The sequence below is a fragment of the Zootoca vivipara genome, chromosome 1 (assembly GCF_963506605.1).
Source record: "Zootoca vivipara chromosome 1, rZooViv1.1, whole genome shotgun sequence".
Classification (NCBI taxonomy): Eukaryota; Metazoa; Chordata; class Lepidosauria; order Squamata; family Lacertidae; genus Zootoca; species Zootoca vivipara.
The window spans coordinates 120,017,114-120,261,375 of NC_083276.1; the positions used below are offsets into that span (position 1 = coordinate 120,017,114).

Sequence of the window (244,262 nt, forward strand, 5' to 3'; positions counted from 1 at the left end):
TAATTTTTACAAATGCTTTCTTTCGGAAATTCCACAGTAATAAAACAAATAGTTACAATAATACAAAAATAAACATCGCTATTACATTTCATTTATAATTGACCCGCCTAACGACAAATAATAACAATTACAACAAATAAAGGCTTGACAAATCTTGCTTTGCATGTCATGCATCTATCTCATATATTGGTTTCACCTTTTAAGTTGCATTGCTGAAATAAATGCACTTTCCGACGATATTCTAATTTCCCAAGTTTCAACTGTATCTCTGGCACCTACATTGTGAGGTTCCCGACACATTTACACTGGCCCCTATTCTCCTCACTGTAGTTTGCTTTGATGTTGTATTTTTGAATTGCTGAAGCCTGGCGAAGGGCAGGCAAGAAATGGAATTTATAATAAAATGTTGAGTTATTTTGGGGAACCCTGTAACAACAGAAAGCATCCTATTTGCAGAAATAGGTATGCTGTACTCTCTCACACACACAATATCTGATTTTGGAATGTCTTCTATTATGTGGTTTGGAACCACTCTGTAGCAGAATTGTAGAATTGTGGAGTCTCTTGACGAAGGGTGGCATATAATTTTTTTAAAAAATAAACAAATCAGAAGAGATTCTGACTCTCCATGTACATTCAAAAGCAGACTTCCTGAAGGCAGGGACGGCTCTACGTAGAGTCCCGGTGGCGCGGGGCGCCAGGGCACCGGACCGGTAGGCAGGGCGCTGCGCGACAAAGCCGCGCGGAAGCCATGCTGCGCCCTGCGAGGGTGGGGGCGCTGGAGCGATCTCCGCCCCTCAGCACCAGGGTGCGCGACCTGCTCGAGACTGCCCTGCCTGAAGGCCCTTTGCCAAATTTATATCATAAAAATCCTGTTATTTATCCACATACAAATTACATGGTAGGTTTGGGGTGCAGGTGGCGCTAAACCACTGAGCCTCTTGGGCTTGCCAATCAGAAGGTCAGTGGTTCGAATCCCTGCGACGGGATGAGCTCCTGTTGCTCTGTCCCAATTTCTGCCAACCTCGCAGTTCGAAACCATGCGAGTGCAAGTAGATGCATAGGTACCGCTGCAGCTGGAAGGTAAACAATGTTTTTGTGTGCTCTGGCTTCCATCACAGTCTTCCGTTGTGCCAGAAGCAGTTTAGTCATGCTAGCCACATGACCCAGAAAGCTGTCTGCGGACAAACACCGGCTCCCTCGGTGTTTGAAGCGAGATGAGCGTCGCAACGCCATATTCACCTTTGACTGGACTTAACCGCCCAGGGGTCCTTTACCTGAGAGATGGTGACTGGACCAAGGTCACCTGTTTTTTTTCATGGCTCAGTAGAAACCGCAACTAGAACCCTGGTCTCCCAGGTTTAATCCAGACCACTACTGGGTCTCACACTGGCTTTGGGACATTCTGTGGGAAGTAACTCATGCATGAAATTAAAAAAATAAATAGGTAAAGGTAAAGGGACCCCTGACCAGGGTTGCGGCGCTCATCTTGCATTATAGGCCGAGGGAGCTTCCAGGTCATGTGGGCAGCATGACTAAGCCGCTCCTGGCGATCCAGAGCAGCGCACGGAAACGCCATTTACCTTCCTGCGGTAGCGGTACCTACCGGTATTTATCTACTTGCACTTTGACGTGCTTTCGAACTGCTAGGTTGGCAGGAGCTGGGACCGAGCAACGGGAGCTCACCCCATCGCAGGGATTCGAACCGCCGACCTTCTGATTGGCAAGCCCTAGGCTCTGTGGTTTAACCCACAGCGCCACCTGCGTCCCTATAAATAAATAAATAAATAAATAAATAAATAAATAAACTGTGCAAATAGCTGCACCCCTGTGGGGGGAGGGTTCCCCATCCCCTCTTTATCCTATTTTATGAATCAGCCTACAGAGGAGAGGAGAAGCCCTGTTAAATTAATTGATGTATGCTAGTCTGCTTCAAATTTAGCACAACAGTGTCTTCTGTTTCGTCAAGCAGATGACTATTGAGACAGGGGGAGGAGGGCAGACAGAGAGAAACATTAGATCCTTTTGTGCTGCAGTGAATCAGTGTGTGGGGGGGAAGTATACATTCCCCCATGTACTCCTCCTACATGCTGTGTCAAGCATGCAAGGTATGGCACACCTAAGAATAGGAGCATTCTGGCCCACTAGCTGGCGGAAATGGGGGGGGGAATGGGAGGCGGGTATGGTTATAAGTTGGCAGGGGAGACCTCACTAAACTCAAGAAATTAATGAATGTCAGAATCTAGCTAATATTGGAGCGAGCTCGGAAGGGAAAATGCAAGCTACTGAACTGTGCCAAACAAGGAATGCTTGGGCCGGCTTACATAAATCAGCCTGCCTAGCCATTATTAAACAATGGCCAGGTATTTTACACATTCTATAAGGTTCTCAGGTCTGTGCAAAGCAGCATATCCTCCAGCGTTTCTCCGCTAAAAATAAGGATGTCAATAATAATAATGCTGGGAAGCGGGTGGCGCTGTAGTCTCAACCACTGAGCCTCTTGGGCTTGCCGATCAGAAGGTCAGCGGTTCGAATCCCCATGACAGAGTGAGCTCCTGTTGCTCTGTCCCAGCTCCTGCCAACCCAGCAGTTTGAAAGCACACCAGTGCAAGTAGAGAAATAGGTACCGCTGCAGCGGGAAGGTAAACGGCATTTCCGTGCGCTCTGGTTTCCATCATGGTGTCCTGTTGCGCCAGAAGTGGTTTTGTCATGCTGGCCACATGACCCGGAAAGCTGTCTGTGGAAAAACGCCAGCTCCCTCGGCCTGAAAGCGAGATGAGCGCCGCAACCCCATAGTCACCTTTGACTGGACTTAAGCGTCCAGGAGTCCTTTACCTTTTTAATAAATAATAATAATAATAATAATAATAATAATAATAATAATAATAATATCACGCCCATCTGAATGTGTTGGCCCAGTCACTCTGGCCAGCTTCCAACATATATAAAAACACATTAAAACATTAAAAATAAAAAATCTTCCCTATACAGGGCTGCCTTTGGATGTCTTCTGAAGGTTGTATAGTTACTTGGCTCGTGGGTTGCATAACTCCATACCCTCCAACATTTCTCCGATGAAAAGCAGGACGTCCTAAGAAAAAGCAGGACATTCCAGGATCAAATCAGAAACCGGGATGGCTTTTGTAAATCTAGGACTCCCCGTGGAAAATAGGGACACTTGGAGGGTCTGAAATCGGGGTTGCCCAGGTGACGGAGAGGGGTCTTTTACAGGAGGCTTGGGTTCTTGGCAAGAGGTGTGCTGGGAAGAAAAGGGAAAACAAAGGCCACTAGCTGCTGGGCAAGCCAGGCAAGCCAGGAGCATCTTGGGTAGCAATGAAAAAGCATTATTGGGGTATAACATTCTGCACCCCCTCCACTGCACAATTCCAGGTGTAAATATGTATTAATAAACCATATTTTTAAAGGCACTTCCCTCCACTGTGCCTTGATGTTCCCACAACTCTAGGTAAGTGCCCAGAACCCCAGGAAACTTGTGAGGTCACTCAGCGGGGATTGGGGTGGCATGTAACAATATTCTTCTGAATCATATAGCTAGCCATCTGTGCCCACTCATTATTAACTTCTGTATTGCAACAACCTGAGCTCTTTTCATCTGGCTGATATAACATAGTGGCTTGGAGCAAAAAGTCACTGGGTCAAGTTGAGATTTGCCCAACTTCTGCGATCCTGTTTCCAAAGAGAGTCAACTCCTCTCCATTCAGCTCCTCGCAGACATTCAAACATTTGCGTCTTTCCTCTTTCAGTCACACATAAGTGGTGCTAATTGAATTGTGTTTGCTGTCTTAAATATCTTAAAATTCCTTCAGTAGCACCTTAAAGACCAACTAAGTTTTTATTTTGGTATGAGCTTTCGTGTGCATGCACACTTCTTCAGAGCTTTCTGAAGCAGTTCTGAAAGCTCATACCAAAATAAAAACTTAGTTGGTCTTTAAGGTGCTACTGAAGGAATTTTTTTTTATTTTACTTCGATCCAGACCAACACGGCTACCTACCTGTAACCTTAAATATCTTAAATTTATTTCTTAAGTCTATTGTGTCTTTAAATTATATGTGATTTAAACTTCTTACTTCTGGAATTCCAGAATGGCTTAATTCTCTTTGCTATGTAGAAAATTAGAGATAATTGCTTTGGCAGGGGGAGAAGGGGGCAGAACCCTGAATTCTAATAAATCCTTGCATTAATTCCCCCCTCCCCATTTTCTTCTTGTCCTCGGAAGAAGACGAGTCACCATTTTAGAAGTAAACAGATTACTTTCTGAACCCAAAATATAGAAAATTTATTAACTATTCACATGCCACCTTCGGAAGGCAGGAAAATCTTGTGAGGTTTTTTTAAGGCAAGAAAGAAAAAGGAGGATTCTTGTCATAATTCGAAAGTACCTCTCAGCAAATTAGTATTAAGCTATTTGAGAGGAGCTGAATTAGGAGGTGCATCCTATTTGCACATTTTGAAATCCTGCAGTGACTCATTTATCTGCCATTAAAAGTTTACACTTCATACATTTCGAGTTCAGCTGCTTCAAAAAGTGCTGTGTTACCCACCCACGGGATCCTGGGAAGGCAGTGCTTGTTCTTGTATTACTATTTGTGTCCACTGACTGATAGGGTCACTCAGGAACAAGCACGTAGGACGATGCCAAGCGGTGTTCATGTAGGTGGAATCTCATTGCTCCACACAGTCATTTCGGATGGGCATTTGCGAGGCACACAAATAGCTGCTGAACACAGGGAGGGTCTGTGAATAAAGTTGGGGTGCGTGTTTAAAGGAGAGCACAGAACTATTCCCTCCCAAGGTTCTGGGGAAAAGCTTTGGAAGAGCGATCTGAATTTTTCAGCATGTTACTCCTTGAAGGAGAACTACCTGAAAATGATTTACAGATGTTATTTAACTCCAAGTAGACTTGCTAAGATGCATAAGACTGAATCAGAGAAGTGCTGGAGATGCAATGAGGTTGAGGGTACGTGGTAAACTTGTAAGATGGTAAAAGAGTATTGGGAAACAATTTACAATGAATTGAAAAAAAATGTTTAAAAGTACTTCCCCCAAAAAAGCAGAGTCCTTTTTATTGGGGATAATTTAGACGGACATTGTCAGGTGTCAAAAAAAGGCTATTTATGTATGCCACTACAGTACTGTGGCCTGTGTTTTGTTAGCCCCAAAATGGAAAATGATTGAGGTCTCAACTAAAGAAGAATGGCAACTTAAACTGATGGAATATGTGCAGCTTGCAGATCTAACATATAGAATAAGAAAACAAGAAGAATATAAATTTAAAGAAGATTGGGAAATGTTTACTGAATATATGGGGGGGAATTGTGTATACTTGAAAACGTGGGCAGCATTAAGATAAATTCAACAGTGTAAATAAGTTTCGATGGATGTAATAAGGGAATACTGAATGGTTTAGTTTATGTAAAATATCCAGGGATTTATGTTAATCAAAATGAACCATGGAAAGAGAAGAAGGGAAGTCATTGATATTTTAAGGCTGTTTAAATGAATATGCTAAAATGTAAAATGAAAATTTTTAATAACAATTATATAAAAAAAGAACTCTTCCCTCCCATAGAGAATGGATTTGTATGTTGCGAAGGGTTAGCTACTCAATACGGATCTCAAATTATTGAATGCAGCAAGACAACAACTGCTTACCCTCCAAGTGTCCCAGGTTAAGCAGGACATCACAGATTGACAGAAGTCGCCCTGGCTTCTATCCCAATCTTGGATGTCCCATTTTGGCTCCTGTGGTGCGCTAGGCTATGCCGGACCCCGTGGCATCTCCTGACCCTAGACAGGCTGGTGTGACCTCATGCCAGGCCGCGGTGATCTGCGCATTGTCCCCAATGCTCCCCCGAGGCTGCGGAGGGGGACAGCAGACCAGGAGGGAGGAAGAGGAGGGAGGGGGTGAGCGGGCAGGCGAGGAAGGGGTCAGCAGGGTGGAGGGATGCCCCAAATTTCCCTCCCCAAATTCTTGGGGGGCGCGTATGCAGCTGACACAAATGGGACTAGAACTGCTAGATTTCCAAAGCAGCTTGAATCATATTTTGACTGGGACATGCAGTAAAGTTAATGCCTACTGGGATATGATATATAATGAATTAAAAAAGATGTTTAAATATACTTTTATTTAAAAAAAAACACGGAGGCTTTTCTATTGACTATTGTGGGAGACGAAATTCCCAAAGTAGACTTAAATATGTTTATATACGCTACCACAGCTGCGAGGACACTTTTCGGCCAGAAATGGAAGCAGCAGGAACTTCCAACTTTGGAAGAATGGCTGACAAAAATGATTGAATATGCAGAACTGGCAAAGGGAAAATCCAAAAGCAGTGTGACAAACTGTTTGAAAAGGAGTGGAGTAAATTTATACAATACATGAAAGAACATTGTGAACATTTGAGAACATTTGAAGGTTTGATTTAAAATATTTAGTAAGGGTAATTTTTTTTTGGCTGTCCAACGAGGCCTTACAAATAGCGGAGGAGAGGAGGCAAGCAAAATGCAAAGGAGATAGGGAAAGATACAGGAAACTGAATGCAGATTTCCAAAAAATAGCAAGGAGAGACAAGAGGGTCTTCTTAAATGAGCAATGCAAAGAAATAGAGGAAAACAATAGAATGGGGAAAACCAGAGATCTGTTCAAGAAAATTGGAGATATGAAAGGAACATTTCGTACAAAGATTACCATAATCAAGGACAAAAGTGGTAAGGACCTAACAGAAGCAGAAGACATCAAGAAGAGGTGGCAAGAATACACAGAGGAATTATACCAGAAAGATATGGAGGTCTCGTACACCTCAGGTAGTGTGGTTGCTGACCTTACCTTAAGCCAGACATCTTGGAGAGTGAAGTCAAATGGGCCTTAGAAAGCATTGCTAATAACAAGGCCAGTGGAAGTGATGATATTCCAGCTGAACTATTTAAAATTTTAAAAGATGATGCTGTTAAGGTGCTACACCCAATATGCCAGCAAGTTTGGAAAACTCAGCAATGGCCAGAGGATTGGAGAAGATCAGTCTACATCCCAATTCCAAAGAAGGGCAGTGCCAAAGAATGCTCCAACTACCGCACAATTGCACTCATTTCACACGCTAGCAAGGTTATGCTTAAAATTCTACAAGGCAGGCTTAGGCAGTATGTGGACCTAGAACTCCCAGAAGTGCAAGCTGGATTTCGAAGGGGCAGAGGAACCAGAGACCAAATAGCAAACATGCGCTGGATTATGGAGAAAGCTAGAGAGTTCCAGAAAAACGTCTACTTCTGCTTCATTGACTATGCAAAAGCCTTTGACTGTGTCGACCACAGCAAACTATGGCAAGTTCTTAAAGAAATGGGAGTGCCTGATCACCTCATCTGTCTCCTGAGAAATCTCTATGTGGGACAAGAAGCTACAGTTAGAACTGGATATGGAACAACTGATTGGTTCAAAATTGGGAAAGGAGTACGACAAGGTTGTATATTGTCTCCCTGCTTATTTAACTTATATGCAGAATTCATCATGCGAAAGGCTGGACTAGATGAATCCCAAGCCGGAATTAAGATTGCCGGAAGAAATATCAACAACCTCAGATATGCAGATGACACAACCTTGATGGCAGAAAGTGAGGAGGAATTAAAGAACCTTTTAATGAGGGTGAAAGAGGAGAGCGCAAAATATGGTCTGAAGCTCAACATAAAAAAAAACCAAGATCATGGCCACTGGTCCCATCACCTCCTGGCAAATAGAAGGGGAGGAAATGGAGGCAGTGAGAGATTTTACTTTCTTGGGCTCCTTGATCACTGCAGATGGTGACAGCAGTCACGAAATTAAAAGACGCCTGCTTCTTGGGAGAAAAGCAATGACAAACCTAGACAGCATCTTAAAAAGCAGAGACATCACCCTGCCTACAAAGGTCCGTATAGTTAAAGCTATGGTTTTCCCAGTAGTGATGTAAGGAAGTGAGAGCTGGACCATAAAGAAGGCTGATCACCGAAGAATTGATGCTTTTGAATTATGGTGCTGGAGGAGACTCTTGAGAGTCCCATGGACTGCAAGAAGATCAATCCTATCCATTCTTAAGGAAATCAGCCCTGAGTGCTCACTAGAAGGACAGATCGTGAAGCTGAGGCTCCAATACTTTGGCCACCTCATGAGAAGAGAAGAATCCTTGGAAAAGACCTTGATGTTGGGAAAGATGGAGGGCACTAGGAGAAGGGGATGACAGAGGACAAGATGGTTGGACAGTGTTCTCGAGGCTACGAACATGAGTTTGACCAAACTGCGGGAGGCAGTGGAAGACAGGAGTGCCTGTCGTGCTATGGTCCATGGGGTCACGAAGAGTCGGACACGACTAAACGACTAAACAACAACAACAACAAGGGTAATTTTTGAAATGGATTTAGAAATACTAAAGTAATTTTTAAAAAGTATACTAAGAAGGTAAATAGGGTGATATAGAAATGCCAAGAGGATTGTGATTGCTTAAGAAAGCCAAGGAGTGGGGGGGGAGGAAGTCGATGATCGGTATGAGCAAAGTTGTATGTGATGATACGATTTCATGTGAATGTGACAAAGGACAAATATGAAAAATTAATTTAAAATTATATATATGAATCATATTTTGACCGAGCACGGCTCAATGCTTCTGATAGGATGGTCTCTTTGGATTCTGCTATCCCGCTCGCAGAACTACAATTTCCAGAGTGGTTTACCGGGGAAACCTTCTTGCCTATAAACTCTGACAACTGTTGCTCTTTGAGAGAAATAGAGAAGTCTCAGCATCCATAACAAACAACAGATCCCACACACAGAGCGCCAAGCTGAGGGGGCGCAAAATTGAGACGATCTGTAATTGAGAACATCCATTTTGGGGCACCAAATTTTGGCCTCACACAGGGCACGGTCCGTATTATGAAAGATTACCAACGTCTGCCCATGCCACAACTGCCTATATTATGTCTCTCTGTGGTGTGTACACACCTGAATTTATCACCTGAAGATGCAGTATGTTTTACTTCGTATTCATTTCTTTGCCATATACATCAGCCCACGCACATATTAGAATCAAATCTTTCTTTCTCTTTTTTTTATATCTTGCTTCTTGCTTTATTAGGCAGCGGCTGTGAGCCCCGACATGCTGCATGTTTTGACAGATACTGACAGGCCTCTGATGCTATCAGGAATTGCCTGAGAACCCAGAAGTGCAGAATCTCCCCCACTGTGTTGTAGGATGATCCTAAAACAGTTGTAATTTTTTTCTCTCCTTAAAAAAAAAAAAAGAATACAAATGTGTCTGGTACTGTAGAACATCTTTTTCTACCTTGTTGGTGAGGGAGATAATGAGCCTTGCTTGAATCATAAAATATGAAAGTCTTCCGTTGACACAGAATCGGGTCTCTCAACTTTTTCGTAAGTTGAGAGATGCGGAGAAGAGCAAATGCAAATCTACCGATACTTTGGGAGTTCCTTGGCCCCTCCCACTGCAGCCCTCCTCCAATAGGGTTCCTTAGGCTTTAATAGTTGAGCGACAAATAGAAATCCAGACAGGGGAGGCTTTCCCTGCCCACAGATGGAAAATGTTTGCCTGCTGGATTTTTTGCAAATATTTCCAAATAATATCACCTTTGTATACACCATGTTAAAGTACCCACTGCCCTGATCCACAGGCATGGGCGTACCCAGGATCAAAGCTGGGGGGGCACACCAGCCATGCCCCCCAGTCACCCGATTGGCTAGCTGGCAATGATGTGGCCAGGATCCCCCCAGGAGGCATGGTCAACATCCACGCCACCCAGAGGAAAGGGGGCCGTTTGCAAGGCAGAACACAGCAGGCAGCGTCCCTGCCTGTCCTCTCCAGCTGCCCTGCTTCTAGGGGGGGCAGCTGCCCCCTCCTGCCCCATGCTGGGTATGCCCATGTCCACAGGCCCAAAGGAAGGCATTTGCAAGTGGTTTGGTGCAGGGGTATCAAACAAGGATGTCAAAAACACCAGAACGTCCAGTTTATTAAAGAAAAGTGTAAACTTGCAACCCAGCCTGCAGAGCCCTGCCGCCTTCATGGGCTCTGCACATACTTGCCTGTGAGGTGTTAATATAAGTTAAGCGTTACTTATACAAAACACAAGCTACTTAGTCGGCATCAATAGCCCCTTTAACTCAACCGGCTTAGAGGCCCTTCGTAACTCTTATCCATCTCTTAGATAAGGAAGTTAACTGAGAGGCAGACAGCATGAGAAGCCTCTCCTCTTCCACGTAACTGAACCAAAGCTTAAAGCAGATAAGCATATGTGAGATCATTCTAGGGTTATCATATTTTGAAGAGCAAAGAAGAGGGCGCTATGAGGACTCTTGTTTTAAATACCCCTACTATATGCAGGCTGTAGAAGTTGTGATATATTGCTGAAGGGGGCAGGGGAAGAGAAGAGGAAAGCAAGTCTTCAGCCACCAGTTATGTCTATGTGTCATCCAGAAAGGATAGCCAGAGACATTTCGGCAAATTTGAAAAATCCATCCGGATGGAAATTTTACCCCTAAAAAAAGAGGACACATGGCAACCCTACAAGTTGCAGCAAATAAAAACTAGTCCTGGGGTTATTGACTACCAAAATGGCATTTACAGACCTTCTGCAACATTTTCTACCCCACCTCAAGGAATCCTGGGAACTGTGGTTTGTTAAGAGTGCTGGGAATGGTTGCTCTGTAAGGCTAAACTACATTTCCCAAGGTTCTCTGGGCACGGGATGGTTGAAATGGTGTATGTGCAGCCTAGCAAGTCTGAAAATGCATCGTTCCCTCTTGTTTGTTTGTTTGATTTTAATTTACTGTGTGCGCCTGTGTTGTTTTATTGGACCCTGACGTTGCTTGCAATGAAAGGTGGGGCATGCATTTATATATATATATATATAAAGTTAAGTGCCTCAGTCCCAGTCTGTCCTTTTCAAAGGGTCCGCTTCTTGCTATGAACCTTCCCACTCTTGTCCTAGCTCTATCCCGAGTCCCGTTGCTAAGCATGCAGGGGCTAGGATCAGAATTCACATACAGTCCAGAAGTCAGGGAATCCAGATGTTCACAGAGCTAAGGGTCCAGTCCACAGATCAGGGAATCCAGATGATCACAGAGCCAAGGGTCCAGGTGATGAGCAGAGAGCAGAAAGGTAGAGTCCGGAACCACAGGCATTGTTTCCAGCACCTGATGGCTGCTGAGAGCTCTGCTTAAGAAGGCTGAAGCCCGAAGGTTCTCATCAGTGCCTTCTCCTGGCCTTGAAGGCTGATCAGCTGCAGGTGGAGTCACTCCGCCTTCTCCCCCTTCAGGCTGCTGTTCAGCAGGTGAAGCTGACTCCTGGCCCATGACAACTCTTCACCATAGCTGCCAACTTTTCCCTTTTCTCGTGAGGAAGCCTATTCAGCATAAGGGAAAATCCCTTTTAAAAAGGGATAACTTGGCAGCTATGCTCTTCACTCTCTGCCTGCTCATTGAAAATCCAAAATGGGTACTCTTAGTTTATATACTGTTTAATTAAACTTTCTGTTTTACAAGTTAGAGCATTCATTTAAACAACCTTAAAATATTGATGACTTCCCTTCTTCTCTTTCCATGGTTCATTTTGCACACTGTACATCCCTGCATATTTTACATGAATGAAACCATTCAGAATTCCATTGTTACATCCATCAAAACTTTATTTACACTGTTGAATTTATCTAAACACTACCATCGTTTTTAAATGTGCACAATTTTCACCCATATATTGAGTAAACATTTTCCAATCATCTTTAAACATATGTTCTTCTTGTTCTCTTATTCTATAGATTAGGTCTGCAAGCTGCTCATCTTCCATCGGTTTAAGTTGCTATTCTTCTTTCGTTGGGACCTTGCTCGTTTTCCATTTTTGCGCTAACAAAACATGGGCTGCAGTTGTGGCATACATAAATAGCCTTTTTTGACACCTGGGAATTTCCGTCTAAATTATCCCCAACAAAAAGGACTCTGGTGTGGGATTGTTGTTTTTTGGAAAGGTACTTTTAAACATTTTTTTCAATTCATTATATATCACTTCCCAATACTCTTTTACCCTTTTACAAGTCCACCACATATGATAAAATGTACCCTCAACCTCATTACATCCTTAGCACTTATCTGATTTGGACTTATACCTTTTAGCAAGCCTTTAACTCGGAGTTAAATAGCATTTGTAAATCATTTTCAAGTAGTTGTCCTTCAAGAAATAACATGCTCTAAACTTCAGATCGCTCTTCCAACGTTTTCCCCAGGGATTAAAATCTATATTACGTCCTATATCTATTGCCCAATGTGTCATAGATGCTTTGACAAGCTCGATAAAATGGGTACTCTTAGTTTACCCCTTGTGTGCTCTATGAATGGCAGTTCTGAGCAATTTGGTACTGTGTGCCATTCTGCTGCTCTTAGCCATTCTCCTTCTCAGCATGCGTGCTACTTCATGTTTAAACCTCCCAATTCCATATAACGGATGGCTCCAGCTCAACAGATGGTTAGGATCACCTGTGTGAAGTGTCAAGGCTAGAGAAAAGCTGCAAATTCAAGCACAAAGCCTTTTAAATTGGCACCAAATATTAAATCAACAAAAGATTGCAACAGGTGGCCGAATCTTCCCGCTCCCCTACCATCAGTGCACACTTTGTTTTTGTACTCCGACGTGTAAATAGATTTTTGTTTTCTTCTTACACAATCAACAAGAAACCTTAAGGTAACCTTGAATTTTAGCACCACATACAGTGCTAGCAAACACTGCATAAACGAATTCAACTGGCAAGGTATTTTCCCAAAGCAGGTGGAGAAGCAGACCTCAGCCCTGTGAAATGTGTTTGGAGCTGCCATAGATTACAGTGGGGCAGCCACGTGGGAGCATTTACTGTAGTGTTTGAGGCCCGGGACATTTGCAGGGAAACCAAAATGCTTGTTTACAAAGCTATTGTGCTTGTGAAACGTGGACCACTTATAAACGCCATCTCCAACTCCATCAACAGTGTCCGAAAAAAAATTACACATCACTTGGGAAGACAGGCAAACTAATGCCAGTGTACTGAAAGAAGCAAAGATCACCAGTGTCAAAGCAATGATTCTTCAACATCAACTTTGTAGGACTGGTCATGTTGTTCTATTTCTATTTCTATTAAGTTCTATTCTGAACTTAAAAATGGAAAGCGTAATGCTGGTGGTCAACAAAAGAGGTTTAAAGACTCTCAAGGCAAATGTGTACTATAAACACCGACAATTGGGAAACACTGACCTGTGGCTTTGAAGACACTTGAGCTCAGGACGAAAGGGAGAAATGTGCTAAGAGGAAGGCACACTTGGCGGACGTAATAAGAGGTTTGACTATCTCCTGCTTTTACTCAAGCCATTGAGCAGACAGCTCAGATTGAGAGAGAGAAAGGCACAACAGCAATCAATTATAAATGAAACTTGGAAGATTTGGCAAGTCTCCAAGGAACGGAAGTATTTATCTTTAGCGGTAACGCAGTCAATTACTTCTATGGCCCAATTAAACATATCTTACACGTGAGCTGGCCTTTGGCAATTTTTTATAGAACATAGCTGCCCTAGGCTTTGAATTTAGATTTTGGTTTCCTGCACCAGTTTCATATTTATTTCTCAGAAACAAGTTGGGTAATGAATAAATCATCTCCCTCTGAGCAATTATTTCCCCCCTCTCCCAAAGGGCTGCCAGGATAAGACTCTGTAATCACAACTTCCCTTGCAATCCTTTGCTATCTGCGGCCACACCCAACCCCAACACTGCCAAGGGCAATTGGTTTCCTAATGTGGTTTACAACTCAGCTTGGTGGTTTATTTTAACTGTTGGCTGTTTGTAGAGAGCCACTACAAACTGAAAGGAGCAATGAGATAGATCTGCCTGGATCATAGACTCATAGGGTTGGAAGGGATCCCCAGGGTCATCTAGTCCAACCCCCTGCAATGCAGGAATCTCAGTTAAAGCATCCAGGACAGACGGCTATCCAACCTCTGCTTAGAAACCTCGAAGGAAGAAGAGTCCATCACTTCTCGTAGGAGTCTGTTCCACTGCTGAACAGCTCCTATTGTCGGAATCTCCTTTCTTGTAACGTGAAGCCATTGCCCCGAGTCCTACCATCCAGAGCAGGAGAAAACAAGCTTGCTCCCTCTTCCATGTGACAGCCCTTAAGATATTTGAAGATGGCTATCATCTCTCCTCTCAGTCTCCTCTTTTCCAGGCCAAACATACCCAGCTCCTTCAAGCGTTCCTCATAAGGCTGTTTCCAGACCCTTGATCGTCTTGCTGACCTGTGTTGTCTGCTGTGTGACACCTTGCACACTATAGGACTAAGGTAAAGGGACCCCTGACCATTAGGTCCAGTCGTGACTGACTTTGGGGTTGTGTGCTCATCTCGCATTATTGGCCGAGGGAGCCGGCGTATAGCTTCCAGGTCATGTGGCCAGCATGACAAAGCCGCTTCTGGCAAACCAGAGCAGCGCACGGAAACACCGTTTACCTTCCTGCTGTAGCGGTTCCTATTTATCTACTTGCATTTTGACGTGCTTTCGAACTGCTAGGTTGGCAGGAGCTGGGACCAAGCAACGGGAGCTCACCCCATCACAGGGATTCGAACCGCCGACCTTCTGATCAGCAAGCCCTAGGCTCAGTGGTTTAACCACAGCGCCATCTGGGTCCCACTATAGGACTAATTAGACACTATAGGACTAATTAGACACTATAGGACTAATTAGAGTGATAAATGCAAAGGGTAACATTTTTATATGTTTCAGCTACTCTTGCCGATTGCAACAAGCATTCCAAGAAATTGCTTTGCCAGTCTAAAGGATGATACTCGTAAGAGAGCGGTCCTAAACCTCTGCTGCTGATGGCTAGAGGGGATCAGGATGACACACTGATGCCTCCGTTGGACCAAAAAAAACCAGCTGTGCTCAGACAGGTGGAAAGCTATCGCTGGCTATTCTCCCGCTGGTGGCAGCATCAGAAAACCGAACAATGACGGTTTGGGTGGCAGGGTGCCAGAGGCTTTGAATCTGCTGGATCCAATGCCTGACCTCTCCCCCCAAGGGGCTCAGTCCTCAAGCCCCTCATCTATGCCAGCCTAGACCTGGCAAAGTAGGAGTGGAAGTAAAAAAACTCCCCCCTGCTTGTTTGCTGCATGAGCCATCTCCATTTGAACCTGACTCATAAATACTTACGCAGGCAGCTCCGGGGGGCAATTATGAAACAGCGGTCCTTTGGAACGTGATACTAGGATGCCTAAAGTGTTGACTGCTCCAAAAGATAATAACTTCTTCCATGCCTTCCCCCAACATAGCTCGGTGCAAATGAACCTTGCACTGAACTGTTTTGTTTGTTTGTTTTTGTTTTACAGTTGTAAGGTCACAGGTAGGATTTTGTTAAGAGAGAAAGGTTCATTTATTTCAGTTTCTCTTCATGTGCACACACCACATGGTGCTGAAGGGTGCGGTCAAGGAAAAGAAGCACAAATTTGAGAATATCTGAAGCCAGTAAGTGCCATCATGTTTCCCCCAGGGCTGCATCCGAGTTTCCTCTGCACTGCCTCCAACTACAAGCCTGAACATATTGGGATGCTCCAAATTGCCTCTCCTCCCATGATTACAAGACTTCCTGTACAAACTGGAAACACTAAGAATTGTATGTAAACATACAATTTTCACCAAAGCCCCCAGCTCTATCATCCTGTCCAAATCCATACAGTTCCATACAATCGTTGTTGTTGTTGTTGTTGTGAAATTGTTGTTGTTGTTTAGTCATTTAGTCGTGTCCGACTCTTCGTGACCCCATGGATCAGAGCAAGCCAGGCACTCCTGTCTTCCACTGCCTCCCACAGTTTGGTCAAACTCATGTTGGTAGCTGTTATGAAATAAGACGCCCCTATTTTCATCAGAGAAATGTTGGAGGGTATATTGCAACCCCCAGCATCTCCAGGTAGGTCTGGGCCAGATCTCATTGTCTGAAACCTTGCAGAGTTGCAACCACTCAGCATCAAGGCCAATACAGAGCTGGATGGACTGATGGTTTGACTTGATATAAGGCAGATTCCTAAATATTGCTGTTGTGGGGAAAGCACAGGCAATCATTTTAGCAGCAAAGTATGCTGCCTAGAGAGATTGGCAGAACTAATTTCTTGCAGGACTGTCCAGAGAGGAGTAGCAAGGGACAGATATTATACCTGTGAGGTGGGGGGAAATGTTGGAGTGTATCGTTTCATTTATCCATCCCAGCGCAATGTCTCGATTCCCACATATCCCTGCAGCCCTGGGCTTCCCTCCTTGGCTGTGAAGCAAGCGATGGCAAGAGATCTCAGCCGAGAAACTGTTGCGCAAGGGCTTGAACAGGCTCTGGATTCTGAGGCGCATTTATGAGGCATCTCCTCTCGCTGCAAACCTCTGCTCCCACTTGCCTGTTGGCACGCTTTGCAAGGCCTCCCACGCACCCACCCACCCATGCTCACAGCCATAAGGCCACCCACCCACACGTATGCCACGCTAGTTCCATCTCATGTGGGAAGCTGCTCTGGTGGTGGGAAGCGGTTAATCTCAAAGCGCACAGAGAGAGAGAGAGAGAGAGAGAGAGAGAGAGAGAGAGAGAGAGAGAGAGAGAGAGAGGCCTGTAGCATGATGCAACTCGCATCTCCCATGCTGTCGGTTTAAAGAAAACAAAGCGAAACTGCTGAACCTCTTGCTATATCAGATGGAATGGATGCTTGTGGGCAGCAGGAGAAGAAGCAACAGCAGTTTCAAGCGCCACTATTCAGGACAGTCTGCAGAGCGAAATGAAACAGGAGAGCAGGCAGCACTGTTGACTTTTAAGAAGGCTGAAGCCAGAAGATTCTCATCAGTGCCTTTTCCTCTTGTCCTTGAAGGCTGATAAGCTGCAGGTGAACTCAGTCTCCGCCTTCTCTCCCTTCAGGCTGCTGTTCAGCAGGCGAAGCTGACTCTTGGCCCATGACAACTCTTCACTCTCCTCCTGCTCAATGAAAATCCAAAACGGGTACTCTTAGTTTACCCATTGTGTGTTCTGTGAATGGCATCATCATCATCATCATCATCATCATCATCATCATCATCATATTTATTTATGCCCTGCCCATCCGGCTGGCTTTCCACAGCCACTCTGGGCGGCTCCCAACAGATTAAAACCAGAATAGATCATCAAATATTGAAAACTTCCCTAAACAGGGCTGCCTTCAGATTTCTTCTAAAAGTCAGGAGTTGTTTATATCCTTGTCGTCTGACGGGAGGGCTTTTCGCAGGGCGGACGCCACCACTGAGAAGGCTCTTTGCCTGGTAGTCCATGTGTGGCCCATTCCCCATTTTATTCTGCTGGAGCTGCCCATAAGATTAGTGGCATGTTAAAGCACACCAGTTAAAAACTAAAACTCATGTCTACTTAAGTCCGCTACAAACTCCCCACTGCCCTATATATCCAAGAAGAATAATGTGACATGCTCATTTGCTTTCAACACTTCTACGCTGCAAGGCTTTATTGTTTTAATCGGCAGCGGTAGGCTGGCTAATTATACCACGTACAATTTATGTACATGCTAGAAATGCAAGCTCCATTGACTACAAGGAGGTTTTAAAATAATAAACCATCCCACTCCACCCTGACAGAACCTTTCCTGTGACGCACCATGCAGTATGTACCCTGCCTGAGCAGAAACAGCTTGTGTTTTCCTTGGCAAGCATGTCTGCAACAATGCTTCCTCTTTATTTTTTTTATATAAAAAAAATCTGAAGTGAAGAGCGTCATTTTAAACAATCAAAAATTAATAAAACGAACATGTAGACAGGGCTGGACCAAAGGGCAGCAGGGCTCTGCACTGTATCGCAGAATGTACGACACAAACACGCAGGCTTTTAAGCCAACAATTTCTCCTCCAGGGATTTATTTGCACAGAGCATGTCTCCGCATGAATGTGAGTAACAGGCTTGCTTCCATTCCTTTCCATCTGACTTAGTTACTCTGGAGTCTTCTCCAGGAGAGTATTCCACTCTCTGTACACTCGCCAAGCCAACAGTATCCCAGATTTTCCTTTCCCTGTGAACATGCCGGCTTCTTCTTCTGTACCTTATATAAAAAGATGGATTTCAGATTTGCAGGGAGTTTGACTTAAACCCTGGACAAGGAGAATGCTAGATATAGTATACACACTGGGGGTCTTCTCAAGGAGGTAATGATTTTGGACCCTATCCAACAGCTTTCTGGCCCAGCCACACAAGTGTGTGTGTTTTGTGTAGGTGTGTGGACATGTGTCACATTCCACACACCCCACAAATCAAGCAGCATTAACAAGACATTTAAAAATCTAACATGTGCCTCCAGACAAAATAATGAAAAACCACGTCCATCGCAAAACAGCAGCCACAAGGAATCATTTCAGAGAGCACATAAGCATCTCGCAAACAACTGCCACGTACATTACTCAGATCTGCTCTGTCTGTGGTGGGAGAGTGCTGAGAAGTGAGGGGGGTGAATCAAGCCTTAGTCATGTCGAGATTAGACTACTGCAATGCGCTCGGTGTGGGGTTTACCTTTGAAAAGCGCCCACAAGTTGCAGCTGGTAGAAAATGTGGCAGCTGGGGTGTTGACAGATGCGTATGGAAACACTTCTGCAACTACTTCACCGGCTCCCAATTGGGTTTCCAATTTAAAGTGTTGGGCTTGACATTTTAAGCCCTAAATAGTCTGAGCCCATGTTAACCTGCGTATTGTATGGGGTTTGGGGTGTTAGCCTCTAGTCTAGGCTGAGACCTTTCTAATCCCTGGATCCAGCAAGTGTTAGAATTTAATCAAGGCTTCTGATTCTTGGAATAGCTAGGCAAGCGTCCTGGTGAGGGGTTAGCTGGGTGATGAGCCATTAAGGGGAACCAAGGAAGCGGCTCTGTGCGAGATGGCAAATGGGTGGGGGCCCCTTTCCCAACTCAGCTTGTGGGTAAAGACAAAGCCAGCGTTTTGGAGCTGAAAGTTGCAGTGATGTGAGCTGGAATCAAAGAAGCAAGCAGGAGAGAGGGCCATGCTAGATCTATATTTGAATCAAAGGCTGTGGCTATGGGAGAAAGAAGACCTTTTTGGGGTGTCAATGCTGTGAACCCCTCCACCGTGCCTGGAACCCCTGGAATCTTGCACCGCTTGGAAATTAGGCTGGTGTGCAACGGTATACATGGATATCTTCTTCCATGGCCCTACTTCTTGTGCGTCGCTGTCTGAATTATACTAGGCGGTGATACAAAACAGGACCTTCTCGGTGGTGGCACCTAGGGACATTTATATGGCTTCTTCTTTGATGGCTTTGGGTGCTTTTGGGTTGCTTGGAACAGCACCTTCTCTTACTTCTGGTGCTATGACCAGTGTGGCAGAGATTTTAAGAATCCGGTATTATTATTATTATTATTCATCAAATTTGCATACTGCCCTATACCTGCAGGTCTCAGGGTGGGTCACAAGATAAAATCACAATATCCAAACACAAAATACATAATCAAAACAAAAACAACCCAATAACATCCCCCCCCCACAGTTTAAAAGGGTATTGGATGTCAATCAGCCAAAGGCCTGGTTAAAGAGGAATGTTTTTGCCTGTTGCCTAAAGGTGTATAATAATGAAGGCACCAGGCAAACTGCCCTGGGGAGAGCATTCCACAGACGGGGAGCTACTGCAGAGAAGGCCCCGTTCTCGTGTTGCCCCCCTCTGGACCTCTCGTGGAGGAGGCACATGAAAAAGGCCCTCAGAAAATGATCTCAGGGTCCGGGTAGGTTCATATGGAAAGAGGCGGTCCTTGAAGTATGTTTTCATGTTCATTATAATATGTCTTATTAGTCACCTTGGAAAGTTTTAGTCAGAAGGCTGGTTACCAATCTTTAAATTAATTAATAAAAACCCCACTCCCACCCACCCCAACCAGCTTTAATCTCAAATGGCATTGCTAGGTGACATTGCTCTCTGGTTTGTTTAAGAGTTGCTGGGAATAAGAACATGCTTTGAATGTGCTTTCCGTGTATACATAGTGTATATGGAGCCTGAATCACCTTGGACCACGTAGGTTCTGCAGAGTCCATGACTCTCATTTGCACCAATCACCTGCTGTGCAGAAGGGGAAGTAGTAAGAATGAGTTTAGGGCAGGCATAGGCAAACTCCGGCCCTCCAGATGTTTTTGAGACTACAATTCCCATCATTCCTGACCACTGGTCCTGTGAGCTAGGGATGATGGGAATTGTAGTCCCAAACATCTGGAGGGCCGGAGTTTGCCTATACCTGGTTTAGGGTGAACATGTGCCTTTGTGGCGATTGCATGCACTGAAATAAGTGCATCTGATCTTATGGGGCAAGTGGCTGGGAATCGCTTTGTGAAAGTAGTGGTCGTTAGCCTAGCAGTTAATGTGGCCCTGTTTAATTTCTTTAATCATGAGTGCCACATCTAATACATGAATCCAGGAGGAGATGCCGAGCCTATTTAGAGACCAGCGGGACATTTGCCATCTCTTTTTGTTGGAGCAAAAGGAGGCCCTGCGCTCAAGTGTCTAATTTCGGTTGTTGTTTTTTAATTGATTCTCCTAACACTTATTATTTTGAGAATGAGTCAGTGGCATAGCTGCCAAGTTTTCCCTTTTCTCGCGAGGAAGCCTATTCAGCATAATGGAAAATCCCTTTAAAAAAGGGATAACTTGGCAGCTATGTTCAGTGGCAGTGTGGAAATCTCCAGCTGGTACCTCTTATTTCACATTCATAAATGAGGTCATAAACCAAGTAGGCCTACATCGACACTGTGTATTGCTAGGCACTTAGCAAACCTATGCCCAGAAGTAAGTCCTGTTTAGTTGAATGGGACTTATTCCTTGGGGAAAATCTGTACGAGGTTGGCAGAGGTGTGTTTTGGAGGTGCATTTAAGAAAGTAGGTTGGACTCATCCTGGCAGTCCTGACAAATGGAAGCAAGCTAGCTAAGAGAGCCACTGATGAATTGTCAAAAAATAAATAAAAATAAATGCGCCACAGAGGGCAGAGATCTGCACAATATTTGCAAACGATAATGCAGGAGAACATCTGCACATTTATCTGTAATTAAAACAGAAAAGCAATGCATTTCACCATAGTGGAGAAGCCTGACCTCATGGCGCAGATAACTTTAAATCCATAACTACTTGACTTGTACTCAAAGCCTTGAGTCTTCTTTCTTCTTTGGCGATCCCTCGTAGCCGAGTAAGATTGTCTCCCAGGAACACAGTTTTAACAGTGAGTCCGTAAGTGACTGTGGAGGCCAATTCTGGATCCACACATCCTTCCACAGTAAGGACATAGGTTTCTGGGCAGGAGTTGATCACGGTGAGGGTTTGCCAAGCGTTCCTTCCTCTTAGCACGTTTAGCACGAGAACCAGTGTGGTGTAGTGGTTAGGAGCGGTAGACTCGTAATCTGGGGAACCGGGTTTGTGTCTCCACTCCTCCACATGCATTTGCTGGGTGACCTTGGGCTAGTCACACTTCTTTGAAGTCTCTCAGCCCCACTCACCTCACAGAGTGTTTGTTGTGGGGGAGGAAGGGAAAGGAGAATGTTGGCTGCTTTGAGACTCCTTCGGGTAGTGATAAAGCAGGATATCAAATCCAAACTACTACTCTTCTCCTTCTTCTCCTCCTCCCTTTCGTCCTGAGTTCTATGACAAACTTTGTTGGTCTCTAAGGTGCTACTGGAAGGATTTTTTATTTTTATTTTGACTGCGTCAGACCAACACGGCTACCTACCTGTAATTATCCAAGAGGCTGAGTTCTACAAAAGAGGACGGTAATAAACTTTCCCTTGTCTTTATACTTTCCTGGGCAACCAGCTGGGAGCTGCTGACAGCATCCTGACACAATGGGACTCAGTCCCACAGTAGTTGGTTAGGACCACAAATTCGTATGGCTTTAAGAGAGAATTGGACAAATTTACGGAGTATAAGGCTGTTCTTGGTCAGCCACTGTGAGAACATGATGCTGGACAAGTTGAGCCATGGACCCGATCCAGCGAGTTCTTATTATGTTCTTATGTTCTTAAATACTAGTAATTATTGAGATCTCTGTATGTGTGTATATAGAGAGTTCACCTATATTTCAGATTTTCTTGCTTCGTGGCAGTTCTCACCCCGATATTTTCTTCACAATCTTCCAGAGTGAAAACGGCACTTCTTAAAGGCTATGCTTTGGATGGGGGTGGAGTGAGAATTTCAGAATATTAGCTGCTTGCGTTTTCTAAGGCGGCTGCACAACCACCCATGATCTAAGCCAAATGCACGCAATTGCCTCGTACATGTAGGTTCTCGTCTCCTGGGTTTAGATCAGAGACCGGCTAGATGACTCACAGAAACACACGGAAAGAGATGAAAAGGAAACAGCATACGTTCGAAGAAAGTGTTTGTGTTTGGAAGGGAGTGGGGGATTTCTCTTCTTTCCTCTGTTTTCCCTTTTCTTTTTGACAACCGTTCGTCACATGAGTCAGAGAGGAGGTTTGCGTGGGAAGATCTAGGTGGGCGGATGCATCTGTGGGTGTCAGGGTGAGACAGACGTAGATAGATGGCTGCAATTAAGTAGTTAGTGAAATAGCTATGATAGTCAAATGATTTTCAGATGGAGTTTCATATGGAGAGCTTGTTTTTTTTTGTTTTTTTTCTGTTTTTTTAAAAAGCTCATTTAAAAAGAAATCTCCAGGCATTTATGTGAGATGCTCTTCTGAGGTGCGGCGAGCACGAGAAGAGTTCCATTTGCTTGAAAATGCAGCTCAAAACAAGCTGGTCTCCATTTGTTTTTATGGGGGGAAAGGCCGTCGTTGAAGAGCGAGCCGTGTGATCCGTGTGGGACTTCAGAAGAAATGCAAGAACTCGGGGGGGGGGGGGAGGAAATGAGATATGTGGGTGTGTTGACATGGTTCCTACCCCTGTTTAATTGCTTTCTTTGTTTGTTCCACTCAATCAAATCAAAACATCAGCCCCCCATTGATTTCAGAAGGAAAGTTAAGCGCTCTCCCATCCCGAAATCCATGGGGCAAAAATCATTTCGCTCCGAGGTGGAGAACCTGTGGCCCTTCAGATGTTTCCAGGCTACAGCTCCCCCAATCATTGGCTATGCTAGGTGGGGGTGATGGCTTGCAGGAATCCAAGCACATCCGGAGGGCCTCAGGTTAGCCGAAATCTGTTTCAGTTGGATCGCGGCGTTATTCATCCATTCGTTTATATCCTGCCTCCTCGCTAAGCTCGAGGGAACTCATAAGAACAAAAATGAAGATAAATGGAATACAGAAAACAAGGCGGCAATCCTTGAAAAGTGCAGCAATAAAAGCAGCAGAGAAATAGGAAAACAACCAGGTGTTTAAGTGCGTTTGGCTTTTAAGAGTCAAACTACACCTGTCTGGAGAGAGAGTCACTGTTTGCAGCAAGTGACTCTCAGGAGGAGAGAGCTGGTACCGGAAGTGACTGTAGAATAATTTTCTATCAAAGAAAATCCTATTACCATATCGTTAATATCTGGTTCTAAACTGCAAAAGAAAACAGTAGAAAGCCTTAGTCCACAATAATCAAAGTCATGGGAACAGATTTCATTTCTACCAGGGGGCCCAATGCCAAGATTTTCACTGCAGAGCCCCAGGCGAAATTTGCATGGATCAGGGGTCAGCAAACTTTTTCAGCAGGGGGCCGGTCTACTTTCCCTCAGACCTTGTGGGGGGCCGGACTACCGGTAGATTTTGAAAAGGAAAAAAAAGAACGAATTCCCGTGCCCCACAAATAACCCAGAGATGCATTTTAAATAAAACCACACATTCCACTCATGTAAAAACACGCTGATTCCCAGACCGTCCGCAGGCGATTGGGCTGGATCCGGCCCCCGGGCCTTAGTTTGCCTACCCACGGACTTGATGGTTCGTATCTGTTCCCTTCTCATCATTGAAGCCCATCACTCAATGCTTACGGTGGGGAACAACATGTTATTACCCACTTGCCTGTACAAACCTACCCTGGAAGTAACACCTGAGATTACTCACTGCAAAAAGATGTACTATGGTACTATGCCAGTTCCTGGGCCCTGCCCCAATGACGCAGAAATGTTCTTATTGTAGGTTTAAGATTTTCTGGGGCACCACTAAGAATGTAAAAATTGTTAAAATGCTGGAAGGGTGTGTTTTTTTCAGGCTACTTGGGGGATTTTGGGGGAAATTGCATCATTATAATATAATATAGTCCTATCTTTTAGGTTCATGTGCAAACGGAACAGAAAATAAAACCTTTTTATCATTATTGCACACATGTTCGCAACAGACGACCCTATTGGTAGAGAAACAATAGAGGGGTTCTTACGCTTAACGGTTTGTTGTTGTTTTTAAAATAATAATCAAGAGAACTTGAATATGGTCTTGTATAGCTTCTTTTTTAAAAAAGTGGAAAAACTGTGAACGTGACATAAAACAATACATTACAACCCGTAAACAAATGGAAACTTGTTTTTTCATCTTTTTAAAATTAATTTTATAGTAAACACAAATCAAAACGTAATATAACAAAATGAACCCTAACAAATAAACACTGCACAAAAACAATGCTTAAATTTCTTAATTTTCCATCTCTTTTCTTAACATTGTAGGGTGACTTCCTCAGGACCCACCCCCCTTTCTGAGCTTCACTGTAAATCATCTTTAGCAATTTCAATCATAATTTTTACCACATTACATATCTTATCCTTACATCGTTTCTTACTTTATCTATTATCATTTCTATATTATCTATTTCAATCATTTCTATAAATTATTCTTACCACTGCTTCTACTCCTACCGCCTATAACAGCTTCCAAATATTATGTATAATATCAAATATTGCAACATTTTTTCTAATTTCAAACAAAATTACCTTATACTTCACTCCCTACAGCCTAAATCCACTTCCAAAAAAGTGGATTTGTTCTTTCTCTTTTTAAAGCACACACAGGAATGAATTTCTTCAAAATAGCTTGCAGGTTGTTCATGGGAACAATGGGGATTGTGACGTCACAGCTACCAGCCAATCAGCAGCGGGCAACCAAGACAACTCCCACAGCACACTGGCAAAATCAGTTTTCCGGGAATCTTATCCTGGATGAGGATTAGGAACAAGAATGCGGTCAGTGTGCTTTCACATCACAGGGCCTGCTCTTTTTATGTACACCAAGGAAAGAAAATACGTGTAAGGACACCCTCTATTGGGCAGGATCAGACCTACAGAAGTACATAGGTTTTGTGATTTTGAGTACTTAGTATTTGACAAGCAGGACCTGCAACAAAATAATGGGAGTGTGTCATCACCCAACAACATGGGTGCTCATTCTGGGTGTAAGCTAGCCAACTATATCCTCCTCAGGGGGAGAGATGTGATTCAGTGTGCATTTAAAGCTGAATCGATCAGATTTGTGCTTTCCAAAACAATATGAGAACTAAAACGCAGCCATGCTTCGAAATTTGCACTTATCTGAATTTTCCGGTGCAGAATTATCCAGCCAGTGTTCACAAAAATGCATGTATTAGGAGAAAGTGTGACTAAAAACCAAATATTTTTTTTGAAAATGACATACAAAAATGCAATATATTAGGGGAAATGGCTTGCAGAAATGTCATTAGTCCAAACTATATATATATAAATGTGCTTATAGAAGAAATTCACCCTAAAACGCTGAAGAATTTTATAAGGATTTTTTTTTAAAGCAAATTGCTGCAGAAATGTAGAGAACTGAATTTGAGGTTGGAGAAAAAAATGAGAGAACCAAAATTGACAGATTTCCCCATCCCTACCCCTAAGGAGGGGAGCTGAAGGAGCTGAAGCAAGGCATTCCAATTCTTTTCTGTTCCTCTAACACAACATACATTTTCTTTTCCAATTCACATTCAACATCCCATGGCTACTGAGCATACAACAACAACAACAACAACAACACAACAACAACAACAACAACCCCACCCATCTGGCTGGGTTTCCTCTTTTTTGTACTATTTTGAGATGTTCAACTACTTCTTGTACTTCTGCAAGCTAAGCTTCCTCTGAGCACATGAACATATCCATCTTGTTTTTCACTGGCCTCATGTTGGCTGCAGTGCTGTTAACACTCACCAACTGAGTTGACTATTAGCTGCAGCGATGCTCACTCTCCCTATTAACACGAAAAAGCACAGCGTGTATAATAAACAGGTTAAAGCTGTAGGAGGTAAGAAATGCTTACGATCTGGTTGTCATAAATAGCCGTGTTCGTTTTGGAACTGACTGCCCCATAGAAATTTATTTAAAATATCTTCTTAGGGGGAACAATGCTCTCCACTCACAAATATCAGATTCTAACCAGAACAGTGGAAATGGGCATATGTAAAAGAGAATATGAGGAGCAGAGTATGGGTAGTTTTCAACCCAGTTTTGCTCACAGCATGGGTGTACCCACCCAGCGAGGGGCAGGGGGGCAGCTGCCCCCTAGAAGCCCCCCAAAATGAAATGGTTATAACGTGATGAAACGAAACAAAATTAGGTAGGGTGATGGCGAATAATCAGTTGTTTACCACACTAGAGCCACCTAGCGACTGGTAGAGGAATCTATATCAGCCAGCCATTGGGATTCAAGGGAGGGAGAGGTCTCTAGCAGGCTCTAGCAGAGAGAAGAGGGAATCTTCTAGAGGGGTCTAGTGAGTTCCGCGTCACTAAACTGAGCCGCCTGCCGCTAAACTGAGCCGCCCGCTATTAGTTTACCTTCTTATTTACATTTAGAAGACATCGAGGCTGCCTAAATGGATATAAGAAACTGGTTCCAAAAAGGTAAGTTAAGTAATTTCTGTAGAAAATTAAATTTCAAAGGGTAAAGACCTGGCTCAGAAGTGCAATGGGAGAGGACAGACTGAATGGGTTGTGTTTGATGAGTGTCCATCGGAAATTCTTCAAGGAAAATCAGGACTGGATTGAAACGAAAGTTTTGAACAAGTTTTCTTCAAACCCAAGAAAAATGATATTAGTATAAGACATGTAACTAGAATAACAATTAATTTTTTTAAAGCAAAAATTGTAATAACTAGCGTAATACAGCACTGCTATAATTATATATAATTTTCTTAAAATTTTGGTTTCATTCACCTTTTCCGTGCTGAAATGTCACAACCTGAACGACCATGGCTTGCTCCCCACCCCTAGTTTTGATCCTGGGTACGCTCCTGGCTCAGAGTAAACCCACTGAAATTCACGGTCCTAATTTAGTCATGTGCATTCACGAGATAATTGCATTAGGAAATGCAACTAAATTAGGCACACATGAAAAGGACTTCTGAGTTTAGGAAGCTGTTTTATCCTGAATCAGATCACTGTTCCGTTTACCACTTCACTGTCTATACTGATGGGCAGGTAAAGGGAGCGGGTGGCGCTGTGGTCTAAACCACTGAGCTTCTTAGGCTTCTTTTTTTTTAAAAAAATGGACATGCCCAGTTTACCAGGAACCTCTCCACTTCCGTTTCCTGTGCGGATTCCAACCTGGCAAGGCTCTCAATGGATGCAAACTCAAAAGTTTCGTTTATGCCTTTGGATTGCCAGGCAGTTGGATACCTGCTTCTGCATCACCTCTCAGACCTGCAATTTGGTAGCTTCAATTTGAGTGACAGCCGGCTTCACTTTAATTACAATGATCGCTCAGTCTGGAACAAAGCTATTTAAAATGCGGCAGAAGCTGAGCGTTTTCCAGCCCCCGTTCTCGTTCCAAGTTGTGATGTATCCTGTGAATAAGCAGGACCAGGGCCAAATTGATGCCTGCTCACCTAGGGTGTGGGATATATATATATATATATATATATATATATATATATACTCTCTTTTCACAAAAGCTTTAATTTCCTGATGTCAGCTTTGGTGTTGTTTTTTGTCAGAGGCGCTCAGAACCCAGGCCTCCCACTGTGACACTGTTGTTCCTCTCCCTCAAAAAGCCTCTGCAAATGTGTTTTTATTCTCATTCAAGTCACAAAGCTATAGATAATAAAAGCAAATATCCCTCACCAGGTGCCCTTCAGAAGCTTTGGACTCCAAGTCCCATCAGCCCCAGTCAGGTATGGCCTGTGGGATGATGGGAGTCGTAGTCTGGGAACCTGATGCCCTCCAGATGTTTGAGACTACAACTGGTCCACAGACAGGCCTGGCCCAAGGCGTTTTGAAACCTGAGGGGAAATAATAAAATGGCACCGGGCCTCCACCAGAGAAGAACACACACGCCGATATTTTTCTGATTAAAAAAGGGACACCCTGTTCCATACCCTCCAACATTTCTCCGATGAAAATAGAGGCGTCCGCCCCCCAAAACATTTCTCCAATAAGTGCTTTTTTCTGGGGGGGATGCAGGGGTAGGCATACCCCTAAACATTTTGTGAATCCAACGGGAGAAGCAACTAATATTTTTTAAAAAATAGTTTCTTCTCTAGCATGGTGAATTGTCAGTTCCGTTGCTATCCCCGATGGCGGCTACATTTCCTGTCACGGTGTTTCCTGAGTCTCAGATGGAAGTGAGCGTTTAATGTGTGAAGCAGGAATTGGAATCTAGCACGGTGATTGGTCAGTTTCGTTGTTACCACCTCCGATGGCGGCTTCATTTCCTTTCCTGGTGTTTCCTGAGTCTCAGATGAAAGCTAGCATTAATTAATTAATTATTTCATTTCTATACCACTTGATATTTTAAAGAAAAAATCTCAAAGTGGTTTACAACATAATAAAAACATCAGTAAAACAATCTTGAATCAAACATTTCTGAAGGAAACAAAAAAAAATAGTTGCTTCTCTAGCATGGTAAATCATCAGTTCTGTTACTACCCCCGATGGCAGCTTCATTTCCTGTCACGGTGTTTCCTGAGTATCAGACGGAAGCGAGCATTTAATGTGTGAAGCACGAATTGGAATCTAGCACAGTGATTGGTCAGTTTCATTGTTACCACCTCCCATGGCAGCTTCATTTCCTTTCCTGGTGTTTCCTGAGTCTCAGATGGAAGTGAGTGTTTAATGTGCGAAGCAGTGTGGAATGTGGAGGTAACTTATTTATTTATTATTATTTATTTCATTTCTATACCACTTTATATTTTTAAGAAAAATCTCAAAGGGGTTTACAGTACAACATTTTAAAAGCATCAATAAAACAATCTTGAATCAAACATTTCTGAAGAAAACCAAATATAGAGTATACAGTCAAAACAACATAATAAACAGAAAACTAAAATATTATTTTAAAGGTTTCAAAATAAAACATTATAAAGGAGGTCAGCTACAGAATACATACTTAACACAAAGTTAGCAACAACAAAAACATTTTTTTTAAAAAAAATTGCTAAGTGAAGTCAAAATATAAAATGCACATTTAAAACAGCATAATTAACAAGAGAATAAAATATTATCATAAGCATGACACGGCTGTTTGGCAGGCACAAAAAAATGGGGCAAAAGAATCCAATAATTAGGATTTGTTGTCAGGAATAGCAATGTCCCTCTGGTTTCAACAGGAGCCTCTTTTGTAACATGTTCTTTATACAGTACTTTGGTCCATTTACTGTATTTATTTTCCCCGATTTGAACTATAAAATGGTGATTTTCTTTCTTTTTTTTTATTGCAAAACGTTTCAGTGTATACATATATGTTTTCAGTAAAAATACAACCTTGATACAAATTACAACGATTGCGAAAAACCGAAGAACAGAAAAAGTAAAGAAAAAGAGAAAGGAAGAAAGAAAAAGGGGGGGGGGGAAAATGAAGATACTCACAATCAAAATACAAAATATATCCAAAACGTTTTTGATCCATCAATTAAAGTTAAATAAAGAATAGTCGTTACTCCCAACCCTCACTTTCCCTCCCCCTCCCCGCCCATCCACCATTCCCTCCCTCACCTAATTCATCCATGTTTCCCTGTCGTACCTGTTATTCCATAGTCTTTGCCATTTGAATGTCATTCACTTTAATAAAATAATCTTTTAGTCGAATCGTTTTGTTGTTATTTATCATTGAAGTTTATGTTCTCTTCTTTCTCAATATCATTGTTAAGTAAGGAGTGGGATAGGAAGGTGGGCCTAATAACTACCTCTTATGTTTAATTTTATTTTATTCCTCGAACTTCCTGCCTTTCCCCAATGCATTTATTCGTCTTAACTTTGAACATATATAACACAGTACATAAAATGGTGATTTTCTTGAGTCAAAATGATAGTACCCTAAACATTTTTTTAAGAAAAAAAGAGCACTGTTTCCGATGAAGAAAGGAACACCTGTTTGTGAACTTCCCACAGGTATCTGTGAGGCGTGGAAGACGGGCCTTTGAGCTTACCTGACAGGTCTCTTTCTTATGTGCAAGTGATTCAGCAAAGACAGGAACTAGAAAATAGGAACTGCCCTTGATAATGAGGGATGGTTAGAACAAATGGGAAAATAACATCGTCAACAATCTGGGTGATAGTTTCGATTTTTAAAAATCTGCTTTTGTGTCTCTGTATCAGGTCAAGTACCTATCTCCAAAGGAGTCAAGAGCTCCCAAATAACACCCAGTCTCTCCTCTCTTCTTTTGCTCTGACACATCATTCTAATTTGCTCCTCCGTGGTGATACTCAGTCATAACCACCCACAACCACTTGTGCGTACCCAGTTCTACTCACACAGCTCTCGCCCCTGCCTGGTCACACTGAATCATCCTTCCTGAATACCCGTCCATGCAGCTGTTTGCCGCTTCACAACTGCTAACTTTCCTACCGATGCCCCATGGATTTGGAACGATGAAAATGCCCACTCTTCTCCTCGTCTCTGCAAACGGCTAAAACCAAGTTGCCGCTGTTAAAAAAACCAAGCCTTTCCCCTTTACCTTGAACAACACTCTGACAGAAATTCGGAAGGTCTCGTTTTCTTCCTGCCCATGGATTCCACTTTCTTTTCTTTCTTTCTTTTTTATTAAAGGTTTCTTGAATTACAAAGGTGTGTTCAGTGCCTCTCATATTTTAACATGTATCATTTTTGCAAATCAGTTTCATTTATTGAGACACTAAGAAGAAAGAGGGAAAACAAGATAGATAGGGGGTGGGAGGGTGGATGGGGGGTGGGAATAGGTGATGATGTTTCTGTTTTGCTTAATATATGAATGGATTCTACTTTCTTGGTGAAATTTTGCTCCTTTATCTCACTGTGGAACTAGAGGGGGTCCCCGGACAATTGCTCAGGGATGCATTGTTTTCTAAGAGAGCTATATCAATGTCAGTAAAAGTCTATGAGACTGGGCCAGCAATAGTGCATCTCCATCAATCCTGTCACAGAGGGGATTATTATTATTATTATTATTATTATTATTATTATTATTATTATTATTATCATTATTAGTGAATCTATACATTTCGAGTCCTTCTGGTTTTTCATGTTTTCTGCATTGGTTTCGTTTTTAACTTAAAAAAAGAAAGACTTCCCCAAAATTGTCAACACTTCAGTGCCGATTTCTCCTGACATGAATATTTCTGTATGCAATTTTGCCTCACACACACATCTTGGCAAGCAACATCTCCCTAGCAGAATGCAATTTTTAAAGAATGCACACATGTTCAGTACACTTTCCCTAAATGTATGCATTTTATGAACACATTTCTTTTTTTTATTAGAGAGTTGCGTCGCAAAAGTCGCAAGTGTGGCTTGGAAAGGATAGCTATGCTTTGATTCCGGAAGCATGAATTGGCTGGGTTCACATTTAAATGTGACCTGAACAGAATTTCACCCCACCCCTAGCTGAAGAACAAAACTGACCTTTATTTGAGTTCCCCTTTGGAGGCCTATTCTCTTCGCCCAGTGTTTCCAAATGCTGAGAATCTTCATATATATATAAATGTCGGTTTCCTCAACTTTTTTACACAACACTGCCATTGTCCTTTTAACTGCTATTGGCTCAACTACTCTGATGTCACAGATATATTTGGGCTGACTAGCTGAACAGTAAAGGAAACCTGAGAGTCTTTAGAATTAAAATTCTACGCCCAAGGAGCAGCTTTTGTTAAACCATGGCAAGCACTGACTTTCGAACAAATCTTTGCTGGTGCAGATCTATTTCAATATGGGTAGTGCTGCTGCATACTTACTGTATTTTCCCATGTATAACACGCCCCCGTGTATAAGACAACCCCTATTTTTTGGGGACACCAAATTAAGGAAATAGGAGGAGATTGCCAGAGTTGTTGAGCTTTCTTCGCTCACATACATGACCGCTGCTGCCAATTGCACACCTCATCAAAGCCACCAATCGTCTGCCCGCTCGCCACCAGCAGCTACCAATCGCACGCCCAATTGCCGTAGCAGCAGCCAATTGTCAGCAGGCCACGACGCAGCCACCAATCACCTGCCCAATCACCACCGACAATCTCCTGCTTGCAGCTGCCACTGATCACCCATCCCACCTCTGCACTATCCATGTATAAGACGACCCCAATTTTTTTGAATAAAAATAATAATAAAAAGACATCATCTTAGACACACAAAAAATATGGTAGTTTTAAGATGAACCAATTGTTTTAATACCACAAAACTGCTTTTAGCGCTCTCAGTTTAGCCCAACGATGGGGTATATGTTGTTGGACTACAGCTCCCACCATCCCTGACCATAGGGTCATATTATGTGGGCTGCTGGGAGTGGATGTCAGGGGCTGGCTGGCTGAGGAGGGGTGGTGGAAGCTGCTTGACCAAGAGCCCCCCAGGGAAAGCACAGAGGGAGAGGAATTGGATCCTGGATCCTGGCGGTGGGAAACCGGTCACAACCCAAAGGAGGGGACGAGCTGGGAACTACTGGAGGCAGGGAGCTTGAAGGATGATGAAGGAAACAGGCAAGTGACCCAGCACAGGGCAGGGACAGAAATCAGATTTGGGAGCTCGACTGCAGAGCCACTCTGATAGCTTCTCCGCTGACAGCCTCCAAGGCAGCCCCGTCCCAGAACAAGAGATCTATTGCACGTCACCGATCAGCGAGCCAGGCAGACACAGAGAGGGTCCCTTGGGACTTGCCGTAGACAGAGAGACAAGCCTGACACAGAGGGCTAGGGAGGGAAGAAGGGGGCAGTCTGGGCAACTGCTTCATCCAGACAGGAGCAACACTTAGAAGTCTCAGTGTGTTCTCCGTTCTGCTTCCTTCATAAAGAAACTAGCTGGAATTAAGCCAAGTGGCTTCACTGTCTTTCTCTGGTCTGTGAACAACCTGCTCTCCTTGTCAGCTCCCTGACAGCTGGGGTGCAACAACAGCTCCCCACCCCCCTCAGTGATACTCAAGGAGCCATTTCGAAACTTGAATGCAGGCAAAGACCCACATAGGTGCAAATTAGCAAGGAGCAAGGCTTTTCTCTGAGAAACACCACCACCACCACGGTTCAATGATCCAATGGCCAACGTGGACTGGTAGAGTCATTCCAGTACCCAAGGTCTGCTGGGTTTGCTGTGCAATGCTGTGAATGCAAAACGACGATCTACAAATGCCTGTAGCAATAAGATGCATTTTAATATCCAGCTTAATTTTAAGTTTATCAGTTGGGGAAGAGGAGAAAGGGGCTCCCCGTTTAACAAATTTCCTTTGGTTTTATATAATGCATGTCTTCTATCAGTAGGTCTAGTTGTTGTTTTTTTGCAAGTGGTGCTTTTGTAAGGTTTTTAAAAAATAAATTCAGAAAGAGATTCTCTTATCACTCCGTGATTCATACTCCTTAAAGGCCTCCAAGCCACTCCTTTACCTGCAAGGCCCCTTCTAGGCAGATAGCCAGATCAGTTCCTCTGCTCCCCACAGTATAGCCAAAAATAGTACCGACAAGCAGCTGCACAGATTTTTTTCTCAAAAGCAGCATGCCAATGACGAACCATCTCGGCTACACAATCAGGAGCTGTTGTTTAATCAGAGCCATATTTATTAAAGTAAACATGTAAATAATCAGAAGCCTTTCATTCAATCATAAGGATTCGTGGCATTCATTAAACTGTGCACCCATCAGCTTGGAAATGGTATAGGCTGGGGTTCACGTCTCACAAGGAAAGCGACCTTTCAGAAAATAAAATTTAGTGAAGTGTTCAATCTGTGTTCTTCTCCTCCGAGTAGCAATCAGGACTAGTTGCTTGGTTTGGAGATCTAGCGGCCTTGCCAAATAAGAACAACTCGGTTCCTGATCCCTAACCCTCCTAACCCCCAGCCTGCCCAGGCCCCCGGCCAAGCCCACTCCAAAGGTTTACAAAGTTCATTTATTGCAAAAAGTTTTCCAGTGTTAATTTTATGCATTTTCAAAAAATCACCATGGTATTTAACAATAATACAGTGGTGCCTCGTGTGACGATCCTCCCTCCTCTATTACTAACAGTGTGCTGAAGGAATTCAGTTATTGTTCAAACAACCCACTATTCCTTCTTTCTCCCAAATAAACTCCCTGTTTTTATATGGGTTTGCTAGTAGATAGAGTACAGTTCCAGCTTTCCAAATAACGTGGCTCTGTATCCTTAAAAACTCCAGGCAAATGTAACAGGAACAATCTTGTGCCCTCAGTAAGGTTTCCCTCTCAACTCAGGTTCACCTCAGCAGCTGTTGCCTCAGCACTTTAGCCACTGCAAGGCACTCTTTCCCCTCCACTTGCCTCCTCTGTGCGTGACTTTGAGATGCAAACTATCCACCTGCTACCCAGGCTTAGTTTTATCTCCCCTCTTCAGTCACCACCCTTTTGAGTTTAGATACGTTGCTGGAATAAGGAGGAACATCCAATTTGACACAACATAGATGAAAGCTTTATTTAACTGGAGAACATGTATATTTCTTTATGGTTTCATTTGTTTAAACTCTTAGTTCATCATCTTCTTTTCATATAACACAGACTTGTTAATACAGCTCCTGCATCCCTCTCTAACACTCTACTCCCCAACTGCCAACTCCCAACTGCCAACTGCCATTTAGAATCCCCTCAAGCTCCGCCTCCCAAGGAACACCTGCCAAAACTGGGAGTGATAGATTAACCCATGATGAACTGTAGTCATCATCAGGCACTATTCCGTCACACCTCGCAAGACAAAAGTAATTCGTTCTGCGAGTTGCTTCGTCTTGTGATAATTTCGTCTTGCGAAGCGCGGTTTGCTATGGCAAAACAAGCAAACAAGCAAACAAAAAACCGCCAAAAAACATTGTCTTGCGAAGCGCGGCCATAGAAAACTTCGTCTTGCGAGTCACCAAAAACATCGCAAAACGCTTTCGTCTTGTGAGTTTTTCATTGCGCGAGGCATTCGTCTTGCGAGGTACCACTGTATCTTATGTCCTTTAGAGGTGAAATTGTGAATTGCAGAATTTTAAATACCCGTCACCATCCTCGGCTTCACTCAATTTTGTTTATAACGCTCTTCCATTTTCTTCTAGTTGTGAGGGTGGGGGGTGGGGAGGGCCTTCACAAGTGGAGTAGCCTAGGGCCTCTCTTCCTCTAAATCTGGCCCTGGGGCAGAGCAGGCAGAGCGCAGAGCCGAGTGCGGTGCAGCATCCGTGGTTGGCTCTCCCCGAATGTCAGAGGGGAGGAGCCAACAGCCATTGAAGCCACACAGCACTGGGCTCCATGCTTGGCCTCCTCCCGACGATGTGTTATACTGCAATGTGTTGTTATACGTGGGGCTGCCTCTGAAGACGGCTCAGAAACTTCAGCTGGTGCAGAATTCAGCGGCCAGGTTGCTCACCAGAGCCAGACGGTTTGAGCATATTAAAACTGATCCTGGTCCGACTGCACCACATAGTTTCCGAGCCCAATGCAAAATGCTGGGTTTGACCTATAAAATGGCTCAGGACCGCAATACCCCAAGGACGGCCTCTTTTCATATGAACCTACCTGGACCCTGAGATCATCTTCTGAGGCCCTCCTTCATGTGCCTCCTCCTTGAGAGGTCCAGAGGGTGGAAACTTGAGAACGGGGCCTTCTCTGCAGTGGCTCTCCATCTCTGGAATGCTCTCCCCAAGGAAGTTTGCCTGGCGCCTTCATTATACACCTTTAGGCGCCAGGCAAAAACATTCCTCTTTAACCAGGCCTTTGGTTGATCTGTTTGACATCCTATGCCCTTTTTAAATGTGTTTTTTGGGGGGGGGTTAATTGGGCTGTTGTTTTTGTTTTTATTATGCATTTTGTGGTTTTATGTCTTGATTTTATTCTGTGAACCGCCCTGAGACCTCCGGGTATAGGGCAGTATATAAAATTAATTAATTAATTAACTAATTATGTGCATTAGCCACACATTGCCCGTGTGATGTTGCGCGTGTGTAACGTTGGGCCCCCTCAATATCAGGTACAAGACGGTGCCACTGCCTGCCACAAATTTTTACTCACTCAATCTTTTCTGGACTCAGCAAAGGAGTCGGGCGACTGACTTAGTCACTCCCAAGGGAGTGGGGTCCTGTGTCATCACTCCAGGATACGAAGAAGAAGAAGAAGAAGAAGAAGAAGAAGAAGAAGAAGAAGAAGAAGAAGAAGAAGAAGAAGAAGAAGAAGAAGAAGAGGAGTAGTAGTAGTAGTTTGGATTTGATATCCCGCTTTATCACTACCCGAAGGAGTCTCAAAGCGGCTAACATTCTCCTTTCCCTTCCTCCCCCACAACAAACACTCTGTGAGGTGAGTGGGGCTGAGAGACTTCAAAGAAGTGTGACTAGTCCAAGGTCACCCAGCAGCTCATGTGGAGGAGCGGAGACGCGAACCCAGATTACAAGTCTACCGCTCTTAACCACTACACCACACTGGCTCCCTGTGTGAGTAGTATTGTAGTAGAAATTGAAGAAATCCTACTTACATTTTGAACCCGCTGGAAGTTTCTCCTGAAAAGACCGCTTTGCAGTATCTAAACGACCCATCTACCTAAAATGCCCACTTAACCTTCACCCCAACCCCTAATCCCACCTCTACCCCTAATCCTAAATCTCTGTCTAAAACAACCATACACAAAATGTACACACAAAGTATATAAAAAGAAAAGTGTACACAAAATAAATGAATGTTTGCACTGAAAAAAAATTGAAAAATAAAAGAATGACTGAAATAAATACAGAAGCAAAAACTGAAGAATAAAATAAATACAGAAGCAAAAACTGAAGAATAAAATAAATACAGAAGCAAAAAGAGAGAGAATAAAATTAATATACAAATAAAAAAGAATAGAAGTAAAAAGTAGACAAAAATAGAACTCTCTAATCTCCCCTCCTCTCCATCACCTCCTCACTCCCTCCAGCTAACCCACACTGGATATCTGTGGTCGGTGGTTTTTAAGCCAGCAGCAAGAGATGTCACAAAGGAAGGTGGGATTCTGTTACCTTGGCAACCCACCTACCTTGACACTGGGGCAGTATTGCTCCTCCTGAGTCGTGATGATTCTTCAGGACTTTGAGGCATCTGCTCAGAGGGGAATCTCCTCCTTCCTTTCCTGTCAAGAGGTTTCTTCCTGCGCCTGCCTGTCGCCTCATCAGGTCCATTCTTTCGCTGCTTTGTTTTCCCAGCTAAATCTTCATTGCTGCTGGATTGATTCTTGCACTAGGGGGATGCCATTTATTTTGAAATTATAATTAGATATCTAGTCCTCTTAGGGTCTGCAGGTAAGCAGTCTTTCAGCTTTGTTTCAGAAACTCTCTGAAATTTGTAAGCTAAGTATAGCTGGGTTTTGCAAATCGTGAAAAGGCAAATGTCCTCGTAGATTCCTTGAGACTTTAATTAGACATGACCTTAGCCAGCTAGAAAAGGATGCTACTCAGTCTAAACTAGAATATTATTTGGGTGGCTTTAGGGAGGTTCGGGAGTTTGCATTTTGGCATTCTTTGTGTATTTAAAGAATTTCAGGAACAGGGCCGGCCCTACGGTCAGGCTGGGAAGAGAGGGAAGCAAGTCAAATTTTGAAATGTTAAATTGATTGTAAAACTAATGAAATGTATAAATTTGAAAGTATTAATAAATAAAACTAGAAAAAGGCTGATTCAGTCTACTAACTTCCTTCTAAATATGTCCCATTTATTGAGGGGTAGGCATTTCCCAGCCTAGAGCTCACGATTTTCATAACATATTGCTGGTAATAGAGTGGGGATAGTTTATTATACGGCCCACCTTGACCTCCAACATTTTTAATGAGTGCGCCACAATAAAAGAAAATTTGAGATCTTCATAATTTCGAATGAGTTGTTCATACTGAAACCCCACTTTTTTTTTATAAAGTCTAATTGCTGAATATTTTTACCTCATAAACAGTATATGAAATTCGCTTCTGTCAAGTCAAACCATTCCCTTTGAATGATTTCCTTGTCAGGTATTCATTAAAGAGGGGTTCTCATCAAACTGATAGTCACTAATGTAATGAAAACATCCACGGTGGGTTGCAGATCATTACATTTCTTGATTGCTATAGTACATCGATGCTAGCAGCACAAAACCATCCTCTTATAAAGCAGGTGTAGCAAGATCACGCCACATTGTGCTTAAGCAGTTTTAAAAAAGGTGAAGGTAAAGGACTACTGGACAGTTAAGTCCACTCAAAGGCGACTATGGCATTGCTGCGCCCATCCCGCTTTCAGGCTGAGGGAGCTGGCGTTTGTCCACAGACAGCTTTCCGGGTCACGTGGCCAGCAGGACTAAACCGCTTCTGGCGCAACAGAACACTGTGACGGAAACCAGAACGCACAGCGGTACCTGTTTATCTACTTGCACTGGAGCGCTTTTGAACTGCTAGGCTGGCAGGAGCTGGGACAGAGCAATGGGAGCTCACTCCGTCACTGGGATTTGAACCGCCGACCTTACGATCGGCAAGCCCAAGAGGATCAGTGGTTTAGACCACAGCACCACCCTCTTTGCTGGTGCCATCAAAAACGGTTCCAAGAACCCGGGCCAGGAAGGAGATTAATTAAGAATTCTTCAAACTGTTTTATGCTTAAAGTAATGAGACAAATTCCAGTTGGAGTTTGCAAACACAATTGTACACTTTGACCATGAAACTATAGCTGATGAAGAATAAACAAAACAGGGCCTTGTCCTGGATTTGAAAATCATTTCAACTGGAATTTGTCTCATTACTTTAAGCATAAAACAGTTTGAAGAATTCTTAATTAATCTCCTTCCTGGCTCGAGTTCTTGGAACCTTTTCATTTGATTTCCGGACTATGCCGAACTGGCAAAATTAACTGGGAAGCTCAGGAATCCAGAAAACAAGGACTTTAGAAAAAAATGGGAAAAGTTTGTAATATATATACAAGAACATTGCAAGCAGGTTAAAACATTGGCAGGATTTTAAATACATTTGTAACAGAACATATGGATCATTTAGAAATGTAAAAAAATTGGAGAAGCAGAAGTGATATGCAGTTAAAAATAGGTTCGATAGGACCCATGGAAGGGATGAAGAGAAATCAGGAGATTCAGAGTAATCTCAAAATGACCTTAATAGATTAGACAACTGGGCCAAAGCAAACAAGATGAATTTTAACAAGGAGAAATGTAAAGAACTAAACTTGGGCAAAAAAAAAATGAAAGGCACAAATACAGGATGGGAGACACCTGGCTTGAGAACATGTGAAAAGGATCTAGGAGTCTTGGTAGACCACAAACTTGACATGAGTCAGCAGTGTGATGCAGCAGCTAAAAAAGCCAATGCAATTCTGGGCTGCATCAATAGGAGTATAGCATCTAGATCAAGGGAAGTAATAGTACCACTGTATTCTGCTCTGGTCAGACCTCACCTGGAGTACTGTGTCCAGTTGTGGGCACCATAGTTCAAGAAGGATACTGACGAGCTGGAACGTGTCCAGAAGAGGGCAACCAAAATGGTCAAAGGCCTGGAAACGATGCCTTATGAGGAACAGCTTAGGGAGCTGGGTATGTTTAACCTGGAGAAGAGAAGGTTAAGGGGTGATATGATAGCCATGTTCAAATATATAAAAGGATGTCATATAGAGGAGGGAGAAAGGTTGTTTTCTGCTGCTCCAGAGAAGCGGACACGGAGCAATGGATTCAAACTACAAGAAAGAAGATTCCACCTAAACATTAGGAAGAACTTCCTGACAGTAAGAGCTGTTCGGCAGTGGAATTTGCTGCCAAGGAGTGTGGTGGAGTCTCCTTCTTTGGAGGTCTTTAAGCGGAGGCTTGACAGGCATATGTCAGGAATGCTTTGATGGTGTTTCCTGCTTGGCAGGGGGTTGGACTGGATGGCCCTTGTGGTCTCTTCCAACTCTATGATTCTATGATTCAATATTTGGATTGGGAATTGGTTTTGTTTTATATAGATATTTTTGTAAACCAAATAAAAGGTTATTATAAAAGAAAGAAAGAAAAGAAATCAGCCTGCAGCTCTCCCAGTAGCCCTCGTGCCACCCGGCAGCCCTCCATAATGCCCGGTGCAAACCCCACCCACCTACCCCGCCCCTGCCTTCCTACACTACTGCCCCCTTCCCTCAACTCCTGCAGCCTAGCTGGTACCAAACGTCTTGCCCTGTTTTCCTTCGGACCACATCAGTGAGGCTGAGAGGGAGGCCTTGTTATCTGGGCAGACCAGACCGCACTTCCTGGGCTTGTGCCCCGGAGAGCTCACTTTGGTGCTGTTTGACTTCACCACCGCTACTCTGACCAGCAGTAGGTTTCAGGCAGAAATGGTTCTTTCTTTACCATTGCGAACATAAACTGCCTCGAATATCTGGCTTGAAAGGGTGCTGTGGGTGTATTCTGGCTTCAAGTCCTATGCCAGAAAACCGAAGGTGTGTCGTGTATGTGTTACGAACAACACGGGGACAGGGAAGGGACAGGGAAGAATGAACTCAGACACTGCATTCCCTTCTCATCTTCAAGAAGTCGCTTAAGCAGTGCTAGCTGAATTAATCTCTGTTGATTTTCTGTGGTGCTCTGCTGCCATGCAGTGGAGGAATAATGAAACTCTTGTCTCCATAAAATAAAAAAATTCTTTCAGTAGCACCTTAAAGCCCAACTAAGTTTTTATTTTGGTACTGTATGAGCTTTCGTGTGCATGCACACTTCTTCAGATACCTTGGTGAGGTTGATGGACTTCCATTTCGTGCGGCTCAATGTGGTGCCTTCCATAGTTCTAGTTACAGGTAGGTAGCCGTGTTGGTCTGAGTCGAAGCAAAATAAAAAAAATCCTTCAGTAGCACCTTAAAGACCAACTAAGTTTTTATTTTGGTATGAGCTTTCGTGTGCATGCACACTTCTTCAGATAAGCTCATACCAAAATAAATGGTATGCACATGCATGCACACGAAAGCTCATACCAAAATAAAAACTTAGTTGGTCTTTAAGGTGCTACTGAAGGAATTTTTTATCTTCTCTCTCTCTCTCTCTCTCTCTCTCTCTCTCTCTCTCTCTCTCTCTCTCTGTGTGTGTGTGTGTGTGTGTTTTCCCCCCCACACATGAAACTCCATTGCATTGTTTCTGATCCACAAATCGCATTAGGGAGCTATGGGTGTGGGGAAATGTTTAAAGAAAATACAGAAAACATCACCCTCTCTCTGTCACAGATGAAACATCCCCTCAAAATACATAAAGGGGTGGTTCTTTTCCTGCCCTTAAGCATGTCTTTAGAGGCTACTTCCAGGACCTAAACCATGTGTTAAGGATTGTCACATGTGCCCCTGTGTGCTTCTTAGTAACTGGAAAACACAGGAGCCCAACTAATTGGCGTTCCCATATTCCTACCCCCAGCCTGGTAACTAAAACTCAACTTTAAAGTAAGTAATTTGGCATGTGCCTTTGGTCTCTGTACTCGTTTGCCAGGGGAAGCTTTTTTCCATTCCAAGATGGAACCCATGCCCTTGGCATGCCAAAGCATGCTTAGTACTTTAATACTTACATAGGTCTAACGGCCAATGGTCTGGGTACTGGCAAGACCATCTTTTTAATGTGTGTGGGATAACCAGCTTCATATAATGCTTAAGGCTAATTAATGCATGAAGGGGTTAAAACCATAGAGTAAGCTGTCCTGCCAGGCTTGGCTATGTCTACTTCCCCTCCTCTTTGAAGGAACTAGGTAATCAAGGTTTTGTTCTCCCCCAGTCTGAGAAACTCATTGTGTGAAGAGGTTTGAAATGGTTGCTCCAGCTGAACCGCATGGCTCTCACTGATCTCTACCAATAATTTAGGAACTTTCACTGCTTTGTAGCGAAGCTAAATTTTACTGCCTGTGCAATAATTCTGAGGCACGTGAATCAGACCTTTGAAGGGATTGTAAGTACCGGTAACCTATTTTTTAAACTTGCCAATTGCGCCGTCTTTTCCTATGCTGGGGGAAGAGGGAAACTCTGGAAAGAAATCTTTTAAGGGGGCATTTTGGAACTCACCTGGAGGGGCACACTTTAAAGGTTTCACAGCCTATATTTCCATGCTATACTTTGCTGCATATTTTCTGATTTTAAATCTCTGCTGGGGATCTCTCACCAAAGAGTACTTGCCCCAAACTTGGATCTTGGCACCAAAGAATTATTTCTCTCCCACACAAACTTTATTTTGCACAAACAACATGCACTCGCTCCATTTTACCTGTGTGGCTTTGTTATGCTTTCCAAAACTGTCATTGTTGTCTTACTCTGTATTTATTGTTTGATGTGTAAGCCACCTTGAAAATATTTTTTTCTTAATGAATGGGAGCATTTCAGGGCACTTACTGTGCTGACTTTTAAATGGTGGCTGAAAACTTTTTTATTCTGTCAGGCCCATGCAGGCAATTAAGGGTTTATTTCCCCACAAAGGGGCTTTGCTATTAATTTATTTTGCATTTAACGTGTTCTTAACTTTTTATGGTTTCATTCTTTGGTTTTATGTTTTTATATAGTTGTAAACCACTGTGATATAGTTTTATGATATAGCGGTATATAAATATTTTTATGACTAAATAATATCATTTCTTAGAATGCATCATGGGGTGGGAGTTGGCACTTAATCTGAGTTGCGGCTCATGAAAGCTCAGTGCCAGAACTTCAGGCTCCATCCACGAAAAATCTGGTATTGGGGGGAAAATACATGGTAACCTTTAACATGTGCATGCAATATTTTGTGTGTGTGTGTGTGTGTGTGTGTGTGTGTGTGTGTGTGTGTTCTTCCTGGTCCTATGTAGGTCACTAAAGTTGATCTCAGGTCCAAGGCGGGGGTGGGGGGATATTTACTATTTTCTCTAAAATTGAATTTTAATCCCAGTTGATCTATTTACTACTGTATAATATGAAAACATGTTCTTAGAGAACACTAGGCAGATTAACTAAAGATCAAAGCAGGACATGGATGGAAAATCTTTGTGCGCTGCTTCACAATCGCTCTTCTCCCTAAAGTAGATGTTGTGTGCCAAACCAATGCTGTGTTATTTTAAAAAATAGAAGTACTACTGAGTATGGTGTGAATTTGAGCTGAGCAATTGCAGGGTGGGAGTGTGCCTAAGCTATTACTAGTTATGTACTGTCTAACCCCATGAGGAAAAGATGCTGAGAGATAGCTTCTGAGCTAAACAAAAACAGTCAGAGGGGAACAGGTTAACCACCCCTCTCCTGTGAGTTTCTGATCAAGTTCATAGTCCCCAAGGGTTGCATTGGGAAATACTGGCCTGTGAGTGCTCCAGTTGGAGAACAGCCTTTACCAAAGGTGTCATGGGCTTTGAAGACACTCGAACACAGGACGCAAGGGAGAAACGTACTAAGAGGAAGGCACGCTTGGCAAATCCACACCGTGATCAACTCCTGCCCGGAAACCAATGCTCCCACTGTGGAAGGATGTGTGGATCCAGAATTGGCCTCCACAGTCACTTAATGGACTCATTGTTAAAACCGTGTTTATGGAAGACAATCTTTCTCGGCTACGAGTGATCGCCAAAGAGAGAAGAAGAGAGAGACTTCATTTTATTTTGTTAAAGCATTCCTGTCAGGAAACTGCCTAATGCAAATTTTGCAGGGGGAGGGAGGGGGAGAGGGGGGAAACTGGTCAGAAAACTATGTGACGAGAAAGTGTGGTTGTATGAACCTGACCAATTCTATCTTTTCTAAGGGCAGAAATCCCCATTAGATAGGGTTGCCAATGAAAGAAATAGCGTGCAGGGGAAATTTTGGGAAATCAGCAAAATGTCCAGGTTTTGAAACTTTGCACAAAAAAAGCTCAACGACTTTCCAAAAAAAAAAAAAAGAGAGGAAAAATAAGGCTCAACAACTTTTTGTGTCTGGATTTTTACTGCTTGAAATATGGCAACCCTACCATTAGTGAATAGCCTGCTGTGTTGCATGAGTAAGGAAACACAGTTTTGAAGGCATTATAAACATGCAACAGCAGATGGCGCCAGAGAATAAAAGAAAATTCTACACAATTCCCCATAGTGTACTGTACTTTTCTTTTGTTATAACGATTTAATTTCTGACTTTTTATAGCACTTTCCCCCCTGTGTGTAGATCCACCCATACTATTCATTATTTATATCCTACCTTTCCTCTCAAGGTGATGTAAATGGTTCTCCTCCACTCAATTTCATCCTCACAACAACCCTGTGAGGTAGGGTTAGGCTGAAAGGCCCAAGATTACCCAGGGAGCTTCATGGCTGAGTGAGGGCCCAATCCACCACTTAAAGCACCACACCCCCTTTAGTTTTCTTTGTGGATCAGTGTAGTTGAAACCTAAACAGTTCCTCTTTTCTTCTGTTGTTTAAAGTGATCATTTTTCTCACTCAGTTTTTAGGACTGTATCCTGTGAGTGCTTCGGCATAATAATAATAATTATGCAGGAAAGAAGAAGAATGTTTTCAGATTGTGAAACATGGAGATAATCCATATTTTAATGGGGTTTTTTTTAATGCATCAGCTTGGCTGAAGTTTTGTGTGTAATGCCTCCTTTAGGTGCAGCATTATAGTTTCTGCAATATTGTCACAACCGTATATTGATGGATTTTTAGAATGTGGTAAGGGCTCTGGTCCCATTACACCCTCTAAGTGGCCTTGTATTTCTGTTTCGCTTCTGATTTTAGACTGTGTAACCAGGGCCAGATTTAGATTTGATGAGGCCCTATGTTCAGCTGTCCTTTGTCAACAACAAATTGTCGCTGTTCTTTGTGTTGAATATATGCTAAATGGTAATTTATGGACCTAATAGGTATCTAAAGCCATTTTATTTGTTTTTTATCTCATATTTAGGAAATGCACATCCAGTTTTTTTTCCTTTAATTTTTTTTGGGGGCCCCCAAGAGAGTGGGGCCCTAAGCTAGAGCTTGTTTAGCTTATACGTAAATCCGGCACTGTGTGTGTGGAGAACGGCAAGCCAACAGTGTACTGCTAAATATGGCAAATGCTGAAGCACGCAGTTCTTCAATGAGATGCTTTCTTTCCGAGGGCAAATATATGAAGCAAATGCATCAGAATGTGTGTATCTCTCGATCTGTTTATATATATCTCTATCCCTTTGACAGCCCATGTGTTCTTGCAAATCCTTCTGTCGGGCTTTCATCCCATGACCTCTGCAAACATGTCCATATCCGAAGTGACATGACGAGTCCTTCCAATTTTTTTTTTTTGCAAAAGAGCAAAAGCTGTGTGATGCTTTGAGGGTTGCAAAATGTTGTTGTTGCTTTTAAGGCACATAAGGAAGAAACAAGGCTACCCTTAGTAATATCATTTACAATCCTATACTCACACTTATCTGGTAAGTTACAGGTAGGTAGCCGTGTTGGTCTGAGTCGAAGCAAAATAAAAAAATTCTTTCAGTAGCACCTTAAAGACCAACTAAGTTTTTATTTTGGTATGAGCTTACGTGTGCACGCACACTTCTTCAGATCTGAAGAAGTTGTTGCTTTTAAGGCACATAAGGAAGAAACAAGGCTACCCTTAGTAATATCATTTACAATCCTATACTCACACTTATCTGGTAAGTTACAGGTAGGTAGCCGTGTTGGTCTGAGTCGAAGCAAAATAAAAAAATTCTTTCAGTAGCACCTTAAAGACCAACTAAGTTTTTATTTTGGTATGAGCTTACGTGTGCACGCACACTTCTTCAGATCTGAAGAAGTGTGCATGCACACGTAAGCTCATTGCAAAATAAAAACTTAGTTGGTCTTTAAGGTGCTACTGAAAGAATTTTTTTATTATCTGGTAAGCCGCATCAAACTCAGTGGGTCCTTTGCTACTTCTGAGTAGACCTATATAGGATTGCGTGTTAGGATCAGGGATATGACATATCAATACACTGTTGAAATAGGTTGGGTTGCAAGGAATTGTTCCCAAAGTTATGCGGGGCACATTCTGTAAAAGCTGCTCCTGAACAGGATAACTGTGCCCCTGAAGGACCAGGTACGCAGCCTGGGACTCATTTTGGACTCACAGCTGTCCATGGAGGCGCAGGTCAATTCTGTGTCCAGGGCAGCTGTTTATCAGCTCCATCTGGTATGCAGGCTGAGACCCCACCTGCCCACAGACTGTCTCACCAGAGTTTTCTCTAGTTATCTCCTGCTTGGACTACTGCAATGCGCTCTACGTGGGGGCTACCTTTGAAGCTGATCCGGAAACTGCAACTAATCCAGAATGCGGGAGCTAGACTGGTGACTGGGAGTGGCCGCTGAGACCATACAACACTGGGTCCTGAAAGACCTGTACATTAGCTCCCAGTACGTTTCAGAGCACAATTCAAAGTGTTGGTGTTGACCTTTAAAGCCCTAAACGGCCTCAGCTCAATATACCTGAAGGAGCGTCTCCACCCCCATCGTTCAGCCCGGACACTGAGGTCCAGCTCCGAGGGCCTTCTGGCGGTTCCCTCACTGTGAGAAGTGAGGTTACAGGGAACCAGGCAGAGGGCCTTCTTGGTAGTGGCGCCTGCCCTGTGGAACGCCCTCCCATCAGATGTCAAGGAGATAAAGAATTTCACAGCTTTTAGAAGACATCTGACGGCAACCTTGTATCAGGAGGGTTTTGATGTTTGATGTTTCAATATGTTTCAATATATGCTGTAAGCTGCCCATAGTGGCTGGGGAAACCCAGCCAGATGTGTGGGATTTACTACTACTACTACTACTACTAGCTCTTTAAGGGGTAGGGGGTATATATGACCCTGAGATTTAGTGTCTCATGCTCTACCAACTGAGCCATGTGGAGAGTTATATAAATGGACAAATATGTGCATGGACTAAGGCTGTGCCAAACATGGTCTCATTTTCATTTGGGGATTCAGAAATTGCACTTTCAGGTGTAAAAGGGTAAAAGAGTATTGGGAAATAATTTATAATGAATCGAAAAGAGTGTTTAAAAGCACTTTTCCAGAAAAAGAAAGAAAACCCAGAGTCCTTTTTGTTGGGGATATTTCAGACGCATATTCCCAGGTGTCAAAAAAAGGTTATTTATGTATGCCAAAACTGCGGCCCATGTTTCGTTAGTCCAAAAAATCGAAAACAATGTCCCACTAAAGAAGAATGGCAGCTCACACTGATGGAATATGCACAGCTTGCGAACCTAACATACAGAATATGAGAACAAGGAGAACATACATTTAAAGAAGATTGGAAAATGTTTATTGAATATATGGGTGAAAATTGTATACACTTGAAAACGTTGGTAGCATTAAGATAAATTCAACCGTGTAAACAAGTTTTGATGGAACTAATAATGGAATACTGAATGGTTTAGTTTATATAAAATATGCAGGGATTTACGTTACACAAAATGAACCATGAAAAGAGAAGATGCGAAGTTTCTGATATTTTAAGGTTGTTTAAATGAATATTCTAAACTGTATAACAGAAAATTGAATAAAAATCACACACAGACACACACTTTCAGGGCAGGGCAAGAAGTACCTTTCCCCAATGAGACTTTGCTAAAATCATGTTAATTTTATCCTGTTACCTGCCATGGTATCAGCAGCTGCTTCCGGACCGTTTTATCCTCATTTCTGCATCTTCTTCTTCCTCGATTGGTCAAGTCCTCAGTCCCAGAGAACCAGGGATCACAAAGCATTACATTGGATGTTAAGTACCCTATCAGGCTGGGCTGCATACTGATATCATCCAGGGCAGACACAAGCAACCTCTGCCAGAGGGACAGGAAACCTGTGTGGTCCGTCAGGTGTTGCTGAACTCTGACTCCCATCATCTCTAACCAGTATGGCCCACGCTCAAGGACGATAGGTGTTGTAGTCCAACAATATTCAGAGGACCCCGTCCCTCCCCCTTTAGTTCAGTATTGATTATATTTTTATTCTGCTGCTCACATTGCTTTGTGAGGCCATGGTCCTTAAAAGGCAGCCTCCAAATCAGTTAAATTAAATAGAAAACGAAGGGTAAGAAAGTACCGTTTCTGTATGTGATGACAGCGGCAAGAATGTTATTTGCCCAGGGATGGAAAGAAGAAAGAGCCCCATCGAAAAATGAATGGATAATGAAGATGATGGACTCTGCGGAGATGGCAAGGCTGACCGGGAAGATCAGGCCCCCAAGAGGATAATAAATTAAACAAAGAATGGATTGACTTTATAGAATATATGAAAGAGCACTGTAAACATTTTAAAAAAACGTTAGCAGGATTGATTTGGCACTTGTAATTTAAAACGACAAAGGATAAAATTGAAGCGTAATAATTTAGATAAATGTAATTAGATAAGATAAATTTTGGAAGCCAAGGAAGGGGGGGGAGGTCCGGGGCTTCAGGGAACCCCATAAATGTACTAATATGGATTATGGTTTAATGTAAACTCTCTCTCTCTCTCTCTCTCTCTCTCTCTCTCTCTCTCTGTGTGTGTGTGTGTGTGTGTGTGTGTGTGTGTGTGTGTGTAAAAAATTGTTGTTTTTAAACTTTGAAAATAATTTTTTTTAAAAAAATGTAGCTTAATAAATCATTTTAAATGTCAAACATCTTCTGTAAATAAAGTGTTATTATATACTAGCCAGCCAAAATTGAGCATTTCGAGTTTGATTTCTGCTTTTGCACAACGATGAATCATAGAATCATAGAGTTGGAAGAGACCACAAGGGCCATCCAGTCCAACCCCCTGCCAAGCAGGAAACACCATCAAAGCATTCCTGACAGATGGCTGTCAAGCCTCCACTTAAAGACCTCCAAATAAGGAGACTCCAACACACCCCTTGGCAGCAAGTTCCACTGTCGAACAGCTCTTACTGTCAGGACGTTCTTCCTAACAGTGACTTTTTAGGAATCCAAAGCAAGTCCTCCACGCACACACACACCCCTCATTCTCTCTCATCCTGCTTCTCTCTTCCTTGGTGTGGAAGGCTTTGTTGAACAAGCTCTTACAGCAGACTGGATTTTGCAGGATGTTTCCGCATTTGTAGCTGACTCATACACTGTTTTTTGATTCTCAACAAAACCAGACAGTGTTCTACAGGCCCGCGGAGGAAAGACATGGAGAGGGAGAGCATTTACTGGCTCCTGGCAAAATAATAACAATAGCAATCATTTGGACATCCGTTCCCTGGCCTCAAATGACTGGAGTCTGCTTTGCAAAGTTTGTGGTTTTTTAACAGTGTGAAATGTGTTCCCCTGCAGTACATTTGTGGGAGCGAAGTTTATTATCTCTTCAAAACACTCCATTGAGAGATGATACACAAAAGAAGTGCAAGGTCAGAACTGGTCAAAGCCAATTGGAACTGGTCCAAGCCGGTTGGAACTGGTTCAGACCGGTCTGAACTTGTCCAAGCCAGTTTGAACCTGTCCAAGCCAGTTGGAACTGGTTCAAGCTGGTTTAAACCAGTCCAAGCCGGTTGTAACTCGTTCAGAACGATTGTAACTCGTTCAGTCCGGTTGGAACCAGTCCAAGCTGGTTTGAACCTTTCCAAGCCGGTTGGAACATCTAGGCCAGTTTAAACTGATTCAGGCCAGTTGAAACCAGTCCAAGCCTGTTTGAACCAGTCCCAGTCGGTTGGAACAGGTCCATGCCAGTTGGAACTGGTCCAGTCCAGTCAGAACCGGTCCATGCCGGTTGGAACCGGTGCAAGCCAGATGGAGCAGGTCTAGGCCGGCTGGAACTGGTTCAGGCCTGTTGGAACTGGCCCAAGCCAATTGGAACTGGTTCAGATTGGTAGGATCTGGTCCAAGCTGCTTGGAACCGGTCTAAGCCGGTTGGAACAGGTCTAGGCAGGTTGGAACAGGTCCAGACTGGTTGGAACCACTCCAAGCTGGTTGGAACCAGTCTAGGCCAGTTGCAACCGGTCCAAGCTTGTTGGAACAGGTTCAGGCTGGATGGTACCAGTCCAAGCTGGTTTGAACCGGTCCAAGCCAGTTTGAACTGGTTCAGACCGGTTGGAACCGGCCGAAGCCTGTTTGAACCGGTCCAAGCCGGTTGGAACAGGTCTAGGCTGGTTGGAACTGGTCCAGAACGGTTGGAACCGGTCCAGAACAGTTGGAACTGGTCCAAGCCAGTTGGAACCAGTCCAGACATGTTGGAACTGGTCCAAACTGGTTTGAACTGGTCCAGGCTGATTGGATCAGGTCTAATTATTATATATATACAAAGTATCAAATGTGGTGACAATAATAATAGCACAACACAACTGTGAGGGTAGCTCAAAGGAGAATATGAAAAATGTTCAAAGCTGCTTATCAAAGCTGAACTAGATGGAATGCTCTTCAATGGGTCTTGAGTTGGAAACACAAAGCCGTGTACGTGGATCAATCACAGGGAGGCGAATCAAAGGCGCCACCCTGATGGGAATAACACAGGTGGGCGAAAGAAGACCTGTTTTCCGGATATACTACAGGTTTCGCTACATGCTTCATCAGTCCAAAGAGCCAATCATACAAAACAGTTTACTCAGGATAAAGGAGATATTCACAGGCACAGTTGTGGCGGCACGGGGTTGCCGTTCTGTGTTTGGACTCACACCACTTGTTGAAAGGTTCATTAATCCAGTCTATATAAGGTTTACTGTGCATGTGTTTAGATACAGTTGTTCTTTTATCCATTCCATGTTCACAGTATTTCTAGGTCTTGACTTGCACATGGGAGCTGGGGCAGAGCAACGGGAGCTCACCCCGTCGCGGGGATTCGAACCACCAACCTTCCGACCTTCCACGAGGCTCCGTGGTTTAGACCACTGCGCCACCCGCATCCCTATACTCTGCTATACAGCTGCAAATATAACATTTTAAGTGCATTATACAAATGTGGCACTAGATGGCGCTAGTGAGCGTATGGCAAATTCAACATAATTTTCAAAACTTTTTTTTAAAAAAGCATTTTCACAGCATTTTCTATATATGTGTCTAGATTCCACCTATGACACATTTCAGCCTTTTATTGTCACAGCTAATGGCAGTGGACCCCATATTATAGTTTTCTGTTAGGGTAAGAACAATATGGACCGTTGTGTGAGAGAGTTAGCAAGGCTCTCTCTCCCTGTGTGTCTCTGTGCATGCACTTGTAATAATAATAATAATAATAATAATAATAATAATAATAATAATAATAATAATTTATTTGTACCCCGCCCGTCTGGCTGGGTTTCCCCAGGCACTCTGGGCGGCTTCCAACAAAAATGTAAAATACATTAAAATGTCACACATTAAAAACTTTCCTAAACAGGGCTGCCTTCAGATGTCTTCTAAAAGTCAGAGAGTTGTTTATTTCCTTGACATCCGATGGGAGGGTGTTCCACAGGGTGGGTGCCACTACCGAGAAGGCCCTCTGCCTGGCTCCCTGTAGCTTTGCTTCTCACAGTGAGCTAGTTTCTTTCTCTGTCACACAAACGCCGGTTAGGTCACAGGTAGTCAGAGTATTAATTTTGTTCTCCTCACATGACCTTTATGGTTCAGCTGTCAACAGCTGCTGGCTGCCCTCTTGCCGTGACTTCCTCTCTCTGCTACATATCTCTTGCAAAGCATATATATGTTGGGCTTTGACCCACATTGCTCTCATAAAGCTATCACTATGCCATTGATCAAGCAGGCATGTTTTGGCATGTGACTGCATCAATTGTTTCCAAGTGTGAACTCGGATATACAGTAAAAGGGCACTGGGGGAGACCGTCTATTGTCCAGGACTGGGCTGACCAGATTTATGCAGAGAGCTTGCAAGGCACAGTCATGGGATGATATGTGAGCTACATGACCTATGGAGCTGTCGCTTGGAGCCAATCTCCAGGCATCGCGATGCATGACTTTCCTGTATCTTAACACCGTGTTCCATTTATGGGTTACACCTGATGTAGCCAATATATCACATAAGGTCGTTCAGTTCATCAGCAGCAGTCAAGCTTTTACTACACTTCAGTGACCTGGGAGAAAAGAAAACTGCGGGTCCCCCCCCCCCCCCGCAAGTTATAAATAAACAATTAAAATGAAAGTAAAACCAAACCTTTCAGCAGCTGTGGTTCAAACTATGGAGTAGGTGCTCGTGTGTGTGTGTGTGTGTGTGTGTGTGTGTGTGTGTGTGTGGATATTGTTATAGATTTGGGGGGACCAGATCTATACCAAACTGCTATCAGAGACCAAACAGCAAGACCAAATGCGGTCATAAAGAGTCCGGTTTCCAACCACCCTTTTGAGTGGTGCCCCTCCCCACCCTATATGTGGGGATCTGGTGACGTCTGTTTCAGTGTATCTGAAGAAGTGTGCATGCACACGAAAGCTCATACCAATGACAAACTTAGTTGATCTCTAAGGTGCTACTGGAAGCGGGGGGGGGGGGGGATTATTACCGTAGGTTTTTAAAAAATGTCCCTCCCCTGAGTAGTCATTTAAACCGGTTGCCAAATGACTTCCATTTTGCAGAAGAAAGAAACATGAAAGGTTTATGGTTTTTTTTAAATATATATATATATATATATAAAGTAAGAAAGTTATGCTAATAAATTGTGTGCAAAGATCAACAGGAATATGCCAAATATATCAAAAACTAATTGATGATGATGATTATGTTATTCTTTAAACCCTGCCAATCTGGCTGGGTTTCCCCAGCTACTCCAGTAAAATATAGAAACCTAATAAAATGGCAATTAAAAACTTCCCAATACAGGGCTGCCTTCTAAACATTGTGTAGGAAAATGAACATGTTCCTCAACATGTTAATGGTAAGCAGCTCGTGAACTCTGCCCAAATTAGATTTTATAATCGCTAAGTCATGTTCACCCACAATATACCGTTTGGCACTGGTCTCCACGTCTCCTTTAGATTTAGATTTGTGACATTTTCTTTCGACCGAGCCTTCTAGGAAGTTTGTTTTAACGTTCTTATATCTTGCTTTTTGGAAAATTTATGAGCCGTTGCTCTTCAGTTGGAGATAAGGCCCGAAGGTTAAATAGCTGCTGATCATAACTGGAATAAGCAGGCTGGTTTCATAAATGAAGTCTGCACACAAAGGTTATCCCTCGTAACTGCTTGATGGGGTGGAAGGCGAAGAACATTTGGTGATGCAGGTACAGAGAAACAGTTTCATCTTGTTAAATTCAAGTTCCAGGGAGCTCAAACAGATACTGTTAATATTTGCCCACTTCCTTGTAGTATAAAATTCAAGGTGAGAATTTGCTACTTAAAATTCAGTGAGCTTGTAATTCACTCTGAGCTGTTTTACACAGGCCCCATAATAGTGATCTATCTTTACACGAGGCTGCAATCCAAAACCCACTTACTATAAAATCTCATTGAACTCAGTAGGGCTTACTTCAGAGTAAATATGCATAGGTTTGTACTATGGGAGGATAGGGCTATGAATGGCTACAAGTCGTGATGGGCTATCTTGTTGCTGCTGAAATTAATATACAGTGGTGCCTCGGAAGTCGAATGGAATCAGTTCCGGAAGCCTGTTTGACTTCCAAAATGTTTGGAAACCAAGTCATGACTTCTGATTGGCTGCAGAAAGCTCCTGCAGCCAATCGGAAGCCGCGGAGGACGTTTGGGTTCCAAAGAACGTTTGCAAACCAGAACACACACTTCTGGGTTTGCTGTGTTTGGGAGCCAAAATGTCCGACTCACGAGGCGTTCGGGATCCAAGGTACAACTGTATTGCTCTCCACCTGCAGCTCTCAGGATGGTTCCACTTACGCAGACCCTCCAAGTGCCCCTATTTTCCAGGGACAGTCCCAGATTTACAGAAGCCGTCCCAGTTTCTGATTTGATCCCAGAACGTCCTGCTTTTCCTTAGTTTCCTCTGTTTGTTATATGTCTACATACATTATGTTTTCACAGCATATGATCCTCCAGGTTGTTATTCTAAGTTCATCATGAGTTAGGACCAGAGTGTAGAACCATCTATCCTTGAAACTTCCTGGAAGAAATAAGAAGCAAGGGAAGTGAGACAAAGGAAGGAATGTCAACAGCCTGACAAAGTCTGCTTGCCATGAGGACCAGTGATAGAAATGTGACATTTGAGACCAAATGGCCTGGGCACATTTGAGGCACTCCAAGGTGATTGCTTTTTTTAATTCAAATACACAAGAAAAGTTATCAAACCTTTACCCATAGGGAGCAGTGAGGATTTCCACAGGCCCCCATTGTCTGTTCATTTCTGTAGATAGGGTAAACATAAAGGACCCCTGGACGGTTAAGTCGAGTCAAATTTGATTATGGGGTGTGTCGCTCATCTCCACTTTCAGACCAAGGGGGTGGCCATAGCTGCCAAGTACCCCGTTTTCCCCAGGAAACCCTCGTATTTTCTTACCGTTTCCCGCAGGTGTCCCAAATGGCAAAATACCCCATATTCCCCCAGATTACAGAGCTTCTGCTGACGGCCATGTTCTTCTGGTGCCGCACCGGCACCGGAAGTCGCTTCTACGCACTTCTAGACATGCGTAGAAGCGACTTCCGATGCCGCTGTGCCCATTTCCAAAATGTCTGCAGCGCCAGAAGTCGCTTCTACGCATGTCTGGAAGTGCATAGAAGCGACTTCCGGTGCCGCGGCGCTGCTGATCCTGGATTTTTCAATCCGGAACTTGGCACCTACGGAATTGGCATTTGTCCTCAGACAGCTTTCTGGGTCATGTGGCCAGCATGACTAAACCGCTTCTGGCACAACAGGACATGGTGACAGAAACCAGAGTGCACTGAAACACCGTTTACCTTCCCACAGCAGCGGTACCTATTTATCTACTTACACTTTGACGTGCTTTCGAACTGCTAGGTTGGCAGGAGCTGGGACAGAACAATGGGAGCTCACCCCGTCGCAGGGATTCAAACCGCCGACCATATGATCAGCAAGCTCAAGCTTGCTGATTTCTGTAGAAAGCAAAGTTATTATGGGCTGGGGAGGGTCTGTTACAGGATGGGCAGTTACTTTTACAGCAGGAGAACTATTTCCATCAGTGAAAGCCCTCTGCCCGTTATATGTCTACACTAAGGTTACCAGACGTCCCCATTTCCCGGGGACAGTCCCCGGATTTACAAATCCATTGAAGTTGAAAAGTGTCCCAGATTCATTGAAAAAAATCTGGTAACCTTCGTCTACACACATTTATAGCATATGCTCTCTCACAGCATAGATCATGTGTAGTACCTTTGTAATAAAATAATTATGTGGCACTGTCAATTATTAACTGTGACAGGCCTGGCTATTTCTCCTTCCTATAACTCGGTCAATGTCGTAAACATTCAGTCATCACCAGAATTTTCATGGTTAGGAACGGTTTGGAAGATTAGAATCTTGTTCAAACACAGGTGAATGACCTTATACTGCAAGGGAACATTGTGTGATGTTGCTGGTAAGCATGCTGTCAAAAACTAGAAACATGAGATAAAATTCCCCCTATCCAGAAGAAACAAAATCCTTGATTAGACATGAGGTTCATGTAGGGGGAAAAATAGCTTTCCGAACAAAAATGGATACCAGAAGAAAAGCCAAGTTACAGAAACTGTGTGCCTTGCACCCCTCCCGGGCAACCCCCGCCCGCCCATGACTCCTGAGCCTCCCCCGAACTTTCAAAAGAAGGGCAAGGGGGCAGGAGATCTGTACCACCAGACGTCCCTGGTTCCCCTTCGGCAGTGGTGGTTGCAGCGAGCAGTAAGCAGCTCCTGAAGCCAGCCAGAGCCAACTGCGCTCCCAGGCTGGCCCTGGGCTGCTGAGGCTGCCACTGTAACATTTCCTGGGGACAGGTTTGCAAATCTGGGGACATTCCAGGGACGGAATTTGTCCGGGGACAGATTTGCAAATCTGGGGACTGTCCCCGGGAACCGGGGATGTCTGGTAACCCTAGACAAGGGGGCCACCCCTCAAATATTGCCATTCAAATGGTGTGCATGTGCCACATCTTGTGATCAATTATGCAGGGAGGGCTTGCCTGGGCTCCCTAATATTTTAATCAAGTTGCGTATCCCCCAACATTCTATTCAGTAATAATAATAATAATAATAATAATAATAATAATAATTTTATTATTTATATCCCACCCATCTGTCTGGGTTGCCCCAGCTACTCTGGGCAGCTTCCAACATATATAAAAACAAAATAAAACTTTAAATATTGAAAAAACTCCCCTATACATGGCTGCCTTCAGATGTCTTCTAAAGGCTGTATATTTATTTATCTCCTTGGCTCGGGGGTCGCATAACTCCATCCCCTCCAATCTTTTTCCAATGAAGATAGGGACGTCCTAAGGAAAAGCGGGACGTTCCAAGATCAAAACAGAAACCTGGACAGCTTCTGTAAATCCAGGATTGTCCCTGGAAAACAGGGACACTTGGCGGGTCTGAGGTTAAAGCAGAAGCTTTACCACATTGCTGTTACTTTTCTTTTATTCTCTAGACCAGGCATCCCCAAACTGCGGCCCTCCAGATGTTTTGGCCTACAACTCCCATGATCCCTAGCTAACAGGACCAGTGGTCGGGGATGGTGGGAATTGTAGTCCAAAACATCTGGAGGGTCGAAGTTTGGGGATGCCTGCTCTAGACAAACAACCATAGTTTCCTCAAGGGCAATAAACATTGGTTAGTTGCAGCTACCACCACCAGCAGGTGGAAATGGTCAGGTAGTATAATCTCATCCCTAAATCATTATCCACTTCCTTTGAAGAAGGCAAATGCTGATTGCTCAATCAATGGTTGTTAGCTGGACCATTGCCATGGCTGTGGAAGCACTGATAAGAGACAGCAGGCAAAATAGGCAGAAATTAATGGAAGTGAATGTATTTAGCAACCAGACAGGAAAGGTGCAGAAGACTGAACATGCTGGGAGTGCCAGGAAAAATTAAAATCAGTACATCATCCAGGGGATAGATAGATAGATAAACTTTATTTCGGCCATAGGCCCATAATACACAGCAAACAAGGATAAAACAGTATAAAACCGTCATACATAAAAACAATCAGACAAAATCAGCCCCTCATACAAGGAACTTATGTACAACATATTTAAACATTTCAAGTAATTTTGTGGGGCTTTTAGCTATGGTTAAAATGTTAGTACATTGCAGGCCTTCGTTTTTCATTAATCAGATCTGAAGGTTACTCGAATGATGTAACTTGATATCAGTAATCGTAAAGTAAATTATGCTGCTTTTTGTAAGAAAGAACTGAAATCAAATATCTTGCTACAAGTAGTGTTCTGGTCGAATCATCATCTTGCAGCAGGTATGTTAATTGGGACTCCAGCGGCTTGTCCATTATTTCCAGAATTAGAGGGTACAAGATTCTAGCCCGAGCGGGCATATGCAGGGGGCAACAGAACAGTATGTGGTAGAGGGATTCTATTGTTCTGTTGTCACACGTGCATAAAACTGAAATTTGGCCTTTGGAAAACCTGTGCCCCAGGACATTGGATGGGAAGACATTAAATCCTGCTTTGATGAAGGCAAATCTGTGGGCTGTGACAGAGAGAAAAGACAGATAAGATGGAATCTGAGGCGTGGGCTGTATGCCTTGATTCAGCGGGGAACATGTTCCACCACCCGTTATAATATTTTGATGGAAATCATAGTTATCTATATCTAAAATCAGTACATCATCCAGGAGTGTCCATTTAAAGTAGATGATAACATAGATGGCAGTAGGCTTGTTCACACATTATACATTTAACACAGGCACAAGCTGTCTCTACACATGAGCAAATGTTTGTGTGAAAGGGTCAATTGATGCAATCAGTCTTTATTGTGGTCAAAGACCAGACAACAGAAATAGCATCAAGAACATGTACTACACCCTTGTGGGTGCGGGTGGTGCTGTGGTATAAACCACTGAGTCTCTTGGGCAGGGGTTCCCAAACTACGGCCCGGGGGCCGGATGCGGCCCAATTGGCCTGCCAATCCGGCCCGCGACAACCCCCGCCGCCCGCCGCCCGCTCTTCCGGCACGCAGCGCGGCAGCGCTCTTCCGGGTCAGGAAAAAAGCGCCGAAAATCCTTTGTGCGCATGTGTATGGGCCTCTCCCGACCCGGAAGAGGTCATTTCTGGTGCACTTCCGGGTCGGGGGAGGCCCATATGCATGCGCACAACGGATTTTCGGCGCTTTTTCCACCCTGGAAGCGCGCCGCCGTGCCAGTAAGCGCCCGTGCGCATGCGCCCGTGTGCGCACTCCCCCGCCCGCCGGCCCGCACAGGCGCGCGCTCCCCCGTCCTCCGGCCCGCCACGTGATCGGCGCGGTGGGAACCGGCCCAAACGCCGGTAAGTCTGGGGACCCCTGCTCTTGGGCATGCCAAACAGAAGGTCAATGGTTTGAATCCTCATGACGGGTAGTGCTCTAGTTGCTCTGTCCCAGCTCCTGCCAACCTAGCAGTTCAAAAGCACGCCACTGCAAGTAGATAAATAGGTACTGCTGTGGTGGGAAGGTAAATGGCATTTCCGTGCGCTCTGGTTTCCGTCATGGTTTTTCGTTGTGCCAGAAGTGGTTTAGTCATGCTGGCCACATGACCCGGAAAGTTGTCTGTGGACGAATGCCAGCTCCCTCGGCCTGAAAGCGAGATGAGCGCCGCAACCCCGTAGTTGCCTGTGACTGGACTTAACCGTACAGAGGTCCTTTACCTTTTTACAACCTTGTATGAAATTGTGTGCATAGTTGTTGAGCTTTTTTGGGGTGGGTGGGCAGAGTTGTTGACCTTTGGTCATTTTTCGCCAGTTTTTGAAGTTTTGAGCTACTTTGAAGGGAATTTGACAAAATCTACACTTCTGACATGGGGACCTTCTCCTGAACCTTCTCGAGAACAGGAGGAGGACAGTATAGATTTAGAACAGTGGTTTGCAGAAGGACATGGTTTAGAGGCTGCAGAGGGCAGAAGCTGGGAAATATTGGAAGAGGAGCAGCAAGGAGAAGAAGAAGCACCAGGGGAGAGACAGGTGACAGACTCGGTCTCTTTGGAGAGCATTCTTACACACACACACCCCAGGAACAGGTGTGCATTGCGGGTAGTAGAACAGAGAGCTCAGAGGCAGAAAGTTCAGATTAGCCGACGTAGGAGTGATGTAGAATAGGGGAGACGAAAGGAGGGTGGGACTTTACTTGGAGCAATGCCATTATTTAGGGAAGATGGCATTCCTTCATTGCTCTCTGTGAATTATTGAATAAATTGCATGGTAAGAGCTTTTATCGTTTATCTGCTTCCTGATTGCCACCATGGGAAGGATCTGATTTCCCGAAGCCTGCAAGCGAGCAAGAGGCATTATAAGTGTTCAGGGACATATTCCTACCAGTTGAAAACTCCCGAGGGATGAAGCTAGTGGCCTGGGAAGAGTTCTGAGGGCCAGTCACAGATGTCCATCTCCTGAGCCTGAGGGTGCCTATACAGTGGAACCTCGGTTTATGAACACCTCGGTTTATGAATTTTCGGTTTATGAACGCTGCGGACCCATCTGGAACGGATTAATTCATTTTCCATTACTTTCAATGGGAAAGTTTGCTTCAGTTTATGAACGCTTCAGTTTATGAACAGACTTCCGGAACCAATTACACCCATGCTTCAGTTTATGAACGCTTCAGTTTAAGTACTCCGCGGACTCGTCTGGAACGGATTAATCCACTTTCCATTACTTTCAATGGGAAAGTTCGCTTCAGTTTATGAACGGTTACTCCGCGGACCATCTGGAACGGATTAATTCACTTTCCATTGCTTTCAATGGGAAAGTTCGCTTCAGTTTATGAACGCTTCAGTTTATGAACAGACTTCCGGAACCAATTGTGTTCATAAACCGAGGTACCACTGTACTTGATCTAGATCACCATAGGTTCCCCATGCTGTATTTCATGCCTGCTCACCAACGCACACTTCTCTAATTAATTTTTGCATAGAATCATAAGCAAGGTTGCGTGTATGCTAACTGAGTTACACATCTTATATCTTGAGCCCGTGACTTCTCACACAGCATCCAAGCATGGGCGTACTCAGGATCAAAACTAGGGGGGGCAGGCAAGCCACGCCCCCACCCCCAGCCACCCGATTGGCTGGCTGGCGATGACGTGGCCGGGATCCTCCCAAGAGGTGTGGTCAATGTCCACGCCCCCCGGAGGGAAAGGGGCGGTCACGTGGTTCTCCGCAACTCCTCCCCGCCAGCCTCTGCTCTTTTTTTACCCTGGAAAAAACCCAGTGCGCGCCGATGGTAGGCTGGTGTGTGTGCGCTCTCTCTTTCCCTCATGCCCTCTTCCTCTTCCTCCTCCCGCTCGCTTCTGCAGTGTTACAAGCCTTGCCACAGACGCAGCTTTCCAGCCTTTTCCAGGCAGCCGGGGGCAACTCCCACCGCTGCCTTCCGCTGGGGTCTGTCTGCTGGGGGTCTGTCTGCCTTCCGCTGGGGTCTTACGCTGTGCCTGCTGCGGCAAGATCGTGTACCCGACCAAGAAGGACAAAAGCGTGCGCCGCGAGCTGTCTCTTTTTCCCCCTTCCTTTTTAGCTTCTGGGGGGGCAACTGCCCCCCTGCCCCCTGGGTACGCCCATGCACCCAAGAACTGCTCTTTACTCCTCCCAGAGCTACAGTGCCCAGCACCCTTAACAAACTACAGTTCCTAGGGTTTTTTGAGGAAAGACGTGCAACTTAAATGTTCATGTCGATGTGGCAGCTGGAGCAAAACCAGGGCAAGAGAGTTGGAAGGAGGGGACGGCGACACATCATTTGCAAGCCTTTGCCCACATAGCCAGCTCGTTCTTTAGACCAATGTTAGCTAACCAAGTGCAATCTCCTTGTGTATATACAAACATAAATTGGCCTAGGAGTGCTGTATATCAGCGTAGGTCAAGTTGATAAGATAAATGTATCAATGTCAAACAAGAACTTGTCCAAACGATTGGACACGTGTGCAGATCTGTTGATCCAAGAGTTACACCACCATCAACATTTTTCAAAGAGAACTAGCTGGATAGGATGTTGCTTGGATTATGGGGTGGGGTTTCCCCCTCCCATATCTCTTGCTGACGGAAGTAAAAAAATTTTTTTAAAAAAGTTTTGCAATGCTGATAACAATAGCAAAAGCACACTTAAGGTGCTTCCAAGAACTGTGGATTCTGCCTAAGTACCGTAAAGGTACTAATTTCATGTCATGCTGGTTCCTTGTGTCCATTATGACTGCAGATCAGAGAAAGGGGTGACAGGAAGTTTCAGCTGAGACAGTCACTCCATACCCCATAATTCTCCTTGCATAGCTCATCTGATACCACAGGCTCATATTGAACTCCCAAGCATGTTGCCTCCACTAAATCGGGAGAACCTTGCGGTGAAGAGCCCACCAGATTGCTAGCCTGCCGGCCAAAGATAGCTGATTGCCTGCCTTTTGGGCCTGAGCTGGGGTGTGTGTGTGTGTGGAACAGATCCACCAGTTTTGGTTTCTCTCACCTTCTCAGTTTTCCAATCCTGAATTCAGTTCTTCACATCTCCACATACATTTCCACGTAAGTGGTGTGAAAATTCATCACCGCTTTAGCGCAATTTTATCAATTTATGCAATTTTGCCTAATACACACATTTATTTCTTTTTTGCAAAAGCAATTTTGCCCGATACAATGCATGTTGGCATGCTATTTTCACTAATATGTGCATTTACCCTAGGATATGCACTTTCGTACAAATTACCCGGGCAGAGAAGTGCTTTGCAAAATTCAGAGAAGTGCAGGTTTTAAAAGGATGGTTGTGTTTTGCTTTGCAGATTGTTTTGGAAATTTGAATGGTTTCTCTTCTACCCCTGTCCTGAGCAGTAAAGCCTCATATTTCACAGACATTTGAAAGCTTGTACTGTATGTTGCTTTTTGAAAAGAAGTGCATTCCTTCTAGGTGGTGATGATACTCTGCAACATTTTGTTGCAGTCTGACATTTTGTTGCAGTCTGAGGAACGGCTTAGGGAGCTGGGTATGTTTAGCCTGGAGAAGAGAAGGCTAAGGGGTGATATGATAGCCATTTTCAAATATATAAAAGGATGTCACATAGAGGAGGGAGAAAGGTTGTTTTCTGCTGCTCCAGAGAAGCGGACACAGAGCAATGGATTCAAACTACAAGAAAGAAGATTCCACCTAAACATTAGGAAGAACTTCCTGACAGTAAGAGCTGTTCAGCAATGGAATTTGCTGCCAAGGAGTGTGGTGGAGTCTCCTTCTTTGGAGGTCTTTAAGCAGAAGCTTGACAGCCATGTGTCAGGAATGCTTTGATGGTGTTTCCTGCTTGGCAGGGGGCTGGACTGGATGGCCCTTGTGGTCTCTTCCAACTCTATGATTCTATGATTCTATGACTTGTATATATTGACAGAATCAGAGGTGGTTGAATGCCAATCTATGTGAAGCAATATGGAACCGTTGACTGGGGCACTCCTTAGGTATGCAGAACTATGCGAGTTTGCCAATGAAAATAAAGATTAAAGAATGCAAAACGAAACAAATCAAGGAGGCACTGTAGAATGTAAAACTCTGTCCACAGGCTTACAATTTAAATAAACATGGCACACGAGGAAAAGGAAAGAGTAAAGATGTAAGGAGAGACAATGGAGGAAGTGAGACTCAATTAACATATCTCTGCTAATTAGGGGAAAGTGCGTGAAAAGCGATATCTGGGAGGGACTGAGTCATGCAAATATCTGGAGGCAACAGATTCCACAGATATGACTGTGCCAAAGAAATTGGACAGAGGCGTGAGACCGCAGATGTATCATTAGCCTACCTTGTGATATGCGTACCAGAGGAACACAGAGCTCTGGAAGAAGAGTAAAGTGGAATTTAGAGGAGAAAAACAGGAGGAACAGAGTGTAAGCATTTTGAAAAATGGGAGAAGTTTAATGAACCCAATTAGATAAAAACCACAAAGAGTAAAAAAAGAAAGAAGAGGTGATGCCTAGTCCTATCTATCGGAATAAAAGGTAAAGGGACCGCTGACTGTTAAGTCCAGTCACTGACGACTCTGGGGTTGCGGCACTCATCTCGCTTTACTGGCCAAGGGAGCCGACGTTTGTCCACAGACAGCTTGCGGGTCATGTGGCCAGCATTACTAAGCCGCTTCTGGCGCACAGAAACGCCATTTACCTTCCCGCCAGAGCGGTACCTATTTATCTACTTGCACTGACATGCTTTCGAACTGCTAGGTTGGCAGGAGCTGGGACCGAGCAACGGGAGCTCACCCCATCACGGGGAATTCGAACCACTGACCTTCTGATTGGCAAGCCCTAGGCTCTGTGGTTTAGACCACAGCGCCACCCGTGTCCCTATCTATCAGAATAGAAGTAGGTAAAAAAAGGTAAAGGATCCCTGGACGGTTAAGTCCAGTCAAAGGCAACTATGGGGTGCAGCGCTCATCTCGCCTTCAGGCCAAGGGAGCCGGCGTTTGTCCACAGACAGCTTTCCGAGTCATGTGGACAGCAGGACTAAACCACTTTTGCGCAACGGAACACTGTGACAGAAACCAGAGCGCATGGAAACACCGTTTACCTTCCCGCCACAGCAGTACCTATTTATCTATTTGCACTGGCATGCTTTCAAACTGCTAGGTGGGCAGGAGCTGGGACAGAGCAACGGGAGTTCACTCTTTCTTGGGGTTTTGAACCGCCAACCTTCTGATCGGCAAGCCCAAGAGGCTCAGTGGTTTAACCCACAGCGCCACCTGGGTCCCTAGAGTTGGGGGGAGATTCCTACATTAAATCCTGGAGAACCACTGAACTCGATGTACCAATGGTGTGACTTCCTATGGCTCAAAATGGCAATGAAAAGAAATACTTTCTAAGTATTGTACACGTACAACTGTTCTAAGCATTTAGCGAAGAAAGGCAATGGAGATGAGAAGACTCAACAGAAGGGTTTTTTCCCCCAACGTAGGAGTGATCACAGGTGACATCAAAGAAAGATTTAAAAGATGAAAGGGGGTCTAAAGAACAGGCATGAGGTTTGGACTATGCCGTGTAGGATAGAAATCGGGTAAATTTTTAACGTATCGTACCATGGATTCATAACACTTTTGTAATTTTTGCAGTTTTACATTGCTTTGTGTGCCTCTATAGAGTCTTTTTTTCATAATGGATGGATGGGTGGAAGGCAGTTTGTTTCTACATTCTTAAAACGAATAAATGAAAGCAGGAGACAAAATAAAATCAAGATGATGAAAAAGAAGCTAGGTTTCATAAAAATTAAAGAAAAAACAAACTTGGGAATAGTAGCAACATTGGAATTAGCATTGTTATATCTGCATATAGGACCAAATCAATATGCTACCGATACAAATAAGTGGGATATCTCCTAAAAGCAGACAGAACACTAAAAGCACTGTTGGTACACTAAGGTGTGGGAAACAGCCCTGGCAAAAAAACTAATATAATGCTAGCACCTGGCAAGGGGCGAGATTGAAAAAAGACTCCTTTGCTGCAAACTGGTGTTTTATACCTTTCACAAATCAAGAAGAACATGCCGTTCTGTACCTTCAGTCCTTTGGACCAAATGGCTTGTCTAACGAGGACATAAATTTCTTTTTCTTCCCTGCACCCGATTGTAAAAGAAAGAAGCATACTTAATTCCCGATTTCCATATGTGCTTTCGTTTCTGTGTTTTGCTTTTGCTTATGGTTGTTATACTTATGTGAAAAAACTTCAGTAAATACGTTTTCAACAACAAAAACAGCAACAAAAGAGGGAAATGATAAAGAGTCCAGGAACAAGCGGCATTTTCATGAGGCCTGGACGCAAATGTGAATTTTGAAGGTCTTCGTTTCAGGTACCGTAAGCTGTAATTTAACCAGTTGCAGCCTAACTCATTGTCTTGTTTTTCTCAGAGCAGCTAGATGCTGAAGAACCAAACTTTGATGTGGAAGAACTCATGGAGGTTCCTTGCTTTATCTTTTGCTGCGAAGTTGCACAACTTGCAGATACAAAATGAAAAGAAAGCCAAAATGATTACCATGTGCTAGGGTTATATTGGACCATCTTTGTGTGTTAGTATGATCTTCCCAGAACCATCTGACTGATCATTGTTGTGGAAAGAGTGCTGAAATGATGTTCTCTGGTCCATCCCAGCAGCTGCCTGGGGCAAAGACAGAGGGAGTTGGGAGGATGTGTGAAGGCAACTGGACCCACCTATTGCCCATTACAGTGGGGAGACCCCATAACATGATGGGGCAGGAGTTTTTCAGGCCCACGGAAAACTGCAGCTATCTCTGGTAGAGAACCTTCATCTGTCTAGCGCCTGTGAAATCATTTTGCAATGGAAAATGTACAAATAATGTTATATAATATCTAATTTGCTCGTTTTTATCATATGATCTCTTAATCTCTCCCTTCATCTATCATTTTGCAATCTGGCTATCAGATCGCTGTTCTCCAACTGTTTGCCTTTTACATGTTTTCTAGGTTAAGATTACCATAGTTACTGTTGATACTTCTGTTCCTTCTCCTCCAGGGAATCTGTTGAATAGGAACTATTCCCATTTGAGTTGGAATGACAAATAATTGTAATTGGTGCCAGGATAAAATACATATTATTTTCAGTATGGAGAGCTGAAAACAACCTTTTGTGTTGGTATTATGTGCCCAGTGGGTATTCTGCCTTTATTCACATTCGTACGGTATGTGCTGAATTCAGTTAGAGTCAAGTTTCCAGAGAGGAATATGATTTGCTTCTAGAAATCAGGATTTATGTGTCTGAATCTTTAGCTTTTCTGTTCAGAAAGCTATTTTTCTACAATAAATGTGATGCAACCGGCCAAACTGCTTAAAATAGCATCGTAAAAAAAATTCCATGTCACTTTCAAGATAATCCTTAGTTTCTGCTCCTTATATAATATCGGTCCTGCAGATCTGATGAGCTGATTTATAGTTCCCCTCAAACATTTGTTGGTGGATTTGCCTGAACTGGGGGAAAAACCTCTGCTGCCTTCCTCCCAGAGAACGTTTTCTACAAAGGAATTAGCAAAGTTTCCTTTGCACTATAGAGATGAAAATGTAACTATCGACAAATGATAATTTGCGAGGAGTCATAGAGTAGGATGGATTTACTGTTCATAAACTATAGGGCACAGAATAGTGGTATAGATATAAAGATACGTGAGCCCTATAAAGTTGTGGAGATTCCCAAAGAAATTAGATACTTGAAAACTGGAATACGTATAGCCTAAGTCAAGACATCTTAATTACTAGAAGGATGTTAAAATGTCACATTTTTACATTTCCACTACAAAACCAGGCTATCAGTTATACCCCCAAATTGTTAAACTACTTCCATACTAACCAGAGAACTATGAAATATGAGATATACTAACTAGTGAGAGGGATGACATATGGTATATATACCGGTAGTCAGGAGCAGGATTTTGTATATTTAAAGGATATGGACCTCAGAGATCTATAAATGACTGGATCATCTATAAATTGCCACAGCCCTTTTTTTTAACCCCTCATATTTTCAGTAGCTTGGGTGTTGAAGAGATTTTGATCAAAATGTATTAATTGCTAATTGCTTAAGGATTGTGTTATACAGTAAATTACTGCTGTGTGTCTACAGTATATATATATATATATATATATCCCTATGAATGTAAATGTGGATTCCTCTTTCCCCCCAGAAGGTGGCAGCACATTTGGTATGTCATGAAAAGTAACTTGTATCCATGGTAACTACAGCGTGACATTACTTACAGCTGTTCCCTCCATTCCTAACACATTTTAAATGAGTCAGGAATAGAAAGTGCTACATATGTAATACTTGCTCTGATCAACACCTTCAGGAACACTGTTTCTGATACAGTACTAAGCCTTGCTAAAAGGTGCTAAATGGTCATTTTATTGCCACGAGGCTGACTGTTTCGCTTTCGCTAACGAAAAATAGAAAGGTACTTCTCCATTTCATTGACACAGAACTTGTCTATTTTAGCGAAACCCCACGGAAAATTTGGAAAGGTTCTAAAATGTTGCTGCCGATGCATCAAAGTGCATTTTAAATGCATGTGCATTGAAATGCATTTTAAATGCATATGTATTAAAATGCACATTTAAATGCATTTGTGTTTAAATACATTTAAATGCATATGCCTTTTTAGATGCAACCCCCCCCCCCCGCCGGCTTTTGTATCCCTCTCTATCGGCGTCGATCCAAACTCCCTTTCTTAACTCAAAACTTCCGTTTTCAAATAAGATATTAATAAGAAAACGTCCTCGGGGTTCAGAGATCTGCTGCCTTTTTTCCTTTCTGCTCGTGTCAGTTACTCGACCAAAGCGCCTGGGGTTTGTGGAAACTTCCAGAAAGAGAAACTGTAACCAGTATATTAAAAAAAAGGCGGGGGGGGGGGGGGAGAATGCCAAAAATGTCTGAGCTCGAGGGATGAAGAGGGAAAACCGAGCATGATGACGTTAAGCTTGCAATAAGACATCTGGGCTAAAATGCCCATGAATCTAATCACAGGCGAATCCTACGTGCCCTTTCGAGCGTCTGCCTCCTGCCCACACAAGCTTTTCTGCCCACTAGTCCTGCTGGCCGATCTCCTCCCCCCCCCGCCCCCCAGCTTCCTCCTAAGGCCTCTGGGCAAGCTATTGATCCTTCTCTTTTCTCTGATTTTCTCTCTGATACAGTCTTGGGGCGATGTCTACCGTGTTTCTGGGATGCAAATGAAATACAATCCAATCCGAGTATGCACCGACCGAAAAAGGGTTGTTTATTATTATTATTATTATTATTATTATTATTATTATTATTATTATTATTATTATTATGCATTACTTCAAAACCAGCATATTATCCAGGACTAACGTATTGTTGGGGTGCAAGCTCTGGAAAGCTGCCACCACCCCAAATCCTTTTTGCAAAGGGGCTGGCTAGTCAGCGTGGTGGCGTCCCGATTGTGGCAACCCGCAACCTTTAATAGAATTGTAGAGTTGGAAGGGGCACCCCAAGGGTCATCCAGTCCAACCCCCTGCAATATTTGGAGGGAGCCACTTCGGCTGTTCCTGCTTTTTAAAATCTCCACCTCAGTTATTGTGCATTCGTAACAAACCAAGAAACGGCTCAGCCCCAGGAATATAGTCAATTTGTGGAGGGAGGAGCGATCGTCCCAGACTTTAGGAATCACTCAGCTATGAAGAAAAAAAAACACCCTAGCGGTTTGGGGGCGGGGAGATTGCAGCCCGCCTCAGCAGGGACTAGTGACCTAGCTGTCAGATTCTCTTCTCGTGTTTTCTCGGTTTGACTCCCTGTTGCCCCATTCCCTCATGAAAGGCTATTTTTCTCCCATCATTTGCTGCTGGTGGTGACTGGTGAGGAGAGCCAGGAATCCTAAATCGAATATTTCCCTTCCCCTCAGGCCCACCCAAGGGCGTTTATTGAAACAAAAAACCAACAGCGTTAGAAGTGTTAATTGTGCTTGTACACTTGTGGGGGGGGGGAGAGAGCATGGGAAACACCCCGAAATCTCTGAGGGCTGGAAGAGTCGGCTGAAGCAGCCTCGGAGTTGGTTCGACACCGGCTTTCTCCCCCTCACAGCCCGCCGGTCCCTCCTTCCCCCCTCCCTCTCTTCCCCGCTCTGCAGGCCCAGCTCCAAGTGCGCCACATCTTCCTAGCCTCCCCTTGAAGTAGCGAGGAGGCGTCGGGCCTTGGGCCGCTTTCAGAGGATTGACGTGCGGGCTGAGCCAATGGCCTCCGACAGCGTCGGGCGGTGACGGCGGCCGCCGCCCAATCGGGCGCGCGCGCCCTGAGGCGGGCCCCGCCGGGGCGTGTGAGAGAAGCAGGGACGTCAGGTCGGCTGCACTTTCCTTCCCGCTCGGCAGCTGAAGGGAGAGAGAGAGAGAGAGGATGATGCGGCTCCGGAGCCCCGCGCTGCTGAGGGACCTGCTGAGGCTCAGCCAGAGCGGAGCGGCGGCGGCCGTTGGCGGGCCTGGCTGCTGCCGCCACCCGTTGCTGAGGCGGCTCCATCCCGCCGCCGCCGGTTGCCGCCTGCCTAGCGGCGCCGCCCGCTCCTTATGCACCCGCTCGGAGGGGATTCTGGACGAGCCGGGAAAGGGCCCTCCGCCGTCCCAGCAGCAGCAGCAGGACGAGGCGGCGCCCTCGGCGGCGGTGGAGAAGCCCGGCGCCAACAACAACCACAGCGCCGAAGCCGGTGGCATGGGCGACAAGTGAGTGCGGGTGGCGGAGAGGGGATGCCAGGCCACCCGGGGAGGAGGAGGATGCCAAGCGGCTGCAGGGGAGGTGCCTCGGTTTCCTCCCTGCCTTTGACACGTGACAGGGCGCCCGCCGCCTTGCACATCAGGATGGGGCAGTCCCGTGTTCCCCTCCCCACCCATTTAGGATCTTCAAATATATATAGTGTGTGTGTGTGTGTGTGTGTGTGTGTGTGTGTGTGTGTGTGTGTATATATATATATATATATATATATATATATATATATATATATATATATATATATATATATATATATATATATATAATGTTTTTATTTATATATTTCGGCCACGCGGGGAGGAGGGTGCTGCTCGGCTTCCTCCCTGCCTTTGACACGTGACAGGGCGCCCGCCGCCTTGCACATCAGGATGGGGCAGTCCCGTGTTTCTCTACCCACACACTTAGGATCGTTATCCCCCCCAAAAAAGTTCTCATTTATGTATTTCCGGGAGGAGGGTTGGGGAAGAAGTTACAACAGCATTTTCCAATTTGCAATTATTTAACTTTGGACTCTCCAGCCCAACCCCCCCTAAAAATCCCTCCATGGTTTCCCTAATTTTCTAAATACAGTAGTGCTGCACGTTATTATAGTTTATGCCTTATCTTCATTGTGTTTTCAAATACTGTATAACCACTTAAGGTTCTTCAAACCTTCCAAAATTGGTACAGGTTTTTCTAGGAGTAGGAAACCCAAGCTGAAGCTTGTGTCCTTTTGCTTTGTGTGTATGGATAAGTTTAGTTTCCCCTGCCAGGGGTCCATATTCCTCTTGACTTTTAGTTTCCCCATGGGAATTGGGAGCCACTCTCATGCTTCATGGGTTTTGGGGCGTGCACTGCCCTGACCCAAGGGCTTGATTTCAGAAAACTTCCAAGTAATGTGGTTGGAAGATGCCTCTAAGCACGTGCTGGCTACTCCTCCTCATTGCTGAATAAAATTTTGGTGAGCGCTCCACTGATCTAAGGACTTCAAAGAAGTGGGGCCCCAAGCCAGGCATACAGGTGGCTTCCTGTTAAGCTTGAGGTCTGGCACCTTTGATTTTAAACATTAGACACTGCTGCTGAGACACTTGCATTGCAGGGGGTGGGGCTAGATGAACCCTCTGGGTCCCTTCCAAGTCTGATTCTATGAATCCACATGAGAAATGCTGTTCATTTGTGGTATATTGATGCTGGCTAGTTGTGGCGTTAAAGCCCGTTAGCTACAGCCGCAAGGTGACTGACAGCACAACTCTGTGCGTGGTGTTTACTTGGAAGTAAGCACCATTACATTTGGTGTAGCTTACTGTCTAAGAAGTGTGTTCAGGTTTGTAGCTATAGAAGCATGACCTACCATCTTCCCCTTTGAGAAAGGGTTGTAGCTCGGTGATGGATCGCATGCTTTGCATGCAAAATGTCTCAGTTTCAATTTCTGTCATTTCTAGATAGAGTTGTGAAGGTTTCTTGCCAGAAACCCTGGAGGACCACAGTGGTGATGGTACTGAGCTAGATGAGCCAGTGGCCTGGCTTTGGTGTAAGGCAGCTTCCTTTGTCACATGTTTACAAAATAATGGGAACTGCTGTTCTGCTGGGTATGTTGGATGAAGGAATGTGTGTATGAAAGTGATCACTTATATGTAGCATTGGCATTGTATTATTCAGATTTGATCAGGCAGTGATTAGCGGTATTATACTGCTCCCTCCCCAATGCAAAGCTTTATCACTGCACAGAATGCAAGAGTGGATGAATTCAGATAAATTTGTCCCTGAAATGCTACACTGGCTGCTGTGTCATCCTTTACCCTTCTTGGATCAGTTTTCTTGACCCTTGCAAGTTCCCAGCATCAAGAACTGAATGTTACAGAGAGCGTAAGATGAAACATTTATCTTTAACAATGAAACATCTGAGTTGTTGCATATAGCTTGTGAAGAATATTCTAGTTGAATTAGTCATTCCTTCGGTGTTGGTTTGCACTGGCAAAAAGAGATAAGTGGATACACATCTTAGAATGAATGGCATTGTTAGTCTTACAAGTGCCACAAAAGTTTTTTTATTTTTCTCTCTAAGAAGGCACTGTGATAAATCACTTTTTTCAGTAAAGATAATGTTGGCTGCATGAAGAAATTGAATTATCAAGTTTGATGCAAATTTTCTGTCTTTTTTATCTAGACCAGTGACAATTGGTTATACAGAATATTATTTTTGTACTGGCTAGTATCTCAAGGTTGTAAGTAAAATAATTTAATTTTAAAAGCTGGTTTTGGTAACACAAGTAGGCAGTGCTAGAGATCACCTTTAAACCTTTGGCCAAGATAGTGTGCAATATCTCTGTCAGAACTAGCTATGTTGTCATTTGCATCACTGGCTGGTATGTAGATGAATCTGCTTTGAGATTATAGCAGGCATGGGACAGGATTAATGAAAAGATAATATAAATGTAAGTTTTATGTCCAGAGACTCTGCATTGGTTTCTGGAGCACACAAGGGGTCTGTTATGGCTTTGAGGAATAGGATGCCAAACCAGAGATCTTGGTGCTTGCTCTTAACTTTAGTACTACAGTGCTATCTGGGCAGCACATTTTACATATTTGCTATGTATTATTATGGAAAGTGAACAAAAGCTGCCTGCTATAAATGATGGTTACTCAGATTAAGGCTTACTGTTATCTCACACTGGGTAAAATATGTTCTCTTAGCTGAATAAATGTAAAGTAAAAAACTTACTTGTCTTTTTATTTCCATGAAATATAATTTTACATTCCCTTTAAAAAGGTGGATTAGAAGCTATTGTAGTAGCCTACTGTAGAGTAGTATGCAGTCTTTAGAACAGTCTTTGCCAAGCTGTTGCCCTTGAAAAGGCACCAGATTGGCAAAGACTGTTTTAAAACATTCATTGGTACCATTTTCTAAACTGCTCACTTTAATCTAGAATAACAATGGAAATATCAAGAAAAGTTCTGAGACTGAGGCCCACAATAGTTATGTGTTTTTGTTTGTGTTTTTCTCCCAACTCTTTTTCAAAACCAAAAGCAGCCTTGAAGTTATGAGGATGGGCAGAGGAAGGGGCTGCTTAGTTATTCCCCCCCCCTTAGATATTTTCATTTTTGAATCCCACCATGAGAAAATATGCAGGTTGTATTTCTTCTTCTTCATGGAAAAGCAACTAGAGGGTGATTTTGAATGGGAAAATGGCTTGCGGGTAAAAAGTTAAAGTGCTTGTTCTTCCTATCACCATCTAACTGTTGTCAACTTTATACCTTGAAACCAGCAGAGGTCTATATGGAGCTTTCAGGGGTCAGGAAAATAATGTAAGCAGACAGTTGTATGGTGCCCATGGTTCAAGTTCATGCCACTACAGACCTGAAAGCATATGAGTCTATTTCCTTGCTGAAGCTAAGCAGGTTTAACACTGGTTAGTGCCTGTGACAATACCATGCCCACTTTATGTCTTAGCTCTTTTTAGCATATGCCAAATATGTGTTTTTCTAAGTGTTTAATGATGCTAAAACACTGCTCTTAGGTTGAACAAACATTATATAACAGTATTGACCTGGGAAATAGGGGCAGAAAAAGCTTATACTGCAGTTTAACTGATAAGCTTTGTACAATAATAGTCCATTTAAGGTATTTTCTGTATGAAAATTGAACATTTGCCATGTTTGTTTTCTCAGCTGGGTTACTTTCAAAGCTAAATATTGGGCTAGTCTGCTTGATTTAACTGCAACAGCTGTGAATGATATGCAGTCTATATACTTTTTAAAAAACATAATATTTCACAAAACTAAAGCTTAATATTTTGAATTTTGAACACTAGCATTCTTAACATACTATAATCAAAGTATGTGCATATTTTAGGAGACTTGTACATGCCACATGAAACAAAAAGCTTACAATAAACAGATTAATGAGTTACACTTATTTACAGCTTCATAATGTGTATTAACTTCTGCACTAGGGAAATATCTGAATACCTAGTTCTGTGCCACACATTGTTTTAAGTTTTACCTCATTAGAGAATCAATTATTATGGGGGAAAGTATTATATTTAGCTATATTTTATAGCTTTCTGGCATGTACATTTTCAGAAGCACTGGACAGTCTTAGCTTGAAATCATACTTTTCTACCTTAGGATCCTTTGGGAGGCAGGGTGGAATAGGCATTTAATATATAAATAATACTGTAAAATGAAAATGAACTAAACAGCAGAAGTTGCTTATGAAAGCAGTAAAATGTCTCTTTCTAGTTTGATATGATAGCTTAATAAAATTGTCAGTCGAATTTTTGTGTTAGCAAGAGGGCATATAATTACCCAAATAGTGCTCAGATGTGTTTCAGTGGTGAAATGATAAGAGTATCAGTGACCTAGAATTTTGTTGTTGTTTCTCACCCTTTCCATGTATTGTTTTTTTCTCAGTAAGATAAAGCAAGGTCTTTTGCCTAGTTTGGAGGATTTGCTGTTCTATACTATTGCAGAAGGGCAAGAAAAAATACCAGTTCACAAATTCATCACGGTAAGCTTTTTTTTTTTTTAAAAAAAATAAACTATATGGTAAATAGCACAGTTTAATACTTTTTTGGGTAACTTTTGAAAAGCAGTGCATGGCTCAAGGTTACTAAAGGTCAATTTTATTCTTTATTACATTTATACTTCACCTTTTCTTCAAGGAGCTGTTAGTGGCAAGTATGATGCACCCCTCTTCATTTTATCCTCACAACAACACTGTGTGTTGATAGGATGGTTATTAAAGATAAACATTCCATACATTTAACTCTCTAAATATGTCTGTACATGATATAATCTGCTTACTCTTGTAGTAAAACTGAGGGTTAAAGGTAAAGGTAAAGGGACCCCTGACCATTAGGTCCGGTCGTGACCAACTCTGGAGTTGCGGCGCTCATCTCGCGTTATTGGCCAAGGCAGCTTCCAGGTCATGTGGCCAGCATGACAAAGCCACTTCTGGCGAACCAGAGCAGCACACGGAAACACTGTTTACCTTCCCACGGTAGCGGTACCTATTTATCTACTTGCACTTTGAGGTGCTTTTGAACTGCTAGGTTGGCAGGAGCTGGAACTGAGGGTACACTGTTATCAATCTTCTAAACATGCTTATGGCAAGGTATTGAAAAACAGAACTACTCTGAATGTGTCTGTCAGCTGTCAACTGTATTGTGTTGGAAAATGAGATCAGATGGTGCTTGATACCAGAGTAGCATATTATCTGAGTCAATGTTTAGAACAGGAAGTATTTCTAATGTTCTACTTTTTTCCTTTTTTCTTTTTACAGGCCCTGAAATCGACAGGTTTACGTACATCTGACCCAAGACTGAAAGAATGCATGGATATGCTAAGATTGACTCTTCAAACAACATCAGATGGTGTCATGCTTGATAAAGATCTCTTTAAAAAGTAAATATACCTATTTATTAATCTAAAACAAAAACTTAAAATTTGACACATTGAGCTTATTTATGTGAAAATAGTGTGACGGGGGGAACTTGAGTGAGGCAAACTAACAATATTCTTAGAAAAATAGTTTTACAAAATTCGCTTCATTTTGCTGGCAGTATAGTGGACATATGTGCTGAAGAATGAAAAGATTTTAAAACACTTGTACTATAATGTTATCTTATTAACATATAACTTTTGTCCCTTGGTGATTAGATCACTATTGGAGCCAAAGTATTAGGGCCACTCCTGCTTGACTACAATTAACATGTCACAATTTTTAAAATTTAATGGTGGCTACAGGAATGTGAACTGATCAGGTCTGTAAAGAGAGCACTTAATGTTCCCCACCCCACAGCACATTCCTGATGATCTCACCTCAAAGTAACTAGTTCTGGGAGGGGAGCTTCCATAATTTAATAACTATAAATATTTAGATATTTGAACACTTACTTGGCATGTGATGGAAAAACACTAAAACACTAAATTGTCTAGTTATTACTAAGCTCTTGCTTTTGCTCTTGCATGTATGAGTGAGCTTGCTTAGGCCTTCACATGTACTGAATGATAATGAACACAATTGAGATTCTCACTCATATTTTTTCATGTTTCATAGGTGTGTCCAAAGCAATATTGTCCTGCTTACTCAGGCTTTCAGGCGAAAGTTTGTCATTCCAGATTTTGTGTCATTTACTTCTCACATTGATGAACTGTATGAAAATGCTAAAACACAATCTGGAGGAACGGTAAGGGCTCATATGAAATATTTGTTGTGTTAATATGTTTTCATGTACTTTTTTTTTTTAAAAAAAACCCTCCTTATTTCACAGTTCGGGAATACTTTTATTAGGACCAACCAAAAAGTCACAAAAAATGTGGCAAGCTTTTGAGTTTCCCAGAGCTCTTCCCAAAGCAGGGAGTGCAAGCTGGAAAACATTTTGGCTGATGATGAACTCTGGAGAATGCAAAAGCTTGCTGCATTTGTGACTACCCGTAGTATAGATATTTTGGTCCTAATAAAGATTGCCTAGCTGGGGTGTTCCCCCCCTTATGGGCCAACCTTTGCTCTTTGTGCCTTGAAGAGTACTTTGAGTAAAGAGTGGCCACTGGAATTGTTGATTTCAGAATCAGTGCAAGATGTGAATTCCATGTTTCTTCTCAGTTTTATATATTTTTGGTTGTCTTTATTTAGAAGTATATTTGCTGCTACTTCCAAATTAAAACACAAGATACTGTAAAAATAGCAGTGATACAAAAAACAAAATAAAACACCCAAGTGGCATAAAATCGTTTAACAATTTGTCATGTGCTCAAAGCCAATGGTGTTTGTAAGCAGCTTTTGTTGGTTTGGCACAATAATTGATGGATACATTATTTTGGCCTGTGGTAAACATGTGAATTTAAGTAAGCTCCTGTCAAAGGCTGTGTGATTAACACCCTTGAAAGTTTATGCTTGAAGAACCTTCACTGTACACTTGTTGTTTGGGGGAGTTTGGGTTTGAACTTTGTTTTATTTATCTCTCTAGCATTTTTTTCTTAGTTGTACTTTTCCTCCAAGACCCTTGTAGTAATGCAGTGTGATATTCTTAAATTGACATTATTAATCTCATTTTGGATAGGTTGCTGACTATATTCCACAACTGGCTAAATTCAGTCCTGACTTGTGGGCAGTGTCAGTTTGTACAGTTGATGGACAGAGGTAAGGTACAATTCTTAAATATCTTATCTGTCCCAATTTCAGCTATAGGTGATAGAAGCAGTACGCCAACTTTGAGGAACCAAATTTGCATCAAGGCAATTCTGTAAAATTCATGGTGTGTATTCTTTATCACACTAGCTGTAGGGTTTGCTTTTTTATTTATGTTGTGTTCAGTACACTCTCATATTCAATATAGATCTAGGGTGACATTTATTTAAACAATGGCTTAGCACAAATGAACAAATGAGCAGGTTTTTGGAGAGAAGATTTTGGCTGATAAGTGATGGTTTGGGTTTCATTGTGTTTAAACCTGGACTTGCAATTTGTATGAAGAAGACAAACCACAAGTGGCAAGCAAGAACAACCCTTGGTTACAGCTCATGGCTTGTCTGGACTGATGTTTGATTGCCATGATTCGGCTTAGCATTTTCTGTCATCTGGTTTCTAGTTTCTTCCCAATATATAGAAGAATTTTTGGTAGTCATATTAGTAGCAGTTTGCCTAAGCACTTTTCAGAGCATATTTCTGAAGTAGTGTTAAGACTTTGCAGTTTTGCTCAGTTTGAGGCTGGGTAGTTATCCAGATTATCATTCTATACAGTAATGCTACTGCATAGCTAGCCTCTAATTAAGGTGAGATCCTTGGCTATTAAAACCAATGAGAGATGTGACTTGGGTTGGTTGTGGCTTGTACAATTGAAGCTAATATATCAAATCTATTCTACACCATTTTGGTGTATGTTTTCTGGTTGTTGTTGTTGTTTAGTCGTTTAGTCGTGTCCGACTCTTCGTGACCCCATGGACCAGAGCACGCCAGGCACTCCTGTCTTCCACTGCCTCCCGCAGTTTGGTCAGACTCATGTTTATAGCTTTGAGAACACTGTCCAATCATCTTGTCCTCTGTCCTCCCTTTCTCCGTGTGCCCTCAATCTTTCCCAACATCAGGGTCTTTTCCAGGGAGTCTTCTCTTCTCATGAGGTGGCCGAAGTATTGGAGCCTCAGCTTCAGGATATGTCCTTCCAGTGAGCACTCAGGGCTGATTTCCTTAAGAATGGATAGGTTTGACCTTCTTGCAGCCCAGGGGACTTCCAGGAGTCTCCTCCAGCACCATAATTCAAAAGCATCAATTCTTCTGCGATCAGCCTTTATGGTCCAGCTCTCACTTCCATACATCTGGTTATGAGATTTTTATGCAAGTCTCTTTGAAAGTAATGAGGAAATTGCCTGTTTCTCTGATCCAAGCCAACAGGTTAGAAATCTACAAACAATGAAAATACTGAGGTCTTGACGTATTTTAAGTGTAACACTTCCTCTGAGGATGTGTTGAGAATCAGATAAAGCAGAGTTGAACTAAAATTATATGCTTAGTTTGGATTTTGGTTTCATTTTCATTATTATATATCAGATTTTAACAGTTGTCTCACATACCATTTTAATCTTTTAATTCAAATACTGGACACACAGCACTTCTCACAGGGAAGTGCAGGAAGCCCCAAATAGTTGTTTTTCCGGCTTGAGGCCAGGCCATAGGATCTAATTCAGGGAAAGGTTTCCAGCCTTCGGAGCTCAGTTTCCTGAATTAGTCCACAAAAATCAAGCTTAGTAAATCTCCCTGGCATGACTAAATAAATACTCAGTTCGCTTCCAGGTGTGTACCTGGGGAGAAGCTAATCATTGGACTACAACTCACAGCAATATCGACTATGCTGGCTGAGGCTGATGGGAGTTAAAATCCAACAGCATGTGGCGGTCCACTGGTTAACCACTCCTGCTTTATGTGCCCAGGCCTGTGCAGATGTTATTTATTTCTTGATTTTTTACACTGCTTGATTGCTAAAAAAAGACATCCCACCAAAACAGTTTGCAAAAAGAGGAAACAAATCAGTAAGTTGAAATAACAATAGAGTCAAACAGATGAAAACTTGCATCAATACCTTATTATGATTCTCATTGTTAAAGATTTCATACTCCCCCTCTCCACTCTTGTATTGTAGCTCTTCGTCTGATTACCTTGTTTTGGCAAGCTGTAGCTTGCTGTTTCATCGGAGTCTGTAAACTATGGTTTGCGCTCATCTTTTAAGCCTGAACAGGAAACTGCTGAGGGCAAGGTTAAACTATGGCTTGTCTTTGGAAGAAATGCCTGTGCAATTTATAACCTTCCTGTTTACGTGCCCTGCCACATATTGTAGCTGCTGTATTTTTGCAGGATTTTCCTTAGAGATGTGGGAATAAACAGACATATAGTCCTCACCCACAACCATATACACATAAACTCTCTTTTTCTCCCCTCAACCTTGATGTGTGAGAATGGGAAAGTTAAAACCTCCTCTTCTGTTGCGTTGAGATTATTCTGCTTCCCGTCAGCCCATTTGTAGTCAATACTGTATTGTAGCCAATACTGTTTTCTTAGAGGTTCCAGGGGGAGCCAGTTCTTCATTATTATTAACAATAATAATGCTTCATTATTATTGTTGCAACACTTAAAGAACTGTACCGTTGTATATTTTAACTGGCAATTTTTGCATATATATTTTAATTGTTTACCTTTCCCACCCAAACAAACTAGTAGTGAAATAATAATAATAATAATAATAATAATAATAATAATAATAATAATAAACCTTTATTCCAGCCTGATGCATCATATACAGTGGTCCCTTGACTTAAGAAGTACTCGACTTACGAAATTTCGAGTTACGAATCAAAAAAATGGCCGCACGCTTATGTTTTTTTTTACATCCGAAATAAAAACTGTTGCAGTTTAGATGGGGTTTTCTCGACTTGCGAATTTCAGATGCAGTTTACTCGACTTACGAATTTTTCTGTTTCCAATGTATTCCTATGGGAAACCGCTTTTTCGACTTACAAATTTTTCAACCTACGAATGTGCATTCGGAACGGATTAAATTCGTAAGTCAAGGGGACCACTGTAAACGGAACAAAAATAGTAGAACCTGCTTTAAAAATCCCTTTCCGCAGGATTGTATCTATTTATCAAACGTAGTGTGACAATTTTATTTTCACCTTAAGTTGAAATGCACAATTACTAATACGTTATTTGTCTCTCAGGCATTCTGTTGGAGATACCAAAGTTCCATTTTGTCTTCAATCCTGTGTCAAGCCTTTGAAGTATGCTATTGCTGTTAATGACCTTGGCACGGACTATGTACACAGATACGTTGGTAAAGAGCCTAGTGGACTAAGATTCAACAAATTGTTCCTCAATGAAGATGGTAAGTTAGCTGTATATGTATTTGCCACTTCCCAATATTCTATCTTAAAAAAACAGTGAGGGATGGAGGAAGATGGAGAAGTGAGTACAAAGGAAGAATGAACTGGAGTGCCCCCTCCCTCTGCCTATTCTATGAAATTGCTTGGGCAGATCTTTTTTCTGGTTTTAGATACAATTGCAACTAATGTCATTTTATGGTTTAAGGAGAGCAAATGAGAATATGTTGTGCATATTCAGATGTGCTTGCCAGAGTGCTTGGGGAGCAGGCTGTAAAACAAAGAAACCTGAGTGCATACTTTAGCTAGATATTTTCCTGGGGAAATTGTGATGTTTGCATTGTCCCACATCCTCATTTGGTGTATTCCATACCAGAGTTGGGTTGTGGGGAAAGGATTGTAGCACGAGGGTGAGAAAAGAGGTTTAAAGAACTTCTCTATCCAGTCCAGCGAGGGTGAGAGAAGAGGTTTAAAGAACTTCTCTATCCAGTCCAGCGCTGTGATGATTCCCCCCCCCAACCTGCTTAACCTTTCTCTTCTTTTCAAATGTGTGGGTTAATCGCTCCTGCTCTAGAATTGCGGGCATGATTAATGTCAAGTAAACCCACTGGTTTCTGGGCCAGCCTTATAGTTCATACAGATGCGCAACAGGGATCCTTGTGGGACAACTATTACCCTTTGCATCTCCTCATCCTGGACCCTGCTGCTGCTATTCCTAGTGACCTCAAAGTGAAGCAGTGGTGTTACAGAAATAACAAGCTTGCGTACTTAGGAGTTCACCCGTGCAGCTGCCTGATCTGTTGTGATTCATAGGTACTTGTTTATGGTTATGACTACCAGCAGATTTCCAGTCAGTAGATCCAGTATCAAGAAGTAGTGACCATCTTTGAAAGATTCTCCAATCTCAATGAACCTTTTGGTGCGCAAATTCACAAGGCTTTCCCCTCCAGGTCAGGAAAGGGAACTCTGTCTTGAAAGAGCAGAGGACAGCATTTCCCCTCTGCCCCATCATGGAGGGGGAGGGACAGAATTAGAGTGTTATGTGAGAGTGCTGTGTGCCGCTCTGCATGTGATTGTATGCATGCAAGTATGAGCGCATGACTGCATGAACAAGAGAAAATGTATATGTGATGTACACACTTTGGTCACGCTCACCACTGGAAGGGTGGCAGATTGCCAACGTGAATGTGACCTGTAGGCTGGAAAAGATTAGCCATTGTTGTTGTTGAGTGTTGTTGAGTGAAACGCCTTCCTTCCTTCTGATTTATGGTGATAAGATAATGAGGGACGTTGTTTGTCAGTCTTCTCTGTTACAGAAAGTAATACTATTGGTAACCCAACATCAGTGGGAGTTGTGTATATTGTGCTGTCAGTTTATGTGATATCCTTGATTATATATGGTCATGTGCTGTGGTTATAAACACTGCATTGTACCTATGGTGCATTTGGGAATGTTTTGTGTGCAGAAAAGAAATCCTTCATGTGAACATTCATCAGCCAAACTTCATCCATGCAGCAGGGCTTTACTGCCCCCTTTCCCACTGCAAACCCCTAAGACCTCTTCTGGGGGCTGGGGGCCCTTTAGAATAGCATGGGATGTGGCATTAGGGTTTTAGGGTGTGGTTGGTGGGAGTTGACTGCTGCTTTGTTGCTCATCAGTTGATAGAGTTAATAAACTGCTCTTAAGTTAAAATCTTTTTTAAAAATTGCATGTTTTTCTGGGTGATACCTGGGTGAACCCATCTGTTCAACCACTTATTGCTTGCATGAGCAGAACTTGCCTTTTTTTCTCCTTTCCCCCCACAATACCTCGCATGCTCCCCAAATTTCCTCTGGAGGGTTGGGGAAAATTGGGGAGGGGACAGTTGCGTCCTTTGCTGTGATGTTGGATCTCTCCCTCTGTGTGGCTTTTTGCATAAGCTGTCACTAAATATGTTAAAAGGTAAAATTTCATTCTGGTGACTCATCTAGCTGTGGAATGAAAGGCTGGGTTTATTAGTGAAAAACCTGCATACTCCCAGTATCTTTGCTTGGTGAGAGAAGACACCTCTCGGTTGCCATGACACCAAATTAATTTTTAATACAATGATAATTAAGAGATGGCAGTTGAAGACCATGTGATCTTTCTGCCGAGGAATAGATTTCATGTGTTTATCTGAAAGGAAATGCAAGTAATTTAGAAATACAGTACACATTTTTTGATTAAAAAAAGCTGCTGCTAAAAAATAGATATTTAGTCATAAAATTAGCCTGTCTAGCTCTTTTTGTATTCTAATATAGTTTTATTAGTGCTCACAGATGTCATACAGACTCTGGAAAGTTCTTAATTTAACAATTAATGTGGAGCATTTGAACTGCTCTGTATGTTGAGGATGTGTGCTGGTTTATACTTTCAGTAGCGAATATAGGTTTGAAAGACGGATCTTTAATTAAGCATAGACAAATACTGATATAGAAAAGTCTGAGATGTAACTGATGGTGGTCTGAGATGTAACTGATGCTACTTTTTGTTGAGACATTAAAAAGAAGCTTGGTCCAGAGGCCTGCTGGTTCCATAGGCTGTTAATTTACTCTTTTTTTTTGCCCTCTTTGCTCTTTTTGGACCCATCTGTGGGAATCATTAGCCTAGGAGCATAAGTAACTTCGTTCACTTGTAGATGTATTTAGCCTTGAATTCCAGGCCATTAACTTCTTGATGGTGATTACTAAGCTCTTAATACATAAGAACTAGGATACTGTAATGTCCTTGGCCCAGTTCCAAGTGTGTGAGTATCAGTAGTTGTTTCCACAGGCAGGATGCGCCAACTGTTGTGTCTAAAAGTTACTGCTTTGTGCCAGCTCAATATTTCATTAGGAGTAGAGCGCATGGACTTTCATTGACTATCCTAAATATAGTCCTCTAGTTTTCCTTTATCACAGTGTCATCTTAACACTATAGATAATCATCGCTGAATGTTGAAAACAGCTGAGGTAATTTCACCTCACCATAAGGCTTTTAAATTTTTTTTACTAACATTGGTTCTAGGACTGTGAGCTATTTCTTTTACCTGTTTTCTCCTCGCATATATTTCGACAGCATATTTTATTGGATACCCCTTGCACCACTAGGTCCTGTAGCCAAGATGTTGTAGTTCAGTAACAACTCCCTTTTCTGCATGTAGAATTTATAGCTGAAACATAAATGGGGTGTGGTAAACAGAGCAAACTACCGTATATTCCTGCGTATAAGACTACTTTTTAACCCAGGAAAATCTTCTCAAAAGTTGGGGTCATCTTATACGCCAGGTCATATTTCTTATACGGCGAGTATATCCCGAACTCTATATTTTGACTGGAAAAGTTGGGTGTCGTCTTATACGCCCAGTCGTCTTATACGCCGGAATATACAGTAATTCAATGTTGAGATTTCCAAATCTGTCTGTGCAAGAATATCAACTTGCCAGACTGAATTATCTCTCCCAGTACATTTTGGGGGTTCTCCTGGACCCTCCCCACTAAGCTTATTTTGGGGGTATGCGGGGAGGAGGGGGGGAAGCCCTTTGCAGAAGTGGAAGTACTAGAACAGGGTTCATTAGGTGAATAAAACCCCATGTTAATAAGTTTGTATATGTTAATTAATTTTTTTTTAGTTTGCTGCATTTAGTTTAATTGAAAACGCATATTTCTGCTGTTACTGACTGCAGAGTTACTTCTTTTTAGATGAAATGAATGCATGTGCCATTATCTCTGGCATGCAAGAGCTGTCTATTTCATTTCATTATTCTGGTTTGGAATTTAGTCCACTTAAGCAGTAGGGAATCCTGACTACATGTGGAATGTTGATTGATGGAGAAGAGAATACATTGTGCTGGTTTTCACTCATGTTTTGTTAATTTAATTCCTTGGGAAGTGAATGTACATGACTAAATAACTTTTGTTTTGCAGACAAACCTCACAATCCTATGGTGAATGCTGGAGCAATTGTGATCACTTCCTTGATCAAGGTAAAATGTTCACACAAATTTTCTGAACTGCATTATTAACATTTTTTGCGGAAAGCTATGTTGTGCAATGTTAGATATTGCACGGACAATGAAAATTTTAATTTGAACTGTAGTTTGTAGTCCACACAAGCATGTGGGCAAATATGCAAAAATATTTGAATCTAGAGGAGTATGTGTGAAAGTAACTGTTTTCATTGTTAGTTTTCTGAAACTAAACCCCACCCTGTATGTTCAAAAACCATTTCTGAGGTATGGTATGAAATAATTTTAAGGGGAAATGCTCCTGGTGTGTTATTTCTCTCTTCTCCCTTCTCTTTTAAATTTACTGGATTCCAAACTGCTGTTTGAAATAGGTTGGGTTAAAGATAGGCTCCTACTTTTTTTCGAGTAACACATGCTTCTCTAGATTTGTGGCCTGAATTATATTAAAATGGAAGGAATATTAGATAAGCATAACAACTTCTACTTGAGATTTTATGGATTCTGTGAAACATGCAACTCATTTTATGGTCTTTTAAATGAGAACTTGTACATCAATTTTAATATACAGCTTAAATTGTTTCCTACATATTTTAGCATTTGTTGCAGTGATGCTCTTCTAGAAGATTTAAAACAAAAATTGTTTCTACATCAAGTGTATATTTTGAATGTCAGATTATATTTACAAGTATTAACATACTTTGGGTGTTTACATCATTAATATGCCTTAATTGCTCCTTTGGTGTGATGAGATTTCTGTAAGAATTAAAAACTCATACTTGAAGCAGTAGCTCTCTAGAAATAAGTGAAAGCTAATCAACATTTCACTCCCCTAGTAGCCTTAAAAATGGACAACCTATTCTGTTGATTACATCTTAACATCCATTAATTTGTTTTCAGACTTTTAGATATGAGAGGCTACTTCAGTCTTGGCTCATGATTTTCTGCTTTTCGTTATATTGAATAAAATAAAATAAAATCCTGCTTAAAACATTTATCTTTAATAGCTATAGGTGAAGGAAAATGGCCTTAAGTATGACAGGTAAATTTATTCATGTTTAACTTTTCTCTGTAGGTTTAAATAACTTTGAAATTCATTTTGACAGTGGGTTAGAATAAGCAATATACAATACATCAAATACTTGACTGTAATTATTGTCACAGTACAGCCTGTTACAAGTACTGTAGGGTAAAATCCAAAGTGCAAACTTTCCTGGAAATAAATTCCACTGTAATTAGTCTAAAATGCGCTTTTCTATCACAACAGTGTAGGTTCCAGGCTGTTGTAATATTTTGCAGTTTTAGTTTTTACTGCATGCAATCGTGATATCATTACAAGAACACTATATCAACTTTGTAGCCAGTACTGGATTGCATTGAAACTTTGCATGTAGTATATTTGCATGTCCAGCAGACATAAATCACCATATTGCATCATCTGTTTAAAGTGATTGTAAGACTTTTTTGTGATACATCTACCGGGAAGCTATTTTATAAAAATTGAGTGACTATGAAAACAGGAATCAGCACTGGGTTTTTAATACTTCGTTTTAATTTAGAAATATTTTAGCTATCATTCTGAGTTAATTGTAAGCTCATACTTAGTAACATTCATAACTGCAGCCTAATGGTATGTTTGCTTGGAAATAAGCCTTGCTGTCTCCAATGAGTCCCACTTCTAATGCCTATGTATAGAATTAGAGTAGCTTCATACATGAATTCAGAGCATTTGTTAGCTCAAGATCATAGAATACACTCCTGTAAAATTTCTATGCTTGGTCTAGTACAGAGTGGCAAGGCAAATGGCTGTTTAAGGCTACAATCCAAAGATGCAATCTGTTTTGTTGAAGAGGGTGCAAAAACCTTGGGAATTCATTTGTTGCGTATCTTAAATGTGTACTTTATTACATGTTGTTTATCACAATTGTATATGCAATAGGGCAATAGTTCTAACTGGTTAGCATATTTTGTTTACTACTGCCTTTCATGATGCCTTTCTAAACCTACTGCCATTTGAAACCATTAAAATATAACATATACAGTGGCAAAACAATGCTGAGTTATACCAAAGTCCTTTCCCGTATATAAGGAAAGTTATAGAAGCTCCTTTAGCTTGAGTGGTTAAAGCATATTAGTCACTGACTCCTAAAGTATGGTACATAAGAAAAAGTAAAGTTATTTTCTAGAGCAGTCAATGGCCCCACTGATGGATCATTAAGCCATGGTTTTAAGGGTCTGGGTTCAAAGAGTGCAACAAACCAGGTGTTGATTTACTTTGGCTGTGATGTGGTAGCTGCAGGAGTTGGATAGGAGCATTGCAGGAACTATTTGAGCACTAGTATGCTAACATAAAGCCATAGTTTGTTTCAAACTATGGTTTGATGTCATGTCCTGCCAACCTAGCAGTTCGAAAGCACGTCAAAATGCAAGTAGATAAATAGGAACCGCTATAGCAGGAAGGTAAACGGCGTTTCCATGTGCTGCTCTGGTTTGCCAGGAGCGGCTTTGTCATGCTGGCCACATGACCTGGAAGCTATACGCCGGCTCCCTCGGCCAATAATGCGAGATGAGCGGGCAACCCCAGAGTCGGTCACGACTGGACCTAATGGTCAGGGGTACCTTTACCTTTACCTTTTTTGATGTCATGTACAAATTGGGCCAGTGATAAACATCTCAATTAAAATTAAACTCACTTTGTGCTTAGATGCAGCTGTATTGAGTGTGCAGTAAAGATGTGCCAGGTTTTTGTTGGCCACTACAGGGGAGACTGCTGGGCTAAATCGATCTCTGATATGGCCTAAGAAAGCCATTCTTATTGCCTAAGGATTTTTGTTCTTGCGCATACTCTGGTTTGTTGTTTCTCAAAGTGCTACTATACAGTTTTGGATCTTGCATAGTGGCAGCCGTATGTCAGGAGCTGTGCATAAAAGCCTTAATCAATGAGAGATGCTCGCTATGTCAACCTGCTGAATAATAGTGTATTGACAGCTACAAGTCTGTGACGTAGGACATAGGTGAATGATCGGCATTAGAATTCGGAAGATTTTTAATTCTCATGCAGCATACCGCATGACCACTGTTAAAAGAGAGAGGTCATCTAGAGAGGTCAAATGAATAAAAGCCTCAGTGTAACAAATCTTAATAACTGGTGCTCTGTGGGAATACAAAATAGTTATAATCATGGGTGAGCGGAGAATGCAATAATTATTGCTCCTTTTCACCCATTTTCTAGTGTGCACCACCATAACATGAGGTGAATTCTTCCCTTGGTCAGACCTTACAGTTCTGACTATGGTTGAGATTTTGAGTTACAATTTTGCAGTTTGGTGTTACTACCTCCCTGCCCCCCGCCAGGTGCACAATTTAATTAATGAAAGTCATTCTCTTTTCCTAAATTCTAAATACAAAAATCCCCTTACGTGGGAATCCCAAGCTCTAGTTAAAAGATACACGAGTCTTAAATAAGCTGTTGTATCTGAACGTCTTTGCAGTTTCTAGATTTACAATTTGAAACAGAATTTGTAATTATTATTTTAGGTGTAGTTAATAAGCATAGCAATTGGAGGTAAGCCTCAATTGCCAACCATTAACCCCTCAGAAAACATGATTTTTCATTATTGAAATATTTGTCATAATGCTTGTAGTGGTCACTTTTTCAGTTAATGTTTTGCAATGTCCACTGCAATCCAGATTAAACTCCCAGAAAATAGACTAGATTGGTTTATATACCCAGCGGACCCTTTTTGTTTCATTTTTTTTATATAGAGACAGTGAAAGAATCGGGATAGCCAATAGAACTGATTTCTAAGTATGTTTTGGAGAGAAAATATTCTTCAAGATTCACTTTAGAGGAAACCGTTTAGAAATTCAGTATCAGAACTGATAATGGATGCTGTTTGTCAATGGACAGACTCCATCAATGGAAGGATTCCAACAATGTTAACTAAAAATGAGGGGAAGGAAAACAATTTCTAAATCATGTTTTCAGCTTCAGCTGTGAAATAATAAATGCAATCAAAGGATGAGAGCCAACAAAGTAATACCTGGAATAGACCCATTGAAATAAATGGACTTAAGTAATGTTTGTGTGGACTTCTAGTGATCAAACTGACTAGGATAACCTAAGTCTCAGATTGGAGCCCATTTGCTTATGAAAACGGTTGAGAACTGAACTAACCTCTATCTGCATAGAAGTTACACTAGATGTAATGAAAGCTAGCAGTTCTTGTAGGATCATGGGTCAACATCCCTATAGATGTTATAGGACAACTCTGTTTTTCATACCCTATAGCTTCTGCATATATTCAGCCTTTTGTTCTGTGTTTCAGCTGATTACTCAGTAATCCTGCAGCTAAATGGATATATGTACAGAAACAGCTTTATTTCTTTAAACATAGATCACATTTCCCTTTCCCTCCCTTCTGCTTACTCAAACTTGATAATTGTCTTTTCCTATTGGTTCTTCAATTTTATATATATCTGAAAAAAAATATTAATAGTAACTTGCTTAGTTTTCCAATGCATGGTCCGTTGTTTATGAAAATATTAATTAATACAACACTTCTGTTGTTTGAGGTTGTCTCTTTCATCTTGACAATCCTTTATTCCAATTTTATAGAAGTAGTCCCACTGAGTGAATTGACCAAGGCTCCCCAGTATGTCCATTTCTGAGGTGAGACTTACTTAATCCAGGGTCTCCTAGGTTCCAATTCAAGCTTACATTTTGAGCAGACATTTCAAAGTGTGTACGTACAAATAGGCTAGAATTGTTGGTCCAGATGTAAAACACAACCAAAGCAAAAGATGATTAAACAATATTGTCCATTTGTGTTTGAAGGTTTAAATGTAACTTGTGGGCAACAATTGCAAATTGAATTCTATATACAGTATTAAAATTCTAGCCATAAATACAGTCGTACCTCGGGTTACGAACCGCTCGGGTTGCGAACAGTTCGGGTTATGAACTCCGCAAACCCGGAAGTGTTTTCGTTGTGCGTGCGTTCCGCGCATGCGCAGAAGCGGCGCGTGCGGTTTGCGCATGTGCAAAGCGTGAAAATCACGGTTTGCGCATGCGCAATCATGGCGCTCGGTTTGCGACCTTTTCGGGTTACGAACTGCGACCCGGAACGGATCGTGTTCGTAACCCGAGGTACTACTGTATAATACTAGTCATAAATAAAATACAAGAATTGATCTTGTTTGTGTTTAGATATGCTCTCAAATCATTCAGTCAAGCCCTGATCATAGGCTAGATCCAGACATAGTCGTATTTTGAGCAGACCTTTTGAAATCAGTGGGACAAATTAGCTGTGACTTCCAGTTTGCACACTGAAAGTTCTCTTCTGTGCCACTGTTTGGTGAAACTGTATGCATATGGTGTTGATTTTGCTGATAGTTCTTTTTCTGACATTGAAATTATGTGGCAGTTTCGGAACATACTGGGTTTCACGCAACTCCAGTGAGCATGTAGTTTATAAATATCTATTTAAATAATTCTGGAACTTTGAATCAGGATATCTTAAGTATTCTGACCCCCCCCCAATTGTTCTGGGGGGGGATTCTTTCAACCCTGGGGGTGATGCAGAGGGAGGGGGGGTAGGTTTTGTTGCACAAGTGCTATTCCTTGCAAGTACATACCGTAGTTGCATTATCAGCCTTTGGAGGAAGAACCACATAAGCTTGCATAATACAAGTCAAGTAGCAGTATTAAGCACAGAATTTAACATGTCGAGGTAGTACCTCAAAACTGAGAGTTATAAGAAAAATCTAAGTATTGCTGAGATCCTATTGCATGCTGATGCAATTATAATATAAATAAATAAAATGAGAGCCTATCCTATAATATGGATATGTAAACGTTCTTTTAAAAACTTGCATGAATGGTGTGTCATTGGATTGTCTCAGTCTAAAACTACTTTGTGTTCATAGACGTTCATTGTATATACACAAAAGTGTGCATATACACATAAATATACATTCAAGCATGCACACTGCAAGTGTGTATATGTATATATTATGTTTGTGAAGTTATTGCATGGTACGTTTGTAGACAGATGAACTGGTTGTAAAACTTCATATATATAAAACTTGAGACTCCACAAAGTGGAAAATTAGACTGAAGTCAAAATAAAATTTGGAGAGAACAAAGAACTGCTCTGTGTTCCATCTTAAAGTTGCCAGGGGAAATATTTTCAAAATTGCCATGGGGGAAAACAACTCTCAAATATTTGGTGCCTCATTTCTGGTTGACGTTACCTACAACATTTGCCTCCTTTAATCTGTAAATGAAATGGAAAAAACTGGCAGTGTTAAGAACTTGCATTAAGAGTCCCATTTTAATGAATAGTTCATGCAGTACAAGCTAAATCCAAGTTTAGGGTTTTGCTTTTTAAAGATGCTTACTTTTTATCAATGTGCTTAAACTGGTATCTAGAAGGTCCTGTGAAAGAGTGTTTTTTGTGTGTGTCAGGGTTTTTTTTAGTTAAAGGCAGGGAAACCCTGAATTTGATAAATGCTGAAATAAGTTTGCTCAGACACCATTGTTTGCTATGTTTACTCTGCTAATAGTATCAAACATATGAAGATGCTCCTTTGTTTTTTTGCAGTTAAGGTCGGGTGCGGGGAGAGAATCAATCCTTTCTGTCTTTTAGCATTAAGCATCTTTCTCCTTACCCTTTAATACAGGGGAGAAATGCAAAACTTGTTTCAGTTTTTAACTGCCTTAACCTTAACAACAATGACCAGTACGGCATCCCGTAACTAATGCTGACCCACTTTCCCAAAGCAACATTCACTGTGCATTTAAAAGGTTTTTGTGGTTTAAATGTTGTTACATATTTTACAGCATTAGGATCTATGGAATATTTTGACAACTGCAACAGTTCAATGAAGTTGGTAATTTCTTCTTTTAATTATTTTTTCATTGAACAGATTTGGAGTTACACTTTTTTAAAAGCTTGTTTTTCTAATGCCTTTCAACACAATGCTTAACCTTTTTAGCGTATTTCTTAAATAGTCATTGACTATGGGTAGCAGTGTTTTTACTTTATTGGTGCATAACCTTTGACACAACAGTGTGGTATTCTTTCAGCTGGTGATCATACGTGTATGACTGCACATCACTAGATGAGCTGGTGCGTGTGGCTTCACAGATTATCTGCAACACCCTAATCCACTTGTAGAATGGGAAATGAGGCTGGCTTTATGCATTTCATGAGTAGAATTCTGGTACATACAGGATTCAGGTTTTTTTTTTCTTTCCCCTATATTAAAAATAGTGCAAGTAATGTTTTTTGGATTGATTTGAGGTAGTGCTTTTAGATAACAGAACTAAATAACATATTAACCCGATGTTTCTAAGGCATTAAGTAATGCCTATTAATTTGTGACAGTCTGGTTTTTTTTAAAAAAAAATTAAGTATATTTATAATAAAAAATAAATAAACTTAGGCAATATGCATCCTCCATCCTGATGTTTAACAATGGATTCCCAGCCACATTTAGTTCTGGAGACGGTCTGTTGATAAAATGCATTCACAACAAATCTCTTAGAAATTACCTGTCAAGTTAGTCCTTTGGACACACAGATACAGTTGCTAGACCGTTGTTCAGGATAAGAACAACGCTCCTTTATCCTATACCACCGCATTCCCATCAAATATGGTAAATCTGCCTTATTAAAAATACCCTATCTCCATAGCGGTTTATAGCTGTGTTTCCATAGTATTTATTTTTTAAATTTTGAGCTGGCAACCAGGGATATTCTTGAAAATAAGAGACTACATATGGAAAAAGACAGCACAATTTAAAAAAACAGGGTTTTTTTTGACAAAAGGAAATACCCATTTTAAATATCCACACATCAAGTATCTGTAGCAAGAACTTGATTATGTGGCCACAAGCCAGAGCAGAGTGAATGGAGATCTGTACAGCGAGGCTTTCCCTTTGGGGGTAGCAAGTTCTCTTTGCCCCCAATATAATTTACGCAGAGTAACAGCTTGGGCCAGGGTGCCTAGATATATACACCCAGGCATTGATGGTTGCAGGCTTTACACTTGCTATGTCAAATAGCAAGCATGAAAACATAACAGTGTCAATTGTAGAGTTGCCTTTATATAGTTCCTTGAGTTTCTAAGCAAGGGTATGAATCTGAAATGTGTCAAGGTAGAGGGAGAGAAGCATAAGGATTGTGCTCTGTCCTTTGAGTCCCACTGATGCTAAACTGGACATTTTAAAATGTTTGCCTGTTAATAAAATCCAGGCATCTTTTGAACTACATTTGGACAGTATATCTGCTACTGCAATTTCTGTTATACTGGAAGGTGTTTACCTATAAAACTTTGGGATTAATGGCTGGGGTGTGTACCCAGGATTTCCCATGTGTGCATCAGGGCATCCTTGATACTTCCCCCAATTGCTGTTCGTGCTGTTTTGGAGTCATTTCCTAAGTTTTGACAGCAGCTTAACAAGTGGCGGAAGGGATGCACAAATGGAAGTTCCCAGCAGGGCTCTTTGGTTAGTGCTAGCGACTTTTTCATGCAGTTGCCCTTTTATAGCAGTGGTAACACTCATCTTCTACTCAATAGTTTATGTACAACCGCCACTGGCCCCTAAATAAAATAGCACTGAACATTCTAGTATCCATCATAATGTAAAAAATAATAACCTTGGACTACAAGAATGGAACGTTAATGTATCCTCTGATTACAATAAACTGTAAGTGAATTTCCAAGGCACTAATTCATAATTGAGTAGAACACCTAAAATAAAGCTAGCCTTATTCAATGTTCATCTCTGTTTCCTCACCTTAGTAATTTTCAAAAATTGAAACTTTCTGTAGTGTTCTTAAGTTTGATATAAACAATTTAGTCATCTAACTTTAGGTATTTAGACTAATAAATAAAACAATAGTTTAATATTAAATATTTAAGTAGTTATAGATTATTAAGAATTATTTTATTTAAACTAAGTTGAATTAGAATTAAAACTTCTCTTGTATTAACAAACTTTGTAAATATGTCTTCTTTCCTTTCAGCAAGGAGCAAATAATGCTGAGAAATTTGACTATGTAAGTGAACCATCAAACCTTTTTAAAATTATTTCCCATAGTTGAGTTTGAAACTGCAGGGTAAGATTTTATTTTTATATTTGCTTTTCCCCCTTCATTTCTGATCTGTGAACTGGCATTCAGAGTCTAATTTAAGCAAAAGAAAAGCCACATTCTTGCTCCTGTAGAATGAACTTGGGTTCTGAAACACACCAAGCTATGATAAACTTTTCATAGTTGGTGCTTTTGAGAATCGGTTTCCTTCCTTTTTGTATTACTTTCAATTTCTGAAAGTCTACATTGCTGCTGAAGAAGGAACTTCAGTTCCAAAACATGCCAAATGTCAATAAACTTTAATAGTTGGTGAAAACAGCAACAACATTGAAACATTTAAGTATTGTTTGTGCAGCTTAACAGCCCAGTTCTCACAAAATGCTAAGCCATTGTTCAGCATTATAGGGACAATCCTTGGAGGCACACACTGCCCTTTCATCTTTCAGTGCAAGGTGGAAATGGAAGCATTTGTTTCCTGGTTTAAAATAACCATAGTTTACATCTAAACTGGACCAAAACTGTAGTTACTTTACACTATGGTTTATTGAAATAAGCCAGATAATAAACCCTGCTTTTATCTTGTCTTGTTTCATTAAACAATCAGTTAAATTAACCAGAGTCCCTCAATGGGACATGACATAATAAACTGTGGCTTCTTTTAGACCACAGAAGTGGAAGCTCCCAATTTCATGGCTGTGCTGAAGGAGGAGTGGAAGTGCATAAATCTAAGGCTTGTTCTTGTGATGCAAAACCAAGGTTTCATATTTCATCTGAACCAAGCCAATGAATGTTGAATCCTAGGCGTATAGGGATATGTTACTGTACATTCTGAAAACATTGTGATGCTTCTTTAACAGGTGATGCAATTCATGAATAAGATGGCTGGAAATGAATACGTTGGGTTCAGTAATGCCACGTAAGTATGTTTTTTAGTTTAAAAAATTCCTCTTTACCCAGTTTCTTCTTACATCTATACGTAGTTCTGTGTTAGGTAGTAAATACAGTCGATCTCGGTTTTTGAATGTAATCCGTTCTGGAAGACCGTTCGACTTCCGAAACGTTTGAAAACCGAGTCACAATGGGCAGTCGGCAATTTCAATGGAGAAAATTGGAAAAACCTCAGCGGAAGCCGTTGGATTTCCAAGGCATGTTCGAAAACGAAAACAATTACTTCTGGGTTTTCAGGGTTCAAAAACTGAAACGTTTGGCTTCCGAGACGCTCGAAAACCGAGGTTCCACTGTAGTTCAAACAAGTGTTGGTTTATTCAAATGGAGCATTATTTATGCTTGCCCTCATCAAACACTCCCTTTTCTGAGTCCTGTAGCACTTAAGGAAAAGGAGGCGTGATTCCTGCAAAGGCCCAGTGAGGCAGTTTATCCTTTGCAAGTTTGGCTTTTGGGGAAAGCACCACAGTGCCTCGCTACTGTTGCTGCCTCCAAAACTCCACTTCTTCCAAGCTCTCTTGAAAGAAGAAAATATATTTCTTTTTCTTCTTTTAGGATTTTTTTGGGGGGAGGGAGCAGTAGCAGGGCATGCCCATCTGTAGTACAAAAACTACTTCTCTCCAATTTTTTGTGGAGGGCGATAGGTGGTTTTTCTCCTGCAGAGTTGGATTCCTGGTGGAAGGTACCAGCATCCCGTTTTTACTTCCCTCTGCAATAACTGAGCAGAAAAGGAAATAAACCACCACCACCCCACGAAAAAGGCAGGCAGTACTGTTCCTTTTTCCATCAGGTTTTGCTGGATGCAGCGGCTGGTGTTTTTTCTCAGCAGCTCAGCTTGCCAGAGGGAAAGCATTTTTGAGGATGAAAGGAGAAAGAGTTTTTGCCATGAGCAGGACATTTTGCGAAAGCACAGGGAGTGTTCACTAGACAGCAGAAAGACATTGCTACTGGCAAATAGGATTATGAAATCCTGATTAAAATAAGCTCAGGATGCTTGAAGGAGTGTCTCCACCCCCATTGTTCTGCCCGGACACTGAGGTCCAGTGCCAAGGGCCTTCTGGCGGTTCCCTTGCTGCAAGAAGCCAAGTTACAGGTAACCAGGCAGAGGGCCTTCTCGGTAGTGGCACCTGCCCTGTGGAACACCCTCCCACCAGATGTCAAAGAGAAAAACAACTACAGTACCAGACTTTTAGAAGACATCTGAAGGCAGCCCTGTTTAGGGAAGCTTTTAATGTTTAATACATCATTGTATTTTAATATTCTGTTGGAAGTTGCCCAGAGTGGCTGGGGAAACCCAGCCAGATGGGCGGGGTATAAATAAATTATTATTATTATTATTATTATTATTATTATTATTATTATTATTAAATTTCATTGCTTCATTGCCTGCGTTTGAGCCAACAAAAGTCAACCAGAATAAACAGATCTTAAAAGCTGCTGAAAGATGTTTTGGCATTGGAACATCTTCTATGGAAAGAACTGGATTGCTGTAGTTCAGCCATCCCTGAGTGAATGCTTCTCTGTGTCTTTTGCAGTCTATGTTTGATTCATTATGTTATGTGGTCTGGCTCAAGGAACAGACTGCGTTGGAGATGCTCAAACAGAGCTGTTAATAGCTTTGTAAGTTATGGAGGGAGGTAGCTCCTTGAACTGTGTTTCAAAAGCAATATGAAGCCAGTGCAGATTCTAGAGCAGGCATCCCCAAACTTCGGCCCTCCAGATGTTTTGGACTACAATTTCCATCTTCCCCAACCACTGGTCCTGTTAGCTAGGGATCATGGGAGTTGTAGGCCAAAACATCTGGAGGGCCGCAGTTTGGGGATGCCTGTTCTAGAGTGCTGATAGAATTGGCATCCATTGATGGCTTGCCAGGAAGCAGCTTGCTGTACCAGTGTAAGCCTGGTCTGGCTTCAAAGTTCATAGAAAGGTGCATGATCAGAGTTGGAAAGGAACATGAGGGCCATTTAGTCCAACCCCCTGTAACGCTGGAATCTTTTGCCCAACATGGGACTCAAACCCACAACCCTGAGATTAAAAGTCTCATGCTGTACCCACTGAGCTACATTATATGGGAACTGCAGGTTGCTACTCCCTTGCTCATCCAATATATGCAATGAAACACAATCGTGGAATACTTCTAGTTTAGAAATTGTTTGTTTTTTGCTGCAAAACTAAGAATTGCTTGTTGCATCTGTAAAACTTCCCCTTTCCTGGGAGTGGGCCCCATTGCACTTAGCACAAGTTACTTCTGTGTAGACACGTATAGATTTGCGCAGACCATATTTTACAACCCTTTCTAGTTTCCTTATTTGCAGTTTTACTGAAAATTTATTCAAATCAGACAATGGAGAAATGCTCAATATGTGGCCCTTGTTGTTGTTTTGGCCAGTAATGCCCTATGACACTAATTAGTTTTTAAACTAAGCTTGTGTCTTGCTAAACCTGTAGATTGGGTAGCTAACATTTTTTGGGCCAGTGGGCAGCCACATTTGGAATTTTTAAAATTTCCTGGGGGCTCCCACATCCCAAAGAACAGAAAAAAAGACAGGGCCACAAAAAGGCACAGGCGTGCTCCCCCCCCCCCCCAATCAGTGGAGAAAAGTCATGTACACCAACCATCACTGTGCTCAGTGGTCTCATATGCATTGTAGCTTTTTAAGGGATTAAAGGCAAAGACCTTTCACAGACGCCACAGGAGAGGCACCCATGAGTCGGTAACCCTTGATGTAGCCACTTAAGCCTCTCTCTTAAAGGTAGCAGAACTATCAACATTAACAAAATGTCATCAGCATACAGAAATTAATTCTGCCTTGCTAAATAAATATTATGGTGCTTTTCAGAAAGTTGTATCCTAGTCAGAAGCTTTCAATACTGTTAATAAGTGTCCTGGTCTTAAGGTGCATTTTCGTATTTCCTCACACTAGGTTCCAGTCTGAAAGAGAGAGTGGAGATCGAAACTTTGCAATAGGTTACTATCTGAAAGAAAAAAAGGTATGTTGGAGGATTACATAGCCACCAATTCCTTAACTTTTCAGGCTATGTACTGTACTAAGCAAACTACCACAGAACAGACTTTCAAATACCAGTGGTACCTCGACTTACAAAGGCGACCCGTTCCGCGGCGCTCTTCGTAAGTTGAAGTCTTCGGTGGTTGAAGCGCCCATTTTGTGCATGTGTGAAGCGCGACTTTGCGCTTCTGCGCATGCGCCGACTGTGCGCGCCGCGAAAAGACTTCCGGGTTTGCCGACTTCAGAAGTCGAAACCTTTGGAAGTCGAGTCATTTGGATGTCGAGGTACCACTGTACAGTCAAACCTCGGTTGTCAAATGTAATCTGTTCTGGAAGACAGTTTGACCTCCGAAAAGTCCGACAACCAAGGATCAAAGGGCAGTCAGCAAAGTCAATGGAGGGGGGTGGGGACAACTAATTGGAAGCCGTCCAGCTTCTGAAAATTGTTCGAAAACGGGAGCGGTTACTTCCAGGTTTTCTGCATTTGGGAGCTGAAACATTGCAAAACGGAGGCGTTTGGGAGCCAAGGTGTGACTATATGCATAATAAGTATAGCACAGGCATCCCCAAACTTTGGCCCTCCAGATGTTTTGGACTACAATTCCCATCTTCCCCGACCACTGGTCCTGTTAGCTAGGGATCATGGGAGTTGTAGGCCAAAACATCTGGAGGGCCGCAGTTTGGGGATGCCTGGTATAGCGTATAATGGTGATTCACCAAAGGGTGCATGCAAGGTAATGCAGCAGTTTCTGCTGTCTGGAAGCACACTTAACAGACTTGTTTATTTGTATGCCACTTTTCCACAAGATGGTGTCCAAAGTGGCTCTTGCATATCTCAGATGTACCTATTCCTCTACAAATATGAAGTCACAAAGGGCCTGTTCTGTCAGCAGAAACTACCTCTAATTGGCTTTTGGCTGTGATGTCATGATATCTGAAACCTCACGGCCTAGCTTATGTACTAAAATCCTGTCCTATTTTTTGTAGTGTTTTCCAGAAGGCACAGATATGGTTGGCATATTGGACTTCTACTTCCAGGTAATTATCTGAACTTCATGTCTATAATCCTGAAAGGGAAATGTAAAAAGCTACAGAAATAATTGGGCAAGTGTAACACTGACAAAAATCTCAAAACTGGGGTCAACAGTTAAATACTTAATTAACTTACTTTTGCACATTTCATAAAGACAATAAAAATGCTGTACTCCAATATCAGATGCTATCAAAATATCTTTAAAATGTTATTGTAGCTTTAGTCTATGGAAGTTAGAGTAAGTTATCTTAGCAGTGAATTCCTATTACAGGTTACAAACAGCCTAGCCAACAAACTTTTTGGATTACAAACACTTCAAAACCGGAAATGAGTGTTCCGTTTTGTTGGCACGCGGGAGCAGAGGGACCCAGTGCTTTCTCTCCACAATGCATGCCAGGCCTACACACCCTCGCCCCGGTCCCTCTGTGCACTCCGCTCCCCCAGCCTCAAGAGGTGCGCCTTCTCCTGCCTTGCGCAAAGCACCAGCTCGAGAGCGAGCAAGCGTGGAGCTCAGCCCGGTGGCGGCGGCAAATGAGGGAGCCACAGACCTGCGCTTTGCCTACTGCTTCCTCCAGATCACCCCAGCTGCCAGAACTGAGCTCCCTGCTCACTCCTTCCATTGCCATCCTGCCTCCTTCCCAGGATGGGGCGGGTGCAGCAACGCAGGCAGGCAGCTGGAGCCAGGGAGCCCAAAGAGCCGTGCACCTGCCATTCCGTTTGCCTGCAGTTGGCTCTTCCACAGCAGAGGGACCCATAAGCGGAGAAGGGGGTCACTGCAGCATCATCCCATGAAAGCGCCGACTGCAGGCAAACGGAATGGCAGGCGCGCAGCTCTTTGGCATTCCTCCCTAATCTGCTGACAGCTCATTCCATATGCTGCAGTCTATTGCTGGATCTAGTTTTTGTAAGGCAGTCTTTTAATCTATTTACTTATACAGTATACCACTTGTGTGTAATAGTTTGTAACTGTTCCTACTCTCACTCCCTACCTTTCTTAAGCTGTGTTCCATAGAAGTGACTTGCGAATCGGCCAGCGTAATGGCAGCAACATTGGCTAATGGAGGGTTTTGCCCAATCACTGGTGAGAGGGTACTGAGCCCAGAAGCCGTTCGGAACACTCTAAGTTTAATGCACTCCTGTGGCATGTATGACTTCTCAGGACAGTTTGCCTTCCACGTAAGTAGCATTTTCAAACTAGTGTTTAGTAGACGCGCCTATAGGAAACATTTAGGCTAAGCAGTATCATTCACTCTCTAAAGTAGCAATTTTAAGCTTTTACTTAATGTTATTTTATCTAAATTGTTTATATGCTGCCTTCCATCAAAACGGATTCAGTTTATATCACTATAAAGTGACAAGACACAAAGTTGAAAATACAATTCAATAAAACAAAGCTAACAGTAAAAGCTGTAGTTTAAATAGCAAATAAATAAATAAATAACCCAGCAGAATGTTATTTAAATAAATAAGTAGGTGAGAACGAAAAGTTTAGCGAAGTTGACACCACGCAAACATCCATGGGGAGGTCATTACATACCTGGTTGACGGCTGCTTCTCTTCTGATGGCAGGCGCACTCTGACAAGGACGTTTGAATTAGAGTATGGGGACACTGATAATGAATCTCAAACTGTTTAGGACTTTGCCTGTTTGTTTCAGGGTCCAATTCTATTGTGAAATTCTTTTAAAAGCTGGTGTGATCGTGGTCTTAATGAACTGTTCTAGTTGATGTTCTGAACTGAAGCTTCCAATCAGTCTTCGGAGACTGCTGCACATGTAACAACACACTGCAGTAGCTTAACCAGGAGGTTATGGCAGCCTGGGTAACCATAGTAAGACCACTCCCTATCCAGCAGTGGTCACAAGCTGTCTCTGTGATAATGGCAAACTAGTCAAACTAGTCAAAGGCTCTTTGTCTTTTGGAGGCCCAAGCTGTCTCTGTGATAATGGCAAACTCCGAGCTTACCTGTATGAGTGCACCAACTAAATAATACCTGGGACATGAGTTGACACCAATAAGTCAATCCTAAAAAGCTGTCCTTAGGACTATTTCAGTTATGGATGACCACCGAACATTTAAGTTTTGATATCTTTTAAGTCCTTAAATGTAAGCCTTCCTGTTGTTCCCTTTAATCTAGGTTGGTCTTCCTGCAAAATCAGGGGTTGCTGGTGGCATTCTGCTGGTTGTTCCCAATGTTATGGGCATGATGTGCTGGTCCCCTCCTCTGGACAAGATGGGCAACAGCGTTAAGGGGATACACTTTTGTCACGTAAGCAGCAAGGGTACTCACTTGCATATTTTCTTGGGTTTGCATCAGAATTTTAGTAGACTTTCTGTTTTCATGCCCACCTCAGATTTCATCATAAACTAACAGATGATGGGCAGTCAAAGCTGTACTTCCTCTGCAGAATTATTTTTACAAGTGTTTGGAAAATGTTGTCTGGAAAAACCTTTTTCAGATTCCAACATGAATGGTGGTTTGTGTTAGGGCTGAGCCAGATACTAAGGTGTGTACATTATTTCATTGTGAAAGAAGATATTCAGGGCTCCTAGAAGCTTGCCAGAGCAGGTTTGCCTGTTCCTTGCCCCATTTGGCTGCAATTTGCATGGTATTTTGAGAAAATAGCCAGCTGCCTTCTGAATAATCAAGCTCCAAAAAGCAACTGGACAGTGTTGTATCATGATGTCACTGAGGGGACCTGTTAAACAAAAATGATGCTAAATCTGCAGCTTTCAGCTGCAGCTGCAAAAAGGGAGTACATTTTGCAGGTGAAAAAGTTTTCCAAAATGCACTTCTCTGTTTCAGTCTGTTTTTGGCTGCCAAAAATGCCGATTCTTTGCTTTCTATTCACCTACTAATCCATAAGTTTCAACAATATTTCAAACCAATTTTAGATTATTATTATTTTGCAAAATTTGTATCAACAAGTGAGCTTTTCTAATGGGCTCCAGTTAGCTATGTAATCAGATAATAACAGACTAGATGTGTAAAGCATAGAAACTTGTAAACTTTATTGGTTTGCATATAGAACAAAATGTGATGTTCTTCCCATTGCAGGAACTGGTATCTTTGTGCAATTTCCATAATTACGATAATTTGAGGCACTTTGCAAAGAAGCTTGATCCTCGCAGGGAAGGTGGTGATCAGCGGGTAAGTAGAAAAGGTATTTCAGGTTATTAGTGTGTATTGTGTATTTACTAGGTTTCTCCTTTTCCGAAATAAGATTGCTCAATGACATGTATTGCATCAATATGTAAATTCTAATGGTTCAAGTTCAGTTTACCTAATTGCCATAACTGGAGCTTAGTACCAGATGTTGTGTTTTAGTCATTTTGCCTACTCTGTTAGTAACTTGGCACCTGGTAGCACACTAGATTTTGCTGTTGCTTTTAGCATGCCTTGGTTTGGTTTAGTATATTCAGGCCAGCCTCAAGCAAGGCTATCATTTATAGAAAGATCTAAAGTCATCTTGGGCCAATTAACTATGGAGCAACATTGGCATGCCTTCCAAAGTACAGTAGTACCTCGGTTTTCGAGTGTCTCAGAAGCCGAACATTTTGATGTTCGAACACCAATTTTCGAACACTGAAAACCCAGAAGTGAATGCTTCCGTTTTCAAACGTTGAACGGTTTCCGAGACGCTTTTCTCAATTGAATTTGCCGACCGCCCCTTGCCACCTCGGTTGTCGAACGTTTTGGAAGTTGAATGGTCTTCTGGAATGGGTTACATTTGACAACCGAGGTACCACTCACTGTATAGTTAAGTCTCTGTGTACATGTTTGCAGTATAGATGTGAAAAAACCCTTTGTTATTCTTGATGCTCAGGGTAGCAGTTGTGAACTGCCTTTTGCAGTGCCTGGTGCTCTGTTGGCTGCATTAAGAATTGCTAGAAAAAGGAAGGAAGCTTCCCATTTAGTTTTTTTCCTAACTATACTGGGTGGCTTGGAGAGATGCTTATGCAACCTTCCTCTTCTGGCTATGGCTCTTAAGTCTTATGCAGTACTTTGGGGGCGCAGTTTTGATATATATATATTTTTTTGGGGGGGGAAGGACTACGATTTTTGGCCAGGTCAAACTGAACCATGGCTGGGATCGCCATGCTGTTGTGGGAATGACCCCCTGCCCACCTGCAGCTCCTAGGACAGGGGAGCAGCAGTGTGTGAAGCCTTGTGGGGAGGGGATAACTGAAGAAGGAAAGGTAACCCCCGAATCCAAGAATTGGGTGAAGCTGGTTGGAGGAGTGGCTCTTGCCTTCCCCCTGGCTCCACCTTCTGCATTGCAGAAATCCCCTTAACCTTCTCAAAACTGAATGCATAACCATGTCAAGAGGTAGTGGAAAGTCAGTGCTATCAGCTGGCTTAACGCTAATTGCTAAATATCAATAATGCTAGAATGTTTCCCCCCACCACCAGTAATCTAATAAATAATGTGTGTTGCTTGAACAACCAGCATTCCTATGGACCACTGGACTATGAGAGCCTTCAGCAAGAACTTGCATTAAAAGAGACTGTGTGGAAAAAAGTGTCACCCGAGGCAAATGAGGACGTCTCCACTACTGTAGTATATAGAATGGAAGGTCGAGGAGAGCAAAACTAAAAGAAATGGGCTCTAGTTTCAGAGAGTTGGTTTTCATCTTTAAACATGCTCCCTTTTCTCTAGATCGCACAGTTCCAGAGAAGCTAGTTTTGTTTTCAGTGTTTTGTAAATAACTTCTCCGAGATACCAAAGATTAATATCTGGTTTTATGCAGATTCATTTTAATCGCTTTTTCAGAAAGCAAGCGGAAAATAAAGCACGAAAATGTGTGTCACCTACACTTGCAATTGTATCATGCTTAAGGAATGAATTCAAAAGGGAATTTTAATGGGGTATTAAAATACAGAAAATTTGCAATGCAGCAAAACACAAAGGTATATTGGCTAGAAAAGAAAATTGGAACAATAGATGTAGAAAATAATAATACCCGAATCATATATTTTTTATAAGTGGATAAATTTTACTGTTGTCACAATTTGCTTGGATTTTAACAGACTGTTAAACAAATCCTGTTAGTTTTTTCTCTCTGTGTGTCTTTTAGTATCTTAATCCTAAACATTTAGAAGCAGGTTCATTTGCTTTCAGTTCAAGCAAATAAATGCAAAGTCATTCAACTTGTGCAACATTGGAAAAGGCTGAAAATGAATGGAGGTGATAGGATTCTTTGTATCAGTCGTTATGTAACAGTATGTAGAAACCTAGTTTAAACAACTCTTAAATATATTGAAATATACTAAAGTATAGAATAGTATTGATAAGTTCAAGTTAATCTTCTAAAAGCAGCATATTAGGAAACCATGCTTGCATTGTGCCTTTGACTTCTGTAAAATGATAGAACCAGTGGTTGAGAGATACATACTCCATATATATTATAATATATATATTACTGTAGAGTCTACCAAAAATATCCCAGAAATAAATAATAGGTGCAATAAGAAAGAAGGCGTTTCACATTAGAGAGCCCTTTAACACACGGAGGCATTGCTTTTCTGCCGTTCGCTGAAAGTGGTATTTAGTGCTTTCAAGAACCTCCAGTTTTAACATAGCAAGGGGAAGGAGCCTTGTGGTAGTCTCTACATTTTTACATGCAGTAGGTGGCCAGTTTCAAATCCTGGCACCTCCAGGTAGATCTGGAGCTTTTGTATGAAATTCCTAGAGAGATGTTGCCAATCACTGTAAAGTTTGGCTGTAGTGAGGTGGATGAGCTGGTGGTCTGACTTCATATAAATCTACTTCCTATGTAATTAGCAACCCTGTTTCCCCTTGGCCAATATCTTCTTAGAATGTCTGCTCACAGGAAATTTACATTCAACAAATGTCCTTTCTAATGTTAATTAAAAGCTTCCTGTTCAGAAGTTCAACCTGCTTCATTGCTTCTGTGATCCTTGTTGCTGAAAGAGCGGTGATGAATTACCCCTTATTTAGTCAGCTTCTGTTCCTGGTGTGTGTCAATTTAAGTCTGTGCTGCTTCACTATAATGAAATAAAAGAGGGGATAAAAAGTAATAATGAAAAGCAACATCTCTTTCCTCCCTCACCACCACCACCCTTTGTGGGAGACAAAAGTGCTTTCAGTGACATTGCTGTGCTTTCTGTGATAAGAGAGGGGGTCAGGGGTCAGCACTTTGTAAGTGCACCAGTTCCAGTACAGGATTGGTTCTGCCAATGTACCTGAAAACACTAACCTCACCACCACCTCTCCCTCCCAGTAAATACAACAATGGTCCTGAGAGGAGGTTAGGTATCCAGCACTGCCTCTCCCCCAAAAAGGGGGGGGGTTAAATAAAAGACAGTTTATCCCCACCTGCTGACGTGGGGAAGCAATAAAACGGTCTGAACCTGCAAACAGGAAGCTTTCACTTGAAAGGTACAGTTCCCCTAAGAAGTCCTAATAGTGAACTGCTAGTGCACAACTGACAGGATGTTGCTGCAATTGCATTTTACAGCAAAACCCCCACAACAAATCAGGTCTGGGAAAAGCACAGAAGGATAACACAAAACACTAGATTGCAATGGTTTAACAACAGCGTTGTGCCGATTCCTTGCAAAAAGTGAATGAACAAGAGATGTCCACCCCAGAGGAAAGGGTTAGTGTGGAAGCAACCTACATCTTTGATCTAGAACCAGCCATGAAGAAAGTAGATCATGATCCACTTGTGTACCACTTAGCGCCTTTGGGCTACTTGGATTCCTGAAAAGAATGCTGGATTAAGTGGATGCGAGTCTGATTTTGTACAGTATTTCTCAGAGTAATCACTGGCTAACTTTTTAATGCACATTTGATTGTTCCTAAACTGATAGGAGATCTGGAGTATGAAGTCTGTCTTTGTGAGTTTAAAACATGTTGGTGAATCACACAAGAGCAAAATACTGCTATCCCTGTCCTAGATAAGGGACATTCAAAGCTTTGTGTGGGAATGGAGGGCAAGGGAGCGAGGCGGCATCTGTAATTAAGGGATGGGTGTTCGTGTATCTGCCTTCCTCCCCAGTGAATTAGGAGGCCCCTGCAGTTTTCTGAACATGAAATCTTGTCTAAAAGAGGAGAGAGTTGCAATCTGAAGACCCACCACCAGTTGATCCCAAGGAAGGAAAATATCCAAACAAGCCCTCAGACAAACATGGGTGTCTTCATTGTATGGGAGATGTGTGCGGTGACTGATGAACCTGAGCAGCAATAAAGAGGAGGAGCATGCACTAAGCCAGGGTTGTGCTCTAAAAGCTTTAGAAAGAAGGAACACAGGGGATGAAATAAACCAAAATTGCAAATTGCAAAAATTCTATGGGGTCTGGAATGATAAATTAGCACAACTGTTGGGAGAGTGGAATGTGGCACTCAGAGTCTCCTGTATTGTGATTGGGATGACCTGAATAATTATATTTGGATTGGAAGGTGTTACGGTCACATTCCTATTGGTAGGGTGGCCTATTGAAGACAATCTGGTATCTTTAGCTGGTGCAAAATTCAGCCACTATAATGCTTGTAGCTAGGCAGTTCATTATACCAATTTTACATTGGCTATCCATTTGTTTTGAGGCTTAGTTTAAAGGTTATTTGAAGGACCTCTTATAACTTATATGAATCTCCCTGGGTCCTAAGATTGATCTCACAGGTCCTGCTTCCTGGCCTACCACTAAGGCTGATCAAGGTCAGGGAGTATCAGGGACAAGGCCTTTTCAGTAGTGGCCCCTGTATTTAAATAATTCCCTTTCCTGAGAATTCTGCTTGGCCCCTTCCCTTGAGATCTTTAAGCAAACTCTGATGGTGTTTTTTATACTGCTGGGCTTCTTGATTGCCCCTTATATTGCTGGCTGCCTATAATTTTATTTTCTGCTGTTTTGTTATGGGTTTTTTTTGCGTTCAACTGTTTCGTTTTTACACATCTGTTATAAGCTGCCTTGTGATGGCTTGCCCTAAAACGGAGAGTGGCAATTAATAATAATAATAATAATAACAATTCTGTCCTCTTTAAATTTCTATGGCTCTGGATGCTTCCTGAGGAGAGATGATGAAGCATGGACTTGTGTTCGCTTGTGTAATCCTCCACTCCTGTGTGTATTTTTCTCCCCATGTTTCCTTGGGGATATTGGCCTCACACTTTCAGAAAGTTGAGCCTACACAAGGTTTAGCCTGGAGGATGGCTCATGGGAGACCATGAAAACATCAATTCATGTGGTGTGGAAAGTGATGCTCAGAGAATGGGTTTCAGCTTCCCTGACTCATCAGCGCTTTTGCGACTTGTCTGGGCTGTTGCTTTCAGTTAATTACAAAATATTTGCTGGTCTTTGGCGTCCTTTTGGTGTCCTTCACATGCCCCTATAATTTGTTCAGTGTGTTTAAGTTGAAAGCAATTTAAACTCTTTCCTTTACTAACTTATGGTTGTAGTCCACAAAGTTGTCCTGTCTGTGCAATAATTTCTGCTTGTGCAATGAAAGTCCCTCTCCTCTCTGCAATGTGGAGGGGTTGGGGGGAGGAATGCCATAGAAAGAGAGAAGGGACTTGTGGAAATGAGATGACTTCTTTGGATTCAATCCATAATGCCTAGACCAATATGAATGAGCAACCTCGACTCTCCAAGACCTTTCAGACATGCCTCACTGCTTGTGCATGAGCTGAAACATGCTCAAGCCTCAGGTTTGTTCTTCTCTACAGCATTTAATTTCACTTTCTATTAATCCTGGCTTGTCATAAAGTATGAAATGGGAGACCTTGATTTACAATTTTTAAACTCTGGCTGGCTAAACCAGCTACTTTGCTTTGACCAGCGTTCATAATTTGAAATTTATTTCTGATTTGTATGTAATGACAAGCCCAGCATTCACAGAAAGTGAAACAAAACCAGCCATGTGAGCCTCTCTGCAAAAGAAAATGTAATATGAATCTGGGGAATGTAGGTTTTGCATTCAAGTTAAACACCATCTGAAGCATGTCGTGTATGAAAATGCTCTATGTGACCTTAAGAAAAAGGATGTGAACTCAGCTTACTAGTGGGTCTGGTTAAACAGAGCAGTGGCTACATTCCAGTGGGGGAATTTGTCAGATGAGCAAGACCATGAATATGTTATTAAAAGCTGATAGAATATTAGCATGCTTTTGTCTAAATATTCTTAATAAAGCTTAATGTACATTTGTGTTCACGGCAATAACAGTTCTTGATATTCAAGCAATTTACTTGTCGTATTTCTTTTCCCTTTTCCTTTTTTGTTGGCATCCTTAATGCTCCTTTGGAAATGTAAATGCATTTAGATTTTGCTTTAGCTTGTGTTGTATGCTTTTGCTTCAGTTGAAGTGATATGTCATGTGTCCCATTATTTTCATTTGCATTGTATGTTATTTATGTATCTCCAGCACATACACTTTTGTACTATAATAAATTTTATTTTGAGCTGCTCAGTTTGTATTTTTTTTTGTTCCTTTTCAATAGCAACTAGATCCATGATTTGAAACTAGGAATAAAAAACACTTTCCATAATCTCCTGTGTTTAAATCAAAATAGCATTCTATATAAATTTGAAGAATAGAGAGTTCAGTATAAGCTCTAGCCAGCTTTTAGTTCCATTTTAAAATTGTAATTTTAACTTTTTTTTGCATAACAGCTTGTGTTCATTTTCTAGTCCTGCAATTTTTGTTAGAACCACATTATATTTGGTGGGGCGTTTTGTGAACATGTTGGCTTGAATCCAAACGGCGGCATTTGCTGTATTTGCTGCCACCTCCCACATTTCTGATGTAGACCATTGTGCTAACTGCAAAAGCACTCCTGGGTGTTTGAAAAATCTTTGGTTTGGGGTAGTGGTGGGTGAAAGGCTAGTTAGGACCAGTTGGCAAAAATAGGTGATTCTCACCCCTCCCTGCAAATTATCAGAAATGCTATAACATTCATGCACTGAGCACTTTGGATTATGTAACTTATATAATGATGCTTACTTACTAGGTCATACAGTTTTGAGCTTAAACAAGTGTCCAATTAGTCTAATACCTTATGTTATATCTTATACAAGCTGCATGCTTGTGTAGGCAAGAACTGATCACACAGATGAACATTTCCTTTGCTTTTTTTTTATCAAAGCAGCTCCCAAAAGCCAACAAATTTGCCTTTTTGGCAGAGAGGGCTGCTGTGCAAAATCATTTTTTAGAAGCTTTTCTACCTTTATGCACGCACGGACGTGCCCATAATTCTGTGGATTGTGACTATAGACGCCAAATGAGAATTTATTTATTTTTAGTTCACTGAAATCACTGGCCACAATTAGACGCAGTTAACTGCATTCAGAAATGACTAGTTTCTCCCAGATTTAAGCTTGTGCATCTTGCTGCATCTTTATAGATTTGTTTATTGTGACTAACTACTAATAATGCAAAATGTATAGAACAGAATGGAAGCCAAAGAGAAGGAAAATACAAGTAGGGCAAAAGAACATGCACACTTCTTGGAAAGACTTGTTTGTGCTTTCCCCCCAGGTCTTGATAATACATGCCATTGAGATTCCAATCCTATACCCACTTACTAGGGAAGTCTGTAGGACTTACTGCTGAGTAAACATGTATAGTCGTACCTTGGAAGTCAAACGGAATCTGTTCTGGAAGTGCATTCGACTTCTCAAATGTTCGCAAACCAAATTGCGGCTTCTGGTTGGCTGCAGGAACTGTTCGGGTTCCAAAAGAACGTTTGCAAACGGAACAATCACGTCCGAGTTTGCGGCGTTTGGGAGCCAAACCGTACTAATTCCAGCGCATTCGACAACCAAGGTACGACTGTATAGGATTGTGCTATAACATATGACACACTGTGTGTGCTTGGTCATGTTTATTTTTAATTATTTTACTGAGCAACATTAAAACCTCTGTAAGGGACCCAGGTGTTGCTGTGGGATAAACCACAGAGTCTAGGGCTTGCTGATCAGAAGGTCGGCGGTTCGAATCCCTGCAACGAGGTGAGCTCCTGTTGCTCGGTCCCAGCTCCTGCCCACCTAGCAGTTCGAAAGCACATCAAAGTGCAAGTAGATAAATAGGGACCGCTCCGGCGGGAAGGTAAACGCCGTTTCCGTGCGCTGCTCTAGTTCGCCAGAAGCAGTTTTGTCATGCTGGCCACATGACCCGGAAGCTGTCTGCGGACAAACGCTGGCTCCCTCGGCCTATAGAGCGAGATGAGCGCCGCAACCCCAGAGTCGGACACGACTGGACCTGATGGTCAGGGGCCCCTTTACCTTTACACTTATGTGGTTTTAATAACGAGCAGTTTATCTGACAAAAATATTAAACCTAAAGTCTCTTCCCAATAAGTGTCAGATTATCATAGCCTTCAAACTTTGTGTCCCATCTATCGGGGATCCAGAATCAGTAGAGGGGAAATGCAGTTTGCTAGGTGACTCATATTTCCTGCAGCGAGGAATTCACTGTACCATTATTTGAAGTACCGTACTTGTAGATTTGGTGATTGAAAGTGCCTTCTGAAACTTGCTAGGTAAACAAAACTCAGCCTGTCACTGTTTGGGTGCTTGTATAAAGAACCAGAATATAAGAACCAAATGGATTGATCTCTGTGGTTGGGGTGATCCCAAATCCACAGGCTTCCCTCTTCCCTTAAATGATGGGAACAGCTTGTCATGTAGAGCCCCTCTTCCTCCGAATCTGGTCCACAATCTGTGATACTTCAGTAATAAAGACGCTTGTGAGGTGTTCCTGTCCTGTCCTACTTTCATGCTAGCTTCTTTAGGAGGATGCCGAAAGCTCACTTTTCTTATTTAAGGTTAATTATTATCAAAGTCATATGTAAGGCACAAGCAGGAGAAACTAAAGTCCAAACAGCATTAAATCATCTCAAATCCTAGTACTCCAGCTTAACTCGAACATAGATTTACGGCATACTAAACTAGGTAATCCTCACCTATTTTTTATTTCTGGTCTCTATATCTGCACCCGAGAAATGAAGGTTGCTTCCCAATATTCCCACCCTGCTTTTGAGCAATATCCTTTAAAAAAATATTGCCACATTTGCTCAGTATTTTAAAAGTTCGTTGTGGCTGTTAGTACTGCAAAGCCAAAGAAAGAGAATCATAGAGTTGGAAGCGACCCCAAGGGTCATCCATTGCAACCCCCTGCAATGCAGGAATCTCTTTCCCAACGTGGGGCTCAAACCCATAACCCTGAGATTAAGAGTCTCATGCTCTACTGACTGAGCTAACAGATACTCGGTATAGTACTTCACTGGATCATCTTCACACTAAATTCATTCTTATCCCTTGAGTGTATTATTTCAAGGCTGATTTAATCCTTGTACCTGACAATTGAGGTTAGTGAGCACAGGGGCGTAGGGGGGGCGATGGGGGTGGTCTGCCCTGGGTGCCACCCGGGGGGGTGGCACTCTGCACGCCCCTCCCTGGCCCGCCCTTCACCTCCGCCTGCGCATGGAGCAGGTGAGCGAGCAAGCTGCAGAGTGAGGCTTTTTACCAGGTGGCAGGGCAACAGCGCCTCCCAATCCACCCAGTAAAAAACCTCGCTCCGCGTCTTGCCGGTGGCGCCGCTCCAGCGTCGTATGCGTACCACATGCGCAGTGTCGCTATGTAGTGGTGCAGCGCATGCGCGCAGCATCGTGGGTTGCTGCTCCGGGTGCCGGAGCGGCTTCCTCCGCCGCTGAGTGAGTATTATTTTTGAGTCGATATGCGGTACTCAACGTTTCAACTGATTCTCTGAAGTTTGCGGATACAAGGTTTATTAATTTTTTCATCCCGGAAACATCCAGCTGCAGACTAATATTGCACAGGCAGTTATTCTCCATCTCTTAGCACAAATACCTATGTGGACTGGGCAACTAGTTAAAAACTGAGTAGTTTGGAAGACTTTCATTTCCTATTTGTCAACATAACCCAGATCACAAAAACCACACTAGTGTGAAGAAACAATTGTTTTAATTCAGTAGTGAATTAAAACAAAGATTTGGGCATTGTTTCCAAGTTAAACATCAACAGTAAGTTAAAACATTTCTGTTTTTTGCCACTTTTTAAAGACAATCATCCAATCATTCATTTTATTTCACAGATTCTTACAGCAAAATAAATTTGATATTCCATAGTTCAGTTAGATCTTTTCACACAATTCTGTAGCAATATTACAGGTTCCATTTAAAGTTCACAATCACACCTGTTATATTTTGTCCCTTAGTAAAGTCTGTTTGACATCCATGAATATATTTAAGAGTTTTAATTCAGCTGTCAAGATGTCCATAACTTTGAAAACCTGATGCACAGATCTCAAACAATGTAAGTCTGGTGTGGTACGGTTTTCTCCAGTTATAAATCTGTGTTCCTTCCCATGCTAACAGGTAAGATGCCTGTCCTTGTAATTTTAATTATACTATTGGTTAAAGGATTGAATAAAACAGTCAAGCAGGCTATATACAATTTGGATGAAAGTCCAGCCAATCCTAGAGATTTACCACTTTATTATTTCAAAATAGCTAAATTGATTTCATCTTTTATAACTGGTGGCTTCAAAAGTTATTATCGTGCATTGAGAACTTCTAGGGGTTTTCAACTGATCCCCAAATGCTGAAATCTGGTTCTAAACAATATTTCTTAAAATATTATACAAAAGCAAAAAACAAAACAAAAAAGTTGCCTTTTCTACTGGGCTCCCACCTTGGTTTTGAACAGGTTTTCAAATACTTTCTTAGTTGTGTGTTGTGGTTGGTTTTTGGTCTTGTTTTCTTAACTCGTCGGAAAGTTGCTGATCTGCATGGTTTATCCTTTTTGCTTCGGAAAATTTCGAATAATTCCATCTGATAACACTTAAAAAACATTTAATTATTGGCTTTGGTGATGGTGAACTTCCTTTTGCTTGTGTTAGATTTGACTAGGAAATTCTGAGCTTTTCAACAAGTGTATTTTTTTGGGGGGGGGGGGAACGTTTGCATAGATGTGCTAAAAACGTCACACGCAGGGGCATTTGTTGCATTGTCCCCAGGAATGGCAGTTCCCGACACTAGACAAAGATCCTCTTCAAAGTTCAGCTGACACCCTGGAAACACTGTCCAGATATACCTGGGATCAGAAGAAGATCTTAGATGTGAATAGGAGGCAGCAATTGTGTACAATGTTTGCAAGTAAAATTGAGTAAATAGACCCACATGCCAAACATAGGCACCAGGCAAAAGACTGCTCTGGTGATCAGGTGGTTCAAGGCAATCCAGTAAGAGTTTCCTTGTGTTTAACAGTAAAGGAATTTTGCACGTTACATGCCTTCCTTAGTCACCAAGCACCATGTTGACTGCATGCGCAGAATCTTGACAAAATCCCACGTTAAATCCAAAGCCAGAGAGCGTAGGAATGGCATGATTTATTATTTACCTCGTTTGGAAGACAAGTTTGTTCCAGTTTGTAATAGTGAACTTCAGAGACTGCTTTCTCCTGTAACTCTTTGAGATCTTGGATTTTTGAGATCTAAAAGATATTTTTTTTCTACAATATTGTCACATGCTTAACATGCCCACGCTATTGGACTTCCACCTGTCGGTGTAGTTAGTTCAATGTTAAAAAATTCTCTGAAATAATAGTCTTAACATTGATTATTATTTTTTTTAAAAAAACTTATTTAACCTCATGCAACTTACTTATGTACTTAGTTTCTCAATAGGGGCTTGAGTAGTTTAGATAAATATACCTGATGTTAAATATATGTATACTTGATGTTGCAAAATAGTATATTCTTTAATGTGGCAGTAAGAAAATAATATCTAGCCATTTGTTGGATTAAAATACTGCCAAATATTAAGCATTTGAAATTTTCCTAATCTTATGTAAAAGGAACTGGTAACTCTCCTACTAAGCTTTAGTAACTAAAGAGGCCCTCTTTATTTTTTCTGATTGCTTTCAGGAAAATCTGCCCAAGTTTTCCACATTTTAAAGAAATCTTTTGGAGTTATGTTGGGCCCATATACACACCCAGGTGTCATTTTTCTATAATAATAAAATTTCCTAGATGATATATCTCCCATTACCATCTTTCTTATAACCTGCTTTAAAAAGGATAACTGTTTTGTTTTCTCTGTGTAGATGTGACACAAACCTTTCCGAGTTTCATTCCCCACAGTTCTTAATTTCTTTTTAAGATGTGTTTGTTACCTGCAAGAGAAGAACATGCTTTCTCCTCTTTTAATAAATGAGAGCTTTTTTTTTTTTACTTTGCCCTGGATTTAATCCTTTGATACTTGATGAAAAGCATTTTAAATGCCATCATGCTTGGATTTCAATATTAATTAGACATTTATTCTTTCTTTCCAATACAGTGAGAAGAAAGAGAAGAACAAAGGAGAACACACAAAATACAAATTTTATTCCCTTGGTTTTTTTTTAGGTAGTGCATGTAATGGTGAATCCTTCTAAATTTGCAGTCATTCTTGGACATTCTCTGTTGCTTGCACTACGGTAAACTTTTTTGGCCCAGTTTGGATGTGGTTGCCAAACCACGGCTTGGCTCTCAGGACTGAACCTTAGGCTTTGTTTCTGTTCTCACAGACTGTATCACACGAAACCATCCTCTTGAGTAGATCCATTTAAACGAATGGACATTACTAACTTAAGTCCATTGACTTAATGGGTTACGCTAGTGTTGGCAGTTGCTTACAACCTTCAGGTTCCCACCTTCTAATCTGCATCTGGGGAAACCATGGTTTGCCATTACATCCAAACCGAGTAAGGTGCAATTTGGGGAAACCATTGTCTACCCCAAACCAGGGGTGGAAGGCAGAATTTGAAATGAAATTTTAGTTTTAGCTTGGAGGCAATACATGGTTTGCACAAACTATAGTTTGCCTGACCTGGAGACAATGGCAAACTTAAACCATTCATTGTGGGAATGAATTCAGTGTTCCCATGGGGAGAAGGGAATGTGTGAGCCCAACGTTCAGCCCCGATGCCCAAACCATGGCTTGTGTATTTACATCCAAACTCAATTCATGCATTTTCTTTTCCTTCAAACGTATACTTAAATCTTGAGGTCTCTTCTTACTTCTTCTGAATGGATTTTGCTAAAGGCTCTGACCTCTAAACCCAAATGTCAGTGATACTTCCCGTTTATTTGTTAGCAGTGTCTGCTTTTATCCTTAACATTGTTAACGTCACAAGAAACATCTTTTTTCTCCTTTATGCCACTGACGGGAATTGGGTTATCTTCTCCTGTATTCAGGCTACAGACTTTCCTGATCTTCCTCTGTCTCTTTTTGAAAACTCTCTTACTTTAATACTTCAAAGTTCACTTCCTTGATCTTTGCCTGTAGTCTTAATCGTATCAATTCTCTGCATGTGTTACTCCATTTAGATTTACTGAAACAAATATTTTGGGTTTCTACTTCCTTTCCACTTACCTCTTCCAGTGCATTGAGTTTTGCTTCTTGTAATCTGATGTGTCAGTTTTGTAGTCCTCTGCTGTAGAACCGATTCTTAACCCACTTCATAGGTATGAGATCAGTAACTTTCATTTTAAAAGAGGGTGAAATCCTGAATGCAATTTAAGTAGAAGGCGTCTGCTAGCCTGCTATGCTCACGACTTCTAGTCAGTTTCCCCTTGACCACTGTGCAGATTTACCTGCTGAGGAATATGTGATTTCCTTAAAAGCAAAATCCCAAACCGAATTTACGTTGTTTAGAAATTTATTAAGGGCTGGTAGGACACTTGTAGATTTTGTGGTCTCCTTTTTAAAGGCTCGTTGGATCCTGTGGCTTTCCCCATGTGTTCCCACTGTTTCCCATATTAATTTTTCATACATTTCAGATCATAGAAATCTTACAGGGGTACCTTGGTTCTCAAACTTATTCCGTTCCGGAAGTCCATTCCAAAACCAAAGCGTTCCAAACCAAGGCGCGCTTTCCCATAGAAAGTAATGCAAAAGGGATTACAGTGGTACCTCAGTTTATGAACACAATTGGTTCCAGAAGTCTGTTCATAAACTGAAGCGTTCATAAACTGAAGCGAACTTTCCCATTGAAAGTAATGGAAAGTGAATTAATTCGTTCCAGATGGGTCCGTGGCGTCCGTAAACCGAAAATTCGTAAACCGAGCTGTTCATAAACCGAGGTTCCACTGTAATCCATTCCAGACTTTGAAAAACAACCCCTAAAACAGCAATTTAACATGAATTTTACTACCTCACGAGACCATTGATCCAAAAAATGAAAGCAATAATCAATGTACTGTACTATAAAATAAATATGATAGTATTGTAGATGATAAAAAATTTTTTAACAAAATAATTCTTACCTGCACTGATGATAGTCATTGTTTGAATGGGGGGGGGCTTTTATCCATTTCTGCAGTCAATCAATAATCAATCAATCAGTAGCTGAACTGGGTTCCATGCAGTCACAAAAACAAATTAACTGAAAAAGCCTCAAAAAGAAAAACACAAAATAAACAGCAAAAACAAAGGCGCCAAACTTAATCCGTTCTGGAAGTCCGTTTGACTTCTGAAATGTTCAAAAACCAAGGCGTGACTTCTGATTGGTGCAGGCACCCAGGAAACAATAGCCGACAGCCGCATCAACGTTCGGCTTCCAAAAAGAGTTCGAAAACCAGTACACTTACTTCCGGGTTTTCGGTGTTTGGGAACCAAGGCGTTTGAGAACCAAGGTATCACTGTATAGCCAACATACCTGCTCTTGTGTCTGGAGGGGAGGGGATGCTCAATCTAGTTAAGGCACTGGAGGTCAGTTTTAAAAACCCTGGCTTGAATGGTTGATTTGAAAAGTCCTATTTTCAAAGTCTCCAAATGAGGTGCTTTGATTGAGATGCTCTGCTCTTCATCTTTTAGTGGCAGGAGCGTATCTTAAAACTGCCGGTAGTTAAATATATTACTATATATAACAACAACGCAGGACAAGTGTGGACATGTGAGATCCTTTTGAATTGCGACTTAGAAAGCGCAGATCATCATTATTAGCATTACCAATAAATTTTGAAATACAAACGGGCATGCTCATTCCTTTCGTAGCATCTGCCACATCAGCGCAGCAGTTACTCCAATGGCAAACCTATTGGTTAAAAACAAAGGGATTATTCCGGCTGAAGCTCTTCCACATTGCAACTGCCTTCCCATGGAGACAGCTATTTCATTCTGTACAGTAATTCAAAATATGCTTGTCCCCACTGTGTTAACGGGAGGCAAATCGCTGAGTTTGCATTGCAGCTTCTTGCCACCAATTATTAAAATAATTAGCAAATGCAAGTGGGAACTATGATGCTTCACATGTGAGTACTTTCATTGGACTGAGGCATGTTGAGACTTCTTTTCACTTGATGGCAGAATTGGGAATCACTTGAAATAACGAGGAAGAGCGTTGTTTGCCCATTTTCTGTTTTAGGCTTGGCCACTGTGTGAACTAAATACTGGACTTAGATGGGCCTTTTGCCCATCTCAGTGCTTTTTTTCAGGGGGTACTCAAAGGTACCAACACCTCTTTTGTTGTTGTTAAAAAGTGTGGCACTTACTGGAGCAGCTTCGTGGAGAGTATTGGCACCTATTTTGGGGGGGTGGGGTTTAAAAGTGTGATACTTACTGTAACAACCTCACAGTGAGTTTTGGAACCTCTTTTGTGGGGAGGGGAAACCCAGATGATGATGATGATGATGATGATTATTTAAATTTGTACACTGCCCTACATATGCAGGTCTCAGGGCAGTCTGCAACATAAAATCACAATTCTACATGGCACATATTAAAAACAAAAACAAGGACAAGCCAATAACCCCCCCCCCTTTCCTAGCACATTTTAAAAAGGGCATTTGATGTAATCTAACAGGGGTCTTCTGATCTTAAAAGAACAACCGAACACCGTCAAACTTAATTCCTTCAATTTGCTGTGGTGCACTTAATTCTGGGCATAACAGAAAATGTTGCTATTTCCATATTTTTAAGGAAGTCCACATCTTGATGTAAAAATTGGTATGTAGTTATCCTTCAGATTCTGCCCTTCTCTGAATTTTACACTACAGTTTTCAACTCAAAACATGTTCCAAAATGGGTGTTTTTAAAAAAATGCCACTCCTTATCATTTATGTCTAGAAATGCCTACTCTGAGATAATATGAGTGGTAGTCAACTACCATTTGGCACACTCAAAAGCGGGGTCTGCTAAGCGCAACAAGACTTGCGCCCCTCCGCTCAGATGTGCCCTGCAGGGGGGCCCCTAAATCTGCTCAGGGGGGTTGGGGGAAAACCCAGAACAGGTTTGGGGGAGCAGGGGGAGGAGAGGAGAGGACATCCCACCAACCAAGCAGAAGTAGTTCTGTACACTTGTGACCTTTAGCACTACGTAGACTGCGACCCATAGCATTTAAATACATATTTTGTGATTAAAATATACATGACAAACATTTTAATGGAGATTAATGTTTAAGTCTGCATTTTCAGTAGGCGTAGTAGGAGACATTCTTAGTTTGTAGGATATATATATATCAATCACCTCTTTATCTAATCCAGGGTTTCCCAAACTCGGCTCACCAGCTTTTCTTTTCCCTTTTTTGGACTACAACTCCCATCATCCCTAGCTAGCAGGACCAGTGGTCAGGGATGATGGGAACTGTAGTCCAAAACAGCAGCAAACCCAAGTTTGGGAAACCCCAAATTCGAACCTCTCCTTATCATCCATCCTGCTCATCATATGCTTCTCTGGCGTTTTCCGCAGGGTTTCACAAACCTCGGCAAACACATTTTTCAAACCACTCTAATATCCCGAATGAGTTGTCCTTTTTCCCCCCTGGACGAGAAAGCCTAAAATACTTGAGACTTCCAACCCCTTAAATATTTTGATTCCCTCCTCCATCCCAAAACTGTTCAAACATCTCCCTGTTTGCGGGAGTGTTCTTTAAAGGGAGTTGCACTCTGAGGTATTAGTCTTTGTGTGGTTTTAAATGTCAGAATCTGAGTGCTTTGAATTGGCTCCTGAAGCCAACTGCAAAGCTATTCCCCTGAGTAGGTGGAGACTGTGGTAATCTGAAAGGGCAGCCAGAGTGCATTGCCACAAGTCGATCTGCGGCTTCCAAGGGCACGGATGATCTTTCACAAGATCTTTGCGTGTCAGGAGGGAACGCCACCAGTATTTTGTATACATCTGATATCCAAAAGTGTGTGTTCAGTAGTGGCATCTGCTTCAGCTATCAAAGCTGAGCTCAAGAAGCTCCCCTGGCTGTGTGAGATCTGGTCCAGCCCATTCATTGCCAGTTCATTATTTTCAGGCAAACTTTTTTGCTCCCACTCTTCCCTTATCCCCATCTTTTCAGAATTCAGGCTGTCAACCCCCATTGACCCTCATCACCTTGAATTACAGCTTGTCCAGGACAGTTGCAGTCATTTCTTATAGCTTAATTACCGAGGCAGAGGGCTGTTTTTCTAGAAAAAAGAGTTTCCGGAACTTCCCTTGTTCCCATATGATGGCAATGGCGCCCGCCCACACATCCTTCCACAGTGGAGACATAGGTTTCTGGGTGGCAGTTGATCATGGTGAGGGTTTGCCAAGCATGCCTTCCTCTTAGTGCGTTTCTGCCTTTTTGTCCTGAGTTCGAGTGTCTTCAACACCCATGACAGTTTTGATAAAGGCTGTTCTCCAATTGGAGCACCCACAGGCCAGTGTTTCCCAGCTGTCAATGTTTATACTACTTTTTCTTTTAGATTTGCCTTGAGAGTCTTTAAACCTCTTTTGTTGACCACCAGCATTACGCTTTTCATTTTAAAGTTTGGAATAGAGTAGTTGCTTTGGAAGGCGATCATCAGGCATCCGAACAACATGACCAGTCCAACAAAGTTGATGCCAGTCCCAATGGAACTACAGAAGTTTGCTTTGACCTCATAGCTGTCCTCTGAGGCAGTGTTTCTCAACCAGTGTGCCTCCAGATGTTTTGGGACTACAACTCCTATCATCCCTAGCTAGCAAGACCAGTGGTCAGGAATGATGGGAGTTGTAGTCCCAAAACATCTGGAGGCACACTGGTTGAGAAACACTGCTCTGAGGGATGGCTTAAGGGAGAAAAAGAAGCCAAACCATTTTAGGGTTTCTCCACCAGCCTACTTGCTGGGTCAGTTGATATAATAAAACGCTATTGCCCACAGGATCAGAAATCAATGAGAAGCCCAGAAGCGAAAACCAGTGCATATCCAAATTTACATGCTGTGACAGTGGGTGAAATCCATGCGCGCATCCCATAAATTCGGAATGCTTTGGCTTGAGCATGGGGAAAGGTGAAACTAACTTGTAATGGTGGCCTTATGGGATGTTGCCCTGGGAGGAGACCGTTCAGGGGGGTCCTTGGAAGGGTAGCTTACAGGGTTTCCCAAACATGGGACTCCAGCTGTTTTTGGACTATAACTCCCATCATCCCTAGCTAGCAGGACCCAGGGGTCAGGGATGATGGGAACTGTAGTCCAAAAACAGCAGCAGCAAACCCAAGTTTGGGAAACCTGTGCTCTAATGCGTATGTGAGCAGAGGAGCTGTTCGCTCTGGTCATCGTCTGGGCTTTCTCTGTGTGTTCCCTGTCAGTCTGTTGGGGGACACATTCTTAAAGAGAACGTTTTGCACGTCTCCATGAAGACACCCAGAAAACAATTGCCACGATTCCAGTGGCACGTTTGAATGGCTGCTTTTATCTCCACGGTTTGCCTTTGAATGCAGGTTCCTGGGAAACACAAATGGGGAGTTGTGTTTGCGCCCAGGTCTGGTTTGTGGGTGTCACAGCGGTTCGCCACTGAGAGCAGGATCCTGCCCTAGGTGGGCCATTGGCTCCTCTTGCGTTCTTACTTTACTGAACTTAACACCTGGTGCGGTTTTCGAAGATCTTGGAAATCCAAATTATTGTTGCGTCCGGTCTAATGATTATCAATCTTCGGAAATTGCATACTTCTATAGGTGACGAATTTCTATCCTGTGTTAGAACGATTTGAGTGAAGGCTTGAGAGAGCTTCCCGCGCGATCCATTGTCTGCTGCTGTTATTCTTTTCTGGGTTCCTTACACTTGTATTTTCAGCTCAACTTTCTAAACGGCCGAGAGCAAGTTGGGACTTTGTGGGGGTGCGGGGGGAGGTATATTTGCGCAAATATAAATGCTTAGGTAGGCATCATTTCAAGTTAATTCTGCATCTGTGGTTCCAAAATGAAATCCCTGGAAGCAGCTTTGCAAGTTAATGCCGCCGCCGGCCTCCAAAAATAAAAGCTACCCTGACAGCATTGTGAAGTTAATGCCAGTGCGTTTGTAGGGAGGCAGAGGGTTGAGGGGGAAATATTGAACAGCCTACGGACACTACAATATTGTGATTGTGCACCACCTAGGGGGCAAACCAGGAGCTATCTCTCTCCTGAGAATCCCAAGTTGTCCAATTCCTAAGGTATATTGATGGTATCCCTCTTTGCTTGCTTGCAGTGACATGATTAAAAATAATGTGGTATCCCAAAACTGGGCAGTTTTGTGGTTTTGGTAGGGTAGTGAATTTTAGACCATCTTTCTGGGTGCTGTACCAGAATAGCCAGACTGAGTGCTTTGCAGAGAGAGACAGAGAGAGAGAGAGAGACAGAGACAGAGAGAGAGCACGGGCAATTATTTTTGGTAAAATCGTACAGTACGAAAGTCAATGCTGTTGCCGGCAGAGTCAAAAGCAGAATATATTGTAGTCCTTCTTCGTTCACTCTGTGCCATTGCATTATCTTCCGCTATATATATATATATATATATATATATATATATATATATATATATATATATATATAACAATGTTTTTATTAAGGTTTCCTTGGGCAACAAAAGTGCGTACGGCATCTCTGCTTTCAATTCACTGAGTCCTTCCTACAAGTCAGTTACATTTGACGTGAGACCCTAGTGTTATACGCCAGGGGTCTGGATGCGGCCCAATCACCTTCTAAATCCGGCCCGCAGATGGTCCGGGAAGCAGCATGTTTTTACATGAGTAGAATGTGTTATTTTATTTAAAATGCATCTCTGCATTTGTGGGGCATAGGAATTCATATTTTCTTTCAAAATATAGTCCGGCCCCCCACAAGGTCTGAAGGACAAAGGACAGGCCCCTGCTGAAAAGGTTTGCTGACCCCTGTTATAGGCAGTATGAGTTTGGGGGAGAAGAGGAGTGGGGTGGGGATACACTTTTACATAGTGTTGTTATGTGTGCAGTTTGTCAGTGTCACAGGGATAGTGACTCTCCTTCCGTTGGTTCTCTTTCCATTCTTGTTTTTGTTGACCGTGAGAGAGGTTGGGGGCCCAAGGCATGACTGGTTGTCTAAAGTTGATTGCAGTGAGTTTTAGCTGTATGTGAGGGAGGGGGGTGCGGTTGGGTCAAATTAGCCATATCGGAGTTGCTGTATTTTTTTCTTGTTGTCTAGTTGGGCTGCATATGTAATAAAGGGGAGCCATACCAGGGTGAAGGCGTCCTCTTTGCTTTGTCCCCATGGCTTCTTGGGTATACTAGATTTCTTCATGCAGGGAGGTCTTTAAGCAGAGGCTTGACAACCATATGTCAAGAATGCTTTGATGGTGTTTCCTGCTTGGCAGGGGGTTGGACTGGATGGCCCTTGTGGTCTCTTCCAACTCTATGATTCTATGATTCTAGGGTTTTTTGTGGAAGTTTTTCATAGCTGCACACACAACAACATTTATTATTATTATTAAGTTATTATATTATATAATTATATTATGGTGCTGTGGGTTAAACCACTGTGAGCCTAGGGCTTGCCGATCAGAAGGTCGGCGGTTTGAATCCCTGCGACGGGGTGAGCTCCCGTTGCTGGGTCCCAGCTCCTGCCAACCTAGCAGTTCGAAAGCACGTCAAAGTGCAAGTAGATAAATACTACAGCGGGAAGGTAAACGCCGTTTCCGTGTGCTGCTCTGGTTCGCCAGAAGCGGCTTTGTCATGCTGGCCACATGACCCAGAAGCTGTACACTGGCCAATAAAGTGAGATGACTGCCGCAACCCCAGAGTCGGTCACGACTAGACCTAATGGTCAGGGGTCCTTTCACCTTTACCTTACCCTGCCTATCTGGCTGGGTTTCTCCAGCCAGTCTGGGCGGCTCCCTACAGAATATTAAAAACATGATAAAGCATTAGACATTAAAATTTTCCCAGTACAGGGCTGCCTTCAGATGTCTTCTAAAAGCCAGATAGTTGTTTATTTCCTTGACATCTGATGGGAGGGTGTTCCACAGGGCGGGTGCCACTCCTGAGAAGGCCCTCTGCCTGGTTCCCTGTAATAATTATTTTTATTATTTATACCCCGCCTGTTTGGCTAGTTTTCCCCAGGCACTCTGGGCTGTTTCCAGAAGAATATAGAAACATCATAAAACGTCAAGTGTTAAAAACTTCCTGATACAGGGCTGCCTTCAGCTGTCCTCTAAAAGTCAGATAGTTGTTTATTTCCTTGACACTTGATGTTCCACAGGGTGGGTGCCACTACTGATAAGGCCCTCTGCCTGGTTCCCTGCAACCTCACTTCTCTCAGTGAGGGAACGGCCAGAAAGCCCTCGGAGCTGGACCTCAGTGTCCGGGCTGAACGATGGGGGTGGAGACTCTCCTTCAGGTATACTGCAAGACTTGATGCTGCCGGAGGGCATCTCATAATGTAGCGTTGAGGTTTTCGCTGCCGTGTTCAGCAATGCAGTTTCGCTTTAGCTTTGAAGTCTGGGGATGGGATTTGATCAGCTTTCACTTTCCTCACACTTGGTTTGCTTTTGAATAGGGTTGTAGGGTGGCACCGATTAATATGGTTCAGCGAAATAAATGTTGCCCTTTGAGCTTCCAGATACCATTTGTAACCTGTACCTAGCATGATGTCAAATGAGGCTGTTTTTTCAGATTCTTTCGTACACGTAGATATCTCACAGTTGTTTCGGCGTTGCCTTTTCCCTTTTCATTCGATAGGAGGAGAGAGAAAACCTGTGAGCGCAAATGCGGAGCTCGCACAGTAAGCTACTACCGATTCTGGTTCACCAGAAACACACTCACCTCAGACAGTACAGAATCTATTTTTGTACATCGGCGCTAATCCCACTTTGAGCCGGATTAACAGGGGCACATCCTGTTAACAATAGGTGCCGAGGCTTTGCAAGGACAACAGCTGTTGCCGCATTTTGCTCTTGGATGCTTGACCCCTTAATACAACTCACTTGGGGGCAGTGTAAGACCCTGAGGCCACCTGTGAACTGGTCAGAATGGTGGTTTGATTCTGACACAGCTGAAATCAAAGATTACCATCTTGAACGTCTTTGGAGAAGGGCCCAAGGGTAAACACGAAAGACATTGCCACTTGGCTGCTGCAAATACCTTTTCTTTGAACAGCAACACGCAGAATTAAATTCCGTTACAGTGCTCTGCGGATCCTGAAGCCCTGTTGGAAACAGGCCCAACCGATTTGGTCAGGAATTTGTTTTTTGCATGCATAGCAATCCAGAGGCTAGGCGAGGAGGGAATTGCCCCTCTCCTGAACTGAGAAGGAAAATGTGCATTTTAGGCGAAAACTAGACTGCCACGTTAGGAGCGGTTCATTTGGGGATTAAGGACGAATCAGTCCTCAATCACAAATTCTCTGCCCATTCTAGGACAGTAGTTCTTAAACCTTTACCTTCATGACTAATAGAATATTGTTGGTGGAATATTGCTTATGTGTTTATATTGTGTGTGTTTGTGTTTGTGTGTATATATATCTCGAAGCACATAGATGTAGTCTTGCCTTACTAATACAATGGATGTGCTTCTTGGTTAAATAGAATGAAAACAAACTTAACGTTTTTCTTTTGCGCTGGTGTCAAAACCAGCACCGTATCAACAAAATCGTAAGCTGCTATGAAGGTCCCCTTCGAGTGGGAAATGTTTGAGGGGAAATCACACTTGCGCCCGTGTTGTCTTTTTGCAAACTATGAGCCTGAAGCCAGGAGTTACACATAAGGGTATGCAGGCTGAAAAATCTGAAGAACTTAACATGTTCAAACCAAGAAGATGGTAACTACAGGTAGTTGCAAAGCTGATTTATGTGACATTATTGGTTTCTGCTTCTTGTATTTCACATCCTTCCATTTGGCTTTCCTGGTTTCAGCTCTTAAAAAAAAATTCTTCAACATGAGCGCTGACTATTTTAGATGGCAGCAAGAAAAATGCCTCATGGGCCAGTGAACTGTTGAATGGATTCAGGAAATCATCCTGGCTTAGTATAAACTCACTCTTAAATATTGGAAGCTGCCTTAATGCAGACACTGATCACCAGTCCACCAAGTTCAATATTTTCTAGACTGATGGGCATGCAGGTTTTCAGATGGGACTGCCCCAGCCCTGCCTAGGGATGCTGGTGATTTAACACGAGCCCTTCTGCAAGCAGAGCACGTGCTCTCCCACCAAGCTGCTGCTTTGCTACCACCAAAGCTTGGGGGGAGGGGGAATGGATTCTTTGGCCAAGAGTTATTTGAGCAAATTTGATGATTGATTAGGTGGATGGGGACATTTGACCTTTTGTGAAATCATCGTTCTCATAGTTCTCATGTTACTCTGCCAATTCCTCCTTTTCTGTATCTAAGCATAACACTGTCAAGGACTCTATTCCTTACCCACGCAAGGACGGAAGCAGCCACATTTTGAGTCAGTCTTGCAAATAGGCCAGGGTTGCCGCCGTATCCTTGGCTCACATTCATGGCTTTGAGTTCTGCTTATCAGGGATAGTTGCTGGCGATAATCTCTTTTTGCCAAGATAACGCACTGGCAATTCAACAAGCAGGCAGGCTGAAAGGTGAGCAGGCAGGCCTGGGCAGAGGTTGCACGAGGTGGCAAAGTCAAGTCTGGGACAAGCTCCTGCCCAATCCTGCTTGCTTCCACTTGGGAAGCGTTTACCAGGCACCGTTTGGGCATTCTGCTCACGGTTAAGGAGAAAGCAGGAGCAGAAAACGGGAGGGTGGGAATAGCTCCTTTCCCTGCCATCTTCATGTACAAATGTCAAATGGGAGGGAGCCACCTTGCATACAGGTTTCCATGTGTTCTGGAACGCTGAGGGATCAGGGTTCTGGAATGCTTGAGGGATCAGGGTTCTGGAACCCTGAGCGATCAGGGTTCTGGAATGCTTGAGGGATCAGGGTTCTGGAATGCTTGAGGGACCAGGGTTCTGGAAAGCATGAGGGATCAGGGTTCTGGAATGCTTGAGGGATCAGGGTTCTGGAACCCTGAGCGATCAGGGTTCTGGAATGCTTGAGGGACCAGGGTTCTGGAATGCTTGAGGGATCAGGGTTCTGGAATGCTTGAGGGACCAGGGTTCTGGAAAGCATGAGGGATCAGGGTTCTGGAATGCTTGAGGGACCAGGGTTCTGGAACCCTGAGAGATCAGGGTTCTGGAATGCTTGAGGGATCAGGGTTCTGGAATGCTTGAGGGACCAGGGTTCTGGAATGCTTGAGAGATCAGGGTTCTGGAATGCTTGAGGGATCAGGGTTCTGGAATGCTTGAGGGACCAGGGTTCTGGAACCCTGAGAGATCAGGGTTCTGGAAAGCATGAGGGATCAGGGTTCCAAACTGCCTGAAAGGCGTGTGTGTGTGTGTGTGTGTGGACTCCCTTTCCTGTATATGTGATGTCACTGGGATTGGCCCACTTCCCACTAGCATGTCTCTAGTAGAGCACCCAAGTAGGGATCGCGTGGATACTATTTGTTCTGGGAGATCCCTGTTTAAGTGGAACGCGCTGTAATTCCTTCTACAAATAGCGCTGGAGCTGGCTATGTGTTTTGGGGTCTCTGTGGGATGACTCTTACCATATTTTATTTAGATATATATATCTATATGAATGAATGATGGGGGGGGAGAAAGAGCTTGTCAAAAACTCACAAGATGCCTCTTTGGAATGGACCCTGCGCTGTGCTGCAGTTTCCCAGAAGCCTTTGCATTGGTCACACCTTATTGGAAACAATATGGTTGCTGCCATGTTTGATGCCCTTAGGGAGGAAGGGTGGGGGTATAAATTGAATTAATTGGATGCATAACCTGTGCCTAAGTCCAACATGTGAAATAGCAAGAGCTTGAAAAGTGTGCCCAGCACCTATTGTTTAAAGTTCTCTCCCAATAATTTCTGCCTGTCCTATGTTTAATTATCTTCTTTCACCCACTCTCCTGGGTCTATTTAAATAATAAAACGTAAATAAAATATAACTTTGCTACCGACGTGAATATATATATATTTTCTTTTTAAATAGTATTTTGGTTCCCTGACATTATAGTGGGGTAGGAGAGCTGAAAGTAATGCCAATATATTTCTGGCAATATATTTGGCAACCAATGTACCCCTTTGGTTTCAGATAGTATATGGGTAGACGAGTCAAAAAAAAGCCCGGGACACAAATTTAGACCAAACTAAGCCTCCAGGTGGCGCTGTGGGTTAAACCACAGAGTCTAGGGCTTGCTGATCAGAAGGTCGGCGGTTCGAATCCCTGCAACGGGGTAAGCTCCCGTTGCTCGGTCCCAGCTCCTGCCAACCTAGCAGTTCGAAAGCACATCAAAGTGCAAGTAGATAAATAGGGACCGCTCTGGCGGGAAGGTAAACGGTGTTTCCGTGCGCTGCTCTGGTTCGCCAGAAGCAGCTTTGTCATGCTGGCCACATGACCCGGAAGGTGTCTGCGGACAAACACCGGCTCCCTCGGCTTATAGAGCGAGATGAGCGCCGCAACCCCAGAGTCGGACACAACTGGACCCGATGGTCAGGGGCTCCTTTACCTTTATCTTTAAGCCTCCTAGAGCACAATATACATCAGGAGCTTGGTCAGAATTGAGTTTACACTTCCAGAGTTAATGCTAAATACATTACGTCTGGTAAATGAACTGCTAGAGGGCCGTGAAAATTAGTGTCCTGGACTTTTTAGACTCCTCTACCCATGCACTATCTGAAACCAAAGGGGTAGATTGTTTGCCAGATGTGACTTTTTTTGTTTTGTTTCAGCTCCCCTACCCCACTATTAAATACAGTCTTTCTCAGATATCAGCTACTAACCTTAAACCTTTCCAAGTGGCAACTTTGGCCGAGTTCCACTGGTCTGATTGATTTGAAGTGGTCTTGACCTAACCGGAGAACTAGAAACTTATGCAGAGGCAAAGTTGCTGTTGATAAGGCTGACATGGAACTTTGCAGGTGTTAGCATGTTTTTACACTCCCTTCTGCACCTCCCAGGAAAACAGGAGGGGGAAAAACCCTTCTAAATCTCTCCCCCATTTTCCCCTCCCCCATTACAGGTGAAATCGGTCATAAATCTCCTGTTTGCTGCCTACACGGGCGATGTATCTGCGCTACGAAGGTAAAATCCACATCACACACCCCAAAAAACTTAGTTTAGTTTTATTGTTATCAGAGGAAAAGTAAGGGGACATTGGATTACACTGGTAGAAACTCAGCCAAAAGGATTTAAATCTACATTCAAATATTACACATGCAAAGAGACCACCACCCTACAAGAACAACTTCATTTGCTGCTGCAGTTGTCTAATATTAACAGTTATAAACAGAGCAGTGCAACAGGTATTTGGAACGATCCTCACAGTGTCAGTTGTCAGGCACAAGACTTCACTTTTCTTCACACCGCTGGCTTTTCTTTGCGTACCTGGGCTGCTTCTTCTTCAGTGAAGTCATTCTTGATATTGAAGGTCTTGCGGATTTCTTCTTCTGTTTTTCCCTTAATCATATTTGCAACTGTCTTGCACGTCACATCAAGTAAGCCTTTGACGTCTAAGTAGTTTTGCTGTGTGTTGCATTAAGTGAAATGTGTATGCCATATTTCAAGAAGTAAAAATCCGAGCCCCTTTTTTTTAAGTTTCAAAAACCCGGACATTTTGCAAATTTTCCCCAAAATTCCCCCCCGGACGCTAATTCCGCCATTGGAATCCAGGACATACAGCAATCCTATATAATGTATACCCATGGACTGCAAGAAGATCAAACCTATCCATTCTTAAGGAAATCAGCCCTGAGTGCTCACTGGAAGGACAGATCGTGAAGCTGAGGCTCCAATACTTTGGCCACCTCATGAGAAGAGAAGAATCCTTGGAAAAGACCCTGATGTTGGGAAAGATTGAGGGCACTAGGAGAAAGGGACGTCAGAGGACAAGATGGTTGGACAGTGTTCTCGAAGCTACGAACATGAGTTTGACCAAACTGCGGGAGGCAGTGCAAGACAGGAGTGCCTGGCGTGCTATGGTCCATGGGGTCACGAAGAGTCGGACACGACTAAACGACTAAACAACAACAATATAATGTATACAGTGGTACCTCTACTTACGAATAATTCTACTTACGAATGTTTCTACTTACGAACGGAGCTCCGTCCGCCATCTTGGATGCGGTTTATATAGGATTTTTTCTACCTACAAATTTTTAGATAGGGTTGCTTCTACTTATGAATTTTTCCTCCCAATGCATTCCTATGGGATTCGACTTACAAATGTGTGTTCGGAACACATTAAATTCGTAAGTAGAGGTACCACTGTATATTAAACTTGGCTGGCCATGTTCAGAGACACTGTGAGCGATGGAAGATCCATATGAACGGTCATAATAGTCTGAGAGTCCGGAGACACTCTGTTCAAGGTGGAAAGAGGATTCAATTACTACATGGTTCCTCAATAATCATGTCTCCTGTGGGGAACCAGTGATATATTATTGGGTTTTATTGATTTATTGATTTTAATATGCTGTACTCCTCTTTGAGATTTTTATTAAAAATATAAAGCGGCATAGAAATTAAAAATAATAATAATATGAATATAAATATAAATATAAGTTCTGGCTGCAGAGTGGCCATGTCTGCACCATACAGCCAGAGCACGTCTTTCTCTTAGGAAAGAATCCTGCAAACGGTAGTTTAAGGGCGCTGGGAATTGTTGCTTTGTGAGGGGTAATCTAAGGTTCCCTGGATAATTTGCGGGGAACCATGACTTTGGCTCTGAGCACCAGTCGGTTCCTTTGAAGTTGACCTGACTTACCTAGAGAACTACCAGTGTACATAGTTTCAAGGCTTCGGGGGATAAGATTGAGAGGAAAGTTTCCAGATGTCGCTTTGCCATGTCTCACACTTCCCTTCGAGCCACCAAAGAGGAGGGGGAGAAAGGCCATTTATATATGGTATAAACGTGATTTAAGTGCATTGTGTGGCTGTGACCACTGGCAATATAAATTATTTTTTACATATAATATTGCGGTTGAGATACTTACTCCCCACAACCCTGTTTGTGCTGCGTTATTTTAAATGAATACTTTTGGGGAATGCCAGGAACCTGTTCCATGAAGCTAGTACAATTGCGGGTTTTAAAAAGCGTACCAATTAAAGCTTTTATCAATTAAATCTGCAGAGCAAGCGATTAAAGCTTACCGAGCCATGGTGAAAATATTACAGGAGCGAGATTGCATGCCCTCTGCTCGTTTTTAAATTTTTTTGGCCTTTGTTTTGAAACGTTCCAGCTTTTCTAGTGTATTTGCAGAACCAATGGCTGCTCTGATGTTATTTTGTTTTACAAGCCAGGATAGTGCCTGAATGCAAAGGGGAACCAAGGGTTTTCACAATGATCGGAAAGGATGGAAAGCTCTTCACAGAGCCTCCTAGCAAACGTATTACAATTTGGATGATTGAAACACAATCCCCAGTTAATAGCCTGGTTAGCTAAGGCATGGCAAACACTAACCATAGTTAATAAACCATAGTTAAAGCGGAGGTGTCAGGCAGATGAACACTTAAACCTAGCTTTATTATATCAAAGAATAGTTAAAAACACCAGCCGCTGAGCCTTGAGAGAGGTTCAAATCCCCCCCCCACTTCCCACTCTTTATTCGAGCCAGCTCTGCTCAAATGCTGCTAGCCACATTTAACTATAGTTGAGCAGAGGTCTAGGTTTGCACATAACACTAAGCTATGATTAATGTTAGCAAAGGCTTATAAACCGACTACAAACCTTAGTTAATGAGTGACCTTCAACTATAATTAATAATCCATAGTTAAGCCGCTAAATTGGGTTCACTCAACGCTTAAATCAGGCATAGGCAAACTCGGCCCTCCAGATGTTTTGGGACTACACTCCCATCACCCCTAGCTAACAGGACAAGTTTTCAAGGATGATGGGAGTTGTAGTCCCAAAAACTTCTGGAGGGCTGGGTTTGCCTATGCCTGCTTTAAATCAGGCATCCCCAAACTTCGGCCCTCCAGATGTTTTGGCCTGCAACTCCCATGATCCCTAGCTAAGAGGACCTGTGGTCAGGGATGATGGCAATTGGAGTCCAAAACATCTGGAGGGCTGAGGTTTGGGGATGCCTGGTTTAGAGCATTAAAGGTTAGCACCAACACTTGGAATTATGCTCAGAAATGTACTGGAAGCTAATGTAGGTCTTTCAGGACCGATGTTATATATCCGAATGAAAGGACTCAGTCAGTGAAATAAGGAAGAGAGGCATTTTTTGGTGAGTCTCCCTTCAGCCTTCCTGAATCTGCCTCCAGAAGGAGCCACCAACACTTTGCGGAGCAGATTTGGGAAGAGGGAAGAGGAAGAGTTGCCCAAAATGGCCTTCTTCCCATTCCACCAGCAGATGGAAAGCTTTGGATACCAATCGATATATTTTGAATTTTTGAGCTTTCCTCTTATCCAAGGCTTAGGAAACACTAGACCAGGCATCCCCAAACTTTGGCCCTCCAGATGTTTTGGACTACAATTCCCATCATCCCTGACCACTGGTCCTGTTAGCTAGGGATCATGGGAGTTGTAGGCCAAAACATCTGGAGGGCCGCAGTTGGGGATGCCTGCACTAGACGCTTGGTTTTGCATTATTTGGGACTGGGCTCTTTAACCCCCCCCCAATTTTCCTTTCAAATTTTAATGATAATTTTATTCATTTCAGGTTTGCTTTGTCAGGCATGGATATGGAACAGAGAGACTACGATTCCCGGACAGCGTTGCACGTAGCAGCAGCGGAAGGTTGTGGCAGTGAATAATCTCCGGCATTTCTTGTTAACATTTTAGCGTCGCTTAATATAACGAGTGCATAAAATTATCCTCCTCCTTGTGTTTTGTAGGTCATGTAGAGGTAGTTAAATTTTTGCTGGAAGCCTGCAAAGTGAACCCTTTTCCCAAAGACAGGTGAGCATTTGCACTTGAATTTACAGGGGATTATTCGCAGTCAGTTAAATTATGGCAGCGCTGGCTTTGTGGGCGCTGTTCTCCGAGGAATTTGTGTGCTGAAAAGCGGGTACTTTATGGGGAACGTAATGATAATTCTCTATATGCAAGACAGCCGGCTGCTGATTCTGCTAGTAGGGAAGGCAGGAGGCAGGGTTCCGGGCTTAGTTACAGAACAAGCCTAGTCTAGTTGTCATTGGGAGGAAATCAAGGCAGTGAAATGGGTTGTTGTTGTTGTTGTTGTTGTTGTTAATTGAGTTTATATACCACCCTATACCCAGAGGTCTCAGGGCGGTTCACAGAAAAGATCACAACATGTACAATCAGAATAAAAACAACCCAGTAATAACCCCCCCAAAAGAGCCAAATTTAAAAGGGTATAGAAGCAAAGGCCAGGTTAAAAAAGAACATTTTTGCCTGGTACCTAAAGGTGTGTAATGAAGGCGCCAGGCAAACTTCCTTGGGAAGAGCATTCCATAGACAGGGAGCCACTGCAGAGAAGGCTCCATTCTCGAGTTGCCACCCTCTGGACCTCTCAAGGAGGCACATGAAGGAGGGCCTCAGATGATCTCAGGGTCCGGGTAGGAAAGAGGCAGTTCTTGAGGTATTGCAGTCTTGAGCCGTTTAAGGCTTTATGGGTCAAAACTAGCACTTTGAATTGGGCCCGGAAACCAGTGCAGTCGGACCAGGATCGGTGTAATATGCTCAAACCGTGAGCAACCTGGCCGCTGAATTCTGCCCCAGCTGAAGTTTCTGAATCTTCGGAGGCAGCCCTACGTATAACACATTGCAGTCATCTAACCTTGATGTTACCAGAGCATAGGCCACAGTAGTTAGACTACCCTTGTCCAGATAGGGGTGTAGCTGGGCCACCAGCCAAAGCTGATGGAAGGCATTCCGGGCCACTGAGGCCACCTGAACCTTAAGTAGACCTTGTGCTCCGATGTTTGTTTTACATTTTGTCCACATGCTTCCCTGTACAAACCAACAGACTCCCAGCCTGGTCTTGTGCAATGTCAGGTGTCCTTAAGCCTATTTAATTCAATGAGCTTTGGCACATCGAACCATTCCTGCATTGCTGGGGGTTAGATTGGAGTCTATGCACAGGTCAGACTGTGCGAGACCGAGTATCTGGAACAGGCACCCCCAAACTGCGGCCCTCCAGATGTTTTGGCCTACAACTCCCATGATCCCTAGCTAACAGGACCAGTGGTCAGGGATGATGGGAATTGTAGTCCAAAACATCTGGAGGGCCGAAGTTTGGGGGGGGGCTGATCTGGAATGTCCTGCTGTTGAAAGGTCTGAGGCATGTATCCATACTCAGGCCATCCTTGGTTTTATTGCTTATCATCAACTTCGAGTTTCAACTTCAGCTTTATTGCTTTTGACGTAACCCCACGCGGAATTTTCTCTGGTAGAATGAAATGTGCTTGTTAGCCGAGTCCCTTGTTTGCAGAAAACAAACCTGGGGATTTTAGGGATGCTCTGAGCTGCTTCTTCCGATTGCAACGGGTTCCTGTGGAGGAAACATGCAGCCTGCCTACGGATTGGGAACCGTGATGGTGGCACCACCATTCACATTGCCTGGTCCGTCCGTCCCCCATGGTAGTTAGTCATGCCCCTGAACCCTGTATTTCCTGCTGCATTCCTCGCCGTAACCACCATCGTACATTAAGAAGCAATTACGTTTGTTGGGCGAGGTTGCAGCAGGACTTCCTCCCTCGTGTGGTTCCCCCAGGATCTGCTCCAGAAGGCTGGAGGGACCCTCTTGAGCAGTTTTTAGGGTACACGAGGGTGGGGGGGTGGGGTAAGAGAAATCTTTAGTGCCATCGGACAAGCAGATTGTTGTTCTGCAAGCAGGCAGACATCATTGGGTGTTGCTCGCTGCTTTCATGAAATGTTCATGATTTAAAGACACCTATCGATGCCTCCTGCTGCGGCGGCGATGTGTGATGTCACATGCTGATGTCACACACGCCTGCTGGGCACCCACAATGTTGGGTGGAACCCGGCACACCATCTCCCTGCCTTTTCACTCGGGAAGAGAGAAATCTCACTATCCCCATTCTAACTCCTCGCTTAACATACTGGCCCACCTTGGGCAAGTCACTCTGTCAGCCTGCTTCTCTGGGTTATTTTAATTCTAAAATGCTGCTCCAAGCTTGGGTGAAAGCGGGGTTTTTACAAGTATGGCAAGACCTTCCGATATACAGTGGTACCTCGGTTTGAGTACACAATTGGTTCCGGAAGTCTGTACTTAACCTGAAGCGAACTTTCCCATTGAAAGAAATGGAAAGTGGATTAATCCGTTCCAGACAGGTTCGCAGAGTACTGAAAGTACTCAAACCGAAGCGTACTTAAACCGAGGTATGACTGTATTTTGATACCCACATCTTATTCAACCTGAATGTTTTTGCTCCTGCAGATGGAACAACACACCTATGGATGAAGCTTTGCACTTTGGACATCATGATGTATTTAAAATTCTTCAAGAATATCAGGTCCAGTACACGCCTCCAGACGATTCCGGCAGTGGGAAGGAAAACCAAACTGTGCAGAAAAACCTCGACGGCTTACTATAACCCTCTTGTTTTCTGCTAGTTCCCAAGAATTGAGATTACCGATCTAATTAATTGTGGGGAGGGAAATGATTATGAAGAGCGTGTGTGTTTCTATTGGATAGTGATGTACCTTTGTTTCAGTGTTACAAGAGCTTTCTTCGTCGCGCACAGACAAGTCTAGTTTCTCTTTCAGAAAAACAAAACTTCCAAGTCTCCATTCATGATGTGAGCAATATTACCTCGTGCTACTTATAACCGATAGAAAAAAGAAATATTAGCTGTTGTTGGCTTTGTGCACTACTTAATTTATTTTTCTGTTTTCCGTGATGCTTCACTCCATGGTCAAGAACTTTTCCCCCCTGTTCTGCATTTATTTTTTTTAAAAATAATTGAAGCCGTCTGGGAAGTGTGCCTGAGTGGAACTGGGCCACACACAAGTGTCAATGTGGTCTTGCTAGATTTTCAAGAGTTGTTGCCGACGTGGATTTAGTTTGGATGCGTGATGTGGATTTAGTCTGGGTGCGTTGAGCTACAATCTGCACTTATGTGTTTGTTGTCTTTTTAATTTTCCATACTTGTTTACATCATGTAAATTCTCAGAAGTATAGATTGTTGACTGGGGTCAGTGGTCTAGGCTTAACTTTTTATTCAAATAGCGTTTTAATCAGGGAATCTGTTCTAAGGTTTGTTTGACCAAAAGATATAGAGGAATGTAATTAGATAACCACGAGATCTTAAGATGCTTCTATCTGCTTTATCCTCGTCTCTGGCTGCTAAAATACTCTTCAGTCCTTTGGCAGCCGCTGGTTCTTCTCAACCATTTTCACTTAAGTTGTCATATACATACCACATTGGACTATGGCTGATGACAAGTGTTTCCTCCTCGTATTCTTTATTTAGCAGTGGCAAATACTTTATTCCAGACAAGGTCCTGCAGGTATAGAGAACCTGGCGTTTTAAAGAGCGTAAATCTAAATTCAAATTATTTGTGGATAAAGGTGATGTGGGGGGCTGGTTTCACACCAGGGGAAATAGTTGCAACAGTGGTGTCAGAAGGGTGCGGATTCCAACTAACCTCCATTCTCAACTTGGCGACAGGCATGCTACGTGCAACTTGTTTAAGGGACCTGATCAAAGCAGGTAACGGTTGTGATCTTTATTGTGGATGTTCATCATGTCAGAATCAATCTAGATGCAAACAAATGGCATTTTATAAAGGTGGGAGCTGTATTAAATCTTTGTGAACTTAAAATAAGGATTCCATGTATTGCTGATGCTGCTACCCCTCCTGTAGGAGATCAGCTGAGCCATTACTAGAGAGTGGACTGGGTTTTGTTGGAAGGAAACAATGACTGAAGTAGTGATTTGCATCCTTAAGGAAATACTTACACCATAGAAAGCAAGGAGTTTAAGACTGATCATATGAAGGCACAGCCTGAGATTTTACATTATAATAAGCAGTGGATCAAAACTGCGTTGCAACCCATATGAAGGTGGATTGCACCAGAATCAGCCACTATTTTCTGTTCTTCTTAGTAGATAGCAAGGCCAGGAGGGGGAAAGGAGACACGCAGAAAAAACAATGGTATGGGCGTCAGGATCCAAAGTAGGTCTTGCGTAACACGTGAGGCTTAAAAGTGGATTCCAAAAATAAAAGATGAAGTTGCACATTTTAGCAAACCTCTCATTACTGGTATATTGTTCACAGGTTTTTTAGGAGTTTCTTTCAATAACTCCACATGCTTTATTTCCCTAAATGCCACACCCCTCCACTGTCGTTCTTTGAGCCAAATTGAGGACAGAATTCACTGCAACTCCTCAGGGAGTGCTTAGCAATATTCTGCGAGGACTGCAAGTATAAAAGTCCACTTGCCGGGCCTAGAGTGTCATAGCTGTTCTTTTCTCCAAAACGAATCATATTCTACGTGTATCTCCTTAAAGTATTCAAATTTATCCTTTTGACATTTCAGTAGTCTATCGCTATCACTATTTAATCAAATTGTAATACTGCAAAGGAAAAAAATGAAACATTATGCATACAAGAAAATGAAAGCCATTTCCCCTCAAATAGCGAGATTAACATTAGCATTTCCACCCTGCCAGCAGATAGGAACTATTTTAGTACCAGCCTCTTCGAAGGTACAGTGGTGCCCCGCTAGATTAATGCCATTAGACGAATTTTTTGCTATACGAATAGGTTTTGCGATCGAAGGTTGCCTCGCAAGAAGCGTGGCCATAAAAACCTCCGATCACAAAATCTACATTTGTCTAGCGAAAGGGGAACCAGCTGTAGCAAGGGAAGAAGGCAAAGGAAGATCAGCTGAGAGGCGCCGACAACTGTCAGCGCCTCAGCTGTTCTTCCATTGCCTTCTTACCGCGCTGCAGCTGGTTCCCCTTTGTGTTCCGCTGGCCTCTGCCAGTTGCTGCAAGCAGTGAGGGGCAACCGGCAGAGACCAGCGGAACACTAGTGCAGGAAGAAGGGGGGGAGAAGCGGAGGAAGGGATCCGTTCCTTCCTCCGCTTCCCGCCCCCCCCCCGCCACCTGTCCAATCCCCGCTGTGTGACACGTTGGACGAATTGAGTCCTGGAACAAATTAAATTCGTCTAGCGAGGCACCACTGTAGTTCTAGCTTTTCCTCATTACAAGAGGAAGTTGCAATTTGTAAAGTAATTGTGGCCCATTGGTTCATTTACATGTGGGTTTATTTATAAATATGCTGTCCTTTAGTTCTGCTCTCTGTTGCTAACAGGTTTTTTGGTTACCAAAAAGGCTTGTTTTGCTTGAACGCATTCAGTTTTAAAGTCTAAGCATTCTATACTTGTTCATCACAGCCTATAGAATTAAGTCAATTTTATGCTTCGTACCTAAGTGCTCCTGCAATAGTCCTAAGTAAGAATCGGCTATCCCATTTTTGTGCGTGGATGTGTTGTGCTGGACGCATGTCTTTTTAAGTTTCATAGCAGAACTACCAGTGACTGTTTGTAGTGACCCAATGAGTAAAATACCTGGGCTTGACATTTGACATTCTTTATTGTAGAGGAGAAACTATGATGATTGTATTTGCCTCTCGACAGTTTCCCCATGACTGAATCTAAACTTAATATACTTGAGCTGTACCACTTCTGAACGTAAGATTTATTTTCAGGATTACCAAATTCAGTGGTGATGCATTTTACAACATAATAAACATGCTTACAAAAAAAAAAGGCGGTTTGCTTTTTCTTCCCCAATCTATGCCTGCGTGTTTTCAGTGGAAGCATATTAATTAAGCTTTTCATTCTTTCTATAGCAGCTTTACAAAACACATCAGCTGGTAATAACATAGATGGCATTTATTTTACATGCTGCTGCATTGTGTGTCTTAGTCTAGGATTGCAAAGCCTATAAACTTGTGATTTGTGAAAAGTGCACGGCTGGGACTCAAGTTTGCAACCCTGAAAGCAGTATAGTCCTCTTAAGCAGAGAGAGCTGTAGAACTAATCTTTCTGGAGCTGAAGTGAGAAACACAAGCCTTAGCCACTGAACAGCCTATGCAACAGCATCAGTCCCTTAATTCCCTCCACAATCTAGAGCAGGCACCCCCAAAATTCGGCCCTCCGTATGTTTTGGACTACAATTCCCATCTTCCCCGACCACTGGTCGTGTTAGCTAGGGATCATGGGAGTTGTAGGCCAAAACATCTGGAGGGCCGCAGTTTGGGGATGCCTGGTCTAGACTCTCTCCAGAAAGCAATTCCCTTTCACTGAAAAGACACACCATGGGAAACCATTATTCCGTTAGCAACCAAACACACCAAAGTTGTGCCACAATTACACACGTGTTATTAGGCACTGCCACTTCTTTACAGTCTTCAAACTTTGTGTGTCATTTATGGTCTGCCAACCCAAATTTAAGAATCACAGAATACAAAATACACGAGATCATTACAAGGTTGTCACAGTGGGTATAGGGGGAAAACTCCAAACTCTAGCAATGCTGCTTATTTTGCAAATTCATCCTTTTACTGAATGGCTCTGATACACAAGAGTGTGCATGCAACGAAATTTATATACCACTTGATTACAATAAAAGCGGCTTAATAGATACAGAATGGGCATAATTTGGGGGGCACTCCTGGTAAAAACTGACTCCACCACCAGATGAGTTATGAGGGCTGGAACTATTACCTGCCTCTGCCCTCTAAATGCTTTCAGCGTTAAGTCATTAAAGCGGTCCTGTATTTAGGAACAGATAACCAGTTATAATAGGGAATTCTGATCTTTAAAATTGGGCACAGCGACAATAGTGATCGTGGCGTTGAACTCTACACAGTAACTGTTGGCTGCAAATCCTATTCCACCTGTTCATTTTTTGTTTAATGACAACAATACACAATTAAGACAGGAAGAAGCAACTTTCTCTTGCAAACCATCATTTGAAATCCTACAGAGGAAGAGGAGGAGGAGTTTGGATTTGATATCCCGCTTTATCGAAGCGGCTAACATTCTCCTTTCCCTTCCTCCCCCCACAACAAACACTCTGTGAGGTGAGTGGGGCTGATAGACTTCAAAGAAGTGTGACTAGCCCAAGGTCACCCAGCAGATGCATGTGGAGGAGCAGAGACGCGAACCCAGTTCCCCAGATTACGAGTCTACCACTCTTAACCACACCACACCACACCAGTTGGCAGTGCAAAAAAGTAAACCTTTTCCCTAGTATCTTCATGTATTCCAATAAAATCATACAGCTGGCAGCATCCCCCAGGGCCATCTTGTCCAACCCCCCCCCCCCCGGCAGTGCTGGAACCTTTTGCCTGACGTTGGGCTCGAACCCATGACTCCAGTAGTAAGAGTCTCATGCTCTACCAACCGAGATATCCCTCAGGATCTTAAAAGTTCCTGGGGGACTCCTTGCCTATTCCCACACCAGTGCTCTGCACTTTGGTGAATGGTCTAGTTCCCACCTCCAGCAACACGCTTTCACTTAGCTTTCCTGTAGGCCAAAAAAATGGAACCGCAAGTGTTAGAATAGGCCCAAGGGCCGTGTGCTTGGGGTCCAGTGCTTACCTCAAGCTACACCCTATGGAACAGGGGGTATACTTCGAAGGAGACATAACTAGGACTCCACAGTTAGTCAGGACTGCGCAGTTAACAGTTCCCCACCAAGGAGTCCTGATTTGTATGCATTTTGCCTCTCTTTGACAGCAACAAAACCAGATTTGATTGCTGCAGGAAACCTAAGCTTCCCATTTGAACGCTCTTGGTGCTCTTGTTTTTAAAAGAACAATCCCATTTTACAGAGAACAAGCTAGGAATGTATGCAGCACTCAATAAAATAAAATCGCCATAAGCACACACCAGCTGACGCACACAAACAAGTTGCTGGAAAATAAGTTATGTACTGGATCACTAGCCTAAAGCACTATTTTAGTAACAAAAGAACAAACCCATTTAACTTTTTAAAGCTGCACTTTGGGCAAACAAAGCAGTACAGCAGCGATACATAAGACACTGCAAAGTATGGGTTCCACAGCCTTAATAGGTCCTCAACTCAGAGTGGCTAAGTCTTGATGCAGGCCTAGCCAGCCAGCCAGCCCTTATGTTCAATAATCTGGACATAGCTGGAAAAGAAAAGAAAAAAACAACTGGTTACCCAAGTGACAATGAAGAATGACACTTGACATTGTACACTTTTGGTGGAGCGCTTGATCCTACAAATCTGCTTTTAACCAGCTGAAGAGCAGCTCTTGAGTTCCACGGTCTGTGCACCAGTTTATTCACGATTATTTAAAGGAGGCTGCTTGGAGAGATGCAAGCAGATACAATGCCCTGCATTAACTTGAAAATAAGTGCAGCAAAGCAAAGTCTGCACAATAGCCTCTGTCCACTTCATCATCACTCCCCACCCCACCCCCAAAATGGTGTCTCTTAACAGGAGACCAGGATCAAAATTGGGATTGCTATAAATTGCACCGGGTGGCTTCGAGTAAGTTATTACAGTTAAATTGCTGTTTAAGATAAAAGGGACAGCTCAGTTATGCTGCTTTAAGGAAGCAACCTTATATCCATAGTCTACACCAGGGGTCGGCAACTTAAGGCCCATGGGGCACAAGCGTCTCACGGGGGTAGTTTAACCGGCCCACCTGCTGCCCCCAAACCGAGCTACCTGTTTGGTGAGCCCCCACGCGCTGTGCTAAACCAGCACAGTGCGGGGACTCGCTTCCGCGGTGCCGAAAATAGTGTCTGCGCAGACGCCGGAAATCGTGGGCGCGTGTGCTCACACAGACACGCGATCCGGCCCACGGAGGACATCTCTGCTGGAGTGAACCGGCCCAGGCGAGGTAAACCTTGCCGACCCCTGGTCTACACCTGCTCATTGGACGAAATCCAGAGTTGAGAATCCCCCAGCAAAGGGGGAAAGGTAGATAAACATATACTGTATGCAGAAATACGATTTTGGCTTAAAACTAACAAACTCCAGGGTAGCTTTTTCAGTTCTGCAGGGCAGAGCTTTTCAACCTTTTTGGAGTCCACTGCTTCCTTGACCAACTATATTCTTTCTGTGGCTCCCCTGTGGGGCTCAGGAGCTGTTATGTCACCCCTTGCCTGCCGAGCCGTCAGCCCCCCATGCCTTTTTTGGACACCCTTGTGGAGGGTTCCCTCAGCCTCCTTCCGTCTCCCTTCTCCCCTCCTTAGGAATCCTTGCTTGCTTACTGAGGCCACCAGCCCCCCAGCTGGTCCCAGAGGCACCATTCGCTTCAACAAACAGCTGTGCAAGCCTCTGGAGGGGGAGGTGTGAGGGCATCAGAGAAGAGGGTGGGCAAACCTGACCACGATTCAAGGCACCCCAGGGTGCCACGATGCACTGGTTGAAAACCACTGCCGCAGGGGATTGCTGAAGCACCCCTGTAGAGTTTACTAACTGCTGCTCAGCAAGAAGCACTTCCCTGTGTTACTAAGATCATGCTAAGTTTCTCGGGGATGTGAATTTCTTGCATCATCCCTGACAAAAGTGTGCCCGGTGGATAAGCAAGGCTTCAAAAGCCCCCCGCTTTGTTGTTTACTCACCATCATGTCTGTAGAGCCTATTGCTCGTCTGACCTCGTCAAAATCTTCCGGGGACATTGGCAAGAGGTTATCCGTGCTCTGCAGTTTGGAGGGGTGGCTGCAAGAGAAGAAGGTGGGGGGGGGGGGAGAAAACAACAAGAACGTGACTGTTTCTAATGAGCCGGGAAAAACCAGGGAATCACAAGTCCTGGTATAAGCAAGGCTGGGGAACCAGACACTGAGCAGATTTGGGGAGATCAATGCCCACCATAAAGCCAAATGGTGAGTCGGAGTCTAACAGCATCTGGAGGGAGACTGGTTCTCCTCACCCCTGCAGTACAGGATACCTCTGGCCAAATGGTTCATTTAAAGTGCTCCAAACTATTAAGCGTTGCCCAAAGGCAAGGTAAGCCCAACAGCGGACCCTTCTTGCCCTGCTAAGACAATTGGATCGCCTCAAACAGCACAGTGGAATTTTAACAGCATCCCCCCAATATGACTAGGGCATAGAAGTCCAGCATTACCCTTGCCAAAAAAGAACTGGACCCAAGTGGGGCTTCATCCCTGCACACAGAAGCCTAACTGGCAAGGCAAGCGTTAAGTTAGGATAGTCACACCTTCGGAGGCGGTTCCTATTTGATACACTGTGCATGCAATCCATGCTCAGGCATGCACAGTTAAATAAAAGCAGCCCGGTAAGGAGCTACTGCATGAATTCAGAGGGGCAGGGAGAGATTGTGTGTTTGAATATCCTACATACTGCACACAGAAAAAGCATACTGGAAAGAACATACAGAGCCCCCCCCCCCCAACTTTTAAGCAGCACGCATCTTTGACCTGTTCCTACTCACAAAGAAGCACCTTTTCCTTCATGCATGGCAAAATGCAAACATGAGGCAAGAAGATGAAAGCATGCTGTAAGGAGATGGCCTTAAAACTCTTCCAACTGTTGCCATGTCATACATTATCATTACTTTTTAAAAAAACAAAACACCATGACTTTGCCAGATCTGCCTATTTGTTAGGACACTTTGGGAGGCTGGGCCAGTGTGACATTAAAAATTAAGGCTGCAAATTTTAATTAAAAACCCTTCAAATCAATTGAAAAAGGCAATCCTGGTTAATTGGACAACACATTTTTTAAAAAATATGGTCAGTTACGAGAAATATTATCTACACTGACAGGTAGTGGTTTTCCAGGGATTCCCACACCTACAAGGAGACACCAGAGACCTTCCGATTGCAAAGCTACTGCACTACTGCTAAGATATAGCTCCACCCATTTACCCATATAAGGTTGATGATGTCATCCCAGGGGGAGTGGCTACAAAGCTGATGGACCCTGCTCCCTGATGGACGAACGAGAGAGAATTCTGGAATATTATTTAACTTACAGTGGCATGCTGTGTTCTCAATTATTTAGCTGAAAACTGATAAAAGGGCTCTCTAGGATAGAGAAGCAGCCTATACACCAGGCACCCCCAAACTGCGGCCCTCCAGATGTTTTGGCCTACAAACTCCCATGATCCCTTGCTAACAGGACCAGTGGTCAGGGATGATGGGAATTGTAGTCCAAAACATCTGGAGGGCCGAAGTTTGGGGGGGTGCCTGCTATATACTTTATTAGCATTTAAGAACTGGGAACTGTATCAAAACACATACGACGAGACAAGAGTCCCTGCCTTCTAGGCTTACAATCTAATTTGGATGGGGAACTATATATACTGTATATTCCTGTGTATAAGACTACTTTTTAACCCAGGAAAATCTCAAAATTTGGGGGTTGTCTTATACACCTAGTCGTCTTATATGCCGGAATATACGGTATATATCTATCTATCTCACACACACAAGGGGAACGTTTTAAATCAGAACATTGAAACACACTAACTGAAGGGGCAGACTGGGTTTTTTGGGGGGTGGGTGGGTGGAAGAGAAAACAGAAACCAGGTTTCTATCCCCACTTAGGCAGTTGCCTGCCTAAAGCACTGCTGCTCCTTTGTGCAGAACCACCTCTGCAGCCCTGCGCTCAAGCCTGGGCTCCGAGTCCCTTCCCTTTTGACTCTCTCCCCCCCCCCCCCCCCGCCCAGCTGCATCCCCTTGCCAGCTGACATCACAGTAGCTGTAACCCTTTGCCCCTTTTCAAAAAAGAAAAAGAAGAAAAGAAAAAGCCCTGGGGAAATCTGGTTGTCCGTCCCAAGTTAAGTACCGTCAAAGAAGCACATTATACCAATATCCAAAATTAACATTTTATTTTGACATTTCTTTGTGCGTGAGGTTTATGCCGCCGCCCCCCACCTCCGAGTGCGCAGTGCATCACTAAAGCGCTGGTGTGTTTGGAAGGCAGGGTGGTCCATGGAGTCAGCCTAAACATGAACAGATTATATAGTTCAGCTGTGCTGGTCCCCCCCAGAGGTCACTTTGAAGGTCCACACTGCAAAAGCAGCAAGGAAGGTGTGTGTGTATATGTGGGGGGGTGGTGGTGCTGGGGAGTGTTCTACTCTATTAACAAAGGAATTTCACTTCTTAGCATCTATCACGGTTTGTTTTGTTTTTTTGAAAGTACATTCAGCTGTCTTCTCGGCAAACTCACACTTCAGACACAGAGATTAATTCAGTTTTGATGTATCCTTTTCCTCCGCCGTCCACATCCATGGGTTCGCAGGCTAAAAGGATGAAAGAAAAAACACACACAAAACCCAGCTTTAGTAACTACGCAACTGGTTCACCCAGCCAAAAATGGCCAATGGTCAGGGGCTGGCGGGAGTTGGGAGTCTAGCAACGTCCGGAAGGCCATGCAGATACAGTGGTACCTCTGCTTACGAATTTAATGCGTTCCGAACGCACATTCGTAAGTCGGAAAAATTTGTAAGTCGAATCCCATAGGAATGCATTGGAAGAAAACATTCGTAAGTCGAAGCAACCCTATCTAAAAATTCGTAAGTAGAAAAAATCCTATCTAAACCGCATCCAAGATGGCGGATTGAGCTCCATTCGTAAGTAGAAACATTCGCAAGTAGAGTTATTCGTAAGTAGAGGTACCACTGTATTCCAACCCCTACTACAAAAGCACGCCCAACTTTTCTTGGGACTTCACTTTAATGGAAAGACAACGGTCAGGTTTCATTGAACGAGACTTGCCAGTGGAAGCCCCGAGCAAGGACTTCCGCTTGTACGATGGGGCTTCCCCCCACCCACCCAATTGGCTTAGGGTGGGGCTAAGAGAGACCCTCCAAAACAGCACAAGGTGGGTGTGGGGGAAGAGGTGGGGTTGTTCTGCCCGGCAAGATGAAACGCTTGTGCTGACTGAAAACACTGATGTTGGAACTCCAACCCCGTTACAATTCTGTCCGTATCGGCGACTATGACATCGTAGCAGAGGTACCCAGAATTGTCAAAAGGTGCAGTGACAGGTCTAGAACGGGGGGGGAAACCAGTGCTATTTTCCTCGGGGGGACGCATAACCCCTAAACATTTTGTGAATCCAAGTTTGGCCTCATTGATGGGCAGTATTTCAATAGGAGTAGGAAAATGAGAGGATCCCTAAACACTTTTTTTTTAAAGAAAAAAAGCACTGGAAAAAGCAATGGACAAGATTACATATCAAATCACCTACTCACTGCTATTCCCCATTTTCCTTACAGCTGCACCCACAAGTGCCATCCTTGTTTGGGGTCCAGGAAAAAAAGATGGGGGGTGGGCACTCCTAATTTAGTGTGCTATGAGAGAATTTTTTTAAAAAAAAGAACACGGCCTTTCACAGCTACAAATTCAGCTACTGACGCTTCACAACACAAGTTTTCGTTTCAAAGGAAAAGCACTCACGCTCTTTGGGCCTGGAGTAGTATTTTCCAAAGGCATTGTCTTTGGGAATATCTGGATAAAGAAATTTCAGAGGGTTTTCCGGAATATTCTCAGCCGCCATCACCTTGTAGCTGCGAAGAATATCAGGCAGGCTAACAGCAGAGAGTTCCTTCTTTGTGTAGGGTTCCACCGAGTGACATAAATTATCTGGTGCATAGCCGGGGGGTGGGGAGAGACAAGAATTAAAAGCAGGATCAGAAACTCAACTTTCAATACACTTGGCCTGCTAACAGGACTCGGAGAGCTGTTATCTACTGTTTATCCTTCACTTTAGGTTTGCCATTCATCCACCTCCCCAGTACCACCCTTTAACGGAAGAGAAATTTAGCAGGTGAGGAGCTTTCCCCTAGCATCAGAGTTAAAAGGAAGATGGCTCTTAAGAAGTTGCCAACTTCTTCTTCCATGCTTTTTTTAAAAATAATTTTTATTACTTTTCAATTACAATAATCCAATAAAAGCCTCATTATGCCAATACGAAATTATAATTAATAATGCCTATCTTTCAAATGCCAAATTATACAATTTATGTGCCCCCACCCCACGTGCTAGAATTAATGTCTCGACAATTTACCTAATTTCTTATTCTTATAAACTATATAATCTGTTCATGTCTAGGCTGACTCCATGGACCATGGACCATGGACCGCAAAGGACGGTCTGCAAATTTACAGGGAAAAATGAGAAAAATACAGTGGTACCTCAGCGGAAGACGTTCCGACTTCCAGGACACGTTTGAAAATGGAAGCATATTCTTATAAATTTCAATTTCACAGCAGTCAGAAAAACAAACCAGTTTTCTCCGCCCATTGTTTTTTCCCCATTCTCTCGTTTTTCTCTCAAAATCCCCGCCTAGGCTCCCTTTCCCACAATTATGCCAAGAGGAAAACGGGAAGCAAGAGACTTGTTCAAAAGGGAGGCACATTCCAATTTCGGGGGGGGGGGAAGAGAAATTGGGGTGCAAGAGAAAATTTCCATAGCTTAGTGATAACCATTATTATCGTGCAGGAGGCCCTATTCAAAAAAACAACTGTGCTTGGAGAGTAAGGCTCCAATGAAGATGGGAGGGTGTGCTATCAACAAAAAAAATGCAATGGGTGGCATTTTAAAAAACAATTTTTTTAAAAAAGTAATTTTTTTAAAGCCCTTGAATACAAAACGAGTGTTCTTTCCTACCATTTTGTGGTCCTTCTGCCCAGGTAAAAGTGATGGCTCCTTCTCGACTACTTTCACTGAATCTCAGGAGGAAGGTACCGGTGGGTTTATTCTTCAGCAAGCAACGTTCTCGTTCTTTGCTTATGAAGCCTATGATGCTTCTGAAATGTCAAAACGAGAAGAGCACAGATGTACAAAAACATTTGTGACAGGACTTGGGCCTTGTAGTAAGTCAAGAGAACACCAACCTGGGGCCCTGAAGGTATTGTCTAGAGCAGGCATCCCTAAAATTTCGGCCCTCCAGATGTTTTGGACTACAAGTCCCATCATCCCTGACCACTGGTCCTGTTAGCTAGGGATCATGTGAGTTGTAGGCCAAAACATCTGGAGGGTCGCAGTTTGGGGGTGCCTGGTCTAGAGACTCCCAGCTCTCCTCGCATGTGGGCCAATAATCAGATGATGGATGTCAAAAGTCCAACAACATCCAGAGCGCACTAATTTAGGGTAAAGTCCTATCCCCCACGGGACGCGGGTGGCGCTGTGGTCTAAACCACTGGGCCTCTGGGCTTGCTGATCAGAAGGTCGGCGGTTCGAATCCCCGCGACAGGGAGAGCTCCCATTGCTCGGTCCCAGCTCCTGCCAACCTAGCAGTTCGAAAGCACGTCAAAGTGCAAGTAGATAAATAGGTACCGCTCCGGAGGGAAGGTAAATGGCGTTTCTGTGTGCTGCTCTGGTTTCGCCAGAAGCGGCTTAGTCATGCTGGCCACATGACCTGGATAAACTGTCTGCAGACAAATGCCGGATCCCTCAGCCTGTAAAATGAGATGAGCGCACAACCCCAGTCGTCTGCAGCTGGACTTAACTGTCAGGGGTCCTTCATTATTATTTTTTACCTACCCCCCCCCCCCGGTTCAATTTCCGAAAGGTTCAAATGCTAAGGCACAAAGGGCAGTCTGCAAATTTACAGGGAAAGATGAGAAAAATACAGTGGTACCTCAGCGGAAGACGTTCCGACTTCCAGGGCACGCTTGAAAATGGAAGTGTTTACTTCCGGGTTTACAGCATTCGACTTCCGAAACATTTGTCAATTGAGATGTTCGAAAACCGAGGTACCACTGTATCAGACTGGCGTTGTGCCATGTCTCTAGCTCACAGTTATAGGTTACTGGTAAAGGAAGGTCTCAGCGGAAGTGAGACCGAATGATGGCAGGAGAATCATTGGAGTGAAAGTTAGGTTTTACTATTAAGAAAATACGCACCTTCACTGACCACAAAATCAAATAAAAAAATTCCTTCAGTAGCACCTTAAAGACCAACTAAGTTTTTATTTTGGTATGAGCTTTCGGGTGCATGCACACTTCTTCAGATACAGTGGAACCTCGGTTTATGAACACCTCGGTTTATGAATTTTCGGTTTATGAACGCCGCGGACCCATCTGGAATGGATTAATTCATTTTCCATTACTTTCAATGGGAAAGTTCGCTTCAGTTTATGAACGCTTCAGTTTATGAACAGACTTCCGGAACCAATTACACCCATGCTTCAGTTTATGAACACTTCAGTTTAAGTACTCCGCGGACCCATCTGGAACGGATTAATCCACTTTCCATTACTTTCAATGGGAAAGTTCGCTTCAGTTTATGAACGCTTCAGTTTAAGTACCCCGCCGACCATCTGGAACGGATTAATCCACTTTCCATTACTTTCAATGGGAAAGTTTGCTTCAGTTTATGAACGCTCCAGTTTATGAACAGACTTCTGGAACCAATTGTGTTCATAAACCGAGGTACCACTGTACAGTGAAATAGGAGTCCCCAGGCACTTATGTAGAGAAGAGGTGGGGAGGGGGTGGGGATGGGGAGCGGAGGGGGGGTCACTCAGAAGGGTGGTGGAAGTGGGTGATTGACTGACTGATAGCTGTTGATGACCGAAAACGACTGCAAATGGTTTTGCATGAAAAAGCAAGGGTTGAGATGGCTGAAGATCGCTTATCATGTATAATGAGATAAGAATCCGATATCTCTGTTCAAACCAGGTCCCTCCATGGTTTTGAGCTTGGTGATAAGTTGTAATTCAGCAACTTCTCTTTCCAGTCTATTTCTGAAATTCTTTTGTAGTAAGACAGCTACTTTGAGATCTTGTATAGAATGTCCTGGGAGATTGAAGTGTTCTCCTACTGGTTTTTCTGTCTTGGTCTTTAAGGTGCTACTGAAGGAATTTTTTTATTTTACTTCGACCCAGACCAACACGGCTACCTACCTGTAACCACAAAATCAAAATTTACCTTATAAATTAGGGATGTGACTTGCTAATTGTTCCTTATTCCCTTCACCTTAATTTGGAGGGGAGGGGTCAAGGCAGAACCTTTTGATCTGCTGCAAATATTCCAGCAGATCCCAGCTATCCGTCTCTTTACATTACTTGCTTTTTCGTAACGAAGGCAATCCATAAAAACGCTTTTATGTTCTCAGTAAAACCTGTTTGCTATGCTGTGGATAACAAGCTACAATAGCTCTCTAGAGGTCTATTTATCCCCCCCCCCTTGCTTCCCCATATATACTTTATACTGCTCCATTAAAAAAAAGCAATTTCAGGGCAATTAAAGTTCTGTTTTGAGAAATGGGTACACGTTCAGCACTGCCTATCGTTTGACAGTCTGAGCAATTACTGTTTACACAATTAATTAGACTGCTGTTGTTCGGAGCCTACCAGCAGATATCTAATAAGCCATTTAAACTGCGTTTTGACAGTAATGGGTCTTCGAGCTGCCGTTCTGGCAACAGTCCCTAAACCAGGAGCAGGGAAATTGGCCTTCCAGACATTGCTGAACTGCAGCTCCCAAAAATCTCTGACAGTCGGCCATTCTGGCAGGGAGGAGCTTAATTCCAACAACATCTGCATGGCGGCAAGATTCCCATCCTTGCCGTAAACCTTCTTACCTTAAAACTGAAATCTCCTTCATTGTTTCCCTCTCCTCATCCCCCCCAAGGCTATGCCATATGCAAAACGTTCTCGCTCTTTTTGGTGGGGGCAAAGTTAAGCATTGTTTAAGCACTGCTGATTTCAAGGGGGGAGAGAAGGGTCCTGGGAATAAAATCCCATGAATTCAATGATGCTTATATTGGAGTAGATGCACTGTAAGATACCTAATTCCAACCGGAACTACTTGAATGTTATTAAACTGGTGTTTTAATGTATTTTTAATCTATTGTTGGAAGCCGCCCAGAGTGGCTGGGGAAACCCAGCCAGATGGGTGGGGTATAAATAGTATATTTATTTATTTATTTATTATTATTATTATTACTACAGTCATACCTCGGGTTACATCCGCTGCGGGTTGCGCTTTTCCAGGTTGCGACCACGGCGGACCTGGAAGTGTTTACTTCCGGGTTCTGCCATGCGCGCATGGGCAAAGCGTTCTGCGCTCTGCCGCGCATGCGCAGGAGCGCTCTATCGCCGCTGGGGTTGCGGACTTTTTGGGGTGCGAACGGCACCCTGGAACGGATTGGGTCCGCAACCCGAGGTACCACTGTATTCCAGACATGGTTTTATTGAGGATTCCCAGCCCACCCCCTGCCCTCTAGAAGCCTCTGAAATTCTTACCCATCGTTCCAGAGGAAGAGAAGATGTTTCTTAATGAGGTCAAGGATGCCTTCAATCCACAACCAGAAGGGAACGTTTTTGTCATTTATGTTTTCCTGAAATTGGAGGAAACAAAAGAAGAGCGTGTTAGAAGTTGCTACTTCATCTAACCACAACCGAGCTCGTAGGTTAAGAGTATCCTTTATATCAATGGTGTTCTCTTTCTCATTTCCTTCCTCACAGCTGTTCTTGAGTCTTCCGATCTTGTGTTCTATACATTCACGTCCCCACATGCATCCCAACTGTCTTTCAAGTCTCAAGGCCACCTCTGTGCCATTGTGCGTAAGGATGTTCACACATTGCATTCAAGGGGTATGAAACTTAGTGTGCCCAATAGTTGAGCTACTACTCTGTAATCTACCCCAGGGTCCCCAAACTAAGGCCCAGGGGCCGGATGCGGCCCAATCGTCTTCTCAATCTGGCCCGCGGATGGTCCAGGAATCAGCACATTTTTACATGAGTAGAATGTGTCCTTTTATTTAAAATGCATCTCTGGGTTATTTGTGGGGCATAGGAATTCGTTCATTTTTTTTCAAAATATAGTCCGCCCCCCCCCCCCAACAAGGTCTGAGGGACAGTGGACTGGCCCCCTGCTGAAAAAGTTTGCTGACCCCTGCTCTACCCGCATCGTTCAGCCCGGACACGGAGGTCCAGCTCCGAGGGCCTTCTGGCGGTTCCCTCAGTGCGAGAAATGAAGTTACAGGGAACCAAGCAGAGGGACACCCACCCTGTGGAATACCTTCCCATCAGATGTCAAGGAAATAAAAGAACCTACAGGAGAGGTAGCAAAACATCGTCCTCTAGCGGCGTCTATACTGTTACTGCAACTAAAAAAAGCTTCCTTGTGTGTTTGATGACCCTATATAATGTTGTATTTATGTGACTTAAAGCTTGGGTTCAATTTTACATCTGCTTACAGTGACTTCAAAAATGGTCAAAAAACTGCTAAATAATTTTTTAAAATCATTTCGTGTGTGAGGTTTTTTTAAAATCAAATGTCTTTGAAAGTAAGATTTTATCTAATCTTTAATGAAAGCTAATTATGATACAGGGAAATGAGGTTGTAAAAAAGTCATCACCCTATTGTGCACTCAAGACAGTCTGTTTTTCCGAAAATACAAAACTCCTCTCTTGGGTGCTCGGCCCTCGGCCCAATCCCCCCCCCCACGTCATCAGTAAAACTACAACCAGTAATGCTCAGTACTGTACGTTGATCTCTTGGGAGGCAACGGACTTGTTTTCTGTTCTTGTTCTATTTAGTACCCTCTACTGGCAACTGGCGAAAATGCAAGATTACAAGACCCAAGCCCAGTTGTTTTAGCAAACAACAGCTCCCCCTCCCCCCCCCCAGAAAGTTTTAAAAAAAGACAGTTCAGGTGCTGTTTTCCACCATGGCCTCCACGCACATTTTTTCGGGTTTCTGCAGCAGCTCAAAAAAACACAAACTTATTTGAAATGACGAACAAAGGCCTTTATCACGCCACTTAAACTCCCTTAGAAAGCTATGGTTCATCTCCCGACTTAGCAACCTACTGGTTATCAATGGATCCAGCAGTGGTTGGACTCTGGCCCCTTTAGAAAAAGGAAAAAAGGAAATATCCTACCTTACAGAACCTCACCCAACTAATAGTGCTGTCCGCAGTGCATCCATTCGCTAAAGGGAAACAAAGTTATCGCCGTGTTACTCTTCAGATAGTAATTACGTTAGGCTAATATATCTTACCGTCCAAGAACACAAAGGACTGAATTTTAATCCCAAGGACAAAGGGTGAGGGAGGACTCCCAGAAAAGAAAAAAACCTGGTGATGGAACATGCCATATTCCCACCTGCGCTGCCATGCTAAGGGCTTTGGAATTTCATAGTAACTGAGAAATCAGGATGCTACCCTCCCCAATTATAGTCTGATCAAGACGGCAGATTTTGCTTTCTTCTCGCTTTTGACAAATGTGATGCTTTTAAAATAATAATAATAATCCCAGAAATAATTCCAATTTCAAACAGATTTTAAGAGTGAATAGCTCACAATTTCTTTAGGACAGGAGCTACATAACTGGGTTTCCTGCAAGTGTTTCAACGAGACAATATATGGGTGAGCAAAAAGGCGGAGACTTGACAGCTTCCCAGGGGGGTAGCTCAGGTGAACCGATACTTTACAGTTACAGTGGTACCTCTACTTACGAATAACTCTACTTACGAATGTTTCTACTTACGAATGGAGCTCCGTCCGCCATCTTGGATGCGGTTTAGATAGGATTTTTTCTACTTACGAATTTTTAGATAGGGTTGCTTCTACTTATGAATTTTTTCTCCCAATGCATTCCTATGGGATTCAACTTACAATTTTTTTCGACTTACGAATGTGCGTTTGGAATGCATTAAATTCGTAAGTAGAGGTACCACTGTAATTTGCAGATAATTTGCAGGTAACAGTGTCTCCTGCTTTGTTTTTCTCTCTCTCTCCTAACCAATAAGAAATGAAACCGCTATGCCTAGTGTGCCATAAAAGAAGGATTTAAAGTATCCAGCGAGAGAAATTACATAACCTGTAATTAAACAAGGTGGGATATGAAGGTGCCCTAAAGACCTTAAAGCAAAGACTTTGGGATAATTCACACAGTGATCTACGACATCAATCACTTGCGATCTGCAGTCCATTGGCAGTAGGAGTACAATATGGGCATGTCTTTAAGCCAGCAGCCTATATTCAAAACTTGACAGTCCCAAACTATCGAAGGCTGTTCACAAAAGCAAGACTGAATGTTTTCCCCTCTGCAGTGCTGGAGGGCAGGATGAGAGGAGTACCAGGAAAGACTGTGCTCGTGCACCCATGATGTAGATTCTATAAAACACATTGTGCTGCACTGTGGGAAGTTTGAGCAAGCTAGGGCTGAAGTGATTTCACCCCTGCTAGCCTTGCTCCCAGGAAAATCAGAGGATTTCTATATCAGGTTCCTATTGGAAGACCGGTCAAATGCCAGAACACTAGCAGTGGCAAAGTTTTTATCGGTGGTCACAAGAACTAATGTTTCCTATTCCGAATTTGAGTAAGATGTCTGAGTGGTTTGAGGGCGGGGTGTCCCAGCTGTGTATCGCTTGGTAACGAATTGATGGGTCTATGGACCGTAATAAAGATTGTTGTTGCTGTTTTTAAGAGGTTGACAGTGCAAGCAACATTTTTAAACGTCACTTACGAATTAACTTTTCTCCTATCATGCTCAATTGCTCTGCGTTGAGTCCCCTCTTCGTGACGGAAGAAAACTGCCAACTCAGCACTTCGGAAAGCTGAGACCATCTTGCACATGGAGCGTTCAGAAAGAAGGACAAATTCTAGGGAGGAGGAGGAAAGGATTTAGAATCTGAGCCACTGTTTACTGAGTACCGAGGGCCTTCTGACGGTTCCCTCATTGCGAGAAGCCAAGTTGCAGGGAACCAGGCAGAGGGCCTTCTCGGTGGTGGCGCCCGCCCTGTGGAACGCCCTCCCACCAGATGTCGAAGAGAAAAACAGCTAGCAGATTTTTAGAAGACATCTGAAGGCAGCCCTGTTTAGGGAGGCTTTTAATGTTTAATTGTTTCATTTTTCTATTGTAAGCCGCCCAGAGTGGCTGGGGAAACCCAGCCAGATGGGCGGGGTATAAATAATAATAATTATTATTATTACTTCTGTTTTTATTTACAGGAATATGACCCCACCTTTCTCCCAAAGGAGCCCAAGTGTCATAGAAATGTCTTCCATTTTATTCTCATAACCTTGCTTGGTAGGAGAAACTTGAGACATGATGAATGGTCAGCCATTGGTACAGTGGAGATTTGAACCAGTCTCCTTGGTCCCAGGACTCAGCTATATTTAGTCACATTAATGTGTTTTGAGTGTGTTATAAATATCCAACGCCAGATGGTGCCAGAGAGCAAAATAGTTTATATGGATTTTTACATAGGCTTTTTTCTTTCTTTCGTAGTAACGATTTAATTTCTGGCTTATTTATAGCGTTTTTAACCTGTGTCTAGACCCACCCCTTTATTTTGAAATACTAAGTACTGCACCATACTGGCTCTCACAAGGCTAATTTAAACCAAGAGAAAAATGCTGCTTTTGTTCAATCTCCCCAAAATGCCATGCACAAAGAGTTCGAGCAAGGCTAATGTTTATGCAATGGTCATAAAAGCAATTCCAAAAAATAAAAATCAAGTGTCCAATCTGGTCTGCAGTGTACGTAACTGAAGAAAACCTCATCATTGAGTGGAGCTTTCCAATTACTTTGTTAAAAGATACCGTTTTACAGGAGCTATTTAATATTGCAAAACTACAAGCTCAAAAGCCAGCCTCTTTTAGCTCCTCTTTCTAGCTAAACAGTTTTAATTCCAAATGGCTGTTCGAAGAAATGATATCCAACATTGGCCATACTCAAGATAAACTCACTGAAATAACTTATGTCCATGTTCAAGGGGTCTTATGTTGAACTTATGGTGAATGGGTCTGTGCATAGATATGACCAATGCCAGATTATCAGACTTCATAAACAGAGCCTTCAAAACTGGAGCTTGCTTCCTCCTCCCCTCCTCTGTCACAATCATTTTCCTTTTATGCCCTGTATTATTATTTACTTTGGTAAGTTACAATGCTCTTTAGCTGTGAAAGAGAGAAATTGCTTTCTTTTAGAAGTTTTTAACTTATTTTTTAAAAAGGAGACTCTTTACTTATTGATGTATTTGCTACCCTAGGCTTCTTGGAGAAGAGCAGGATATAAATTTAATAGTGTCGTACCATCCGAAATGGAGTCCATTTGGCTTCCAAAGCGTTCAAAAACCAAAGTGCAGCTTCTGATTGGCTGCAAGAGCTTCCTGCAGCCAATCGGAGGCCACGTCGGACATTCGGCTTCCAAAAACAGTTTGCAAACTGGGACAATCACTTCCAGGTTTGCGGCGTTTGTGAGCCGAAACATTCGAGAACTAAGCTGTTCGAAAACCAAGGCACGACTGTAAATCGATGAACAAAATAATGGAGCTTGCTTTAATGAAGAGTATTCTTTCATCTGTTTCAATCTCCACTCACCCACCCAACTCCTCCACTTAAAAAAGGATGCCAGGAGACTCACCTTGGGCTCATTTGTCAGCATGTTGTACCACAAGATGGAAGCCCATCCGCTCGGCAGCTGGCTGACATTGGAGATCACAACAATAGGAAGGGAGGTGGTCTGGGAAGCGAAGGGGACAGGGAAAAATTGACCGAACGCTTCCAAGACGGTCAAAGGCACAGAAATTAAGGGGAGACACAGTACCAAATTCTTTTAGGCAGCAGCATCACGTCATTACAATTAGCAAAACATGGCAGGATATTCTGACCCAGAAAGATATGACAGGCAATCCTTGCATTCCAGACCCCCAAGCACATTGGTGGACCATGTGCATGTCGCTTTTCATGACCTCTCTGTGACGTCGTGGGACTACTTCCTGGTTTGGCGCCATGCGCACATGCTCAGGCGCAACTGAATTGGACGTTGCCTGTATAGCCGAGGTTGGACGATTCGCTTTTCTACGCTCAAAGCTCTCTGGTTAATTTAAAAAACAAAACGAACTGCAGAGCGAGCCAAACTTCATATAATTGCTTTTATCGCAGAAGAAAACTGCTCCCCGTTTGGCAAACGAGACATGGCTAGGCCAATCTAACAAACAAGGAAGTGCAAGGCTGTGTTCACAAGTTTGGCTCGTGGGCAGATTGGGACAAGACTTTTCCCTAAATTCACTCCACTCTTGCTACATACGTAGCCTTTATGTCCTAGTCAACACACTTACCTCTAGATCAATTATGAGGCCCCACTGTTCCAGCGTTGTCTCAAAAGAGAGAGAATGGAGTTCTTCTGTTACAATGAGAGGCCCCTTTATATAGGAAAAAGGCAGATTTTAAAAAAATAACAATTACAGGAATCTGTTGCACTACACAACTCCCCCGATCATGTTCGGTGGGGATGAAGGGAACTAGTTAGATTCTCCAAACCCTTCAGAACATAGGACTGAACTTCCTGTGCAATCCTCATTGGACAATATCTCTCTCCCCCCCCCTATAGGTGGGACAACCACTTGTCAATCACCTGCATCCGGTGCCTAACAGGAAGGTGGCCCCACCCACCTGTCAAAAGCTGGCCCAGTGGGGTGGGGAAAATAAAATATCTGGTTTGCTGGGCTAAAAAATCCTGTTCTTCTATATGAAAGCTTAACAAGGGAGACCTTGGTACTTTTTTCAGTTATATAATTATATTATAACTCTAACCATTATCAGGTTTAACATTTACTGGCTAAGGTTAAAGCAAGAGCAACTTCAAATCTATGGGGGGGGGGTTATGGTGTGCGGCAAAATAGGTAAAAAAGGTAAGGACCCCAGGACAGTTAAGTCTAGTCCAAGGTGACCGTGGGGTGTGGCATTCATCTCACTTTTCAGGCCGAGGGAGCCGACGTTTGTCCACAGAGAGCTTTCCGGGTCATGTGGCCAATATGACTAAACCGCTTCTGGCGCAACGGGACACTGTGATGGAAACCAGAGCGGATGGAAACCAGCCGCAGCGGTAGCTATTTATCTACTTGCACTGGTGTGCTTTCAAACTGCTAGGTTGGCAGGAGCAGGGACAGAGCGACGGGAGCTCACTCTGTCGCGGGGATTCGAACTGTCGACCTTCCAATCGACAAGCCCAAGAGGCTCAGTGGTTTAGACCACAGCGCCACCCGCATCCCTTTGTGTAGTCTATTACCATTGCTTGTTAAAAATCCTCTATCAAATTAAAAGAAAACCAAGTAAGCAAAATGAACGGCCTAGGCGTTGATTCCTCTTACCTCGTTGGTTCTTCCGGGATTCTTTTGCTCCTTTAATTGCTGCAGAATGAAGGAATGCCTCAAAGTGAGTGACATTTATGTTCCTTTTTCAGTATATTAACCAATCAAAGACTCATTTCAAAGACCAACGTGTCAGGTGCCAAACCATGGTGCAGATTTTGACTACCCAGGGATGAGCAACACCCTAACACAGGCATGTCAAACCTGCGGCCCTCCAGATGTTTTGGCCTACAACTCCCATGATCCCTAGCTAGCAGGACCAGTGGTTGGGGAAGATGGGAATTGTAGTCCAAAACATCTGGAGGGCCGCAGGTTTGACATGCCTGCCCTAACACAAACTTCACCAACCTAGTGGCCTCTAGGTGTTTTGCATTCCAACTCCCATCAGCCCTGGCCAGTGCGGCCAACGGTCAGGGATGATGGGACTTGTCGTTCAATAAACAGTTTGACTACCCCTTTAGATTCTCCTGAAGGAAGCTTTGGATGAAACTAGTCAACGTCAGACTCACAGGTGGCAATATGGTGCAATTATATTTCACGTGAATCACTAAGGATTTTGTTTTAAATCTTTCCCCCTCTCATTGAAAGAGAAATTTGTGATATTGGGTCTCGCCCACGCCCCCAATACTTTTATTTCACTTTTAATTTGTATATTACCTTTCTATATCACTATAAACAAGGCCGTTTACAGCTTTAACAACTTATCCTATATAATAAAGTCCCTGTGTCTCTGCGTCCAGTCCCTCTGTCCCTGTGTCCGTGCTACTGCGCATGTGCCCCATGGACACAGGGATTGGACGCAGAGACTGCACGCACACACACTCTCCCCCCCCCCGCCTATCATTTACCTGTGGCCGCCAACCGCCGCTCCCGGCTGCTCCCCCCGGAGCCAAGGGGGAGGCAAACGGCGAAAAGCCCCCGCCGCACTGCAATTCGGCTCCGTCCCCCGCACGCTTTGGCTTGGGGAAGCAGGCAGGGAGAGGGCAACAGCCTGGGAAGCTGCGGGCTGTTGCCGTCTCCCTGCCTGCTTCCCTGGGCCCTAGTGCATCGGGGGACAGAGCCGAAGATCGGCGGGCGCTGTTTGCCGGGGTTGACAAGCCCTGGCAAGCAGCACCCGCCGATCTTCGTGTCCCAGGGCTTCCCCTCCGTTCCCGCCCGGCTAGCGCCCGTTTACTTAACGGGCTGAATGACACTAGTATCAAATAAAGCAATAATCAACAATCCGGCAAAAATCATGATGAGGGGAAAACCGTGAAGCCAGCCAATGCCTCTACATAGCTCCCTTCTTATTTCAGACATCGTGATATATTGATATAATGTGATGTTTAGCTGATGACATATCACGACTTTGAAAACCAGATATTGCCCAGCCCTAGCTATGGGTCTGTAAAGAAACCTTAGTTTGTGCTATATAAGAAATGTACCAACGTTAATCTGGAGTATAACTGAATGTAAATGTAAAAAATGTACATGTAAAAAAACCAACCACATTTTTTTTAAAAAAGCAAATCAGGCAAGTAGTTCAAAATTAATCAGAAATCCAATTAAAAGGAAAGAAAAAACAAAAAACCCTGGCACAGAAGGAAAGAACAAGAAGACTTCTTACCAAAGCAATCCTGCCAAAAAGCTAGAGGGGTGTTTGTGTGTGTTGTATGTCATTGTACATGCATACACACAAATACATGTTTGTGTGTGTATTAAATAAAAGCAGAAGTGAATACAAAACAGTGATAGACTTGCTAGTTGTGGCCTGTGTGGAATATATACCCCTTCAATATACAAACATTAGTAGCACAGAACATTTGGGGGTGGGGTGGGGGTGACTAAGACAGAAGATTATGAAGATATTTTGAGAATCTGAATGCCAAAAAAATATGCCTCACCAGATGTCTAAATTCTGCTGACAGGCTTCCATTTGACTCTTCCATGTTCATCACTTTGGAATTCGTCCCCAAGATGTTAAATTTTCTAAATCTTGAGTGAAAACAGATTTTAAAAGTTTTGGTTTTTTTTGAGACTAATCAATTCACTGTGTAACAAGAACAACAAGCAGTAGCGAACACAAGAAGTCAACGTACCCTTTAACGGCAACTTTCTCGTTGACGTCTCTGCAAAGGAATAAAAAAAGTGAGGGGAGATCCATTATACGCAGCTGACAACGTATGTGGCAAATTTATCCATTTTACTGTAGTTTTTTAAGTGGGTGTTTTAAGCAGCGATAAACGTCTCCAGCGTGGAAATGTTATAAACAGCAGGACCTGCTATTTCAAAGATGAGCAAGACCTGTCAACAGAAAACCGTACCAGAACTTGTAACTTTTGAGTCCTAAACAGAAATAGGAAATGTGCGAAAGCTGGGGAAGGATAACAGGAATCTATTGTCACAGGTTTCCCAGTAACGGTGTATGGAAGTGAGAGCTGGACCATAAAGAAGGCTGATCGCCGAAGAATTGATGCTTTTGAATTATGGTGCTGGAGGAGACTCTTGAGAGTCCCATGGACTGCAAGAAGATCAAACCCATCCATTCTGAAGGAAATCAGCCCTGAGTGCTCACTGAAAGGACAGATCGTGAAGCTGAGGCTCCAATATTTTGGCCACCTCATGAGAAGAGAAAACTCCCTGGGAAAGACCCTGATGCTGGGAAAGATGGAGGGCACAAGGAGAAGGGGACGACAGAGGACGAGATGGTTGGACAGTGTTCTCGAAGCTACGAACATGAGTTTGACCAAACTGCGGGAGGCAGTGGAAGACAGGAATGCCTGGCGTGCTCTGGTCCATGGGGTCACGAAGAGTTGGACACAACTAAACGACTAAACAACAACAACAACAACATTGTCACAGGTGAAATCAGGGTATGTTTTAAATGGATTGTGTGGTGCAATCTCAACCCTACAGCCACTAGTAGATTGTCTATTTTCAATACCCCTTCGTGATGTTTCTTGGAAAGTGAAAAACTCAGAGAAGCTTCCTTCAGGTTGGAATAAAGGTGGCTACAGTTAAATGTGCAGAGAAAGAGGACAAAGGTAAACAATAACAACTGATGCTTCAGTTTTGAGTGAAATTTTGATTTCAATAATATATGCAAGGCATCACTTACTTATCAAATACGACTTGCACCTTCAATTTGTAATTCAGTTCCTGCAGTTTCACCAGTAATCTGGAAGCACAAAACATACCAATAGCGTGTTAATGAAGAAATTACTCCCAACTTTAACTTCATGATGAGCCTTGCATTTCCTTCAAGTTCTCAAGACAACAAAGAAAGCTTCCTTTCCAAACATAGCAACAGGGGAGTGGATTCATATACTGAAGATTAAAATATTGTGGTATGGGATGGGCACGTTGGAGAAGCAGCCCCTATCTGGTTTCGTCATGACACACTTGCCAGAAGCCAGTTAATAGCTGAACAGCCACATGTCGTTCAGCTCAATCAACCACTACACGACATGAAGTGCTCTGAAGAATTGGCTTTTCATCGGATAGAGAAACTACTAGAGCAGGCATCCCCAAACTTCGGCCCTCCAGATGTTTTGGACTACAATTCCCATCTTCCCAAACCACTGGTCCTGTTAGCTAGGGATCGTGGGAGTTGTAGGCCAAAACATCTGGAGGGCCGCAGTTTGGGGATGCCTGTACTAGAGCATGGGTAGGCAAAGTAAGGCCCAGGGGCCGGATCTGGCCAAATCGCCTTCTAAATTTGGCCCACAGACAGTCCGGGAATCAGTGTGTTTTTTACATGAGTAGAATGTGTGCTTTCCTTTAAAATGCATCTCTGGGTCATTTGTGGGGCATAGGAATTCGTTCACCCCCACCCCCAAAATAGTCCGGTCCCCCACAAAGTCTGAGGGACAGTGGACCGGCTCCCCGCTGAAAGAGTTTGCTGACCCCTGTGCTAGAGGTAGTGAGAGATTAGTAGTCAGATATGTTGCCTTAGCTGTAAGTTTGCAACTGGTCCACATACAGAAACCTGACTTTTCCCATTACCAGCCTTTTGTCTGGGCACAATTTTCCTCTGTGGTTAGGACAAGACGTGGTACCATTCTCTCCCTGGTTTGGAGAGTTTGGGAACATTGATGTGGAACGGCCGCCTTGAAATGTGTTGCTGGTTGGTTGTTTTTAACTAAAGGGGCTAACTAAATCTGGATCATTTAAGGGGGGGGAATATTACCTGAGTTTTACTGTAAATTGCACTCCAGTCTTCACGACCAACGGCCTCTGAGAGTGTGTCGGCATGCATGGCTGTCTTTCTACCACGAAGGAGCTGGACAAGGAATAAAGAAATGGCATTCTAATTTGTCTTGACAAGAGAATGAACTATGGGCAAAGGGCACAAAAGAGCGACATTAAAAATATAATCTATTTCAATATTTTGGTTCATTTTTAACGGACCACAAAAAACCAAAACTAAACCCCCAAACCTACCTCTGAATGAGTTGCTTGATGAGGCCTAATGTCCGTTCATATAGCCCATTTTTCTGTTGTGGGATGGGGTCTGTCTCATAGGTAAACTTCTGCTCCAACTCCTCCAGTTTTTTGAGCTGCTGGCGAATTTGCTGAAGACTCTCTGCTACAGTAGTAAACCTGCCATTTACAAGCGTTATTTTTTTTAACAGTGCTAAGCAATTTAGCTGGAACACTGCAGAGTTAAGGTCTGAACGCTCTCTCCGTGACCAGCGGGGAACAAATTTCTTTCGTCTAGGATATCCCAACCTTCACAGCTTTTCATTCTGCAAAGCTTAGAAGCACAGCAGGCCCCAGCACCACTCCTGTGTCAACATGCAGCTTCAGAGACTTGGGGTGGATGGAGAGAAAAGCTTATTCCTCCAAGGCCAGCAAAGCCAATGGACCGGGGGGGAGGGGGAGAGCCAACCTCTGAGGCAGCTCAGGAACCTGTTTTGTCTTCCTGTCGGGCGGCTCGACAGGGCAGACCCAACAAACATCCTGCTTCTGGACACTGAGAAGGCAGGAGGGGAAGAAACTGGCCTTGAGAGAAAAGGCTTGTCTTCCTTCGTTAATGCCTCCCACAGTGTGGAGCAGTGAGACTCGTGTTTGGACCACTGGATGTTGCCAAGCACAGAGGTGGAGAATCTGCAGGAAATGTTTACTGTATTAACCTGCTTTCTTTCCACTGTGCAGTTCCAATGTGGAACTTGGGATCATCATACCTCCAGGACCACCTCTTTCCATATGGACCTACCCGGACCCAGAGATCATCTTCTGAAGCCTCCCTTTGTGCCTCCTCCTCGAGAGGGCAAGAGGGCAGCCACATGAGAACGGGGCCTTCTCTGCGGTGGCTCCCCGTCTGCAGAATGCTCTCCCCAGGGAAGTTCACCTGGCCCCTTCATTATACAGCGGTTCCTCGTTTTGAGTCCGCCTCGTTGAGCATCCATTTCGGCGAACATCCGCGGCAAACCCGGAAGTACCGGAACAGGTTACTTCTGGGTTTGCCGCCCGCGCATGCACAGAACAATACTTTGTTGTGTGTCCTTTTTGTCTAGTGTCTGGGGCTCTGGAACGGATCCTGGTTGCAAAACAAACAGCAACTGTACACCTTTAGGCACCAGGCAGAAACATTCCTTTTTAACCAGGCGTTTGGTTGACCTGATGGACATCCAATAGCCTTTTAAAATGTGACTTTTTTGGGGGGGGGGTTGTTATTGGCTTATTGCTCTTATTTGGATTTTATATATTGTGATCTTTTCTGTGAACCGCCCTGAGACCTCCGGGTATAGGGCGGTATATAAATTCAATAAAATAAAATAAAATAAAAGTGGTCTCCTATCCAGGCGCTGACCAGACTCAAACCAGCTTAGGTTCAGCAAGGGTGCTTCAAGGCTGTGCGAAGGCTCCCATTTATTTACACTCCCTGCTTCCCCCCAAGCAGCTTTGGAAAAGCAGCCTCTACAGAACAATTCTCAAGCAAGTTGTGCAGGACTCGGTTCTTTCCAGACTCCTCCCCAAAAGGCCTTGCTTAGGAGAGGCCTACCAGTTCTGAAGCTGGTCCAAGCAAGCATTGGGCGGCCCTCCGATGCAAGCCATTTGCTGCCGCTGCTTCCATTCCACAAGTTCCTCTCGAATCAAGGCGTTCTGGGTGTGTTCCGACACATGCAGCGCAATGGATATTCTCTGTAGCACATCCTAGAGACAGGGAGCCATACAGGAAAGAGTAAGAACATTTATAATTCTAAAAATAATCTCACATCAATGGCATTTATTATTATTATTATTTATTAAATATGTAAACTGGCCCCTTCATCCTCATATCTTGATTGGTTGAGAGGGGTTGTATATTTGGGGCCAATATACAATATTTCTCCTTTGAGGTCGCAGTTTTTTTGCCTTCGGGGTGCGCTTCTGAGGCTTGCCGGTTTTTCCTTCTGTAAAATGGGCATTTTGCGATGGCCATGAAAGCTGCTCACATTTCCAAATATGCCTGTCCACACCCAGAAACGTTGGCAAGGGGTTGCCAAACTGTTAACGGAAATCTGAGGGCTCCCTTGGACAAAACAAGACTCCAGCCAAGAATATCAGAGCAAAACAGCAGCCAGTAGGCTTGGTCTTTATTAAAGAAAAATACTGTGGAGACAGGGCCCCACCTGCAACAAGGTGAAGCAAGATGGAGACCCAGAACAAAGAGAACCTCCACTTTTATCAGTTTTCCCATCACCAAGAAACATCCCCAAAATACATCATTCCTACATCACAGCTACGTAATCAATACCTCACAAAAAGGGAGGGTTCAAGGTAGAAATCTGAGCACCTTTGACACCTCTCCTAGTCCTCCTCTCACCCCTCCCAGGTGTGAATTCCTAAACACAAAGAGAAATTAAGTTTCCTAAGAGTTGAGAAAGCTAGAGAGTTCCAGAAAAACGTCTACTTCTGCTTCATTGACTATGCAAAAGCCTTTGACTGTGTCGACCACAGCAAACTATGGCAAGTTCTTAAAGAAATGGGAGTGCCTGATCACCTTATCTGTCTCCTGAGAAATGTGGGACAAGAAGCTACAGTTAGAACTGGATATGGAACAACTGATTGGTTCAAAATTGGGAAAGGAGTACGACAAGGTTGTATATTGTCTCCCTGTTTATTTAACTTATATGCAGAATTCATCATGTGAAAGGCTGGACTAGATGAATCCCAAGCCGGAATTAAGATTGCCGGAAGAAATATCAACAACCTCAGATATGCAGATGACACAACCTTGATGGCAGAAAGTGAGGAGGAATTAAAGAACCTTTTAATGAGGGTGAAAGAGGAGAGTGCAAAATATGGTCTGAAGCTCAACATCAAAAAAACCAAGATCATGGCCACTTGGAGGCAGTGAGAGATTTTACTTTCTTGGGCGCCTTGATCACTGCAGATGGTGACAGCAGTCACGAAATTAAAAGACGCCTGCTTCTTGGGAGAAAAGCAATGACAAACCTAGACAGCACCTTAAAAAGCAGAGACATCACCTTGCCTACAAAGGTCCGTATAGTTAAAGCTATGGTTTTCCCAGTAGTGATGTATGGAAGTGAGAGCTGGACCATAAAGAAGGCTGATCGCCGAAGAATTGATGCTTTTGAATTATGGTGCTGGAGGAGACTCTTGAGAGTCCCATGGACTGCAAGAAGATCAAACCTACCCATTCTGAAGGAAATCAGCCCTGAGTGCTCCCTGGAAGGACAGATCCTGAAGCTGAGGCTCCAATACTTTGGCCACCTCATGAGAAGAGAAGAATCCTTGGAAAAGACCCTGATGTTGGGAAAGATGGAGGGCACTAGGAGAAGGGGACGACAGAGGACGAGATGGTTGGACAGTGTTCTCGAAGCTACGAACATGAGTTTGACCAAACTGCGGGAGGCAGTGCAAGACAGGAGTGCCTGGCGTGCTCTGGTCCATGGGGTCACGAAGAGTCGGACACGACTAAACAACAACAAGAGTTGATCACTGTCTTTTGTTCGGAGGAGTCTTCCATTGTGAATGAGATGGCTAGCAGTCTGGCACCATTGATGGGGAAATGTCTAGTTGGCAGAGCCTCCTGCCTAGAGGATTATGGCTCCCAAGTCCCCCTTTCGATAGTCATGTGGAAATGTGTGTGTGTGATTCAGTGGGGGATTCCTACAACAATAGGCTTTGGGAAGTGTGATAGGACACATCCTCAGTTTGTGCAGCGAACCAACTACAGTGGTACCTTGGTTCCCCAAATGGCAAAAACCCGGAAGTGTGTGTTCCGGTTTTCAAATGTTTTTCAGAAGCTGAATGTCCAATGCAGCAGTTGTTTCCGGGGCATCTGCACCAATCAGAAGCTGCGCTTTGGTTGTCGAACATTTCAGAAGTCAAACGGACTTCCGGAACGGATTAAGTTTGGCGCTTTTGTTTTTACTATTTATTTGTTAATCTGTTTTTGTGACTGTGTGGAACTCAGTTCAGATTGATTTTGAGACCAAGGAAATGGATAAAAGCCCCCCCATCGAAACAATGACCATCATCAGTGCAGGTAAGGGAAAAAATTAATTTCAATTTCCTCTACAATACTGTCATATTTATTTCATAGTACAGTACATTGATTATTGCTTTCGTTTTATGGGTCAATGGTCTCGTTAGATAGTAAAATTCATGGTAAATTGCTGTTTAGGGGTTCTTTTTAAAAGTCTGGGGTGGATTAATCCATTTTGCATTACAGTGGTACCTCTACTTACGAATTTAATGCGTTCTGAATGCACATTTGTAAGTCGAAAAAAATTGTAAGTCGAATCCCATAGGAATGTATTGGGAGAAAAAATTCGTAAGTAGAAGCAACCCTATCTAAAAATTCGTAAGTAGAAAAAATCCTATCTAAACCGCATCCAAGATGGCGGACGGAACTCCATTCGTAAGTAGAGGTACCACTGTCCTTTCTATGGGGAAGCATGTCTTGGTTTTGGAACGCTTTGGTTGTGGAACGGATTAAGTTTGGGAACCAAGATACCACTGTAAGCTTGTTGACCTTCTCCCTCTGCTGAAAGCGTAGCCTGGTGCAGCCAATGCGATGGACTTGATTTCCTGACCATTGGAGGAATGCTGGCTGGGGCTGATGTTCAACAACATCTGGAAGGTCCTGTGTGTTGGCTACCCCTGGCCTTGAATAAAAACCAAAGTTTCCCCGTACTTTGCAAGGAGAGATGAAGCACAAGTGGCCAAGATGTTTCTTAAGGAAACGCCCGCCTGCCAGCCAGTTAGTTCCCCACCTGTGCTAAGCCAAGGGAGAGGGAAGGGAGATGCAGACCAGCAATTTAGACAAGGATACGATGCCTCTCCACAAGTTCACCTGTCTCATGAGGTCCAGCTGCAAATACTTTGTGTGGAGTTGTATTTTTTCCTTTAGGAAGTCTTCCTCGGTCATGCCACAGGGCTCATTTTCTGCAAAAACAGACCAAAGAATTCCTGTGTTACGGCATTACATTTGAAGAACACTCTTAAAGTTTGTGGAACTTTTAAAAAGAAAAGTAAAACCATATAGCTCAGCAGCTGGAATGTATTTAGAAGGGGGGGGAGTTCTGATTTTTTGCCCCCTTCAAAAGCAGAAGTGCTCTGAAAACCAGGAACCTATTCCTGCGCATTATAGACAAAGGTTTTAAGACCGACTTCCTTGTTAACGATTCTTAGGGAAACTGGTACAGTGGTACCTCGGTTTAAGTACACAACTGGTTCTGGAAGTCCATACTTAACCTGAAGCATACTTAACCAGAAGTGAACTTTCCCACTGAAAGTAATGGAAAGTGGATTAATCCGTTCCGGATGGGTCCGCGGAGTACTTAAACTGAAAGTACTCAAACCGAGGTATGACTGTATTAATTCCATCCTCAAGGCCCACAGTATATATTGTGTCGTTGAACAGAAGAGTAAATCTCAAGAAAGCAATGTTCCCAAACTCACAAACAGCCGCTTTAGAGTGTAATGAGAAGGAAACAAATTTAAGTTTTTTAATTCATTCCTGTATTATTCCCTGGCAGAGGAGCTTGTGGGATTTTCTGTCTCAGGTGTTCTCGAAGCTACCAACATGAGTCTGACCAAACTGCGGGAGGCGGTGCAAGACAGGAGTGCCTGGCGTGCTATGGTCCATGGGGTCACGAAGAGTCGGACACGACTAAACGACTAAACAACAACAACATTATTCCCTGGCAGAGGAGCTTGTGGGATTTTCTGTCTCAGGTGCCGAAGCAAACTTAGCCAGCCACATCCTGGGATCCATGGAGGAGACGCCATTTGCCATTCCGCTTCAGGCAGCCAGATGTTTTGTGCAGGCCCTCCCCATACCTTCATTTGCTGAGGTAATTTGCTAGAGGCACTTAGCTCTCTCTCACACACACACACCTCACCCCCCCCCCCAGGTTTACATCCAGTTTCAGAGAGCCATTGGGATAAAAAAATATTAAATGCCAGATGCCAGCATTTTTATAAAGGAAAGACAGCACATACAGAAAGGGTTAAGAGCTCCTCTCCCATCTGACAATCTTCCCTTTCTGTTAAGGCCTCAGGCAGTCAAAGGCGACTATGGGGTTGTGGCGCTCATCTTGCTTTCAGGCCAACAGAGCCGGCATTTGTCCACAGACAGCTTGGTCATGCGGCCAGCTTCTAGTGCAACAGAACACCGTGACGGAAACCAGAGCGCATGGAAACTCCATTTACCTTCCTGCCGCAACGGTACCTATTTATCTACTCACACTGGCGTGCTTTTGAACTGCTAGGCTGGCAGGAGCTGGGACAGAGCAACGGGAGCTCACCCTGTCACGGGGATTCAAACCGCCGACCTTCTGATCAGCAAGCCCAAGAGGCTCAGTGGTTTAGACCACAGCGCCACCCGCATCCCTTTACCTTTTCTATAATAAGTTTCACATGAAAAGCCGGCCTCACCCTCAAATTGCAACTCCCGACAAAGCAGTACAAGCATTTTACTAGAATGGTTATGGATTTTAAACCCCTGCGAAGCTGAACTGCTCACCTCTGACCTGCAAGGTTTTGTATTTGAAGTCGTATTCGTCTTGCGCATCCTCCAGATTTTTGATGGTCTGTTCGATTGCCTGGAAAAGCAATGACCTCATTTTCGGCATTCAATCTTATGCACTGGGAAATGGCAAAGAATTCGCAAGTTGCCCAACCCACCCTTCCTCCCGGGAGCTCAAGTTATCCCTCCCACCCCCTTTTATCTCCGCAACAACTCTGTCAGGGGTAAGGTTAGGCTAAGAGAGACAGAGACCGACTGGCCCAGGATCACCCAGTGAGTTTTGCGCCTGAGTGGAGATTTGAACCCAAGCCTCCCCATTGCTAGTCCAACACCTGAACCATTATATCGGGGTGGCCACTGCGATCTACTTTCAAATTTAAAATCTGGCAGTGATCTACCCGTTTTTTTGGGGGGGGGGGTTCAGCTCAAAGTTGTTGAGCTTTTTTTTAGGGAGGGGAAAAGCACGCTACTGGGGGAAGGAACAGAGGCAGCCACTAACCTTCTGATCACTAACAACATAAAAGCCTCCGTTTCAAAACTCAGGCTTCCCCTCTGCAACAATAGAGGCCAGCGCAGGGAGAAGGGCCGGGGCCGGAGGGGGATCGGTGATCGACCGTGATCTACCAGGGATCGACCAGTAGATCGCGATCGACGTGTTGGACATCCCTGCACTATACCATATTGAGGTAGAGCCCCCTGTGCGACTCCCAAGATGAACAAACCCCTGTCCAAATGTGGCAAGGAAAGGCAAGTCCCGTATTTTGCTCTCACACCTCTCAGGATGCCTTCAAGTGCTTTTCGTCAACAGGTTCTCAGCTTAAGAACTCCTGGACTTTCAATACTTACAGTGACACTATCCTTCACGCTTTTGACTTTCGCATCCAGTTCCTTCACTCTGCCCAGCACTACTGCGTTCTGCACAGTCCCTAGCTGCATCTGGAACGGAAACAATAATTCATGGCAACATGCAGAAGGGTTTACACATCAATGTTTTATAATACACATCTATCTCTGACTTTTGTCTTCTGGGTTTCAGGGGGCAAATGGGCAAATTTAGCAGGGGATCAAATACTTTCCCTCCTCACTGTAGCTTAACAGTGGCTTGAAGGTGACTTACGGTTCAGCAGGAAAGCAAACATATTTGGACATACAGTCCGCCATTTTTGTCCAAAAATTGCATGTGCTGCCCAATTACAAAGCTTATAAGCAATAACATTAAACTGCAGGCAAGAAAACATAACCAATAAATTTGATTTTAGATAGAAAGAAATTTAAACAGATACCGTATATTCCGGCGTATAAGACGACTGGGCGTATAAGACGACCCCCCAACTTTTCCAGTTAAAATATAGAGTTTGGTATATATTCGCCGTGTAAGACTACCCCTCTTCCACCGCACCGCACACCAAATAAAAATTAAAGAAACATCAGATTTGATTTCAATATGGTAATTTTAATTCGACAGTTTCCCTTTAAAAGCCTTCAAAATTCTCCTGTTCATCATCTTATGTCATAAGTATATCAATGACATATTGTGGTCTATAAGGCAACTTCCTATGTTCCTGTGGGGAGAACTGGGTTTCATTGAAACTTGATGGCCTTTTCTCCACATCCTTTCCTGGGAGAGCCACCGCTTTTCTCCCCCCCCCCCCCGTTTCGGGGCTCCTTCCACCCACCCAGAAGGCAGCAGAGCAGAGAGACAACAGCCTTCTCCTTGCAGGAAAGCCTTCCCGGGTGGCTTGGCAAGCCGAACGCACCCAGCTCAGCCCCCTCTCCCTCTCTAAAGCAAGAGCACCTTCCACCCACCCAGAAGACAGCACTTGCAGAGGAGAGAGGCAACAGCATTTTCCTTGCAGGAAAGCCTTCCCTTTTGTTCCTGCACGTGGCTTCGGGTGGCTGGGCTGAGCGGGCTATCTTCTCTAGGACTCCTGCTCAGTTCCTTTTAACCCCTAGCAAGCCGAGCACACCCAGCTCAGCTCCCTCTCCCTCTCTAAAGCAGGAGCCGACAGTGCAAGAAAGCTTTCCCTTTTGCTCCCTCCCCCCCTTTTGTTCCCTTTTGTTTGTCGGACGGCTCTGGCTGGGCTGAGCGGGCTATCCTCCTCACTTCAGGCACCCCCGTGTGCCGATAAAGAGGCGCTAATCCAGTCAAAGCCATGAGGGAGCCGTTCGCCCCTGCGGAAGAGGCGCTAATCCAGGCAAAGCCATGAGGGAGCCGTTTGCCCGTGCATTCGCCCCTGCGAAGAGCAGCCCTCTCCCGAGCACGCGCTTCTTCAGGGACTCCTTTAGGGAAACTGTGCCATGCCCCACGGCTGTTTTTGAGCTCCCCCCCCCCACCATATGCGGAGACTGCTGATTCTAGTACCCGGCGTTTAAGACGGCCCCCCAACTTTTGAGACGATTTTCATGGGTCAGGAAGTCGTCTTATACGCCAGTATATACGGTATGGCTTTTTAAAAAAATTGCGTCCTAAAGCAGGCACTGGGTGAGACTCTCTTGGCTGCAGCGAGATTGTTCCACTTAAAATTTACGGCTTGTTGTACATTGAAAGAAAGCTACAGGAAAATGATGTACCGTTGGTATTTGACTCCAGTAGAACTAGCAAAAACCTCCATTTATGTTGGAAGTGTAAAGATAAAGAAAGTACTTTTTACCACATGTGGTGGACATGTAAGAGACTTCTGGGAAATGAGATATAATGAATTTAAAAAAATGTTTAATATAATTTTTATCAAAAAAACAGAAGCCTTTACTAGGGTTAACGGGAGACAAAATACCAAAAAAATAAAAAAGACTATGTATGCGACAACAGCCTCAAGAATGCTATTTGCCCAGAAGTGGAAGGAAGAGAAAGTCTCAACTGAAGAAGAGTGGATAACCAAGATGATGGACTGTGCCGAAATGGCAAAGATGAGCATGAGGATCAGACACCAAGATGACAAGAAATTCAGTCAAGAGTGGGAAAAGTTTATAGAATATCTTAAAGGCTACTGTGTAGACTTTAAAGTGTTAGCAGGATTGTTTTAACACTTATAATGTAATATTAGTTAAGGTAAAAAAGGAGATAAAATAGATTAGACAAATGTTAATTAGATGCAAAAAAATATAGGGGGGAATTGGAAACCAGGGGTGGGGAGAGAAGTCCGAGGGATCTAAATAATCCCAGGAGTGTAAAAACTGAAAATGATGTGAATGTATAAGAACACTGTTTAAAAAATGAAAAATAAAATATTAGAAAAACCAACAGTAATTCAAAAAATAAAGAGATTGTTCTACAGGCTAAGGTGCCTGCACTAAGGCGGCTCTCCCATTCACTTGTTTTAACTTTCGTGACACCCATGTCAAGCAACAACAGAAGCCTCCAAAGACAATCGCGAGCTCTGAGCCAGGGGTCAGCAACCTGTGGCTCATGGGGGTTGTTTAACCGCCCCATGGACCCGCGCTCCTGTGCACCACGCTAAACCGGCGTGGAGCAGAGTGGCGACCGCCTTCTGCAACGCTGGCCAGCTTCCCATTGGCTACAGGAAGCTCCTGCAGCCAATGGGAAGCTGCGCACCCCCCTCTGCACTGGAAATAGCATTTGCACATGCGTGTGTGCACACTCTGGCCCACCACGGCGTCTGCGGGACCGTGAACCGGCCCAAGAGCTGACCCCTGAGCAGAGACATGACAGTGAAGGAGATCTTGGAAGACTAGCCTGAGCTTCAGCATATAATGTTGGGGGAGAACTCCACATGGCGTGCTGTGTGAATGCCGCTGTGGATCTCTACAGGGCATCTGTCAACGGCACGATGCTGTTTGCCCAGAGACAAAAAAGCAAGGGAGAAAAGAGTTACCTTATCTACTGCCTCAGCCAACTGGAGGATTTTCTCTTCTTCGTGCAGATACTTGGAGATCATCATGGCCATGAACATGGGGTCTTCCTCAAAAGTGTTCTAGAATACACCATAAAGAACAAGTTAATGCAAGCTGGCCAGGCTTCTCTCTCTTTTTGTTACATTTGCATATAAAATAGTAACAACAGGAGGAACTAAACAACATTGGCCAGGGCATCCTCAGGTTCTGACGTCCCATCAGACTCATAAAGATGCTCAGTGCTCAACTTCACAACAGGGGAGCTGCCAAAAAGCAGAAGCAGAGCCTATTCACACATGCACCACCTGGGGCAAACCACAGTCCCAGGAACAATCTGGGAAAATATGCTCATCTCAGCATTTAGCATTTCTGCAAGTACCCAACTTGCATCGCAAGTATCCAACATCCTTCAGAGGGCCACCTTATTGCAGGTAGAGTGTCAATATGCATAAACTTCACTACTGCAGCTGTTATTTGGCACCCCAAATTTGGGGGACCAGTTCAACATACAAGATCCAAGATTGTGGACCAGCAAGTGTTGAACAAGCATTGGGTGGGGAGGCAATCTGCCAACATTACCCTTGATTTGAAGACATGCTAAAATTTTCAGGACCGTAATACACAAAGCTATTGGCTGTGAAGTAATTGCATGCATTCACTCGAAGCACTATGATACCACTTTAAACAGGCATGGCTTTTCCAAAAGAATTTCGGGAGCTATAGTTTGTTACAGGTGCTGAGAGTTATTAGGAGACCATCTCCTATCCTGAGGTTTTTAATGTTTGAGGTTTTTCCTATGTTTTTCTATGTGCTGTAAGCTGCCCAGAGTGGCTGGGGAAACCCAGCCAGATGGGCAGGGTATAAACATTATTATTATTCCAGTCCCAGAGGTACAATTTCAAGAGTACCCTGTGAAGATGGATTGACTGGATAAATAAATGGGTTGAGCAGTGCTCTTAGACTGTTTCTCATTTGTTTCACTGGTACATGACCAGGAAAACTTCCAGCATTTTGGGGGGGATACTATCAAGGCCCTTCTGAACGGAAGGATCATGGCGAGATCTTCGCATGAAGGAAGAGTGTATGTAAACCTTGTGAAGAATTTTACACACTTTCTTTTACAGAGATACTTCTCATTCACAGGCGCGTTACCTGTAGGTTACGCTTGCTCTTCCTAATGTTGTGCTGAAGTAAAAAGTTGTTTTCCTGTGTGAAGCGGCTGTATTGGTCATCCAGCTGAGACAGGAGGTTATGGAACAGCAGAGTCGCCTGTGCAACATCGGTAGCAGCATGGTCCCTGGGAGATGAAGCAATGGGAAATGTTCACTTTCAGCCTCTTTACCCTTCCACAAACCTTCTTGCAAGGCTCTGGGGCATTCCCTCTGCCCTTCCAACAGCCTATTTTGGTTTATGATTTGCAGCAGCAATCCCAATTAATACTGCACAGCAACTAGCATCCGATAGGTACAAATAAAGCAAAACACCATTATGTTTTGGGTTAGAGAAGCACCAGGTACCAGTGTTAGAAACTCAAGGTATATAAGCTACACGCCAAATGGCTTCTTAAACCAAGGTTGCAGTCGCCAAAACGGAATGCCTAGTTGCCATTTGGGGGCAAGACGGCTCTTGCTTTTCAAATGATGGACTGCTCGTGATCAATTCTCGGTTGAACATCTGGCTTGTTCAGATGACAACCTTGAGCTAGGATAAGAAGTTCGAGAACTTGAAGAAGAAAAGTCACTTGATCCAGGGACAGTCCACAAATATACAGTGGTACCTTGGTTTTCAAACGCCTTGGTACTCAAACAAATAGGAACCCAAACACTGCAAACCCAGAAGCAAGTGTTCTGGTTTGCAAACTTTTTCCGGAAGCCGAACATGCTGTTTTGAGTGTTACGCTTCCAATTTGAGTGCGACACTTCCATTTTGAGTGTTACGCTGAAGTCTGCCTGTTTCTGCTATTTATTTTGCGTTTTTGTATCTGTGTGGGACCCAGTTCAGCTAATGATTGTGTGACTGCAGCACATTGTTTATTGCTTTCATTTTATAGAGCAATTGTCTCGTTAGATAGTAAAATTCAGGTTAAATTGCTGTTTTAGGGTTTTTTTATTTAAAAAGTCTGGAATGGATTAATCTATTTTTGCATTATGGGAACGCATGCCTTTGGTTTTGGAATGGACTTCCGGAATGGATTAAGTTTGAGAACTAAGGTACCACTGTATTGGCCTATTCTGACCTCTTTCTTAACAGTGTCTGCTCCTGTTCAGGCTGTATAGAAAAAGCAATTTGGTTCCAGAAATTCATTCCAACTGAGCAGATAAAATGTAAGTGAGAGAATTCTCCAGGGTGGGGTATTGTAGGGGCCCAAAGGGCCACAATTAAGGTGATAATGTAAATCCTTATAAATCTTGGAATATGCTTATATTAGACGAGTTATGGTAACCTGTTGCTTTAAAGAAACTGATGATTCAGCAAGAAGCCGTTCCTACTGGGATAGGTCAGCTATTATGTCAATTACAAAGAAGCAATTCATAATAGAACATAAATTGTTACATCCACACGTAACACAGGTTCCCATGCATGTAAACTAACTATATGTAACAGATCACGGGAAGAATCAAAGTTTAGTTAGTGATGCTTATTGCGCATGCGTATTAAATATGAAATGAGGTAATGATGAATATTAAATATACAGAGATGTAAAGATTTATACGATTGGTTAAATCAAAATCCTTTGTCTGAAATGTTATAAATTCCTCTGCCTCACGTTGGGCGGGGTTGCAGTTTTGCGAAAAGATTAGACTGTAACCTTATTGCTTTGCAATCAACATAATGGACTCCTAACTCCTCTTGTCTCTGAGTTTTATTGGCCTAACTCAGAAGTTAAGCCATTTTTTTTTGGCTTGCAACATTATTAGTGTGTAAAAACAGTCCAGATCCAATGATCCCTAGATGGTGGAGATCTCAGGCGCCAACCTGGTGCCGTGGCATCTTCACTTGGTCACAAGTGGTCGAAGACCAGATGCAAAATGCGCCTGTTGCCTGGTTAATTCCAAACACTGCCAGGTACCATGATGTCATGCAAGTAACATCCTCAATCATATATGCTTCTTTGTTGACTAGACTTAGGATGTCGTTGGCTCAACTTCCATACATCTCAAACATTAAACTGGTTGCCAAACAAGGGATAACAATATAACATGTTGTTTACTTGCTTTACCAAAACTTGTTTCCTATGCAAACATTATCTTTGGCACTTTTTAAAGCCCAATCGTTTTCGACAGGAGCAAATTAGGCCATGCACAGTTTGGAACACGATCTGATCATTTAACATCTCAAACACAAGTTGGCCTCTCACCAGTCTTGGGCTTCCAGCCACTGCGCTAGATACTGCCGTATCTCCATGGGGAAACTGTCATCGTAGAGCTGGTGAACCTGCTCCAGGAATTTTGAATCCAGCTGCTGCAGTTTATACCACTGACTCATCCTGCAAAATCAAAAGGAAGAGTTTTTTAAGAATACTTACCAGAACGTTCTCCATCACACACCTCAGCGGAGATTTTAGCTTCCTCTTCTCCGAGATCAGAATGGAACTGCAGGCTACCAAAAGTTTAGGAAGCTAGCAAAAGGAAGAGACCCCTGCAAGCCAGTAACTTGTGTGTGCCTATTCACAAGGCTGTTCCATCAGAAAATGGGTTAGGCCCAGCTGTACTAAAAAGCAAACTAATTCTGTGCCAAGCAACACTGGATTTTATAATGTTTAATATTCAATGTTTTACTATGTTTCTATATGTGCTGTAAGCAGCCAAGAGTGGCTGGGGAAACCCAGCCAGATGGGCAGGGTATGAATTATTATTATTAAGCTATATGAACAGCGCCATTTTTCTGCCTTTGCAACAGGGACTGAAAAGGCTACTGGAGGAATTGTGAGTAAGGGTGGGAAATGGGGATGAGCAGGACTTAGGCTGCAATCCTATACCCACTTACCTGGGAGTAAGCCGCACTGAATGCAACAGGGCTTACTTTTGAGTAGACATATAAAGCATTCTTCTGTTAAATGGCTAGGTGGACATGTAGGTACAAATAATAATAATAATCTTTATTGTGGTCCAATGACCCATAACATGGATTCAGAATAAAATACAGATTCATACAGACAACCCTCCAGGGAAGGGAGACCGAAGCGTTATTTGTTTAGTCATGGGTATGTTGATCTTTGATTCGTATGACTACGGTACAAATAATGTATCTCCAGATATGACACTACAGAACAATCCCCAAATGGTTTGGCATCTGGACACATCCTGCAACAAGTTCAGAAATCTCCCCTCTCTTGAGACTTGCATTAATTCAGCAACTGGAGGAAAGAGGTGCAACCTAACCCCTAAGTTAAGCAGTATCGCACACCACTGGGTTCAATGGCCAAGATTTAACAGGCATGCTTTTAACCGTTCCCCACTCAAATCAGAGGGGCAAAATAATGCTTAATTTGAGCGGGATAAGGCTAGATGCATTTCTGAACTGGCTCCAGACAGACCGCGATCTGGACCAAGACACAAGTCGGGAGAAATAACCCAACCTTTAGCACCTTAATAACCAATTCCCTCTTGTTTTGCTTTAATTCTGCCCTGGGCGTAGCCAGGATTTATGCTGGGAAGGGGCAGGACTCTGTCTGGCTCTGTCTAGCAGATTCTGAATGAAACGTCTCAACAACAGCTGTTTTAAATTGTTTTCTTTTGACCCCAAGAAAAATCTGTCAAAATCTTCAGTCATTTGACAACTACTGAAGGTAAATAAAAAAAATGACATCTGGGAGTACCTTTCATGCAGTTAAAGGGTATAATTTGCATAATTACAAAGAACACACCTTTTTATCCTTTTTTTAAAAAACAACCCCTAAAAACAAGTTTTATTGAATTTGCTGAAAACCGTTTCACACTTCCTTCTCAAATTCCTTTTTTCCAATGCAGTTTTTCTGTGCACGCTCAGTAAGCATAGGCCATTGAGAGACCCCCAACCCACCCCTGACCGTAGCCAGATCTTTATGCTCCGCAAGGTACTGAATGACCGCTCTATGGTCCAAGCAGTGGTGCACGGCTGAGCAAGAGAGATGGCAAGTTAGTATCCTAAATTTTGATGTTCTGCAGACAATGGCTCACACATTTAAGTGAAGGATGAAATAATATGCCACATACGTAAGTAACAAAAGCAGGCGCTGCTAAATGAAGGATCAAAATCAGAACTGCTGTAATTAGAATAATCAAGAATATGGAAGCAGAAAGGAATAAGAACTTTGTACCCTGAAATTCAGCACACGGGAAGTCACCCCAAATGGTTTAATTTGATATTTGAATAATTGGGGTTTTTTTATTTGTATTGTAATTTGGTATTGTGATAATTTGGCTCTTTTGGATCAATGCGATTAAAAATCAATATAAATTATTATACGAAAGCAGGCACTGACGTTTTCTAGTGAAAAATACTTGCCAGGGAGGGAGATTGCGAGACTTTTGTTTATTTAGTTGATGTGGGGGGGGGCAGCTGCCTGCCCCCGGCTACGCCCATGAATTCTGGCCCCGGAAAGTAAGTGCAATCGCCAGCGAAGCTTGCAACACGCAACATGCATTTCAAGAATGCAACTGTGCAGCCCCATCTCCCAAGTGCTGTATATTTGGAAGTAGCGTCCAGCTGCTTCCGTACAGAACTGTGAATGATGAAAAAACTAAAAATCTTAATGGCAAAAAATAGGTTTTTCCTGAGTAACTGGTGCATTTGCGCAGGAGGGGATAGGAAAAACCATTCGCACCATAAATTTAACACACACTTGATGCGTATTTTACACACACACACCCTCCCAAAAAAATAATCCTGGCACCATTAGTTTAAGCGTGCTGCGAATTGCAGTTCTGTGCGGAGTAAACTACTATTTCCCGATTATTTTATTATTAATATTATTATTATTTAGAGAAGCAATGCCTAGCGTGGATGCGGCCTTACTCTGGCATAAATCGAAGGAACCGCAGGCTTATTTTTTAATCCCTGCGCTGGAGAGACACTTGCGCGGAGACCCTGGGAATCCGTAAGGCCCAAGCAGACGGATGGCCCCCTTTCTGCATGCATCTCCCTTGCATTCTTGGAGAGCCCAAAACTATGCAAGCACGGAAGCAAGCAGCACCTTGCTGCTTCTGCTTACCTGGCTGGTCTGCAGATGCCCCGGAGCGCGCGCCCACTGCCCCTCAAAAACTCCCCGACTCTGCCTAAAACGAAAGTAAGTCGGACTGGGAAATAGCAAGCGGCGACAGGCGCGCGACCAATCAGCGAGGCGCTGCTTTCGGCGAGCAACCATTCAGGAGACGCGTGTGTGTGTGTTCCGCCTTCTTTGAATAATTAGGCTGTTCCCACGATTGCGCCCTCCCCCCTCTCCTGCAAAAGTGCGGCTGTAGTTTAGCAAAGGAGCCGCGCTATTTTCGTGTTTTGATCTTGCTGCGCTCTTTTTGCAAACGTTTCCTAAAGCTAGCTAACGCGCCCTCTCTACCGTCTCCTCATCCTTGCCCTTTCTTCTTAAAAAAATAATAATATTATTATAGGAAGAGCATTGTTCCCCTTGGCAAGATGTGTGTGTGGTTGTGTATATATATCAAATTCAATCCATGTATCTCAGGGCTGTTGACAGATGTTTCCTTTGACAGAATTTAACACTTCTGCTGCTGCTGTTGTTGTTTTTTAATATATACTGCCCTTCATCAAGAGATCCCAGAAGCAGTTCAAAGAATAAAATGCAAGATAAGGCACAGTACATAATTAAACCAAAACAACAAAACACCCTCCCCCTTCCCACAGATGCATTTAAAAGCCTGTAGAATATTCATCAGCCAAAGGTTGATTGAAGAGGAATGTTTTAACCTGGCGCTAAAAGTATATAATGAAAGCACCAGGTGAACCTCCCTAGGGAGAGCATTCTACAAACAGGGTGCCACTGCAGAAAAGGCCCTCCAGATCTCACTTGGAAGAGCACAAAGAAGGGCCTCAGTTTGTTCTAATAAGGACAAAAACCTCAAGGTTAGTGAGTTTGAGAGGATTGCATGATGAGGGCTTCCTAATTTTTGCATGTGCTTGGCACAAAATAATTAGCAACCCAATCCTAGGTGGAATTTACAAATCCAAGACTAGCAAGAAGGCGTTTCCCGCACAATGCTCTGTAGCTCTACAGTACTCTGAAGTTAGCCCCCCCCCAGTTGCATAGGATTAGCTCCCACGTAAAAGCACATCAGATTACAGCTTCTGTTTAAATACAGTATTTGAAGCTTCCCTATGGTTTTGTACCTCCCCAAAGGTCAGGTTTTCAGAGTTATGCGTTTCCTTTAGCATCAGTACTGTTGTAGGTAATATCTCAAACTCCTAAAACTATGGGTATGGGGTGGAGAGAGGAGGGAAGATTTCACCCAACGTGGGACTCCAACCCTGAGATTAAGAGAGTATCCCAGGAAATAAGTTTCCTGTGTAGAACTTTTCTTACACTGATGCCACCAAAGTTTCCACCCTTGAGCAATGAAGCAGAAGTCTGCAAAGTTGCCAAGTTCAATATTATCAAGCTTCTTGGTAAGGCAATGAACGGTCAGGGTCAAACATGCACAAACTGCTAGGAAACCCCCAAGATTTCAGCCTGCTTTTTCTAGCCAAACCACACAGAAAGAGGAGGCGGATGCTGCGCCAGGGTGAAGGGCGGGAGGAGAGCGCTGTTCCTGGAACAGCACAGCCACACGTGCTTTCTGAGAAACAGGGACAAGTACAGGAAAGCCATCGTCCTCAATGAAAACGAAAGTTAAAAACGGTCCCAAGTGGTGGGGGTTTGGGGAGGGAAAGGAGAAACAGCTGGCTTCAGAGAGATAGCTGGGAGGGTTGCTTTGACCTCATTTCTCCTTCCGATTTCAATAACCTCTGAATTAAAGAAAAGAAAGCAAAGCCCCAGCTTACTATTGCAGTGTTTCGGATCGATGCAAAGCGATATATGAGCGCGTCCATTGTAAAGCACTCTGAAAACAAGACAGGAACCCAGGAAGTTCAGAGGGGAGCTGTCAAGGAAATACTGGCATGGACAGAAATGGACAGTGTTGTGACTTGTTGCGTCTCCTGCTGGCCAACATGGGGCAGTAGGGCTTAATAACTTATGCCAGGGAGCCCAAATCTGGTTTCACATCCTTGCTTTTAACAACAGGATTGAAGTGGAAGTTAAGGGGGCCCCGGAGCTGGTTCATAGTACCCAGTTCCTTATTTGCATGAAAGTTCACAACACTGCTCAATCGGAAAACACACATATTATGCACAAACTAGTGTTTGTACTTATCTGAACCCCAAAATAAACTCTGGTCTATCTGATATATTAACCAATTTTAGCATCTTCTCCGGTAGCAACGGAGAAAGTGAGGACATGAGCAGAATGCCTTCCTCTTATCACCATGGGCAAAGCTTGGTCGAGAAAGCACTGCACTCTTGGTTCTGTGGTCATTTCTAGATGTCCTGTATATTAAGGCATTCATTCACGCATTTTACTTACATACACACACACACACCTCTTGAAGGTTATGCAATGATCAAAAACAATAGCATTCATTATACATGCTTCATGTGTGCAGGTCCTTTCAGAGACTGAGAGGGGCTTGGGTAACTTCAAGTTTCTGTGACCCCCTAGCCATTATAAAAATAAAAACTGACAACACAGGAGTGGGTGAATAAGGCACACACAAAAAAGAGAGACATAATTTGTGTATTTATTTGACATTTTTCCTACCCTTCATGCACCAATTCGTCAGATAAATCTTTTTTTGCCATTAAGATTTTTTGTTTTTTCATATTTCACTAAAATACAGAAAACTAATGTAAAAAACAACAACAATCCACAAACAGTACCGTAGTAAAAATAGACTATGGAGACCTCTCTTAAAGGTTTTTAACCCTTACCACCCACAGAAGGTAGCAGCCCCTCCCAGCTCTCACAGCTGATATTAAGCATGGTAAGTCCATTCCAATGTTCTTATCTCATAGTCAACTAGACTTAAAACTATAAAGACACAAAAATGTAACAATTCTCTACCTTTCAACACCTATTTGAACCAAGCTCAGCTATCGGTAGTGGTTTCTTTATATAATCAGCTGTTAGTCATAAGTCATAATCACTATACTGTACACTCTCCAGCCAAGGTGGTCTGCTATTCTTTTGGCCATGCAAAAACCACTTGTCTTGGAGCTAGAAAATCCAGTTCTCAATCTGATGTCCAGCCGTTTCTGGATATGTGTCAATTTATTCAATATTTCCAATGCGGCTAGGCTTTAATGAAAGGCCCAATGTGTTTTCACACATAAGTACCATATGTTACTTGCAGTCACTCTAGCTTGTAGTTTTTAAGGCTGCTTCGAAGAGTTATTCACACATACGTGTGTTTGGCTCAGTTCTCCATTGTATCAAGGTTTAATATATCGTAAGAATGACAGTTTGGTGCACACAGATTAAAATATCACAAGAATAAATATATAGCAAAACACATAAGCTTTGTGGATATGCACAACTTGTAAGATTTGTTGAAAGCATGGTGGATTTTGGAATGGCTGCCAGGATTCATAGTTCAAGATCCAGAAGTGGGAAGAATTGAAATATAGAACCCCAATTTTTAGGGAGTGGGAAGGACAGACTGCAAAGAGCAGCAGGAATTCTACCACAATTCCCCATTAAATTATATCTATATAGTGTATAAAGGCAGAAGTAAGATTTTTAGACCTGTGCAACTAATTTGATTCTAGCATTTCAGTAGTACATCCATTTCCTATTTGTTCATTGCCACTTGTTTCATGTACTAAGTTCTAGTCCCAGTTCAGACATAATGCTAAAACAGGGTTGTGAGAACAAGCCAAAGTGAGCCTCAGGCTTGCACAGTGCCAATGCTCTCCTCCTTCACATGCAATGTCAGGAAAGTGCATACAGTGGTACCTCGACTTACGAAGACGATCTGTTCCGCGGCCGTCTTCGTAGGTCGAAGTCTTCTGTTGTCGAAGCGGCGCTTCTGCACATGCGCCGACTGCGCGCGCCACTTTGCACAGGCGCAGAACGCGCACGCAGAGCGCGCACGGCGAAAGGACTTCGGAAGTCAAAACCTTCGAAAGTTGAGGTACCACTGTACTTCTATCCAGGGCTGGATTTAGGTTTGATGAGGCCCTAAGCTACTGAAGGTAATGGGGCCCTTTATATGTCCAGCTGTCCTTTGTCAACAACAAATTGTCGCTGTTTTTTGTGTTGAATATATGCTATATGGTCATTGATGAACCTAATAGGTATCTAAAGCCATTTGCACATAACAAAATATGTATTTTATCAAAGTAATTGTTGAACTGAAATACAATTAAGAAGAAGTGGGGGGGGGGGCAAGAGAGTGGGCCACTAAGCTATAGCTTGTTTAGCTTATACGTAAATCTGGCACTGCTTCCATTAGCAATTTTAAATCATCTGCAGCTTTCTGTTATGGAAAAACTGATAAAATGGTGCTTAGTTCACTGTGCTTAGTTCAAACAAGCCAGGACTAGAATAAGAGAATCACAGAATAGTTGGAAAGGACCATCTAGTTCAACTTGCTGCAATGCAGGAATCTTTTGACCCACCTGGGGCTCAAACCCTGAGATTAAGAGTCTTGTGCTGTATTGACTGAGCTATCCCTCAGGGCTAAACCATGGAGAGCAGGGGTGGGGTGCACAAGCCAAAGGCTTATCACAGCTTGTTCTTTGGACCCAAACCATGTTATGTCTGAACCAGGCTAAGTACTGACTTAATTTATGAAAGCAGAGTTTGGTAAAAGACAATTGTGTGTGTCTGGAGGAATGATGAGGAACCTATGGTTCTCATCAACACCAGTCAGGATGACTAACAGTAATTGATGATGGCAGTTGTACTCCAGAAATGTCTGTAGGGTCACAGGTTCCCCATCTGTGCTCCACATGATACAGATAGAGTATCTACAAAGGGAACTAGAAAAAATATCTTCTTAGGAATGTTTCTGTTTAAAAGCATACATATGCACTTTAGAATCGTCAGTCAGCTGAATATGGAGAACTCAACTGGAAGAGAAGAAGAAGAAGAAGAATCTATCAGTTCGTGGAAATTTGTTGCTGTTTGTTTTCTGAAATGCAAGTTGAGCTACAGCTTGCTGGAAATGAGAATGCCAAATGCATATCTGAAAACTGAAAGTTGAAGCAAGCAAAAAATCTATTTGTTCCCCTCTTGCGACATTAATTCAGGGTGGGGGGGGGGAGAATATCACTGAGGATTAGAGGCACAATTTGATCTTTAAAATCATTTTTAAAAGACCCAGCTTCGTTTTGGAAGCTTGTGCCATATCAGTCCTACGGAGGAAGTAGTACTAAATAGGCAAAGTGTTGTCTTTTCCTTAGTTGGTGGAGGAATGCGCAAGCTTGTGAATTATACAAAACTATTCATCGTAGCGAAAGAAAGTGCAGCCTATTGAGGGCTACAGATACAGTAGTTTGGTTATGAATGTAGAAATTTTCTCTTATAAGTATACATTTATCAGTGTGCTGTGTGCAGTGTTTGCATAATTCCTTAAAATGGAAGCAGTTTCTGGAGCTGCAAGGTAGCAAACAAGCATGCATGTACAGGGAGTCTTTTAAGAGCAGCTGCGAGGATTTTATTTGGAAACGATTTATTGCTTCCTAACCATTTGAAGAGCTAAGTGTTTTAGAGCAGTGTTTCCCAACCTTGTGCCTCCAGATGTTTTGTGACTACAATTCCCATCATTCCTGACCACTGGTCTTGCTAGCTAGGGATGATGGGAGTTGTAGTCACAAAACATCTGGAGGCACAAGGTTGGGAAACACTGTTTTAGAGTACTATTCTCTTCTCCTCCTGACAAACTACTCAGTCTTCCCTATGAAGCTGTCCTTTTAGCATGGGCTGGTTTAGTGTGCTGTCTGAACCCAGAATCACTGTTAAGCTGTCTCCCTCTCAACCTGAGTAGGAACCAAGAACAGGTGCAAAGCAGCTGCAATCTGCTCAGAGAGAGACCACCCATTTGCGTTAAGCCATCGTTTCATTTCACATTATGTGAGAACACAGTCGCTAGCTCTTTCGTTATAGCACCTGATAACCAGTGCTGACATACATAGTGCCGTTTTATCAACAGCAGAAAAAAGTTAGTGACGATAAAACTTTGCGCAGTCTGGTACAGTGGCACCTCAGAAGCCGAACGGAATCCGTTCCAGAAGTCCGTTCGACTTCCAAAACATTTGGAAACCAAGATGCGGCTTCCGATAGGCTGCAGGAAGCTCCTGCAGCCAGTTGGAAGCCATGGAAGTTGCGTCAGACGTTCCGGTTCCAAAGAACGTTTCCAAACCGGAACACTCACTTCCGGGTTTGTGGTGTTTGGGAGCCAAAACGTTCGACTTGCAAGGCTTTCGGGACCCAAGGTACGACTGTATTCTAAAAGATACCCAGCCCACTCCTTAACAGCAACTCTTCATTTGTTAACCACAATTTAGAAGAAATTAAGTTTGGAACGTACAGCAGTTTCCATTACGGTAGGGCTCAGGTGTTCTCTCAAAATAGCATAGACACTTGGAGACATGGGGAGAAGGTCTGATGGAGAAGGCGGGTCTGTGGAATCACTCAGGCTTTAAACAAAAAAGAGAGAGACAAAAATGACATCTTGAATGAGTAATACGCGAGAAGCAGATACTGTTGCAAGGGGCTGAGCTCAATTGACACCTCAAGCACATATGTACTTTATTTTCCCTTCCCATCAATCCTGGAATGTTCACCCACTTATTAGGAGAGGGTTTCCAAGACAAAGCAGCAAAAGAAATGTAACTTCCTCTGCTGAAGAGCAACATACCAAGTGGACTGATATGCCAGACTTTCCAGACTAAGAAGTTTGGGAAACACGACTTAATCAGCATGACTCACATTTTGGAGACTGGAATAAATACAGAGGGGACGTAACCTTTGGTTCCTCCTTCCATAGGCCTTGGCACTAAATTAAAGCAACAACAACATTATGGACATTAAATCTCCCATCTATGAAACCAGAAGTACATATTTGGCAGTGCAGCCGGGTGAATTTGTTCTTCACTGAAGACAGTTGGTGGGGGAGGACACAGAGCTCAGTGGCAGAGCATACATTCTTCACATGCACAAGGTTCCAGGTTCAAGTCCTGGCCAAAACTACTGGTGATGGGAGAAGCTTCTGCTTGAAACCTTGAAGAACCACTGCCAGCCACAGTTGACAATAGTAAGCTAGGTGGACCAGTGGTTTGACTTGGTAAATGGCCACTTCCTGTATTAAAGGCTGCTCCAGAAGTTCTTATGATGGGGCTTAACCACATTTGACTTTCTGATCTGGGCTTGTGCCGGGGCGTGCAGTTTTTGTATGTCTGGTTGAGTAATTAACCTTGCAGAGAATGTTCCATTTAATATTGTATTTGTGAGGGAGATGGGGAGTGACTGTTTTTGCCAAGCCAGCTTGCTTTTTCTTCTTTGCTAGTTTCGGTTTGTATTTTTGTTACTGCGTTGATTTTAAGATGTCTTGGGCACCACAAGAAGTAATTAAAAATGGACAAGCCTAATCTGTTTTTAAAGAACAAATATGGCAAGCATGAGCATCAGGAGTTTGCATGCTCAGTAGTTTTAATGTAAAACGGTGGGAGATGATTTGTTTTTTTGGTTCTTTTTTAAGCAGTAGCCTACCTTCATTTGGCTGAGAGCTATAGTGCTTTCCAAAGGCTTTGTCTTTGGGAATATCTGGATAGAGATATTTCAGTGGGTTTTCAGGAACGTTGTCTGCCATAATAACTTTGTAATCTCGTAAAATATCAGCAAATGGCAGCGCAGTTAAACGACCCTTATTATATGGTTCAACAGAATGGAAATTCACTTCTCCTGTGAAGGACAAGATAGTTATGAATAAGCAGACAGATTGCATGTTGTTTTTTGTCAAATGGAAAGAAGAATCACAAACTCACTTAAAATAATAAAAATACCAAGTACACAAATGCTGGCCAGCTGCGAGCTGAGACAAGTAACAGATCCATTTTGTCCTAACCTGTTAAGGTATCAACTTAATACATTTCATAGTGGACTACTACAACCCAGAGAAGAAGGTTCAAAGAAGCTACAGCAGTCTTTATTTAATCTTACATATGTAGTTGAGGTAGCACTGAGATTTGCATTAAAAGCAACATTTGAATGATCTAAAAGGGACCTAAAAAGTTTGGTACTGGCAATTTGGCATGTGAGATGAAACGGGAGGGTGGGGCCGGGCCACTAGCGTGCATTTCCCAAATTGCTTTTTGAACTCATGGATAAGGGGAATAGGGATCTGGAGTGCAGCGTTCAGCATGTTAAAATACAGCACGTACCATTTTCTGACCGCGATACCCAGGTAAAAGTAATCCCTCCTAAGTTGCTTTCACTAAACCTCAATAAAAATGTTCCGGGCATCTTGTCCTTGAGCAAATTTCTCTCCTTTTCTTTGCTTACAAACCCCATAATACATCTGCAAAAAGAAAAAGAGGAAAAGAAATAGGTTTATATGTCCACAATGCTTGTCAGAAAATCCTGTGGAATTTGCTCAGCTGAATAAAGAATATTGTGGCATGCTAAAGACGAACAGCTTTTGTGGACTAAAGAATTTTTCTAAGGTGCCACAAACGCTTAGTTGTTGCTGCAATAGACTAAGGGCTTGACCACACCAGAGCAAAATGTGGACCCCATCCCAGTGTCGTCCTGGACCTTTCCCCCTTTCACAGGTTTACAATCCTGAACATTTTTTACTTTCCAAGGATTGAAAACCCCTGCATTTCAAGGGGGCGGGATCTGAGTCTACTCTGGAATTGAGAATGTCTTATGGATGTCCTTACATTAGAGGAGAAACAGACCAGTGTGAATCCAGAGTTTGCTCTGGTGTGGACCCCTTCAGGAACCTGACAAAATGTTATGCAGCAAGCACATGTAATTGCTGGTCACCTGCAACTTTTTACATTCAAACTGCAGCACGGAGGTCCAAACTTTATTAAGGAAGTGGTGCTGAAGGGAATGTTTATGTCTTTTCTGCTATTCTGTTTCATATTCTATATTGCTCTCCTGAAGTAGTTTTTGGCAGACCGGTGGTTCCTCATCATGCTTGTCTCTAGAAGGATCAGCAAAGGCCCTATGATCAGTATTCAGTGATAAACCCTGTGATAAACTTCCATACAAAACAAAAATGCAACCCATTACGGTAAATATTTCTGCACTTTCAATGCATAGTCTCTTAAATAGGTTTTTGGTCAGGTGATGAGGTTTATAAATGAAATTCTTGGTAGCATTCTTGCTAGATTCTTGGTATAGTCAGTGAAGGACATGCACCAAACAAAATTAATTACTTGCAAGGCAATGTTTAACCTTATATATTATTTTCACTTGCATTTTCTGACAGTCTGCTTAAAATAGTAACCAACAACACCTAAACAGTGTATACAATTCTCTTTAAACAGTAACCATCTTTTTAAAAATCTGGATACATGATATTATGAAATTATATTTCATATTTACATATATAAATGAAATGTTTTATTTCTTTTGTAATGATTTCATTTTTCTGGATTTTTTTAAAGGCTTTTGGTTAATTATGTTATTTTCCCTGACTCAGTCCAGTGATGGTTTTTGTACACCTAAAATTTGTCAAGAGTTAGGTATTGTTAATTTTATAATTTGAGTGTATATTGGCTTTTTTTTAAAGGATTGTGTTTCTTTTACTCTGCATTTGTTAACCACCTTGAGACTTTGTGGAGACATAAGCAGGATTTTTTTAAAAAAACTATTAATCCTGAAGGATGGGGTGTGGGAAATGGGTCCAGTACTTTTCCTTTCCCTCCAGCAGGGTCAGTAGGAGTTTCCAGGAGGCAAGTTAAACCACACATACAGTATATGAGGGAGTAAAAATTCAGAAGATTGGGTCATGGTTACTTTTTATTTTATTTTTAGGGCATATGTGGTTTGGCTTGAATTCTCAACCAGCTGGATAAGCAAAATGCTTAATATGGCTAACAAAACTGCAAATACATCTGAAATAAATGGTGACTGTGTGCACACATATTCCTGGCAGAAATTCCTGTGGTTAATCTTTGTCCTCTAGCAGAACTGCAAGGTTCCACTGGAAGCTCCCTGGAACTGAGTGGCAATGACATTTTCATATGTGCACTCGGGTGAATCATGGTGTTGCTCTAGGGCAGCAAAACAGCCAGGTATTACAATTGGGGCCTGTGCACGCCAGTTTACTATGTGTCTGCAGCTGTTTGCATTCTCATTTGATTTGCATAGCTCACATTGCCTTACCCCTTCGACAGCACCAGTCTCTATGCTTTCCCCAAGTGAATTTGGGTTTATGCAATACCGGCAGAGCTTTTTCTCCGCCTGAACTCATTTCCGGCACCTCTCAGGTGGGCGCCATTGCCATTCTAAGAGAATGAGGGAGGTGTTCATGGTGAGACCTCTTTGTCTAGAAAAATAGCACTGGGTACGGGGGTAATCAGATACCCTGGAGGAAATTGGGGCCACAGAACATTTGTTTTGGTGTTTCGGGGTAAGTGGATCAATATCCATTTCTGCTTCTCTCTTTTCCATGCCCACTACTTCCTCACTCCTTTCATTTCTTTTCTGGCTGTGCTCCAAACTATTTCCGGTGCACTCCTGAATGGAGGAATGTGTCCCCCCACCCTTTGATCCCTCAAATATGCACAAAGCGAGAACCCTGTTGGTGCTTAATCGGCATAAGAGAATTAAGAAATTAGAAGGCAGGGACAAACACAAAAAGGATCACATACAGGTATGAACAGGAAACACCAGTGTTGTTCCTTGTATACAAATACATGTGAGTGTGGCCTGTCAGTTTGCATTTCTTAGTACAAAAATAGTGATCTGACGTGTAGAGATATTTCCTATTCTAATTGATTCAAGAGGGTTCTGGAAGCTTCTCTGTGTGAAATAAGCAGAAGGTTCATGAACGCAGAAGGTTCATGTTTGGGTTATTCCTTCAGAGAAGCTGAGTACAGAGCTGGCTTAAACTGGTTCTGTTATCTCTTTCTGTCAAGGTCATGCTGACTGTAAGAGTAAGGCCAGAAGGAGCCTGGATTTCCCTCTCTTTCTATCTCTCTTCTTTCTGGTGTGGTGTTCTATATATAGTGTTAAGGTTTAGTCTTATTATAAGTTATTGTAAGTTTAAGTTACGTCTGCTGCAACTGGATTTCTTATGGACGGTGCCAATCCTGAATGTATTGGATTTGTGACCATCATGCTCATTTGCCTTCAGTAGCAGTAAAGCTCTGCTGGGTGAAATACAATTGCCTCTGGTCTATTTTGGGGGGAATCCCACAGCATGTTTAAGTTTTTGCTCTGTACGTTGGAGTTCTGCTCTGGATTAATATTGAGTAGAATACATGGCAGGACTACTATGGCCTAAGTTGAATGGAGGGGGTAGGGAGTGGATTAACAGCAAAATAACATTCAAATATGGACAAGCCCTCAGTATGGCACAAATGCACTACTGCAGGCACCCCCAACCTTTGGCCCTCCAGATGTTTTGGACTACAATTCCCATCATCCCTGACCACTGGTCCTTTTAGCTAGGGATCATGGGAGTTGTAGGCCAAAACATCTGGAGGGCCGCAGGTTGGGGATGCCTGCACTAGTGCAACTCTTATTGTCATTATTAAATTTTAAAAAATTCAATAGAAAATTTTCACAAGAAACTCCTCTTGCAATTCAAATGTAGGCAGAGGTGGGGTAACATAGGAGGTGTTTTACACACACACACACACACAACTGCAATCTTAGCCATATTCTCCCATTGCGACTGCTTTTGCTGAAAATCTTCTGTTGAAAGTGACAGGATTTAAAAGTGCTTATGTCTGCTTGAGGCTGCCTTCAGAGTCTGTACCTACTTACTTAACAAATAGGAAGGACAAACATAATTCCCCGTTGCCAGTTTATGTACAATCACCAAGATGCTGCTCACCCGTCAATCCAAAGTGGAAGAATGTGCTTTTTAATCAGCTCCAAGATTGCTTCTAGCCAAGCCCAAAACGTAAATGATTTACCAGGTAAGTGTTCCTATTTATAGAACAAATCAGATACACAGAAAAATTAATTAAGCTTTCAATATAGTACCAGTAACCTTTATCTTTACACTTATTCTCCAACAAAAACAACCACTTGGTATTTGCAGACTACTGGAGGTCTCCTGTGATACTATTTCTAAACAGTATTTAGCTCCCCTCGTCAGCATATGAGACTACACTTTGCTATCAAACGTTCCAAAGCCAGTCTATAAGTAGCTATTCCCCCTATTTTTCCTTGTGGAACTACCCACCACATGTGACACACATACCCCACCACCAAAGAAGTTTATCTGTGAAGGAACATGGTTCTCGGACTAGAAAGGGTTCCCCACTCCTAGGCTGGATCTACACTGAACTGTAAAAACGCTATTTAAAGCTATTTAAAAACCCTGTTATATAGCTCTCAATGCAATTTCCCATTCCCATCGTGGTTCTGCAACGCCCTCTGGTGTCACACTTTTATAACACATTTTAAACGTTATAACTGACCAGTATAGATTCACCCCTAGTCTATGGTCTTTTAACACTGTTCCAAATAAAGCACTTTATTTCATATTTGTAATAATCATAATGCCATATTTCCTCTCCTATCCCATCCCTCTCAAAAGAAGAAAAACCAAATAGAAGTGAGAACAAAACAATGAAACTCTATATGCCAGTTTTTCTCAACTTTGTGTCCCCAGATGTTGATGAACTACAACTCCCATCATCCCTGACCACTGGCCCTGCTAGCAAGGAATGATGGCAGTTGTAGTCCAACAATATCTGGGAATCCAAACTTGAAAAAGGCTATTATATTATATACCATATAATATGTCAATTTCAGTTTCACTTAGCCACTTGCTTCTTTCCAGTCTTCAGTTCATTTCTCCGCATTTCTGCATAAGTTTGCAATTTCATTTCAAAATAAGTGTTTGTGAAAATTCATCAGCATCAGTGCAAATCTCTCCTAATATGCACACTTTTTCATTTCATAAACTGTATATACAGCTTGTTTGTAGAACTCCTCAAAGTGGTTTTTGCAAAGCAATTTCTCAAAATATAATAAATGCATTTATATGTTATTTTCACTAATCTATGGATTTATAGGTGCACTTTACCCTCATATATGCATTTTTGTACACATTATCTGACTAGCAAAATTCATAAGAAGTGTGATTTTCAAATAATGGCTGTGCTTCAGTTTGGGTATTGAGTTTCAGGAAGTGCGAGTTATGTAAGTTCACATTTAAATGCAAAATTAATTGAATTTCTCCACAAATCCCTTTTATTCACCCACCAGTGAAGCAAGGCTGCACCACTACCCTTTTTATTTGCAGATATGATGTTGCACTTTTGCTACTCAAAAGCTATACAGCAAACAGGGTTGGCACAAGAAACTTAGGCATCTGAGGAGAACCACAAAATGGCATGGCCACCACCCACCAGGGAAGAAGGGGCAAATGAAGACTTATATCAGGAACAAGGTAGGAGTCAAGATCTATTTTGGGGACAAGAGAGGGTGCAATAGCAGCAACAGCAGGTGATACATTCCTTGAAGGCTGGATCTGCTCCCCTGTGGATCCTGCCACCTGAGGCAGTTTCCATACATTGCCTCATGGGTGGGCCGGCCCCACGTGCAAGCATCATGCAAAGACTAAAATAGTTGCTTGGGAGTAAGTTGAGTGTTTGGAAAGACCTGTGTGCAAACATGGCCAAGAATGCAACCAACATTTTGAAACAACTTAACAATGGCATACCTTACAGAACTTTGACCAGGAAAGTTGATGGTCCCCATAACTAACTTGCTGTCCTAAAATTTAATTGGGGGGGGGGGAATGTTAGGCCAACATCTTTCCAAAATGTGTTTTAAATATCGCAGTTTGAAACAATTTAAAAAGACAAGCACAATTTCCCAGTTGGACTAAAGATTGAAGTACTGTATATTCCTGCGTATAAGATTACTTTTTAACCCAGGAAAATCTTCTCGAAAGTCGGGGGTCATCTTATACGCTGGGTCGTATTTCTTATACGGCGAGTATACTGTATCCCAAACTCTATATTTTAACTGGAAAAGTTGGGGGTCGTTTTATACGCCCAGTCATCTTATACGCCGGAATATACGGTACTATGAAGCAATCTGGGATTTTCAAAATCCTGCAAAACAGCAAAGAAGAAGCTAATAATAATAACAACAATAATTTTATTATTTATACCCTGCCCTTCAGGCTGGGTTTCCCCAGCCACTCTGAGTGGATTACAGCATACCTAGATGACTAATATTTTACATATGTAGTCGTACCTCGGCTCCCGAACGCCTTGGGAGTCGAACGTTCCAGCTCCCAAACGATCAAAAACCAGAAGTGTGTTCCGGTTCCGCAGCTTCCAATTGGCTGCAGGAGTTTCCTGCAGCCAATCAGAAGCCACACATGGGTTTTCGAATGTTTTGGAAGTTGAACGGACTATTGGGATGGATTCTGTTCAACTTCCGAGGTAGGACTGTATGATTCATTAGAGGTCTGAAAGAAATAATTAGGAGCAAAGCATTTCCAGCTTCAAGGTCAGCCCAAAACATTCTGCTGCCCGAGAAAAAGGGTAAAATGATGACCCATTCCTCATATAGAAGCCAACTGGAATGGCTGGTGAATCTTACTTCAGCACCAGCAACAGAACATCACCGTCCACCCCCAACCCCCTGAGGATAGCAAGCTAATTTAAGAAAATCAGGACAGACCATGGAGTATGCACAGGTTTGTCCTCCAATATCAATATTTCACCACTATTTCCCCACAGCGCATCTGCCACATGAGGCAACTGCCTCAATCCACCTAATGTTAGGGCCGGCATGATTTACAACAGGACACAGTTTGGCTCAGAGAATTTAATGTTGAAAATTTGCTTTATAGTTTCACCTGTAAGTTTGTCTGCCAGCATACTAAGTTGATCAGAGTTGAGTCCACGGCCAACGTATGATGAAAACTGCCAGCTCAGTACTTCCAAGACTTGATTCAAAGTGCCGGGTGGTGGATTATTAAAGAAAGCCAGGTTCTGCAGCCAAATAAAAGTTAACACAGCATTCTGTTAGCTGCTCATTGTTTCCATATGTGAGCTGTCTTGGGAACTCTGAAGGCCACCCATGCCAGAACCTGAACCTGAGCCCAAGCCCAGGTAGCTGCACCTGAACCGCCCACACCAGAATCCGAACCTGGGCTGCCAGCACCAGAGCCAGAGCCCAAACCCCTATGTATTCACCATCCGTGAATACTGTTTGCCCAGAGTGGACACGCAGGAGGACTTCCTGTCACACCTGGTCTGGAACACCCTCCCCCTGCATGTGACCAGGTAGGTGGGCGTGATCCTGGGTGACCTTGTAAGAGGGCCAGTCACGCAGCCATCTTCCCTTACTCTTTTGCTGCTTTCTTCTGATACTGATGTATTTTGCTGTCTGCTGGCTCTCAGTCAGCAGGACATGGGCTCAAATCCCTATGAGGTATGAACCCACTCTCTTTTCTGTAACTCTAAGGCTAAAGCCTGCCTTCAGAGATTTAACTGTGAACTGAATGTGATTAAACTTCTTATTACTTTTAAAAGAAGACTGTTGTCTTTGTTCTTTTTAGGAGGGATGAAAGGGGACTTGTCAGGAACAGAACCCAATCTGGACAAAGCCAGATTGGATTGCTTAAGTAAACAGATTCAAACAAATCTAACAACTAGCTTCCTGCTATATATTGGGGAATGCACTCTGCTGCCGACTCACAAGCATGAGTTAGGGAGCATACTGTTAAATCAATATATCCTCTCCTGTATATTCTCCCAATACTTTAGTTGGAGATTTTAAGAAAGAGTAAATATAGACTGTAAATAAAATTCAGAACATAGGTGCATCATCTTTCAACTACCAATAAGGATACACAAGTGTCTTGAGTATTTCTTAGAGACTTGTGGGAAAGATGCATCATGGGAAAGAAGCCCTCTGTGCTTCTACACCCAGTTCATGAAAAACAGGAATTTTGCTATATAAAACCTACCTGTGGTTCACTTGTGGGCAAGTTGTACCAGATAATAGAAGCCCAAGCACTGGGCAATTGGCTGACATTGGAAATCATCACTACTGGTAAGGAACTCGTCTGATGAAAAAGATGCATAGATTTCATTGTTTATATGGAACAGACTGTAGTTCTGAACTGAATGCATTAGAAGTTACTGATGCAAATGTCATAAAATGCTGCAATCAAAATGCTATATGGTAGGTGTACTCTTGTTGATTTTTGCAGGTAATCAATATTGTTGGAGTTCAGCTTTCTATGCTGGACTCCACATGCAGGGCTACTTGTGGCATGTGCCAACCAATAAACCCAAGCTACAAAGGCAGAATGGGACGCGGGTGGCACTGTGGGTTAAACCACAGAGCCTAGGGCTTGCCGATCAGAAGGTCGGCGGTTCGAATCCCCGCGACGGGGTGAGCTCCCGTTGCTCTGTCCCAGCTCCTGCCAACCTAGCAGTTTGAAAGCACGTCAAAGTACAAGTAGATAAATAGGTATCACTACAGCGGGAAGGTAAATGGTGTTTCTGTGTGCTGCTCTGGTTCGCCAGAAGTGGCTCTGTCATGCTGGCCACATGACCTGGAAGCTGTATGCCAGCTCCCTCGGCAAATAATGCAAGATGAGCGCCGCAACCCCAGAGTCGGTCACAACTGGACCTAATGGTCAGGGGTCCCTTACAAAGGCAGGATACAAGAGGAGCTAGAAAACAAATGGAACTTTGGAGAAATAAGTCATCGCTTGTTTGACCATGTGTGGGTCAACTTATGTTTAACTTGTGATTTGTTAAACAAACAAGGGTGTAGCATTTTGTAAAACAGGCCACTGTTTCTAGATACAATGCTATGTTGGTTTTCAAACAGAATGTGTTCCGGGAGTCCATTCAACTCCCAGAACCGTTCAAAAACCAAAGCGCAGCTTTTGATTGGCTGCAGGAGCATCCTGCAGACAATGAGAAGCCGTGCCGGATGTTTGGCTTCTGAATATCGGAACACTCACTTCCGGGTTTCAATCGTTCAGGAGCTGATTTGTTTGGGAGCCAAGGCATTCGGCTTCGAAGGTATGACTGTATAGTTTTCCTTTATAGGCCACTTTATATATATACTGAGAGCACTTACTTCCAGGTCTATTGTCAGACCATATAAGCAGACTTGTGTTTCAAAGGTTATAGAGTGTAGTTCTTCAGTTACCATTTGAGGGCCCTGTAGAGATTGAAAAGGGTTTTATATAAAATATCTGAAACACATATGACACTAAACATGAGCGAGTTGGAATGCAACTCAAACAGCCAAATTACTATATTTTGAAATTTTCTTAAACAGGATTAGATGCATTGTGGATTTTCAACTCCACTACGCTTGCTTCCGAAGTTTCCTGCATTTCCTAATTTAATTTAAACAAGAACAAAAAAAAATTGTTGAGTGATGCATCTTACTTCTCAAAACATTAAAAAAACTAACTGTGCTATTTGAAGGCTGCTTTCAGTAATGGCAGAAATACCATCATCTTCAGGTTGTAAATTTCAGTGGAAACGGTTAATTTCAAAATCAGGGCTGCATTTTACAGATTTTATTTTTATTTTTTAGGAAAGTGAAATGAATCAATTTATCCAGAAGAGGGAGCCCCAAAGCTACTTTTCTATTACTGTAAACCCTAATGGGTAGAAATAAATTGTCGCTGCCCTTTAGAAGGTCCAGTGCTTGTTTTTCTTGGGGGGGGGCGCAGGGGTATGCATACCCCTAAACATTTTTTGAATCTAAGTGTGGCCTCATTGAGGGGCAGCATTTCAATATGAGTAGGAAGATGAGAGTACCCCTAAACATTTTTTTGAAAAAAAAGCACTGAGAAGGTCTATCGATAAAAATATTTCTGCCACATGTTGCCATTGTTTAAAGAAAATAACAGAGCATGATAGCATTTCAGCTGCAATTGCTTATCTCTCTTCTCTCTCAATATCAAACCTTTGACTCAATTTAGGTATTCATATTTAAAGAGGGATGGGGGAGAAGGACTTTTATCATTCATTCATTCATTTTAAGCAGTAAACTATTGGTGTACCATGCGTTATATGACCATTATAAATTTATACTTAACTTATATGGATAAATATGGACAATGACATTTTCTTCAACTCAATAGGGCAGCTATGCCACACTACAAATACAATCCAAATGATTAAATCTTCCTACCTCACTGCCCTTGTTTCCAGTACATTTCATTTCTTTTGGTTGCTAAAAAAAGGTTAAAAATCAAGACTGAAATTAATATACAAAAGTGTTTATTCACAGAAACTGTTAGTGATGGTGCTTTGTGTTCAATTGATGACAAGGTAGCATGATGTGGGCCCTGTGATGGAGACAAAAAACCTTCCAAAAGAATAATTACGGTATAATACAGTGGAACCTTGGTTTTTGAATTTAATCCGTTCTGGAAGACCGTTCGACTTCCGAAACATTCGAAAACCGAGGAGCAATGGGCAGTCGGCAAAATCCATTGAGGGGAAAAATAAAAACATGCAGCGAAAGCCATTCGACTTCTGAGATACATTTGAAAACGGAAGCAATTACTTCCAGGTTTTTGGTGTTAGGCTTCCGATACGCTCGAAAACTGAGATTTCACTGTACTGGAGTTTTCTTATGCAATCAGATCAGCCGCTTAGTGGTCTAGCTTGGGGACTCAGAAACAGATTTCACAATTTCCATGCATTTTGCCATGTTTGCTTTTTGTTGTTGTTAAATTTTAAAAATCAGCATTGGAAGGGGGAGAAATGGAGGGGGGGAATCAGCATTGGAAGGGAAGGGAAGGGTTATATTCTCCACATACCTGCATCCGTTTCTCCATTTTGGGGACATAATTAATGAAGTATTGCCTTACCAAATGTCGAAATTCTACAGAAAGGCTCCCATTTGCAGATTCATCCATGTTCATGGCTTTTACATGAGTGCCGCAAAGGATAAATCTGCGGTTGCTAGAAGACACATCCCAGTAAGGTACACAGCAGCAGAAAAATAATAAGGGAGCAACACGTGTTTGTTGTAGAAGTTCCATCATTTATATTGTCTTACCTTATTGTAGAGGCGTTCCTAAATTAAAAAGACGACAAGAAAACCCAAGGTAATTTATTGCGCTGAACTAAAACAATGTGTTTCAAAGGGCAAAGGTTTACTCATGTTTCTGATATTTCAGAGCTTGTTCAAAGCTTATTCAAAGTATACCTGCAAATTGAGAACTAAAAGAAAACCAATAGCAGTGGCGGAGTTGGCATCATAGCTGCCAAGTTCTCCCTTTTTTTAAAGGGAAATTCCCTTATGCTGAATAGGCTTCCTCGCGGGAAAAGGGAAAACTTGGCAGCTATGGTTGGCATTCATATGAGATACAGTAATTTTATCGTCATTGTTCTCTATTTTGTTTTGTTTGGTACAGTCGTACCTTGGAAGTCGAACAGAATCTGCTCCAGAAGTCCGTTTGACTTCCAAAACGTTCGGAAACCAAAGCATAGCTTCTGATTGGCTCCAGAAAGCTCCTGCAGCCAATCAGAAGCCCCGAAAGCCCCGTTGGCCGTTTGGCTTCCAAAAATAGTTCGCAAACCAGAATAGTCACTTCTGGGTTTGCAGCGTTTGGGAGCCAAAATGTTCGACAATTAAGCTGTTCAAAAACCAAGGTACGGTTGTGCAAAGTTTCTGGTCAATGAGCATAATAAAGAGATTGACTGTTTGCAATCTTTATTTCATTGATACAACAGAATCAATTTGCATAGATTCCATCCTGCCATAGATAACTGCAACTGCTGTTAATTTTACCAAGTGGGGGCATTCGTAGGATTTCTTCCAAAGTTGAATTTTGTGCTGAAACCATGGAACAGTGATCAGTACTTTGAAACAAAATTTAAAAACTCCTTCCAGCAGCACCTTAGAGACCAACCAAGTTTGTCATTGGTATGCACACGAAAGCTCATACCAATGACAAACTTAGTTGCGTCTCTAAGGTGCTGCTAGAAGGAAGTTTTTTTATTTTGTTTCGACTACGTCAGACCAACACGGCTACCTACCTGTAACTAGTACTTTGAAAGTTGTGGTTGTAGAAACACACTTGCTAAGGAGGCCTAAGCAATCCTGACACCTGTCTCTATGCCAGGGGTTGGCAAGGTTTATCTTGCCTGGGCCGGATCGCGCGATTTCTGGTGCCGCAGAAGCGGGTCCTCGTGCTGTGCTGTGTCGGTTTAGCGCAGTGTGTGAGCAGGCAGCTCGTGGGCCGGTCAAACGACCTCCATGGGCCGCTTCCAGCCCTGCTCTATGCAATCACAACAACTTGTTTTCTCGTGTGAATTGCAGTCTTAGTTGCATATCACCCAAAATGTTGTTAATGGTCTGAAGAAATGGTGAGATCCACACCACACACCCCAACACCCTGCAAGTTACCTACCTGTCAATAGCAGCTTTCACTTTGATCTGGTAGTTCAGCTCTGGCAATCTAATAAGCAGTCTGGGGAGGGGGGAGAGAAAAAAAGCTTCGTACATTTAATAGCAAACGATGCTATGATAATTGCCTAGAGAAATTAGCTGTCATAAGTGTTTTTATGGTAATCATGAACAGCCAAATCAGGCAATCCGTGCATACTTTGCAAATCACATCCACAATGTTAGCGTGGAACTTGCCACCAAATGCATGAGACTCGCAGATGCAGTCCAATAGTAACTAAAAGTAATATGAGTTAGTTAAAATGAAGACAAGCTGTTGTTCTCATCATCTGAAAGATGCTGTGATAGATGCTGGCTTGAGTCTTCAGGTCCATAATTTTTTTCCATTTAGCAGCTCCATTCAACAAACTGCTTTCTTCAAGAACAAAAGTCAATGGAAGTTTTAACGTTTAAAACTATTTAGCCCAGTGTGCATGAGAAGTTTTGAAGAGATACTCCAGGACACCAAGCAAATCAAGTAAATGGTTAAGTGATAGCCTTTACTCACCTAAGTTTAACACTGAACTGTATTAAAGTTTTAAGAACCAAAGGCCTCTGAGGATGGGTTGGCATGCAGGGCTGTCTCTCAACTACAAATGAACTAATACAAAAGGAAGTAAATATCTTTGTTAGTACTTTTGCATGAACATGTCTAGAGAAATACTGAAGGATAAGCAAGATTATTTCATCTCATGAAGACAAATTCTCCAAATGGCAGGGTCACTTTTTCAGACACATATTGCACACATGAAGCATTTTCATGACGGGAGCTATATAATGTTGCCATGCCTTTCAGTCACAAATGACACTTAACATGTAAAATAGCTTACACACCTTTGGAAGAGGCTGTAGAGCAAAAAGTTCACTCTTTCCAGCAAGTGAGGTCTTTGCAGGGGAATGGGGTCTCCCTCATATGTGAGCTTGACCAAAAGCTCATCCAGTTTCTCCAGCTGCCTTCTTATTTGAAAAAGACTCTCTGCCATCAGAGTGAAACTGAATAAATGCAAAGAAAGGGTCAAGTTACTCTCTCTCTCTCTTTCTCCTTCACACACATGCAATGAAATGGACAACTGGTGCAATCTTAATGTCTTATTTTTATATTTTGTCTTTGGCAAGTTCTATATAATTGCATACAGTGAGCTGTGTTCTTATCTCTCTGTATTCCTTTGTGATGTGTCCCATTGCAACAGACGGCGAGAGCACAGGTATAGAAGATGGGGGAAAGGCACAGAAAACAGAGAAATGGATTGACAATTCAACTAGGGTGCAGTGAGACAAGAGAGAAGAAAAAATCTCTGTTGCCTCCCGTTTCCAGAACCAGCAACAGAAATCCAAAAGCAGCTAAAGTGCTAATGGTTGGGGCTGGGATATACTCTCTATCAGGTAACTTTTGATGGAGGTTTCGCAACTGGCTACAACCCTAACAGTGATTCCCCAGATATGAAAGTGTTTGCTTGGGGTGACCGTGACACAATCTGTGTGGTTCAGCCACAGCCCCTCATTTCTTCCATTGCAGCAACCCTGTTTCAAAGAGCCCTTTTCAGAGCAGAGTTATTTTCACTTCAGATGCATACATTCTTAGAAGCTGCATAAACTCTCTTAACCTCTAAGATTAAACTTGTATTGGGTATTCTGGGCTGGGGAGAAGCAGCAGCAGCAACAGCAGCACCACTTCCTGTCGCACTTCACTCAGAAAATGGGAGTTAAACGCTTACCAGTTTTGCAGCTGATCAAGCCCATTGTGCAGAGGCCCTCCGATGCAAGCAATTTGTTGCCTCCTCTTCCAGTCCACTAATTCTTCTGTTAGCAAGTTATTCACCAAGGCTTCAGCTTCTTTGATGATTTGTGCCATTTTGCTGAGAGCTTCCTAAAAGACACAGGATATGTATCTCTCGTACAAGCAAGGACCAAGAATGTTTTATAAATGCAACTGTCCTTTATTGCTCTCGAATAGCCTTCACCAACTGGGGGGCCTCTAGATGTTTTGGGCTACAATTCCCACCAGCCACAGCCAGTATGGCTGCTCTGGAGCTCACCATCCATACAACCAGTGCTTTTTTTCTGAGGGTATGCAGGGGTATGCATACCCCTAAACATTTTATGGATCTTTGTACTTTTGTCCATTTACTGTATTTATTTTTCCAGATTTGAACTATAAAATGGTGATTTTTCTTGAGTCAAAATGAGAGTATTCCTAAACATCTTTTTTTTAAAAAAAGCACTGCATACAACAATGCCTACTACAATAATACTATGCAAAGAGGCATCCTATTTTTCTACTCACATCTCTGAGGCTCCCATCTTTCTAAGGCTAATCAAAATCAAAACATCTTCCAGGACGTATATCAGTCTTTTCTGTTTAGGAAAGCATTTAGGCAGGGGCGTCTTACCCATAGAGGCTAGTGGCGCAGGGCGCCAAGTTCTGGAGGGCGCCAGGGAAGAGGCGGAGGCTGGACGTGGCGGCTCCCGGCATCAGCTCGCCGCCCTTGCCCGCTTCTGCCATGCCGCGCCAAAGCAGCGCCATGCCCAGAGCCTCTGTCTGCTGTGGCCACCACGGCACAAAGCAGCCAGCTGAGCCGGGAGCCGCCGCATCCAGTCCCCGCCTCTTCCCCGCCAGAGGAGCTGCCCTCCAGCTGCTGCTGCCCACCTCCTCCAGCCCCGCAAAGCTGGGCGCATTGCCGGCAGTGCCGTCCTTCCTAAAAAGGTTGGCAACTCTGGGAAAGGGGTGGGCAGAGGAAACTTTGCACCACGGCGCCGGATATGCTTAAGACGGCCCTGCATTTAGGACAACCTTCATCAAATAATTTCTTTCCAGCCATTTTGGACTAGAATTTCCATCAGCCCCAGGCAACGTAACTGATGGGAGTTTAGACCAAAACAACTGGAGGGCACCAGGTTGGCAAAGGCTGCTATATAATATGTCTGGACTAAACTCCACCTGTGAACCACTTTAGTATACAAACCTCAGAAGCTCAAAAGGTCCACAAAGTACTAACACTGGACCACAATTCTCCATGGAATGTATTTCAGTATCACTATCTGCTTAGGAGAGGTAAGACATTTTGAAAGTGGGAGCTTCAGAGTTTATTTTTTAAATTTTATCTTACAAAGTTAATTGTAGGAAAGTTTAAAACAATCATAGTGTTTGTCTTTAATTTTCCTCCCCACAAAATACTGATACTTAACATGTAGATTCTTCAGGATTTCCACTATCCAGTGGCCTAGAATTCCAAGAGATACCAATGAATGTAAAGTACACTTCTTGGTTGAAAGGGGACCTCCCAGAGGTGAGCAACTTTAGCACTTAATAAAGCATGGTTTCTGGAGGATTCTAGAGTTGAAATCACTACTGGTACTTTTGCTGAGATGTTCCCAGCCGTCATGATAAGTTATATTTTAAAAATAATAATAATCCGGCTTTACTTCGATCTCCTGTTTTGCACTAGCTCACCTTGAAACCCACTATGCGAGAGCCTGCAAGGCATGAAATGATGGTACCCTATACTGCTTTAAAACACATCATTGAACAGGTGCTAGCAACAATGATTCATTATGGGATGGAGGTTCCTTCACCATGGCCCCTTTTGTTCTGACACCAAATCTATTCCTTGTGGAAGAAGAGAACTGCCCTGCTTAAGAGACCATTATTTTCGCACATCATTCTAATAATAGGATTGCGTGCATGTGTCTCCTGACTCATCACTTTCTTCCACCCTAGTCAGTCTCAGAGGGCTGTTATAAGATGTTTGGATAGCCCCACACAAGCTACTCTGAGCTCTTTGGAGAAAGGGCAGGTCAGAAATGTAAGGGAAAATGCAAACTTAAGCCCTTTCACTTTCAAATATGTGGAACACCCTTCCACAACCTTTGTGCCCTCCAGTTGTTGTTGGATTCCAAGTCCCATCTTTCTCAGCTAGCATAGCCAATGGTCAGGAATGATGGGAGCTGTAGTGCAAAACATCTGGGAGGCACCAGACAGTACTCTCTCTGCAGTCATCAGACTCTCTCAGGCTCATGGGAATTTCCTGCTGCTTAACCACATGAAAAACTCTGAAGCAAGCTGCCTCTAAGTTTACATCAGCAGAATAGGGTGGAGTGCAACAGAAAAACATACAAATGACGAAGACAATTTAGCAAACCTTTCTCTTGTAGTCTAAGGTATTCAGCATCTCCTGCAACAGCAGCATCTCTTGTTTCACAGCAACACTGTTTTTATTGGTGTGTTCTAAAAGAAGATGCAAAATAGCATGTGTATGGCACAAGAAGAGTAAGCCTCTTACACATCATAGCCCAGCTAACAGACACACATACTCTGCTAAAATCATGGTCCAGCCTTATGAGGAACAACTGTAAGTAGCTTCAGGCTGCGAGGAGGAGATAGGGAAGCTTCTGCCTCCATTTTATAATCCCTTAATGATGAAATTGCTGCAAACTTAAATACATATTCTGTTATTATTAATTTCATTTATATTTATGACTTCCTATGAAGCATTTTATATACAATGGTAGCTCTACTTACAAATAACTCTACTTACGAATGTTTCTACTTACGAACGGATGCGGTTTAGATAGGATTTTTTCTACTTACGAATTTTTAGATAGGGTTGCTTCGACTTACGAATTTTTTCTCCCAATACATTCCTATGGGATCCGACTTACAATTTTTTTTGACTTACGAATGTGCGTTCGGAATGCATTAAATTCGTAAGTAGAGGTACCACTGTACAGTGGTATCCCGGTAATCAAATGGCTTGGCTCCCAAACAAATTGGCTCCCAAACGCCGCAAACCCGGAAGTAACTGTTCTGGTTTGCAAATGTTTTTCTGAAGCTGAACATCTGATGCGGCTTCCGCTTCAGTGCAGGAAGTTCCTGAAGCCAATCGGAAGCCGCGCCTTGGTTTTCGAACTGTTTTTGGAGTCGAATGGACTCCCGGACCGGATTAAGTTCAAGAACCAAGGTACTACTGCAGACACACACTTTCAAATCCAGTACTGACACTGCTTAGGATAAAAATCTCCACTTAGAAGGCTTCTTCAAAAAGGAAGGTGCTCAACAGGCACCAAAAAGACAACAGAGACCATGACATTCAACATGAAGCAGTTCCAAAGGGCAAGTACCACCACTCTAAAGACCCAGTTCTGACATTGTACACAATGGCAGAGTACAGTGATCATTTAAGTATAGTACTTATATGTACAGTATATTATAAGCTCTATATGAGTGTCTCCACCCCCATCATTCTGCCTGGACACTGAGGTCCAGCGGCGAGGGCCTTCTGGCAGTTCCCTCGCTGCGAGAAGCCAAGTTACAGGGAACCAGGCAGAGGGCCTTCTCGGTAGTGGCAGTCCCTGTGGAACGTCCTCCCACCAGATGTCAAAGAGAAAAACATCTGCCAGACTTTTAGAAGACGTCTGAAGGCAGCCCTGTTTAGGGAAGCTTTTAATGTTTAACAGACCATTGTATTTTAATATTTTGTTAGAAGCCGCCCAGAGTGGCTGGGGAAACCCAGCCAGATGGGCGGGGTATAAATAATCTATTATCATTATCATTATTATTATTATTACATGTCATCAAAATTAGTCATGACTGAGTCCAAATGAAAGCAATGGAATTTGTTGTAACTAAGTGTGTTCCATTGCTTTCAACTGAACAGACAGCATAATTTTGTACATGTGCCCACTGGGATTTACTTCCAGGTAAGAGTCAAAGCATTTCAGCCCCAGTTGTGACCAAGTTTTGCAGGGTTAAGACTCCAGACATGAAGAGTACATGCAGGCTGCACTCTGACACATACCTGGGGATTCAGCAGGGAAGCTGTTACTTATGAGAGTTTAATGAAACCAGAGATGTGTTCACACATTTCCTTTATCATGTCCTACAGTGACCCACAAAGTTGCCTGCTTGTAGCGGTTAAATGTCAGGCAAAGTGATGCAGTGGTGATCTGTTTGTGGTCAGGATCATCGTCATCATTTGAGGGAAGACTCAATACATTATTACTCAGAAGACAGTATGCCATTAGTAATAGACTAGCAAGAAGAAATGGCTTTTAAAGAGCCTGCATCTCTTGAAACTGGTCAAGTGTAAACTCATGCGTATAATACATAAACTTATCTGGCTTCCTGTATGGGCAATATTCTACATTTTGAAAGGAGGCTGGACTTTGGTGGAGAACATCGCTTATAGGACCATATGCGGAACAACACACTTATGTAATGCTACATATAATCAGGGCAGACTTTGGTCTTCCAGATTTCAGTGGCGCCCTGTGTGAGGCCAAAATTCTCTCCCCCCCCCCCCAACCTCTTGCCTTGTTCTGTGCATTCACTATATCATAGTTGCGATGCCCTGCAGCAGTGCCCAGTGTGGGCAGACAGCGACGATGACCACAACTGGTTGCACTACCTTAAATCCACCTCTGATGTGATAACAAGGCATTCGTTTTGAAAAGCAAACATCCATTTTTACCTACACTGATCTTCAGCTTTGTAAAGGATTTTATTAGAATGAATTCACACCTCCCTTTTGAACAGCCAATCACAGTTTTTGATCAAGGTGCTGAAGGTGTTTTACAGCAGCAGATTTAAACACCTTCTTTTACCATAAGCAGAATAAAGTTTTAGGCTTGTTTCTCGTAACGATAGAAGGGGTTGTGACCGCGACAATCATGAAGTGACTCTGCATTTCTGAATTTGCCACTAAACCATGGATACCTCATCACTGCTATAGTTATATAGGTTGGGTGTTTCCGTTGTTGCAAAAATGCCATTTGTTGAGTTTTTGGACGTAACACAAGGTGAACTGAGGCATTAACAGCAATAAACACAACATTTAAAAAGTGTTCCCACACATTAATAAGCTTCAAATTAATATGGTTTACACACATGGAAAAGCTCACCTATGCTCTGTATTGTTTTGTACCTCAAGTCAAACTCCTCCTGCAGATCTTCTAAATATTTGACATCTTGTTCTGTCATCTGCTTTTTTCAATTAAAATTAAAATGATTTAATGGCAAACAGATTCCATATGAATTCCCAATAATATTCCCTGTGAATCCCTTGCTGCTGCCTTGCTCCCAGAGCCACTATTTTGTATCTTGTGCTTATTACTAATCATGTCCATTAACTTCAATGGATTTCCTCTGAGTAGGACTAGCATTGGATACATTGGCAACACCACTTTATCTTATTAATAACTCAGATCAGTCAATTAAAAATATATTTTCAACTAAAAAGGATCCCACACTAATGAGGCTGAGGATTTCATTTATCTCTCTCCACATTTATATCTACCTGCGCACACACACACACACACACACACAGAGAGAGAGAGAGAGGGAGAGAGAGAGAAAGAGAAAGAGAGAGAGAGAGTGTGCTGTCTGGCAAATATGAAGAACATGAGGCCACCTGGGAACCAAGTTACACTGCCTTGGGTTCCAGGGTTCAAGAAAAGCAGGATATAAATCACAAAAGCAACAGAACAAGATGGTAGCATGTCAAAGAGCTAAAATAGACCACATCATGTCAGACAGTAGGTGGGGGGGAAATCACATTTTTGAAATCCACACAAACAGAAAACCACCAGCATTACTGCAATGAGCTTTAGTAAAACCTTTTAGCCTTGAAGTGCTAATTTTCTACTTGCAGGCTATATTTCTTAAATGGGGGAGCATTCAAAAGCAGTGTGCCTCAAATGTAGTGCAGCCCTATTTTAGCACCTCATTCTGCTGCATGTGTAGGCTCAGCCTTGCTCTGTCTGCATAGCAAGTCCACAGAGATATATCTGCACCTTGAGGAAGAATACGTTGGAATTTGGTACACATGTGGCAAACTGTAGTAACTTGCCTGCGCACTGTTCTTCACTGCAGACACCTTGTGCTCAACATTTCTTTGCCTTTCCAAGCCTAGGTTATTCTGTAGTGACTTTTCCAGAGGTCCCTTAAAAAAAGAATTTTACAGATGAGTTCAGCAAAATTAGTTCTCTTGGCATAGAGACAAATGCAGTGACCAATACCTTTAAAAGAAGTGATTTAGGACCTTATTTGTTAGCTTTCATTGTCTCCCCCCCCCCTCCCAAGTTACTTCTGACTTTAATGTTTTTATTCACATGAGATACCTTGTACAAGTAACTTTTGTGGGGAAACAATATCACACAAAGGATGGAGATCCACATCTGTTGATGAAACTGGCATGGGTGTTCAAGTAATCTACTCCCTAATTTCTCACATATTTATGTCTGATTTGAGAACAGTTACTTTCTCAACCAATATTAGTCAGCATCATTAAATACTGGTGGGTACCTTATATACAACTTGACAACAATCTTGGATTTGATGGGCCAGGATTGCACCCAATGGCCATGATCCAGCTCCAAATGATATGTGCTGAAACCCTTTAAAATCAGTGTTCTGAATCTGTAGTGGATTTAGGCCTCCTTAAAGACAAACGTATACTGTATATAAAATTAAAAGCAGAGTTACCTGTACCGGCATGCTGGCTGAAGCCAATATTCTTCTTTCTTCTCTTAAACAGTTTGAAACAACCACTGCTATATGCATAGGACTACTCTGGTATTTTCCCTGAGAACAAGAAATAAATAAAATATCCCAGAAAATAGCATCAGAAATAGCCCAGACCTGGTCCATATAGATCAAGAAGCACTGCTCTGCTGACAATAGTTTTGCACCCACTAGAGTATGTTCCTTAAGGATTTTTTGGCACGAGTTTCAGGGTTACTTTGGGTCCTAGATACTTGCACGCCAGAGATGTGCCTGATTGTTTGAAATCAATTAACATATATGAAGCTTAGTGTTACCGAGTAAGATCATTGGTCTAACTATCCCAGCACTGACTAGGAGTAGCCCTCGGTATCTTGGACAAGGGTCTTTTTTGCTCTGCTAACAAAGATACTGGAGATGCAGAGGCTTGAACTAGGGATGATATGAAAAGAATGCACTCTGCTACTGAGTTATGATCTCTTTAATACCCAGCTTGAAACTTCACACCTTTCTGGGCGGTGTACACGTTTATATCACACATTAAAATAATAATAATAGTGGTTGCTTTCAGGGGGGTTTTATATAGGAAAAACCCACCCTCCATTGCTTAATTTTAACCGAAGTTAGTCATGACTAAATTATTAAATTGTGTGCTCCAACCACTTGATTTCAATTAGCTCCAACGCACCTCAGGTTCTGCATAAGAAGGAGAGCTGTTAATTTACTTCTTTTGACACCTGCAGTACTGCTACATTCCCTCTGCTTTATCTGCTGATAAGTACTATGTCAAACATGCACATTTATGTAATACAGTCGTACCTTGGAAGTCGAACGGAATCCGTTCCAGAATTCCATTCGACTTCCAAAATGTCTGGAAACCAAAACGCAGCTTCTGATTGGCTGCATTTGAATTACACTGCAAAGAAATGGAGTGGGGAAAATGGGGTTGCTCTTTACCCACTCTACCTGTGTGAATATGGCAGGGTGGCTAAGGGATGCTAAGGATTAGAGATCTTGAGTAGGGGCTTTAACTGCCAATAAAGTAGTTGTTCATTTAGCACCAGTCATTTGCATTGCTCACCTTTTGCTAGTGTGCACCTAACTTGGGGACATCATGGTGCCATTTAGGGTTCAGTCTCAGGTGGCAAAATGGCTAGAGTCAGCCCCATCTCTGTTTGAGGCTAAAATGCAAGATTTTTCTTAAGTTTAGGTAATTATTATTGGAAGCCACTTATCTATGCTGAGAATTCTAAATCTAGGTCAGCAAGAGGAAATGCATTACAAAACCTCACACAGAGATGTAGTATTAGTTTTAAGCCACATGTGTTCTTTCCCCGCACCCACCCACCCACTTCCTCAGAAGCGCTGGTATACATTTGCTGCCATGATGGTCTCAAAGAATTAAGAAACACCTATTAAATAAGGCAACAGGTTTCACTGGACCAACATCCAAGAGACTTGTGTGAAGAGTTCAAACTTCCAAGTCCCAAACAACACTTTCCACAATCTCCATATGCTGCAGAATATTTCACACATAAAAATCTGCTTGGAGGTAAGTAGCCGTGTTGGTCTGACGTAGTCAAAACAAAATAAAAAAATTCCTTCCAGAAGCACCTTAGAGACCAACTAAGTTTGTCATTGGTATGAGCTTCCATGTGCATGCAACACTTCTTCAGATCTGCACACTTCTTCAGTATCTGAAGAAGTGTGCATGCACACGAAAGCTCATACCAATGACAAATTTAGTTGGTCTCTAAGGTGCTACTGGAAGGAATTTTTTTATTTTGTTTTGATAAAAATCTGGGATACATTTCAAGGTTTCTCACAATGTGGAATACAAATAAGATCTGCCCTGGGCCATCTGACCACAAAGCTACATGTAACATGTGGTTACGTCAAATTTTCTACTCACTTTTTTATTTTAAATGAAACGTAGCCATTGGAGGCTGGACCTCTGAGGACAGATGGGGTTGTTAACTCTAGCTCTTCCAGATACCCCCTCTTGCGGTTACTGCCCATCCCAGAAAAGGAAGAACAGAGGCTCTCATATATCTCACCTCACACACACACCCAGGCAAAACACTCTGGTGTGATATGAGAGTGGGACGGGAAATTCAGTATAGTATGGGCTAGTGGGAGAGAGGTGCTGAACCTTTCATCTGTATGTGCTTCACGTGCCACACTACTTCCTCCAAGCAGTTTCTTCCCTATTGGGGCTCAATGCCTCCTGCACTAGCACTATTTAGGCTTATGATCCCACCAGTTCAAAATTATCTTCATGGTGACCTCTTAGCCTTTCTATTGAACAGTTGCCCTTATGGAGATAGCCAGATGTTGGAAAATTGGCATTGGTCTTAACATTCTGGGTACATCAGAGTATGGTCAATAGCACTGACTGAGAAACTAAAAAGTCAGGCCAGAGGAGCAAAGGGCAAACACAATCCCTATTCCTTTTACTGTACAACATATAGCAAAACTTTTATTGAATACATAAATTGCTCAACTGTGCCAGGAATCCACCCAACACATGGGAAAATGCGGCTTGATCTTTTAGAATACTCAAATGAAACTTTATTACCAAAAAAATGACAAACGTTTGTGATTTTATCAGGACAAGTTACTTATTCTTTACTGTTGTAACAACTGTTTTCTAAAAATGTATCTTCTGTACCATGGAAAAAGAAATTAAAAACATAACAAATATATAATAGAAGTAACCCTAACAGGAAAAAAATACCCACTGAATCATGAACAAATGCACAGGTAGGGGGGAAAGTCCAGCAACTCTCACAATCCCTCTGCTGTGTTTTAAATCCCACCCGATTTTGTAGGAATTTGGCATGACTTGCCTTCTAACAGCACATGAGATATGCTTTTATAATACATAGTTTGACCAACAGTGCCTGTGAATCCCCAGGACTTTCCTTTAACATATAAACATTTGTTTTTAGCAGGAGGGTTAAATATGGGGTTGCTTTCAAAGTAGCAAGTCACTCATAAATACCCACCCATACTCAGGTGGTAAAGTCCTATCACATCAGGAAAAGTTCATTTAAATTGGCTTTCGGTCCTATCCTTTTTCATACAATGTTACAGAAGCAATTGCTGTCTCAGGCATGAAAAATGTTTTTCTTCATTGCTGGTATCTGTTTTTAAAGCCAATGCAGGCCAAGGCATTTTGCTTCCCCGTCCCTGACCCACCAAGTGAACAGCATAGACTAACTTGGATTGAAACAGGTGACAACTTTATTGAATACAGATGAGAGAGGTTTGGCTTGAGCATGGGGCAATCATTTACTTCCGGTCCCTCTGCTGGAAGTGATGCCATAGGTCAATCCAGCAGCAGGGGTTCCTAAGACTTACATCAAATAGGGGGACCCCCACAGGGATCACCGTCTGGGGGAGTGCGACCAGCCCCCGCCTGGGCATAAGGACATAGGCAACTTCAAATGTTTGGTGTAGAGTAGATGCATATCACATCTAGTTTACAGAAGGTACTGGGAACGTTCCTCTAATAAGCAACCTCCATCCTGCATTAGCACCAACAACTACAAACAAGGTGATGCACGCTGCAACAGGAAACATTGGTCCCACAGTTTGGTCACATGGATAAACAGGTAACTAAGAACAGGTTGAAGCCCCTGATTTCGGTGGACCGTAATGACCAAATACTTATAAGTGAATAAATTGCATCTATTTCCATAAGTGAGGCTGTGTGTAGATCTTCCCAGCTTGAAACCTAATAAAAATTATTTAATTGCTCATGAAACAGACAGCTTCATGATTCCTCTTTAGCCTCAAGGTGTTGGGTGTGTGTGTGTGTGCAATAGACTCACCTGAATAACTTTCCTGATTCTCTTCAGATTGTGTATCAAGAGAAGATTCTTCTCTTGGGAAACACGGTCAAAATGTTCGTCCAGCTTTATTAGTAAGTTCTGCAAGAGGATGGCTGCCATAGGTTCATTGTTATATGCAGATTCCCTGTGCAAAGCAAACTTTGTATGAATAAAACACATACCTGTACATGAAAAAACAAACAAAAAAGGAATGCTAAAAGCCTTCAAATAATTTGTTTAAGAAAAGTATTAGGCCCTAGAATAGGTGACTGGAATCATCAGCTTCATGCATGTTCTTATTTGATTTTAAGACTGAAGTCCTAAGCACGTTCAGAGGAAAGTCCCATTAAACCCCAGTAAATATGTCAGTAGGCTGAAGAACTAGTGTGTTCAACCATGGTTGGATAACATTACATGCAAAACTGGGCTACTGTCTGCTTAGAAAAGGCCTGCTTACAAATTCATATTGTTCCTATCATAATGCATCATCTTCTGCAGGTTTAGCTTATAAAAAATAGAATTGCAAGCATATGCCAGTATTTTGGAAAGAGCTAATACTATGCTAGGAAGATTATTGTTCCTTTCTTTTTAAAATATTATTATGTTTTCATTGGGCAGCTTGTAAAACAACTAACAAAATGTGTTTATTCCTATATAGACCCTTTAATTGCCAAGGGAATAATTTTAATAGCATTAGGTAAGCAATTATGTACAGCTACAGTATATTGTATTTACAGGTAGGTAGCCGTGTTGGTCTGAGTCAAAACAAAATAAAAAAATTCCTTCAGTAGCACCTTAAAGACCAACTAAGTTTTTATTTGGTATGAGCTTTCGTGTGCATGCACACTTCGAATATTGTATGTTACTTAGAAATATGATTATTGTGTTAATGTACACATGGTATATATTGTATATCCTTCGTATCATATCAATTTTTTCATGCCCATTACACATCACACTTAATATTTGTTATTACAGTTACTGTTTCTTGATTGTGATAGTTTCTTAAGTTGCCACATTTGTTTTCTGTTTATTTCTGATCAATACTTTCATCAAAAATAATCAGAAAACAAATGTGGTAAGTGGCACAAAGCTGCTTTATATAAAGAGAGATAAATTATTATTATTATTTTAAAAAAATGTAGACGAAGAACATTTGAGCTTACCAGTCCTGGTTTTCAATCCATTGTGCTAGCAGATGTCGGACTTCCATGGGAAATTTGTCATCATAAATCTGGTCTATCTGCTCCAAGAATTTTGCTTCAAGCTGCTGGACTTGATTCCACTGAGACATACTATAAATAATAATGCTTGTTTTGATGAGATATTAAACATTATCATGCAGGAATGTATAAGAACATATGCAGAACCCACCAAATTGGGCCAATGACCCGTCCAGTCCAGCATCCCGTTCTCACAGTGGCCTCCCAGAAACCTATGAGAAGACTTCAAGTAGGACACTGAGTGCAAGAGAACTTTGCCCACCTGCAATTTCTCTTTGATAGCGGAGGTAGAACATGTATGATACTCTTTCCTCCAGATTGCAGTTGCTGCTTCAAGGTGAATAACCTTTTGCAAAATGATCACATTTGTAGTGTGCAGCCTGCACAAAGTTTGCCCAGGTTTTACTTTTATTTTGAAAATAAACATTTTCCTTTTTAAAAACCGAATTGCTTTTATTTTACATAATAACAAACATGCATATGACGTATAATATATTTGAAATGTTCAAAATCAGAACTATTCAGGATTTATAGTTGTCAGAATATACTGTTTTACCATTTACTTGGTGCTGCTTGGGAGATGCATTTTGATAGATCTCCTTGATATTCTGTGGTCTTTCAATGACGGTTGCTTGTTTTCACACTATGAGTGTGATGGGTGCATCTTGTGTTGGGGCATAACACATGTTGTAGTGTCCAAAGAAGAGTAACAAATTCCTTTACATCTGCTCAATCACTCTTCAGTAACTACTAGCTACAGCTAGACAATGTTATGAACAGTGCTTTTAAAATAACTTTAGGATTTATTCTTAGATGTTTGAGAAGCAGAGAGTATTGCCTTCCATGTGGGCTTGGAACACAAAATTTTGGGGATATTTTCGTTTCTTTCATTTTTAAAAGAGCAGCAATGCTTCCTCCCCAACATAATTATTATGCCCCTGCAAAATTCCACTTTACTGTTGCTGAAATGTCAATTGCACAAAAATATTCTAGGATGAATAAAGTGCTGTTGAACCACACGGGAATGCAGAAAGACTTTATTTAATTTTGAAAGGCACATCAGAGTTTGTTTATTTATTTATAGGTTTGGGAAACTAGTAGGTATTTGACTCTTATCACCAAACAGGATGCAGATGTCTACTTATGCGAAAAAACAAATAAATGAAGATAAATGCACCACAATACCCACCAAGTATTAAAAGTGAGTCTGGGCATAGAGGGTTTGCAAAGGAAATATGATACTACACCTTCTTGTTTCAATTCTTCTTTGAAAAATAAAGATATTTGAGCAACTCAGTGTTGGGCTACTCCCAGGTTAAGTGCCCCATCATCTAGACTGGAAAATACAGGTATAGCACATTTACAAATGAGTCAGTTGCCTTTGACAATGATGAATAATAAACCCCCCACCCCTGGCAAATGCTGACTTGTTTGTTTTCTGTTAAACGCAGGCAGTGGAAAAACACAAGCAATGTGTATGTCATCAAGAACCATTTGGTTTCAATGAGGAGAGTGGTGAAAAGAAAGTTGAAAAACAACGTCAAGAGGATCAAATCACTCCAAAATGCTTGGGAGATGTTTAAAAACACAATATTAGAAACTAGAGTTTCAACTAATCAACTGGAGCTTATATTGGAGATGGGACATGTTAAGCGCATGAAAGAAACTTCTCGACGGGATCCACAAAAATCATTCGAAAGCATTGTAAGTGCTCAGTTAACTGAGGTTCTGCCTGCCCCTGTAATGTCCTCTTTTGGGGGATTTTTTTACCCCCCAAAAAGCTCAATCACTTTAAGGGGGTGGTGGGGAAGCTACCCCCCCCCCAAAAAAATCCTGGCTACACCCATGCTACCTGATGTTAGTTTGAATATCAAATGATTGGAGATTTGGGCAGGGTTTTTTTTTTAAGCACATGGCACCAAAAGAAATTGTTGGGGAGGCATATTTCTGTCCGAAATCTTCCAGCCAAGAGGAGGGGGGACAGGTGGATGCCCATCTCCCCCCCCCCAAAAAAATACATAAATCCTGGCCAACTCCTAGGGCCTATGGGGGGGTCTTTCCCCCCACACCACACCACACACCCACAAAATAAAATACAGTATTTGAGGGCCCCTCAGTGGGCAATTCCCCTTCAAACGGCGCGCCTGCACCGTGTGTCACGTGACGGCTGGTGGGGGCGGGGCTTACCTGGGACAACCCCCCCCCCTTCTCAAATACTTTAATCAAGTCGGCACCCATAGCTACAATTCCCACCTTCACACGAACTACAGTTCCCTGGAGGCGGGTGAAGTGTGTGTGTGTGTGTGTGAAATAACAGGCTTTAACGCTGTTAAAATTAAAATTAAATAATAAAACGTGGCGGCGGGGGGCACGTGCCTCCGCCTCGGGCCAAAAAAAAAAAAAAAAGGAGAAAAATTGAAGTCCTGAGGTGAATTTTGCCAGGGGAGGCGGGTGTCGCCCGCTTCTCGGCGTCTTTCGCGCCTTCCTCTCCCGGCTCCCCCTCCCCCTCGCGCGCCTCCTTGACTCACCTGCCGCAGGGGCTGCAGAAGCCGAGAGAAGAGGGGCTTCGAGGCGGCGGCGGCGGCGGCGCCTGGCGAGAGAGAGAAGCGTCGTCGTCGCCCAGGGGGTTGGCCGGGCGGGCTCTCCGGGCGTCAGGGCGTCAGGGGAGCGGACGGGCTGTGTGAGAGATAAAATAAAAAATGCGGTCGGAAAAATGGGGAGTTCCCTGTCAGCCGCGGAGCCTCTGCTGAGGCCGAAGTGTTTTCGGTTGAGGATGAGTTTCTCTCTCTTTTCTCCTTCCGCTCTGTTCTTTGTCACAGAATTCTATTCAGCCACAGAATACCACTATTTTTAAAAAAATATATTTTAAAAAATAATGGTACTATTATTATTATTATTATTATCTCTCTCTCTCCTCCTTTCAGTTCTGTTCTCTGTCACAGAATACCATTTTGCAACAGTAACAAACTTCAGGTTTTTCTGCCTGGTTGCTTTGGAGGCAATTCTTACTGTGCCACAGATGACTAGGCAAGGGGCACTTTCCAAATCTTTTCAACGTGTGATCTTGATAGTAAAAGTCGTGTTCGACAGAGACATGCAGGGTCAATACAAAGTCCTGGACTGGGAAATGCACAGGGGTCAGCAAACTTTTTCAGGCGGGGGCCGGTCCACTGTCCCTCAGACCTGGGGGGGGGGGGCAGACTATATTTTGAAAAAGGAAAGAAAAAAAAGAACGAATTCCTATGCTCCACAAATAACCCAGAGATTATTCTTTATCCCCCCCCCCCGGCGGGCCGGCAACATGGCACCCTGCGCCACCCAGCCTGGCCGTAGAGCCGGCCCTGACTTTCAGTTTAAGTACTCCGTGGATCTGGAAGTGTTTACTTCTGGGTTCCGTGGTGCATGCATGTGCAGAAGCGATCTGTGTGCATGCACAGACGTGCTCTGTTGGCGCTTTGGACACGTGCACTATCGGCGCTTGGTTTAAGTACTTTTTGGGGAGTGAATGGCACCCCGGAACCAATTGAGTACTTAAACCGAGGTACCACTGTATCAAGTGGTTGAACGGTATCCTCCGCTAGCTGTCTGGTACATGACCAGCTCTATACAGGATTCTGAAGCCTCTTATCACGTACATCATGATCCTGACATCTAGTATCACCTCAAAACCTTGCCCGGGACTTTTATGCCACAAACTCTCAATTTTGTGCTGCTGTCCATGAGTGTGTACAGTGATACCTTGGTTTACAACTATAATCCGTTCCAGAGGTACGGTTGTAAACCAAAACAGGTTGTAACACAAGGTGTGCTTTAGCCAATGGTGCCTCCCCCCAAAATTGGTTGTAATACAAAAAAAGGCTTGTAATCCAAGAAGGCGGGACACACTTCAGGGTTTGACGTGGTTGCAATCCAAAACGGTTGCAAACCAAGGTACCACTGTACTGATGTATCCAATCAAAGTTCCTGGTTAATACCTCCAAGAAACCATGATTGCCACATTCCCTCTAAACAAACAGCAAAGTATTGTGTATTTTAAGACACAAAGCTTTGTCATAGATTATGAGAAGATACCATATACAGGGGGGGTGGGGTTTCATACTTCAGCCCTGCTATGTACTGTATATCCACTGTCTCTGTCCACATACATGTGATTTAAAAAAGGATCTAAAAATTAACTGTTAAAAGCTATCATAAAATATATTTGGTATGTAAAAATGATTTTATGGAATCTAATGACAATGGAAAACAATCTCTATCTCTCCATAGCAAAAGAATCCAAACACCTACAGAGTACATTGACAAAAGATCAGCGATATGAACAGATATACGGTAGCTCACAAAGTATCAAAGAACCCAAATGTGTTTTGACCTTGGTCTTCCTCTTTGACCTCTGCTCTATGTAGATAAGAAATGTTTGACATAAAAACAAAATCTTATATATATATATATATATATATATATATATATATATATATACACAAAAGACATAGTTTAAAATATTGCTACATGCTGTATTTGAAAAAATGAATTCAAAGTTAAGTAAAAATATAAAATATATTTTTGAAAAACACCTTTTGCGGCTACAAATAATAATACTTACCTAGCCCTTGACTGCCACACACAAATCTTTGAATGTATTCTCCAGTTAAGTGGGCTCTCAAAGAATACAAGTTGCCCTTCAAATCTCTATATATGCATCTGTTAAATAGGTTTTTGCTTACAATGCTCCTACTACCATAAGTTGCTTATGCTTGAATGTACCACAGGCCTCTTTGCTGTTGTATTTTATTATTGTTGCAACAAACTAATGTGGCTACTTTTCTGGACTGCTTATCTAGAGACAAAGGAACGTCATATCTTATCATGCATAAATATTAGGAAATTAAAACAAACAAAGCTATGGCCCAAAGGTCAATAGAATATACAGCTATTAACAAATAGTCATATGTGGGTTCACAACAATAAGATACAAAAACTGTGTGTGATTCCATATCTAAAATTTCAGTCTGCTGACTAAATATTTTCCAATAATAACTACCACTGCAATGAAATAAAAAGATATGGTTGCACAAAAGAATGGCAACCCGTTGGTGATAACTGCGCCACCCAGATGTTCTTTGGGAAAAATGAAAGTTGAGTTTCAGCTTATACTGTAAAGGCTTTTTCAGTGGTGTATGCCAAGAAATGGTTTTATCAGTCTAATGTGATTTTAGTGATATTTAAATTACCGTAAATGTTTTATCATTGCCATTATATATGTATCACCCAGGGATCCTTCTGGGTGATGGGCAGTTTATAAATGTAAATAATAATTTCACATTAATAAAGCAAATTGACATGGAGTATGTATTCCAATGGCTATTTTGTCATCGGATGTGCGTATTTTAAATACTGTATGAATTTTATATACAGTTGTACCTTGGATCCCGAACGCCTTGGTACTTGGACATTTTGGCTCCAGAACGCCGCAAACCCAAAAGTGAGTGTTCCGGTTTGCGAACGTTATTTGGAACCCGAACGTCCGACGTGGCTTCCACGGCTTCTGTTTGGCTGCAGGAGCTTCCTGCAGTCAGTCAGAAGCAACGCTTTGGTTTCTGAATGTTTTGGAAGTCGAACGGACTTGCAGAATGGATTCTGTTTGACTTCCAAGGTACAATTGGAGAGAGAGAGAGAGAGAGAGAGAATTATATTATATATATTAATTTGAGAATATATATATAGTAACGGGACGCAGGTGGCGCTGTGGGTTAAACCACAGAGCCTACAGCTTGCTGATCAGAAGGTCGGCGGTTCGAATCCCTGCGACGGGGTGAGCTCCTGTTGCTCGGTCCCAGCTCCTGCCAACCTAGCAGTTCAAAAGCACATCAAAGTGCAAGTAGATAAATAGGTACTGCTACAGCGGGAAGGTCAACGGCGTTTCTGTGTGCTGCTCTGGTTCGTCATGCTGGCCACATGACCTGGAAGCTGTACGCCGGCTCCCTTGGCCAATAACGCGAGATGAGCACCGCAACCCCAGAGTCGGTCACGACTGGACCTAATGGTCAGGGGTCCCTTTACCCTTTACCTTTATATAGTAGGACAGAATTTGAATGGACTTATTATTGAGCATATGACACTGACTAGAAATAGAATACCTCTACTTCTGATTGATTAAACATCTATTCTATTCAAATTGAGATTGCTATGAATACAAACTACCAGCAGAGGTCTCATAGCACCATTATTCCATACTGACACCAATGGCATTCTTAAGGACTGCACCATTTCAGACTGAAAGACAGCTGAAACGGGTTTTTGAACGCTGTGTTGTGTAAAGAACACAAAAATCCCTGTGACTGGAAAAGTAACATGAGAAATATGCTAGCCCTTTTATTACAGGTTTACAGTTGTGCACAAAAGGCTTTTTGTTGTTGAATATATATCTACGGCGAAGCATTAAAAATGGCTATCCCCCAACCTCCACCTTTGGTCTGAATCATGCATCCCCAAACTTCGGCCCTCCAGATGTTTTGGACTACAATTCCCACCATCCCCGACCATTGGTCCTCTTAGCTAGGGATCATGGGAGTTGTAGGCCAAAACATCTGGAGGGCCACAGTTTGGGGATGCCTTGTCTAAATTAACAGGTTCATTCTACTCTCTCAGAACTCCACCATCTCCCACTTCTGCTCCCTGCATACATCAGTCCTTGCATTACTCAAAGGAGCCGCTTCCCTCAGGTGTCAACTCATGTTGCTCATGTTGTCAACTCATGTTGCTGTGCTAACATGTGAAAGCTTGGCAACACCTGGTGTGTGGTAACAACTGCGGTGGTGTTTGCCATTCATTTTAAGCGATCCAGTGGGAAGGGCCCACATTCTTGCTCTTTGCCATGAGCTGCTGCACTTCTCATATGCTACTGTGGTGAGATGGGATGGAGTGAAAGAAGGGCTGCTTGCTTGTCACTTCAGCAACATATATAGCAGGCATCCCCAAACTTCGGCCCTCCAGATTTTTGGACTACAATTCCCATCATCCCTGACCACTGGTCCTGTTAGCTAGGGATCATGGGAGTTGTAGGCCAAAACATCTGGAGGGCCGCAGTTTGGGGATGCCTGATATATAGACTCTGATAGTCAATGTGAAATGCTTCACCTGCTCATTTTTCTACACCATACCCGCCAAGTTCCGGCCTGAGAAATAAGGGACTGGACCGGAAGTAGCAGACTGGAAGTAGCGCTGCCGCCATTTTGGAACTGGGCGGAGCATGCTCAGAAGCTACTTTTGATGCTGCTCTACCCTGTTCCAAAATGGCCGCCGCACCAGAAGTCGCGCTGCAGCCATTTTGGAACTGGGCAAAGCAGCATCAAAAGTCGCTTCTGAGCATGCTCCGCCCAGTCCCAAAATGGCTGCCGCGCCAGAATAGACCGGGGAAAAACAAAAAAAAATCCTTTTTTTTCGGCTGCGGACAGCCGGGAAAACAGGGATTTCCCAGGGAATACGGGAGACTTGGCAGCTATGTTCTACACAGGTGTTTAAGGTACAGAAGCCTTCAAGGAAATTAAAGCTGACAGCCCCAGATCAAGGCTTTTGAAGCTGATAAAGTCAGTGATGGCAACACACCCTTGAAATCAATTGACTACTTGCTTAATCACTCACCAGACTGATATTATGAAATGTCTTAACACTGTCTATGCTCAGGTATGTAGGCTCTGTTCACGTCTTCACCTTGGGTTTCACAAGATATCGCTTGAGGCGCTTGAAGCAGCTGTAGTGCGTTTGCTCTCGAACCTTCCTGTGATACTGCAATTCACCTTTGCTCATATTCAAATGGGAATGACATAAAAGGGTTTCATTGAAGTCAGCGACTTCAATGGTTACTTCCTTTTCCCAGCCGTCATTGCTGGCCTGTTGAATAATTTTGTAACACAGAGATCTCAACAAAAGAAGCAGCCGCAGGAGCAATTTTGCATCTCTTGCTGCTTGCAACTCGGGAGAGGCAAAGGGGCAGCAACATTGGAATCAACTATGTGGTTGAAGCTCCTAGATTGCCAGCTGGTGCCTCTGGAGAGCTTTTAAGCTGCTTGCACAGGGCTTCCTATCAATAGGGCGGGTGAGCATTGTTAAGACTCTGGACTTAATGGTCTTCTTGTTGGTAGGGATTCGTGAACTTCTTCTTCAGGGTCCTGTACTAATGGCATCAAGGTCTGCTTCCAGTAAAGGTAGCAGAATTTGTGCTGGACTTTTTATTTTTAAAAGATCAAAACGACAGTAGGCATAGTTTCTGTAACAGAGCAATCCAAAAGCATGACCCGAAAACATTGCACATCGCTTATGCCACATAGTTGGTAGCACTGCACTCAGAAGCACATGCCCCAGCCTGCCGCTGTATCACGCAGCTGTGATTCATATGAGATTCAGGATGAGGGACACATCCAAGTGCCAACAGCAATCTCGTCTTTGTGATGTCACTCCTTTCCTAAGTTTAAATTGCCTACCAATTTCTTCTCCTGTAATCTTGCACAATTGTTTTAAATAGAGCTCTTGAACATGTTAAAGTTAACTGATTCACCTGACTTCATTCCCCCACATGAGGTACATTTTAATCTCCAAATTGCATTTTATTTGAAGAGGTGTTTTATTCTGTCAGCCTCGGATCTATCAATTTCATTGGGTGACCCCCAGCCTCTAGTACTATGATGGGGGTGGGGGACTTTGCTCTATGCTCTAGTATCATTTACAATATATTTTATATCCCTCTATTTAAAATCATTTATATCCTTCCGGTTTTCTTCCAGTGAGCCAGTGTGGTGTAGTGGTTAAGAGTGATAGACTCGTAATCTGGGGAACCGGGTTCGCGTCTCCGCTCCTCCACATGCAGCTGCTGGGTGACCTTGGGCTAGTCACACTTCTCTCTGAAGTCTCTCAGCCCCACTCACCTCATAGTGCTTGTTGTGGGGGAGGAAGGGAAAGGAGAATGTTAGCCGCTTTGAGACTCCTTAGGGTAGTGATAAAGCAGGATATCAAATCCAAACTCTTCTTCTTCTTCTTCTTCTTCTTCTTCTTCTTCTTCTTCTTCTTCTTCTTCTTCTTCTTCTTCTTCTTCTTCTTCTTCCTCCTCCTCCTCCTCCTCCTCCTCCTCCTCCTCCTCCTTCTGCCTCTGAAGCTTCACCCTCTATTCATATGGAACGTGTTCCAACTCCTTGATTTGCACATTTGTCAGCAGCAACTTTTATGTAATATTTAAGGCCTCAGTGACGCTGGAGGAAGGCAAAGATGTGTGTAACTTGATCCAGTCAATGAATCATCTGTGGCGAAGCCAATCTACCTCACAAGAGGCCATTTCCATCCGTGTTGGGTCCTTAAGAGTTCGTATGAAGTAAATGCTGAAAAGCAAAGCCTCTCTCTCATATGAACTGACAACCAGACAATATTCATCCTGCCAGCACCCTTTGCAACAGCGAAGCAAATGTTCTTGGATCGTTTGCTAACATTACAGCCAGCTAGTTAATCAGGTGTGACATGAAGCTTTGACATGATTTACAACATGCTGGTAGCTTGTACTGTAACTGCTTTGTACTGCTGTATGTATTGTATAATAGTGTTAATCTGTCCTTGGACAAGGCTTCATTGTAAACACGCTATCTAGCTCAACTGGGATATCCTGTAAAAATATTATAATAAAAACAGATTCTGACATCACTGTAAAGAGCCAGTGTTCCCTCTGCTCAGGACTAAAAAAAAAATACACTCAGCTACTGTCTGTAAAGAACATTAAATGCTGTCATTTAACCGTGATAGCACTGAGCTGGTTGCCTTCTCAGAAAAATTAACTTCCAATTGGTTGGACCTTCAGCCTCCCCCCCCCCCCATCCACCACTGGATAGTTCTCTGGGACAATGCTGAAATTCCACCAATCAGATCTGAACGTTCAAATCTCTGGAAAGGCCCTTAGCTGCACAATACATGCGCCAATGTTGGCAAACGTACCAGAGTGTCAGGTTTTTGAGTTTCATGGCAAAAACATTCCTCCCAACCCTTGTGAGGTGCAGAAGTCCATCTTCAAGAAACTGCAGACCGTGATCTAAGAATCCAAACCGTTCCTGCTTGCACCATTTGCGAAGCCAGTTGTTCACTTCCCCTATTTTTTCCTCTCTCCCTGGGCCATGTCATTCAACTGGGAGGACAGATGAGATGACAATTTGTGCATTTAATTGCTTCAACTTCCTGCCGAGAGCCTCATAATCACTTTTGATCTTCTGAAGGCTATGGCTTGCAGTGTCATTGCTTCCCCCATGGAGCAAAAGGAAGGGGTATTTGTCGGTGGGTTTTATGATTCCTTGCAGCCGTTCTGTTACATCTTGGATCTTGGCCCCAGGGAGACAGCACACCTCTCGAGACGTCTCATCAGGCCCACAGATCACTGCTTCTGTACCCCCTCAGTAGGGAATCCCCTATCACCACTACACGCCTCCTCATAGGCTTGGTCGGGATTCTTCCATGTGCTGTCCCTTCTGATGTCACCTGCATATTCCCGGAGGACTGACTTTGCTGCTCGTCTTCATATTTCTGATCAACTGTGATGAGGGAGAGATCTTCAAATGGAGTCTGTTCTTCGCCTTCCATGTTAAGGGAGAACACTTCAAATGGATTGTGTAGTTCTAAACACTCAGAGCGATCCCTGGGCCTTCTACTTCTATGAGTCACGTTCCTCCATACATCTAGCTCCTGTGTTGGGGAACTGACCTCCTCCTCAGGGATGTCTCCTGTCTCCTCCTTGTCACACACACCCCGACATTGTAATTACTGTATTAAAAGAAGGAAAAATAAGATACTTACTCAGTGGCATAGCTAAGGGATTTGCTGCCGGGGGGGGGGTGTCACTGAGTTTGCTGCCCCTCTTGCTGTTCCTCATGCGGGAGTCCTGTCAATTTGCCTCCTCCCCTCTGACTGTCCTTCCCTTGTCTCCCCCAAGAGGTGGCAAGGTTTCTCTTGCTTCAACAACAGACAGAGCTCAAGCACCTATTCCTGCCTGGCAAAAGCACCCAAGAATAGTGCGAAGTAGGAGCAATAAAGGAGGATGTAATCTCTCATAGCTGCTTGCTGCTTCTGTGAACGGCCATAAGTACAGTGCTCAAGTACAGTGGCTTTAGGTGGTGACATAGGTGCCCGCCCCATGCCTGCAAAAAAAACCCCATTGTGCCTTTTCGTAGCCCGCCACAGGCGTGGGAAAGCCCGGCAAGACCCGCCACAGCGAGGTCTGGCCCCTCAAGGTGGGTGGGTGGGTTTAGCCCCATCCCAATTTTGCGGGGGGTGGGGTGGTCTGAGGTCCCCTCAGCCATAGGGAGTTGGTGCCTATGGGTGGTCTGGTCAGATGAGGACTGCCTTCTTAAACCTTCACTAATCTAGGTAAGTGCTTTACAAAATTCCATTTTTTAAAAAATTCCCCAATCACAGCAAATGACTGGAACCCATTAGAAGGGAAATTCATTAGAATGAATTTTAACAAGGAGAAATGTAAGGTACTACTACACTTGGGCAAAAAAAATGAAAGGCACAAATACAGGATGGGGGACACCTGGCTTGAGAGCAGTACATGTGAAAAGGATCTAGGAGTTTTGGTAGACCACAAACTTGACATGAGTCAGCAGTGTGATACAGCAGCTAAAAAAGCCAATGCAATTCTGGGCTGCATCAATAGGAGTATAGCATCTAGATCTAGGGAAGTAATAGCACCACTGTATTCTGCTCTGGTCAGACCTCACCTGGAGTACTGTGTCCAGTTCTGGGCACCACAGTTCAAGAAGGATATTGACAAGCTGGAACATGTCCAGAAGAGGGCAACCAAAATGGTGAAAGGCCTGGAAACGATGCCTTATGAGGAACGGCTTAGGGAGCTGGGTATGTTTAGCCTGGAGAAGAGAAAGTTAAGGGGTGATATGATAGCCATGTTCAAATATATGAAAGGATGTCATATAGAGGAGGGAGAAAGATTGTTTTCTGCTGCTCCAGAGAAGCGGACACGGAGCAATGGATTCAAACTTCAAGAAAGAAGATTCCACCTAAACATTAGGAAGAACTTCCTGACAGTAAGAGCTGTTCGGCAGTGGAATTTGCTACCAAGGAGTGTGGTGGAGTCTCCTTCTTTGGAGGTCTTTAAGCAGAGGCTTGACAGCCATATGTCAAGAATGCTTTGATGGTGTTTCCTGCTTGGCAGGGGGTTGGAATGGATGGCCCTTGTGGTCTCTTCCAACTCTATGATTCTATGATTCTATGATTTTCCTTTCTGTTCTTCTAAGTCCCACCAGTCCAGGCATCCCCAAACTGCTGTCCTCCAGATGTTTTGGCCTACAACTCCCATGATCCCTAGCTAACAGGACCAGTGGTCAGGGATGATGGGAATTGTAGTCCAAAACATCTGGAGGGCTGAAGTTTGGGGATGCCTGCACTAGTCCCTTTCAGCCTGAAAGGTTCTATGTGATTAGGCAGAAATAACCAGCTGCACCAATATAAGATGGGGGACACTTGGTTTACCAGCAGTTATATGTTAACAGGATCTAGGAGTCTTAGTAGAGCACAATATGAGTCAACAATGTGATGCTGAAACAAAAGAAGCTAATGCTATTCTAGGCTGCATCAACAGAAGTCTAGTCTCTAGATCAGGCATCCCCAAACTTCGGCCCTCCAGTACCACTCCTTGGTCAGACCACACCTGGAATACTGTGTCCTGTTCTGGGCGCCACAATTTAAGAAGGACATTGACAAGCTGGAACGTGTGCAGAAGAGAGGGCAACCGAGATGATCAAGGCCAGGGTCTGGAAAACAAGCTTTATGAGGAGTGCTTGAAGGAGCTGGGTATGTTTAGCCTGGAAACGAGAAGATTGAGAGGAAATATGACAGTCATCTTCAAATATTTGAAGGGCTGTCACATGGAAGATGGAACAAGCTTGTTTTCTCCTGCTCTGGAGGGTAGGACACAAAACAATGGCTTCAAGTTACATGAAAGGAGATTCTGATGAAACATCAGGAAGAACTTTTCTGACAGCAAGAGCCCTTCAACAGCGTAACAGACTCCCTTGGGAGGTCTTGCATTCTCCTTCCTTGGAAGTTTGTAATCGGAGGTTGGATGGCCATCTGTCATGGAAGCTTTAGCTGAAATTCCTGCATTGCAGTGGGTTGGACTAGATGACCCTTGGGGTACCTTCCAACTTTACAATTCTAAGATTTTATGAAAGGTCCTTACAACATAATGCAATTTAGTCCCATATGATTAAGCAATTATAAATAAATGAGTCTCCCCCACCCTGAGAATAATGCACTCAGGTAAGCTGGTATGTGCAGATCTTTTTAGATAAGATACTTTGGTCATAATAACAGGCTACATCTAACTAAATCCTACTTAGGGCAGACCCATTGAAAGTAATGTTTGGATTTTTAATTCATTTCAGTGAGTCTACTCTGAGTTGGACTAGCATCTGAGGCAACCGCGTGTGTGAGAGAGGGAGGGAGATATGTAAATTTACATAGCAAAAGGACATAGAGAGAGAAGAATGTAAAGGAACTGAAGGAGACTGAGGTCAGATAAGACTGGTTGGAGAAATGTAACAATATGATGGACCAGTAAAAGCTCTGCAGAGATAACATGGCAGATGCTCTATTCTGCACAGAATGAACTGAACTTGGCAAATGTTTGTTTGCTTGATTGTTTTACCAGTATACCTTTGTATTTATTTCTGTATGCAATGTAGTGTTAGGCACGTAACTTGGGACACTTTCTAAAATAAGTCACTGGCCATTGTTTAGAGTATCCTTTTGGCTTTTAAATACGGGTCAGGAAAACAAATGATGTAAAAATAGATGAGTAACTTTCGATTAAAAGAAATAAAAATGGATTTGCATCTAAAAGTGGAAGAAATGAAGTACTTTAACCTTTTCACCAGATAATGTGGCAATATATATTATATTGCTTGTTTGAGAAGGTGGTTGGAATTATATGACATAGAAAATTATAAATTACAATTAGTTCCCATAGTGTACACACACACACACACACACACACACACATATACACACACACACACACACACACACACACAAACAAGCCTGTCAAACAAAGACTGGTTTAAAACTTACAAATGAAAAGCTTCACACAGATCACACAGATCAAAACAGTGAAAGTATAACAATTAACATGCTCAAGAGCCCAATTTTGATATTTAAAAGATATACCTTTAAAAGACATGAACTGAAATTAAATGAGCAGCCTGGGCATTTCATTATATTTAGTTTATTTGTCAAAAGGGTTACAGTGTTTTAAATATAAAGATTTTTCCAAAAATGTTTAACTTTATAATGCCCTGAATTAAAGTACATCTTGGTGAATCTTGGGTTAAAAAAGGTGAATCACGTAAAATACACAACAAGCCATGTGCACTTCAAAAATATTCTAGTGTTTCAAGCAAACAAGACTTAACAGAATGTATGGCTTTGCAGTAACATTAATTTGTCAACTAAATTGTAGCAATAAATACCTAAAACCTCTACCTATAGACTTACATTTTGATTTAAACAAACTGGTTTAAACTGGTTTAAACTGATTTAAACAATACAGAAAACAAATACCAATGGAAAATCTGCTGCAAAATGTTGAACACTCAAAAACCTTTAAAAATATTTTTTCAAAATCTAAAACCAAAACATTTAAAGGGCAATGCAAATTATTTGGGAATGGGGGGCAGGAAGGAAAGCATGTAACCGAAGTGGAAGGAGGAGGGAAGGGGTTCAATTTTTACAAGATCTTTATTTTTCTTCTTTCTTGGTGTTTTCTTTTGGTCTTCCTTAGGGAGAAATCTGAAATGCAAGCATGGACATGACTCAGAATGAATCCACCTGCACTTTAATGATTAGCATAGCATTCATAATGTTAATTGATCCACTATCTAGCACTGTTTGCTGTTGCTACGCCATCAAAGCTGTGTGAATCTTGCCAGTTGTGTGAGAGAAAGGCTTTGGCATCAAACCTCAGTTTAGATAAATTTAAGAGGATTAAATTTAACAGGCATACCCAAACTTCGGCCCTCCAGATGTTTTGGACTACAATTCCCATCTTCCCCGACCACTGGTCCTGTTAGCTAGGGATCATGGGAGCTGTAGGCAAAAACATCTGGAGGGCCGCAGTTTGGGGATGCCTGGATCAAAACATAAACCTGACTGTCCGTGGGAGGACCCCACCCTGCCCACTAAGTCACCTGCCTTTTGCCCCCCCCCCAAAAACAGTATTATTTTAACTCATTATTCATATCCCCATATGTTTTAAACCTAAGCTAAGAAATGCCCACTCCCCAAGCTCACATTGAAACTAAATTTCTGAAGGCTCCATGGTCAAGCTAAGCAAGCATTTGATTCAACTACTAGTGAATCCCATCAGCAGAAGCCCTGTCTAAGGACGTCCCCTACTGATCCTGTTCTTTGACTTTTCTCAGACTTTTGATAGTGGTGGAAATGTACCATTTGGGGGACATCCAAGCTTTTTTCTATCAGGACTAGATTGTGCTGCTGCTGCTATTTGTTTTTCTTCCCTCCGTTTTGGTCTCGACAATCTTTCCCAAATGGAGGAAGGGTCCTCTTTTTTTTCTTCCTTCTTTGGCAGGGGAGCTGTTGGAAACAAAATGGTGGGCGGAGAAGGAAGCATTCTTTTGTCTTGCTTCAACACCAGATTGTGGACCCTTCAGCTAGAGGCTTCCGAGGTTCCACTGTAGATCACAATGTACAACTTCTTCATACAAGATGGTACCTCACCCAGAGCGGCTTTTGGTGGCTCTTTCTTTCTCCTCTGCTCCTGTAGAAAAAGAGCACCAGTTCACAATCAGGCCAGTTCAGGGAATATAGGCCTATGAAGGTACCGGCACTATGCTAAGCTGTGGTAACTACAAATGGAACCTCCATGTTCAGAATCACAATAACTTGGGTTGTTCGATGTTTCATTGTGTTATTATTATTTTGATGTGAGCTGCCCAGAGTGGATGGGGCAACCTAGTTGGATAGGCGGCAAATAATAATAATAATAATAATAATAATAATAATAATAATAATAATAAATGCCTATAAAAGGATGCCATGATGTAACACCCTTTATAGGCCTTCCTCACTATTCTGAGGTACAGTCATACCTCGGTTTAAGTACGCCTCGGTTTGAGTATTTTCAGTTTAAGTACTCCATGGACCTGTCTGGAACGCATTAATCCACTTTCCATTACTTTTGATGGGAAAGTTCGCTTCAGGTTAAGTACGCTTCAGGTTAAGTACAGACTTCCAGAACCAATTGTGTTTGTAAACCGAGGTACCACTGTTTTCTCAAATTTATCTTTGTCTTGAATTAGATCATCCTTCTGGTATAACCTGAGAGCTTTTGGTGATGCTAAGCAACTAGCCCTGCAATGTTAAAGATCACGGGATATTTATATAAATAAATATTTAAATATTAACATGCTGCACATATACATGTGTGTGTGTGTTCAGTATGTTATTATTTAAATACTTGTTTGCAGTGAGCCTTTGGAGCAAGCAAATGTCCTCTATAGGACATGGTTAGAAACCTACATGTATGTGAATCACCAAGAAGGCCATCTGCCAAAGGAGGTCATCTTCTTACCCTCCACCTCCAATATTTCTTGTGAGGTGACAATTGGGGGAAGTTTTCTTTCCTGAAAGTAAAGAAGGAAAATGAATGTGGTTATTTCTCCTGCTAAATATCAACAATCTGAGTGCTAAAGAGTGGTTTTGCCCCGGGGAAGTGTGCCTGAGCCTTAAGCGAAACCCTGACTCAAGTGCAGCAGGACCAGAGGAGGAGCAAAGCAACTCCTGCTCTTGGCTCCAGGAAGCCCCACGTGGCGCCTTTGTGCTGAGACACGGCTTGGCTTGGCGTTCTGGGCGCACTGGATCTGGCTGGGCAGAAGGGCTCTCTATGCACAGAGTGCAGTCTTTGGGGCAAAGCCAAAGGCACTGAAATAAAAATGCTCACCTGAAATAAAATGCAGAGAATCCCAATGATCAGTTTTGTGCTTCTTACCTTGATGGAAATTCTGAAGAGAGTCCCAAGTGCATTCGGAATAACTAAAGCTGATTTTGGGAGAGTCTGAAACGAAATGGCAGAAGAGGCTTGAATTATTCACAAGTGTGGAATGATTTAGCCGATAATGGAGGGAATCACCCTGGCTACATTTAATATAACCTGTTTGGTTTCTGAATTATTACCATTTGAGAGCAAAAAATATGGAAAGATGGTAACTGTAAATAGCCCCCAAACATAGAGTAACCTAAAGCTATGCAGTCCGAACAACTTACAACTTTTAACTTGAGACAGCTTTGGGTGACTGCAGTAAAGTGAGGGAAAACAGGGAGAGTAGGATTATCATTGGACATGTTCTAGCTCTCTGAAATCTGATTTTATTTGGACATTTTACATCTATCTTTTAACCTATTGCTACCACCAGAATGGGTCGTAACTTTAAATAAATTATTTTCAGAGCAGAGCAGACCTGAAGTATTTGTGTGTGGAAGCTAATTCTTAAAATACACTTCTATCCCAAGGCATACCAGACCCTGCAGTTTGGATGGCCTTACTCATTAATAATAAGAATAAAATGATTTATTGCAACATGTGAATTCTCAAAACATTTCAGAAATAGTGTGCCTTGATCTATTAAAGCAGTTAATACAAACTGCTTTAATACAAAGCAATTAGTACAAACTGCTTCAGAAAACTTAGGCAAGTGCTGGGTGAGATCCCATGGACAGTAATACCAAAAGGGAAGGGAGTCCATAATGGTTGGGAGTTTGTTAAAAGGGAGGTATTAAAAGCATAACTTCAGGCAATACCAATGAGACGGAAACATGGAAGGTGCCTAAAGAAGCCAGGGTGGCTATCTAAAGAACTTTTAACTGAGTTAAGATTTAAAAGGGATATGTACAAAAAATGGAGAGGGGGGGGGGGAGTCTTCCTTGGTAACTGTCATTCCTAACTGTCAGTTCTGGAGAGTGTGTTCTGAGGTAAAGATGCGTTCTTACTTATGTTAGATGACTGAAACTCACACAGTCTGTATATTATAGTTATAGATGTTTAGTTTATTGAAATAAAAGAAGAATTACTTCAAAACCTCTGAAGCTGAACTTCATCTGTTTATTGGTGCTCACAGCTAGAAGTTGTGAGTCCGGATATATGGTTTAAATCCATCAGCCTCTGCACTTAGAAAGCTAGTATGTGAGGGAAAAGGCTAGAGTAGGACCCTTCTCCTTGAAGTCTAGTGGTTTTTATGGCAGATCCTACCTGAAGTCTGAAACAGTACAGCTCCGGCACAAGTTTATAACAACTACTGCTAAGTAAAACACATCCATCAGGCCAAACCCTCATAGCAGCATGTGAAATTCCAAGACTTAAAAGAAGCACCAGAGTTTTGAGGCGTTTTTTTTTGTTTTTTTTAAAAAACGCTTATCTCGATTTATTGCACTGAAACAGACAAACACCACCTGGACAACATGACCAAATAGGCACCACATTGCCAATTCAGATGTGTCAGGCTTTGCATACATGAGCAGTTACAGCAACTGCCAAGAAAAGTCTTTAAAGCTTCCTTGCATTTAATGACAGGTGTGATGTCTCCATGTTGTGGGTCCCATTTATTCTAAGGCTGGGAAATAGAGGAAATACAGCAGGGGGCACGTTTACAAAATCAATGTGCTCAGAAGCATTTTGGGTTTTTTAAAAATGTTTTTCCCCCCTCAAGTGTAGCCTCACGCCTCTAGAAGTCCTATAAATTGCTGTAATTGGTGAGAGCAAATTTAAATTGCAGGGCTGTGAGTTGGGAGCGCATTTGCTTCCCTTCTGAAGGATCCCGTTCCCAATGAACAACAACACTGCCCACTCTGGCAGTCTCTCGGCTGGATTACTGCAATGCTATATGTATGGGGCTGCCTTTGACGACAGATCAGAAACAGCAGACGGTGCAGAATTCAGTGGTCAGGTTGCTAACTGGGGCAAGACAGTCCAAACATGTAACCCCAATTCTATCTAGCATGACTCCCATGGCAACCAATTAGTTTCTGGTCCTTGGTGTGTTTTATTTGTGCATTTTGTACAATGAAGAGCTGGGGGGTGGGGTGGGCTTAAGATAATTCTGACAGTGGCGGGAGATGTGGGACCAAATAAGTAATTCTACTTACTTCCACAACTGGGTCGTAGACCTTCCTCCGTCTTGGCTCTATAGTCTCTACAGTTATAGAAAAAAAATGCTATGAAAAAGCTATTTAAAACGTTATAAAAAATATAACCTATTTTAATGATTCTGCAGTTATTTAAAAAGAGGAAAACATGTGCCTGAGAGTTTGGCACCTACTTGAATACAGGCATTCTGATATAACAAAGCAGGGCCAAAACAAGGCTTTCTGTCACCTGGGTCAAAGACCCAGTTTGGCACCCCACCCTCCAGATGTGTGTTTGCAAATGTACACACACACACACACACACTTATTTGGAAAGGGCATAAAAAGTCAGCATTATATCATTTGAATACAAAGGACTGTATGATTAAAGGGGGAATGAGAATCCTTTCCAGTAAAAGCAAACTGTTTGTAGAACATCCATGGGGGAAATACAAAATATGTGCTAATACAAAAATATAAAATTAAAGTGCCAGACTCTCATGCACATGTTCCCCTCTTTTTAAATGAATACAGAATCATTTCAGAAAAGAAGGAAATGATTGCTGGCTAGGGTTCTATTTACAACTCTTAACACCCCTTTGTTAAAATGAGTGCAGTAGTTGCCATTGCTAATTTGTTTCTTCAGAGTCAAATTCAAGGTGCTCACACTAGTGTTCAAAGTCTGAAATGACTCAGGTCCCAAATATCTGACAGACAGCCTCCTTCCCTACAGACACTCTCAGGTGTTGAGATCAGCAGAGGGAGCCCTCTTGGCAGTTCCACTGTCCTCAGAAGCTCGGCAGGGTGGCCCAGCAGAGGACAGTCCCTAGGTTGTGGCACCTCCTCCCCACAGAGGCAGGTCTGCCCCCCTTTCCATCTCAAGCTCAGTACCATGACCTACCTGGACAAGAACTCTGACGGAGTACAGTTGAAGAAAAAGATTGGCCCTTCTTTCTAAACTGATGCTGTATGATGTCATCACATTCCACAGGTGTCCAGTGGTCCTTGTGTTCTAGGTGTGGTTCTTGAGCGCTGCGATTAGATCTCGCGAAGACAGGGCTTAGGTGCCCATTCAGGTCAAAACGCAAACACACCACAATTCCTGTTCAGCAAAGCACATACCCTCACCCTTTTTGAACTGGGCAGCGACCTTCTCCTGTGATGATGGGGACTTGAGTTCAGTCCAGGCCAGACCTGTTTTCCTTCCTATATATTTTTGGACAAACTAAGCCAGCCTTCCCCAACTGGGTGCCCTCCAGGTGTTGGGGACCACAAATCCCATAAGCCCCAGACTGCACAACAGAAAGGCAGCAGGTGTGTGGGGGGCCTGATCTACAGAATAATAATAATAATAATAATAATAATAATAATAATAATAATAATAATAATAATATTTTATTTATACCCCGCCCTCCCCAACATCCCCCCCTTTCTGGGTGATTGTGCCCTGACTCTGGGAATCTGTTCGCCTGGGCCTTTGGAGGAGTTGCTTAGCCTACCCTGGGATTTCAACTGAATCTATATTGGCATAGTGGATTTTTAATTGTAATTGGTTTTCATTTGTATCTTTTTATTACAGTGGAAACTTTGGGACCTTCTATATGGTGAACAGCAATAAACTGATTGAATACAGGAAATTATAAAAGACAGAAACATTATCAGTGGTCTGGATTAATAAAATTCACATTTAATTGATGAGACCCAAAATTTAGTGAATTTCAACTTGCTGGTTCTAAAATTTGGAAATTAGTGGCATGTTCCTAGTCATAAGCTAAATTGGTAGTATAATACTAGCCCCACCCAACCACAACCACAACCACATCTGCTCCCTGTCTGCCCCATAGAGACAGCCAGGGCCTATCATGGGCCTACAAGTGTCCCTCTTGCTCTGCTACAGAGGCAGAAAAAGGTTTCATGGTTAAACTATAAACAGTGTTTGCCACTGCAGCAAATGGCTGGCAGTGCTTCTGCTGGGCCAGTTAACCTGGCTGCCCCCATGCCTTTCCTCAAAATGCACACTCCTTCCTCAGAGTGACACACTGTGGTGTCAGATACTGCTTTTGCTAGGCTAAATTTTAGACTAGTGTAAAGGGCACAGGCAAGGGGCTGGGTATGGTTTGTTTTGTTCTTGTTCTTATTGTGTATTTCGTGTGTTTTTTAATCTTGTATTCTCATGCTGTGAAGCCCCCCAAGATGATGGTCATGATTTGCTGGTTTGACTGCCACTCCCATCATCCTGACCATTGGGCCTGCTAGCTGGGGTGCTGGGATTTGGAGTCCAACAGCCTCTGGAGGGCCACAGATTCCCGCCCCCCCTTGTTTAATCAAGGCTTGAACTTGGACACTATTGCGCTATGTAGCTGTCTAAGGCCATTTCGCCCCATCACCCCAATGCCACACTCTGAGGAACGGACCCTACGCCATGGCAGAGGGCTCCTTCCTCTATGCAAGGCTGCTGCTGCTGCCTGGGTCAGATGCTGCCCAGATCGGTGTGATGCATCTTGGTAGGGAAAGCGTCTTTTGGCATACTCACCCTACTGCTCTCTCCATAGGAGCTAGCAGGGCTAGCATTTAATGCTTATAGAACATCATAGCGGAGGGGCGATGGGTTGCATTGTGAGAGTTTCCCACCCCAACTGAGAGTCCTGCTTATCCTCTTTCCACAATCAGGGTTTTCTGTGGGGTAATCGGCTGTTGATTTCTGTAGGGAGCTACTGGGCTGGCAGCTGTTTTTGAGGTTGCAATCATGTGACTTTGACACACGTGTGTGTGTGTGTGTGTGTGTGTGTGTGTGTGTGTGTGTGTACATACACAAACACACATCTGGGGGGTGGGGTCCCAGGTGACAGAAAGCTTAGTTTCGGCCCTGCCCCATAGCATCTCCAGGTGGGGGCTGAAAAGGTCCCCTTCCTGAAACCCTGGAGAGATGCTGCCAGCCTGTGTAGTCAATACTGAGATCGATTGATTGATCGATCGATCGATCAGTGGTCTGAACTTCGGCAGCTTCCCTCTAACCTGACGTTTGGGCTGTGGGGAGGCTGCTGAATAACGGGGGGGGGAATAATTAAGGGTGGACAATGGTTGCAGCCTGGCACGCCTCCTTGTGGCTGGCTGTTGGCACCAACAGTGGCTGGCTGTGGGGAACTCCAGCATTGCCCACCAAAAATCGCTCGTTTAAATTCACAAATCATGACCTCCACAGTGGGCAGGGTATGGGAGCAGACCAGAGGGAGCAAGGTTCTGCTCTGCTGCTGCAGTTAAAGGTCGGCTGCACTCTGACCAAGTGGCACAGTTGGCAACAGTTCAGCCCAGCCACCGGGTCTGTGGATACTGCATTTTTAAGACCTTGCTGTGGTATAATTGGTCTCTGTATTTGGGGCTGGGAAAGAATTTGCATGCAAACAAATTGGGCTCATATCAGTCACCACAACTTTGGGTTGATAAAGCATTGGGTTGAATCCCGTGGTCTATTTTCTGGGAGGGGGCGAAGTGGCGCATCACCTTCTTTCCTTCCCGCAGGTGTGATATCTCCAGGTCCCCTGTTAAAGGGCTCTGCGTGGAAGTTCCACCCTGAGCAGATGGGCCACCAAACTTCCAGGGGACAGTCTGGGGGACCAGCTGAGTTGATTTGCATCTGGAGGTGGCCATTAACCCAGGCACAACCCAGGCAGGAGAAGTGATCAGGATCTGACGGCAAAAGCTGAGACAATCTGCGCAGAGGAGAGGTATTTGCAGGTTTCTGCAACTGACAGAAAACCTCTCCTTCTTGGGTGCAAAATGCTCACACCACAGCCTCTGGGAATAGTAGACCATTAGAGGCTATGAAACAACGGCTGTCTGTTTCCTGCTTGCCTTTTCCAGTCTGCTGGAGTGTCAGCAGATGCTCACTATGAAAGGGAAATGTTTCTGTGAAGATCTGAACTTCAGTCCTGGGCATAGATAGGAAAAGCAAGGCAGAACTGGTAGTTATGAGAGGAAGGATAATTCCACTCTGTTCATTTTTACACGTGTTCATAAATTTCTATCATGGTACTGCAATTTGATTTAATCCTCGGAAGTGTATTCCAATGTCTCCTGAGACAGACAGATGCCAACAATAATATAAAACTCTACTCCTCACCCCCACCCCAAATAACTGTGCACTTGTACTTTTTTTTTTCTGTCTTCCTGTGCTTTGGTTTCTCTTGGGTTTTCCTTTTCTGTTGCACCCTCAGTTTATGTCTTCCTTTGTGTCCCTGAGTTATGTATTATTATTATTATATACTTATTTATACCCTGCTTTTCCCCGCTTTCTTTCTTGGCTCCTTTACTCCGCTTCTCCCCCAGTTTGTGGGGTCCAAGGAGCAAATCCTAAGCCCATGATTGGGCAGCACTGCCTTCCTCACTACGTACCAGTTGCTAGGCAGCTTCCAGTATGGCTTTTTTTAGGCATCTGGGATTGTTTCCTTCCAAAACACTGTGTTATTAGAATTTTAAGGTCTCAGATATTAAAATATTCATAAATGCACACATTTCTAAATATACAAACCATGTGTCTGAAAGAGTACAGGAGAGCAATCCTGAAGCCTTTTGACTCTCCCAATGACCTCAAATACTCCTCTGCAGTAAGGGAGGCAAATGGGGAAAGTCTTCCCATTGTCCTTTTGCTTACAAATCCTGTCTTAAGGGGTATTTATGTATGACTAGGGTGAGCTTGTGACCTGGATTCAAGAAATAGAGTATTAACCATCCCAAAGGAATGCCCAGGCTGCCCAGGTAATGCAATCAGTGACCATTATCAGGTATCCTGGCAGACAGGATTTCTGCTGTAGACCACCTCCTATGATGTATATATAATGCTATGATGTATATATAATGCTGTATAGTTTTAATATTCGATTGGGAGCCGCCCAGAGTGGCTGGGGAGACTCAGCCAGATGGGTGGGGTGCAAATAATAAATTATTATTATAAATTATTATGATGTATGTATGATGATTTTGGGGTGGTCTTTGGCTAAGGGGGTTGGGCAATGTCAAAAGTCTTTAAAGGTTCCTGCATGCTTTTAATCAGGGTCTCTCCCTCCTTGCAAGGAGGGGAGGGAACTCTGTTGCAACACAAAAATAAATAACGGCCTTGCTTTCCATGGGATCCTGCCTCCGTCCATTCTTCTTTGGCTGATCATGGACTTAGGGGACTCTGATTCCGATGGGGAGTTGGGCAGCAAAAGCCAAGCCTCAATTTTTACATCAGTTTGGTGGTCTGTCTACCTCCAGTGAAGGTCAGCACGCAACTGACCATTTGTTTCCCCATTTTGCTTTGGTGGGAGGTAGCTAGAGTTCTGGATGGGAGCTGAAACCAGAGAAAGCAATGCTAACATCAAATTGGCCAAGGAAAGGAACAAGGATCCCAGGACTTATGGGGTGAGTATAAACAGCAAAAGGGCCGGGGTGCTAGACCTTGGGGAGTGAAGGTCGAACCTCCGCATCTCGGCAACAGACTGTTAATATTAAGCCACACAAACTCACTCGAGAACAGGATGGTCACAATGCAACACCAAGGACTGTCAGACTGGGATCTTTGGGGCTGGTTTCCTAACATCAGTTGGTTAAGAGATTTTGTGAAGGGTGCATTACTGCTGCTCGTTGCGGTAATCCAGGCATCCCCAAACTACGGCCCTCCAGATGTTTTGGCCTACAACTCCCATGATCCCTAGCTAACAGGACCAGTGGTCAGGGATGATGGGAATTGTAGTCCAAAACATCTGGAGGGCCGAAGTTTGGGGATGCCTGCGGTAATCCTCTTCTCTTTTATAGCATGTCGCAGGTTCAGGCACCACCACTGTGATCATAAATGGAAAGTCCTAAGTTCCCAGACATTATACAAATGCACCACCTTGGTGAAGGGGAATACCAGGTAATTTCGGTGGGGCAATTATTTCTCCTTCAAATCTTCAAATCTTCCCCCTCCTTTTCTGTCAAATAAAACATTTTTCTTTCATCCCTGCACTGCCCGTTACCCTATTTCCTCAATTTACACTGATGTAGAAAAATTAGAACTAATACTGTATAAGGAATGGTGTAGAAAATGTACCTGATGTAAATAATGTAAATGAAACTGTAAGAAATTGTAGCTAAGAATTATACAACTATGAAAGCATGACTAAGAAAGACTGCAAGGGTGACCCTTCAGCATGTAACCTGCCTGCTCTGACAGGATGACAGGTTCACAGCACCCTCTAGCCCAGGCATCCCCAAACTGTGGCCCTCCAGATGTTTTGGCCTACAACTCCCATGATCCTTAGCTAACAGGACCAGTGCCTGCTGTAGCCCCTCCATCCCATCATGTTATATCCTGTTTCTGCCCCATTCATACCTCATAACAACTTGGAATGACAAGGCACTGCTGTATCTGTCTGTAGTAACTGTTTCCAATGCAGCTTCATCAGAACTGATGCATTGTGATGCTGTCCTAGGTCAGCTCAACATGCCAACGCTTGTTGCAGTGGATCATGAGGTTGCATTTGTGTGGTGAGTTTGTATGAAATTCTAAGTATTCATTGGCAGTCACATAGAATCATGTTGAAAGAGACCCTGAGGGTCTGTGTTTCATTTTGGACAATGAAGAACAGCAGAGACTGGTGTCTTTATGATATACTGTATAATAACCTAAGCCTAGGATGGAGGGATCCACAGCATTTCTACCTCAAGAGGTTCTGTCTTTCTCAATAAAAGCAGCATTGGATTCAAACAGACCCTAGCCATGACTCTCTGATTCTCTCTCTCCAGCCTGTTACTTCCTTCTCTGTGGCGTAACTACTAAGACTCACCTACATATTCTAAAACCCATGTCTTCCCTTTGTCTGTAGAATGAAAGGGGCCCCACCTATTTGTAGCCTCACATTGAATTCCTTTGATGCTTTGTGTTCTAATGGCTCCTTACCTCATGCAGAATGCCAGCCTGGCTTAATTAGTTTTTAACCCAGGCTTCCTCAACCTCGGCCCTCCAGATGTTTTGAAACTACAGTTCCCATCATCCCTGACCACTGGTCCTGCTAGCTAGGGATCATGGGAATTGTAGGCCAAAAACATCTGGAGGGTCGAGGTTGAGGAAGCCTGTCTTAACACATGTCAATTTCCTGGGATTTAGAAGTGTCTAATACACATTAGAATGTATTAAGCTAGTTTTAGAATTTAATTAAGGCTGGTGTGTTAAAACTGGTTGTTAGACCCATGTGTTAAGATAACAACCAGTTTTAACACACCATCCTTAATTAAATTCTAAAACTAGCTTAGTCTGAAATTTAGGGTGTCTTGCACATGGTTTTTGCTGCAAAACAACTGCAACAGTTTGGCACTGGTTTGGAGGGGATCCCTAATTTTTCGTAGTTAATGTTAAGTAAGAACCCCATGTTTGAAGTATCAGCTGCTCAGTTTGTGGGGAGCTTCAAACCAAATACTTCAAACCAACTAATAGGTATGTATGGGTCCATAATCGTAGGTTAATATTTTGTTAACAACAAAAGTCAAGGCTAGGTGGGAGTGAAGACACACACACACCTGGCTTCTAAAGTTGGTAGGATGCCCTCATCGCCTTCTTCAACTCCCATAATTATGTTACGTGGTTTGTCCACCCACGCTTAGGTAGGCTTGCAACCTTTGTGCAATACAAACGTTTCCACATCATGGTGGAAAGTTATAGAGTTCAATTAGAGTAGACTAACTGCTTCGTCTTAAGCATATCTGTTTAAATGTAACTCCCACTGATGTCAATGAGGCTTCCTTCCCAGTAAATAGGGTTACAAAAGTCGGGTGCCTCCCCCACTCTAGGCAAGGTTCCAAGGGATTTCAGGTATCCAGTCAAGATCTGTGTTCCTTTGGAGAATGGAGACAAAGCGTAGGTTTAAGGAATATGGTTTTTTCACCTATTTACACCTTTAGTCTGCATGGAGGGAGTCCAGATCTTACAGCATGGTTATTTCAAGAAGGGCTTGTCCCCCCACAACAGTGCAACCGTGGAGTCCAAGGCATCTCTCCCAGCTAGCCTTCAGCTGGTCTGCCCAAGATGGATCCCATTCTTCTTCCCCCTTCTTCCCAGAACACCCTGCTAAAAGCTATCTTTTCCTGTGGCAACCTCACAAACCCCCTCTATTGCTCTGTTCACACCTCAGGGCCAGAAGGAGGACAGTTCTCTTTCATTGCCAATCAATTGCCCTGTATTCCTTCTTGATGACCCTAGTTTGGCCAGGTTGTTTTGTATAAGCTACTTTAGGAATTCCTCTGCAGCTTGTATTTCTCCCTTCACATTCCAAATAATCAAAATCCTACCATTGATTAATTTCTAGGGTTTACAAGGATCCCATCCGAATCTATAACAATAGATATTGCTACTTTATAGTCCATGCAAAGTTACAGCAAACTATATAGCCATGCAAACTATATAGCCTATGCAAAGTTAGGCAAGCCTCCAGCTGTTGAAATAAACATGCTTAGATTTGCCTAATACCACGAGACCTTGTGGTTGGACCCACATAGAGTTGCAGCATTAATGCAGGAACCAGGAGTTTTTTGCCCTGAACAAGCTACATAGCAGGCAGGAATCGGTTCAAGAGGTTGGGGTTCTCCTTGCTAAAACTTCCATCTTCTTGCCACAAAAGTGCCTGTTGACAGCTGCCCATAAAAAACAGTGGCGGCCTTCCAGCATGCTTCAGAATGTTATGGGATGTTGCCCCGGTGCCCGTGTAAGTGAGGAGTGGATTTGCTGGAAGTGCTACAATAGAGGTGTATTTCGTCAGCCAGGATCGTAGATTTTATTCACAAAATTTCCCTCCATGTGCACGAGGCTTTCCGTTTTCAGAACAAAAAAATTCCTTTTGCCTGCCTGCTGAAGATATTTGAGTAGGACTGGTGAACTGAAAGTGATTGTCTCCAAGACGTCCGCCTGTAAAATGTTCAAGTCAACAAGTACTCTTGCTCACCTTTACAACAAAAGTGGCACCAATATTAGCTTCTCTTCTGTGGCAAATGACAACAAATGACCAGGTTACCTGAAAGGCTGCCTACCACTGTTAAGAGCTAAGGTCACTTAGGTCATGGGGGAAATTTAACTTGTAGCACCACACCCTACAGAATAACATGGGGTGGTAACCTGAAAATGGGAAGTTTCTGTCATTGTTCCTGAAGTGTGGAATGCCCTTCACTCTGCCATAGGTGAAGTATCATCTATCAGTTGCTTCAGACAACTTGCAAAAATGTACCTTCATGCACAGGCTTTCCTTGTTGTTGTTGTTTAGTCGTTTAGTCGTGTCCGACTCTTCGTGACCCCATGGACCATAGCACGCCAGGCACTCCTGTCTTCCACTGCCTCCCGCAGTTTGGTCAGACTCGTGTTGGTAGCTTCAAGAACACTGTCCAACCATCTCATCCTCTGTCATCCCCTTTTTCTCTTCTTTCCCAACATCAGGGTCTTCCATGGAGTCTTCTCTTCTCACGAGGTGGCCAAAGTATTGGAGCCTCAGCTTCAGGATCTATCCTTCCAGGGAACACTCAGGACTGATTTCCTTAAGAATGGATAGGTTTGATCTTCTTGCAGACCATGGAACTCTCAAGAGTCTCCTCCAGCACCATAAGCTTTCCTAGGCACCGGTTATTCCTGAATTCCTATATTTACTTGTCATGCTGTTTTACTCTTTTTATTGTACAGTGGTACCTTGGTTCTCACATGTAATCTGTTCTGGAAGTCCGTTTGACTCCCTAAATGGTTTGAAAATTGAGGCGCTGCAGCTTCTGATTGGCTGCAGGAGCTTCCTGCACCCAATCGGAAGCCATGTATGTAAGCCACGTCGGATGTTTGGCTCCCAAAAAACGTTCACAAACTGGAACACTCACTTCCGGGTTTGCGGCGTTTGGGAGCCGATTTGTTCAGGAGCTAAGCTCTTTGATTACCAAGGTACCACTGTACAGTTTTCTCGTTTTTATATTCATTCTGTATGCTGCTAGGGATTTTTAAAACATTAAGCAGCGTAGAAATGTGTCTAAATAAATAAATAGTTGGGTGGGAGCAATTTTCACCAGCGTGGGCCAAGGAGCAAAAGGTACCCCGTTGTACTTGCTGGGGTCCTAATCTAAATCTAGCCATGGGCGTAGGCAGGGGGGGCAGGAGGGGGCAATTGCCCCCCCTAGAAGCAGGGCCACTGGCCAGCCTGCCCCACTGCCCGCCCGGTGCCGTCTCCCTTCTCCCTGGCTGGCTGTGGGGCGGGCGGCGGGAAAGCACCAGAGCCGCGCAAAGCGTTTGGCTGGCTTTCCCTCCCTCCGCCCCACAGCCAGCAAGGGAGAAGGGAGACGTCCCTTCTAGCCAGCTGGCTGTGGGGCGGGCGGAGGGAAAGCCAGGCAACCGCTTTGCGCGGCTCTGGGGCTTTCCCTCCACCTGCCCCAGCGATTGCAGAGGGGGAGGAGGGGATCGGAGCAGCCCGATTTCGGGCTGATCCTGGCTCCCCCTCGTCCCTTCCGATCGTGGAGGGGGAGGAGGGAGTCGGAGCAGCCCGATTTCGGGCTGATCCTGGCTCCCCCTCGTCCCTTCCTATCGCGGAGGGGGAGGAGGGAGTCGGAGCAGCCCGATTTCGGGCTGATCCTGGCTCCCCCTCGTCCCTTCCGATCGTGGAGGGGGAGGAGGGAGTCGGAGCAGCCCGATTTCGGGCTGATTCTGGCTCCCCCTCGTCCCTTCCTATCACGGAGGGGGAGGAGGGAGTCGGAGCAGCCCGATTTCGGGCTGCTCCGATGTGGCCCCGCCCCTTGGCCCCCCCTTCCCCCCCTGATTTTCATCCTGGCTACGCCCCTGAATCTAGCCCCTCCCTGTGTGATTCCTAAGATACAGGCCATCTCTTCAACACAATGTGCAGGTTGAGATGGCCAGCATCAAGAAATGTGGGGATCTGATAAAAGCAAGGAGAGCTGGATGTACAGTGTAGACACTTAACTAGACCGATGTGGAGGGAAAGCAAGTGTTCTGAGCCCTTAGTCGGAGGTTTAATCTCAGAATACATGGTTCTTCTGCATGCCCTCCTTGTCAGAAAGAAAAGTGCAAGTCTTCTCTTGAAGGCTGCCATTTGAAGTCCGTCTGTAGAGCAGCAGTCAATAAAGCAGCCATCGTGTCTTAAAATACATTTTGGAGCCTTTCCCCTAGACACTGGAACAGGGGCCTACCTGTAGGCCAGGTTGGCCTCTGCCAAGGATGGAGGTCCTGTGGGGACAATTTGGCTCAGAGTGGCTAGGAGTGTTGCCTGCTGGTCTGCACACTCCCAGGGCCCCGGGGAAGTGCTGGTACAATTCCTTGTCAAGGGTGCAAGGGAGCCTAGGTACGCCTCTGCACTGGAAACAGAAGGGCAGCCATCCTGGACCTGGTAAAACTAGACAGCAATCTTCTTGTGAGTTTCCTGAGATTTCTTCTCTTTGCAGAAGGCTTAAATTTGTCTGGGCAAAGGGTGCAGGCCTGGCATAGCAGCCAACTCCTAGGGGTCGAGGTCCCTTCAGCCCCCAAAATAAAATATTTGAGGCGGCTCCCCCCCCCCCAGTTGATGAACATTACGATTCCAGTGGGTGTGTGCCACATGTTGTGATCAGTTATGCAGGGTGGGGCTTACCTGGGCTCCCCCCAATATTTTATTCAAGTTTGCAGTTGTGGGCCCTGGTGTCCATCAGTGCCTGGGCAAAATGCAGGAAAGATGAAGAGGTGAGGGTACCTCTGAGCAGGTGCAGAGTGCATTTCTTCTCACGACCTATTGAGAAACTGCTACTGAGATTATGTGAGCAGGACTCCTGAATGTAAACAGCTGTGTTTCCTGAGCCTCGACATCTCCCGGAAATTTAGGTGCCATATTATGGTATGTGTGTGTTTGTGGATGTATGTGTGCTCTGGAGGGTAGGACTCGAACCACCAGCTTGAAGTCACAAGAAAGGAGATTCCAACTAAACATCAGGAAATACTTCCTAAGGGTTAGAGCTGTTGCACAGTGGAACGGTCTCTCTCGGGAGGTTGAGCAATCTCCTTCCTTGGAGGATTTAAAGCAGAGTTTGATGGCCAGCTGTCATGTATGATTTAGTTGAGATTTCTGCATTGCAGGGGTTAGAGTAGATGCAGGGCCCAGGGCCGTCTTAAGGATATCCGGCGCCATGGTGCAAAGATCCAAAGATTATATATTTTTGTGGTTTTATATTTTGATTTTATTCAGTGAAGCACCCCAAGACCTTGGGGTATAGGGTGGTATATAAATTCAATTAATAATAATAATAATAATAATAATAATCCCACTTCCCACATCCACATGCCTCTTTTTGGCCCTTTACACTGGCATGTTTTGCACCAGCTTTCTTTCAACTAGCATCAATAGATAAAACTGGAGGTGTGGGAGAGAGATGTAGCAATGAGAGGAAAGACAGACATACCAACTCCCAAGAGACTGCGATTAATATTAAAATCTGGCAGTGATCTACCCCTGTTTTTAAGGGGTTCAGCTCAAAGTTGTTGAGCTTTTTGGGAGGTGGAAAGCCCCGTGGGGGTTAAGGTGCAGGCTTTTTTGGGGGGAAAGGCAAGGGAAGTTGGGGTTAAGTCACTCACAAAAACATCGCTATGGATGGAAACAGCCACACGGAGGGAGCACCATCTTAACTTCCTCTCAGTTCAAACAACAATGGAGGGATTTACTGATGCAAAGGAAAGGGAGCCAGAGATCGACTGCGATCTACCAAAACATTGTGGGGATCTACCAGTAAGGGGACCCAGGTGGCACTGTGGGTTAAACCACTAAGCCTAGGGCTTGCTGATCAGAAGGTCGGCGGTTTGAATCCCTGTGACAGGGTGAGCTCCCGTTGCTTGGTCCCAGCTCCTGCCAACCTAGCAGTTCGAAAGCACGTAAAAATGCAAGTAGATAAATAGGAACCGCTACAGGGCGTTTCCATGTCCTGCTCTGGTTCGCCAGAAGCGGCTTTGTCATGCTGGCCACATGACCTGGAAGCTGTACGCCGGCTCCCTCGGCCAATAATACAAGATGAGCGCGCAACCCCAGAGTCGGTCACGACTGGACCTAATGGTCAGGGGCCCCTTTACCTTTACCAGTAGATCACAATCGACCTGTTGGACATCCCTGCCCTATGCCTTCCTGCAGCACTACTCGGAAGTAAATCTGACTCTGTAGACAATGGTGCTTACTCTCAGGTGCATTTACATAGGATCATCATTGTTGCAGAAATTATACCTTTATATTGCTTTTAATTATCACCTGCTCCAGGAAGGTGACCTTTGCAAGGCTGTGTTGCAAGATCAGAAATACCGAATATAAAAGTGGTTGGCAAGGGGTGAAGGGGTGGAGACAGATGGCTGGCGACGCACAAACTACCAATGCTTCATCCAGCCCACATCATAGAAACGGCTCCCCCCTTTTAATTTCGGGGGGGGGGGAGAGAGTAGGGGACCCTTATCAGACGCACTCAATAGAAATAATACCCCACCACATACCCAACTATTAAAACTCCCTCTTGCCGAGCGGCGCGTGGGGGGACAGCGTGCCCAGCGCGGCAGGAGGTGCGATTGTTGCCAATCCTGCCCAGGCAAGAGAAGCTGCCCAGGAGGCAGCAAAAGGGGACGTGGGGCTGCGAGGGAGGGACGCAGTCCTTGCCTATCCCCCACCCGCAGCCACCTCCCCCTCCTTCTCCTCCTTTTGGGGCAGGGCGGGGACTCGGAGCCTCTCTGGAAGCCGGAGGAAGCCTCTCTCAGCACGACGAAGCCGCTGTGCGGGATCCTTGACAGCCCTACGCCAATCCCAGGCGCGCAGGGAGGAGCCGGGCAACCGCCTCAGTGCCTTGCTTGGCTCCGAACTCGCGCATAGCCCGCAGCAAGAGAGCCCGCTCTGTGCCCCTGGGACCCCAGCGCTGTGGTGCCGTGTGCCGCTAGAGATAAGGATTAAGACGTCCCTGAGTAGATGCCCTGGGGG

General features: G+C 43.1%; 3 protein-coding genes across 6 annotated transcripts; 1 reads left to right on the plus strand and 2 right to left on the minus strand.

Annotated features, from left to right (window-relative positions):
- The first annotated feature begins 69,002 nt into the window (after positions 1–69,002).
- Positions 69,003–136,824, plus strand: GLS (glutaminase). Of its 4 annotated transcripts, XM_035136204.2 has the most exons (18): positions 69,003–69,423; positions 73,862–73,958; positions 74,733–74,854; positions 75,510–75,639; positions 76,513–76,592; positions 79,661–79,824; positions 83,744–83,802; positions 92,816–92,848; positions 93,739–93,797; positions 96,751–96,817; positions 97,822–97,872; positions 98,867–99,043; positions 100,004–100,135; positions 100,925–101,017; positions 127,137–127,198; positions 130,780–130,856; positions 130,955–131,018; positions 133,483–136,824. In XM_035136204.2, the coding sequence occupies exons 1-18, from the start codon at positions 69,104–69,106 to the stop codon at positions 133,637–133,639; spliced, it is 1,944 nt and encodes a 647-aa protein (XP_034992095.1). In that variant the 5' UTR covers positions 69,003–69,103; the 3' UTR covers positions 133,640–136,824. The 4 variants fall into 4 exon arrangements, with proteins under 4 accessions (XP_034992095.1, XP_034992105.1, XP_060137409.1 ...); XM_035136214.2 differs by lacking the exons at positions 127,137–127,198; positions 130,780–130,856; positions 130,955–131,018; positions 133,483–136,824 and adding an exon at positions 102,318–112,473; XM_060281426.1 differs by lacking the exons at positions 69,003–69,423; positions 73,862–73,958; positions 74,733–74,854; positions 75,510–75,639; positions 76,513–76,592 and adding exons at positions 84,789–84,823; positions 90,626–90,675 and having other exon boundaries at positions 79,761–79,824.
- STAT1 (signal transducer and activator of transcription 1) lies at positions 136,384–177,226 on the minus strand. The gene is made up of 24 exons (XM_060281420.1): positions 177,137–177,226; positions 174,302–174,430; positions 172,096–172,240; positions 170,925–171,023; positions 167,938–168,027; positions 167,089–167,167; positions 165,415–165,506; positions 162,112–162,263; positions 160,548–160,706; positions 160,294–160,386; positions 159,223–159,282; positions 158,204–158,233; positions 158,009–158,099; positions 156,126–156,164; positions 155,094–155,177; positions 154,397–154,495; positions 152,495–152,630; positions 150,907–150,956; positions 149,264–149,358; positions 145,681–145,820; positions 144,469–144,654; positions 143,237–143,309; positions 140,665–140,761; positions 136,384–139,217 (listed from the first exon to the last, which is right to left on the minus strand). The coding sequence occupies exons 2-24, from the start codon at positions 174,427–174,429 to the stop codon at positions 139,200–139,202; spliced, it is 2,235 nt and encodes a 744-aa protein (XP_060137403.1). The 5' UTR covers position 174,430; positions 177,137–177,226; the 3' UTR covers positions 136,384–139,199.
- Positions 177,227–181,398: 4,172 nt separating this feature from the next.
- Positions 181,399–213,734, minus strand: STAT4 (signal transducer and activator of transcription 4). The gene is made up of 24 exons (XM_035136278.2): positions 213,654–213,734; positions 211,069–211,197; positions 209,903–210,047; positions 206,049–206,147; positions 205,414–205,506; positions 204,467–204,545; positions 201,709–201,794; positions 199,285–199,436; positions 198,404–198,562; positions 198,078–198,170; positions 197,535–197,594; positions 196,178–196,195; positions 195,987–196,080; positions 195,302–195,343; positions 194,231–194,314; positions 193,101–193,199; positions 191,985–192,120; positions 190,833–190,885; positions 188,991–189,085; positions 185,356–185,492; positions 184,685–184,876; positions 183,905–183,971; positions 183,504–183,612; positions 181,399–182,043 (listed from the first exon to the last, which is right to left on the minus strand). Exons 2-24 carry the CDS (start codon positions 211,194–211,196, stop codon positions 182,017–182,019), a joined length of 2,247 nt encoding a protein of 748 aa, XP_034992169.1. The 5' UTR covers position 211,197; positions 213,654–213,734; the 3' UTR covers positions 181,399–182,016.
- Between the last annotated feature and the right edge of the window lie 30,528 nt (positions 213,735–244,262).

Bases quoted from the DNA above. Each gene is read 5' to 3' on its own strand.
- GLS (XM_035136204.2), top strand. From the start codon at position 69,104: ATGATGCGGCTCCGGAGCCCCGCGCTGCTGAGGGACCTGCTGAGGCTC. The intron at 97,873-98,866 runs GTAATTATCTGA...ACCTTTCTTAAG, and splicing joins TATTGGACTTCTACTTCCAG to CTGTGTTCCATAGAAGTGAC. The intron at 99,044-100,003 runs GTAAGTAGCATT...CCTTTAATCTAG, and splicing joins CAGGACAGTTTGCCTTCCAC to GTTGGTCTTCCTGCAAAATC.
- STAT1 (XM_060281420.1), bottom strand. From the start codon at position 174,429: ATGAGTCAGTGGTATAAACTGCAGCAGCTGGATTCAAAATTCCTGGAG. The intron at 172,241-174,301 runs GTGAGAGGCCAA...TTCATCTCCCAG, and splicing joins TGGCTGGAAGCCCAAGACTG to GGACCATGCTGCTACCGATG. The intron at 152,631-154,396 runs GTGAGTCTCCTG...CCTCCTCCCTAG, and splicing joins TGCTGACAAATGAGCCCAAG to AATTTGTCCTTCTTTCTGAA.
- STAT4 (XM_035136278.2), bottom strand. From the start codon at position 211,196: ATGTCTCAGTGGAATCAAGTCCAGCAGCTTGAAGCAAAATTCTTGGAG. The intron at 199,437-201,708 runs GTTTGCTAAATT...TGTGTCTTTTAG, and splicing joins CCTTAGACTACAAGAGAAAG to GAAGCTCTCAGCAAAATGGC. The intron at 198,563-199,284 runs GTAAGCGTTTAA...GCATTTATTCAG, and splicing joins CTTGATCAGCTGCAAAACTG to TTTCACTCTGATGGCAGAGA.